Genomic DNA, 288358 nt, shown 5'->3' on the forward strand with positions numbered 1-288358 from the left:
GTTTTTCTCATCTATGAAATGGGATCATAAAGTCCCTCTAGTGTGGCAATTTTGTGAGGATCAAACAACTTAACGTATACGAAAATACCTAGCATCTTCCTGGGATCCTGCAGTCACTTCATGTTATGAGCTGAATTGTGTCCCTTGTCAAAATTCACATGTTAAAGTCCTAACCCCCAGTATCTCAGAATGTGACTGTATTTGGAGATAGGGCCCTTTAAAGAGGTAATTAGGTTAAAATGAGGTCATTAGAAGTGAGCCCTCATTCAATACGACTGGGGTCCTTATAAGGAGAGGAAATCTGGACACACACACACACACACAGAGGGAAGACAACGTGAAGACACAGGGAGGAGACAGCCCTTCCAAGCCAAGGAGAGAGGTCTGGAGCGCACGCATCCTTCCTTCAGTGCCCACAGGAAAACCAATGTTGCCAACACTTAGGTCTTGAACTTCTAGCCTCCAGGACTGTAAGAAAATTAATTTCCGTTGTTTTAAGCCACCCAGTCTGTGGTACTTTGTTAGAGCAGCAAACAAATACATTCTACAAATGTTAGTTTCCTTATGGTTACACAATTCTTTTTTTTTTTTTTAATCTTTTAAAATGGGCAGTCTTGAACTGCTTTGCAGTTGGACATAAGGTAAATCATCTTGTTCTAAATTTAAAGGACAAGGGATGTTCGGATGTTCATGCACAAGAGAGAAAAAAGGAAGCCTGAGATTCAAATCCACCTTAACTCGGGCACACATCAACCCTTTCTTAGGAAAAGCACTGGTTACCAAGCATCAGCTCATAGTACTTGCGTGAGATTTGGTTTTCTCTCTTCAGCACCAACAAGCAGGGGGCAGTGTGACCACATGGGCAGAGAGTGGCCTCTGTGTGGCCCTTTTCCCTGTTAGTCCCCAAATACAAAAGAAATACGCTGTGGGGGGGGGGGGCAGAGTTTAAATAAAATGGAAAATAGGACATCTAAACCTCTCTGTAAGAGAAGTTTATATTTTACAGCAATACGCCTAGAAAATAAAGCTTTCTACAACATGGAAAACCAAAACCAAAGCAAAGCAAAGCAAACAAAAACCCCCAACCATCATGTAGCCCAGTTCACTGTGAGCTACCTGAGAACCAAAGTTATCTTAATCATTTTTGCAAATCCAATGCCAAGAGCACAGTGCCAAGCATATATTAGATGTCCAATAACTTGGTTTTTTATGAAAAGCATAAAGAAAACATTTTATTAATAAGTTCAAGTGAGAGTCATATTTATCCCCTAAAGACACAAATATGGATATAAAATAGAATTAGCTTTATTAAGGTAAATGAAAACAAGTTAAACAGGGAACTAAAAAAAAGTACTGAAAATTTCAGTCATTAATTGGTAAACAAATTTATTATAACAGATATACACCAAAGAGAGCATCAAGTAAGTTGCTGGGAGAAATCGCCACCATTCTAAGCAAAGCACCAGAAAAGTAATGAATCCATATGCATGCAAGTTTTACTGGGAGGTGGGAAGGAGAGGTGAACAATATGTTTTTTTAAACATTATTAATTCCATATGTCAATACACGGCAGAAAAGGAACATCGATACCCAAAGCTACTCAAACCAAAGTAAAAAATACCTCTGCCACTGAAACAAATGACATATATTGACACATATACTATTTGGACAAAGACTAGAGTACAGTGAGTGAGAGAGGTCTGAGAGTGGTAGGTGGGAACTTGTATATGAGATACAATTTCAGCTGGTTTGTCCAACTTTATACTGGGGGTATGGAGCAAGGGAGGGGGGATTCTGCTTCTGGAAGAAAAGGATAACACCCTAGGGACAGCCTTCTGATTCCTTTGCCTCATTTTTTGCAAAAGTGGCTTCTCACAGTAAAGATGGGAACTAACCTAGTTACTCAACTTAGATTAACTGAGACTTGAAATAAGCATGAAATTGAAATTCCTTGCAAACGGTCAAAGGCAACTCAGCTTTCCATGGCTTGCATGTGAAAGCTTTCTTCTTTTCCCTGTAACCTGCTTTTCACTTTTTATTGCAGGTGCTGAATGCTAAAAGGAAATATCATGGTAGGGAAACCGCAGGCTTTGAAAGAAAGTTGATGGACTGAACATGCATTCCCGTCTCTTGCTTCCCAGTTCACATCAAACCCTGGTGAAGATGTACAACAGATGAACAAAATCCAAAACTGTGCTGAGAATAAAAAGAGGAACCATGGCCGACCAGAGGTTATGACAGATTGTAGGAAGACAGAAAGCTGATGGGATGGCAATGCTTCTAAAGGAAAGTAGAAGCAGCTACAGCTTGAACTCAAACGAGCAGAAGGGTCATGACAGACATTCCTCCTGGTGTGGGGAAGGGGATGAGTTGGGGCAGTTAGCCCTCATCCCACCCTCTGCCTGGGGAACAAAGCTTTCTAAGGTGGTGCTGATGCTACAGAGTGAAGCTCACCTGAAAACCGAAGCTCACCAGTGACCACGCCCCATTTACATTCACAAAGTTCATAGTCTCATTGTTGCTGCTCTCATTTGGGGGCGGGGCCTGCTCAACAGCAGAGGGAATCCACACCAGCTCCTTACTCTAATCACCTGAACTGTCCAGTCATGAATACAGACAGCCCAAGATCACCAGACACTTCAAGAAAAAACAAACAACATAAAAAGAAGGGCCAAGATGTTTAAAAAAAAAACTGAAAAATTGACTCAGCAAGAAACAAAGATAATCCAGGAAACAGAATTAAAAAAAAAAAAAAATCTCTGTTAGTATTCTAATGAGGTCAAAAAGATCTCATCTATTGAAGGAAAAAAATTTAAAAGTAAGCAACTGTAGGAAAAAAAAAGAGCTATCAGAGAACAAGTGTTTTCTTGGAAATAAATATATCATTACCAAAATTAAAGTTTATTAGAAGGAAAGAAGAAGTAAACAAAATCCTTTCCTAAAATACAGAGCAAAAAGCAGGTTTTTTTAAAGGTGAAAGTAGTTAAAGGACATGGAGGCTTAGTTCAAGAGGTCTTATACTGGAGTTCCAAGAGAGGAACAGAGAAAATTAATATGAAGGAAATAATAGAAGAAAAAATTTCAGGGCTTCCCTGGTGGCGCAGTGGTTAAGAATCTGCCTGCCAATGCAGGGGACACGGGTTCGAGCCCTGGTCTGGGAAGATCCCACATGCCACGGAGCAACTAAGCCCGTGAGCCACAACTACTGAGCCTGCGCGTCTGGAGCCTGTGCTCCGCAACGGGAGAGGCCGCGACAGTGAGAGGCCCGTGCACCGCGACGAAGAGTGGCCCCGGCTTGCTGCAACTAGAGAAAGCCCTCACACAGAAACGAAGACCCAACACAGCCAAAAATAAATAAATAAAAAAAAAAAAAAAAAAAAAAAGATCAGCCTTCAGATTAAACAGACATCTGAACATGAAGGTGAATTTTTAAAAATCCTACTGCTAAACATAGTCTTAATATAATTTCTGGAAGTCTAAAATGAAGAGGAAATATAAAAATCTTCCGGATGGTGAAAAAAGTGACAAACGGACATGAATTTTATTGGCATTTGTCTATGTATCAGTAACACTAGACGCCAGAAGAGAATGAAATGGTGCCCTTATAATTCACAAGGAAGTAATTCTGAACCTAGAATTCTATGTCCATTCAAGTTGCAAACAAGCTTGAGGACAAAGAATCAGAAAATTTACCTTCTAACACTCTTCCTTTAAAACTCACATGAGAGGGACTTCCCTGGTGGTCCAGTGGTTAAGAATCTGCCTTCCAGCACAGGGGACACAGGGAACTAAGATCCCACATGCTGCAGGGCAACTAAGCCCCGATGCAGCGAAATAACTCACTAAATAAATATTTTTTTAAAAAATCACATGAGAGGGGCTTCCCTGGTGGCGCAGTGGTTGAGAATCTGCCTGCCAATGCAGGGGACATGGGTTCGAGCCCTGGTCTGGGAAGATCCCACATGCCGCAGAGCAACTGGGCCCATGAGCCACAACTACTGAGCCTGAGCGTCTGGAGCCTCTGCTCCGCAACAAGAGAGGCCCACGCGCCGCGATGAAGAGTGGCCCCCACTTGCCGCAACTGGAGAAAGCCCTCGTACAGAAACGAAGACCCAACACAGCCAAAAATAAAAATAATAAATAAATAATAAATACAAAATTTAAAAACAAAAACATAAAATCTGGAAAAAAGTTGAACACCTATATATCCACTGCAGACTTTACAATTAGTATTAAAAAAAAAAAAATTACATGAGAATCTTCACAGTAATTCAAGGAAAGGGGAGAGATGGGATCCAAGAAACAGTATATCCAACCTAGGATTCTGTGAAAAGAAATCCAAGGATGGCATCTCTACAGCTTGGAAAGTATAAAAATAAAGCAGAAAGCCAGAAGATTCTCCTCCTAAAAAAATATCTCTGCAAGAAGAGCTGATTCATTTCAATAGAAGCTGATTCCATTCAATAGAAGGTATGAGGTAGAAGCTAGAAAATCTTCATGATATAGAAGGTGTACATGTTTCTTTTCTGAACCTATATTCAAAAGAGCTAACTGGAAAAATTCCAAGCCCAAAAAAACTTTACAAGACAATAATGGTCTAAATATGTAGCCAATTAAAATAAGGCATGCCGTTAATCTTATGGGAGTGTAGGAAAGGAAACCCACTTCACCTTGACACTTGGCGATGGCCTCTCCAAGAGTTAAATGACATTAGCTTTCACTCTCAAGTTAGTGATATAAATTCCTCTGAGGTTCTCTTCTCCTGAATTGTTTCTACCAAGAAGAATATTTCCACAATCTTACTTTATAACAGTTCTAAATTTTAGACCTAACCTATAGACAAAGCTTGAAAGACCTGATTCTAGTTCTAAAGCCAACTGAAAATGCGGTAACTCCTGTCCATGTAAAGATAATAATACGGCTGAAAGAAGTCGGGAGGGGGCAGAGAGGGTGATGCTGGGCCTCTCAATTCCTTCTCAGCCTAGTAGAGAATAAAGAGATACCACACACAAAAAATAGCCAAAATACATAAATTTAAGTAATATTACCTGAAGTGAACATTTACTACTAACAAAACTCAGGAGGTGAGAGGTAAGATTTATGTAGGCTAGACTGTTCTTTTTTCATCACTCAGAGTCAAGTGATACTGTCAAAAATTTATAAGTCACTACTTACAAATTTATGGTTTAGAAATTTGAAGGAAACCACCAAAAAAACAGACATGGTTAAAAATTGCTAGTTCCAAGGACTGAGCTGAGAGAGATAGAAGATGTTTACTCTTCACTTAATAGATTCTTGACCATTTCCATTTCTGGAATGTTTTCTCCTTTTAACAATGATAAAAAAATAACAAAATGATGGCAATATTTTAAATAAATCTGTTAAAAATGTAAGGCCAATAAACAAAACCAATTAAGTATAAACTTGGTATCTGCATTTCCCAACTCTGTAAACTGATTTCTTCTGGAACAGGGTGGAGGGTAATAAAAAATGTGGGCTTTGGAGTTGGATAGACTTGAATTTCAGGTTTAGCACGTACTAGTAAAGTGATCATGGGCTTAATTTACCAAACTTTTCCAAGCCTCAATTTCATCAGTCACAAAACAGTGAAAAAATTTAGCTTGAAGCATTGTTATGACAATTTAAAAAAAGATTGTATATTACAATGCATTGATGAGATAATCTATAATAAAACTTGAAATGAGATAAAGGATATATTAAAATATGTGCCAAGCACATATTAAGCACTCAACAAAGTTAGCTGTTATAATCATTAACCCTCAGGTCGCTATCTTTGGGGTATATAGTTGGCAATTCAACAATAAAATCCAAGGTAATAAGAGCATTGTATTGCTAGGCAACTACAATAGAGACAGTTACTAATCGGGTATCTTTTGTGCCTCCTGGGGCAGTGAGTCTCAAATTCAATACGCATAGGAATCACCTGGGGTTCTGGTTATAAGGGCACATTCTGATTCAGTGCATCTGCGATGAGGTCCAAGGACCTGCATCGCTAACGAGCTCTCACGGGATGTCAGCACTGTGTTCCAGGGACCACACTCTGAGTGGCAAGGCCCTAGATGATGGAATGGGCTGGCAAAGGTATCTACAGATGTTCATATTACAAATCTATAAGGCTGAATTTTTTCTTCTTTAAACAAGATAACAATAAATAGATGTATCTTGCTCTTTTATGTTCAGAAACTACGTTAGATGATAAATGCATACAGAGTAGAGGGATCTTCTATAAAAGGTCAGTGTGTCCACGAGCTCTTGTCACTCTGTACTCCCCATGGATCTGCCCTTGGATTGGCTGATGCAGTCACCATGTGAATGGATTGACACTGCTTGACCACCTGTGAGAGGTCACATGCCAGCGATGGAACAATCTCTCGTGCTAATTTATTCTGGACCTCTGCTGCCTCGGAAAATTGCGCGTTAGAGTATTTTCACAAGTGTTATTACGGTAAATCATTTGGGCTGACATTTTAAGTATTTCACGTTTACAACCCCTTTGCAAAGGGATTTAGCAACGTCCAAAAAGTAGATATGCACTTGCCCTTTGAACCATTTCCAGGTTCTCATTTCTAGGACTCTACCCTGAGGCTACCCTTTTGTGGGAGACACAATAATGGTGCCCCAAAGATGTCCATGTCCTAATCCCCATAGCCTGTGAATATGTTAACCCTACTTGGCAGAAGGGACTTCACCGATGTGAGTAAATTAAGGATCTTGAGATAGGGAGATTATCCTGAATTAATTAGGTGGGTTCAATGTCATCCAAGGACCCTTAAAGTAGAAGAGAGAGATCAGAATAATGCAATGTTCTCCATCCACCATTGCTGGCTGTGAAGATGGAGGAAGGGAGACAGGAACAAAGGAATGTAGGTGGTCTCTAGAAGCTAGAGAAGGCAAGGAAGGGCATACCCCCTAGAGCCTCCAGAAGGAACACAGCCCTGCTAACACCTTGCTTCCAGCCCAGTGTGACCGACTGCAGACTTCCGACCTCCAGCGCTATAAGATAATAAATGTGTGTTGCTTTAAGCCATTAGGTTTGCTGTAATTTGTTACAGCAGTAATAGGAGACTAATACACCTTCCACAAATATGAAATAGCATAGGCATAGGACATCACTGTGGTTCTATTTGTAACAGCTAAAGATTGGAAACGACCCAAATATCCATAATTAGAGACTAGTTGAACAAATACAGTGGCATGCTCTGCACCTGTAAACAAGAATGAGGAAGCTCTCTATACCTAATATGAGCTGACCTTTAGGACATATTTTCAAGTAGGAAAAAACAAGATACACAACACTATGGATTTTACCTTTCAAGTAGGAAAGAAAGAGAAATAAAAATATAGATATGTTCCTTTTTCATAAAGAGAAACACTACAGGGTAGGCCAGAAATAAATTAATAAAAATAATTACTTATGGGGTATGTGATGAAGAAGCTAGGGAAGGAAGCAAGATATCCCTGAGAATATATCTTTTAATATATCACTTTGACTTTTGGGCCAGGTACACGTTTTACATATTCAAAATATAAAATTATATTTAAAAATAATTTAAAATAAAATTAAAATATTCATATTTAATTTTAATAGTTTTCTGCCTACGATTTACATTCTAAAACCTTCCCTAGACTTACTCCGCTGCTAATGGAATTCTATCCCAATGCAAAATAAATACTCTAATCGAGAAACTGTTTCCTGACACAACTGGCAAAATCACAGATTGCTGGTGGGTTAAGATTGACCATTTCTGCTGATTTTGCTGTTTGTTAAACCATATTCTGACATTACGGACCTAACTGACAGGCTATGGGACACACGGTACACCACTTGCAAAGCAAATAGAGAAAACCAATTTCATAGAGCTAGCAACGGCGCCATCTGGTGGCAAAACCTAAAGCTATAACTTAAAATTGAAGTACAGATTCTTTTTGAAGTGGTATGCTCTTTTATACTGAAATTATACTATATGTGGGGAAAAAAAGCAACCAGAAATGGCTGGTAGTAAGACCTTATTAACTCCTGTGTGAAACTGAGGTGACTCTTAGTACACGATACTGATATATTACATTTAAAAATGCATTTAGCTTGCACAAAATCCTTATTGAAACTCAAGCAACAAGAAGCAATTTTGAAAAAAATTATTTTAGTGTCAATTATAGACATGCCAAATCTATTTTCATAGTTTTTAAGATCCATGTTATAAAAATGCAGCCAGTTTCAGTTTAAAAAACAAATAGCCAGGATGATTTACACAACGATTTCTGATTATCCAGGTTCCTAAAAGTGAGAGATAGAAACCAGTACCACATCCCAGAAGGGTCTAAAGTACTGAATAAAACACACCTCATTTGTTTTTCATTCTTCCTTTCCCAGTACTGGCCAATGAATAAAATTATTTCCATGTTCAATTCTTATCAAAAATAGGAGATTTTCTCTTTCTTTTAAGATGACTGTTTACATATAAAATTACACTATAGAAGTGAGGCAATTAAGCAATTTGAAGTAAACATAACTTTGCTTTAAAAATCTTAAAATAATTGTCATAAAAACACTATTTGGATAATTGCTTCAATCGCGCCAACAACCAAGTTGCTGTGAGACGAATCAATTCGATTCAAAAGAAATTTGTGGAGCACCTACTGTGTGCCCTGCCTGACCCTGATTCAGGTACTGGAAGGGCTAGCGGAGGTGCCTAAGAGCCAGGGAAGCTTCTGTAAAGTTCACTGGAGAGTTGGCAGTTAGTGGTGTGAAGGGCGGGGCTTGCGGCTGAAGAGGGCAGAAACAGACAGACGTGTAAGACTGCGAGAACACAGAAAGGATGCTAATAAAAAGGGAGGAAGAATCGTTGGGATTGGGATTGACATATATACACCAATATGTATAAAATAGATAACCAATAGGAACCTGCTGTATAAAAAAATAAAATTCAAAGATTCAAAATAAAAAAGAAAGAAAAGTTGTGGAAATTCATGGGCAACTTTCTGATAAGCAAAAGCAGGGGTTGGCGTTATTTTACCTTACTCTTCAGCTAACAGTACTAGTTGTAAGCGAGGCTACAGTTCGGGAATTACCATCCCTCCTGGCATCTGCTATCACCCTTGCTGCGGACTTGCTCATCACGTGCACGACGCACAGAGGGCAGTTCACGGCGCCAGCTATGGTGACGGCTCTCAGCGTGGCCTCTGCCTCCACCGCTTCTGGGCGGCTCAGCTCATGGCCCTCGGGACCCGTTAGCCCCAAAGCCAACATCTTCTTCGCTCCCTAAAAAAGGCAGCAGGAACATGCACACCGGTGAGAAAGGTTTACTAACGACAACTCCCATAATTTTGTTGTGAAACGAATGCACTGCCAGGCTTTTATTTTAGATCTAATAGGTATAGGTGTGTGTGACTGTGGCATAGACAGTGTGTGTTTTGGGTAAAAATAATCTACTACTCTCAAAGCATGTGTTAATTTTTCATATACATATTTCACAATCAAAATATTTTGATTGAAAAGGTGACAAAGATAATGAGGTCTGTTCTAATTACAGTCTTTGAAAAGTAGTGTCCATATTTAAGACTTTTTATTGGTTCAGAACAAAATATAATAAAACAAAGTATTCTAGTCCCCCATATTATATCCTTGATGAAGTGACTCATGCTATTATGTAATTAGTTCTACGTTTTACTGATTCATTCTCTTCACTGCCTCCTCCCCCAATCCACGGAGTGATATTAGACCAGTATTTCCTCTCTCCAAAAGTGTTATTCCTTCCTTACAAAAAAGGCAGGAAGTCAAGACTCAGAGTGTCAAAATCACTCGCCTGGTGTCACACAGCTAGGACGCGGAGGAGTCCAGTTTAAACCTGGTGTGTTTGAGCTTACAGCTCATGCTTTCCTCTTATCAGCCCCCCTGCCCACCACACCCCCCCCATCCTGGCCATGGGGCCTCCATCTCACTGACTTTAATGGGAAGTGAGCCCAGGGAGAGAGAAAGATCAGCTAACATAAAGGGTAAGAGACAGCTCTTTAAATCTTGCAGATGGTGTACCCTTCGGGCATTAATAATGGAACTAACATGAGAAATATCATCTAGATTCCTCCACAGCACATTTTAATACCCAGTTTCTGAAAAGAATGGGGCTTTAAACAGCTACCTAATGCACTGCTTTAGTCATCAGATTTCACCGATGTCCACACTTTGGCATTCTGAACCAGCAGCTTGAGCTACCTAAAAAAAAAAAAATGCTAGGGACTCAAAGAAAAATATTTGTGTTTTTAGAATAAACCTTGTCTGAGATCTAATAACTGATTTGAAAAAGGGAACTCCTCATTCCAATACATATACCACCTGCAAAAAACTCAGAGCCAGGCAGCAAGTAATTCAAGTCACGTGTTTCCAAGCCACATAAAATTAGTTTCTGAATTTCCTTTCTTCCAATCCATTAAAAGAATTTACCTACATGGGGCCAGTCATCCTCACCTTAAGTTATGGCCATTTTCATTTCTGTGGAAGTTCTGGAAGGCAGTTACTTACCTCTGCAATTAGGTCTCCATTTTCTGCATGAACTTGAGCAATTGCTCCAATTTCCTTGCACCGAGAGAAGACCTTGTACAGCTCCCCATCTCTCAGCATGTACAGATCTTTATAGGCCATAAACATCTTGAAGGAGTTCACACCTTTATCTTGGGTAAGGATTTTCATTTCTTCTTTAACCTAAAAGGGCACAAAAACCACAACAAAAGTCACTCTTTAATTTAAAGATAATATCAGCATTCTCCAAAATCTTGCATTCAGAAGAAAATGAAGTAAAATAAGGACATCAGTTGAACTCCAGAAAAATGTAATTAAGGTCTTGATCTTTCCCCTAGGTTAGACCTCATTTCATGTGATGAATTGCTGTTGCTACGATACTTTTTTTTTATTTTTTTAAAATTATTTATTTATTTTGGCTGCGCTGGGTCTTAGTTGCAGCAGGCGGGATCTTTAGTTGCGGCATGTGGGATCTAGTTCCCTGACCAGGGATCGAACCCAGGCCCCCTGCATTGGGAGTGCAGAGTCTTAGCCACTGGACCACCAGGGAAGTCCCTACGATACTTTTAAATCATGAAAGAGTTAATAGTATTTCCCCCAAATACTTCATTGTTATACTTGATGAAATTCTCAGCATCTATCTCCTGATGAGAAGAAATTATTCTAGAACATGAAAACAAAGCCACTGGCAGCAACAGAAGCAATTGTGTCTCTAGAAGGAATCAGAGCTAATGCGAAGTAAGGGTTTGGGGTCAAATCTGAAACCTACAGGATGAGTTCAGAGATGAAGGTAGTGGAAGATGCAGACTGAGCCACTGGCAGCTCCTGGGAGTTGAGCGACTCTGGACCTGTCAGAAGCCTCAGGAGCCTTCTGGGTTGCCAACTAAAAGGTTCTGATCACCGATTCCAATGTGTGGAGGTGGGGAGGTTCCCCACCCTCACCAAGCAGCTCTCCAGACACCAGCAGGGGGGTATCCTACAATTAAACTCAATTTTCACACTATCTACCTGCACCAGGTAGACTGCACTGGATTCCACAAGTTAAGCGTTCAGTGCTATGGGGTGTCCAGGTTGTTACCTGCACTTCTGACCAACTGGCTATAAGTCAGAGCTTCCCACAACCCCCTCCATGGGTTCGATTAATTTGCTAAAGCGGTTCACAGAACTCAGAGAAACATTTTACTTACTGGATCACCAGTTTATGATACAAGGAAACGATAAAGGATATAGATGAACATCTGGATGGAAGAGGTACGTCACAGGGCAAGGAATGGCGGAAGGGCACGGGGCTTGAATGCCCTCTCTGAGAGCGCCACTCTCCCCAAATCTCCATTTGCTCACCATCCTGGAAGCTCTCCAAATCCTATCCTTTTAGGTTGTTGCGGAGGCTCAATTACACAGGCATGATTGATTAAAGCATTGGCCATTGGCAACTGATCCAGACTCCAGCCCCTCTGCCCTCCCCGGAGGTCAGCTGGCTGGGACTGACATTTTCAACCCTCTAATAATACAGTTGGCTCCTGGGTCAATCAGCCCCCATCTTTAGGTGCGGTCTAAAAATCACCTCTTTAACATAATAAAAGACACTTTTGTTGTTCTCATCACTTAGGAAATTCCAGGGGTTTTAGGAGCTCTGTGCAGGAAATGGGAACGAAGACCAGACATGCATTTCTTATTATAAATCGTAACATCACACCAACGGTAAGGGACAAGTTCAGATCAAAACTAGCTTAGTAATTGCCCTTGCAGGTCCAATTCTAGTCTCATCAAAGACTAAAAACTTCAAAGGAAAAGTCAGAAGACTTGATCAAATAAAATTGCTTGAATTTCTACATGTTAAAACAAAAACCCACACACACATACAAATAAATATATATATATAACATAAAATATAAAACAAAAATATACAACAAAACATAAAAATGTATAACAGACATAGGATTATAGCTTTTAGTTAATAAAAAATTTAAAAAGAGTTATTGCTGTTTCTACTTGCTAAGAAAAACCCTAACATTCTAGGTAAAAAATGTTACAGTTCAAACAGTATATACAAATGACTAATAAACATGGAAAAAATGTTAACCTTCCTACTGATTAAAAAGTACAAAATAGGGACTTCCCTGGTGGCACAGTGGTTAGGAATCCGCCTGCCAATGCAGGGGACATGGGTTCGATCCGGGAAGATCCCACGTGCCGCGGAGCAACTAAGCAGGTGCACCACAACTGCTGAGCCTGTGCTCTAGAGCTCGTGAGCCACAACTACTGAGCCTGCGTGCCACAACTACCGAAGCCCGCGTGCCTAGAGTCCGTGCTCCACAACAGGAGAAGCCACTGCAATGAGAAGCCCACAGACAGCAATGAAGAGTAGCCCCTGCTCGCCAGAAGTAGAGAAAGCCCGCGTGCAGCAACGAAGACCCGACGCAGCCATAAATAAATAAATTAATTTATTTTTTAAAACAACGCAACTTTTCCCTACTGAATCAGTAAAGTTTTAAAAATGACAATATCACATATTAAGTTACTCACTTCCATCACTATTTATTCCTTTACTAATTTTCCTTACTTTCCTCCATGGCGCTTTATCACCTGGCATATAATATAGTTACTTGTTGATGGCCTGCCTCCTCCTCTAGAATTTCCACCCCATAAGAGCAGGGCCTTTGTACAGTTTGTCCCTTGCTATATCCTAGAAGAGTGCCTGGTCCATAGTGGCCACTCAATAGCTTTTTGTTGGATGAATAAATGCATGAAAAGGAACGGCAAACACCAAAATGTTGAGAGTGGTCATCACTGAAATGATGGAATGGGTTCCAAGGTACATTAAGTGACAACAGCAAAGGTAGGACTTGGGATAGTGTGCCTCATTTTTTTAAGCTTCAAGTTCATATTTTCTACCATGAGTCTATTATTTTTTATAGTCAGAAAAAAAATGCTTTAAACATTGTTGGAATATTCACACGATGGGGTTCCCAAAGGGAATTATAATCTGCATTGCTCAGATGAAATACCTATTACTCCCTGAGTAGAAGAGCCTTTCTGAAGGTGACCTCGTTAAACGTCCCTGTCATCCACATCCATACCCATGGGTAAGTCTCACTATACTGTATTGCTCTCGCACCATCAGCACCACCTGGGAGCTTGTTAGAAATGCAGAATCTCAGGCCCTGCCCCAGACCTACTGCTATGGGTTGACTGTGTCCCCCCAGATTCATATGTTGAAATCCTAACCCCCAGTACCAAATGTGACCTCACTTGTGTAAAAAATTAATAAATAGAAACCTCAATTAAGCGGATGTCGGGAGACCAGAAGGGGGAGCTCTCACACCTGCATATCAACACAGGGGGAAAAAAAAAAAAAAAAGACTCCTTTCTTAGCAAGGGCTCAGCCAATGAAAAGTCACGGGCTCTTTGTTTACTACAGCCCTCCCAGCTTCCTTTCCCCCTCTATGAAAGCCTGCTCCTTCCCTTGCCCTGCGGGGACTTGCACGTGGCTGGCCAAGCTTGCAGACCCTGAACTGCAATTCTCTGCTGATCCCAAATAAACCCATCTTTGCTGGAGAAATACCCAGCAGTCTATTTGTTTCAGGTCAACATTTGGAAATAGGGGCATTGCAGATATAATTAATTAAGATGAGGTCAGGGCTTCTCTGGTGGCACAGTGGTTGAGAATCTGCCTGCCAATGCAGGGGACACGGGTTCGTGCCCTGGTCTGGGAAGATCCCACATGCCACGGAGCAACTGGGCCCGTGAGCCACGATTACTGAGCCTGTGCCCCACAACAAGAGAGGCCGCGACAGTGAGAGGCCCGCGCACCGCGATGAAGAGTGGCCCCCACTCGCCGCAACTAGAGAAAGTCCTCGCACAGAAACGGAGACCCAACACACCCAAAAATAAATAAAAATAAATAAATTAAAAAAAAAAAAAACCTTTAAAAAAAAAAAAAAGATGAGGTCAGCAGGGTGGACCACAATCCAATAAGATTGGTGTCTTTAGTAAAAGGGGAAATTTAGACACACACACACACAACATCATGTAAAGATGATGGCAGAAATTCAGGTGATGCTCCTACAAATCAAACAATACCAGAGATTGTCAGGAAACCACCAGAAGCTGGTGAGAGGCATGAAAGAGATTCTTCCTCACAGCCCTCAGAAGGAACCAACACGGCCAACACCTTGATCTCAGACTTTTAGCCTCCGGAACTGTGAGACAGTACACTTCTGTTGTTTCAGCCACCCAATTTGTAGTTCTTTGTTACAGCGGCCCTAGCAAACTAATACACTTACTGAACATAATCTGTGCTTTAACAATATTCACCAGGTAATCATTTGCATATTAAAGTGTGAGAAACGCTGGTAAGGGCAAACATCTTCACCTTTGCTCTATCTTATAAAACAAGAGAGGGAGGAAAGGAGGAAGCGAGAAGGGAAAGAAGGAAGGGAGATAGAGAGGAAGGATGGGAGGGAGGGAGGGAAGAAGGAAGGTAGGAAGGTAGGAAGACCCTAAAAGCACGAAAGAGATAAGATGCCTCAGTTAGAATGGCGTTTCTGGGGAAAAATTAACTTTTTCTCTGGACTATAAACCTTGCTAGTATGTTTGCTGAACTATCTGTTAAAGACTGATTACTTGTTTTATATTAACTTGGTGTCTACAGTCCAAATTTGGGAAGGAAGGAGGGACATAAGTTACATGGTAACTTCAAATAAAGTCATCCCGTGAGCCCTTTCTGGCAAAACGAGTTCTGAATTAAGTTCAATGTGGAAAAACATGTTATTGATTTAAACCACACGTAAAAGTTTCTTCCAAAGTACACATACATGTTTTCACGGGAAAAAAAATAAACATATTTTAACATCTCTCAAAACTGTCTTTTCTGTCTGAATCATGTTATCATTTCTGCCATGACCTAAATAATTAGCAGATACGGAAGGTTGTGTAAGCTCTGTTTTGAAATGCTTTGACCAGGTGTTGATGTTCGCAGAGCACCAGGTTAGTGCACAGCTGGGAGAAGGCCTTGAACACATTCCCAGTCTGTCGCTTCCTTGGTTTTTTCCCAGATATTAAAAACATTTCTAACTAAAGTTCTGATCTGTGGGAAAAGACTGCTTAAAAGCGTCCTGTATTGTTGAAGTTGAGAAGTCCAGTACTTTTAAAAATTACATTTAAAGTATTTACAATTCATGAATTAAATATTAGGAAAGTCTTTTGTGAATGAGTATAAGGGATTTATCCTACCACCTTCATATGCTTTAAAATTTTTTTTAGTTTTCTAAATTGATAATACCTCACATGATTCAAAATTCAAACAGTACAAAAGAGTATGCAATGAAAAGTCTTCCCTCCAATTCTGACCTCCAGGAAGCAACCAACATCACCAGCTTCTTATGTTTTGACATTGCCTGTTCCTTGATCTTTGCACAGAGCAAGGACTAAAGGGCTAAATGGAAGAAACTGGACCCCCCAGTGGTTCACCTGCTCACTCCACCATGTCACCGCCACATGAAGGCTGTAGTCACAGCAGACTTTGGGATCAGCCCAGCTTCGCCAGGTCTCGAAGGCCTCGATGAGGGAGGGAGTGGCCTTTGTGAGGAATGGCGAAATCAAGGATCATGGTGGTGCCTCCTGCCAGGGCAGCCTGGAATCACAAGAGAGTTTCAACAGGTTAGCCAACAGTTTTCTAGTTGAGTCATTTATCTCCTTGAACAACATGCATTTGCAAGCACTCGGGCAAACTTGATGGGTCCAGGAAATTGCACAAAGATGCTGCCTGTTTAAAAGATCTAGAGAGACATGAATAGATGTCCCATAAATTAAAGTTTGAAGTATTCAAAGAGCTGGAATTGCTTCTGCAAAAAGAATGACACGTCTGATGAAATGAAAATGGCTTTGACCAAAGAAAATAGTGAAGGCTGTAAAGAAAAACCAAAATGGAAAAACAGAGACGATTCAAACATTTTTCTTCTCAAGAAAACATCATTGTACAATCCATTTCATTAGAATCAATCTTGGTGAACTGTATCTCTAACTACACTGTGTTCCACACAGAATCCTGGGAGACTCACGTGATTCCCACCTCGCCTTCATTCCCCACAACCAACTGGTGACTCCTTAATTCTCAGCTGTCCCCTCTAATCCATCTCCAATGCTCTGGTCTTAGTGTCACCCCTCAGCTTGATCTTTATGTCCCCAATTTTGCTCTTACTTCCTCCAATGCAAACCCCTTTTTGCAATTAGGGGGAAATTCCAAAGCACAGATGGGGCCCCTTGACTCCAAGACTTAAAACTGAATGCTTCTCACTGCCTCTGGAATAGCGTTTAATCTTTTTAACATGATCTACAAGGCCCTGCGCGATCTGCCTCGAAGCTTCTATTTTCCCTGGCATGTTACACTATGTTACATTACAACTGGATTAAAAACTATTAAGTTATTAAATCACGTCTTTGACTAATTACTGGCTTTGATTTTATTTAAACTAAGATTAAAAGATGGTTAAATGTGGTTTTAACTGCTGTGTTCAGACAATGTAGGTGAAAAAAAAAAAACATAGGCAGGGATATACTAGTGCACTGGTTAAGGGCACCGACCAAAGAGGCTTATTGGTTCCAGGGCACAGCTCAGATTCAGCACTTATCAGCTATGGTACTCTGAGCAATTCCTTAACCACTTCCTTCCCTCCTTCCTTCCTTCCTTCCTTCCGTCCTTCCTCCTTCCCTTCCTTCCTTAATTCGTTCCTTCCTTCTTTCCTTGTACAGTATTGTTCTGTACATTCTGCACGTTTGATCCCCAGAACTTATTCACCTTATAACTGGAAGTCTGTGTCCTTTGATCAACAGCTCCCCATTCCCCCCATGCGCCCCGTCCCCAGCCCCTGGCAACCACCATTCTACTCTTGGTTTCTCTGAGTTTGTTTTTTTTAGATTTCACATATAAGTGAGATCATGTAATATTTGGGTTTCTCTGTCTGCCTTATTTCACTTAGCACAATGTCCTCAAGGTCCATCCACTTTGTCACAAATGGCAGGATTTCCCTCTTTCTGGATAATATTCCATTGTACACATACACCATATTTCCTTTATCCACTCATTCACAGATGGACACGTTAATTTATTTATATCTTGACTACTGTGAATAATCCTGCAATGAACGTGGGAGTGTAGACAGCAATTTCTTAACCTCTGTGTGCCTTTGATTCCTAACCTGTAAAGTGAGGACAATAATTGTACCTGAACCATAGGGTTGTTGGGAGGATTAAACTGGGGTGACGTATATAAAGTGCTTAATACCGTGTTTGACTCACGGTAAGTGCTTCATAAGCTTCAGCCCACAATGAGTGATGAGCCTTTGCACCACTGCTTTAGAATCAGGCATTTCCCCACTTTTCATACATTGACTCATCTCACCACCAGAAACATGGTCATGTTACAACAAAGAAGGGAGTGCCACCAGCTTCCCTCCCAGGTCTGCACCCCTGTCACCTTCCCCCCCACTCACAGGCCCCCAGACATGCCGAGTGCTCCCAAGGTCCCAGCTGCTACATGAGCTCTATTCTAGCTCCTTGTTCTTGCTTACTTCAATGGATTTTTATTTGTCCTTAAGTCACTTGGTCCCACTCCAACTCTTTTTGCTCTCAGAAATCTCACTATTTATACAGGATCCTGTACTTTATCTTTCGATAACAATTGCCTTATGCATGGCAAAACAATGCATATTTGCATTTCTTAAGAAATCCCTATTGGTATAATGACAATACCAGAAAAAATCCCTTAGGCTCTATATTTTTATTCGAATGCAGATTAACCTTCTCACCTTCTTCCTTCTAAAATGTCTTCTGACAGATATCCCTTGAGGCTGAAGGGCATTTTTCTAATAGAAAGTGCTGTTAATTAAAGTGTTGGAAGAAAGTACTTTTTTAGTGTCTACTGAACTAGAAAATCAAGCTTAAAGAGCAATTCTTTCCATATTAAATGTCTATCACATGCAGGATGTGGGGAAACTAGATACAGTGCTGGTAGAAATATAAATAAAATGATGCAGCCACTTTGGAAAAGAGTTTGGCAGTTCCTCAGAGAGTTACCATATGACCCATCAATTCCACTCCTAAGTATATACCCAAAAGAAATGAAAACACGTCCACACAAAAACTTGTACACAAATATTCAGAGCAGCATTATCCATAATAATCAAAAAGTGGAAACAACCCAAATGCCCATCTACTGATGAATGGATAAACAAAATGTGGTATATTCATACAATGGAATATTATTTGGCCATAAAAAGGAATGAGGTTCTGATTCACTTGCTACAACTTGAATGAACCTTGAAAATATGATGCTAAGTGAAAGAATCCAGTCACAAAAGATCACATATCATATGATTCCATTTATATGAAATGTCCAGAAGAGATAAATCCATAGACAGTAAGTAGAATAGTGGTTGCCTGGAGCCAGGGGGGTTGGGGAAAGTTGGGGTGATAGCTAAAGGGTATGGGCTTCTTTCTGGGGAGATAAAAATGTTCTAAAATTGATTGTGGTGATGGTTGCACAGCTCTGTGAATATACTAAAGAACATTAAACTGTACACTCTAAATGGCTAACTGGTATTGTATATCAATTACATCTTAATAAAGTTATTACCAAAAAAATGTCTACCCAAGTAAGCCATTACAGGGAGTGAGTGGGCTGTTACACACAATGCAATGAAAAGTCTTCCCTCCAATTCTGACTTCCAGGAAGCAACCAACATCACCAGTTTCTTGTGTTTTGACACTGTCCATTTCTTGATCTGCCCATTTCTTGATCTTGTACAGAGCAAGGACTAAGGGACTAAATGGAAGAAACTGGACCCCCCCAGTGGTTCACCTGGTCACTGCACCATGTGACACACTAATAATCAGACACACACAAATAATCAGACCGTCTAGAGGGGGAGACAGAAACATGCACAAACAATTATAATCAAATAATCAGATGGTAATAATAGGTAGCAAGTACACTTCCATAGTAAATGTGGTATAGGAATTGCTAAAGGGAAGTTAAAATTGCTAAGCTCCCTAGAAGAGGAAAAGACTCCTGGGAATTCAGAGGAAGGAAACAGATCAGAGGAAGCTGGGATTTGAATTAGCATTAGGACATAAATGTGCAGTTGCCGATAAGGATAATAGTATCTAACTTGTAGTGAGTGCTTATTATGTGCCAGGAACTATTCTGATGTCCTAAGTGTTTTAACCATCTCATCAGCTCTGCAGCAGGTCGTATTGTTAACCCCTTTTCAGGGTTGAGGAAACTGAGAACAGCACCATGAAATAACTCCCCACATCTCACAGCTAGAGAGTAACAAAGGCAAGATTGGACGCAGGTCATTGGGCTCCAGAGCCAGTGCTTTCAGTAACAGTTGACAGCAGGGGAGAAACTCTGAGAAAAGGGTCCGTGAGGAAGCATCAGCAGAAAAGTAGTAAAGGGCAGAATGTACATGCAAAAGAGAAACAGACTCACAGATAGAGAACACAAACTTGTGGTTATCAAAGGAGAGAAGGAAGATGGGGAGGGACAAATAAGAAGTATGGGATTAAGAGATACAAACAACTATGTATAGAACAGATAAGCAACAAGGATATACTGTACAGGACAGGGAATTATACCCATTATCTTGTAATAGCCTATAATGGCGTATAATCTGCAAAAACACTGACTCACTATGCTGTACACCTGAAACCAACATACTACTGTAAACCAACTGTACTTTAAAAAAAGATGACTGGGATGTGTGAAGCAATGGTTCCCAGAGGGCAAGGCAGTGGCTGGCTGGCTGCGGGGGTGACGGGAGTCCAGGAGCTGATTTTGGCTGGAGTGACTGAGAGGTGGCGGATGAGGGGACAGAGGAGGGCAGCCGATCTGGTCTTTGGAGGGAGCATGAATTCTGCGGAGAGCACCCTGAGCATGAGGTGCTCAGGCACATGTCCACTCTGTGTGTTTGCAGACAGAGAAACGCAGCCCCGAGCAGAAGAGCACTCAAACGCAGGAGAAAGATGTGGCAGTCACCTTGCAGAGGAGGCCAGAGGGGTCCCAAGGTCAGGGGAAATAACCAGAGAGACAGAGACGCCATGGCAACATGCTCCAGAACATACCAACCCTTAGCAAGAAAACAAAACAGGTCTGAGCCAGTGGCTGTTTCTGGGTGGAGTGACTACAGATCCTTTTAATTTTCCTCTAGTTCAATTTTATTTTCAGTAGTTGCTACATTTTCTATAACAAAGCCTAACTTTCAAAAGAAAAAAATAAAGATTTTACATATATGTGATACAAATCCAGGTATGCATGCATATGCCATATAAATTAAGTAGTTCAACTTCGATGGGCCTCTTATGAGACTGAAGATGTGATGGTCAAATGGCCACTTTTTTTTTTTCTTTTTAAACTACAGCAAATTGAAATTCCTGGGGCTATCATTTAAAAGCCCATAAATAAGGATTTATCACAAATGCTCTATCTCCCTAATGAACAGTAAAGGAGCAACCACTTGTCTTCTTTGGTTTCTTCTTGTTCTGTTTCTCCTCCCTAATTTCCTCCTTCTCCTCACCCTCAAAATGGGAACAGATCTAGAAAAACTATAGTGCCTGGGACAGGACAGCCTGGGCCAATCCTAGGCAATGGATTGAAAACGGAACCTGTCTTTTTCCAAACCCCTGGGGCTTTATCCATCCACCTGCCGCAGGGATCCTGGCTGCTACCCTGGGACCTGGCAAACAGTGGCCGGACAGTCAGCGCCCCAGCCTCCTTGGAACCTCTTTCTTCCTCCTGCCTCTTCCGTTCTCTCTGGTTATCCAGGGTCCCTTGGCTGCCCAAAGTTATCTCAAATCCCTATTATTTCAAGATCTGAAACGTTGCCTTCTTTCCACTGGATCCAGGGAGCCACGTGCCAGAGCTGCAGTTCTATAATCCCAATTAGAGGGGACACCAGGAGCTGTGAAGGAGACCTGCCCCTCCCGGGAAGTATCTGCCTCTTGAAAGAAGAGCTTGTTCAAATGCCCAGTCCTGGGTTAAGCATCTTACACACGTTAGCTCATTGAACGAAGCCTTGCTACAGTCCTGAGAGGTAGAAATTGCTTTTCTTATTCTACAGTTGACGATAATGAGGCTCAGAGAGGTCAAATGACTCTCCAGGGTCTCACAGCTGGTAAATCCTCATTGGGAACATGGAGGAGGATACAGCTTTGAGCAGGAGGTCTTACATTCAGCCTACTCTGGGCCTCAACCCTATGCAGGCCATTCCCCCTTATCCCATCTTCCATTTAGTGTGATCTGACTTCCAGCCTGTTGCCCCAGGTCATCAGTGAATCATTACTTGGAGAAAGGCATAGGTTGGTAAAATGAATCAAGCATTTAGGAAACCCAAAGCCATACCAAAACAAAACAAGTCCCATCAAATTATAAATTGTAAATTCACAAATGAGACGCAACTTCATTAAGCTCATGTGATGTTCATCACTGCGACACCTGCCATTGAAATAATGCGCCCCTAGAAGAGTTACAAGGAAAGGCCCATATCAGTGCTTCTTGGCCTCCACACACTTGTTAGCCATGGGATAATTAACTTTATCCAGCAAACCAACTCAGCAGAACATCTCATTCCTAGCTCACCTTGGATATTTTCAGTATTCATTGAATTGCTTTTAACATCAGACGCTTCTAGATTCACTTCACAAAATGTTCACCAGGATCAACATTTGAAGAATGAAGAGAGTTTAGGGGAGGGAGAACCAGTAAAGGGTGAAAATTTCTTTCATATTTTTATATAAAACCTAATTGTTTCCTTTGTATTTATTGCTGATTGACTTCTCCTTTATTTGTCAGGTAGCCAAACGAAATGCGTTTGCCTTTTCTAATCTTGGCTCATAAATCAGTTCTTTCAGCTCCTAATTACTTTGGCTGTTCTCCCTTGAAAACCTTCCAATTTGTCTAAAACCTTGTCTTGAGGGGAAAAGAGCATGTGCTGTCTTACGTGAAAACGTGATAGAACATAAATTGGGATAAACTCTTAACCAACAGTGGGGTCATAATATGACAGAACACAAGACTTTATTTAAGACTGTATTAGGTTGTAAATCATTATTGAAAGCATCCCAAGGATTTTCTTTCCTTTTATGGGGTCACTGAATTTTCATTTCTAAGCTCATCCTAGAACAAGTGACTTTGTTTCCCTAAAATTTATCAGAGGACCTGCTCGACCCAAATAAAACAAAAAGAAATCCAACAGTACATTTGAGCCTTAGGGAGAAAAACACGTGGCTGAATTTTCAGACTTCTCATAGTCACTAAGACTTATGAGAACAAACTTCATGATCCCAGTTTACGTTCCAACTCTAGAAGCATATCCAGCTTTGTAAAGATGTCCTCCACAGTGCCTCTCCACACTCCTTGCCTCCCCAAATGTGAAATATTCATCACACCATCACCCATCCCACTGTGCAAACCACAGACTCAAGAGGCACCCTTGACGTCTACCTGTTCCCTTCCTTACATCCCCAAATCCAATCCATCAGCAACCTATCCCTTCCCCTACATACTCCATGAGTCTCCATACTTCCTGCGTCTGCACCTCCGTTGCCCTGTGCCACCCTCATCTTCTGACTAGACTAGACCAGTTAGTCTGGGCCACTTCCAATCTGTTATTGACTTCCCTCTGCTCTCACGATGAAGAAAACAATTATTACACAGCCCATAAAGCCCTGCATGATCTGAGTTCCTTTCCACCTCGGAGAGACAAGTCACCCATACTCTTCTCTCCCTGTCCCCTCTACCTAGTCCAGCGACTCTTAACCCTGGCTGCACACTGGCATGGTCTAGGGAACTTTTATCCTGCCCCCCAGAGATTCTGATTTAGCTGATGTAGTTTCATCTCCATAGGCCCTGTGCCTGTTACAGTGCCTAGTACATAAATACTCTTTAAATGTTTAAGGAAGAAAGGAAGAGAGGCCAATGAATGTCTCCCAGAAATTATGAGATGGAAGAATTAAGATGGTTCACTTTTCCAACAGCAAAGTGGGAAAGCTGCGCAAGTTGCATATTCATGTGAGATTTTGTTTCTCAAAAATATTGCTAGCCCTGGCTGTGCGGTTTCTGAAATCCTTCTATGAAAATGTTATTGTAGAATGTAGACTCTGAGCACACTTGAAAGCTGAATGCTCAGTTTTGTCCCAAGCCCATTACCTCATCAGCGTTAACGAGGACTTTTAACAGAACAGAATTATAGCCTATTTCTATATCTATGCCTCCAATAATTTCCTGTTTTTAAAAAAAGATTATGGTTTGTTTTATTTTAAGCTTTTACGTGTGAACAGATCCTCAGGGCTCAGGAACGCATGACTCTCACTATAACATGAAATTCCTCTATTAGATGCAATGAAGCATAACAGAAAAATTGCAGTGTCCTCCCTCAACTGTCACTTGACATCTGAGAAAAAGCACAGAACGGTGTTGAGGAGAAGGCTCTGGGGAGTTGCTGAGGCTCACCTATTGGAAATGCAGCCCAGCGATGCCAGCAATTATAAATGGTTACTAAGCACAAGGGGAAATGCCAGATCAAAAATTGTTCACTCAAAAATAGTCACAAATTGTCCAAGTTAAGTCTACAAGTCCAAAAGTCCACTGTATATAATTTATTATTAAAGCCAAGATAAATTAGAACCCCATATACCTCCAGTCTGTCTGCCGTTGCGAGCAAAGACCACAGTTTTCATCTCTATAACCCCAACCATAATGCCTGGCTCGTAGTGGGTTCCCAAGAACTATTTGTTGACTGAATTCACGGAACATAACTATCAACTTGAAAATTCCTTAGCTTAAGGTTATTCCATATTAGACGGCAGTGACAAGGTCCAGAATGTGCCACCGCGGCATAAAAATCATTTTGAGCTGAAGGCATTTGAGAATAGGCTTTTTTTCCTGAACTCCCTTAGCTGCCTAAAAGCAGAGCTTTTCAAAAGAACTGAATTGTCATAAATGCCTTTCCAGGAAGATGACTCTTACCACCTGAGACTAGAAGCCTGCACTGCACCTAAATAGACCTCGTCATGAACTATCGTATCTCCATCTATTCCCCTAAGAACCCACTGGTCTTTCCTAAAAGTCATTTGCTTTTCCGTAAGTGCCCTTCTTCCCCTCCCCTTCCCTTGTTAAGGTGATATAGAAGCCCCAAATTCTAACTGCCTCCTTGAAGCACATTTTTCTGTGAACTTGCACTGCATGTACATGAATTTTAAAAATCTGTCTTTTCTCTTGTGAATCTGTCTTTTGTCAGTTTAATTTGTGGGCCCCCAAAAACTAAACATAAGAGGTTAGAGGAAAAATGTTTCTTTCCCGACAGCAACGTCAAGGAAACCTTGAATCCTGACTACCCCTGTCAGACACTGAAGGCATGCAGTCCAGATAAATGAGGGAGAAAACAAGCAGTGGAAGTGAAAAGCCTGCAAAACTCAAGTATGAAAACTGAAAGAAGGCAAGTCCCAGATTCTGTAAAATTCAGTGAAAGGATTCCTAACACACAATACCTTCAATAGGCCGAAAGCCCTATTTAATGTCAAGTGGTTGCAAATTAATCTTTGAGGTGGTTTTATTTTCTTCCTCTGATTAGTGCAAAGATTAACTTTGTAATCAGTAAATAGCCACTGAAGGAAATGACAGAATTATACACTCTTACAGCTGGAACATGGAAGTTATTAACACAAGAATGTTCAAAGCTCAGCCTTACAAGCAATTAAAGAAATGCTTGTTTAAAAACATTACGAAATTCTATGTTTTTCCTATTAAATTAGCATAGATTTTTAAAAAGTCAATATCCACAATTAGCTAGGATGCAGTGAGATGGGAATTAGGATGTACTGCTGTGAGGAGGACATAAATTGAAAGGCAATTTGGATGTATGTTAGACTCCTTTAGGATGGATCTAACACTCACTGGCCCAGGCATTTCACCCTGAGGGGTGATTTCTCCGTCAATCATCAGGAATCTGAGTGATGAATTACGTCACAACATTGTTATGCACAAGCCAAAAAAAGCTGGAAACCACCAAAATGTCCAACACGAACAAGATGAGAGTGGAGCTGTTAACAGTTGGGGAAACAGAGGATGAAAAATGGGTCGAGCACTTGAAGTTTGAGGCGCCTGTGGGACATTCATTGTCGATGGGCAGAAATGGAAGCCTGATGCGGAAGAGATACAAGACCAGAGAGAAAGATCTGGGACTTAGCCTCGGAGATGTCAACAGGCCACAGAAATCACGTTCTCTGACAACAGTGAAGGCCGTGGGGGAAAGGTTTAACGAACAAGGCTGATTCCAAAGTGTACGCACCATTTAGTAGAAGGAAAAATGTTTATATGTGCCCCCAAAAAGAAAAATCTGAAAGGAAAATGTTAAAAGCAAAATGCTGAAATTATAGATGATTTATATATTATTTTTCTTTATACTCTTCTGTATTTTCCTTTTTTAAAAAAAAAAAAAAGCAGTGTCTTCATTCAACTATGTATGATCAGCAAATATAATGCTCCAGCATTTTCCTGAATGATAAATATATGTATTTTTCATTACTTAGAAAAAAAATTTAATTCGAGATGTTCTAACTATTGCCTTGTTTTACAGATACGGAAATGCTGACAACACCAGTAGAGGAAGTGACTTGCCCAAGGTCATGCAGTCAGCATGCACAGCTTCTGAAAACCATCCTGGAGCGCCAGCAAGAAACAAAATAAGGGATTTGGTTTGTAACCAAGCTCTCTGAATCACAGCTCTTCTACCAGGTGAGGAAGCTCTATAAATACAACCATAAATATGTGCTTAATCATGTACCTTCCACTGCCTTATGATAAGTAATCACCTCCATGGCATTTTACCAAAATGTTCCAGAGCAAAGTATAATTTTCTCTCTTGATAATTTTGAGGACTTTTTGTCCTTTACAAAAAAAAGTGTTCTGCATTTTCTCAATTAAAAAAAAAAAAAAAAAAAAGATCCTTTTGCCAGCTACTGATGCTGCCAGGTTTTCAATGTGAGTCCACCCACGCCAAGCTGTATCTATGTCTGAATACAAATACGTATATTTGAAGACTGGCCAAGTCCTTTTAATTCATTCTCTTATCACAGGATGTAGTAAAAGCAAAGTCGTATTTCCTTCAAGTTTATCTAATTTTCAATACCCATTTGAATAAAAAAGTCCCACTGTCTTTCACGATGGATACTGAATTACTGCAAGACCACTGTACATCCAGTCTAGACCAACAAAATGAAATATGATTTCTTTAAAGCAGAACGCTATTTCCATTACTTACATCAGATGGAAAGCTTTTACCTGTAATTAACTAAATCAATTATAAGCTTTAAACCTACCTCTGACACGAATTAGATTTCCAAAATATGTAACCTTTGGTTGACCTATATTTCATTTTTAAAACTGGGGTCCATCACAATCTAGTGATCAATACATAGACCACCACAAATAGTATCCCTTCTGTTTGTCAGATATTATAAATGATTAGCATTATGCTTGCAGGAAGCACACAGCTATTGGTCTAACCTTTGGGGGCCCATCTCCTGAAAGCATGATATATCGTTCTTACTTTATGGCTTTCTGTACTTAAGGTACCCATTTCTGTAGCCTTAGGGATGATGTGGCTATAAATGCACGTATAAATGTCTCACAAACCCACACCATGACATGTGTATTTATTTTGACAACCTTAACTGCCTCCAGTGTCGGGAAGGTAAAGAAGGGCTAGTGTATTTCTGAAAGATGACTTTGCTCTGTCTTTGACAAAAGACTTCTCACAGTAACACACACCTTACATTTACAGCTTTTTCATCTACCTACTGCCATTCTGACGAATCTAAACATTAGACTTTTTTTCAATCATCATTTCAGAAAGGAAGAGAACCTAGTAGGTAAGAGCTCTAGGGATGGCAGGCAGTCCTGAATTTGAAGAGCCACTCTACCACTTACCAGGTGTGCGACCTTGGGCAAGTGACTTAAGTTTCAGTTTCTTCAATTGCGAAGAGTAGACAATGGCACCTGGGATTGTTGGAAGACAATGCACAGTTTAGCACAGTGTCTAGTACATAGCACGGACTTGATAAAGTAAATGTTACTTAACAGTATTCATAAGATGTTTTTCAAGTTTGGTATATAGTATGATGAGCATTTACAAAAGACTTCTTTGTCCCTGTTTCCCCAAACCAGAAACTCCATCAACATTGCCTTGGGAATTATCGTGAAGACTCTAGAAAAGAGGACAAAATAACTCCACAATGCCCTTCTTTCAGAACTCAGGCCAGTACTTTAATGCTCATGTTTATCTGTATTTACCTGGCTGGTTCCATTTTACGGAGCCTCATCTGTTTGGGGGAATGGGGATGTCCTGGGATTCAACCAACCAATTTTGCAGTAGACTTTTGCAACTTGGCCCTTTTGTGAGTACTGTTTAATGTTCCACGTGAATTTAGTCTTTGCTAAATCTTTGACCTTATCTCGGACCATATCATTTTCCGCTTGTGATCCTAAGCTCATGAAAATCATGTTTTCCTTTAATGTTTTGACAACCTTTTAAGTACAGAAACGCCTACAGAATCAACTGGTGAGTAAGTTCTTTCAAATGGTGAGAACAGACTATATATATATATATATATGCTACAAAAACCTGCCTTCTAAGTATGGAACCGTAAATCTCTCCACACTGGAATCCCAGAATGGCCAAGAACAGATAGAAAACTAAGAACCACCTCCCAGGGTCTTGGGGCATGCACAGATAAACTTGAGAATGAGAAGGAATGTCCTGCCCTGGCAACATTCTAACCCCTCTTCTTGGCTGCTTCATCTGGAACCCTGATCAGAGAAAGGGAAATAATGAGGGGGAATAACGCTAGTGGGTCTGGTGACTGATGGTCAGCCATAGCAGCAGGTCCCCACTTGGCAAACGGGGGTGTCAATGGAATGCCCTGCCATCAGCAATGCACTTAGTGAATGACGAGTCTGTGATAACAGAAAGTGCCTGTACTATAATTGAATACAACAGGTTACAAAACTTTTGTAATACAGGTACACACATTCATACACACATGCACAATACAACCTCAATTATGTAAAATAAAGCATATGAAAACCATAAAGACAATACACCAAAACATGGGTTGTCACTGACTGGGAGATTATGGGTAATACTTTTCCTCTTTCTGCTTTCCTATTATTTTTTTCCAATTGTCTATAATCGTGTATTGCTTGGATATCTAAAAAAACGTATTTTAAATGTCAACATAAATTCAATGAAATTTAGCAAATTTCACGTTTTAGCAAGAGAGAAAAATAAATACTCTTCAAAACAGATAACGATCCTTCCTACAAACGACTTTGACCATTGGCCTAATGATAAAGGTTGATAATTAGTAAATAGGAGGACGCTTTGCAAATGTTGGCGTCAGCAGCCTGCCCCAGACCCCTCTCTCTGGGTCAGAGGGTTCTTTTTTCTGTGAAACATTCTGGTCTATCCTAGAGGGCTGGGGAACGTGGAGGGAGAGAGGTGTAAGGAGAGTAAAACGGTTAGAAATCGGTTGGGTAACGGATATATCCTCAAAACTGCTCTGAAAGTGTTTGCAGCCTGTACCTGCACTAAACAGCCCGATCTGTTTCACACACACCAGGGCGTGGCCCACGAGGAAAAACCCGCGCATCCGTGAGTGACATTTTAGACCTTAAGGGTATCGATACTTCCACTTTGCAAGGAACCGTTGCTCCTTTGGCTTGGCCAAAGCCGGGCTGATGCCACCGAGGAGGGCCACCTAGAAGAAGGAAGCTCAGCGTGGGCGCCTTGACCCCGCTCGGGTCTCCGCGGCTCGCTCCCGCCCCCTCAGGCCCCCGGGGCTCGCTCCCGCCCCCTCAGGCCCCCGCGCCTCGCTCCCGCCCCCTCAGGCCGCCGCGCCACGCTCCCGCCCCCTCAGGCCGCCGCGGCTCGCTCCCGCCCCCTCAGGCCGCCGCGCCTCGCTCCCGCCCCCTCAGGCCGCCGCGCCTCGCTCCCGCCGCCTCAGGCCGCCGCGGCTCGCTCCCGCCCCCTCAGGCCCCCGCGCCTCGCTCCCGCCCCCTCAGGCCCCCGCGCCTCGCTCCCGCCCCCTCAGGCCCCCGCGCCTCGCTCCCGCCCCCTCAGGCCGCCGCGGCTCGCTCCCGCCCCCTCAGGCCCCCGCGCCTCGCTCCCGCCCCCTCAGGCCGCCGCGCCTCGCTCCCGCCCCCTCAGGCCGCCGCGGCTCGCTCCCGCCCCCTCAGGCCCCGGCGCCTCGCTCCCGCCCCCTCAGGCCGCCGCGCCCCGCTCCCGCCCCCTCAGGCCCCCGCGCCCCGCTCCCGCCCCCTCAGGCCCCCGCGCCCCGCTCCCGCCCCCTCAGGCCGCCGCGCCCCGCTCCCGCCCCCTCAGGCCCCCGCGGCCCGCTCCCGCCCCCTCAGGCCGCCGCGCCCCGCTCCCGCCGCCTCAGGCCGCCGCGGCCCGCTCCCGCCGCCTCAGGCCCCCGCGCCTCGCTCCCGCCGCCTCAGGCCCCCGCGCCTCGCTCCCGCCGCCTCAGGCCGCCGCGCCTCGCTCCCGCCCCCTCAGGCCGCCGCGCCTCGCTCCCGCCGCCTCAGGCCGCCGCGCCTCGCTCCCGCCGCCTCAGGCCGCCGCGGCTCGCTCCCGCCCCCTCAGGCCCCCGCGCCTCGCTCCCGCCCCCTCAGGCCCCCGCGCCTCGCTCCCGCCCCCTCAGGCCCCCGCGCCTCGCTCCCGCCGCCTCAGGCCCCCGCGCCTCGCTCCCGCCGCCTCAGGCCGCCGCGGCTCGCTCCCGCCCCCTCAGGCCCCCGCGCCTCGCTCCCGCCCCCTCAGGCCGCCGCGCCTCGCTCCCGCCCCCTCAGGCCGCCGCGCCTCGCTCCCGCCCCCTCAGGCCCCCGCGCGACGCCGGCGCGAGCCGGCCCGGCCTGACCCCGGGGGGCAGCCTCAGAGGCGGCTGAGGACTCGGCGGGCATCCCGGGGTGCAGGGCGCGGCGAGGCGGGTACCTTGGTGCCCTGGTAGAACTCGTCCACGGACCGCGAGCCCATGAAGGGGAACTCCATGTGCGTGTCGATGCCGCCGGGCAAGACCAGCTTGCCGGCGGCGTCTAGGACCCGCAGCCCGGCCGGCGCGTCCCCGGGCGGCAGCAGGTCGCGCCCCAGCGCCCGCACCACACCGTCCTCCACCAGCACGTCGGCCACCTGCGAGGAGTCGTCGTTGACCACGCGCCCACCGCGTATCAGGAGCCGCGACGGCGCCGCCATGGCGAGGGGCGCACACGCTGCGGAGCCGCCCTCCTTCCGGCGGCACGGGGCGAGCGCTCGGGCGGGGCTCCGGGTTTATCAAGGACCCGCTGCGAGGGGGTGGGGGAGGAGCGGCTCCACCCCCGGGGGGCTGGGCCTGCGCGAAAGGCTGGGGCGGGCGCAGAGGTCAGCGGGGGGTCTGACCTGAAAGTTCCGCCGACCTGAATCCAGGTGTACGTCCAGACCCTGGATGTACACCGAGATTTTTTCCCTTCCAGTCATTGGAAGGGAAAAATCTTGGAGGCACTTTTAAAGACGAGGGACGTTTGTTTTCCTTTCTAAGAAAAGGCACTTTGGGGAAAGAAATCCACCTCATTTCTTCCCTTTATGAAGAGTGTGTCTGTACCAAAATGCAAAGAGACAGGCAGAGAGAGAGAGGAAGGGAGGGAGACAGACAGACACCACCAGCAGCAATGAAAATACCCACGCCCCGAAGAACCACTTGATCTGGATTTCCTTTTAAATATTCTTAACTATGTGAGGAACAAAGATAAATGACATTCTCGTCGTCAAGGATCTAAGAGCCAACAGTGACACACATACATATTTCAATGGATAACAATAAAGAAACCAGAAAATTCTACCTTCGAGAGAGGCTAAAGATACGAGTTTAGAGGAAAGGGGGAGTTTATTTCTGCCTTGAAGGAAATTAGATATGGAAGATTCACAAAGAGGTATCTGAAGCAGGACGCAGAGGACGTGGACATGGAGAGAGGAGGGGTGAGAAGAGGGACGATGCTCTGGGTGAGGGAACAGCTGGATAAAGGCACCAAGAAGGTGATGGCAAGTTGAGTGTGACCTCCACGTGGTCAAGCTGAGGGGATAGGGTTGGACAGCTGTGGACCAGCCCCTTCCTCCCAGGTGAGAAGGATGAAGAGAAGACAGAGGAGGAGCCGTGAGAGAGAAGGGAGCTCGGGGAGCCCTGCGTGGGGGAAGACGGCAATGCGGGATTTCAAGAGCACCGAGATCGAATGCCGCAGGAAGCGTGGGGAGCGTGGTGGACGCATGCTGCTGCATCGTCTATTCTCTTCCTCGTTCTGCCAACAGTCACTGGAGTTTCTTTAGCAGGAAATCCTCCCCGTGCATTCTCAGAACACTCGCCTGGGTGGAACTGATGGGACCTCCGGCTCTGGGACTGATCTGCTTATCTAAGCACTTCCCATCACAGCAGGAAGTCCTCACGGCCACGGTGATGTGTTCGGGGATGACACGGGTCCCAAGAAGACTACCTGTGCTCAGTGAGAGCTGATCCTAACTTGTGTTAGGTTGAGCAGATGAGGGGCTTTCTCTTTCCTGCTGGACTTGAATCCTGGAGGGAGTAAAAGACAACAAGGGACTAGTCCTGTGAACAGAGCCAACACAGAGAACAGGAAGGAGAGATGGAGAGGAACTGGGTTCTCATGACACCGTTGGTGCTCCTGGAACCAGCCATGCCTGATGTCCCCTCTTTCAGACTCTCCAGTGTTTGCTTCAGCTGGTTTACTTTGGTTCTTTTGTCCTTTTCAACCATCAACTGACAGAGGATGGGAAGGTACTTTGAGTTTGGGGAGTAGGTGGTCGGTCACATGTGACCTCGGAGATGGCATTTTTAATAGTGGAATGCAAGGTGTTATTATTATCAAATTTCCTCAAGTCTCAGATCACACAAACCGCAAAATGATTAAAAATTAGGAAACATCAATAAAGTGCCATAGATTTGGCTGTCAAGCCAGGAATAAGAAGCCCAAGAAGGTTATGCAATTATTGTCCAAAGACCATTGTGTAAAGATGAAAAGAATAATAATAAATATGCAACTCTGCCAAGCTACACACATAACAGCACTCTAGGAAAGTAAGATTGGGTGTCAGGGTGGTTGTGACATCCTTTCTGAAGCTCAGATGATGATTTCAAAGGTTTCTTTATCTCAGACACTTTATATCACAAAATGCCCTGTAACACAATGCAGCATAAACTCTCCACATTTAATTAACTCAAACTTGATCAGAAGAGGGGATTTGTAGAATGTCACTGAGGCAGAAGGAAATAGCTCATTGAGATTCACTGACCGCACAGAAGAGAGTGTTGGGTAAGTTTAAGGAGAAAAGCCAGCTCGCAGAAAGAAGGTGTCTTCCCCCTTTCTGGCCACCACTGTCCAGACGCTGGGCATGTCTAGATGCCGGATGTCGTCCACCAGCTTGCCGGGTGGGAGGCGAGCAAACGTGCTCAGAGGGGAAGCTTGTCCTCAGAAACCCCTCACCTCCCTTTTCTCTGCCCTACTCAGCCACCTCTGCACCCAGACACACGGGCCCTCAGTGGGCATGAAACAAGTAATCCCAGACACGATGATCTTGGCACTGGAGGAAGGCGGGAAGCAAGCCTCCTGCTGTTTTGCCTTCTTCTTGCTGGAGAAAGAATCAGTTTGATTAACTAACACACCAAAGTGTGTCTGAGGAGCCATGACTCCTTAGAGGACTCATTTTAAAGGAGGGTTACAAAGGTTGTGAAAGCTTAACCCACAGAAACATATCTACTTTGAAGTGTAGGTGAGAGCAATTGGAAAGGAAGGCCTTCCCAGCCCTGACTGATGGTCTAAAGGGACAGAAAGGCAGAGCAGAAAAGGGTGACTTCCTTCACTGAGCAGCTCAGGGTTTTGGGGAAACAAAGCCACCAGGCCCAGGTGTATTTAAGTCCTCTGAAGCCCTGGAGTCACTGAGTTTGCTTTCCCTACTCTCCTAACCCACCCCCACTCCTACTCCAGGCCCCTGTGGCTCTGAGGGGATTTCAGGGTATTGTTTCCTCTGGAGGAAAAGCTGTCCGTGGGGCAGAAAGAGCAGACAACGAGGGTGTGTGAGCCAGAGTGAGCAAGGAGAGAGGGGGCAGAGCCGGGCGTCTCCAGTGCGCCCCAGCTGGGGGCTCTGGGCAGCCCCAGTCCCCTGACCCTCGCTGGGATCAAAGTCCCTGGCAGGGTGATGAGGTTATACCTGAATCAGCGATAGGAGAGGCAGGTAGGCAGCATGGATGGGAATTAGGCGTCTAATCCTGGCTCTGATGCAAGCTTCTGGTGTGAGTCTGGGCAACCCACTTACTCTTAGGGCCTCTCTCTCCTCAACTGAAAAATGAGGAGCTAAGTTGACAAGAGCTCGTAAGACCCAGCCTTTGCACTTTTAAAAGTCTTGTGATTCTGTGAACAGGGACAAGACGCCCATCCAAGGAGTGCCTGGCATAGTCCTAGAGCTAAACTCTTCTCAGGTCTAGATAAGGGAAATGGAGACCAAGAAGGACTTGCCTTCTAGATTTGGGGCTCTTTTATTTCTGGTCCCTCCACTGAGGCAGAGGGGATGTGCTAGGAAAGGGTGCCAAGCACAGAGTGTAAATCCAGATGTAGGTCATGGGGGGACGATGCTTGGTGGGACCTTTCGGTCATGAGCAGGGACAACATCTTTCTCTCTGGCAGCCGGCAGTGGTCTCTGTAGGACCAGAGAGAGAAAGCTGGCCACTGCACAACTCCAGAGGGCACTCTTCCCTGAACCTCCCAGGCAGAAAGAGGAAATAATAGCCCTGAATAACAATACCAGCATCGGGAGCTAAGGTTTATTGAGTACCTGAATCAAGTCAGTACTGGGCCAAATGCTTCACATGCCTTATTTTACTTCGTCCTCCGCAACACCTCTTTGAGCTAAATACTATTTCCCTGTTTAACAGATGAGCCTTTTGAGGTAAAAGGACCTGCTCAAGGTCACCTAACAGTAAATGCTGGAGGTAAGCCTTTCATTCCGGAACCTGTCATTTACTCATTATGTGAGTCCAAACTCTAAAGCCAGGTTCAAATCCTGGCTGCATTTGGGCCTCAGGTTACGTACATGGATGAGCGTAATCCCGGAATGAACTCCTACATCCATCACTCTTTATACCTCGAGCACTTGTGACATGGGGCTGCAAAGCTGCTTCAGATTGTTATCTAAATATTGGGGAGCTGGTCTATGTTTTTGCTCAGATAACTAATGTCATGAGGGTTTAAAAAAAGTGCTCCATCCTGTAACAAACAAATTTAGTGAGTCCAGATCTAATATACCAATACTGACCTGCCTTGGGGGAAAATTTTCAGGACATGGCACCTAGATAATCCAGGATGATCTCTTCATTTCAATAAATCCTTAATTTTGCCACATCTGCAAAGTCCCTTTTGCCATGTAAGGTAACTTTCCCAGGTTCCAGGGACTAGAAAGATATCTGGGTATCTTCGCGCCCCGTAATTCAGCCTATGACAGTGCCTATCAGTGTCCCCCCTTGAACAAAAAGACGCTGCTTTCTCAAGGGATGGCCTAGGAGCACCAAGCTCGGCTCAAAGGTTTCTTCTGCCCTTTCTGCCAGCAGCACTAATGTATGCTTCCAGAAACTCTCTTGCCCCTTGACTTCATGCGTACTGTGCCACGGTTTCCAAGTTACTTTGAGCTTTCCTAGCAAACTATATTTCAGCAGTGAAATAATACTCAAGGAAATAGAGGAAGCGCCCCCTTGATTAGAAAAAATGTAATAAAGTAAAATTAAAAAGCTTGTACTTTGGAGCCAAATTGATCTAGATTTGAGTTCTGGTTTTATCACCTATCATCTGTGGATTCTTTGGGTTTTTTTTTTGGCTGTGTTGGGTCTTCGCTGCTGCGCACAGGCTTTCTCTAGTTGCGGCGAGTCGGGGCTACTCTTCGTTGCAGTGCACGGGCTTCTCATTGCAGTGGCTTCTCTTGTTGTGGAGCACAGGCTCTAGGTGCGTGGGCTTCAGTAGTTGCAGCATGCGGGCTCAGAAGTTGCGGCACGCAGGCCCTAGAGCACGCAGGCTTCAGTAGTTGTGGTGCGCGGGCTCAGCAGTTGTGGCTTGTGGGCTTAGTTGCTCTGCGGCATGTGGGATCTTCCTGGCCCAGGGATTGAACCCATGTCCCCTGCATTGGCAGGCGGATTCTTAATCACTGCACCACCAGGGAAGTCCACATCTGTGGATTCTTGGTTGAGTTTCTTAATGGTCCTAAGCCTCTTGGTTTTTTTTTTTTTTTGGGTTTGTTGTTTTCTTTTGTCTGTTTGTTTTGTTTTGTTCGTTTTTTGAATAGTGGTAGCAACCCATTAAGGGCTGTACACTTTAAATGAGATAATTCATGTAAAGCCCATAGCATAGTGCTTGTTAGATATTATTTTTAGCAAAACCAACTGTTTCATTTCTCTATTCTAGCATTTTCTTCTTATTAATAGTTTCACTTTTTAAAATGTGAGATCCACAAGCTTATGAAATTATTTTACTGATCTTGAGAAGAACTTTTTCCAGCTTTATGGAGATGTAATTGACACATAACACTGTGTAAGTGTAAGGGGTACATGTAATAATTTGATATATGCATATATTGTGAAACGTTTACCACAATAAGGTGAGTTAACACATCCATCACCTCACATAGTTACAACTTTGTGTACGTGTGTGTGGTGAGAATATTTAAAATTTACTCTTCCAGCAACTTTCAAGTACGCAACACAGTACTGTTAACTCTAGTCACCAAGCTGTATATTAAGTCCCCAGAACTTATTCATCTTATAATTGGAAGTTTGCACCTTTTGACCACCTTCACTCATTTACAGCCCTGCCCATGACAATCACTAATCTGTTCTCTGTTTCTATGAGTCTGGTTTTGTTAGATTCCACATATGAGTGAGATCATATGTGATCATATGTGGTATTTGTCTTTCTCTGATCTGTTTCACTATGAGCATAATATCCTCACCGTCCATCCACGTTGTTGCAAATGGCAGAATTTCCTTCTTTTTTTTCTGAATAATATTCCATTTGTTGACCTGAAACAAATAGACTGCCAGATATTTCTCCAGCAAAGATGGGTTTATTTGGGATCAGCAAAGGATTGCAATTTGGGGTCTCCAGCCATGGCAAGCCACTGGGCAAAGGAAGGAACAGGCTTTAAGAGAGGGAAAAAGAAGCAGGGAGGGCTACAGTGAACAAAGAGTGCATGGCTTTTCCTTGGCTGAGTCCTTGCCAGGAATGAGGAGGAGTCATTATTCCTGCGGGGCTCTGCTATAGGTGCAGGAGGTGAGAGCGCCCCCTCTGGTCTCCCAGCTGTATTTGATTGAGGTTTCTGTTTATTAATTTTACACACACACACACACACTATATATATATATATATATATATATATATATATATATATGCCACATTTTTATCCATTCATGTGTTAATGGACACTTTTATGTTTTGGCTATTGGAAACAATGCTGCAATGAACATGAGAGTGCAGAAACCACCATCTCTGAGATTTCATTTTGAGAAAGTTTTATTTTTTTAAGAGTCAAGAGTAAATCATTAAAAAAATTACTTGGACTTTGCTACACAGACCAAAGAGGGTTTGAATATGCATTTTATATATTTAATTTCTTAACAAAAATTAAAGTAAAGCACATAGAGCAAAATCCATCTTTTCAAGTGTACAGTACTATGAATTCTGACAGAAACACGCTGTCATGTAACCACCACCACAATCAAGATAGAAGATATTTCCATCACTCAGAAAAGTTTCCGGGTGCCCCTTTGCAGTCAATCCTCTTCCCCCAGCCCTGGCCCCTGGCAACCCCTGATCTACTTTCAGTCTTTTGTATTTTGTTGACTTGAGACATGGAAACAAAGTAAGTTGCTGGGTATCTTCTGGAGAGTTCAACTTCGGTTCTGCCACTTAGTAAAACTCTTCCTATGCCCTGCTGTTGATGCTGTCAAGGTCTAAAGCTGAAAAGATTCAGAGGCGGACCTTACTAGGATTTACCTCAACTTTTCCAGGAATCCTGGGAGGTCCTGAGCGTGACCACAGTTGGGGCTGAAGCAGGGACAGCAGGTGCCGTTCTGGAGCCCTCATGACACTGTTTACAGTTATGTAGACAGGACAGTGTCGAGACTGATGCCCCAGATGTTGGAGGCATCAGTGTAAAAGGAAGACCATAAGATAGAGAGAGACAGTAGTCAAGGTGCTGCCCCTTTTACCTGCACTTGTCCCACCGGGGCCCACACCCTCTGAATTAGAACCTTTCTGTCTCTGCACTGGCTGTGCCATCTCATTTTATACTTCATTTCTCTAATATAACTGGAAGGGACTAGATTTGTATATCTTCCTTCTTTATTAAAACTTTTGTTCATCTTAAACAAAAACGTCTTGGGAGAAACTTACTGTTCTGCTTGCTGTGAGAGGTATTTAGTATTAGACAAGGCAAGCACAGTGAAAATGTGATTTAAGGTCAAGGATAATACCAACTACCCGTCTGTTGTGTAACTGTACTTAAGGGCACTAATCTGTGAGCTTCTGGAAAATGAAAACTGCATGGTATTTATTTTTGTATTCAAAGACCTATCACAGACCATGGTGACGTCTAAGAAGAGTTCACTGTGTACCTGATGTACTTCATTTCTAATCCTCAGAACAAATCTGTGGAGTAGGTCTTATCCTCTCAAACATCAGCAGAAGCTTCAGGAAGTGCCTTTCTCATTGGGATTGGAAGCAATATGACTCTTTGCTGTATTATATTTTCACATTGCAAGGATGTGGAGAAATTGAAACCCTCATACATTGCTGGTAGGAATGAAATGTACAGTTACAGTGGGAAGTGGTTTGGCAGTGCCTCAAAAGTTAAAGAGAGTTACCCTATGACCCAGAAATTCTACTCCTAGGTATATACCCAAAAACTTGTACATGAATGTTTATAGTAGCATTATTCTTAATAGTCAGAAAGGAGAAATAACTCAAAAAAACATCATTTGATAAATGGGTAAACAAAGTGTGATATATCTAGTACTGTGGTTGGTTCTCAGGAAGTACTCTAAACATGGATGCTTATTTTCATTCCAAATCTAGGAAAAGGTTACGAAGAATTGCTTTGTGCACTTGGCTAACATCTCTAATGGCAACTCATGAGCTAGAGAAATGGAAATTATGTTGTATGGTGAAATCTCCATCGAAAACAGCAATAATGTAAGTTCCAACCCAAGGAAAGTAATAAGAACCCAGTGAAGTTGAAATTTACACAATGCACAATAACAAAGTCTATATTTAAGGTAAGTAAAAACTAAATCTAAAAGCCAAATTAGATAAGGAATTTCTATGCTCCTTGAAATCAGAGCTCAGCAGATGAGAGAAGTATAAATATTCAAGTGAAATTTGATACTGTAGTGAAATTGAGAAAAGTTTTTTTAATATTGTTTGTTACTATAATTTTTTAATAGAAATCACTTCTCTGTATGTCTTTTATTTATACTCGCTCAACATATGTTACGAAGTCCATAGCTTGTAGCCACATCTTTCTTGGTCTGGGGCTCTATGGAAGTTCCCCATTTTGGCCTTTTTATAATAAAATAAAGACGTCTGTGCCAAGATGCCACTCTACCTTTGTTTAGTGAATCTACTTTTCATTGAGATACAGCCATAAGTTGCCCTGTAATCAAGAAAACAGGAGAATGATTACTGTAAGAAATATGCTCTTAAAGAAAGCTCTACTAATATACAAAATGCATAACACTCAGTGGAGGGGAGCTCGAAAAAAAGGTCATTTTTATTTGAAAATGAGTCTGTAATAATCACAATTAAAATTTATTTCAACCTCTTATTTCTTTCTTTAGTTTAATCCTTACAGTAACCCTCAAGCCTGGATGTTAGCCCATTTTTCAGATGACACAACAAGGCTTACTGAGATCAAGTGATTTATTCAGTTATAAAACTCCTAAAGTAGCAGAGCCAGGAGTCAAACTGTTATGTGTCTGACTTCAGAGTCCATGCTTTCCCACCACACTCTATTATTTCTCCTTAGTAAAGCTTACATATCCCTTTTTTGGAGGATATTAAGCTTCCTTGGGCTTTAGCCTCCCTCCAGCACGTGGGAAAATCCACTCCAATTGACATCTCAGTATCGTTACTTGAAATCACTCTGTAAATTCTTTTCAAGGCACTTCATGATCAGTAAACCATATGTGCCCTAGATTAGCATACGGCAACTTAGTCTTGTCATGTTCTAGCACTGGTTTCTAAATTTTATTAACTCTCAAAACCCTTTGTTCAAATGAAATCTTGTAGGAAAGCCCAAGACATAAACAGAGTTGCTGCTGGAAGAGAGCAGGGTGAGCAGTGCATTGATAACCTGACCATCATCAACTGTAGCCACATTTATCGTTTACCGAGCACTCACCTGACACTATTTTAACTCACTAATCCTCATTAACTCTCATTTAATCCTCCCAACCACTGTTGTTATTCCCAACTTAAGAACCCGCCCATGAGTTAGGCATGTCTTACTCCGTGGGTGACGGAGAAGCCTACCACCCTTGCTTCATGGAACCGGGAAGTTGAGGGAGCCAGGCCAAGGCTGGTGCAGTTGCTCAGAGACATCAGGCTTCTTTTATCCTTTCCCCAAACCCTTAAAATGAGGCTTCTCTCCCTCTGGATGTTGAGGATGCACATTTGCTACAATGGAAGAACTAAGTGGTCTAAAAATTAGCAGGTTCTAGGAGACCTGTGAAGACTTTTCTCCAGATTCAGTCACTGTGGTAATTTCCTCAGGCCCCAAGCGCAGCACGATCCTGTTTCCTGGGTCTTGGAGCTCCCTTCAACTCATCACAAGCGGGCTGCTACTGCTTTCTTCCCCCCCTTTTCTTGCTCCCCTTTTGACTTTGAGCTGCCGGTTCACTTCCACGATGATCCCAGGGGAAGCGGCTGCATTCAGAAGCACCTGGGAAGCACATCTTCACGACCTTTGGAAACCATGAATCATTTCGGACTTTTCACATACAAGATCTGATTTAATTCAAGCTTCAGAGATGTTCTCTGTTTAACATTCAGACAATGACAAAAATAGCAAAGATGTAGTCCTTACAATGAGCCAGGCACTGCTCCAAGAGCTTTACATACATTAATTGAATCTTCCAACAGCCCTATTATCCCCATTTACAGATGAAGAACTTAAGAACAGAGTGATTAAGGGACTTGTTGAAGATTGCACGATAGGAAGGAGCGGGACAGGCAATGTGGCTCCATTGTTTTCATCCACGATGTTGCCTCTAATAAATTTAAAAATATTTTACAGGTTATGATAACATGTTGAAATAAACTTAGCTGAAAAATAACTAATTGTTAACATTCATCAAATGCCTAAACATGCTTATCTAAATTTGCATCAATGCTATGATTTCTCATTCGAATATGCTAAAGCAAATTGTTACACTACTGTATTTCTAATCAACTAAGATATGCACAATTCATGTACGTGACGTGACAGAGGAGCTAATTTGATAACCTTTTGGCAAATGAGCTTCTTACTGGGACTGTAGCACTGTTTTTCTGCTTAAAATATTAATTCTGGCAACTTGGTGTTTCTTACGTATCAGGCACTGTCCTGGGGTCGATTACAGACGTCACAAATTCTTTGTTACATCTGCTATGGAGAGTGGAGTCTCTCTTTCTATGGAAGCTGGGTTGGCCTTAGTGATTCGTTTGACCAACAGAATGTGGCGGAAGTGACATTTTGGGCCTTCGGAGACTAGCTCATAAGAAGTTTCTGCAGAGATGTCTATCAATTTTTAAACAAGGGCCCACTTGAGTAAAATGAGTCCGATCAAGTTGCTGTCATCTTCTGCCTGGAATTCAGCAGGGTGAGAGGGAATGGCCAAGCAGCTTGAATGGAGAGCAGCAGCAGGCAGGTCACCGCTGTCAGCATTACTGGGTCTGTGGTAGGGACTCGACAAACACCTTGTGAAGTCAATCTGCTCGTTCTTCCTTTATTCTTTTAACCTGTCGTATGCATTTATTTCCAGCTTAACGGTGGATGCCGGTGGTAAGCAGTAGTAGCAGCCAAACCCCCAACAGCTTGTTGGAAGACTGCCCTCATCACGTGCTTATGTTCTCAGTCCTAGTAAGTGACATGACCTGAGGCGGGGATCTTGCCCCGGGAGCTCGTCTGACACAGCCCCTTGGTTCCCCCTCTCTTCCTTTATACCAACACTGGAGCTCTGACAGACAGATGGATAAGACAAGACAAAGTACAGGAGGGAAGATCTAACTGATACATGATAAACCTGAGTAATATCTATTAAAATCTATATCCTGTAAACCGGGAATATACTTTTTTAAAGTGATCCTGGAATATTTTAAAATTAAGAAAAGACAATAAACTCTCCACAGTAAATAGAATACACATAACATTCTCTGATCCTGATGCCAAAACATGACAACTAATAAAAGAGTCAGAAAACAAAACCACTACCCACACCAAACTGCCATTATCTGGGGGAAAAAAACAGCAAAGAAAAAGGGAAAAAGTCTTCTTTTATACAACTTGTCGGTTAAGGAGGAAATAATAACTGAAACTGCAGAACACCTAGAATATAATAGTAATGACAACACTAGTTCACCTAAGTGATTCAGCTTAAGCAGTACTCAAGTCCACACCTTAAATCTCATATTAATAATTAAGAAAAAATAAAAATGATTAAACTGAATGCTAACTCAAGGAGTTAGAAAAAAAAAAACAACAAAATAAACTAAGGAAAGCAAAAAGTAGGACATTTAAGGAAATCAATTAACTGGAAAACAGAAAAATAACAGAAGAGACGTTCAAAGCATACCACTTGGGGGAAACAAGCAAACAAAAACAACAACAAAATAGGTCAACCATTAGCCATCTTAATTAAGACAACAAGGGAGCAAGCATAATACATAGTAAGGGGGACAGAGCCATATGCAGAAAAGAGGAGGGTAACTTTGCTCACCTCTAGGCAAATGAACTTGAAAACATGGACAAAATGGATGGTTGATGATCCTAGCTAAGACAGAAAAACTACACAGACCAATTACTGTAACAGATACTAAAAGAGCTGTCAAAGAGCTATTGCCGAACATCCACCAGCACCAGATAAATTCACTGAAATTTTAAGGAAGAGAAAATTCCAATGCTGTGCAAACTGTTCCAGAACTCAGGAAAAGGAAAAACATTTCCAATTTACCAGCATAAAATTAATAACAAAACTTATTAAAGATAGCGTGCAACACACACACACACACACACACACACACACACACACAGGACTAATTGCACTGATGAATACAGATGCAAATATATTAAATAAAATATGAAACATAATCTGGAAATATATTAAAAGAATAATACATATGGTCAAGTAGTTTATTTCAGGAACGCAAGGATGGTCCAAAATGACAAAATATATTAAAAAGTCAAAGGAGAAAAATCGTATGATCATCTCCATAGAAAATGAAAAGGCATGTGATAAAATTCAACATGCATTCTTGACTAATTTATTTTAAAATAGGGATCAATGGATACTCCTTAACATGATTAAATGTATATATCTCAACCCAGTTCATTATAGCCAATATATTTTAACATTATTCTAGAAGTACTAGACAATGCAATCAAGACATAAAGAGGTATGCAAACTGGAAGACATGACTGTATAACTGGAAAACACAAAAGAATTAACTGAAGTACTATTACAAACCATAAGAAAATGAGAGTCTGGTAGCTGGGCAGAAAATTAACATAAATAAGTCATTAGCTTTCATATATACTAAAATCAGACTAAATTATAAACAGAAAGGACTTCCTTAATAATGGTAACAAAAATAATAAAATTTCTAAGAACTCTTGAAAAACATGTACAAGATCTCTGTAAAGTAAAATGCGAAGCATCTGTGAAGGAAACAACAAAAAAGACTTGAACAAATTGGGAACCATTTTTGGATAGAGCACCATGGTTTAGATAGAAGCTTTAACATGATAATGATGTCAAATTTCCCCAAGTTGACCTATACAAGTAAAACTGTCCAAAAAAATAAATGTACAATGGATTTGTTTTGTGGAACACAAAGGGTTGATTCTAAAGTTCAAATGGAGAAATAAGCAAGAATATTTGAACTTTTAAAAATGACTGTTATTAAAACAGTGTAGGACTGGTACAAAAAAAAAAAGGCAAGTCAATTGAAGAGAATGGAATTAGAGTCTAGAAATACATCCACATAATATGAAAATCTGCAATACGATAAAAGGGCCATTTCCAACAGCAAGGAAAGGACAGATTTAATAAACAGCCTTGCAGTAACTAGGTAGTTACCTAGGAAGAAAAACTGGAGCCTTAAATTCAGGATAGATCAAATTTTTAAATGTGAAAAGTCAAATAACAGAAATACCCAACTGTACTTTTAACATTCAACCAGTAGCAGATACACTTTTTCCCTTGAAAAAAGGTGCAGAAAAAGAATGCATAGTATGTTACAATTTGTATTACATCATATAGCATTTATACATATAGATACATTTATGTATCTATATGGTATTTCTGGAGGGTATACAAGAATTTGGTCTTGGTACCTATTTCTTTGAAAGGGAACTAGAAGATGGCTGTCAGGGATAGGAGAGAGACTTAATTTTTTTATTGTTTGAATCAAGAAGATGTATTAGTTAATTAAACAAAGAAATTAAAATATATGTCAGAAAACAAAAACAAAAAACCTATACATAATAGTATATAATTAGTAGGACCTAAACAAGGTTAATTTGGTAACCCAAATTCTGCCAGTAAAATATCGTATAGGGGTCTAAAATGTATCTGAAAATAATATAAAAAGAGAACTGATATAGTTACTGACTCTTATAAGACACATCAATTAAAGGCAAAATAATGTCCAGGTCCTTAGGGATTTTTTTACCCTTGAGAACTGGAGTAAGCTACTACTTTACTATAAGGGAGTTAAGAAAGACATCCCCTCTTTAATTTTTCTTCTAGACACACTGCATATTTCATGGCCTGAAATTGTATATGCACCAAATGAACAAAAATAAATAGAAACTTTGATTTAAAAAGTACCTCAAGGCAATACAAAAAAAAGAAGTCATTTTAATTTTTGATACATATTAAAACATTTCAGTCAGTTCTTCCTGACAGCATAACAGGACAAATACACAAGACCTCAAACATGCTTTAAAATGACATTCAGCAAAGTATTTAAAATTTAATAAATAGCAATAATCATACACAAATACATTTTTCATACTCAAACATTAAGCTACTAAAACAGACAGCTAAAGAATAAATAAATGGGAATTGACAATAAAAAAATATGCGGGGTTTTGCAATTCATTTTACTTAAAAAAGGGAGGTGATCTGAATGATTTCTTAATTTGCTTTTCAACATGTAGCATGATCCTCCCCTTATGAATAAAATATATTGAAAAAATCACTTTCTTACTATAATGCAGTTTTTAAATACAACAAATAAATATGAAACTAGCAAAGCAACCTCAAGTTGTCATAAAAATGCCCCCTCACGCCCCCCCCATAAGCTATGGAAATATATAGTCATTATGATAGCAAATAATAGTATTTAAAGTGATAGTGCTTCTGCACTAAACTCATCTGAGACCTTGATATGATTTTAGTGCAAATCCCTAGGGTCCAATACAAGCATAACCCTGTATCAGGGAAAGACATTACCAGTTGGAACTTATCTTGTACAATTTTTGTACATATTTTATAAAGTTCAAGATTTAATGCATAGTAGAATATCTTCATCCGCTTAATTCTGTCCTTAAATAGAGATAAAAAAAGAAATGATTTGGGCTTTTTACCATTTGGTTTGTACCATATTAGAGTATTAAAGTCAACATTAGAAAATTTATAAAAGAGTTTTGTTTTTGCCATTAATTTATCTAACTCTATCTAAATTTCACATCATTGCATGTTAAACATGAGAAAAAATTTTAGACAGTTTTTTTCCCTTTGACAAGCTCATATTATGAAATCTAATAATGTTTAGACAGATGTTATACAAATAAAAACAGGTGAGAATAAGGACTTTTTCTCTTTTTATATTAACCACCTTAACATCTAGTATATTAAGTTACAAGATGTATTGGCAAAAGCATAAAGGGTTCAATTAAAAGAAGGTATTATTTTGAACAAAGAAACGTTTTAACATAGGATAGATAGAAACTGACAGTCAAATGAGTTTCTGCAGCCATATCTCTACTGCGAACTACAGTACCAGGATGAAAACAATTAGAAACAAATGGAAGAACATTATTGAACAATCTGAATACATAATGCATTTTTAGCTGCTACAATAGTAAACTCTAAAGTTTATAGAGTTACAGGTGTTTAATTTAACCATGCAGGCTAACATATGATAGTGAGAAATCATCCTGCATCTTTTTTCTTTTTAAATTAAAACTAGTTTAATTGTAAAGTTCCAAAACAATGAATGGATATTGCTCCAACTTGTATCCAATCTCCCTGATGGGATTCGTGTACCTAACAAAGTAACAAAGCTTCATCATCACTCGTTTCATTTTTCAGCATTGCTTCTAAGCAAGAGTCTGATATCTGGGCAGTGTGGACAATACCGCAGCGCTCACAGGGGCCATCGCGATTACTTGGTCTTACTCCAGGGTCTGCTGCACTATATGGTTGTCTGAACCTTTGCCCTTGATCGGAGGCAAGATCAAGAAGAGGTCTGGAACAGTCATTCGCGTCAAAGTCTGAAGCTCCTTCAGAAACTGGACTCAGCATTTCGACATCATCATCTTCTTCTCTTCCATTTACCCCATTATCAAGTTGTCTCAAAGGGCTCTGGTTCTGACTTATGGAGCTTGATCGCCCTAATGTAAAACGTACCCAACGTAGCCCCTGAGTCATACGACTTAGCGCACTTGTGAGCTGGTGACGCGCCGGACTCACACTTGGGGGTTCCGCACTTGTCACATCCCGTCCGGTTTCTGTGTGACCACCTCGGGTATTCTGAGTGGAGGAACTTCCACTTGCTCCCACTGTTGCTTCTACCGCTGTTGTGGGAGGGATTTTTTGAGGCAAAGGAGCTGCAACCCCGCCAGATGCTCCTACCGTATCTCTTCTCTCATTTTCTGTGTCTGTGTCGTCAGATTCCACAGAAAACAAACTTCTGTGAGTATGATTTCTTTCAGGTTCTCTGTTGGTACTCTGACTAGGGGCAACCTCATCCCCATCTGCTGAGACCAGAGCCAATGACCCTGAATGGCGTGATCTTGCAAAATTAAAAATACGATTCCAGATGTTGCTGGATCTGCCTGCCATAGGAAGTCTGATTGAAGTAAATCCAAGCTGAGACCGTACAGCTAGCCTCAGGTTTTCCAAAACAGAAGCCTGTGGAAAAAAAAAAGAAAGAAAGAAAGAAAGAGAGAGAGAGAAAGAAAGAAAGAAAGAAAGAAAGAAAGAAAGAAAGAAAGAAAGAAAGAAAGAAAGGAAGAAAGAAAGGAAGAAAGAAAGAAAGAAAAGATCTTAAAACAGCTAACAACGAGGTATTAAGATGGAAAACACCCTTCTATTCAGCATGTGTTGTGGATGAAAGTTCTATTACTCATTTTACGGTCTATGGAGGATGAATTAAATTCTCTCATCGATACAGGTTCACCTCACTCCAGAATCTAACCTATAACTTGAACCACTGTTCACTGTGTTTAAGATTTTCTCGATACTTCATTTTATATATGAACTTTAAAATGATGTTTAATGCCAATTACAACAGCAATTTTATTTCAAAACTTCACATAGTAATCCAATCCTAGAAATGCACCAAAGATGGAAAATAAAAGTATTTGATACTTCTTTAGCTACGAAGATAGAAGAGTCTCTACAATAATTCTCTAAATGACCTAAAGAAGTGTGAAAACTAGGCTGTTTGTTTTTTTGTTTTAACACAGCACAAGTTAGACTTGATTTACAAGGATGAAACCTTCCAAAACATGTAAAAATTATATCTCACAGTTGGTTCTCAAGGATTTGTTGAATGAGTGGATATTGAGGATATCCATAAATTGAGGATATCCATAAATATTTATTATAAATAAATACAAATTTATTTATATTGTCATAAACAAAGGAATTACTGTATTTGTAATGCAGCACAGGAAAGAAAAAGCCAAAGAAATTAACTTGTTTATAGCCCTATTCAATGGTATCTGAGACATTTGGGTTCCTTCTCAATCTTAAAGATTTAAGTCTTGGGCTTCCCTGGTGGCGCAGTGGTTGAGAATCTGCCTGCTAATGCAGGGGACACGGGTTCGAGCCCTGGTCTGGGAAGATCCCACATGCCAAGGAGCAACTGGGCCCGTGAGCCACAACTACTGAGCCTGCGCATCTGGAGCTTGTGCTCCGCAACAAGAGAGGCCGCAATAGTGAGAGGCCCGCGCACCGTGATGAAGAGTGGCCCCCGCTTGCCGCAACTAGAGAAAGCCCTTGCACAGAAACGAAGACCCAACACAGCCAAAAATAAATAAATAAATAAATAAATAAATAATAAAAATAAAGGAATTCCTTTAAAAAAAAAGTCTTTAAAAAAAAAAGATTTATGTCTTATTTTCTACAGCTTCATGTTAAACATAAATTATAACCTTATTCTTTGAAAATTGGTGATTTTTAATTAGTGCATATGGGAGGTGACCATATTGCCCAACTGAAAGAAAAATCATCTAGATTTTCTTTTTTCTAGATGAATGACTATCGGAATTAAAAAAAAAAAAAAAACTACAGTATTTATAAAAACAGTCTTTAAGCTCCATCTAGTGGTTACAAAAAGGAGTAATCAAACTTGGAACAAACACAGCTTTCATCAATCTGGCATTTAGTATTTAAAATACAGTATTTCCAAGAAACAATGGTGAATTGATATACTCCCTTTCAAAAGGTGATACAGTTTCCCTCCGCCAAAATGAATGGCTCTTGCCTGTCCCCCCACAGAAAAAAGGAAGGGAAGAGAATAAGAAGATGTGATAACATATGTTTTCCATCTCTGTTTGTGACTGGTATTGAAGTAAATCCAAGCTGATACCGTACAGCTAGCCTCAGGTTTTCCATATAGATTTGTGATTTCCATATACACCCTTTGAACATAATCCCTGGAATATAATTCACAGAAAGCTAAGAAGCTACTATCACAGGAATATTTCATAGTCTAGCCTTAGTAAATAACAGATTGCCAATAAGAAATCTGAATATCAGCACATAAAATTTACTATATAAATGAGTAAGAGTTTTCACCAATTGGGAATGTAACTATAAACTAACTGAAAAAAAAAAAAAAAGTGGCTCACATCCCTATGAACTCCATAGATTTGGTCCTCTTCATTTGGCATTCACGTTCTAAGGCTTTGTGTGAGCACTGTCATTAAATCCAGCAATGAATACAAGGCTCTTCAGATATCCTCCACTTTTATGCAGCTGCCACCCACAATGCCTTCAGCACACTTCAAAGCCGACTTTAACAGTATAGTCTGTCAGTGAGATGAAGCTCTCTACTGGCTTCAAAGTCTGTTTAATTAAATGATTGCCAATTTAACATTAGATTCTACAAGGGGATCTCATGATTGTTTTAGGAATAATTTTATATACTTCTTCCATTTATGAAGCAGAAGAAAAGGATTCTTCAGAAAGGATCGCTATTTTGAATGAGTTGGTAATCAGAAGATTATTTTTCTTTTTAAAAACAAATAAGGAAATTTGATAATTTATTACCAAAAGTTTCAAACATAAGAGTGTAATCTCATTAACTGAATAAAATCGAGTTTACCATTTGCAAACATATTTTATTTTAAAACTTTGTTGAAGCAGAATTCCCTCACAAGGGTAAATTATAACCCTACAAAAATGCTGTAGTAGGTAGTAAAGAATTGAAACCTTACCCAAAGTGAGGTCTGACCTTTGCCCTTTACTTCTGGGATGAGACCTCAGACCTTGGAATGTCAGCTTTGACAGGAGTGTCATTGCATGGAGACTTGGGCCAGCCAGAGAGTAGCACCGCGTTTTCGGTGGAGGCTCTGAGCCACACCAATGTGATGTAGCGTGGGAGAGTTGAGTCAGCAGAATCAGTCAACCTCTGGAGAGGCTAGAGACTGGGATCAGCCACGTGTGCAATTAATCATGCCTATGTGATGGAGCTCCAGTAAAAACCCTGGACACCGAGTTTGGGTGAGCTCCCCTAGTTGGCAATGTTTCGTGCATACTGTCACACACCTGTGTCGAGAGAATAACACTGTCCTGACTTTATGGGGAAAAGACAATTGGAAGGGTCGTGTTTGGTACCCTCCTGAACCCTGTCCTACGTGTCTCTTCCTTTGGCTGATTTAATCTGGATCCTTTCCCAGCAATAATAGTTACACCAGCTTATACTATTAAGTAAAACAGCTTTCAATGAGTTCTCAGTCCTTCTAGTGAATTATCAAACCTGAGGATGGTTTGGGAGCCCCGGAACTTAAAATTGGTTTTAGAAGTAAGGGCTGTCTTGTGTGGACTGTGCCCCCTCTAACTTCACAGTTGACTAACCTCTTGAAGGTAGCCTCAGGATATAGGGGTGGGGTGATACATAGTGGAGTGGGTGGATGGAATTAACCATCCTCTGAATTCCTACCTAAGAAGAACCCTTCCCCATGGCAGGGACAACAATATATAAAAGCCACAATGTAGGTTTTTCCTATGTTGCACACAAAATTCCAACCAGTGGAAGTTCTGAATTACTTACTTAGCAAATTACATCAAATTCTCACAAAGATTTCCTAAAAGACTCAAATAAGATGACCCACTGTAATTGGAAACCTATTTAACAAAAAGGAAACGGTCTTTCATTTTGAACAGAATTCAATTACTGGGAAAACAATGTTCATCAATTTTTCTTAATTCTGATACTGGGAACAACTTTTAGAAATGATTCTGGATGAATTTACATTTTAAATGTAGAAACCTTAATGCCCTTAAGAACCCTGGGCACAATTGTAAGCATTGAAAAAGAAATTAAAAAATAAATTGCAGGGAACTATATTTGATATCTTATAATAATCTATTATGGAAAAGAATCTGAAAAAGAATATATATATATATGTATAACTGGATCACTTTAATGTACACCCGAAGTAAAAAATCACTCACAAAAATTTAAAGAATTCAGAAACATTAATAAAGAATGAGTTACTATTTAAAGAAAATGATATGAATTTTTAAGCACTGTAAAATCCAGCTGTGAAGAAGTTTCCTCTCAAGTCAGGTAGAAATGTTAACTTAATTTCAACAACTTTTATTTTAATCTAGCATATTACTAATCTATTACTAAGCATATCAACTTTAGTATTTCTTTTTAAATCTTTGAAATAGTTCAAGTAGAAAATAAGCTGTCAAACTTTACTTTTGAATTTTAACGCACTAAATTATCCTAAACAGTAAAATGCTTAAGAATCACCTAACCAAATCAGAAGTAAAGAATGAAAAGTATACTTCTGAATTTGTTAAAATACAATGAAACAATTAGAGTTGACCCTTGAACAACATGGGCTTGAAATGCACGGGTCCACTTATATGTGGATTTTTTTCAATGGCAAATACTAGAGTACTACATGATACATGGTTGGTTGAATTTATGGATGTTGAGCCCCAGACACAGAGGTCTGACTATAAAGTTACATGTGAATTTTCACCTGCACGGAGGGTGGGTGTCCCTAGCCCCCTCGTTGTTCAGGGGTCAACTGTATAATCTCAAATCCTCCATATATTTAATTCTTAACTTGACTGCAAAAATTCTGACACAGTCAAGGATACTTTACCATTATATACAAGTATAGATTTCATTTTAAGAGGTACGGAAAGAGAAATAATAAGTTGCAACATACCTGATTAGGTGGACAAACAGGAAAATCTTCAACTGGTGGAATTAAACCCTGAGCAATCAATTGTCCATAAGAGGGAGGAGCTTCTCTTCTTAACAATTCTGCTTCCACTCTGGACAACTGTGTTTCAAATGATCTTTGAGAGAAACAGGGGGATGAAAAGGATTAAAAAAAAAGGCAAGCCAAAACAGTAATTTTTAAATTATCAACAATTAAAACAATCTGAATTTTAATATACTTGTTCATTTGTAAAGCTTACTTAGCCAACATTTGATGAGTATCTATACTACCCTACACTGAGAACACAAAGATGAAGCAGACAGTTTAGTCTCATGAGGTTTTACACTAGCGGTCTGGATCACTAAGTTTTAATAAATTAGATATCCCCGTAAAAGATAAAAGTACTAGATCTTTAAACCCCTAAGAACATAGGGGCTTGAGACTTGAGGTGAAAGTATTTGAAAATTCTTAGAAGACACTTTATTCATCAAGTCCAACACATTTACTTTTCAGATAAGGAAAAGAGTGAAATGAGTCACCAAAACCCTTTCTGGAATAACTTGTTCTTAAACTCAAGACCTCTGGTCTTCATTGTACTCTTATGTTGCAATGTAGTAAAACATTTTCTGGCCATTTATACTGAACCAAAGATAAGATGCACTTGGTTATTGTGATACTGTGCATCTATTCTTAGCTGTCTGGTATGTGACTTCTTTGTTGTATCTATCATTTGTAATTCTCCTGGGACTGACGGTCATGGTCTCCACAGGAGCTTTCTAGAAGGCCTCTCTGCCATCAACTTCTCCCAGGTCCAGTCTCTCCTCTACCACACAAAAGACAGCTCTCCCTGAAGGCCACCCTTTAACGCCGAACCACTTCTTAACTGAGATCTTCGACTTTTATACCACTTTATTTTATAGCTCTTACAACATTTATATTTTTTGTCATCTAATTCTACCCAACAGTTCCTTCCTTCTAACTGTAAACTGCCCATGAGATTACTCCTACGCACTTCTCTATTCACCTGTATAATGCTTTCAACACAGAAGGTTCTCAAATATCTGGAATTGTTGAATTAATATTTATAAAAACCGAGGTTAAAGAGCAACCACCGAGAATTACAGCTTGCAAAATTCCTGTAAGACAGATTAACCTGAAAACAGGAACTGATAAATACTGATTGGCTTTTCTCACCTCATAACTCTTAGTATTTATTTGTTTTTTAATGTTCTTATTAGGTTTTTGAGTCATAGGCTTTTCATAGTCATTTTATAAATCATAAGAAGTATTTATTTCTCAACAATATAACAAAAATATATTGCTAATCTCATTAAAAAAAATGTGTTGTAAATATTTGGGCCACGCTTTTACTGTAGAGAGCATAAGCACTATAGTTTTGTCTTGATACTGACCTTCGTTCAAACATTCTCAGAGAATAAAGCTTACAAGTACATCCCAAGGCAATGAGCAGTAACAGGCCACAGATATGGCTCCCTATGACGGCTGCAGTTATGACTCGGGTAGGCACGATTACCGGGCAATTCTCCTCGTCGCTGCCATCGCCACAGTCGTCCTGAGAGTCACACACCCAGCTTTCAAACACACAACGATTGTTTTTACAATGAAAATTTCCTGGCTGGCAAAAAAAGCAGTGTTTTTCATCGGAGCCATTTGGGCAATGATTCTGGTAGTTGCAGCGATCAGAACGAGGGTAACAGACGCCGTTCCGGGAACATGGGAACTCTTCCTTTTGGCACATGGTACAATCGATTTCATCCCTTCCGTTTGGGCAATGCCAATACCCATCACAGCGCTGCTGCGCCGTATAACACCCCCAGTTCCCTCCGCAGGGTATTTCCCATGGCAAACAGAAGCCGTCTACTTGGTAAGTAGCATTAAATCCCCTGGCAGCGTTGACTTTATCGGCACAGAAATGTACCCTTATCTGTCCAGAAGAAGACACGACAGTGAGAGGCGCATGAGAATCAAAAGCAGTTAACACACGCAAAAGCTTGTGTGGAGTCTCCTCTAATCCATCGTATATTTTGACATAATCACCATAACCAGTACCATCAAGTTTAAAGTCAGTGAAGCGTAAGATGACTTTGCGATGATCACCAGTGTCTATTAACCAGGTGCAATTGCTTCCAGGAGGATAAAAGTCTGGATAATTGGGAGAATTAAAAGTACCATAAAAATATTTTAACCACTGCCCGCAAGTTGGCACATCACACTCTATCTCATCTCCAAGGTCAAGGCAGTCAATGTTCCCATCACATTTTAAAGATTCGGGGAGGCAAGTGTAAACTTTGGTAAACCGAGATAGACACTGGAACTGGTTGTAAGCACAGGGTTGGAAAGCGGCCGATGTTGGAGGATTCACTTCTTTGGCACAGATCTCTTCATCAGAACTATCTCCACATTCGTCCATGTTATTGCATTTCCAGGCTGCTGGTATACACTTTCCATTACCACAACGAATCTGGTCAGAAGCACAGTTTGGTTCCTCAGATTTCCCTGGGAGGACATTGGGAGGAGGGAGATGGAGAGATAAGGAGGGAAAAACATACTCTTTAAAGGGTATGTAACAGCAAGTGGCATTTTTATCATAAATGTTGATTAGCCCAAATGATAGTTGGGCTTGATCAAAAATAGGTTAAACTCTAATGACAAATTAATATTGGCTTACTGATTACTCAACAATTTATTAAACACTTATGATTTGTTCCATGAAGATCTCTACAGCTGATCTAAAGAGAAAAGACCAATCCTGTTTTTGCAGAAGCTATTTTACTGCAGAACATTTAGTAAAGTGATGTAAGATATATAAGTTAGTAGGATGTATTGCCTAAGAATTTCAAATACTCTATTGTATAAACATTTTGCAATGAAGAAAAACTCCTCTATAATAATCACCTTTTCAAATCCAGTTTTAATATTCTTTTTGAGTTGTTTATATATATTATATATACATATATATATATATATATATATATATATATATACACATACACACAATATTTTGCTTTGTGTATCATAGCATATTTTGCAAGCCCATTATTTAGACTCAAATTTTTGCTAAGATTATCATAAGTTAACTTTATTCTATTTCTAACATTTCATGTAACCACAACATGGTACTTCCATTTTATAATTTCTATTGTTTTAATACAACTGCAAAATATTTTATGAATCTGAGCTAAAGGTATAAATTTACTCAACAAAACAGTAGGGGGAAGAAGAGAGAAAAGAATTGAAATGTTTATAGAATTCTGATTATCTTAGTGGACTACCTTAAATATATAACAATAATGAGGTAGGGAAAGAAAACCAAACATTAGATTCCTACAGTCCACACTGATGATGTCGGCCAATGCTTACCTCTCCATTAACAACTTTTATTTACTGGCAAATAGGTGACAGAAAATGTGCTTCAGCACCTAAGTAAATATTACAAAGACTGTGCTTTTAATAAAAAAGAGAAAAAGCAGCATATGTTGCTAAAGGAGACCATGTAATTTCAGAAAGTGTAAAATGATTTTCAGCAAAAATTTACATAACTCTAATGCTCTGAGTTCTTCATATTTGTATGATCTGCTCACTCTTTTTGGATATAGTTTAAGAATTAGCATAAGAAGACTTCTGATACTACAAACTACGAAAGTGAAATTGATTGTCTTTTCTTTGAAGGTGTAAAGACAAGGGTAATGCACACACAAAAATACATTCTGAAGTAACTTGCAGGATACTGGTAAACACTTGAGGGGAAAAAGTTCCTTTTAAAATAAACGTATTCAAAATATTTAAAAAGAAAACTGACCTTAGTTTGTAAAATTAATCATTTTATTAGGATTATACAAAATGCCTTTTGGAGACCCGGATCTACGGCACCTGAACCTTTAGCCTCTAATTTCTCAATCTCAGCTGCCTTGAGGATTGAGTCACAATTAAATGGACCTTGTTTAGAAGGCGAGTCCCAAAGTGACTGAGCAGTAAATACTATAGAATTCTGTTCCATATCTTTCTTCTTATTTAAAAACACACCTGAAAAGTATGCCAGTCTGAAACCCTTCCTAGAGATACTGTCATCGGAATGGAACCTGATCCAGACGTGGTCTTGTGAAGAAATATATGGTGGTGGGATTGTAGAACCACAGGCTCTGTAGCTTTCAATATTCTTGTATGTTTCTATCGTCAACCAGTCCAAACTGCATCTTCTGGACCCTTGAATATCAAAATCCTGAAAACTACAAATAAAAAGTCAGAAAAGGCTACTGAAAAGGAAATTTTGGAAAAAAATTTCAATAATACAAAGTAACTGAGGACTTTATTATAAGCCTCCATATATTCACTGATTATCCTGGCTCTTCTAGGCCCACGACTATATCATCAGCAAATAATAATACTGCTTCTGTGTTCCTAACATTTACATCTCTTTCCCAGATTCCAGAACAATACCTCTTCATAAGTAACACGAAATTCCAAAAAAACGCTAAAAAACAGGAGACAGTTGGCACGATGTTTCTTTTTCTTCTCCCTGTGTGTGTTTAGGAAGGACCACTTCTAATTCTTAGCACCCTAAATTGTTCTCTGTTTGAACCACTCCATAATTCGATGAACTGAAAGACATAGAGGAAGTCTGCCTTCTCTAGATTAGACTGGTTCATCTGCTTGCTTAATGAGTTTACAGCTTACATTTTCAGGAGAGCAAATAGCAAACCTGAGCCAAGTAAAAAAGTTAAAAATGAACAAACAAAAAACTTCTTCAGTGAAAAGTCCCTGAGTTTGGGAATACTTTTCTACATAAATGATTTATAACCAAACGTTATCTTGTGGTTCATAAAATATGGGCATGAATAAAGGGCAGAAAAGTCAAATAAGAAGCACATACAAAATTAGCCAGTGCTATGAAAAAAGAAAAAACAAAATAGCATTTTCTACTAACATGTCTCACCGAAAAGTGAGATTCCTGCCTTAAGCCAAGTGATGATAAAGTTAATTATCCAAGGATTATTGTACCAGGATATTTCCTCTTTAAATATTCTGGGGGCTTCCCTGGTGGCGCAGTGGTTGAGAATCTGCCTGCCAATGCAGGGGACACGGGTTCGAGCCCTGGTCTGGGAAGATCCCACATGCCAAGGAGCAACTGGGCCCGAGAGCCACAATTACTGAGCCTGCGCGTCTGGAGCCTGTGCTCCGCAACAAGAGAGGCCACGATAGTGAGAGGCCTACGCACCGCGATGAAGAGTGGCCCCCGCTTGCCACAACTAGAGAAAGCCCTCGCGCAGAAATGAAGACCCAACACAGTCATAAATAAATAAATAAACAAATCCTTTAAATATTCTGAGTAACTATAACAAAGGCTGACAATTTGACTGCTTCCAGTTTTTCACTATTATGAACAATGCTGGAATCCTTATACATGTTCTCTCCACACACACATAAGCAAGTATTTCTCTAGGACAAATTTTTCTAGAAGTAGAATTGCTAGGTCAAAAGACACAATTCCACTTTAAATTTGATAGCAACACTGAGAAAAATGTTTATACCAACTCACAATTCCACCAAGTGCATATGAAAAAGCACCTTATACCCCACAACTCTGGCAAAATGCAACATTTTATTTCTAAAGATTTGTTGCCAGTTAGGTGGATAAAAGAGATTTATCATTGTTCTAGTTTGCATTTCCTTATTTACTGAAATTGAAACACTTTTTCCTATGTTTATTAGCTATTTCTATTTCTTTTTCTGTGAATCACCTTGTTATATCCTTCGTACCTTACAATTTGTTCTTATTTAAGAGCTCTTTATATAGTATAAACGTGTATCTATTTGGGGCATGTATGTTATGCAAGATATATGTAGATCCACTCAAACCCTCATTCTCTCCAATAGTTGGTGCTGTCAGTCTTTCTTAATGGTATCTTTTACTGAGAAGTTTTTTTTTTTTTTTTAAGTATAGTTGACTTACAATATTATATTAGTTTCAGGTGTACAACACACTGATTCGATGTTTTTACAGCTTATACACCATATAAAGTTATTATTGCATATTGGCTATATTCCCCTGTGCTGCACATTACATCCTTGTAACTTATTTATTTTATACATAGTAGTCTGTACCTCTTAATACCCCTCACCTATCTTGTCCCTCTCCTTGATCTCTGTATCTGTGAGTCTGTTTCTGTTTTGTTATGTTCGTTAATGTGTTTTATTTTTCAGATTCCATATAAACTGAAAACATACAGTATTTGTCTTTCTCTGTCTGACTTATTTCACTAAGCGTAACACCCTGTAGGGCCATCCATGTTGTTGCAAATGGCAAAGTTTCACTCTTCTTTTATAGCTGAGAAATATTCCATTATATCACATCTTCTTTATCCACTTATCTGTTGATGGATACTTAGGTTGCTTCCATGTCTTGGCTACTATAAGTAATGCTGCTATGAACACTGGGATGCATATATCTTTTCAAATTTTTTTTTTCATTTTCTTTGGATATGAAGAGTGGAACTGCTGGATCATCTGGTAATTCTATTTTTAATTTTTTGAGGAACTGCGTACTGCTTTCCATAGTGGCTGTGCTGAATGGGAGAAGATATTTACAAATGATATGTCCAATAAGGGGTTAATAATCCAAAATATACAAAGAACTCATACAACTCAATATCAAAAAAAACAAACATCCCAATTAAAATATGCACAGAGGATCTGAACACACATTTTTCCAAAGAAGACACACAGATGCCAATAGGCACATGAAAAGATGCTCAACATTGCTAATCATCAGGGAAATACAACTCAAAACCACAATGAGATATCACCTCACATCTGTCAGAATGGTTACTATCAAAGCCATGTTGGCAAGGATGTGGAGAAAAGGGAACCTTTGTGCACTGTTGGTGGAGACGTAAACTGGTGTAGCCACTATGGAAAACAGTACAGAGATTCCTCAAAAAATTAAAAATAGAACTACCATATGATCCAGCAATTCCACTCCTAGGTATTTACTGGAAGAAAAAAACACTAATTAGAAAACATATATGCACCCCAATTTTCATTGCAGCATTGTTTACAACAGACAAAATATGGAAGTAATCAAAGTGTCCTTTAATATACTTTTTTTTTTTTCACACACACACACTGTATTTTATTTTTACAAGAGATAAATAGACTGACACCAAGCATTGTACATGGATGACCACAACAAAAGCAACAATGATTGCAATTACCAAACATGAAACACACTCATACTATGTCATAATATTGACATTCAGTCCAGTAATCCTCCACTGTAACAGCTCCTTTACTTTGCAGTGAAAATTGATTTGTATATTCTTTGCCTCTGTGTCCTTGTGGGATTTTTTTCTTTTTTTAAATTCAGACAGAAAGTCTCAAAAATTATACTCATCCTCATCAGTTCACTCAGTCCCATGTAATTAATTTTTTTTTTATCTTGATCTTTTGTTAGCACTTTTATGAGTTCATCAGTTTTTCATTAGAGTTCTGAAAATGCTTATTCATTCAGTTCAGCAGTACAGTCAGTTACCAGAAACCTGTACTTGTCAGAGTCTTTTCCATGAATTTCTTGAAGATGAAACCCTTTTATAGGAACATATTTGCAAAATCATCAGAGTACACCCAGAACTGTCTGTAAATGACAAAAGACTTAAAAATGACCACGGTTAAAGATTTGATGAAAGTTCATAATAATGCAGTTGACAAGAAAATTAGTTATTTCTGAGATATACATTTTAAAGTAATAACTAGGATTATTACTTATAACATTATACCAGAACATATAAGATTTTTAGAAATTTCATGTAATGTCTGAAACATTTATATTAACATATTTCCATACAAATACAAATATAAAATTTTTAGAAATTTCATGTAATGTCTGAAACATTTATATTAACATATTTCCATACATATTTCCATACAAATACAAATTTAAGATTTTTAGAAATTTCATGTAATGTCTGAAACATTTATATTAACATATTTCCATACAAATAACCCAATGAAAGTTTAGTATTAGTTGTTTTGTTTGTTTTTTTATACTGCAGGTTCTTATTAGGCATCAATTTTATACACATCAGTGGATACATGTCAATCCCAATCGCCCAATTCAGCACACCACCATCCCCACCTCACCGCAGTTTCCCCCCCTTGGTGTCCATATGTCCATTCTCTACATCTGTGTCTCAACTTCTGCCCTGCAAACTGGCTCATCTGTACCATTTTTCTAGGTTCCACATACATGCATTAATATACGATATTTGTTTTTCTCTTTCTGACTTACTTCACTCTGTATGACAGTCTCTAGATCCATCCACGTCTCAACAAATGACTCAATTTCGTTCCTTTTTATGGCTGAGTAATATTCCATTGTATATATGTACCACTTCTTCTTTATCCATTCGTCTGTTGATGGGCATTTAGGGTGCTTCCATGACCTGGCTATTGTAAATAGTGCTGCAATGAACATTCGGGTGCATGTGTCTTTTTGAATTACAGTTTTCTCTGGGTATATGCCCAGTAGTGGGATTGCTGGGTCATATGGTAATTCCATTTTTAGTTTTATAAGGAACCTCCATATTGTTCTCCATAGTGGCTGTATCAATTTACATTCCCACCAACAGTGCAAGAGGGTTCCCTTTTCTCCACACCCTCTCCAGCATTTGTTGTTTGTAGATTTTCTGATGATGTCCATTCTAACAGGAGTGAGGTGATACCTCATTGTAGTTTTGATTTGCATTTCTCTAATAATTAGTGATGTTGAGCATCTTTTCATGTGCTTCGTGGCCGTCTGTATGTCTTCTTTGGAGAAATGTCTATTTAGGTCTTCTGTCCATTTTTGGATTGGGGTGTTTGTTTCTTTGATATTGAGCTGAATGAGCTGTTTATATATTTTGGAGATTAATCCTTTGTCCGTTGATTTGTTTGCAAATATTTTCTCCCATTCTGAGGGTTGTCTTTTCGTCTTGTTTATGGTTTCCTTTGCTGTGCAAAAGCTTTGAAGTTTCATTAGGTCCCACTTGTTTATTTTTGTTTTTATTTCCAATACTCTAGGAGGTGGATCAAAAAAGATCTTGCTGTGATTTATGTCAAAGAGTGTTCGTCCTATGTTTTGCTCTAAGAGTTTTATAGTGTCCAGTCTTATATTTAGGTCTTTAATCCATTTTGAGTTTATTTTTGTGTATGGTGTTAGGGAGTATTCTAATTTCATTCTTTTACATGTAGCTGTCCAGTTTTCCCAGCACCACTTATTGAAGAGACTGTCTTTTCTCCATTGTATATCTTTGCCTCCTTTGTCATAGATTAGTTGACCATAGGTGCGTGGGTTAATCTCTGGGCTTTCTATCTTGTTCCATTGATCTATGTTTCTGTTTTTGTGCCAGTACCATATTGTCTTGATTACTGTAGCTTTGTAGTATAGTCTGAAGTCAGGGAGTCTGATTCCTCCAGTTCCATTTTTTTGCCTCAAGACTGCTTTGGCTATTCGGGGTCTTTTGTGTCTCCATACAAATTTTAAGATGATTTGTTCTAGCTCCGTAAAAAATGCCATTGGTAATTTGATAGGGATTGCATTGAATCTGTAGATTGCTTTGGGTAGTATACTCATTTTCACAATGTTGATTCTTCCAATCCAAGAACATGGTATATCTCTCCATCTGTTGGTATCATCTTTAATTTCTTTCATCAGTGTCTTATAGTTTTCTGCATACAGGTCTTTTGTCTCCCTAGGTAGGTTTATTCCTAGGTATTTTATTCTTTTTGTTGCAGTGGTAAATGGGAGTGTTTCCATAATTTCTCTTTCAGATTTTTCATCATTAGTGTATAGGAATGCAAGAGATTTCTGTGCATTCTTTTGGTATCCTGCAACTTTACCATATTCATTAATTAGCTCTAGCAGTTTTCTGGTGGCAGTTTTAGGATTCTCTATGTATAGTATCATGTCATCCGCAAACAGTGACAGTTTTACTTCTTCTTTTCCAATTTGTATTCCTTTTATTTCTTTTTCTTCTCTGATTGCCGGGGCTAGGACTTCCAGAACTATGTTGAATAATAGTGGTGAGAGTGGACATCCTTGCCTCGTTCCTGATCTTAGAGGAAATGCTTTCAGTTTTTCATCACTGAGAATGATGTTTGCTGTGGGTTTGTCATATATGGCCTTTATTATGTTGAGGTAGGTTCCCTCTATGCCCACTTTCTGGAGAGTTTTTATCAGAAATGGGTGTTGAATTTTGTCAAAAGCTTTTTCTGCATCTATTGAGATGATCATATGGTTTTTATTCTTCAATTTGTTAATATGGTGTATCACATTGATTGATTTGCGTATATTGAAGAATCCTTGCATCCCTGGGATAAATCCCACTTGATCGTGGTGTATGATCCTTTTAATGTGTTGTTGGATTCTGTTTGCTAGTATTTTGTTGAGGATTTTTGCATCTATATTCATCAGTGATATTGGTCTGTAATTTTCTTTTTTTGTAGTGACTTTGTCTGGTTTTGGTATCAGGGTGATGGTGGCCTCATAGAATGAGTTTGGGAGTGTTCCTTCCTCTGCGATTTTTTGGAAGAGTTTGAGAAGGATAGGTGTTAGCTCTTCTCTAAATGTTTGATAGAATTCACCTGTGAAGCCATCTGGTCCTGGACTTTTGTTTGTTGGAAGATTTTTAATCACAGTTTCAATTTCATTACTTGTGATTGGTCTGTTCATATTTTCTGTTTCTTCCTGGTTCAGTCTTGGAAGGTTATACCTTTCTAAAAATGTGTCCATTTCTTCCAGGTTGTCCATTTTATTGGCGTAAAGTTGCTTGTAGTAGTCTCTTAGGATGCTTTGTATTTCTGCGGTGTCTGTTGTAACTTCTCCTTTTTCATTTCTGATTTTATTGATTTGAGTCCTCTCCCTCTTTTTCTTGATGAGTCTGGCTAATGGCTTATCAATTTTGTTTATCTTCTCAAAGAACCAACTTTTAGTTTTATTGATCTTTGCTATTGTTTTCTTTGTTTCTATTTCATTTATTTCTGCTCTGATCTTTATGATTTCTTTCCTTCTGCTAACTTTGGGTTTTGTTTGTTCTTCTTTCTCTAGTTTCCTTAGGTGTAAGGTTAGATTGTTTACTTGAGATTTTTCTTGTTTCTTGAGATAGGCTTGTATAGCTATAAACTTCCCTCTTAGAACTGCTTTTGCTGCATCCCATAGGTTTTGGGTCGTCGTGTTTTCATTGTCATTTGTCTCTAGGTATTTTTTGATTTCCTCTCTGATTTCTTCAGTAATCTCTTGGTTATTTAGTAACGTATTGTTTAGCCTCCATGTGTTTGTCTCTTTTACGTTTTTTTCCCTGTAATTCATTTCTAATCTCATAGCGTTGTGATCCGAAAAGATGCTTGATATGATTTCAATTTTCTTAAATTTACTGAGGCTTGATTTGTGACCCAAGATGTGATCTATCCTGGAGAATGTTCGGTGCGCACTTGAGAGGAACGTGTAATCTGCTGTTTTTGGATGGAATGTCCTATATATATCAATTAAATCTAACTGGTCTATTCTGTCATTTAAAGCTTCTGTTTCCTTATTCATTTTCATTTTGGATGATCTGTCCATTGGTGTAAGTGAGGTGTTAAAGTCCCCCACTATTATTGTGTTACTGTCGATTTCCTCTTTTATAGCTGTTAGCAGTTGCCTTATGTATTGAGGTGTTCCTATGTTGGGTGCATATATATTTATAATTTTTATATCTTCTTCTTGGATTGATCCCTTGATCATTATGTAGTGTCCTTCCTTGTCTCTTGTAACATTCTTTATTTTAAAGTCTATTTTATCTGATATGAGTATAGCTACTCCAGCTTTCTTTTGATTTCCATTTGCATGGAATATCTTTTTCCATCCCCTCACTTTCAGTCTGTATGTGTCCCTAGGTCTAAAGCGGGTCTCTTGTAGACAGCATATATATGGGTCTTGTTTTTGTATCCATTCAGCCAGTCTATGTCTTTTGGTTGGGGCATTTAATCCATTCACGTTTAAGGTAATTATCGATATGTATGTTCCTATGACCATTTTCTTAATTGTTTTGGGTTTGTTTTTGTAGGTCCTTTTCTTCTCTTGTGCTTCCCACTTAGAGAAGTTCCTTTAGCATTTGTTGTAGAGCTGGTTTGGTGGTGCTGAATTCTCGTAGCTTTTGCTTGTCTGTAAAGCTTTTGATTTCTCCATCAAATCTAAGTGAGACCCTTGCCGGGTAGAGTAATCTTGGTTGTAGGTTCTTCCCTTTCATCACTTTAAGTATATCATGCCACTCCCTTCTGGCTTGTAGAGTTTCTGCTGAGAAATCAGCTGTTAACCTTATGGGAGTTCCCTTGTAGGTTATTTGTCGTTTTTCCCTTGCTGCTTTCAATAATTTTTCTTTGTCTTTAATTTTTGCCACTTTGATTACTATGTGTCTCGGCGTGTTTCTCCTTGGGTTTATCCTGTATGGGACTCTCTGCGCTTCCTGGACTTGGGTGGCTATTTCCTTTCCCATGTTAGGGAAGTTTTCGACTATAATCTCTTCAAATATTTTCTCTGGTCCTTTCTCTCTCTCTTCTCCTTCTGGGACCCCTATAATGCGAATGTTGTTGCGTTTAATGTTGTCCCAGAGGACTCTTAGGCTGTCTTCATTTCTTTTCATTCTTTTTTCTTTATTCTGTTCCGCAGCAGTGAATTCCACCATTCTGTCTTCCAGGTCACTTATCCGTTCTTCTGCCTCAGTTATTCTGCTATTGATTCCTTCTAGTGTAGTTTTCATTTCAGTTATTGTATTGGTCATCTCTGTTTGTTTGTTCTTTAATTCTTCTAGGTCTTTGTTAATCATTTCTTGCATCTTCTCAATCTTTGCCTCCATTCTTATTCCGAGGTCCTGGATCATCTTCACTCTCATTATTCTGAATTCTTTTTCTGGAAGGTTGCCTATCTCCACTTCATTTAGTTGTTTTTCTGGGGTTTTTTCTTGTTCCTTCATCTGGTACATAGCCCTCTGCCTTTTCAACTTGTCTATCTTTCTGTAACTGTGGCTTTTGGTCCACAGGCTGCAGGATTGTAGTTTTTCTTGCTTCTGCTGTCTGCCCTCTGGTGGTTGAGCCCCAATTCCTCCCTCTTTAAACATAAAGTGATTGGACTTAAAGCAGTGCTTAAAGTTTACTGGTACTATAATCCTTGTTCAAAATTGCTCCGTGGCATAAGCCACAATGCAGTGAATTGTTGACACCTCCAAATCCCAGGGAGGCCCCTGAGTGCTCTCTCAGGAGGAAATTGAGGTCAGGTGTATCTGATGGCCTGTGTGCTCTCTGTGCTCCTGGTGATATGTGGGGGCTTTCAGGTGAGTGCAGTGGGTAGACTCATGGACTCTTAGTCTTGGCTGGGGGAGACAGCACTGGCGGGTTTATGTTTCCACATTTGCCTCCTTTTGTGTTGCCTTTCTCCCAGTTGCATTTAGCCTGATGAGAGGGAAGGAGGAGATGTCGGTAGCTGGGCAGGTGGTTCTCCAGGAGCAAATGTCAGGGATGGTTGTGTGGGCAAGATCCCTAGGCCCCATCCTGGCAATCTTGCTGTGCACTGAGCAGTCCAGATGAATCGGGTCCTTGACCAGAAGTCCATGAAACTTTTGGCAATCTGGGCAAAATTTGGGATCTGAGGATGGGCTCAGAAATTTCAGCAAGGATTTGGCGGTATCTTACCCTCGGGCTGTTTAAGAGCCCCTGGTTTTGAATGGCATGAAGCACCAGAGAGCCTTTGATCACATTCTATACAGCTGTCCTGTGTGTGGCCCTCCAGCAGCAAACCTTCTCTGCTGTGACCTCAGGGCAGGCCCCATCCACCCCGCCCCGAGGCTCCTGCCCTGTGAAACATGAGGGTGTAACGCAGGCTGCTTGTCAGTGCTTGGCTCCTGGCTTGCCTGACGCAAAGGATGGAGCATCTGTTCACCTTGTGCTGGTGCCCTTCCCAGAATCAATGGGCTCACAGCCCAGACATTTATGCTGAGTCTGGGGGCAGCTGTGCCCTGAGAAGCCATGTCTTGTCACTTGGCCCAGGGAGCACCTCCTCAACGGACCACACTTATCATACGGGCCTCCTGCTCCTGTGCCCTCTTGTTTTGTTCGGAGGCAGGTGGTTGTGATGGCCAGTACTGTGGGGTCTTGTGATCTCAGAGCAGACACTGGAGGCTGACTGACCCCACAGAGGTGGACAAGGATGTGGGCTCAGGCGATGGGTCCTTTCTTGGGTTTCTGCCTCTCCTCCCTGACTCCTGACCCTTGCTCTCAAAAGCTCACCTTTCTGTTGTAGTTGCCTCACCAGGGGGCAGTGACGGGCTTTGCCCTGCTGAACTATACCCTCGGGGTAGGTGGCCACAGCCTGGCTTGTCACACACTGGGGAAATCCTACACTGGGGAAGTCAGGATTGTGCCTTGCTGGGCTTGGAACCCAGGTAGAAAGGTAGATGGTGTGGGTCTGAGGGACTGATGCCCCAGCCCCAGGGCAGGTGACTTCTCCTGGGAGAGGTTGCTCATGGCCCCCTTTGGCCCCTCGACCCTGCAGAGGTGCTGATACACGCCCCCTGCAGGCCACAGCCTCTGTGCATAGGATCTGCCCCAGTATCACATGAGAAGCCGGGGCCAGGAGCCTCGCTCTCTCTGAGAGCAGCTGGTCATCCCACACTGAGGGGTGTCTTCTCGGACACAGGGCACATAGCTGACCTGCAACTGACATATGGACTCTTCCCTGGGCTTTACCCCTGAATTTACCTCCATTCTTGTCTCCTGTCTCATGGCCCCTGCCTTTTCCCCCAGACACCAGAGATCTCCAGGCTTGGGTGGAGTATGGCATGTTGTCAAGCTCAGTGGTGTCCACCTCACCAGCCCACTGGAATCAAGCCCCAGGGAGCCTTTGAGAGAACAAGACCAAGGAGTTTAAGAAGACTACGGTTAATGTTAAGGAGCAGAGATTGTAAGATGAGGAATTTCACTAGTGTTTTTCAATCCGTAAGAAGAAGGAAATAGAAATTGCAGAATTGAAACTTGCACAGACATCAAGAAATAATAGTTTACAGGTCTCAAGAAATAATAGTTTAACAAATGCCCCATTCACAGAATCAAGGAAATGAGCACCATCCACAGGGTGTGCAAAGGAGGTGCCTAATCCCAGGAGCAGCATGGCCACGGCTCGTCTGAGAGCGAGGCATGTGCTGGGCAAGCTTTTGTATGTAATGTTCACCAAAGGGAACCTTGTCCAGTGATACCAGGGAAAGGCTCTCATGGTGAAGGCCCACTCATCTCCACCACCCTCAACTTGAATCAAAGTATTGGCTGAAGAAACAGACTTGACAGAGACTTTGGCCACCTGGCCTGGGTTCTCCCTACAAAATGTCATGTTCCTCCAAGAACAGGGCAAGGAGTCACAGTTGTCCGAATCACAGACGGCATATCTTAACGGTACAGCTATTACAAATTTGCACCTTTGTTTGAAGGGAATTGTTAAGTGGTGGGTAGGGAGTGATGTGTTCCAGGGAGGATTTGGGCCCTCTGGCTTGCAGGTGACTCTCTTATCAGACAGGGCAATTCTGCCAATAACTCATCACTGCCTTCATTCCTCAGGTGGTAGGGATACAAAGGGATTAAAAGGGGTGCGGGCAGAGGACAGCCCTCACTGACAGCACAGAGCCATCACCTACTGTCTCCTCAACTCCTCTGCCCATATAGCCACCGAGGGTGCCAGCTTCTTGCGTTCACAGCAGCTGTTGATAGCACACCATCATCCAAGGAGTTCTTGAGCACCAACTTTGCACTACTCAGCAGCATAATGAAGAAATCAAGGATGGTCCATGGAAATAGCTAAGGGTCTTGTTTTAGGGCAAACGAGCTTATTCTGCAATATGTGCTTCTTAGTTAATTGGGGTTCGAATGTCCTTTCTTGTATGAAATGATGTTGATAATGTTTGAAAAATAAAAGGTTGGCCACCCCATGAGAAACTATGTTTTTATCTGAGTGGGGTTGGGGAGCAAGAGGGAGTAATGAAAATTTTGGTTGTTGAAGTAGTGACAGGGCAGGGCTAACTTGTTCAAGACTGCCTCCCTGCATGAAGGCCGGCCTTCCTCAAGACTTCATGGACACTACCCATAGCCAGGGTTTACGGCTGTCATAGCTGGTGACTCAGCCATGGGCCTACTGAGCAATACAGCTGCAACCGCAGCTTGGCTCAGCCCTGACCAGCAGCAGAGAGGCTGGGCCTCCCTCAGCCTGACTGCTCGTTCCATGGAGAGGGACTGGACCTGGGTCCTGTGTGTCCCAGTGCTGGTCCTAGTTCCTGCCCACACGGGACCTGGGCTTCCCTGATTCTGCAATATAAACACCAGAGCCCAAAGTTTGGGTCCCTCTCCTGGACCCTGGATCCCTACTGGATCCCTGTGTGCTGGCCCAGAACAAAGTGTGCAGTGGGGACCCACAAACTCCCCACTATTCCTGTGACTGTGAACTGCCCCTGATAAACATGGCTCCAGCAGCCAGGGTTACATATTTTTAGGGAACTCTCTCATGGTTACAAGTGCAAAAGACTGAGAACTACTATGTAAAACTAATATTTGAAAACTTCACTCCAGTGATATTTGAAGAACCTCTATAAAATAACTAAACAAACATAATCGCATTTTATTCCACTGTGTCCACAGTCTAAGCTTTAAATTGTATAAAAATGAGAACGAGAAGTAGAATGCCTCCAAACATTTGGAAATTAAGATGCACACTTCTAAATAATCCATGGTTAAAGAGGAATTTCAAGGAAAAATTTTAAGATAAATAGAACTGAGTGAAAATGAAAATACAACACATAAAATGTGGAAGGATCCAGAGAAAACATTATTAAGAGGGAAACGAATGGCACTAAATGCTTATAATAGAAAAGAGGGAAGGTCTCAGATCAATAATCTAAGCTTTCACACATGGAAACGGGAAAAAAATTGCACAATAAAATCAACACATGAAGAAGGAAGCAAATAACAATACACTCTGATCAACTGGAGTCTATTCTCAGAACACAAGCTTGGTTTACTATTCAAAAATCATCAGCGTAATTTGCCATATTAATAGACTGAAGAAGAAACTCTACATGGCCACATCAATTAATGAAGAAAAAGCATTTGATGAACTTCAACACACATTCATGTCAGAAACTCTCAGGAATAGAAGGGCTCTACTTCAACCCAGTAAAGAATATCTACAAAAAACCGACAGTGAACATCATACTTAATGGTGAGAGAATGAATGTTTTCCTCCTAAATTCAAAAGAAGGCCAGAATGTCCTCTTTCATCTCTCCTTTTCAACTTAGTACTGTAGGTACTAGCCAGTGCAGCATGGCAAGAAAAAGAAAGAAAGACACACAGATTAGAAAGGAAGAAATATTACTGTCCATACTCATGGATAGCATGACTGTCTGCATAGAAAATCCCAGGAAATCTCTAAGAAGCAATTAATAAGTGGCAATTACTTTAACAAAGGCTCAGGATACAAGATCAACACAAAAACATTAGTCATATTTCCAAATATTAACAATGAACAACTGGAAACCAAAACTAAAAACACAATGCCGGGGCTTCCCTGGTGGCGCAGTGGTTGAGAATCTGCCTGCCAATGCAGGGGACACGGGTTTGAGCCCTGGTCTGGGAAGATCCCACATGCCGTGGAGCGACTAGGCCCGTGAGCCACAACTACTGAGCCTGTGCGTCTGGAGCCTGTGCTCTGCAACAAGAGAGGCCGCGACAGTGAGAGGCCCGCGCACCGCGATGAAGAATGGCCCCCACTCGCCACAACTAGAGAAAGCCCTCGCACAGAAACGAAGACCCAACACAGACAAAAAGAAAAAAAGAAAAATTAAAAAAAAAAAAACAACACAATGCTATACACAATGCTTCCAAAACATGAAATATTTGATTATAAATATTTTAATAGAGGATCTGTATGATACAACCAAACAAGACCTAAATCAATGGAGAGACATATCGCATTCATGGATTGGAAGACTCAACATAATAAAAGGTCAACTTCCAACAGAATTTTTTTGTCAACATGGACAAGCTTATTCTAAAATGTATGAACAAAAGGTAAAGGCAAAGGAACCAGAATAAGTAAAACAATTTTGAGAAAGCAGAATATAGTTAGAGGATATTAAGACCTACTGTAAAGCTATAAGTAAGACAGTGTGGTATTGGTGGAAGGATAGATACATGGTTCAATGAATAGGATAGAGAATACAGAAATAGACACATGCCAATACAACAAACTGTTTTTTTTTACATAAGTTAAAAAGCGATATAAAAAGCAAAATCTCTAGTCCTTATAATAACCCTAAAAGGAACACAAATCTGTTAAATGACTAAGCAAGACCATACAGTTAGTGGCAGCACCAGAAGCAGAACACAGGTCTACCTACTCTTGCTATGACTGAGCCTCTTCTTCTACATCTCCTAAATGTCACTCTGAGTTGAAGAGGGGAAAGAAATGGGAGACCACCGTGATGCCACATCCCTGTGCTTTAACAAGTATGTTTCCTTTATATACTGGACCATCTATTTCAGATTTTATTTGAAGCAAGTTTTGGCTCGCTTCAGTATGTATTTCATGTTCTATTTATTACCCTCTTTCATTCATGGCAGACAGGCTCTAGAGGTCCTGAGAATGTCTGAAACAAAGAATGCTATAAAACACCTTAGTAACTCTCGAAAATGCTAAGTGGACCCTGAATCAAAACTTCAAGTTTCAGAGAACTTACAGTCACTAATGATCTGCAAAACAAACAAATAAACAAACAAACAACCCCACACCCTAGCAACTCTCAACCTTGGATCAAACTACAATATGTTGGAAGAGGTATTACTGAAAAGAGCTTGAAAGGGCAGCCTAAAAGGCAGAGGGTACAGAACATGGGCCATGTCCCTGTAAAGGGGACATGGTTCATAATATTGTGAATCAAGGGGCTGGTTCACAATACTGGTTATGATGTTCAAAACTGTCAATCAAAGAGAGGTGCATTATTATATATCTGCTTGTTGCTATTGCTTTTCTGATTAGAAGATACAGAGTCACTTTAGGTAACTTCCATTTAATTTAATATTTATTTTCATTTTATATCCAGGTCACATTTTCTACATTAAAATATAATCATGCTGACTCCCCCCACCCCCTACACCCTCAGAGAAAAAAAGTGAAGAACTTTACACAACTTGAAAGAAAGATGGAATGCACAGAGAAGTTGCTACTGCACCCAAGTAACAAAGAACACAGAGAGACCAAACAGTAGACATGTCAGAAGTGCACAGAAGACAGCTCAGGGCGCGCAGCAGGAAGGAGGAGGAATTAAAAGACTAAAGCTTTTAAATGCTATCACTTGTGCCACAAGATTACCCTGAAAAGGCAGATAGGTCAGAAAGCAGGACCAAATAGGGGATTTTCCAAAGGCTGCTATCTAACAGAGTTTAAAATATCCATAGATTATATATATATATAAAAGATTCCATACACAGAAGAGCTTTCTCTTCCCCACCTTGCCTTTAGCATCCGGTCAACACTTCAGAAACTTAAAACCACTGTTAGCATGTCCGAATGTAGAACCGATATAGGTTTTTTCTTTCTTAAAAAATTGTATCCCAACTCTTTCCAACCAAGAATTCTATTAATTATTTTCATTATGATTCCTCTGCATGGAAACCCAGTAAGGGATCATCAAGACAGGGCATCTCACTACTATCAGATCAATGCCAGTTGGGCAAAAGCTGCATGATTCTGTGTTACTCAGAGGGAGGGAGAAGAGTAAGACACAGGAGTTGAAACTTATCCGCACCAAAGAGGAAAAGGAAACTCCTTTTCTAACCTATTCATTAAATAGGAAACAGCAGGTGGACAGGAAAAGCCATCTGCTTAGAGCAGACCCAGAGGCACACCAAAGTCTAAAAACAAGCGCTCAGGAAAGCGTCTCGGCTCGGAGAGGAAGCGTCTTTCAGACCCTATCTTGTCCCTAGTTTGGAGATCAAAGCATTGTCACTTCAGATAGTGATACTCTGGAGGGGGTGGACAGGGAAGGTCTGAGAGACCCACATAATGAGGACACTAGGCAGCTAACTACACCACTACGTACAAATACACACATCAGTAAGAAAACCTCACCTCCAACCCTCAGCTACTTTAAACAAAGCACTGCAGTTCCAGGCTTTCGGAACAGGGGATATTTTAAAGTCTGTTAGCAGTTTAAAACATTGCAACACTGGCACAATATGTTACCTATTCTTTGTTTTTAATTACAGGGTAACACAGTAAACTCCAACACAAAGGTGGGGATGGGGGAGTGCAAAAGGAATAAAGAAAACAGAACCAGTATTTCACAAGAGCATCGAGCCAGCGATGAAGTAGCCCCTAATGCTTTGCAGAGTCTCGAGGGTAGAATTCGCTCAAGGTGCTCTGAGGGATTCTCTTCAGCATTTCTTTGGGGAAGATTCGGAGCAGTTGCCAGCCAATGTCCAAAGTCTCCTAGACAGTGCGGTTTTCGTAAGGACCTTACAAAAAATTGAGATTAGATGAATAAAGGCCAAGTACTTCCAACTTATCAGGGTTATTCAAAATTTATTGTTATGGGTCTAGCACTGTGAGCATGAAGTATAAAAAAGAAACACAAAGCAGTCAGGTCTCCCAGGACTGGATGTGACCAAATGTGGAAATGAGGGTCTAGACAGTAAGTACCCCTGGGAATCAGAGAAAAGCGAGAAAGCCCGCAGGCGAGACGTTGGGCGCGTGCGTGCGTGCGTGTGTGTGTTTAACAACGGGTGGGATCTAAAAACACTCCACGGAATAATGGTAACTAGACCCAGAGTTTTGTCCAGAGAGTAGTGAGAAAAGCAGTTTCCCAGCAACACAGGCTGACCTGAAGGAGGCTAGTACAGATACTTAGAAGGCCTTAAATGCCAATGAAGCACCTGAATAGGTCCACGTGAAAGTTTTCAAACTTGCTATTGCTATTATTATTTTTAATAGCAGCATCATTCTTATCCTGCAAATAAATCTCATTTTTTAACTAAGGAGTTAGAGTGGCTAGAGTTCTGCATTCTTTTCTCTACCAGAATAATTTTTATTTTTTTAAGATATTAAGGTTCTGCATAAATTTTTTTTTTTTTTTAGAAAACCCAACAATCATATGTTCTGGGGATTTTAATGTTACTTAAAAAATGTATCACACAAATAGAAAAGTGCACAAATCCTAAGGGTGCAGCTGATGCATTATTCCAAAATAAACACATCGTTTGTAAGTATCACTGAGGTCAAAAATAGAGTTTACCAGCATTAGCAGGGGTGGCAGGGAAGAGACCAAACAAAACAGCTTGAAAGTCCTACACATGCTATGTAATAAAAACCATTATAGACTTTTTAACAGAAGGATAATCAATAAAATGAATACTAAATTTACCCCGGCAATGGCACATAGAGAGTCAGGGAGACTGGTGAAGATGCTGGCACTAACGGCCAAGGATGATGGGACAAAGGTCTGGACTAGGTCTTGGGACACAAAGAGTGGTCAGAGATCAGCAGCTTCAACATCGCCCAGGAACTTGTCAAAATACAGGCTCTCTGGCCCCACCCACACCTACCGAATCAGAATCTGCACTTCAACAAGATCCCTGGTAGATTCAAAAGCATATTCAACTTTGAGAAACACTGGCCTAAGTGTTTTTAATAGGAATGAAAAGAGAACAGGATAAGATGTTTCAAAGGAGAACAATGCAAATTAGCAAATATTTGATGACTGGAGAATAAATGAAGAGGCTTAAGAATGCCCAATTCCTGAGCTTGGGCTAACTAGGGTAATGGTCATGCCAGAGGTAGACAGAAATTGAAAAGGGAATTGCTAGGCAGGTGGTCAGTTGGGAAAAGACTTTGGTTCTCACCACGCTGAGCCAGAGAGGATGGTGGCATAAACACAGGCTTCCTAGCTGGAGATGTGGGATTAGAGCTTCAGAAAGAGGGTCAAGGCTCATACATAGCAAGTTAGTCATCAGCATAGGGGAAAAAAGCACAGAAAGAACAGGTAATTAAGCCTTTGGGAACATTAACAATTAAGAAGCAGGAAGATAAGAAATCAGGAGGATGAAAACAGAGGGACTGGGAAAGTCCAAAACCCCCAAAGCCAGAGGAGAGCATTGCAGAGAGGTTAAGAGCGAGGAGAAGTGGCAATGGAGGTAGGAGAGCAGAAGGCCGGTTGTAAGGAAGATAAAAAATAAGACAGGAGCTAAATAAATGGATAAAGAAATTGAAGGTAGAGGGGAAGGAACCAGAGGGCTAAGAACGAAGACATGGCAGGCGGCTGGAAGAACCTCTTCTCTAATCAGAAGGAAAATTGTATGGAGACCAATGTAAATTCTCTCAGACTAGGAAAGAAGTCCTCAAAACTACATATGATGCTGTTTCTATTCATAGGAAAATAGTAATCTTACCCTGAGCAATGAAGTTCCTCTCAAACTTCTGCAGAAATTCCAAGTAAAGCACATCATCTGAGGTAAGAGCCTCTTCTCCAACTACGGCTTTCACGGCCTGCACATCCTTACCAATAGCATAGCATGCATACTAAAGAGAAAAAAAGGTTTACATGAACCTTTATAAATGGTAACGGTACTCTGGGCATTATAAGTGTATTGCTGTAGCTATCTTCACAGTATTTCACATTATTTCCAAACATAATTCACATATGCAAGTATTGGAAAGACTTTATTATACAGCAGTCTCACTAAGGAAGGAGTCTTCAGGCATGCAATACATAGACATTACTAACACTCTACAAAAAATACACTCCCTCAATATATCAATGAGCTTCCATTTTGTAGAGCATTTAAAAATCACAACTTACGCAATAGGAGAAATCCATCTCTAAATTCTATTCAAAAAAAAAATATCTGGGTTATCAGTAGGTTTATTTATCATTTCTACTTTAAGGTCAAATGTATTTTTCTTTAATTATGCTTGGTATACAATCTCAGGACTATAGAAACCAAGGATTTCATAGAATATACACAGCTGTATCTCTTAGCGTTCTGGTGATTGCCTAATATGTTAAACAAAAAATTAGTTAGAATAGTCTTTCAGAAATACTCTATGATAAAGGTTACTAATAAAAACTTAATCGTCTTATGCCTTTTTTATTTAAAAACTACCTCATACAGCATTAGAGGTGGGTTTCAAGCATGTGATCTTTAATCTTTGTCATGAGCAGTTATCCTTATGAAAAAGACTGTTTGGCTCTAATGAATGTTTCTGTATTCCAGTATTCTATATTATATATTCTATATTAAAATTCTACTTTGATGGGGGGAGAAGAAAAGTGATATGGAAGAAAGACAAGAGGTATAAGACAGCAGCATGAACTGAGAAAGTATTCATTTCTTTGAACACAATCCTGGAGAAAACATACGTACCAGCTGGTTAGATACATCGGCGTGATCCTTTCTGGTCATACCTTCTCCAGTAGCAGACTTCATTCACCGAGACAACGAGGGCAGCACATTAATAGGCGGGTAAATCTTGGGTAAAAGGGGAAGGGGGAAAATATTATATTTAAGTACAAAATTCAAGCTTTACTGGTAGTAAAGGAGGATTTTGAAACTCATTTTTATTGCTTAAATTGCATAAAACTGCTACATTTGTTTCCTAGATGATTCCTAATATCTCTTCCTGGTAAGAAAAGGAAGTAAGAAACATTTTACAGGTTAAGATTTCTTTTTGAGAATCAAATCCAAAAAGTAAAATCTACAAAACAGTACAAGATTCTATTAAAAAACTGAATTTTCAACATCTGCCTACAATAGCAAATCCAAATGGTCTTCTGAACTCTGACTCATAAAATCACACATAAAAAGATTAATAATAATTTCACCTAAAAGCTGATATCAGAAGCTGGCATCTACTAAAGAACCGATAAAAAATCTGTTTTTGATTATTCAGTCATAAAAAAGAATGAAATCTTGCTGTTTGCAACATCATGGATGGACCTTTACGGCACTATGCTAAGTGAAATAAGCCAGACAGAAAAAGATAAATACCATATAATCTCACATATATGGGACCTTAAAAAACAAACAAAAAAATGTCAAGCTCACAGATAGAGAACAGACTGGTGGCTGCCTGAGGCAGGGGATGAGTGAGCCAAATGGGTGAGGGAGGTTAAAAGGTACAAACTTCCAGTTATCAAATGAGTAAGTCATGGGGATGGAACTTTCACAGCATGGTGACTATGTACGTTAATAATACTGTATTGCATATTTAAAGGTAGCTAGAAGAGTGGCTCTTCAAAATTCTCATCACAAGAAAAAAAGTGCTGTAACTATGTGAGGTGGTGGATGTTAAGTGGACTTATTGTGGTGATCACTCTGCAACATATACAAACATCAAATCATGACATTGTACACCTGCGACCAATGTAATGTTACCTCAATTATACCTCAATTAAAAAAATTTTAACAATAAAAGACAAAGAAAAAACTCTGAAAAGTCTGTTCTTGTATTAATAACAAAAGTGTGTGTGTTTAACAACGGGTGGGATCTAAAAACACTCCACGGAATAATGGCAACTAGACCCAGAGTTTTGTCCAGAGAGTAGTGAGAAAAACAGTTTCCCAGCAACACAGGCTGACCTGAAGGAGGCTAGTACAGATACTTAGAAGGCCTTAAATGCCAATGAAGCACCTGAATAGGTCCACGTGAAAGTTTTCAAACTTGCTATTGCTATTATTATTTTTAATAGCAGCATCATTCTTATCCTGCAAATAAATCTCATTTTTTAACTAAGGAGTTAGAGTGGCTAGAGTTCTGCATTCTTTTCTCTACCAGAATAATTTTTATTATTATATATATTATTATTATATGTGACCTGGAGGGAGTCACTCACTCTTTGAGACTTTGTTACAGGGAAGAACCAAATCTGACTACACGTTGCATCTGTTTCTTTGACTTTAACCTTTGCCTTCCGCTGCTTTTGTTCACTAAAAGGATACTGTCTGTACATAATGGCCTGCCTCGGGGAACCCTGTTCCTCTGCCTGAATGTTAAACCAAAGTGCCTTTGTTCAGGGAAACATACGGACTCTGTCCACCTGTGGATGGCTGCAATTAAAAAGAAATTAACACATCCCCTCCCTGAGGCTGGCCATTCCAGGGGATATTCGCAAAACTTATGGCCCTTTTACTTTACCTCCTCATCTCCTCCCCATCTCTGTGCTATAAAACAAACTGGCATCCAAACCCCGATAAGATGGTTATTTTGAGACTTTAGTCCGCCGTCTTCTCGGTCTGCTGGCTTTCCGAATAAAGTCGTATTCTTTCCCTCAATGCGTCATCTCTGATTTATTGGCCTGTCGTGCGGCAAGCACAGCAAGCTTGGACTCGGTAACAACCTTAGTTTATCCGGATGCGGGTGCTTTGTACCAGGTGAACTCTAAAGTTTTCCCTTCTGTAGATAAGTTTACCTCAACACGTTCCAGAAGGTAAAAGAATAATCTCTCCTTCTGCTTGATTAAAGTAAGCAAACATCTACCTAAAGTGCACTTAAAATATTTGCTTTCCAGACATTTATGTAATATATTCCGCCATGAAAATCTCAAGTTGTGGTCAATGTGTTGGAAAAAGTATGCACTTAATCAGTATTTCCAGTTTGGGTTTATGGCCTCTTGGTGGAAGCAACTCAGGAGAGTCAAAAGCAGAAAGAGATAACCATCTCCGTGTGTCCCACCACCTTCTCCTACAGCAAGAGGGAACCCACCTGCCCCATGGCTGAGCACAACTACACCACACAGGAACTCACAGCGCCTGGCCCTGAAATAATCCGAAACCCAGGGCCAATGCAGATCTGTGAAACTGGGTCCTAAATGCTGCTTTTAATTGACATGCTTTTGTTATCTGTATTGTTTAGACAGCTGCAACGTAAGCATGATAGAAATATTATTGAAATCAAGTATTTTTCAAACACATTGCTAAAGTTATAGGCTTTTACTTTTTTTTTTTCCCTCCTGCTTGAAATATTATTAATCTAGGATGGAACACAGCTCACCCTTCCTGTGCAGCAAAAGTACAGCTCAAGTTTCTCAATACTCTTTTTTTCCCAATCTTTCTAAATGATCAGGAAGAAAACATTTTAGAAGACATCTGGGAACATATCTTTTGCTGGCAAAGATGTTGAAAACAGAGAAAAAGTCAGAAAAAAATTACTTCCAATGACATCAAGACCGTATTTTGAAATTGTTACCGACCAGGGTTCTTGGCGTCCTTAAACAATAAAAATTGATCAAAGGCCAGACAAGAAATTCAGTCAAGGCTTTATTGGGGCCCCTGCTGCAGCAGAGCGAGAACAAACAACAGGGAGCGAGAACAAACAACAGGTTCCTTTGCTTGCGTGCTCCCTAAGCGGGGGCGAGCTTGCTGCTTATAACCTTATAACCTTTTTGGCACCAGGGACCGGTTTCATGGAAGACCATTTTTCCACGGACCGGCAGGGGGTGGGGTGGGGGGATGTTTCAGGCAGTAATGTGAGCGATGGGGAGCAGGAGATGAAGCTTTACTCGCTCCCCTGCCACTCACCTCCTGCTGTGCAGCCTGATTCCTACCAGGCTGCGGCCTGGGGGTTGGGGACCCCTGTTATATGGCGTGAGGGCAGGGGTGTGTCCAGGGGTCGGGCCAGAAGGGTGGCTTAGGTGGTTTGCCCACCGCTTAGGTGGTGTTGTGTGCAGGGGGCACGTGCAGTACCCTGCTTTTGCTCTGGGATCTTCAAAAGTGGCAGTTGGGTTTTTTGGTCTCTTTGTATCTTTTGTCCAGAATTTGCCCCAACTGGGTGTGCACGTCGTTATTTTTAGTCCCATACAGTTTCTTTGTTATTTGGTTGCTCGAGGAGAGGTGTGTCGAGGTGCAAGCACTGCAACACTGCAGCAAAGGGCCCCAGGTCCCAGCAAAGGGTCCCAGGTCCCAGCCTGTCTCAAAATCAATCTATGGCTGTTGAAAACAATACTAGAACACTGCAAATAAAAGTATGTTATTTGATACATGGCACAAATTTAGTTCTGACAAATGAATTGGCTTCTAAACTTCAAGAGTAACACAAAAGAAGAAAATGAAGTATGGTCAGTGTTATTAAGGAATGCCTCAAAGGAGTGCTGGGTAGTGGGCATATTCTATTAGCAGCTTCAAGGAATTAAATAAATTAATGAAATTAAAGGAATTAAAGTATTTAACTGTGAGTCTAGACTGTTTCAGGACTACTGGGAGAATAGCACTAACCCAGTGGCCTCCTGTATATGTTGAAAATAGTAATATGCAAATTGGGTCATTTGTACAAAATTTAGGAAGATTTCTCATTAAGAAGTTCCATTGACTTAAAGTGATCCCAATATGTGTTTAGTTCAACATTAAACTACTTCAAATGGTAGGGAATTCCTTTAACCTACTGTTATGTTGAAGCCCTAACCCCCAGTACCTCAGAATGTGACTGTATTTGGAGAAAGGGTCTTTAAAGAGGTGATTAAGGTAAAAGGAGGCCATTAGGGTGGGTCCTAATCCAATCTGACTGGTGTCCTTACTAGAAGAGGAAATCTGGACACAGAGAAGCACCAGGGAAGTGTGCACACGGAGGAAAGACCATGTGAGGACACAGCAAGAAGACAGTCGTTTGTCAGCCAGGGAGAGAGGCCTCAGAAGAAACCAACCCTGCCAACACCTCGATCTGGGACTTCTAGCTACCAGAACTGTGAGAAAAGAAATTTCTGTTGTTTAACCGTCTGAATGTGGCATTTTGTTACTGCAGCCCGAGGAAAATAATACTCTTAGCTTCTGGATTGGCCTGTGGTGGCCTTGCTGAGTGACTTGGATCAGTGAGTCCCTTACGGCTCAGCCACAATCCGTTATACTCATGACCCTCAGGGTCTCACAAGGTTTGTATGCTAGGTGGGTGCCACGTTCGCTACCACTCTCTAAGTCTGCCTTATTTCCAAAGTAGTTTAAGTTTCTCCTCAGACCATCACTGACCAGTCTAGTTCTGGCAAGCAGAAGGCACTCGGTGGCATTGTGGAAATTCAGGAAGTTTTCAAGTTTAATTGTGTCTGCCAGTTGAATTCCCGGAAGAGTATGTGTCTGAGAAGGACCACGATGGTACCTCCTAGCTAGCTCAGACCATCCTTAACCACATTCCACACCGTCCGTGCCTAACAGACACTTGTTCACTGACTCAATTTTCAGGGCCAGTTGGTCATTTCTAGCCTTTGCATCCTTTCTAGCGCAGGCTCCTTGTTCTCTCCTGTAGAGAGGGCCAGTCCAGAGGGGTCCTCTATGAGCCATCGCTCTTAAGGACTCAGGGAAATTACCCTGAGTCCTTAGTTTTGAAATGTGGCATCACTTATTTTTGAAATGTGACAGATTAAGCGCCTTACTAGGGAATGACCATTTCTTAGGTAATGAATGAAGGGCCTTGGTCGTGCCCTCCTCGGGAGCAGAGCCTCCAGAGCTTCAGAAGGACTTGGTGTGTTCTGTCCACCTTAGCGCAGGACCATGCTGGTATTTTCATGTAAGAAGCTAAGGGTGTTAAATCAGATCATCTTATTAAAATAATAGAATATAAGATTGAAGGTAAGAAAGACTGAAGGAAAGGAAGAAAAAAAATCAGAACCAAAAGAGATAACAGTGATAACATCGCAGGCCTGAGTCACCATCCTGAGAAAGGCTTGCTGGTGTCTAGGCACCTGAAATTTGGGAGGGCTTTCACCACTCGCAGAATTGATAAGAGTGGCTCACTGCTGCCTAAGATGTTTATGCAAACAATGTGGTTGGTGCTGAACACTTGCTTTCCTTCTGGAATCTGGGATTTTGATATGTACCAGGGAGAGGGTGCCTACATGACCATCCCCCATAAAAGCCTGGGCTCCTAGGCTGAGGCTAAGCTTCCCTGGTTGGCAACATTTCACACATGTTGTCCTCATGGCTGGAGGACTTAAGCGTGTCCTGTGTGGTTCCACTGGCAGAGGACTCGAGGGAGCTTGCCTCTGGTTTCCTCCAGACTTTGGTCCACTTGCCTTTTCCTTTGTTGACTGTACTTTGTGTCCTGCTGCTGTAATAAATCACAGCTGTGAATATAACCCTAGGCTGATTCCTATGAGTCCTTCCAGTGAATCATGGAGCCTGGGAGTGGCGTGGGGGACCCCAATACAGGGGTGATCACGGAGAACTGCCAGAGGCAAAGAACCCAGAGTGGAATGCAGCCTGGAGACATTCCCTATAGGACACAAGTCACCTCCATGAGAACTGCACAGAACAAGCTCTTAACATAGCGTCCTCCTTTCCACCTGTCACAGATGGGCCTTTCATAATAACAGGAGATCTGTTCTGCATTTCCACACTTTCAAGTAACAATCACAGGTCACAGGAAGACGCGTGACACAACATACTTATATATTCCAAGCGCTTTATCTAGTAACAGGGCAACTCTACGAGGCTTTCTCAAGATTTGGCTCTTTCGGTGATTTCATTGCTTCTGAGAATGAGATTATTATCTTGTGCTCAATAAAACATACAAACAGATAAATGTGTTAATGTCTGTACTAACTGTTAGATTTGGGTAGACTAGTATAGGCTATGTGTGGTAGGATTAATTCTTAGATTTGCCAAAGTCCAAAAGAAGAGAACCAGGTAAGCATCAAACTTCACACTTGTCATCACAAGAAAAAGAATGTGTAACAATGTGAAGTGATGTTTGTTAACTAAACTTATTGTGGTAATCATTTCACAATATATACATACATCAGATCATTACGTTGTACACTTTAAACTTACACAATGTCATGTGTCAATTACGTCTCAATAAAACTGGAAAATAAATTTCACGCTAATGGTAGACATCTTGAACAAAAATTCCATTTTTAAATAATTTGTGAGGAAGAGTGAAAGCCACTGAACAACTAAACCCTTCTGAGACATTCCGTATGGATTTTTAACCTCTTTCAAGAGGCTAACTGTCCATTTTAATATTAGGGAGAAGTAGACAATCCTGCAACAGTGGAATGAAAAATTCCTCCATTCGACATTTTCTTCTCAAATCAGAATATTTAGATTTATCCTACACTATGTTTGTAAGGGAAACATACTTACTACCACAAGATTTTGCTCTCATTTATGCAAAAAATAGTAGCTCTCTTACAGTGTTTGTCACAATTCCGATTTCAGAGGAAGTGTTAACTTAAATAGGATTTAGCCAAATATGTTTAAAAATAGGTCAAGATCGGGACTTCCCCGGTGGTCCAGTGATTAAGACTTTGCCTTCCAATGAAGGGGGTGCAGGTTCAATCCCTGGTCAGGGAGCTAAGATCCCACATGCCTCAGGGCCAGAAAAGCAAAACATAAAACAGAAGCAATATTGTAACAAGTTCAATAAAGACTTTAAAAATGGTCCACATCAAAAAGCTCTTTAAAAAAAATATATCAAGATCACACAGCTGTTTTTAAACTAATTGTGTATTTAAAGCTGTTTTGGTAGTTTTAGTGACAAAATAGAGATGCTTTTTTCTCAGCATTTTAAATTTGAGTTAGCAATACTGTTAAACCAAAATGATTAGGGTCATACGGTTCACACTGTAATTTCAAAATTAACTCTTACACAAGAGAAGTTAATCTTAGAATAGGAAAAAGAAATATATATTTGAAAACTAAGTTTAAGTAAATGTGAAATAAGTCCTTTGCAACATATAATTGCCATTTCCTAAGAAAAGTAAAAGGCTGTGTGTTAGTCAGAGCAGGGGTAAGACAATTCTCCATGGGTTTCTCACATTTCTGCACATCTTACAAACAGAAGCACCGACAGCCCTTTATTCTCAGCTATCTTTCCAAGGATGTTTAGATAGAAAACAGCCTTGTAAGATAATGTCTTCTTCCAGAGGTAAGGGCAAGCATGCTTACCTCCCAAAAGACTCTGATTCCCTGAACTCTTGTATTATAACCCACTGTGTGTGCAGGCATCCATCTGGGCCTGTCCACACAGCCCCTGTGTGACTCAGGATCAAGGAGAACCAAGGCAAATATTCGGATGCCCATGCTGGCTGCAGTGGTTTATGAGTAACCAAGTAAGTAATAGAGTCCTTTGTTTCTGACCCATAAGTCTTCTGTCTTCTACCTGCATCCATGGAAAACGGCAGCTTAACTTGTTGCAAATAGGGCAAAATCTCAGATACTCCAAAGTTCTGGATGGAAAGATTAAAGTTCATCTCTCAGAAGACTTACTATAGAATGCATATGAAAAGGTCTATGACTAAATAATCTATTTATTTCAGGTCACTATGCAAACATTTATATATTTTAACATATTGATCTGCTCAATATGTTAAAATATATATGTATGTTTGTGCTCTTTTGTTTTTTATTGATGCATGATTAGAAATTCTTCTTTGTTTCCTTTTTAAAAATGGTATGTATTGCATTGTTTTTTGATAGAAAATAACAATGAAAAAAAATGTAGTCTGTGGTCTCACTAGTCAGAAAATCCCTGGTGACATAAAAAATAAATAATAGACAGAGGCACACTTGGCTAGAAAATTCAAATAGTACAGAAAAGCTTAAAGAACACAGAAGCCACTCTTTCCAACCCAGCACCAACTTAACCATTTTTATGGTTTATTAAAATTGTCTGGGCTTCCCTGGTGGCGCAGTGGTTGAGAGTCTGCCTGCCGATGCAGGGGACACGGGTTCCAGACCTGGTCTGGGAAGATCCCACATGCCGCGGAGCAACTAGGCCCGTGAGCCACAACTACTGAGCCTGCGCGTCTGGAGCCTGTGCTCTGCAACAAGAGAGGCCGCGATAGTGAGAGGCCCGCGCACCGCGATGAAGAGTGGCCCCCGCTCGCCGCAACTGGAGAAAGCCCTCGCACAGAAACGAAGACCCAACACAGCCAAAAATAAATAAATAAATAAATAAATAATTAAAAATGAATATCTGCTTAAAAAAAAATTGTCTTTTATTTCTGCGTTTACTGCTTCCCATAAATCCTTTCTTTTCAGATTTTCTGGTAGGAAACTCCACAATCTAAGACAGGGAAGGCATCAGGTTCCTGGTTTAGGCACGGCGGCCACCATCCCTCTGCCATGAGATCCTTCTCATCATTAACAATGTTCTAGGGAAGCTGCAGCTTAGGTTCCAGGCACTGGGGGAAATGTAAGCAAATACTTCCTCCTTCCTCTTCCCAACAGGGAAGTGTGCTGGGCCCACAAGACTCCTGTCCCTGTCACCTGGGGACACCCTCCCCTTTTCTCTTCCAAAAGGGAAAGAGAAAAAGATCTACCATGGCCATAGTTAATCTTCTGAAGAGCAGATCAGGAGCTTATTTTTGCTTTAACCATTTAGAAGCAGGATCAACTGAAGTCACTATTGTGAACTGATTACCATTCATTTTTAATTAAAATGAGACATAATAAAAAGCATGCATCTCGTTAACTATATGTCACATTTGCTCAGCTCTAAATTTTGCTACACCATATTCTATTCATGTAATTTCAGTCTTTGAGTTTGTTTCTGCAGTAAAATTTCCACCTACATAAAATTTTACAGAATTGAAGAAACATGTTATGTGTACAGCCAGATCTTTATCATTTCGAAATGTTTATATCCATACTTCAGTATGCTTTGATGATCTTATTTTTAACCTCAGAGTACAGGTTGGACTCTTTAGATATGCAGATTAATCTATGATCTTGTGATTTCAGAGTCACAGGCAATGATGGTATCATTCACCAACCAATTGCTAGTGTCAGGAAGCAGACTTTTCTTCTGCCCTATTAGGTTTAGTAATTAGGGGCCTGCAAATTAAAATGACAAAAGATAGTTTAACAGGATAAGAAGTTTATTCACATATATGGGAGCTAACAAGAGAAGTAACTATCTCACTAAATGTTTAAAGTTAGAGGTTTATATATCTAACTTAGCAGAGAAAAGGAAAGTGGAAGAAAGGACTTCTATTCTTTTAGAAGAATAAATGAAAGATAATTAATTTTGTGATTATTTTGTGTCTGCACGTTCAAGGGGTCTTTCCTTCTTCTATGAGAATCTCCCCAGAGAGGGGATTTGTGGTAGGTTTACTCTTGATTTCTCTCCTGGGAGTAGGCCTGTCTTGAAGAGGGAATCATAGAAGCCTCATTTCTCAGAAATGTCTGCTTTTAGTCAAATAAGGAAAGCTCTTTCTGCATCTGTTGATTCCCAAATGTTTTGAGCTTAAAATAATCTCCATACCAACTCTGAGGGTCCAACTGGGTCTCTAGGCATTCCTCCCTATATGTCCTCACTTGTAATGCTGTGAGGCAGTGCCTACTCTACCTTGTACAGATAAGGAAACTGGCTCAGAAGGACTCAGTTATCTGCCTCTGGTGAACAACTAGCCAGTTGCAGAGCTGGATTATTACAAGGGACATCTGAATCCATAGCCCAGCCTCTTAGCCCTTTGAGACATGATCACTCAAGAGATCTTAGAGGGCTTCCCTGGTGGTGCAGTGGTTAAGAATCCACCTGTCAAGGCAGGGGACACGGGTTTGAGCCCTGGTCCGGGAAGATCCCACATGCCGCAGAGCAACTAAGCCCGTGGGCCACAGCTACTGAGCCTGTGGGCCACAACTACTGAAGCCCACATGCCTAGAGCCCGTGCTCCGCAACAAGAGAAGCCACTGCAATGAGAAGCCCGTGCATTGCAACGAGTAGTCCCCGCTGGGTGCAACTAAAGAAAGCCCATGAGTGGCAACACAGACCCAACACAGCCAAAAATAAAATAGAACAACAACAACAAACGTTTAAAAAAAATAAGAGAGATCTTAGAGCTCATGTGATCCAACCCTCTTTATGCTATTGAAGAAATTTGTTTACCTCACTGTCAATCACTAAATGGGGGGTCTTGGACAATTTTCTCAGCCCATTTGTGTCCCGGTTTTTCCATCTGTAAAATGATTACAGTATTCACTTCAGAAGCATGCTTTGAGGAACAGTGCCAGGCACATAGTAAGTGCTAAGTATCTGCTCTTATTATTATTTACTTTAGAGACATCAACACATTCTTATAAAATATTCCAAGACTAAGTGTACAGAGTAAAACATGTAAATCATCTCTTACCCACCTGCCCACCCTCTTCCCAGGGGTCACCATCAGTGGATGTGTTTCTAGTCCTTTACCATCATAGTCATACATATTTTTAATCTGTGCACTCATGAGCTGTCTTCATGCATTTTAACAGAAATGGAATCATATTTTGCAAATTATTCTCCAACCTCCTGTTTCCATTTAAACCACTCAAGTCTTATAGATCTTTCCATGTCAGAACATCTCAGTGTTGCTCATTCTTTTTTAACAGCTGCATGGTGTTATACTGAATGGACTTAAAATGATGTACCCTTCTGATACTGATAAGCTTCTAGGCAGTTGTGGGGCTTTTGGTTTTGTTTTTCTCATGTAGCTAGACAAGCTCTTAGTGATTATAGACATGTGGAAAAGCTAAAGAGAACATGTTGTTCTAGAAAAGTTCACATTAATATACAGCAGAGACTCTTCTCTCATGATCAGCTTCGTGTCTCTCCAGCTCTGATGGATAATATCATCTAAACAAACATTTGGGGTTTTTTTTTACCCATTTCTAGTGGGGCTGCACTTTTGGTTCCCTAACAACTTGCAGCTTCTGATCTGGGCAGAGTGAAGAACAAAAATAAAGGTGATGGTGGAGCTTGTGCCTAGGATGACACCCACTGGACTGAGATAATGAAACAGCCACTGAATGAGGCACGTTTGACCCTGGGGATGTCAGAGGTTTCTAAGGGAGCTTTTAATGGGCTAGTATCACAGGGTCACTTTTTAAAAACAGGTTCTACTTAAGTTGGACTGCATCTTTCTTTCTACCATCCTAGTTTCCTTCCAAACCAACGGGATGACAGACCATGCTACAATAACATGAACATGTCGGTTTACATGAGGGAGTAGGGAGTTTACCGTTATCTGGGGAATTCTGAAATAGAGACTCCTGGAGGAACTATTTCTACCTGAATGTTTTGCACATTGCTAACTAATCACTTCTTAACTGCATGAGAGAGGAGTTTTTCTATGTACCATTTCAAATCAGAATCCGATGGTATTTTACCATTAGGCAACAAAAGATCATCAGTTTCCAAAATTTAGTGAAATTTACAATAATTGAAAAAAATTTTTGTGCTAGCAAAAGTATCCAAGAGAGAAGAATCCAAGCCAGGAGCAAATATATTATCAAATTATTCATGAAATAATAATGATAATGATGTTGTGTGTTTGTGGAGAGTTTCCCATAAATGACGCCCTGAGCCAAGCACTTGGCTTAGATCACCTCACTTAATTGTCTCGACAGCGTAATCACTCTCACCTAAATATGAATTCAATCAGTCTGACTGGTTGAAATGCAAGGAAGAGTTCACTGATGTTCCCTGGTTTATAAAGAAAAGTGCTTGTTATTACTTCTCTTCTGGATTACTTCACAGACATTAGTTCGAAGTTTTAGAAGAAAATTCTCCATTTTAGTTTAGCAGATCTTCCCATGTTTTTATCATGTGTTAGCTATAAAAATTTCAGAAATGCAAATATATAATGTAATATAATATACTCTTTACAAATAAGTAAAAGCAAAGATTTATCTCATTCACAAAAATGCTAAAAAAGCAAGATAGCAGAATTAATGCTTTAAACTTAACACCTGACTACTACAGGCTACTACAGATGAATAAACGTCTATAGAAGACAAAGTACAGGGACTCCCCTGGTGGCGCAGTGGTTAGGAGTCTGCCTGCCAATGCAGGGGACACGGGTTTGAGCCCTGATCCACGAAGATCCCATGTGCTGCAGAGCAACTAAGCCCGTGCGCCACAACTACTGAGCCTGTGCTCTAGAGCCCGCAAGCTCTGCAACATGAGAAAGCCACCGCAATGAGAAGCCCGCGCACTGCAACGAAGAGTAGCCCCCGCTCGCCTCACTATAAAGAAGGACTATATGATGAACAGCATCAAATTTATAATCACTGGGCAAACCATGAGGTACGATTTGAAATATACTAGAAATGGTCAGTGTCTTTCAAAATATCCCTTCTAGTCTTCCCCATAGTGTCGAAAGGGCCACCATGGCATTGAAATATTGATTTACTGTGAACCTCAAAGACTTTTCAATCTTAAGAAGTGTCTTTCTGAAATGGAGCTACCCTTTGTGGCATTCTTTTTTTAAAAAAATTAATTATTTTTTAAAATAGATCTTTATTGGAGTATAATTGCTTCACAATACTGTGTTAGTTTCTGTTGTACAACAAAGTGACTCTTTTAAGTCAGGGTCTCTCATCCGTTTATTCATCCAACAATATTACTTGAACCACAATTGCCAGCAGGCGCCGTGTAAGGCTCTGAAGAGGATGGGAGACAGAGGCAGAGCTTTCCTAGGAAAGCTCACATTTTCACCTCCTTTATTCTCACCTGAGAGCAGCTGACACAGAAAGAGCAGGAGAAAATGTTGATGTCTGAGTAAGTAAGAGGGAAAGGACAGAACACTCTCTTTGACCGCCTTACTATGAGCTGCCATGGGCTGGCTCTGTGGACAGAACATAAAACATGTGGCAAGATTGTGCTGGGGTAAGTGGTTTCTACATGGACTATTTCTAAGACAGTGTTATGCTCTTACAATTTCTCACTTTCATTGTATAACTGTCTCTGCTCTGAGTACATTTCAGAGAAAAATCTTAGGTGAGCATTCAAGTAAAGCAATGAAAATGTACTGCAGTGTGATCAAGCGGGTATTTTAGCGATTTATAATTATGCCTCTAACATATAAAATGCTCTACACTTCACAAGTTGGACTTGTTAGGAGGCAGATAAATTCATGAATGTGTGCAGTCTCTATTATATTTCTATCCTGGACTATTTTTCTTAAAGATTTTTATAGCTGCATAGGAGGTGATTTTAAGAAAAATACTTTTTTCATGTTAAATACTCACTACAAATATTGTAGGAATATTCAAAGATAGAATTCTTCTGTTCACCTCCTGTCTTGAAGAAGCTTTTACTTTGTGTTTTTGAGTGACATAAAGTCTCTTTGACTTTGTGTTTGAAAGTGACATAAGTGTGGTAGGTGTCCTGATACAAGGATGGCATTTTCGGTTCCGTGCCTGTCTCTCAAAGGTTCAATGAAGCACAGAGGAGCAGGTGACTTCCTTACTGTTTCTGTGTGGGCTCTGCCTGTCCCATCACTGAGTCTGCCTGTCATCCTCGTGCAGATGGGCAGGCAGTTTAAAGGCCCCATGGGGTCTGTGTCCTGGCTTCAATGTTGGACCCATTAGGAGAGCCCTGGGGGACCACATGAGTTGCCCGCAGGGTCCTACCTGAGCTCAGGAGAGCAAAGGGGGAGATTGAGGGCAGTGAGAGCTCTCAGCACCGCTGCCCCTGGGCTCCCTCCCTGGAGGTAGTGATGAATGCCCAGACCTAAGAGCCTTCTGTCCATGTTTGCTGCACATATAAACTTAGTGAGGCAGTGATGAATTTGTGGAGAAAACAATATTTTTTTAAGTCCAAAGAACTAAATTAGAGTTCCTGACCTGTTGTGATTCCAACTTTGTATACATCTCTTAATCTCCATGAACCTCCATTTTTCTGTGCAAAAGAGAGGTAACAGTGATTGCCCTGACTACCTCCACGATGGAAGATGTATTGGTGTTTTACGTACAATGAAAAACTATACAGGAGTTCCATGGCCGATGGTTTGTAGAATGAGGCAAGGTAGAATAAAAACAGTGACAGAAGGAACAAAAACAGAAAGACGGGGTGTTCTTTTCTTTTAAACAATAATGAATTCACTGAGGAGTCTGAAAAGTTCCAGGAGCTGGGTGCTGCAGAGCCCAGCGGACACCATGGAAACCTCAGCGGGATGTCCAGTGTTTCAATGTTGCATCACCGTTAACTAATAGGAAGCCAGTTTCCTCTCCCTAACTTTCGGAGAACTAAGGCTTGTATATTTTGGAAAATAAGGTTGAAAATGAGAATAAAGAGTGAAGATGATTGGATTGTAAATTTTTTTTTTAATTTCCTATTTTCCTGCTGCCTCAACACCCAGGGGACCAGGTGCGTGGGTGTGCCCAGGCTGGTTCCTGCCGCAAGATTCCCTTTTTGCCCTCCCCGACTGTGACTTAGACATTCCAAGAAACAATGAAATCTCCTCAAGCCTTGTTTCTGCTCCACCCAGACTTGCCCAAGGTCCTCACTCTCTCTCGACTCCCCACCTGCTAGGTGGCTGCTGAATGGTGAGGTGCGCCCTGTCTTCTCCTCTAGGACCTGTGAGTATAATAAACCCTGTAATTTCTTCTGCAGAAATATTGCAGTGGCCCTTAAAGACCCTACAAGGGGGACTTACTCCCCCATTTACAATGATGCTGGCAGCAAATGGAATTTTAATTCCAAATGTATGTAGTTTGGGAAAGCTAGATGATTTCCTATACAGACTATCTAGAAGGTTCTGTTGGCTCCTAGACACCCAATAAGCTATTAGAGAGTCTGCTTCCTGGACCTTGGCTCACAATAGCTCAGTTTCTCAGGCCCCATCTTTATTTTCATTCTCCCCATTTACACTGGCGCTTATGACTGTCAGCCATGGTTTATGACTAATAAAACCCTATTGTGTAAAATGCACTAGAGTGAGGACCTTGCACAACAGGTGATTTAGGCATAAGAAGCTATCCTTCTGCTATATTCTTTTAAAATACTGAATCATTTTTTAAAACATGAATTACAAGCTGTCAGGGATGCCAGTCATGTACACGCAGATATGCAACTAAAACTGTGCAGGTGTATCCCTCAGATTGTTTAGTGCTTACAATTTATTTTTGAAAGACATTTTGTGCTAAGTGAATGTAATTTAACATATAATTTTGGTATGTTTTACGAAAGGGACAATCATACTTCTCATTATTATCATTTAATTAATACGAAAATAGTTTGGCTTTTGCTCAATTTTGAATGTGATTTTTAAATCTCATTTTATTAATTTAGATGAACTATAGAACTATGGGGGCTTCCCTGGTGGCGCAGTGGTTGAGAATCTGCCTGCCAATGCAGGGGACACGGGTTCGAGCCCTGGTCCAGGAAGATCCCACATGCCGCGGAGCAACTGGGCCCATGAGCCACAACTACTGAGCCTGCGCGTCTGGAGCCTGTGCTCTGCAACAAGAGAGGCCGTGATAGTGACAGGCCCACGCACCGTGATGAAGAGTGGCCCCCGCTTGCCGCAACTAGAGAAAGCCCTTGCACAGAAATGAAGACCCAACACAGCCATAAATAAATAAATAAATAAATAAATAATAAATAAAATTAAAAAAAAAAAAAGAACTATGGTATATCATAGTATCAGCAATTCAGAAATCCTCAATGCAGTTTAACTTTCAACCTGTTCCAAGAGGATTTAAGGGCATCATAATGTCCCAGGGCTGTAAAAATTTGCTTGTGGATGTAGTAACCATACGCTTATCTCACATACAACTTTTCAGTCTTAGAATTAATGGTTTTTGTGAATTAAAAATTATTCTGCAAAAATTAGCATAACTGTCCTTGCCTTTAAGCATCACTCTGGTGAGCTGGTATTAGGAATAATGAGAAGAAACTTGTATCAACCCTGCCCCCCACCACTGGTTAAACTACAATATGCTCTATACACCGTGAATCACTTCTTTTAAGAACGTTATCTTATGAGATGGCAGGTGCTTATATCTGGAAATGTAGAAAATACTTCACTCACAACGTTTACGGAGAATAACTGATGAGGAAACACCCAAGGCAGAGACAAATGAGACGGAGCTGTGCGCTCAGGGATGCACGGGCTGGGATGCAGGAACCGAAACTAGCACCAAGTGGCCCCTGACCTGACGTGATTCTGCAGGGAATTGCAGCAGATACGTTTGCTGGGAAATCAGGCAACTCTCAAGGAGAAGGAGGCTGCAGATTTGTAATTTAATAACGAGGAATTTAAACTGTTGCCACAAGAGGAGGGGCATCTCTGGTAGAGCAAACCACCATGCAGAGGCCTGGACTTGGAAGAAGGCGGTACGCTCTCCGGACAAGCAGGATGCTGGGCGGAACTTGGCTGAAGTTTAGGAAACAGGATGGTGAGAAGAGTCTGGGGAGTCAGGTCAGGGCCACTCTGTGAGGGGCCCTGAGTGTGAGAGTAAGGAAGGGAGACCGCAGTCCCCAGGCAACGGGGTGCCCAGGGAGGCACGGGGGAGAGGGGGGAATATGCCCACCTTCTCTGGGGGAAGATGCCTCCCCCCTCCCCAGGCCCCACAGGGGTGGGAGGCGAGGCTGGGGGATTTGCTTCAGAACACAGACGGGAATCTATTGTTATAGACTGTATCTGAAATGAAGAAAATTAGTAATCAGTAATGAGTTAAAATAGAGATCATTTCATTTGGAATTAGACAAATCCTTAAAAGGTGCTACATACACGTGGAAGCTCATTTATCTTCTGGTGCTGAGTCAGGTTTTGGTTTTAGTTTTGTTTGTTTTCCCTTTTTTCTAACCAGCCACAATGAAATCAGGGCTGGGGTAGAGTTCTCAGTAGCAGTGACTGCATTCCGGAGGGAGGGGCAGTGAGCAGGGTCTCACCTCCTCGCCTGGATGCAGCTCACCGAGCTCTCAGGGAGGAGGGCGAGCTCCCTGCCGTCTTCCACGGTCCCGAGCCCTCGTCCTTCTCCAGCCCGAGGTCAGAGAGGTGAGCGGTCCCTCCTTCCTCAACGGCACAGCCCTGCCTTCCCCTCCTCAGGAGTGTCTCCTGGGATGAGCCCTGGGTGTGGGGCCCTGAGAGGCTGCCCCCGGCAGCTCCCTGCAGTACTAAGGGCTCCTCCCAGCGTTTGCCAGCAGCTTCCGTGCTGGTGCTTGTTAGGGCCGCTGGGCTGGGAGGACGTGACCCACAGAAATGTGTCATTTAGTGAATCCACAAAGTGGCATCACTCAGCCCGGGTTGTTAGGATCACATCCAGATGGCCCTCAGGAAACATCTGATAGAAATTGGTAAGTGTAGGTCACCTGAAATGCACCTAGAGAGAGGAGATCCTGGGGCAGGGCAGGGCTTAGGGGACCGGCAGAGCCAATGATAGCCAGACACAGGATAAGATAAGGCCTGGGTGGGTCAACAGGGAGACATTAGATGAAGTCATTAAGGGAGCTCAGGGTCAGGTCTGGTTTCTAACTGTGATACTAATTTTTTATCAAATCAAATCCTGGCCATGTACTTCCTATGTGGAGTGAAGGCTGCCTTAGAAACTGGCATGTTTTTATATCTACAGTACTTCTCTCACTTCCTGAACAAGTATTGGCCTGCGAGCACGTCAGTACCCTTTATTTTTGTGGGGTGTCCAGGCATGCAGTGTTCCATTTCCAGTAGCATTGGGAGAGACTGACACCACCCTCAGCAGAGGGAGCAGAGCTGTGTTTGAGGGGAAGCATCTCCAGTTATACAAGGTCAATTGGTTCTCTGTAAAAAGTGACAGTGTCCACGTGCAGTCCTAAGGGCCCTTTTATCCATCACACGTGACAGGTTGGCAGAGTAAAGACTCTTTTCTTCCAGCAGTGACGAGAATATGTTCCTGTTTTGATTTAAGTACATAACCAGAAACAGACTAAAAAGGCATTATAGAAACTATAGAAATGAGTCAAAGATCTACAACAACCAAGTGAACGCACCATCAAAAAAATGTCACATTTAAAAGGGTAGGAAACCTGTGGCATTTTTTAGTCACTTTTTAGTGCAGCTTGAGGAAAGTGGCAGCCAGATCCCCAGCCCCCTTTTGCAAACCTGAGAGAGAGCAGACTGATCTGCAATGTTCTAACCTGTCTGTGGGCTGCCTAAGGATTGGTCTTTTGACACCTAACTCAGAGTTCAGACAAACAAAAATGGCTCAGATCTCAGAATAAGGGAGCCATGGGAAGCAGCGGGTATGATTTGTAAAAACGGTTGCAAAGGTAACTATAGACCCACAGACACCAAGGACAAGAGATTACTGATTGAGGAGTACAATAGGACAGCTAAGGCCCCAAGAGTAAGCAAGAGTGAGACTCTTAGAAAAGCAAGACATTTAAAAGCAGATGTATAAATAGGAGAACTGGGGAAAAAAAACACACGCACTGGTCCAGAGACAACACAGGTCTGAAAAGACCCTAAGACATCACATTAGGCTGATTACAAAGGTCTTCCCCTGTGTAGAGCAAGTATAAGAAGACTGGGAGAGGTGGCTGTTTTTTAAAATGCCCAGTTTTCAACAAAAGATCACCAGGCAGACAAAGAAACAGTAAAACTAGGCTCATTCAAAGGAACAAAATAAATATCCAGACACCATACCTCAAGAAACAGGTTTTGGACTTACTGGAAAAAGATTTTAGAACAACTATCTTATGTATGCTCAAAACGTTAAAGGAATACACCAACAAAGAACTAAAGGAAATCAAGAAAACAATGAAATGAAAATGAAAATGAAAGCACAACTTACCAAAACTCATGGGATGCAGGGAAAGCAGTACTTAGAGGAAAATATAATGTAAAAGCTTACATTGAAAAAGAAGAAACATATCACAATCAACCACCTAACCTTACACCTTAAGGGACTAGAAAAAGAAGAACAAATTAAATTGAAAGCTCAAAGAAGGAAGGAAATAATAAAGATTAGAGCAGAGATAAACAAAGAGAGACTAGAAAAACAATAGAAAAAATCCATGAGACCAAGAGTCCGTTCTCTGAAAATCAACAAAATTGGCAAATCTTTAGCTAGATTGACTAAGGAAAATAAAAAAAAGACTCAAATAATTGAAATCAGAAATAAAGACAAAGACATGGCTACATATTTAACAGAAATAAAAGGATTATAAGAGATTACTATGAACTGTACACTAAAAAACTGGATAATCCAGGTGAAATGGATGAATTCCTAGAAACACATAACTTACCAAAACTAAATCAAAAAGAAACAGAAAATTTGAATAGACCTAGTAAGGAGATTTAATTGGTAACCAAAAGTTTCCTGGCAAAGAAAAGCCTTGGACCAGATGACTTCATGGATGAATTCTACCAAATATTTAGAAGAACTAAGAAGAACCAACACCAATCCTCTCAAACTCTTACAAAACTTAAAGGAGAAGGAACACTCTCTAACTCATTCTGAGGCCAGCATTTCTCTGATACCAAAGCCACATAGACACTACAAGAAAAGACAACTGTAACCAACATCCCTTATAAACAATGATGCAAAAATCCTCAACAAAATACTGGTAAATCAAATTTAGCAGCATATTAAAAGGATTATGCACCATGACCAAGTGGGATTTATTTCTGGAATGCAAGGGTGGTTCAATATATAGAAAACCAGCAATGTCATATACAGTATTAATGAAGTGAAGGGGAAAAGCACAGGATCATCTCAACTGATACAGAAAGAGCACTGACAAAAGTCAGCACACTTACATGATAAAAGCACTCAAGAGACTAAGAATAGAAGAAACTACCTCCACATAATAAAAAGCCATATATGAAAAACCCATGCTGAACATGATAATTTTTGGTGAAGGTTGAAAGCTTTTCCTCTAAGATCAGGAACAAGACAAGGATGCTAGATTTTGTCACTTCTGTTCAACATAATACTGGAAGTCCTAGCCAGAGAAATTAGGCATGAAAGACATCCAAATTGTAAAGTAAGAAGTAAAATTATCTCTGCAGACAACATGATTTTATATGTAGAAAATCCTAAAGATCCCCCCCCCAAAATTGTTAGAACTAATCAGGGAACAATGTTTCGGGATACAAAATCAATACACAAAAATCAGTTGCAATTCAATACACTAGTAAGGAACAATCCAAACATAAAATTAAGAAAGCAATTCCATTTACAACATTATCAAAAAGAGTAAAATACTTTGGAATAAGCTTAGTCAAGGAGGCAAAAGACTTGTACTCTGAAAACTACAAAACATTGCTAAAAGAAATTAAGGACACAAATAAATGGAAAACCATTCTGTGTTCATGGATTAGAAAACTTAGTATTTTTAAGATGTCAATGTTTCACAAAGTGATCTACAAATCATTTTCAACAAGGGTACCATGTATTCAGAAAGGACAGTCTTTTCAACAATTGGTGCTGGGAAAATTGGATATTCACATGTAAAGGAATAAAATTGGACCCTTACCTTACACCATATACAAAAATTAACTCAAAATGGATCAAAGACCTAAACATAAGACCTAAAACTATAAAACACTTACAAGAAAACATAGTATAAAAATTTCATCACATTGGATTTGGCAATGATTTCTTGGATATGAAACCAAAAGTACAAACAACATAAGCCAAAATAGATAACAATATAACATATAGCTATAAATGCTTACATTGAAAAAGAAGAAATATCAAAACATAACAACAGAATTTAAAAACTTGGATACATCAAAGAACATTATCAACAGAGTGAAAAAGGCAACCAATGGAACAACAGAAAATATTTGCAAATCATATATATGATAAGGGGTTCATATCCAGAATATATAAAGAACTTTGTACATCTCAACAACAAAAAAATCAATCTGATTTTAAAATGCACAAAGTACTGCAATAAACATTTATCTAAAGAAGATACACAAATGCCCAATAAGCACAGAAAAAGATGTTTGTTAGGGAAATACAAATCAAAACCATAGTAAGATACTACTTCACTCCCTTTAGATTGGCTATTTTTTTTTTAATTGGAAAATAAGATGTGTCGGCAAGGATATATAGGAAACTTCGTGCACTGCTGGTAGGAATGTAAAACAGTGCAGCCACTTGCAAGACCGTTATGGCAGTTCTTCAAAAAATTAAAAATAGAATTACCATATGATCCAGCAATTTCACTTCTGGGTATATATCCAAAAAAGTTGAAAGAAGGGTCTCAAGGTGATATCTGTACACTCATGTTCACAGCAACATTATCCACCATAGCCAAAAGGTGGAAACAATCCAAATATCTACCAACAGATGAATGGATTAAAAAAATCTGGGCTATACATACAGTGGAATATTATTCAGCCTTAAAATGAAGGAAAATCTGACACATGCCACAGAATGGATGACCCTTGAAAACATTAAGTGAAATAAGCTAGTTACAAAAGAACAAAAATTATATGATTCCACTTATATGAGGTATCTATTCAAATTTCTAAAGCCAGTAAAATGGTGATTGCCAGCGCCTGGAGAAAGAAAGGAAATGGGGAGTTAGTTTTTAATGGGTAGCAAGTTTCAGTTTGGGACGATGAAAGAAGTTCTGATGGATGCACTTGGAGGGCATTGTGCTGAATGAAAGAAGTCAGACAGAGAAAGACAAACACTGTATGATATTACTTACACGTGGAATCTAAAACCTATAACAAACTAGTGAATATAACAAAAAAGAAGCAGACTCACAGATATAGAGAACAAACTAGTGGTTACCGGGGGGAGGGGGGCAAAAAAAGGGTGGGGAGTGGGAGGTACAAGCTATTGGGTGTAAGAGAGGCTACCAAGGATGCACTGTACGACATGAAGAATAGAGCCAATACTTTGTAATAACTGAAAATGGAGTGTAACCTTTAAAAATTGTATAAAAAATATACACAGTAAATATTAGTTGTTTTACCTCTCAAAAAAATTCTGAAGATGAATAGTGGGGTGATAGTGACACAACAATGTGAGTGTACTTAATGCCACTTAAAATACTTAAAAGGGTAAATTATATGTTATGTATATTTTACCACAAGAAAAATTTCAACAAAGTAAAAGTGCATTTTCATTTAGGTGAAATGTTAGCAATGAGACCCAGACTGATACAATGAGAAACAGAAAGTTTCCTGCCTATGAACTCCCTGTGGTAATGGGAAACTCTACTCGTCCCAGCCACTGCTGCAGATTTCCTGGGCACTGTGGGTGGGTGCCACCACGCCCACCCTCAATTTCATGTCAGTGACACAAAGCCCATTGCGACTGTACCTTGTTTGGTGTCACGCGGTGGCAGGACAGGACAGGACAGAATTTCTCAGTTCTTACCAGGGAATATAGTCATCATCAACTTCACACAGTGAGAGTCTCAAATTGCCCACAATCTTATCTAGCTCTTGCCAGCAGGAACACCTTTTTTATCTTAAGGTAATGAACTCTGAATCATGAATACAAATCAAGAGCTGAACGGCGGAAAGTTACACACCCATGATTCAATCAAGATAAACGCCGAGAGGCCACGTGCTCCCACCCCCTGTGATTTGGATGCTTATATTACCCAGCTATGATGAGCGAGCCAGTTCTGACTGAAACTGCTTCCCACTGAAATCGGGTAGCGGAAAGTCTCCCAGGAGATTGTCTGTTAGGCAGCTTCCCCACTGTTTCTTGGGGAACACAGTGCAGTAAACAGATCATCTCAGGGGGCTGTCAAATAGACAAAACAGGAGTGAAGGTAACAAAATCAGCCCTTAGCAAATAACGTAAACTGGCATTAAGAAGAAGAAAATGGTGGTTGAAAGAAAAGTGTTACTTGAAAGTAATAAAGCCAAAATCAGGAGAAAAAAGCAGAAAGCAAAACCAAAGTAAGTGTAAATGAGAAAATAAATTAAAATGAAATTTGAAAATGACCTAACAACTTTCTAATAGAGAGAACTGAATCCAGTCAAGCTCTTCAGGCTCCAACCTGGAGGCAGGTAAAGTGAGGTGTGAACAATCAAGGCCACTTGCTTCTGTTCTGCAGGTGACAGCTGAGCTAGGACCCTTACCTGTGCACCTCTCCCCTGCATCCTCCTTTCATCCTTCCTCCCCTTCCCTGGTTGATTCTTGGCCTAAGGTAGTTCTTGAGGACCAAGCATTGGGTTCAGATTGATTTAGGGAATGATATACATCTTGATGCATCTTGAGGGCTTCCTGTGACTGAGGAAAGGACCAGTAAAGGACAAAGACTCAGGAAAAACTGATGCTCAGAGAGGTTGTGTCCAGATAAGAGGGCAGAAAAGCAAAGCCTGGCCTGGAACTGCTCTGCCTCTCATTTCCCTGAACCAAGACGCCCCAGGTCCTGAGCTGAGCAAGTCCACACCCCTTTATGAAGCAGGGAATGCGTTTTGTCCAACGCTGAACTCCTCATCGCTGGCTTCCAAACCTGGCAGGAACATCTGTGTCTATTCTACATCTCACTCCCAGTAGGGAGACAGAATTCACAAAGGCACCAAACAATCCAGCATCTTTGTTTCTATGTGGAACCTTGAGCAAAGATGGCAGATCCCTAAGAACAGAGCCACAGCCTGGGCTGGGACAACAGCAAAACCACAGCACATAGGTGTCCATTCAGGGTCCTGAGGTCAGCAGTTCTCCAGGTCTTTTCTGACCACTGCCCTTGGGTGCACCCTCACCTCCTAAACCCAGCCCTGAGGTGACCCAGACTTGCCTCTGCCCCACCAAGAACACGATTGCGTTGTACAGTCTTCCTCCCTCTCATCCTCTCTTTCTTCTGTGTGCTCTGGGAATCTATCTCACTGCACGTAATTAATCATAATAATAAACAGGAAAATAAAGGGCTACTTCAATCATACCTTAGAATATTCCAGAGTAACACAGAAATTGACCATTGTGTAACTCTGAGCCTCAGTTTCTTCGTCTGTAAAATGAAGACACTCATGGAGAAAGATTAAATGATATGATGCACCTGAAATGCTTAAAACCATGCCTGGCTCACAATAAACACTCAGTAAATGTCAGACACCAACCACGGTTCTTCACCTTGACACAAACTCCAGCCTCCCTTTCTAGATGCCACTCCTTGTAGTACTCAGGGGTGTTGTTTGCTCATTTTCTCACATTCCATTTGCCATGGTGTCCAGAGCATTTCTTATCAATTTCTCATCAATTCCAGATTAATTTTCTTCTTCCCTTACAAAAAGTGGGCACAACAAACAAAATGAGAAAGTGCCTCTTTTCCTTTACGATAAGCATCGTTTGACTATAGCCACCTCTGTCCTTCCAGGCCACTGTCATGTTCACGTTGAGATATATTGGAGTTCTTACTCCGGAACCTGTGAATGTGAACTTATTTGGAAATCTGGTCTTTGCAGAAGTCATCAAGTTAAGATGAGGTCATGACAGTGGACCCTAATCCAATATGACCTGGGTCCTTACAAGAAGAGAAGAGACATGCACAGAGGGAAGATGAAATAAAGACACAGAGGGAGAACACCCCATGACAGTGGAGGCAGAGTGATGATCTACAAGCCAAAGAACTCCAAGAATTACTGACAACATCATAAACTAAGAGAATGACCTGGAAGAGATTCTCCCGAGACCCTTGCCCTGCCCATGCCCTGCCAAGACACTGATTTTGGACTTCCAGCCTCCAGAATTATGAGAGAATAAATTTCTGTTGTTTTAAGCCCCTCAATTTCCAGTACTTTGTTACAGCAGCCCTAGGAAACTAATACAGGGAGAGATTTAATTCCTTTCAGTTTAAAGGTGCCCTGTACTGTTTGACAGGGGAGGGTTTTCAAAAGACCCTAGATATCACAGTCAGGTTCCTTTAATAAGTGACTCATGTATTTATTATTTATTTCATCTAAGGATAGAAAACTTATTGGCGATGTAATTCACTGACCATTTCACTTATTATGACTTGGGTATATATGGATGAAAAAGTGTTACCACAGTAATTTTGCATTCCATTCTGACGATATTTTTTGGTAACTCTCAAATTTTCTTCCAATATGTAGGAGCTTTTCCTATGTCTGAATTTTCCATCAGTGGGAACTTTAGCTAATAAAGCATTTGCTGCAGCATACACAAGAGGTCCCCAGGGATCTCTTTCCACTGCTCAAGTGATTTTTCTCTTCTCTCTCTTCTAAAAAAGAAGGATACTGAATCATTAAAATGTTCAAAGCTCTGAGAGGGAGATAAGCCATTCAGGTTGAATGATTAAGAACATTAAAAAACACAAAAGAGAAGACAGGAGTTCAAATCCAAATAAACTTCATTTGTCTAATGCACATCAAACATTATTTATTTTGAACTTCTCTCCCTTGGCCATAGCTGTAGTGTGAGGCTAAGTTCTGGTATTTACACCACCTGCCCTTCTTCTTTCTTATGCACAGCTCCTTCTAGAAAAATGCCCTGACCTTCGACTCTTCTTCAAAACTGCTCTTCCTTAGCTCTTAACTGATCCCTCCTCAAGGACAAAGTGAAAGGTAGAGTATGCCAATAAAATAAGCAGAGGTTTTCAAGCATACCACAGGGTAATTGGGAAAATGACTGGAAGATGAGTCATGTGCTTCAGGTCCGGAGCTCACCCTATAGGTATTTAGGGTGCATGGCAGACAGATGCACTCCTGTCCATGCATCCAAACCAATGTAATATCATCTCAGAGACAGCTTATCCTTTTATTTTATTTTATTTTATTTTTTTTAAATAGAACTGATTGATTTTATCCTTTTTTTAAAAATAAATTTATTTATTTATTTTTGGCTGTGTTGGGTCTTCGTTTCTGTGCGAGGGCTCTCTCCAGTTGCGGTGAGCTGGGGCCACTCTTCATCGCGGTGCGTGGGCCTCTCACCATCGTGGAGCACAGGCTCCAGACGCACAGGCTCAGTAGTTGTGGCTCACGGGCCCAGTTGCTCCGCAGCATGTGGGATCCTCCCAGACCAGGGCTCAAACCCGTGTCCCCTGCACTGGCAGGCAGATTCTCAACCACTGCGCCACCAGGGAAGCCCTAGCTTACCCTTATATATGCCAGAAGAAAGCCACCTCACCATAAAACTCTTAGAAGAGAACATAGGCAAAACAATCTCTGACGTAAAAGTACCAATGTTTTCTTAGGTCAGTGCCCCAAGGCAATAGAAATAAAAGCAAAAATAAACAAATGGGACCTAATCAAACATACAAGCTTTTGTACAGTAAAGGAAACTATAAACAAAATGAAAAGACAACATACGGACTGGGAGAAAATATTTGCAAATGATGCAACCAACAAGGGCTTGATTTCCAAAATATACAAACAGCTCATACAACTCAATAACAAAAACAACAACAAAACCCAATTGAAAAATGGGCAGAAAACCTAAATAGACATTTCTCCAAAGAAGACAAACAAATGGCCAACATGCACATGAAAAGATGTTCAACACTGTTAATTGTTAGAGAAATGCAAATCAAAACTACAATGAGGTACCACCTCACACCAGTCAGAATGGCCATCATTAAAAAGTCTACAAATAACAAATTCTGGAGAGGGTATGGAGAAAAGGGAACCCTCCTACACTGTTGCTGGGAATGTAAACTGGTGCAGCCACTCTGGAAAGCAGTATGGAGGTTCCTCAAAAAACTAAAAATAGAGTTGCCATATGATCCTGCAATCCCCCTCCTGGGCATATATCAAGAGAAAACTATAATTAGAAAAGATGCATGCACCCCAATGTTCATTACAGCACTATTTACAATAGTCAAGACATGGAAACAACCTAAATGTCTATCGACAGATGAATGGATAAAGAAGACGTGGTACACATATGCAATGGAATACTACTCAGCCATAAAAAGCATGAAATAATGCCATTTGCAGCAACACAGATGGACCTAGAGATTACCATATTAAGTGAAGTAAGTCAGATAGAGAAAAAGAAATATCAGATGCTATCACTTCTATGTGGAATCTAAAATACAACACAAATGAATTTATCTAGGAAACAGAAACAGACTCACAGACATAGAGAACAGACTTGAAGTTGCCAAGAGTGAGGAGGGCTGGGGGAGAGATGGATTGGGAGTTTGGGATTAGCAGATGCAAACTGTTATATATAGAATGGATAGACAACAAGGTCCTACTGTATAGCACAGGGAACTATATTCAATATCCTGTGATAAAACATAATGGAAAAGAATATGAAAAAGAATGTGTATATATACATAACTGAATCACTTTGCTGCATGGCAGAAATGAACACAACATTGTAAATCAACTATATTTCAATAAAATTAATTTTTAAAAAAGAAGAAAGTCACCCAAAAAGGTTTTTCTGAAGTTGAAATAGTACTTATTCTTATCTATATCATCTAAAAGCCTGTATTAGGAATATATTCACTGTGGAAATGACTTAGAATCTACTTACATGAAGGAAACTTAAGTCTAAATCCCAATTTGAGCTGAAAATCTCAAGTAAGTAATGAGCATATTTTTATATTTTTTATGTTTAATAAAAAGGCCATATAAACGGTTTGACTTCTAACAGTTAGTACACAGATCTTATATTTGACATAATTTATGTCGAGTGTATAATTTGGGAAACAAGATCAGCACAAAAGCACCATGAAAGAGAAAAGACGATAACTGAAAGCATTCCAAACACCAGCACAGAGAGACTGAGCGTCGTATAGTTCATGGTCATCCAGAAAGACATCTGAGAAATGGCACCATTTTGGAAGCTGTTCACGTGGCAGAGACACGGCTTAGTGAGTACTGCCTCGGTTTCCCATGAACCTCCCTATGTGCTACAGGTAATGCAAAGGGTCCAGGACGGATGATGCTGCAGGCAGTGGGCTGCCTTAGAGGATCAAGCACCACGCTCGGGGGATTCACTGCTCGTGTAATGAGAAGATGCAGACCTGCTCCTTGCCTGGGGGAGGCTGGCCTCTCATCTCTCAGGACTGCTGTTTCTCTAGCACACCCTGAGAATGGCCTGGATAAAATGCAGCTAGAGCCTTCACTCTTAGCCTATCTAGAAAGAGCGCACAAGCACTCAGGGTCCATGTGGATTGCATCTCCCCACATATCTTGAGGCTATTTCAGTGGGTAAGGGAACCAAATAAAAACACTATTTAGGGGAGGATGCAGAGAAATTGGAACCCTTGTGGAAATGCAAAATGGTGCAGCCACTATAAAAAACAATATGAAGTTTCGTCAAAAAAAGTAAAAATAGAATTAGCATAATAAGCTCCAGCAATTCCTCTGCCGGGTATATGTCCAAAACAACTGAAATCTGGATCTTGAAGCGATATTTGTATACCCATGTTTATCACAGCATTATTCACAATAGCCAACAGGTGCAAACAACCCAATTGCCCGTAGATGGATGAATAGATCTCTTAGTCCATTCAAGTTGATATAACAAAATACCACAGACTGGGTGGTTTACAAACAATAGAAATTTATCGCTCACAGTTCTAGAGGCTGACAGTCTGAGGTCAGGGTGCCAGTAAGTTTGGGTGAGGGCCCTCTTCTGGGTCTCAGACTTTTTTTTTTTTTTTAAATTTAATTTAATTAATTAATTTATTTATGGCTGTGTTGGGTCTTCGTTTCTGTGCGAGGGCTTTCTCTAGTTGCGGCAATTGGGGCCACTCTTCATCACGGTGCGCGGGCCTCTCACTATCGCGGCCTCTCTTGTTGCGGAGCACAGGCTCCAGACGTGCAGGCTCAGCAATTGTGGCTCACGGGCCTAGTCGCTCCGCGGCATGTGGGATCTTCCCAGACCAGGGCTCGAACCCGTGTCTCCTGCATTGGCAGGCAGACTCTCATCCACTGCGCCACCAGGGAAGCCCTGGGTCTCAGACTTTTGTTGCATTCTGTCATGTTGGAATCAGGTAGGGATCTCTCTGGAGCCTCTTTATGAGTCACTAAGCCCTTTCTTAGTGGAAGACTTAGTCACTACCCAAAACCCCCTACCTACTAATACTATCACCTTAAGGGGTTAGGATTTCAACGTATGAATTCTGGTGGGATACAAACATTCAGACCATAGCAACTGATAAACAAAATCTGGGATATACATACAATAGAATATTATGCAGCCCTAAAAAGAAGGAAATTCTGTCATGCGCTATAATATGGATACTCAAGGACATTATGCTACTTGAAATAAACCATCACGAAAGGACAAATACTGTATGATTTCACTAATATGAAGTATCTAAGGTAGTCAAAATCATTGAAACAGATAGTAGAGAGATGCTTGCCAAGGGCTGAGGGGATGGGGAGGGAAATTTGTGTTTAGTGGGTTTAAGTTTGCTTTACAAGATGAGAAAGATCTAGAGATCTATTCCACAACAATGTGAATATACTTAACACCACTGAACCGTACACTTAAAAATGGTAAGGATGGTAAATTTAATGTTATTTTTTTACCACAATTAAAAAACTATTTTGTATTTCCTTTGCTTTTTTTCCTCTAATCCTTTCAAAACCTGATATTGAATTGAACAGCAATATACGCATGTAGTTTAAAAATACCATTCATCGCGTACTCATGGCATATCTTTACCCAGAATGAGAAATGCTATTAATAATTTATCTTGTATGCTTCCAGAAATAGTCTATATATATTTACATGCTCATATACGTATATGTTCATCTTGGAAATTTCTAATGGAAGCACAATAAATACATCCCTTTTCCTAGCTGTAAAAAAAAAATGTTTCTTAAATCTCATTATGAATAAATGCATTTGATAATCTTGTACACATGAAACTTATATAATGTTTTAAACCAACGTTACCTCAAATAAATAAACAGATCAATTAATTAAATAACCTCATTGTTTTCAAAGGAATGAATTCCATATAATACTATATTATTCCATAAAATGGAGTATCGTAATTTCTTTGTGTTCACCTATTGACAGAAAACTGGATCTTGACTGTAAACAATGCACTTAGTTTTCTTACAGGCACTTTCTGTGCACCTCTGAGTGTTCCTGTGGGACTAACTCCTAGAAGTGGAATTGTTACTTGGTGTAGACGATATATTGACAGGACTTAAAAGCATTACTCCTTTTGGGCTGTCATCTTCAGCGCTCTAAATAGCGGGTGCTTTTGAACACTTAAGTTTATAGAAATTGTCCTCCAAGGACGTGCATAATGCTGTGATGAACATGGGTGTACAAACATCTCTTCAAGACCCCGCTTTGGGTATATGCTTTGGGCATATCCCCATCTTATGCCATTTTATGCTCCTACCAGCACTGTCTGAGAGTGCTTGCTTCCCACGCCCTGAGGAAGAGGATCCCCATCCTGTATCATCACTTTATTCACCTCCAACATGAATCCTCTGTACTGTGCTAAGGTGGTTTGAGTGTGGGCCCTGCAGCCAGACAGCTAGGGTTCAAATCCTTGTTACATCACTAACTAGTTCTGTGATTTGAGGATAGTGAACTTGAACTTTTCATGCCTCAGTGTCCTTTTCTGTAAACTGGGCATAAGAGGGCTGTTGTGAGGATGTGTTTAATAAATATGTATAAAGCGCATGAAGCAGTGTCAGGCACTCACTAAGTACTCAGTATAACACTTCTTATTGGTTTAATAGTTTTCTTTAAATTGATTCTCTTTTTAACCTTAGTTTTATGCTAAATGCTATGTAATAATATCATAGATCAGATGTATACTATCTATATCTTATTCTGAAAGACATCAAATTACATGCATACATTTAAAATGAAAAGAAAGTTTTTCTAGGACACAGTTTGAAAAGGACTGTCCTAAGCAAGAGTATTAGCAAAGGTTTTGTGGAGTTCAAGGGGGAGAGGTTACATTGTGTCACACTGATGTTGTAATTTTCATTTCTTCATACTGAATCCATACATCATACCTTAAATAGATACAAAGTGGACTAGACCAAGGGTAAGCAACCTAAACCCAGAACCAGCTGGCTGTGTGGCTTTTTAAATAAAGTTTTATTGGAACACTGCCACACTCGTTCATTTACATATTGCTTCTGGCTACTTTCACACAACAGCAGAGTTGAGCAGTCACAACAGAGACTGCATGGTCTACAAAACCAAAAATATTTATTATCTGTCCCTTTATAGAGAAAGTTGGCTGGCACCTGGTCTAAACCAATATTTCTCTCTGTCTGAGACCCTTAAACATGCTTGAACAGCATCCAGCTTCTCAACTGCTGCCCTAGTCTTAGCCACTCTGAAAGTTTGAGGTTTGCTGATCAGAAATTCTCAACATCTCAGAGTTTTGAGACTGTGATATTAATATTAAAAAAAGTACTCAAAGCCTGTCTTCCTGTTTTGCAAAATTTTAAAATTTCATCATTGCTTTTGTCTATACAAATATATAAAATGTGGTCTGCATCAAAGGCAGAAAATTGTTCTAACTGTTAAGTGGCATAGGACTGCAGAGTGCAGAAACCATAGGAGTTATCAAGGGCTGTGAACACAGCAGTGCTCTAAACACTCCACCTCTGCTGTGGGCCATTTTCGCAAGATCCCAATTAGTGTGGTACCAAACCACTTGAGTCTTTTATGTCAAAACAACAGACCCAGGAAATCACCCATGAATAGCCTGAAGTACATACCATATCTGTGCCTTCTGTACATTTACATTATGTGTGCAAATTGTAGAATTTGTAGACTTTGACTGTCGTTCCCTATGAGACCCACTATTAGTACAACATCCTATGAAGCTAAGCTGCCAGAACTGCAGTCACGAGGAAGAATTTCCATGAAACCCTGGTGAGATGCTCCCTGGGCTGTCCTGCCTTCCACCTTCCCAAAACTTGGTTCTGCAGCACTTCCTTTCAATGAGTCTGCTGCCGGAGCACCTTTTTTGGTAAAAATTCACTTTTTCCATCATTTACTTTTCTTGATCAAAAACAATACTTTTGCCATCTCCCAAATGAATAAAAAAGTCTACTTCTAAAGCTATTTCCCCCACAACTCTGCCATACTCTGTTCATATTACTGTTTAAGATTTACCTTTTTCATAAAATATATCCTAATTTCCATATATCTCTAATAACACCACTTCTGGAACTACTTCATTCCAGGAAAAGTAAAACTGTAATTTGTAAGATGTCTCAAGAGTTGCTATTTATCCTGCTGCATATTTAAAATTCTACTCACCACCACACCCCTCCCTCCCAACCTGATAACACCTGGCAATTCAAATGAGCAAAATCGTTACTTTTGCAAAGCAATAAAGTAGGTACAAAGGATATCGGGATAAACAAGCTGTAGTCCCTGATGCCAGAATTGATGTGAAATAAGCACGAGGTGAATAAATATGGCAAAAGAAAAGTAATACTTGAGAAATAAAAATGAAAAATCCTAGGAGTAGAAAAAGAAGGGCGTGTCTACACAATTTTAGTACAGAGTAAAAGGGATTCGAGTGAAGGTTTTCAAGTTGGGAAGGATTGTAATCGACAAATGGAAGGAAGGACGCTCCACACCCACCGAATGCAGCTGGCCCTGGCGAGAGGCAGTTGTTACTGGATCCTGGCTTTCCAGGGACCCATCGGCTACTTTGTGGTAGCAGCTCAGGTGTCTCATTCACTTCTCTGCCTCAACCTTTTCAGCTGCTCTGAGAGTTTTCGACAGACCAAATCCAGCTTTTATCTCTATTGTCACTGAGACCTGCAATGAAGGGCAAATGGAACCACCTCTCTCTCAGGTTCAGTAGGGCATCGTCCTTGTACAACTTTGTGGGGAAGAAGTGTTAAGCCTCTTGTTACACTTAGGCTTGGCACCGAAATGCTCCCATCACACAAGCAGCATCACACAGTTGGCTAAGTTTTAACTTAACTAACCATCTGGGTTGAGGTCTGTTTGAGAACAGCAACTTTTCCTTAACTCAATCTAACAACTCCTTATTGAGAATCTGTTATAGGCCTGGCCCTCTGAGGAGATTAATCCCTGACCTAATGGCTCTCAGAGCCCAGAAGGGGGAGACATGTACAGAAAATTCAACTGTGGTCCACAATGGTAAGTGCAATCAACAAGACTGTCCATGGTACAAAGTCACTGCCTCGGGGATCAATGCGCTTGACGTAATGAGGTGAATGGTTAGGAAGGAGAGGGCCGTGTCCCTGACAAGGCCAAGTACATGGAAGAGATCGATACACAATCATTGAAATGCTGCTCCTATTCTGCCCAAAACCACCCAGTCTCAGAGCCAAACTTGAAATCGGCAAGCCTGGAGCTGGCACAAGCCTCAGACAGCCAAGGCACACTCTGCAGACCCTTCTTTGCAACCTCCTACCTGATGTGGGGCTTGGTTCTGTTGAGTCATCAACTCATTAGCAATAAATGTATTAACCTAGACCTGAAATAAACCAACATATATTTAAATGACTGAATTAGCAGGAATCTCTGTCAAGAGAATTTCCGCTCCTTCTACCAATAGAGCTTCACACTTAGCAGAGTGTCTGCTTCCTTACATACAAACCCTCCTTATCTCTGAGTCCAGTTTTTCTTATTATGATTTGACACTCTTCTTATCCCTCTTTATTCTGAAACTACACAGTCATATGATCTTTCTATTTATACCAAGTAAACGTAATTCTTTTAAACCTGAATCCAATATTCTTTATTAATTTGATTATGCAATATTTCAAACATCCCCCCAAAACAGATATGCATGTACTGATAATCTAGATTTATTTTAACAAGGTAAATATTTTGCCATATGTGCATCAGCTCTTTCTCTTAAATAAATGAAGTGGTGCAGGTATAACAAACAGTCCCCTTCCCAACCCCCATGCTTCCAGTATTTCCGTGTCTTTTTTCTGCCCTGCAAATTTGGGGTCACCTTTGTTGCTCTCTTAGAGCACTGTGAGATTGTTGTGAATCTTTCAATACAATATTAATTAGCCTTATTAATTAGTCTACTTGGTGCTCTAGGTTGGAAATGATCTAGAGAAGAACAAAGGTTCAAACGATTTGCTATGTCTATTTTATATTCATTTAAGGACCTACTGCTACCTATTTTTTCAAGGCGAAAGAAATCTATTAAATAGAATTATTTATACTAGAACTTATGTTTATTTCAAGTAATTTCTTTTCTTATTTTTCTCAAATATATTTTGCCAGTCCTTTCCTAGAAGAATGCCTTTTTCACACAAAAGGCCTGCATAGGAAGAAAAATGCACTTAAATTCTAAGTTTAATTCAATGCATTTTGAATAACAATTTCCATCTTAAATTCATAAAGGATACAACTTCTGAATTAGAGTTCTGATGAGTTTTTAATATGAAGAATAAACTCCTAATGAATGCAGAGTATAGCGATTCAGGAAATATTATAGTTCTCAAAGATAGGACTAACTTTAACCACTTGATTGTTATTCACTAATAACAATGAGAAAATACCTGGGCTCCGCCCCCCTAGGTTGGTGACCATCAGGGAGAAAGAGGGTGTCTTGCAGTCAGAGGGCACTGGAGCAAGCTTCCTGAGGCCCTGTTACAGAGAGCATCACCTGTTCAGGCTAACACGTGTGTGGGATAAGCTGCATCCTACAGCAGGCGGCACAGTCTCCTCTGATCCAGGCAGCTGGAGGATAGTTAAGGGGCAAAACAATTTCCCCCACAGATGGGACTTGGTTCATCCCAGTCAGTGCTTCTCACAATCTAGCTTGTACTGGAATCCCCTGCTCATCTTGTTAAAATGCAGATTCTATTCACTAGGTTGGGGTGGGGGCTGAGATTCCATATTTGTATCAAGATCCCGGGTGATGCTGCTGGTCCGTTGGTTACATGTTGAGTAGCAGGACTCATAGCAATCTAGGTCCTTTAATTCATAGAGAAAAAGGGAAGGCGAGGAGTAGAAAGATAAGATGTATACGAAGAGGAAAGCAGAGAAATAGAAAAGAAAGCAAAAGGTCATGGAGAGAGAGTGAAAGAGAGAGAGAGAGAGACAAAGAACAGGAAATTTGATAATATGGCCCTCCCAGCATCCCTCCATTCTAAGTGCCCCCATTAGGGTGGACATCAAGTCTTTACATGGCCCCACCCCCCAATCCAGGGGCTTCGGTGCTAAGTGTAGGGTGGCCTGGGAGCCGTCCTGATCAGATCAGCTCTTCACAGGTGGTGAGATCTGAGACTCCCCTCAGCCAGAGCCAAGTAAGTCCGAGCATTTCCTCAGATTTTTGAACCAATATAGGAAAATGAATGCCAGAAGCTAATCCACAGAAGGCATAGGACAGGGCTGCCTCTTAGTTACAGTCATTCCAGAGACCCAGCTAAATCCTCCCCTTCTCCGTGTGGTCGGATTCCCAAATTACCTAGACTGATTCAATTTGATTTTCTAGAATTTGTAACAATACAGATAGAAGACGGATATAGGGGAAAATGGAGAGAGAAGAGAGAAATAAGGAGAAAAGTATTTAATGAAAGGTGAAAAAATAGATAAGGAAAGAATAGAAGGATAGAGGAGAAGAGGGAGAAATAGTAAGGAGATGAGAATGAAGACAAAGTATTGATAAAAGAGAAGAAAAAACACCCAGGAATTGCAGGAGGAAAGGTCCCCATGGCCAATAGGGACCCAGTGGTCCCTGGGCCAGATAAGCCTCAACAGAGGACACCATTGCAGTGGACACCATTAGGCACGGTCTCCCGAGAGGAGAGGTGGGTATTGGCCTGGCTCTCATTGAGTCAGCCCATTGTTCCCAAACAACTGGAACGGGGAGGGAGAAGAGACAGAGTCAGGGCAGGCAGGTGGTCTGGGAAGGACAAGGCTTGCTATAGGGTCCCAAGAAGACCAGATAGGTGCCCAGGAGGGTGGTGATGGAGCTGCCCCAACACCCCTCTAGAATACTGCCAGCGCTCTAGGCTGCCCACTCACAGACCTCTCCTGCCCACCAGGGATGCTCACAGACCCAGACTCAGAGCAGGACAGTGGTTGGCGCCCACACCTCTCCCCAGCCCGGTCCAGAGGCCCCCAGGGAGCTCAGAGCTCACATTAGCTTGCAGGTAAGAATCCTGGTTCGCAAGTGCTGCCCCACAAAATTCTTGTAATGAATCTAAGAGTCACAGTAGATTGATGTAAGTGTTGGCTGACATATTCTCAGGGAAACAGTAGAAAATAAACATTAGTGAGCTCTGTCAGTGATCACTGATCTGCTGCACTGCTCACTGCAATGCTGTTCTATCATCCTCAGCGTCCTAAGACTCTGGCCACTTCCTGATTTAGTTGGGCTGAAGCTGCAAACTCATCTTCTAAGTCCTATGGACGTTTAGCACCAAGCTTGGTCAAGCCACCTGGTTTACTAAATGACCGATATAAACCATGATTGTTCACATCGTATAGGAAATGCGCCCCTTCTAAACTTGTTCAAACAGTGATACTTCTTCCACTACATTTCAAGTGAGGACATTTACTCTGCACATCAAAAGAGTTTGTATGTCTTGAGATGTAGTGCATCCCTTGGTGAGAGATGGTGATGCCTTTTCTGTCATGTAAGACACATGCCTTTATTTCCATTTAAATAAAACCCTTTTGGAATGTATTTCACAGATCTGAGTATTTGTTTAATTTTTTTGGTTATTTTCACATAGAAATCCAGTTCAGCCATGGAAGCAGTCACTCATTAAGAAAAAATATTAAAGTGGAACATATCACCAGTGAAGAACATAATTTCTTTTTTTAAGAAAGTCAATTTGGATAACTAACCTTCAGTAACTGGACCTGCAGTCCTCAAATCCCTTAGTAAAAGACTTTGTGGCCAGCCATGTCTCAATTTTATAATTTTGAGAATTTAGAGAGGTATACATTGCATTTCACATATTAATTAATATTCCATGGCTAACATGTGGCAAAGCATATGAACAACTTGCCCAAAGTAACATAAGTAAAGATCTTCTGTCTTATTATCATCTCATGTCCATTTTCAGTAAGGAGTTAGGATTGACCTTTTTCTGAGAGTTTTCGGAATTTGGAAAGAGTTAACATGTATTAGCGGACAGAGTTAGCACAGACAGCAGATAGACCCAGAAGAACAAGAAAATTCACTTAAAATAATTATGACAGGGAGAACATCCACAAAACTTTTAAGGCCAGAGAAGGAGTGCTTGATTTGGACTTTCTTATAAAAGTAGAAGGAGGCTTCCTGAGAAGGAAGCCAATACACAGTCTTTCTTGCTGGGGGTCAAGGTTACATCAGCGAGACCACAAGCTGGGGACACTGCTGTGGGTGAGAGCTACACTAGTGATGGCGGGGCAGCAGCCTCTCAGGGGGGACACCTGTGACACACCAACTGCGAGCAGGTGCTCAGATACCCCTGCAACATGACTTCATATGACTCTGGAAAACATCTTCAGATCCAATGAGAAATGTGTTTGCTAGGAAAGGATACCAAATGCAGAAAGAAAAAAAACATCAGAGATGTATAAATACAGTGGGGTGGGCAGAAAGGCCTCAAAGATGTCCAGGCCCTAAAGAAAGGAACTGTGAATATGTTACTTTGTATGGCAAAAGGGACTCTGCAGATGGGATTATGGTTAGGAAGACTGTCCTGGATTACCCAAGTCGATCCAGTCTAACCACATGAGCCCTTAAAGTAGAGGACTTTCTCCAGCTAGAAGAAGAGGAAATCGGAGAGGTGCAGCAGAAGGAGAACAAGAACAAAGAGCGATTTAAAGATGAAAGGGACTTGACCCCCTGCTGCAAGAACAGGCCACACAGAAAGCATAAGGGATGTGGGAAACCTCTAGGAGCAAAGACCAGCCCCCAGCTGGCAACCTACAGGAGATCGGTGTCTCAGTCCTACACCCACAAGGAAGTGAGTGAGTGTGTATGCAGAAGCATCAGGAGGGCAGTCCTGACTGCTGCCCTCTGAAAGGCCTGCTTGCAAGGCTGGCCCATTCCCAAGACTCTAATGATAAAGGTGGCTTAGTGTGCCTAATGTTTGTTCAAACACTGTGGTTCATACTCAATACCTGCCTTCCTTCTGGGAGTCTGGGATTTTGTTACATGCAAGGCAGAGGGTGCCTACATGACCAGCCCCCAGTACATGAGTTCACCTGGTTGGTAATATTCCATGTGGGTTTCTATAACTCACTGCTGGGGGATTAACTTCCCTGGGAGAGGACTGTGGAAACCTGGGCCTGATTTCCTCTGGGCTTCACCCCAAGCACACTCTTCCTTTGCTCATTTTGCTCTGTGTCCTTTCACTGTGCTAAATCATAGCTGTATGACTACACACTGGTCCTGTGAATTCTCCCAGCAAATCATGGAACCTGGGGAAGGTTCTGGGAATCTCCAGACACCTTGAAGGACAAGTCTTCCCCAGAGCCTCCAGGAAAAATGCCTTAAGCAGAGAACCCAGCCAGGTCTACTGTACTTTAGACCTACAGAACTATGACATAATAACTCTGTCTTGTATTAAGTCACTAAATCCATGAAAATGTGTTAAAGCAGTGATAGGAAATTAAGTAAATGGCACCATGAATAAACATATTACTTTCACTAATGAAGAGTATAATATCTCAAGGACATTTTTTAAAATCTTAAATTCATTCTCAAGTTAACATCAGCAATTCATATCTAAAACAACCACGTGAAGAAGGGGTAGAACCTCTGGTAAGGTGTATGGTTGATTTTTAAGAGCAGCTGACATTTTGTGAGAGGTCTGGAAAGCAGCCAAACCAGCCCAATCTTTTTAAAGAAACTGTGAGTATAATGTCAGAATCATCAACTAGTGTGATTTACTGCTGTCAGTGCCAGTTGTGTATAGTCGGGCCCAGATTAGGAGATGAATTCACTTAACCCACGGTGGTGCGCGCAGGAGATGTGAGGATCTTCCACTCATTCGTTTTAATTCAGCAAACATTTACCAACGTGCTCGGCCCCAGGCACCATGAAGTGCTGGGGACACAGGGAGGGAGGCAAGCTCAGCAGGAGTGTAAGGCAGGCCACTTTACCCATGTTTATTGTGTGATAGGATGGATAGGATTGAGGGGTCCACTTCTGTCCTCACCTGCATGATCTAGGGTTAATAATGCCACTATATTCTTGACCCTACCTCCCCAAGGGTGCCTGACCTTTAAAGAAATCAGCAGAGGGTGATGCTTACATATGATTCCTCTCCAACCTGCTTAACTAAAAACAAGAATTGTTAGAGTTGCTCAATCAAATGGGATTGGAGCGGGGCGAAAATATGAACCTTAATTAATACAATGAAGAATAAGTAGGCATTAACTATTAGTTAACTAATTTTGAAAAATAATATTTAATTTTGAACAAAAGTTCTCTATGTAAGTAGATGTTTCATTAAGCTTTAACTTACTTAAGCAATATTGACCTTAACCCCGCTTTGGACTTGGTGTTCTTAGAATAAGCACAACATTAATATCTGCTTCGGATCATACACATGGCAATTACTTGTTTGGAAACCTTAGGTCAGCCAGCCCTAAAAACACTCACATAGCCCTTCCCACTTTGTTCTTTTATCTAGTATTAGACAACTAACTAGTTTTTCTTGATTCAATTTGCATCAACATTTATTGACTAATTAATAAAAGCTCCAGGGATAAGAAATTAAGTAGACCACAATCTATTAAGTTATAATAAGTTACAGAGTTCTAAGGAAATTCAAATGAGGGCAGTTTGTTACACAACGAATATTATCATTTTGTTGCCTGTTACTTTTATAGATAAGCTATGTGCTAAGACATAACGGCTTTTTAGCTGACAATTTTCTTCTTACTCTGACAATTAAGAAAAAAAATTTCTTAAGTTATACAACATTCTTAGCCTAAATTAAATGGAAGATACACTGTGTCTTTTTTATTGTGGTAAGATATACATAACAAAAAGTTTAGCATTTTAGCCACTTTTAAGTGTACAGTTCTGGACATTAACATTCACATTGTTGTGCAAACATCACCACCTTCCATCTCAAGAACTTTTTCATCTTCTCAAACTGAAACTTTGTCTCCATTAAAACACTTGCAGTCCATTACTCCCTTCCCCTGGCTCTTGGCAACCATCTAAATTATATTTTTAATAAGAAGAAAAAAGTAATTTCTTCTCCACCTGATGAATCTTCTTCAGGCCACACCCCATCAGCCAATTGCAAACCTGCTGCAGACCTTTACAACACTCTACTTTTAGAGCTTCTCATTCAGAGCAGACTGTGATTTAAAGATATGAAATGCTAAATATAGAATAAATTACATAAATTTTAATATTCAAAAAGTTAAGCAAACAAAATTTAATTCTTCTAAAAGAAGCATGGATATGTAATCAGAAGTAGAAACTATGTCACTGATGTAAAATAGTTATGATTCCAAAGAATCCTAGGGATCTATTGTCCATAAATTACAAGGGGCCACATGGTGCCCAAGTTCCTGTTGGAGCAGGAACTCAACATATCCCGCAACAAGTCCTCCACAGAGAGACTCTCCATTACATCTATTTTTACATGTTCAGGGTCTTTCAGAAATTTCAGTTTATCAGAGAGCACAGAGAAAATGAATTTGCTTTATTTAAAAATGCTGAGGCAATATAAACTATTGTGTTTGTTATCAAACAAAAATAAAATCAGTCGTATGTGACTTATTTATTCCTTAGACTTCACACTATTTAAAGGAATAATGGGAAGACATTTACAATATTTCGCTACATTATAAAATTGTTTTACTTATTTCATAAATTAGCCATGGACGGTGTATTCTGGAACGTCACATGTGGCTTACATTCAGTGGAAACATTTTCAAGTAACTTAGGAGGCTCTGGTTCTATACTTGATCTGACAGATGGGCAGCAACATGCAGTAACTGGCATAATTCATACTCCGACAGACTGCTTTTCAATAAAGCACATACCCAGATGCTTTCCTCTCGTCGATAGTGCTTCCAGTTCCTCCCGCCATCGCTGAACATCAGGAGGTAGCTGGTCACCCAGTCGGAGCTCCCGTATCCTCCCTGGGTGGCCACAGCTGTGACCTTCATTCTTTCTCCAAGGTCAATCTGCAGCCACTGGTATTTATTTGACACAAGGGGAGACCAGCCACCAGCTCCTTTTTGTGGGAATAAAAATAAGAAAACCGGTAAAGACAGAGAAATCTTTGAAATCTATATTAACCTGTAAGAGTGGGGTCATAAATAAGATTTATGAAAATCATAGTTTCAAATTCTGCATTATATAATGCCTCAGAATTATACAAACACACTCACATACACACACACCAACACAAAATAAAAACACAGGTTAAATGTAAATGGATGAAGCCTATATTAATTGTTTTGTTTCTTAGTTCATAACCCCTGACTCTCTGGTATTGGGGTGTCCCGCTAAGTGAAATTGCTTAATGTAATAGGTGGACAACTAAACACCATGCCATTACATCAGTGCTTGGAACTAGTGTCGTTACTGGCTTCAATGCATGACTTGCCCTTTGTTGGACATAAACAAAGGGCAAACTTTCCTTTGTTGGAAAATAACAAACTTTCCTTTGTTGGAAAATAAAGCTAGAAAACCTTAATTCTGGATTCCCAGCATGAGGAAGTACAATGTGGAATGTTGGGATAACAAAGATGGCTATGGCATAGCCCTACACTCATGGTGCTTACAGACTCATAGGAGAAGCAGACATTTCAAAGAACAATTTGAAATGCAATATGGGAGGGGTGGAGGTGAAAGTGATTTCTGTGCAGGGAGGGAGAGTTCTAAAAAGTCAGCAAGGAGGGTGAGCGAGAACCCAGAGGAAGTGAATGGGGAGGAGTTTCTCAGGTATTCAAGACAATAGGTGCAGAGTGGAAATTACTGTGCTTTGTTTTCTCCAGTGCTTGTGAGACACCGAAGAATTAGGGATACCTGTGAATGTATTATTGATATATTGTGTTCTTCTAGTTTAACAGAAACATGAGTTTTGAATTTGGATTTAGATGTCATATTAAATTTTCTGAATTTAAATTATTATGCAATATAAAAATTGGGAAACAGGTTTGAAATGCATTCTGGAACTGATATTTTGCTAATTATCCATGTCTAGAAAACACAGTGTCATGTAAACAGTCCTTAACACAAAAAAACTAGCTTTAAAAAAAATTTTCCCCATTGTCCTGACATCTAATTTGAGGCTCTCATAATAAGGTCTGACACTTTAGACAACATTTATTATCTTTTTTATTAGGGGCTATTATTAACATCCATGTCCTGTTTACAAAAGCTGTTACGACCAAGTACACGTCAGGAGGTGTGTGACATGGTTACAAGACAGCTCAAAGGAAAATGGAAGTGGAGCGCTTACATCAGGGTGTGGAGGTGAAACTAGCAAGTGGGCACATCTGTTGCTTCTCTATGTCCTCTGCTAACGGCACTACGTGTATAACCCTTAGCAAAATTTAAAGCTTACAAATTCTTTAAAACTCAAATTCTTTCTAAGATTTCCTCATTTCCTGCAATCTTTATTCCAAAATTCCAAAATTTCCTCTCAACCACAAGCACAATGTCTTTTCCTTTGATCCACATCTTAAACATGCCACAACTCTGGCTGTTCTGTAATGCATTATTAAACTTTTTATTTTGAAATAATTTCAGATTTACAAACGAGTTGCAAAGATGGGATAGGGAGTTCCTGTCTACTTTTTACAGTGTGTCCTAATGTTAATATCTGACATCACCATGGTATTTTGATCAAAACTAAGCTATTAACACTGGTACAATGGTAACAAAACGACAAACTTTCTTTTGATGTCTCCAGTTTTTCCACTAACTAACTCCCTTTTTCTGTTCCAGAACCCCACATTGCATTTAGTCACCTTGTCTCCTTAGTGTCTTCCAACCTGTGATAGTTTTCAGTCTTTCTTTGTCTTTAATAACAAGATTGATCACCACCCAACACCTCCCTGCTACTTCTACTGATTTGTGCAGAGGTCCCATCTAATGTTTGATGAATGATAAGTCCTTCTGGGTTCTAGCTGAGGGTTAACTAACAGTCCCAAGTAACATTACTCTGCAACTGCCTGTAATTTTATAATAATTGCCAAAAGAAGTCAGAAATTAGGTGTTGGCATTTAGCTGATCATTTTAACTTAAAGGTTCTACATTTGAAGTTTTATATGAATCAGTTTCAATCTCTGCGAAACTGCTAAATGTCCTGTATTCTTAGTATCAAGGTTGTAAAGAATGTACTGAAGATACTTCTTCTTTTTGCATTTCACAATCTTTCTCTGTCATCTTTAATCTCTCTTGAAGCGGGAAGTACCATCAACACGGGCACCACATGTACAGAAACGCAACAGAGTAAAAAGGGTCGGCATGCTTCCAGCATCTGCCCTGGGACCAGCCTCTCCCACAGATGCAGCCACGTCTCTGTCAACCACTCTTCACCATCTGCAGGTAATCAACCTTGAACAGTTCATATTCCTTACCTGTGGTGAGAAGGTGCTACTGGTATGCAAATTAAACTATCTGATTAAGTAGGTACTCTGATAAAGTAATGAAACTGCAGAATTCCCTGTGCTGCAAAGCAATTCATTTCAGCTGGGTAACACAGCCACGGCGTAATCCCCAGACCCCTGTAGGGTGATGATGTTGAATTACTGTGCATTTGCCCATGCACGCAGTCCACCGGGGTAGATGCCCTTTTTTCTAATGACTGGAAAAAGTGGGAAATGCACAAATATAACCTGAGGACTGTTAGGGAGCCCCGAACAGTTTTACTGACGGGTAAGGAGATCACTGCTCTGTAATGGAAAACAAAACAAAATACACTGAAACAACATTAAAGTGGGTACGCTTGAGCACAGCCGCCCCACCAGCTCTTAGCTGCAGAGCAGTGGTTCTGAAACTGATCAGCCTGCATTATTCAATGTTGCAAATCTTCAGTAAATTCCCCCTGGGAACCAACACCCCCTGAAACAGAGCCCAGGGATTTGCAATTACTGTTTTGGAGTCACCAGTGCTGAACCCACAAGAAAGGCACTTGCCCTCCCACCCAGCTCTTCCCCTGACCACACCACAGACTGTCTTTTTCCATTGTCACCGTCCTGTCTCCTGCCTCAGCCCCTTAGTTGAATAAAGTGTCACAATTCATACAAAGGAAAACATGTCCAGAGGGTCTGACTTGCACAGAACAAGGTTCCACAGCTTAGGACACTGAACACAAAACAAAACATCCCTCCCTGCAAAGTGTGATAGGTATGCTTTAGGGCTGCAATGAGAATTCAACAAGAAGCTGTGTTAGAGCATCTAGCACAATACTTTCTCTCCCATACACGATCGCAAGACGGGAGACAGTCATGGTGAAAGAGGGGTGACATCCAGAGTGTGGGGCATTGCAGTCTTTTCATTACTGAATGGCCCGTTACCTGCCACTTTATACTAGATAAAGGAGAGAAAATGAGGAAAGCCAAAACTTGTCACAAGCATGTGATGTGTTCAGGACCCTCCCAGATGCTCTAAGTGCTACCTCACAACTCCTCCATGCACCCGGCAAGTGGGACGGGTGTTACAGTCTCTGCTTTGCAGACAAGCAAAAAACAATCATTTTAGGTTCGGGTGAGGGTATTTTATTAAAGCTTAGCTCCCTTTTCATTCTCTACCCCTTCTAAGAACATATCCCTGCGATTTGTCAGTTATTCAGTATTGTTTGCTTATCAATACCATACTGTCTTTTATAGTGATACACTGGCAGATATATTGGAAGGTTTCTGTCTCTAGTTATGCCTGTGTGACTGTTTCCCCCACCTTTCGTTGGCTCAGACACAGGCAGTGACTTGTGTCTTTGGGGAGAGGAAAGGCTGAACAGGAAACTCTCAGCGAGGGCCTTAATTATTCTGGTCACTGATCAAGATGAAAATGACCCCTGCCCCTGGTGGCCACGGGGCATGCACTGTCATAATGAGTGTCAGCTTTGTGCAGAGGGGGAAATTACCCAGAGGTGGGAATTACCCAGAGGTGAAAAGGAGAATAGCTCATGCCTTCTTCAAGTTGGAACAAGGTCCAGAGCAGAAAGATACCGAAGGGAGCAAAGTCAAGTGGGATAATCTGAAGTGAACAGACTAACCTATCTCCAGGGCATCTAAATGTCAAGCAAGTAAATGGCTAAATTGAAATTGTAACCAAGGGAAGTTTCCCTCCAAGATCTTCATTACATTGTCTCAAATGGGAGCTCATTAAGCTCTGTGTATTTCTTTCCTCACTTAAATGCATCTTAATTCACAGAAAACTCATTCCAGATTCCAGGCGGGGCTGGGTGAGTGGGGAGAGGGTGAGATAAGCAGGAGTAACAGATGTTCCCAGGAAAAAGGGGCCATAGGGCGGCAGGCCCTGGGGATGCTCCCTGACCATCCCACTCAGAGATCTCTGGGATTTATATATTGGTGTTTTTGTCACAGCCCTGCCTACATTGCTGAGGGAAATTTAAGCATTTGCTCCAGCTCTGATTTCTTAAGGAGCAATTCCAACTATCTACATATACCATTTCTGGCTATCAGGATGTAAAAAATGCAGAAATCCTCCCTCTGGACCTGTCTAGGTAACCTCTGATTCCCTTTCTGCTGTGCTTCCTGCAGTCTGCTAGCAGCCTGAGCAGGAGACAACAGGTAGTTTTCCAAAAAGTGCATCCATAATGAAAAAAATCACACAGAGCTGCCTAACTGTAAAACAGATTCCTGTACTAAATGCAGACATACCCTATAATGGTTTTGTAAACAGACAATTTAAAATTAAATAAAAAATAAGTGTATACTTGTTAATTTGTGATTCAAATTAAATGCCAGTGATATTAAAGAAAAAAAGTACAGTGTGACTGTTCACACGTGACTCCCTTAAGTTCTGCGCACAGTGTCCCGAGGGACAACTTTCAATGCCCTTAGCAATTAACATTCATCGCTGCAGCTCTTTCTGCATAAAATAAACAAAAATCCATTGCTACTGTGTGTTTTGTTTTGCTTCTCTCATAGACACTCCTGACCAAGTTTTAAAGAAACACACAGTAGCGAGGCATTCAGATCTGAGTTGATCTCAGGCTTTGCAGTCCTTATGTGTTTGAAGTTCTGTACTGACAAGACTATAAGATGATTTTGCTAATTTCTCACCTTAGAAATAAAATACAAATTGCCCAGCAAGCCTATAAACCATCCGAACATGTACTAAATACCTCATTCATGACTGAATAAAATGTACGACCAAGTGTATTTGTGCATCTCCCGTGAAATCTTCATGTTTATGAGAGATGCAGCTCTGAGATCTGGTCTAATTCTATAAAAGCATCATTGTGCATCTTTCAGAGGCCCCCTGAGTTATTCAGAACAGATATGATTCCAGATCATTCTTGAGGCCACTCAGAATAGCTGCATCTCCCTCTGATATGTAGAGAACAGTGGGGAATCCAGGATGCCCAGAAAGGCAGGAGGCCAGGCGTTCTGCTCCAAGGCCCCCACCACTTCCCAGGGACACACCGTTACTCTTCTTAAGGCAATAGCTCCTTTTTCTTTTTAATTAAATTCAGTGTAGGATCATGTCAGGAAATGCAAGGGTGAGATGCTTAGAAATAAAACCATGAGTACTAAATTATCCATCCATACTTGACTGCTCAGTTAGCCAGAAGCCTTTGGAAAAAAAGTCCATTGATGGTAAAACTTACATTTTCTTTAGTGATGTTATGTAGCTGAATTCATTACAATTTGTAAGCACACTGTGAAAGCCTTGGATAAAAAGAGATATGTACAGACGAGCTGCTATACAAAATAGAGTAGTAAAATGAGAATGCAAAAAGGATGAGGTCTGAGCATCACAATATGTAAATACTACTGACAAAGATGCATTTTTCTGGGGTGTAGGCATTCATCCCCAGCAAAGTATGGCATTATTTTGTGTCGGAGAAAAGCCTGCTCCACTGGATTTCCTTGGAGGAAACATGGCAACAAGGGAAGAGTCTACTGCAAGGATCACAGGACAGAGAGAACAGGGAACCCCTGAAATACCATCTTCCAGTCAGCCCCTAGTCCAGAAGCTCCTCATTAATGTTCAGAGCAAAGGTGGGAGTAGCTGACCACAGGGTCCACTGAGATATTCCATTAGCCTTTGTCACTGGCTGTGGTCTTCCTGGACCAGTCTCTGTGCCACAAGTTAAACCAGAAGTTCAAGACTCCTGTGTGCTTTGATTTAACATAGCATCCATGTATCATCAGTGATCCCAGATGCCTCATGAAAGGTTGCTAATTGAACCTCACCCCTTTGGCAGGATTGAAGGTCACCTCACTTGGTACGTCTTTCATCAGTGACTCCAAACAAGAAAAAGGGAATATCCCTACAAGAGGCAATGTAATTGCATTGGATGAGTAAAGCAGTATGTAATGGGATAAAATATATCTCCATAGGGATGCCAATAATATTTATTAAAAGTGGAGTAAACAAAGACATCATGGTGTATGTCAAGGATACATACTGTTAAATAAATAACCTTCATGAACATTTCTGTATATTATACATGATATAAAAGTGAATTACTTTGGAAAAGAACAGAGTAGAATTTGCTAGACAACTAGTTTTGAATTTGGATAGTGCTTAGAAGGGCTTCCACATACTTTTTGGGAAGTTGCCAAGTACGTCATAGGCAGTACTCACTCTTGGAAAAATACTATGGCAAAATTGTGGCCACCATAAGATACTTACTGGGCAGATAATAAACACAGACATAATTTTGCAAGGATAAACTGTTGTGTTTTTCATTCCTCTCCCGTAAATCCTGTTAGCCTGTGATCATTATCCCATGAAGCCCTAGAGAAGCCAGGGAGGGCAAAGACCAACTAAGAAAATAGGAAACAGGACGTGTGATGTCTCCCTCTTTGGCAGGAAGAAGAGATGGGAACCCAGAGGATCGTGGGAAAGAGAGGAAATGGAGGAAGGGTAAAAGGTGGTGGGAGGGTGATTCAGACACCTTGCTCAGGAGCGAAGTCCCAGGGGGATCAGAAAAGTGAGAGGAATAAGCAAGCTGTGGAAAGACTTTGTCTTGGCTTCCATTTGGAATTTTGGGAGATCACCTTGTAGGGGGCTGTGTAGTCATTACTAATGGTTACCAACTATTTCCCTTCTTCTACCTTCCAGGCACTTGGAGGATTGCGATTTCCACGCCCCCTGGTGGTTGGGTGGGGCTATGTGACCAGCTCTGGCCAACAAGCTCTGAGTGGAAGTGATAGGTTACTTCTGGACTAAACTGCCAGGACAAAACCATTTGACGATCTTTTTCCCCTTGGTACGGTGAACCAGACTGCCCACAGGCCATCAAAAGGGGGCACAGAAGTGAGATGAGAGTCTGACTGGATCTGAACAGAAGGTCAACTTGGCAAAGGCAAATTAAACCTGTAACCAAGGCTGCTCAGGCTGGAAACCAAATGAGACTCATGGTCAGGCTTCAGGGAGGCAAGAAGTGACATCGCAAAGATCCCGGAAGGGACAATGACCTGTTCCCTGGGAACACAGTCTTACCAAGAGGTAAATCCGCCACAGGCTTCAGGAGCAGGTGCCAAGTAACCCTCAGCGTTAAAAGCAGACAAACTCCTTCAGCAGATAGCAAGGAGCTGTGCCGCAACGTGAGAAGCCCCACCATCCAGCTCCATGAGGGCACCAGCCCTTCTGTAAACCCAAACACTGTCTTGGAAAGAAGCAGGAACAAAGAAATCTGAGCATCCCTGGAAGATGTTCACCCATTCAAAAGAGTCCACTGAATCCAAAAGAGACTGAAGATTGCCTTATTCTGGGGGTAGTGCTATAATTTGAGCTACTTGGTAGAGAGAAATGACAACATTGCCTCCCTGAAGGTTGTTGACAACGCTGAAAAACACGTTTGGTTTGTTCTGGTTTGTCTCATCTAGCATCTTAGGTTCTACGGAGGTAACCTGGAGACTCCAGACCTTGAAAAGGACCATGGCAAAATCTGAGCAGATGAGTTCTGTGTGACAACTGTACGGCAGGGTCTGCACGAACCCTGGGATTTGGGGGCTTCTCCTCTCACATGCTACCATCATGCCGTGATTTAATAAAGTTGCCTGGTCACCAAGACAGTGCTCTGTGCTTTAGAACATGGGTGTATTTTACATGGATGCTATTACATTTGGCCTGTCCACTGCACTCAATACCCACAGTTGCATCTGCAGGATCATTTGTTAAGAAAAATCGGAAAAAGAATGTGTCTTGGCCCTAATAGGTCTAAAAACTTTTAGGAAGCACAGATAAACAGAATGAAAAATCTGACATCCAGAGGCAAAAAGTCCCCAGTACATTCATAGGCCTTTATAAAAATCTGGTTTGCAAGCCCTTTTATTGCCATCTGAATTGCTCAGACTAGTATTTGGGAATACTGACTACCAGGCACCTAGCCTGTGAATAAAAGATAGAAATACTGGAGAACTACGATTTTATGAAAAAATATGAGGGACAAGTTTATTATTATAAGATTTGCATCAAACATTTTTGATGTATTCAGTAATATTATGATTTATATCAGGAGTTGATATACGCCTAGATATTTTAAATTATTATTCACTCTTTCCATTTTCTAACATTTCTTTGTAAAAAACAGTGAATTTTACATCACAGCTTATTTGGGATATTGCAGAGTCCAAATAATCAGACGTTCCAGGTTATAAGAAAATATTTAGTGTCTGATGCCCAGGCCTAAGCATTTTCTGCTAATCGAATCATGTGTATTTATTTCCTGCTAAAACCTGGAGTATTAACTTGTACTAGTAAATGTACTTCCTAAAGTGAGAAATAAATATCTTAACGCTGAGAACTGTTGCTAATATGCTCAGCCATCAATTGTATTGGGAGCATTAGACAAAATCTTTCCTGGCTCCACCAACACATAAGTCTGTTGTGAGGAAATATGATCAATGTCTCGGTACGGGAAAGGTTAAGAATTACAAAGAGAAAAGAAAACATCCAGTCAGTTCAGCTTGTCTCCATCTACTTTCTGTTTGCAATACACAATATAGTAATCTGATATGCCATTTTTGATCAAGTTAAATTTAAAGCAGTCTCATTTGCGCTGTCAGTGATGAGTGGCTTGCCGCATTAGAGGGCGTGATTTTCAGCATCTGGGCCATGAATGGAGTTGTCCCTCTTTCTGGGGATGATTGTTTATGCAAGCACTTTGGGGGAACAAAAAAGGAGAACAAAATGTGTGTACACTTCCTCCTAATCAATCTCAATCAGCTCTGGCCAGACCACTCATCTCACCACCATGCCTGCGGTGACTAAAGAGGACACGTCACGTGGCTAAAAAGAACATGTTATCCGGAGTTGGAAAGCAGCATCTGAAATGCTAAAGCCAGTTTCATGAAGGGTCACCTACAGTAACAATAATTGTAAAAACAAAAGGTTATTTTCACATGCAAGATCTAGAATGAAAGTCCAGCATGGTTTACTCTAAGGTAGTTTTTTTACTTTTGGTTTTGGTTTTTTAACTTTTGTTTTGAATAAACTTGGATAAACTGCATAAAGTTCCTTTAGGAGATTTTTGAGAAGAAAAAAATGAAGTCAATATTATAGCATGTTCTTATTTAGAATAATACACAGATTTCAGCAATCTTGATTTTATATGAGAAATATTAGGTCACTTGTAATTCTAGGAAATATCAATTTAATATTGATGGAAACAAATTCAGCTAACATGAATAGTCAAACCCAATTTGACTGTAAAGATGTAAAGCTTCAAGAACTTTACATTTTTATCTAATGGCATCAATTTTCTTGAATAGGTATATGAATACATGTACGTGTCTGTGTTTTACCCCTTAAAAAAAAATCCATCAGTTCTGAAAAATCATACATTCAGGCATTTCCAGTAATTTGTGTTTCTCTGTATAAAAATGTAAGGTGTATGACCTCAGAGGGGATACTTTGTTAAATGTATTATCTGGAACCCAATCCCAGACTTCAAAATGGGAATGCTAGAGGAACCAGACTAGAAATTTCAAAAGTAAACTCCAGGAGCACTTAGTCCAATATTGAGTGATGATACTAGCCCATTACTATCTCTACAGTAACCAACACTTCCATTAGGGAGCTCACAGAAAACACTGGCAAACAGGTGGTAACATGCTCAGGAATCATGGTTTTCAAAGATGCAAGGTCTGCATCTCTCTGCTTTGGCCCACCTGTCCCTAGAAATGCCTGGATCCCTCCTAACTTCTCTGCTCATTCCTCTTAATATCCTTCATAGACTTCTTTCTTCTATTTATTGCAAAGTCTTTTCTAAGAAATATTTTACTACTTTTCATAAATTAATAGAAAACAAAATAAATACATAAACTGCATAAGTAAAAAATATGTAAAAGAGAAAACATGAAATGTGCAATAAGTTCTAGTCAATTAATTAACATTTGTTATGTGTTGAATCAGTGAAGTACTTTAAAATCATAAAATGCCTTAAAGTTTGAATTATTTGGCTTTGGGGGGTTATACAGTGGGTCAAATTTATATATATGCACACACATACAATCAAAAATTATGTATAGACTATTCTCTTACTACCTTTATGTATCAGGTAGATGAATTGATCAGCTGCTATGTATAAAGTTCTTGGTGGAAGCTGTGATATTTGAGACATTTCTAATTCTTAATGAACATTCTAGAAGTGCAATGACTTATGGGCAAAATAAGAAACTAGGGGTGTAAGACAGACCACCTTCTTTAAAACTTCCAAATACCACAACACAGACCAAGGAAATTTTAACCATACAATCAGGGAGTCTAACATGATTTTCCTCACTAGATCATACACAAAATATTCCAAAAAGCGAAAACTACTATATATGAAGAATCATCGCCCTCATTATATTCATCCACATTTCATACTATCCACATTTTACATCATAATCATCTAAACTAAAGTGAACTAATATGTTCTCCAGCATTTACCAAGGCAAAGGAAATGTCAATAAAGACTCTGGGATGCTGGCTTTTAACAGAAAACACATATAGATAATCCTTCAGAAGGAATATTGATAAATTGTGCTGTCTAAAGCATGCTTTAGAAATGGGTCTGAAATCAGGTGGTAATATCTAGGGATATTTAGTGAAATGTACACTATATGCAATCAGAGTAGCAACAACCATGAAAAAAAAACCCTCATCAGTTGATTGCCACTCTTAAAATAATTAGTTTAAATTTGCAAAGAGAGTACTTTAAATATAAAAGATAAGCTTTGTACTTACCATTTTATAATGATGGCTTATAATATTCTGAGTTATTAGTTTTTTAATTAAATATAATGGAAATAAGTTCATCTTAAGCTTCAGGATTTTCCCTTCTAATGTTTATAAACTTCCCAGTGCCACCATATTGATAGCACTGGAGGCCTGAATCATAAAGATACTCTACACATGCAAATTAGAAACACAACACACAAGCCCCTCGGGCCTCTTTAAACTAATTAAATATGGCTTATTTAGTTTTTACAATTTTAGGGAAACCACTGGAAAGTTTAGATGTTAAGCTGATATTAGAATAACCACCAGACCGAAAATGGGTAATTTGATAACTGATCTCATTGAAATCTGGTTTCAAGGAGAATATATTTTTACTGGGGTGCTAAAAATGATTATGAATGATGCTTTGAGGAGTAAATATCTGGCCACAAAATGCTTTTTCCTGGGAAAAGACCATGAAGGTGGACAATTAATGGACATGCCTTCCCATCCTGAGCTCACTGAATTTCTTCACCTGTGTTCTTACTCTTCCCTGCCAATCGATTTGATCACTTACTAGGTTCCCAAATTTGATCCTTAAGGACACAGTAAAGTTCAAGCTAGACTTTAACTCTGATCTTAGAAATGTCAAAGAAAGGGAGGAAAACACTCAATTCCTTAGTAGTATCTCCAGAATTTACAGCAGTGCGTTTACATGGGACACAGTTAATTTTCACTTTTACTTTCTGAATTCATCTTTCATTTAAAAAATCTATCCCTTAAAACAGTAGCAAAACAAAAGCAGAAATAGAGACACAGACGTAGAGAACAAATGTATGGATACCAAGGGGGAAAGGGGTGGGGTGGGAGGAATTAGGAGACTGGGATTGACATATATACATTATTGATACTATGTATAAAATAGACAAGTGATGGGAACATACTGTATAGCACAGGGAGCTCTACCTAATGCACTGTGGTGACCGAAGTGGGAGGGAAGTCCAGAAGGGAGGGGCTATCTGTACCGGTGTGGCTGATTCATTTTGTTGTGCAGTGGAGGCTAACACAACATTGTCAAGCAACCATACTCCAATAAAAGTTAATCAAAAAAGTAGCAAAGCATTTGAATTTGAAGTGTATGTATTCACTTATTTAATCCACTGAATTAGTATTTGTGCAATAGAAGAGGTAATTCACTCGACAACATTCAAGTAGCAAAAATGGACCTTTCCAAAAAGTAAGTCATTCACTCCCTTCCCACTAATAGGAAGGGAATCTTTATTTTCAGTAGCAGCCTTCACCTGGCCTCCTCCCAGGCCAAGTCCTGGGAATGGAGTCATTTTCCCATGACATCCTTTGGCAGCTTCACATCTTGCAAACATCAGGCTTCCCCAGTGGCTGCAGCACTGGCTCCTTCTTGTGTTGTTGTAGTTATTCATGACCAGCGCACTTGACTAGTCACCCTTCTGTCGCCGGTCCTAAAACTAAAAAGGGATGATAACCCTGGAAAAAATCTAGACTCCAATCATTCCCTTCTCATAAATCTTATTGATGATCATTTGCTGGCAATCAATAGGGAAGGAAGATAGCAAAACAAACCAAAAAATGGATCATAAGCAAGAAGAAAGCTAGCAGAGGAATACTAGCAGATATGATGAACCTGCTGCTTTCTTCAGTTTCATTAAACTCAATATAATTAAGTTTTGACCTATAAGAAGGAATATGAACTAAAAATGAAAATAATTCTCTCTGGGAAAGAATCAGCGTGGATTGACAAGAAGACAGCTGCAGACTCACCGTCTCTGCGATTAAGGCTTGCGAAGCCAGGGCCGTGGCTGCTGGACCGCTCTGAGGAGCTGCTGAAGGAAGCCCGGGGCAGGGCAGACGCCAGAGGAGCGTCACAGCTATCTGGGGGGAAACACCACGTGCGGGTTAATACACTGATTAAAGCTTTCCTGTCCTCTCTTCCTCTCTTCTTCCTTCCCTTTTACTTTCCTTTCCTTCCTATTTCCCTGCCACCCTCCCTTCTCTTCTTCCTTAATTTCCTTTCTTTTTAGTTAACAGGCTAGGAAAATGCTAGAGCCTGTGGCAAACATCAGTCTTGATCAGAGGTGTGTTAGTAAACGTTGAACAACAAGCTCTTAAGGAAAATTAAAAACCCTGATTGGTAGCATTTGCCACTTTCCATGGTGTAAATACTCGTACCATGGCCAATTCAAAGCTATCAACGTGATGTCACTGACCAGGAAGTTGGAAAAAGAATCATATAGTATTTTCACCACGCAGACACAAGGTATGTAAATAACCTCAAGAGCACTGATAACAGCAAGATGACATAAAATAAAGTAGGAAGTGGTGAGTTTTCAGAATGTATTACTTTTGTTTTAATATGATTTAATTAATTATGTTTATGTCATTTAATTTTTAATAATGATTGTATTTTCATGCAAAATTCATGAAAAGTTAATGATTGGCTCTTGCTAGCTGCTAAAAATTGGTTCCAGCACATCACTCCTAAATGGGAAAATATTAAAAGTATTTCCTTGAAAATCAGAAAGAACACTTTCACAGACACCACCGTTTCTATTGAACATTGCACTGAAAGTCCTATCAGTACGTAAGAGAAAATTTAAAAATTAAAAGCACAAAATTGGATGAAAAAGAGCAACCGTTATCGTTTCCAGATGATATGATTATGGAGGTAGAAATTCTGAAAGTCATTGGCTAGCTTAACAATTCATTATACAAAAGCTGATAGTATTTCTAAACTTATCCATAGTTAGAAATTAAATAGAATAGCAAATACTAACAAAACATATAAAGTATCTAAGAATGAATCTTACAGAATTTGCAGGACATTTATGGAGATTATTATAAAAATTGTATTGAAAGACATTAAAGAAAAACTACATAAATTCAGACTACAATGATTGCAAATAGGAAGACTACTTTTAAGGTACTGGTTTTCCTTAGCTTGATCTAAAGATTCATTAGAAGTTCAATCAAAGCTCAGGAGGGTTTTTCACAGAACTTGAAGCAGTGAACCACACAGCTCAGGGGTTCTTAACGTGTGGTACAAATATGATATAGGGGGTCTGTTGAGATGAATAGAAAAAAATTACATCTTTATTTTCACTAACCTCTAGCTAAATTTAGCATATTCTTCAGTCACAAATGTAGACAAACCAGACTATATTCACCAGTGCCCGTGCATATGTTACCAACATAAGTTACAGATATTTTAATAGCAATCGTTGTCCAAGACATCTAGAAATATTGTTTATGGTCTCCTTTACTTCAAAATAACAGTATTTATTAAAGTCACCACTAGATCTTGTTTTTGAATGCGCTAATAACTAAGAAGACACTATGTTACAATTTCTAGTACATTGATATCAGCATTTCAATATAACTATTTACTTTGTAACCCTATGTATACATTTTATGCATTTACAAGCATTGCTGTGAGAAGGGGTCAGGCTTCAGCAAAGTGCCCGAAGGGTCCTTGGCACAAGCAAGAGCAAAGAAACACCCGTTGTGAGTGTGTGCACTGCAAGTACAAAGCTGTTGAGACATTACTGGGGCATTATTAGCCATTCAGAAAATTCCAGAAGATTGGGATCATCCACAATCCACAGTCAGCTGTGCTAACTCGAATGTTAACGTGACAGTTTCTCAGGGGACAATTTCTCTGCCTGTTGAGCAGACCAGGTCTGCATCATTCCCCCTTTAGGTAAAGGGGTCCCAGGGATCTAAGTAACCTGCTCAAAGTCACAGAGCTGGTTGAGGGTAAGTGAAGATTATCTCCATCAACTGTTTAGCTTGGGAAGCCTGCTCCTTTCCCAGCCTCCCCCAGCCCCCCCAGCACGGCTTCCTTTCTGAGTCTCCCCAGACGCTCCCCACTCAGTCCCCTCTGCTCACATCTTTCTCATCTCACCGTATTGGGGTCTCTCCTTTCTGGGTTGGAAACAGTGAGGACCAAGTGTAGATTCTGGAGCCAGACAGGGTGTGGGCATGACATTTACCAAGCTGCCTACTCTTGGGAAGTCACTGGCCCTCCCTAAGCCTCAGTTACCTCATGTGTACAATGAGGATGTCACACAACTGAATCACACAACTGGACAAAGGGGAATCACACAATTCATAGGGTTTCTATGAGGATTAATAGTGTTTGCTTTTATTATTTTCAGTATGGTAAGACAAGTCATCACATAAGCTTCTTCAAAATATTCTATAAGGACGTTTTCCCTATAGAGAGATATAGGAAGGCAGCATGCAACGTTCCAAGCCATATTCTCATGTTTTATTCTTTCCTCAAAAGAAGGCATATGAATCTTAGTCTTTAAAAAAAAAAAAAAAAAAAAAAAAGAGTAAGATGTACTCGCTCTTATGAAGTCATCTTTGCCTTTGAGAAACAATTTTAAAAGTGATCATTTTCTTTACAACCCTAATTGGTTGTTCCAATTCACTTCCACACAGTCAAATTTGAGAATGCACGTGATCAAAAAACGTGACCATGTCCAATAAGGTACTTGGAAAAGAGCGGCTCTGTGTTTGGACAGTGTTTTCAGTACATTCACTGTGTTTTTAACTAAATTACATTCAAGTAAGGTGAAGTCTCAGATGCCACCCAAAAATCTCCTTAACCATTGTTTTCAATCTGAAATGTCTATATTTTACACTACGATTCCTGGAGCCAAAATTGTTAAGACACAATTTAATTTTCTTTTTCTGGAATCATTAAAAAATATTTGATTTCCACTGAATATTATTCTTATCAATAGTCTGATACATACTATTTCTATCCAAAAAAAAAAGATGAATCCTGAAATGCTTCAAAGCTACAACAATTATTCATAAATAATTGTTTTTAACAAACGAGATGGCAAAACAACTGAAAAGTACAACTATTTACCACTTAGGGGGAAAAGGAGGTGAGTACAAGTAATAATCTTGTAAGAATTAACAAATGAAAATAGACAGATAATATTACAGTTCAATAGGCTAAAGCAAGTTTATTTCTCTTCATAATAACACTCATATTAAGAAGAAATTATTCTATGAAATAATCTCAGTTTTGAAATGCACTTATTCCTTCAAAAGTTCAAATGTACTCAGAAGCTCAAATGTTCTCAGAAAAGCTTAGGAACTCTAAAGGGAAACTGATGAGCCATTGTAACGTGTCTTGTAGAAAATACAGACACACCGTAATTGTTCATGATTTATGTATGATTCAGATCAGAGTGCTCGGGACAGCCTGGTGTGCATGCTTCTAGAATAAGTTCTTATGTATTAAATGAGCAAACATTGTCTCAGTAGTTGTACCTATTGTAACATCATTTTAATCAATAGCCTATTGTTTGTCCTGCCAACAGAACAGCTTTATACTGAAATTATTAAACAATATTTCAGCTTCTGTTTTTAAAAATTATATATATATTCTTTTCTCCAGGTAAAATCTTAGAAATTTGGAACTTCCCATAGCTGGGGAAAACATAGTTGCCTTAATCCTCTCAATCTAAGTGACACTATCTGAGTGTTTTCCAGACCCTTGACCTCCTCCTAAAACTACTTAAATCTACCCCCTCCATAAATAAAAAACAGTCCCAGACAAACCTCTGGATTACTACAGCTCCTTGGTGATGCATGCTCTTAGTTTCTTCAGAACTTTCAAATCCAGTTTATACACAACTGTATATAAATGGCATCTTTTCAATATGCATTATGTTCTAAAGTAGACTAAAAACTCCTCAGCAAAGAAAATGTCACTTTACTGAATTCATTGATGAGCTCTAGTAGTTATCTGGTAGCACCTTTAGGATTTTCTATGTCTACTATCATATCATCTGCAAACAGTGACAGTTTTACTTCTTTCTTTTCCAATTTAGATTCCTTTTCTTTTTCTTCTCTGTTTGCCACAGCTAGGACTTCCAAAACTATGTTGAATAAAAGTGGTGAGAGTGGACATCCTTGTCTTGCTCCTGATCTTAGAGAACATGCTTTTAGATTTTCACTGTTGAGTATGATGTTAGCTGTAGGATAGTTGTATATGGTCTATATTATTTTGAAATATGTTCCCTCTAGGACCCTTTCTGGAGAGTCTTTAATCATAAATAGGTGTTGAATTTTGTCAAAAGCTTTTTCTGCATCTATTGAGATGATCATATGGTTTTTATTCTTTAACTTGTGGTGGTGTATAACAGCCATTGATTTGCAGATACTGAAAAATCCTTGCATCCCTAGGATAAATCCCACTTGATCATAGTGTATAATCCTTTTAATGTATTGTTGGATTTGGATTGCTAGTATTTTGTTGAGGACAGATGAATGGATAAAGAAGATGTGCTACATATATACAATGGGGTATTACTCAGCCATTAAAAAGAATGAAATAATGCCATTTGCAGCAACATGGATGGACCTGGAGATTATCATACTAAGTGAAATAAGTCAGACGGAGAAAGACAAATATCTATTAAAAAATTTAGGGCTTCCCTGGTGGCGCAGTGGTTGGGAGTCTGCCTGCCAATGCAGGGGACATGGGTTCGTGCCCTGGTCTGGGAGGATCCCACATGCTGCGGAGCAACTGGGCCCGTGAGCCACAATTACTGAGCCTGCGCGTCTGGAGCCTGTGCTCCGCAACAAGAGAGGCCACGACAGTGAGAGGCCCGCGCACTGCGATGAGGAGTGGCCCCTGCTCGCCACAACTGGAGAGAGCCCTCACACAGAAACGAAGACCCAATGCAGCCAAAAATAAAATAATTTAAAAAAAAAATTTTTAAACAATAATTCAAATAATTATTTTAATAATATAATAATAACCTTCCAAAACAGAAAGCACAAAGTCCAGAGGGCTTCCCTGGTGAATTCTGCCAAACATTTAAGGAAGAAATCATGCCATGTCTCCATAATCCCTTTTAGAAGATAGAAACAGAGGAATACTTTTTAACTTATTCTATGAGGCTAATAGTACCATAATACCAAAACCAATCACAGATATTACAAGAAAAGAAATCTACAGACCAATATTTCTCACGAACACAGATGCAAAATCCTCAACAAAATATCAGCAATCAAATCCAACAATGTATAAGAAGAATTACAGGGAATTCCCTGGCAGTCCAGTGGTTAGGACTCCATGCTTCCACTGCAGGGGTCCCGGGTTCAATCCCTGGTGAGGGAACTAGGATCCCACAAGCCACACGGTGTGGCCAAAAACAAAATAATAAAGTAAAATAAAATAAAAATTTTAACAGATTTTTAAAAAATAGAAGAAGAATTACATACTGAAGCAAGTGGAATTTGTCCCAGGTATTCAGGGCTGGTTCAACATTCAAAAATCAGTTTATGTAATCCATCACATCCACAAGCTAACAAAGAAAAATCACATGGTGCTATCGATAGATGAAGAAAAGCATCTGACAAAATCCAACACCCATCCCTGGTAAAAACTCTTGGTAAACTAGGAATAGAGTTGAACTTTCACAAATTGATAAAGAATATCTACCGAAAACTTACAGCTAACACCACACTTAATGGTGAGAAACTTGAAACTTTCCCCACTAAGATCAAGACTAGGCAAAGATTTTCCCTCTCACCACTCCTTTTCCACATCCTACTAGAAGTCTTAGTTTATGCAATTAGACAAGAAAAGGAAATAGAAGGGATACAGATTAGGAAAGAAATGTCTTTGTTATGGATGACAAGATCATCTATGCAAAAACTCCTGGAACTAATAAGTGGTTATAGCAAGGTCACAGGATACAAGGTTAAAATACAAAAGTCAATTGTTTTTCTATATACCAGCAATGATCAAGTGGAATTAGGAATCTGAAACACTATGCTATTTACATTAGCACCTAAAAAATATAAAATACTTAGGTATAAATCTAACAAAATATGCATGAGATCTATATGAGGAAAACTAGAAAACTCTGAGCAATTAATCGAGGAAGAACTAAATAAATGGAGAGATACTCCATGTTCATGGACAATACTCAATATTGTCAAGATTTCAGTTTTTCCCAATTGATCTATAGATTCAAGGCAATCTCAATCAAAATTCAAGCAAGTTATTTTGTGGATATCAACAAACTGATTCTAAAGTTTATGTGGTGAAGCAAAAGACCCAGAATAGCCAAAACAATATTGAAGAAGAACAGAGTGGTAGGAATGACACTACCTGATTTCAAGACTTACCATAAAGGTACAGTAACTAAGACAGTGTATTGGCAAAAGAACTGACAAATAGATCAGTGAAACAGAACAGAGAGCCCTGAAGTAGACCTACACAAATATAATCAATTGACCTTTGACAAAGTAGCGAAGGCAATACAATAGAGCAAAGATAGTCTTTTCAATAAGTGGTAATGGAACAAATGGACTTCCATAAGCAAAAACATGAATCTAGACACAGACTTTTTACCCTTCACAAAAATTAATTCAAAATGGTTCACAGATCTAACTGTAAAGCACAAAACTATAAAACTCCTTGAAGATAACATAGGAGAAAATCTAGATGAACTTGTGTTCTGCAAAGACTTTGTAGATACAAAGCCACGATCCATGAAGGAAAGAACTGATAAGATGGACTTTATTAAAATTAAAAATTTCTGCCCTGCAAAAGACAGCCAAGAGAATGAAAACACAAGCCATAGGATGGGAGAAAATATTTGCAAAATACACATCGAACAAATGACTTTTATCCAAAATATGCAAAGAACTCAAACTTACCAATAAGAAAACAAACAACTCCAATTAAAAAATGGTCCTAAGATGACTTTAACAGACACTTCACCGAAGAAGATATACAGATGAGAAAGAAGCATATGAAAAGATGCTCCACATCATATGTCTTCAGAGAAATGCACATTAAAACAACAATGAGATACCACTACACTCCTACGAAAATGGTCAAAATCTGGAACACTAATGACACCAAATGCTGGCAAGGATGTAGAGCAACAGGAACTCTCATTGGTGGTGGGAATGCAAAATGGTGCAGCCTTTTTGGAAGACTGTTTGGCCGGTTCTTACAAAACTAAACATATTCCTACATGCAATCCAAAATCTGTTCCTTGGTATTTACCCAAAGGGGTTGAAAACTTATGTCTACACAAAAACAGGCACAAAAATGTTTATAGCGGCTTTAGTCATTAAACTCCAACACTTGGAAGCAACCAAGACACCTTTAGTAGGGAATGGATAAACAAACTGTGGTACATCCATATAGTGGAACATTGGTAATAAAAAGAAATGATCCATCAAGCCATGAAAAGACACAGAAGAAACCCAAATGCATATTACTAAGTGAAAGAAGCCAGTCTTTAAAGGCTACATACCATACGATTCTAGCTATATGATATTCTGGAAAAAACAGAAGTGTGAAGCCAGTAAAATGATCAGTGGTTGCCAGTGTTTAGATGGGAGAGAGGAATGAATAAGAGGAACACAAGGGATTTTAAGAGCAGTGAAACTATTCTGTACAATAATATAATGCTGGATACATGTCATTATACATTTGTCCAAACCCACAGAATGTACAACACCGAGAGTGAAACATCAACTATGGACTTGGGGTGACTATCATGTGTCAGCACAGGTTCACCAATTGTAAAATAAAAAAAGTATCAACACCACTCTGGAGAAGGATGCTGGTAATGGCAGAGGCTAAGCATGTGTGAGGGAAGGGGGTATATGGGAAATCTCTGTACTTTCTGCTCAATTTTACATAAACCTAAAACTGCTCAAAAAATAAAGTTTATTTTTAAAAAAGGGCAGGGGGGCTTTCTCTTTATCAACTACCCTGAGTATTCACTTAAAAATAAGTGCTATGATTTAAATAACTTACTGAGAAAGAAGAGAAACTTTCAGGGTTTTTTTTCCCCAGTTATACATCCTGGAGCCCATTTATAAAACTTAGTTCTATCCCTTCATGGTTTTAAAATTGTGCAAGGGTGTGTGACTCTACCAGCCTTCAGAGCAATCAAATATCTGGAGGGAGAATGGCTGTAGTTTTTCATGGATTGTCCTGCTTCAGCACCCTACGCAGACAAGGATTTAGATCTGTTTTAAAGGTCAATTTTAATTATCCCAATTATTATTCACTCATGACTGCTGAAAAATTATATTCGACAAAAGGAACAGATTCCCAGTGGTGGGAGTGTTTCTAAAATTATAACTTGTGCCAGTTTAATGAATCATACTGCTTCTCATACAGGAACAGCACTTTTTTTTTTTTAAAGAACCACTATTTATCTTTATTTCTTCAGCTTCTATCACAGTGCCTGGAACATGGTAAGCATTTGATAAATGTTTGCTGAATTAAATTGATCACAAGTCCGAGAGCAACTTTCTTAAATCTCCATATCTAAGTTCTATTTCAACCCTGACATATATTGAGCTTAAAACATTGAAACAGCCAAGTTCATCCTAACAGAAAAATCATGCGGTCTTAATTTCCAGGCTGGGTGTGGGGTAGGTATGTGATAGTGGGACCCAGGAAAATATAGATAGAGAAGAGGGGTTCTCACTAATAGGAAGGGACTGCCAATGAAGTATTCATTTCAGAAGGCATTCTCATTCCTGCTTAAACAGGGCATGTCAGTAAAACTCAGCAATCCAACACACTCAGATATTTTTCAAAAATAATTCACAAATGGAAAGATGAGAACATGTCTGTGTTAGAAGTAACATCTCTAGATTTATCAAGATTGTATAATTTTGTGCAATGAAATTCAGGGGAGAAATAGACACAGCAGTTTTTCAGACACTGATACCCAAGGGGCAATTCCCCATCCCTGCCCCTGAAATTCTGATTTAGTGAGAGGATTTATTTATGTACTTAAGGCAGACACATTCTGTTCTTCAGAGAAGGAAATGTACAACACTCGGGACAGGAGCTGAGAGATCTCTGCAGTGGATGAAAACCTCAACTGTGCCAGGAGAGACCCTCAACGTGGCCACCAGGAGTGTGCACTAAATTGCAGTTTTCATATGAGTAGCCCTGGTATCTGTATTATGTTCTGTGGTTATTAAACCAGAATTGGAGAGTTGGGCAGTGTAAAAGACATACTTTCAAAAATCTGAAGCCCTATCACGCTAGTGCCCAGAAAGATGCACTTGGGAAACTCAGCTGTTGACTCATATTAGTATTGATATTACTTTAAATATTTAGCTTAAAAAGGCTTTCACTATCCATAGCTCATTAACTGGAAAACTTCCTTGCTTGTATATAAATCTGAAATATCCATTTAAGGGGCAAAGTCTAATATTCCACACAACTTACTCAAATTGTTGAAATAGTCACAGAGCAATGAAATATGCAGTTTTGGGGTGACGTCAGTATCATGATAGTGTGAATCGTTCCTTTTTTCTCTCTCTCCTTTGATTTACAACTATTAGGACGTCCATAACCAGAAAAAAAAAAAAAAAAAGCACCTATCCACAGCATACAACGACATCCAAGAGATCCATCCACCTGTGCATCCAAAGTGGGTGGACTGGACCATGGAGTAGGTAGCAGGGATTGAGGTAAGTGGCTGCAGAGCTGGTGGCAGGAGGCTGTGACAGCACAGAAGGCGGCTGCTGTTCTGGCAGCGAGCCAGCACCACCTTTCTGGCAGAGGAGCTGGAGGATGAAGGCAGTGACTGGAAGTCTGCCCAGCCACGTGTGTTACAGCTGGCGGGACCAGTTGCTCTCTCTGAGGAGAGACTGCAGTGAATGGGCAGAGGGAAAGGAAAGGTAAGTAGACAAAGAGAACTGAAGTCAAATGTCTCCTGCTGTCTGCCCCTGGAGGCAAGGGGACCGACACCCCAAGGACCCCTGGGACACCGCCCCCATCCCAACTTGAGGATACCTCTACAAGGCCATGGACACCCACAAAGCCCCAAGTGCTAAGTACACACACCTCCCCCCTGCGCCCACATTCTGCCACCACGCGTTGTTTTTGTTGTTGTTGTTTTTGTTTTGTTTTGTTTTAACTGTGTGGGTTCCCAATCTTAGAAGCCGCTAGTTAACGCTGGTAAGAGAAACCAAAAACTTGTGCCATAGCGCCACCTTCTGGAAAGGAAGGCTCCTAGCTACGAACCTGTTGCATTCTTAGGATCAAAGTAAACAAAGTCTTACCTAAATAAAAATGGTGTTCCATTTTTTATTTAGGGAATCATGGTAATACGGTATCGCAAAAAAAAGAAAGACAATTTTCCAGTAGCCAAACCCAAAGGTATGGAATATTGTGATCTAACTGATAAAGAGTTTTAAATAGCTGTTACGAAGAAATTCAATAGAAAACTCATAAAGGCAATGCAATGATATTAGGAATGAAAATAACAAGCAGAAGGAATACTTTACCAAAGAGATTAAAATTCTAAAAAAGAATCAGACAGATTTCTGGAGCTGAAGAACTCAATAAATGAGATAAAGAATGCATTACAATGCACTGGAAATAGAGCTAATCAGGTAAAAGAGGAATTAGCAAGCTCAAGGATAGAAATATAGAAATAATTCAGGTGGAAGAAAAGAGAGAGCTAAGATTTTTAAAAAGTGAAGCCTATGAGAAATATCTGATTCTACTGGAAAGGGAAACGTAAGAATAATGGGCATCCCAGAAGGAGAAGAGAGTGGGAAGGGGACAGAGTTTATTTAAAGAAATAATAGCTGAGAAATTCCCAAATCTGGGGAAGGGATGAATATACAGATCCACGAAGCTAACAGAATATCTTGTTATCTCATCACAGAAAGACCTCCACGACACATTTTAATGAAGCTGTCAAAATTCAATTATAAAGAAGCAATTTTAAAGGCAGCCAGGGGGGGGGAAAAAAAAAAAGACAGCAACCTACAGAGGTAGCCCCTTTAGGCTACAGTAGATTTCTCAGCAGAAACTTTGAAGGTCAGGAGATAGATAGTGGAATGACATATTCAAAATATTGAAAGATAAAAATTTCCATCTAAGAATATGTGGCAGTTATCCTTCAGATATAAAGGAGAATTAAAGCCTTTCCCAGACAAACTAAAGCTGAGGGAGTTTACCACCACTAGACCTGCCTTATGAGAAATGTTGAAAGGAGCTCTTCAAGCTGAAACAAAAAGACAAAAGTACACAAAACTCTGATTAAGATGATAAATACTCATAATTAGAATACTGTAAATCTTTTCTAGAACACTATATTAAATTCTTAACTATAATATAATGGTTAAAGGAAAAGAGCATTAAAAATAGCTATAGATACTACAACTTGGTAATGAAATCACAGCATAGAGATAATTTCTAACATTAACAATATAAAAGGGGAAGAGTAAGCAGATGAAACCTTTATAGGTGAATGAAGATAAACTGGCATCAGCAGGAAAGGGGCTATTTTACCTGTAGGATGTTTCATGTAAACTTCATGGTAACCACAAGCAAAAATCTAGAGCAGAAACATAAACATAAAAAAGGGGAGAGTGAGCAAATCACCATGGAAAACCACCAACTTATAAGGGCAGACAGAAAGAGAAGAAAAAAGGAACAACAGAGAGACAAAATAAGCAGAAGGCAAAAGATAAAATGGCAATAGTAAATTCTTACATATCAATAATCACCCCTAAATGTAAGCAGATTGAACTCACCGATCAAAAGGCACATAGTGGGTGGAAGGCTGAAAAAACAAGGTCCAACTCTATGCTCTCTACAGAAGACTCATTTCAGCTCTAAAGGCACATAGGCTCAAAGTGAAAGGATGGAAGATGATATTCCAAGCAAATAGAAATGAAAAGAAGGTGGGTATAGCCATCCTTGTATCAGACAAAACACACTTCAAGCCAAAAAAGGTAAGAAGAGACAAAGAAGGTCAGTAAAGGGGTCACTACATCAAGAAGATATAACAATAATAAATATGTACGTTCCCAAAACCTGATCACTGAAATATACAAGTATGTAATCATAGATATTAAGGAACAAATAGACAACAATGCAGTAATTGCAGGAATTTCAATACCCCACTATCAGCAATGGATAGATTGTCTTGACAGAAAATCAACAAAGAAACGTTGGACTTGAACCACACCTTAGAACAAATGGATTTAATAGACACATATAGAATATTCCATCCAACAGTAGCAGAACACACATTCTTCTCAAGTGCACATAGAACATTCAGGCTGGATCATATGATAGGTCACAAAACAAATCTTAGCAAACTTAAGAAGACTGAAATCATATCAGCTATCTTCTGTGACCACAATTGGTATGAAACTAGAAGTCCACAACAAGAGGAAGATGAGAAGATCTACAAACATGTGGAAAGTAAACCCACGTCTAAACAACCATTGTGTCAAAGAAGAAATCAAAAAGGAAATAAAAAATATCTCAAAACAAATGAAAATGAAAACACAACCTATCAAATATCATGGCATGCAGCAAAAGCAGATCTGGGTGGAAAGTTTATAGCAATAAATACATTAAGATGTTAGAAAAATCTCAAGTAAACAACCTAACTTTATACCTCAAGGAACTAGAAAAAGAAGAAAAAATTAAGCCCAAAGTTAGCAGAACTAAGGAAATAGTAAGTATCAGAATGCAAATAAATGAAATAGAAACCAGAAAAACAATAGAAAGGATCAAGGAAACTACAAAATGTTTCTTCAAAAAGATAAACAACATTGACAAACCTTTAGTTAGACTCAGGAAAAAAAAGAAGAGTCAAATAAATAAAATTAGAGATGAAAAGAGAAGACATTACAACTGATACTACAGAAATACATAGAATCATAAGAGACTACTATGAACAATTATATGCCAATGGATTATACAACCTAAAAGAAATGGATACATTTCTAGAAACACACAACCTACCATGACTGAATCAGGAAGAAATAGAAAGTAGGAACAGACCAATAATGAGTAAAGACACTGTATCAGTAATTTAACAATTCCCAACACAGAAAACTCCAGGACCAGAAAACTCCCCTGGATAATTCTATCAAACATTTAAAGAAGTAATACCAATCCTCCTCAAACTCTTTCAAAATATTGAGGGGGAGAAAACACTTCCAAACTTGTTCTATGAGGCCAGCATTACCTTGATACCAAAGCCAGATAAAGATACCACAAGAAAAGCAAACTATAGACCAATATCCCTGATGAACATAGGTGCAAAAATTCTCAACAAAATATTAGCAAACCAAATTCAAGAACACATTAATAGAAGTATATACGATGACCAAGCGGAATTTACTCCTAGGATGAAAGGATGGGTCAACATATGCAAATCAATAAATCCAACACATCACATCAATAAAAGAAAAAATAAAAATCACATGATCTTTTCAATAGAGAAAGAAAAAGCATTTGACATAAAACAACATCCTTTCATAATAAAAACCCTTAACAGACTGAGGATAGAAGGAACATACTTCAACATAAAGGCCATGTATAACAAACACAAGGGTAACATTATACCTGATGGAGAGAAATGGAAAGTGTTTCCTCTGAGACCAGGAACAAGGCAAGGGTGCCCAGTCTCACTATTCTTATTCAATATAGTACTGGAAGTCCTAGCTAGAGCAATTATGCAAGACAAAGAAATAAAATATATCCAAATCAGAAATGAAAAAGTAAAACTGTCATTATTTGCTGATGATATGATTGAATATATAGAAAATCCCAAAGAATCAGCCAAAAAACTATTGAAATTAATCAACAATTTCAGTAAATTGGCAGGATACAAAGTCAACGTACAGAACTCAATTTCATTCCTCTACACTAATGATAAAGCATCTGAGAAAGAAATAAAGAAAACCATCCCTTTCACAATAGCATCCAAAACAATAAAATACTTAGGAATAAATTTAACCAAGGAAGTGGAAGATCTGTACAATTAGAACTGCAAAACTGCTGAAAGAAATCAAGGACACCAACAAATGGAAAGACACAAACAAAATCAAAGAAATTGAAGACACAAACAAATGTTCATGGATCCAAAGAGTTCATATTGTTAAAATATCAATAGTTCTAAAGCCATCAACAAATTGAACATAGTCCTCACCAAAATACCAAAGGCATTCTTCACAGAAAGAGAAGAAACAATCCTAAAATGTGTGTGGAACCACAGAAGACCTCAAACAGCCAAAGCAATCTTGAGAGAAAAGAGCAAAGCCAGAGATACCACACTTCTGGATTTCAAGCTATACCACAAAACCATAGTAGAAAAACAGTATTGTACTTGGGGGGAAAAAAGACAAATTGACCAACGGAACAGAATAGAGAGCCCAGAATTAAACCCTGGCATATACGGTCAACTAGTATTCAACAAGGAAGCCAAGAATACCCGGTGGAGAAAGGATAGCCTCTTCAACAAATGGTGCTGCAAAAATTGGAGAAACATATGCAGAACACTGAAAGTAGACCCCTATCTCACACCACTCACAATAATTAACTCAAAATGGCTCAAAGACTTAAACATAAGACCTGATGCCATAAGAATCCTAAAAGAAAATGTTAGGGGAGAAGTTTATTGATATTGGTCTTGGCAATCATTTGGTGGGCATGATGCCAAAATAACAAACAATAAAAGAAAATAATCAAAACATGGGACTACATCAAACTCAAGAGCTTCTGCACATCAAAAGAATAAATTAATTAACAAAATGAAAAGACACCCTACAGAATGGGAGAAAAATTTTGCAAACCATTTATCGAATAAGTGATTAATATCCAAAATATATAAGGAACTCAGTCGACTCAATAACAAAAAACAAACAATCTGGTTAAAAGATGGGAAGAAGAAGTAAATAGTCATTTCTCCGAAAAGGACATCAAAATGGCCAAGAGACACATGAAAAGATGCTCAACATCACTAATCCTAAGTGGACTGCAAATCAAAATCACAGTGAAACATTACCTCACACCTGTGAGAATGGCTATCATCAAGCAGACAAGGACCAACAGATGCTGGTGAGGATGTGGGAATGTAAATTAGCCTAACAACTATAGAAAGCAAGATGGAAGCTCCTCAAAAAATTAAAAGTAGATCTATCGTATACTCCAGGTATTCCACTTCTGGGTATACAACCAAAGAAAATGAAAATAGGATTTTGACGAGATATACGCACTCCCATGTTTATCACAGCATTACTCACAATAGCCAAGATACGGAAACAACCCAAAAGACCATCAGTGGATGAATGGGTAAAAAAATATGTGGTATACATACACCGTGGAACGTTATTCAGCCATGAGAAAGGAAGAGATCCTCCCATTTGCTACAACATTATGTTAAGAGAGTAAGTCAGATAGAGAAAGACAAGTACTGTATGATGTCACTTACATGTGAAATCTAAAAGTTAAACCTGTGAAAAACAGAATAAAACGGTGGTTACCAGGGACAGGGACAAGAGGGATGGTCTTTAAGGGTACAAACTTGTAAGAATTGGTAAATGAGCCACGAAGATCTAATGAACAGTATAATAAATAGACAGTAATACTGTACTATAATTATATAACGTGATCATGTGTATTATAATTATATAATGTGATATTACTTCAGCAATCACATTAACAATATATAAATGTATCAAAGTAACATACTGTATACCTTAAACATATGCAATGTTACAAGTCAAATTTACTCAATAAAAAAGTGTGCAATTTTATATTTTTCTGTTCATACATTGTTCACGTGAATTACCAAATTACTGTAATTGCCAAAATCACATAATTTTCTTCTACAAATGTTGCTGCTATATAAGTTGCTTCATGGAGCAAGGACCTAATAAATTTTTTTTTTTGTTTAATTTATTTTTGGCTGTTTTGGGTCTTCGTTTCCATGCGAGGGCTTTCTCTAGTTGCGGCAAGCGGGGACCACTCTTCATCGCGGTGCACAGGCCTCTCACTATCGTGGCCTCTCTTGTTGCGGAGCACAGGCTCCAGACGCGCAGGCTCAGTAGTTGTGGCTCACAGGCTTTGTTGCTCCGCGGCATGTGGGATCCTCCCAGACCAGGGCTCGAACCCGTGTCCCCTGCATTGGCAGGCAGATTCTCAACCACTGCGCCACCAGGGAAGCCCCCTAATAAATATTTTTTGAGTGAATAATTTATTTTGAAACTTTAGAGATTTTTTTTATCCTTCAATTTTCTCCACTAAAAATTGGAGACAAAATTATGTATTTCTTTCTGTATTATATGATTGTAGAAGAGTTAAAAACTGCTGCACAAATTTTTTAAAAACCTGTGATGAACATGAAAGGGTTAGATGTTCCTTTATATTTACAGGAGTGCTTCTTCTACAAGTCCATGTAACTTTAAAAACTTACAAAATTTAACAAAAAAATAACACCTATACTATAATATTTGATCCATAAATACTATAACAATTGTTAAAATTTTAGGACAAGATTTAAGTTACACAAGAAATTTTTACAGTATGTTTGGTAATTTGGGCATTTTCATTGGAAAAAATTTAAAATAAAATAACCAACATATTCCAAAGCTAAAGATTCACTGCTTTGTGGTAGAATGAGAAAAGAGAATACACATTATTGCAAAGAAATGTGTACTTGGTGCTTTAAATAATCAACTGGGAATTTCAAAAAGCTTGTCTAACTAGGATAAAACTCCATTCATACGCTGTCTTGCAATTTGGAAATACTTTCCTTTTGTCCATCCATCTCTTCTCCTCCCACCCTCTCCTTCTTCCTTGTCTTCCTCCTTTCCTCTCTTCCTTTTTTTCTCCAAGATATTCAACAGGGGACAGTTGTCAAAAAGATGTTCATAGCTAAAGGCAGCAAGTACAATCAATCCATTCAAAGCACAAGTACCAGTTAATGATCCCTCCATAAAATACCGCTTTTCTCATTTTGCCAGAGGGGAAAAAAAACAAGACAGTAACTTCTTTGTAGAGTTCCAAGAATATACACAAAATATATAGGGGAAAAAGGAAAATCTTATATTTTAGAAGTTGGATCCAAGTGACACCTAAAGTTTTAAAACAATTAATTCCTGGTAAATATTTTCAGGTTTAATCTACTGAGGTACACTATTATAATATAGCATTGCTGTTTAATGTAATGTTTACCTAAAAATTATTTAATTATTAATAGCAACAGTTCACTGAAAACTTGGGTCTCTGACCAAAAAATTTCCATAAAACAATAATTATGTTTAATTGTTCATGCTTATTCAAAAATACAGGCCACTGCTGTTACAAGAGTAGAAAACCCAATCATTTTAGGAAGTGTGTGTGTGTGTGTGCGCATGCACACGCATGCGTGCACGCACATATTTAACAAGTAAATAAAAAATTAGATTACTATTGAATAAAGCAGTGCATTCTCAGGTATCTCATTAGATACATATATAAAGATAAAATAACTATTTGGACGTGAAAACAAAGACTATTACAAGAGACAAAGAAGGACACTACATAATGATCAAGGAATCAATCCAAGAAAAAGATATAAAAATTGTAAATATTTATGCACCCAACATAGGAGCACCTCAATACATAAGGCAAATGCTAACAGCCATAAAAGGGGAAATCAACAGTAACACAATCATAGTAGCGGACTTTAACACCCCTCTTTCACCAACGGACAGACCATCCAAAATGAAAATAAATAAGGAAACACAAGCTTTAAATGATACACTAAACAAGATGGACTTAATTGATATTTATAGGACATTCCATCCAAACACAACAGAATACACTTTCTTCTCAAGTGTTCATGGAACATTCTCCAGGATAGATCATATCTTGGGTCACAAATCAAGCCTCAGTAAATTTAGAGAAAATTGAAATCACATCAAGTATCTTTTCCGACCACAACGCTATGAGACTAGATATCAATTACAGGAAAAAATCTGTAAGAAATACAAACACATGGAAGCTAAACAATACACAACTTAATAACCAAGAGATCACTGAAGAAATCAAGGAAGAAATCAAAAAATACCTAGAAACAAATGACAATGAAAACACAATCACCAAAAACCTATGGGATGCAGCAAAAGCAGTCCTAGAGGGAAGTTTATAGCAATACAATGCTACCTCAAGAAACAAGAAACATCTCAAATAAAAAACCTAACCTTACACCTAAAGCAATTACAGAAAGAAAAACAAAAAAACCCCCAAAGTTAGCAGAAGGAAAGAAATCATAAAGATCAGATCAGAAATAAATGAAAAAGAAATGAAGGAAACAATAGCAAAGATCAATAAAACTAAAAGCTGGCTCTTTGAGAAGATAAACAAAATTGATAAACCATTAGCCAGACTCATCAAGAAAAAAAGGGAGAAGACTCAAACCAACAGAATTAGAAATGAAAAAGGAGAAGTAACAACTGACAATGCAGAAATACAAAGGATCATGAGAGATTACTGCAAGCAACTCTATGCCAATAAAATGGACAACCTGGAAGAAATGGACAAACTCTTATTAAAGCACAACCTTCCAAGGCTGAACCAGGAAGAAATAGAAGATATAAACAAACCAAACACAAGCATTGAAATTGACACTGTGATTAAAAATCTTCCAACAAACAAAAGCCCAGGACCAGATGGCTTCACAGGGGAATTCCATCAAACATTTAGAGAAGAGCTAACACCTATCCTTCTAAAACTCTTCCAAAATATAGCAGAGGGAGGAACACTCCCAAACTCATTCTACGAGGCCACCATCATCCTGATACCAAAACGAGACAACGATGTCACAAAGAAAGAAAACTACAGGCCAATATCACTGATGAACATAGATGCAAAAATCCTCAACAAAATACTAGCAAACAGAATCCAACAGTACATTAAAAGGATCATAAACCACGATCAAGTGGGGTTAATCCCAGGAATGAAAGGATTCTTCAATATACGCAAATCAAACAATGTGATACACCATACTAACAAATTGAAGGATAAAAACCATATAATCATCTCAATAGATGCAGAAAAAGCTTTCAACAAAATTCAACACCCATTTATGATTAAAAACCCTCCAGAAAGTAGGCATAGAGGGAACCTACCTCAACATAATAAAGGTCATATATGACAAACCCACAGCCAACATCTTTCTCAATGATGAAAAACTGAAACCATTCCCTCTAAGATCAGGAACAAGACACGGGTGCCCACTCTCACCACTATTATTCAACATAGCTTTGGAAGTTACAGCCAGAGCAATCAGAGAAGAAAAAGAAATAAAACGAATCCGAATCGGAAAAGAATAAGTAAAGCTGTCCCTGTTTGCAGGTAACATGATACTATACATAGAGAATCCTAAAGATGCTCCCAGAAAACTAGAGCTATTCAATGAATTTGGTAAAGTAGCACAATACAAAATTAATGCACAGAAATCTCTTGCATTCCTATAAACTAATGAGGAAAAATCTGAAAAAGAAATTAAGGAAACACTCCCATTTACCACTGCAACAAAAAGAATAAAATACCTAGCAATAAACCTACCTAGGGAGACAAAAGACCTATATGCAGAAAACTATAAGACACTGTTGAAAGAAATTAAAGATGATACAAATAGATGGAGAGATATACTATGCTCTTGGATTGGAAGAATCAACATTGTGAAAATGATTATACTACCCAAAGCAGTCTACAGATTCAATGCAATCCCTATCAAACTACCACTGGCATTTTTCACAGATGTAGAACAAAAATTTTCACAATTTGTATGGAAACACAAAAGACCCCAAATAGCCAAAGCAATCTCGAGAAAGAAAAACGGAGGTAGAGGAATCAGGCTCCCTGACTTCAGACTATACTACAAAGCTACAGTAATCAAGACAGTATGGTACTGGCACAAAAACAGAAATATAGATCAATGGAACAGGATAGAAAGCCTAGAGATAAACCCAAGCACATATGGTCACCTTATTTTTGATAAAGGTGGCAAGAATATACAATAGAGAAAAGACAGCCTCTTCAATAAGTGGTGCCAGGAAAACTGGACAGCTACGTGGAAAAGAATGAAATTAGAACACTCCCTAACACCATACACAAAAGTAAACTCAAAATGGATTAAAGACCTAAATGTAAGGCCAGACACTATCAAACTCTTAGAGGAAAACATAGGCAGAACACTCTATGACATAAATCACAGCAAGATCCCTTTTGACCCACCTCCTAGAGAAATGGAAATAAAACAAAAATAAACAAGTGGGACCTAATGAAACATAAAAGCTTTTGCACAGCAAAGGAAACCATAAGCAAGACGAAAAGACAACCCTCAGAATGGGAGAAAGTATTTGCAAATGAAGCAACTGACAAAGGATTAATCTCCACAATTTACAAGCAGTTCATGCAGCTCAATATCAAAAAAACAAACAACCCAATCCAAAAATCGGCAGAAGACCTAAACAGACATTTCTCCAAAGAAGATATACAGATGGCCAACAAACACATGAAAGAATGCTCAACATCATTAATCATTAGAGAAATGCAAATCAAAACTACAATGAGATATCATCTCACACCAGTCAGAATGGCCATCATAAAAAAATCTACAAACAATAAATGCTGGAGAGGGTGTGGAGAAAAGGGAACACTCTTGCAATGTAAATTGATACAGCCACTACGGAGAATAGTATGGAGGTTCCTTAGAAAACGAAAAACAGATCTACCATATGACCCAGCAATCCCACTACTGGACATATACCCTGAGAAAACCATAATTCAAAAAGAGTCATGTATCACAATGTTCATTGCAGCTCTATTTACAATAGCCAGGACATGGAAGCAACCTAAGTGTCCATCGACAGATGAATGGATAAAGAAGATGTGGCACATATATACAATGGAATATTACTTAGCCTAAAAAACAAACGAAACTGAGGTATTTGTAGTGAGGTGGATGGACCTAGAGTCTGTCATACAGAGTGAAGTAAGTCAGAAAAAGAAAAACAAATACCGTATGCTAACACATTTATATGGAATCTTAAAAAAAAAAAAGAATGTTCATGAAGAACCTAGGGGCAAGACGGGAAAAAAGACGCAGACCGACTAGAGACTAGACTGGAGGATACGGGGAGGGGGAGGGGTAAGCTGGGACAATGTGAGAGAGTGGCATGGACATATATACACTACCAAATGTAAAACCGATAGCTGGTGGGAAGCAGCCACATAGCACAGGGAGATCAGCTCAGTGCTTTGTGACCACCTAGAGGAGTAGGATAGGGAGGGTGGGAGGGAGGGAGACGCAAGAGGGAAGAGATATGGGGGATATGAGGATATATGTATACGTATAGCTGATTCACTTTGTTATAAAGCAGAAGCTAACACACCATTATAAAGCAATTATACTCCAAAAAAGATGATAAAAAAAATGTCCATATTTCCCAAAAAAAAAAAAGATAAAATAACTATATGGTATTATTTTCACAAGGTACAACTAAACATTTCTTTAAAAATTTTTCTGAAGAGGGTGTTTTTTTCCCTTTCTGTACAAAACTTCCAAACTGTGCTGGTGTACAGCACTCATGTCAAATAGAAGGTGAAACATTTTAATTCCGCAGCAAGTGGAAATTAAAAATTCACAGAATTTGTTGAATTATACCAGGTATGGAAATGGTCTTCTCTTTCGTAAACCTGACTATATGTATATTATACATAAGACTACATATAAGCATTGTATAAGATTATAGAACTTAAAATTAGTTTATAAAAGATACAAATCTGTTAACCTAAAAGGAACTCCAGATTTTTATAGAAAATGCATCATAAGATCCAATTTCATTCTATTTAAAAATCTGAGAAATCGACAAATATTTTAATCACTTACAGGAAAATGTTTCCGTTATTTCTCAGCAACAATAATTGGTGAAAGTTTCTACGTATAATAATAGTAAGATGTTAAGGACGTGAATTATATTGTGTCACCCAAATCCACCCAGTGGTGCTACTCATCATTCTTAACAGTTTTCACAGGTCTGCTTCCACAAGCCAACAGTAGTCTATAAAAAAAATAGATTGGGTAAAAAAATCCACATGCTTAAATAGCCTCATACACCTATTCTAAAGTACAAACAAACTTTCACTGTTTAACCAAGAATATTCTCACTATCAGATGAAAGAACAATGAATGAAAAAACATGCAATCATATTAAAACATGAAACAGAAAACAGGACTTTTTCTGAGGAGGAAAATCAGTTTCATGATTTTGAAAAGCACACAAAATATCACATTTAATTTATTTTCTACTGATCATCCTTCTATTTATAACGCAATACTTTATCTCAATTTTTAAACAATGTCCATGGTTAAATTCTATTTATTTCTCAAAGAATATTAGCAAGATTTTAGTCTCCCTCTTCATCCTCCCCACTCATGTTTTACGATGGTTTAAATAATAGTTTCTAGTAAAAAAGTTATTTTCCTTCAGAACTTATACTTATTTCTATATTTCTTTTTGCTTCTTGTATTACAGCTCTGCTGAAGTTAAATTAGCTCTCATTCCATTATAGCAAATAAGTTTATATCATTATTTTTGGTGGTTTAAAATGTGACCATGTTTCTAGGTATTTTTTTTTAAATTATTGTTTTCCATTCATCTAACTCAGCACAATATGAGCTTTTGTAAGTGAGATACATTATTGCTTTTCAGTTTTAAGAAATTTTATTTTTATGTTACTAATTCTTTTAAATTTATTGAAACTGGTTTTATGGTTAAGTAAAAATGTAAATACTGCACATGTAATTGAAAAGCCTGCATAATATTTTCTAACTGTTATATATATATATCCTTAAAATCAAAGTTAGAAATAATTTATTCAAATCTCTATATCCTTATCACTTCATTTTATTCTATTTTATGCTTATTTGTCTCTTTTTCTCAGTTATTTTCTCCTTCCCTCTCTTCTTGCTTTCTGTTGAACAGACTGAAATCTACCCCCATCCCATTCCATTTTTCCTACTGGTTTGAAATGTGTATGTCTTATTACTCTTCTTTAAGTGGTCATCCTTAAAATTTTACACTGCATTCTGCTTAACAATTTAACAAAGCCTAAAATTAAACAAAATAATGCAGGGACCTTAGAATGCTTTAGGTCTGGTAAGCCTTTTCCAACTATATTTTCAATTGTTCACTTAGATTTATCTTGTCTTCTTCCTTTGAATTCCATCAACTTCATAAAGATGTTGTTGTACAAACAGCTTTATTAGTGTTCAAATATGTGATTATACCTGAGGACCTGCCATTTGTTTCTAGCTACTAGATTATAAGTACTCATAACTGCCCTCTGTAATAATTTTCTTTCTTGCTAAGTATATCCATTAACACTTCTTTAGTGAAGGTTAATTGGCCTTAAATGCTCTTTGATTTTCTATTTCTGTGAATGGCTTTATCTTACCTTCATTCTTGAAAGAGAAAGAAAGAGAAAGTCAATGAGTCTACAATTCTTGGTTGGTAATTATTCCCTCTCAGAACTTTAACAGTTCTTGTCTCTGATTTTGTTTGTTTATTTGTTATACTTATCTTTTATCTGCTTTTAACACCTCTTGATTCTGGTGTTCTACAGTTCCAATATAAAGTGTTGTTTTGGGTGGGAATTTATTTTCCTTTGTATTACTAGGGATTTGAGAGGTTTCCTGAATCTAAACATTGGTGATTGTCTTCAATTCTGGGCAATTCCCATAGATTATCTCTTAAGTATTTCTTTTTCCCACATGCTCTTCCTTCTAGAACTTAGATCAGATACAAAAATCAATCGCATTACCCCGTCCCCTAACCTGGCTTTCATATTTTCCATCTCTTCATCTCTCTGTGGTGCATGCTGGTTATTTATTTCAAATGTGTCTTCTAATTTGTTGAGTCTCTCTTCACCTGTGTCTAATCTGCTGTTTCAGCATTCACTAAATTCTTTATTTCAGTGATTACATTGTTCATTTCTCAATACTACTCTTTCTCAATTCTACTTGATCATTTTGATAGTCCCTTATTCTTTCCATTCTTCTAATCTTTTATTTCTTTATACATATAAAATAAATTTTATATCCTAAATCTATTTCAATATATACATTTATTTTGGTCTAATTCTGTAGTTTATTATTTCTGATGATTCTTCCTCTTGCATTTTATGTTTTTATTTTTATTGTGAGCATATGTTTCCTGGAAATGGATCTGTAAGAGCCTAGATGACTATATTCAACAGGAAGACAAGACATGGAGAGAAAGTGCCAGAAGTAGAGGGAGGGGTAACTGAAAGTCCTGATGGAAGAATGCCAGTGTAGCTAGATGGTGGTTGTAGTTTAGGTTCAGTTAAAGGAGGGACTAGGAACAGTAAGTGAAGGGAAGGGACCTTTCAAGGAATAAATGTGTGTGTGTGTGTGTGTGTGTGTGTGTGTGTGTGTGTGATGTGAGGGAAGATTCGAAAATCTTTACCCAGAAAAGCAAGATCATCAGGTAAGTGGTCTTTAGAAAGATTATTCTGGCAGCAGGATAGCAAATGGATCAGAAGGAGGTGAGGTAGAGACAGGAAAATCATGAAGACAACAATAGTAAATGCCAGAGATTTAGAGGGTTTGAATAAGTCAGTGATGGGATGACTGAAGAAAAGGGGACATGAGAAAATTCAAGAGATGGGGCTAAACCTAACCTTTCACAATCAAGCAGTAATGCTCTCTTTCCAAGGATCCACACCAAAGTTTTCATACCCATTCTAAGTGAGATGACATTCCAAAGCATACAAAATATGTTTGACTTGGACACTAACACTCATTTCACTATCATAAATGTCAAACAACCCATATTGATGGTCAGATACTATATGTCTTAGAAGACTTCATAAAAAACAGCCAGATAACAAGCAGTATATGTTTCAGCAGCATATTGTCTTAATCTGGGGAGTCCTTTTCAGCTAACGGAAAAATATATAAAACCGAAAGAAGTCAAAGTTGCTAGTGACAATTTAATCCAAATAGCTTAATCTGAAAAGCTTTATTGCTTAGAGAGATATCATATTACAGAAAGCTGAAACATATCAATGTACTGTTAGAGTTTCTAATTCTATGACATAAACTTATTTTTAAATATTCTTCTTTTGTAATATTGTCTTAATCTTGCAGTATTAGTGATAATACTTTGAATAATGGAAATACCCAGTATAAATGCCTTTCCCTAAAATTGCTTATCTGATTATTCTACCCAAAGTCATGGACCAAAGTCACATTTCTGATTTTACACTTGAGATCAACAGGAGCAATAGTAATGGCTAAAATTCACTGAGGACTTACTATGTTCCAGGCATTATTTATATATATTAATTAATTTAATCTTCATAACAAGTCTATGAGATGGGTTATAATTATTACTTATATTTTTGGAGACAAGGAAGCTGAGACACAGAAAGGATAAGCACATTACCCAGGGTCACACAGCTGGCATTCATCAGTGGAAGCAGAAACCTAATCCAAACATTCCTTTCATAACCACTCCACTCCACTGCCTATCTGAAAGTGTGACTCATTATGTTAGTACATCTTGTTGAATTTTATAGTTTTATGCTGTTTGAAGGAGTGCTGCTGGAATCATCTTCATTTCTATACCTCCACTGGGCCCTTCTATGTAATTCTGAAAATACGAACGATCTTTGTTTGAAAATAGAGGTAGTCTTTAAGTGATAGCATGTGCATTTTGTCATGCCTTTGAGCTAGCTAGTCATAAAACTTCTCAAAGATAGTAACAGGTTTTGTTGACAATAATGGCCAGCCATAAACAGACTCAGAAATGCCTCACCCTAGACCAGGGGGTCAAGTCTGCAAGCACAAGGGGAGCTTCCACTTGATGTTGCAGGTTACTGGACACAGAGTCCATGGTTCGCACTCCCAGAGGCAGCTGTGACCCAAATGAATTTAGCCTCATGGGTGTCAAGGAGACAACTGGACACCTACACTGAAGTGCAATGGCCACCTGTGCACCTGCAGGCCCTCTGCCCTGATGTGCAGTGAGCCTTTCCCACCTGGATTAGATGCTGCTTCAAGTATCAGGTAGACACTATGAACCAGGCTTGTGGAGAATGCCAATTACACACTGCCCCCAGGCACCTCTGTTTCAGGCTCCTCCTGAATATGGAGCCTTGCTGAGATCAGACTTGATCAAGATCTCCCTAGATAACAGTCATCTTGCCTAATAATACCTGCCAGAAGGCCTCCTCTTTGCTGCTTGTTGGTCTTTGGTAGTTCCCCTGACACCTGGCCTTTTCAAGCTCTCCCTCAGGGCTTCCCAGCAACTTTTAGAACAGGCACCATGCTTTTTATCAAAGCCTTGGGTCAGAAGTTATGTCAGGCATTTTCCTACTGGAAGAAAACAAAACACTCAAAATCAGCCAATGGATCCTTCCATGAACAAATCAGTTGGCTAGTAGAGAGCTCAGGGATAGTCACATAAAAATTCATTTTGATTAGGCCACCTAAAAAATGATTATAAAATACACAGGGGGATTCTGCAGATATTCTATATACTTTCAAGGTAGCATATTTAAAATAGATTAATTTCTCCATTTATTTGGTACTTACTGAGTACCATCAGCAAAGCACTGCAGGAACAAAGAAGCGTGATTCTGTTTTCAGGAAGTTTAAAATCTGATTAAGGAGGGAGACATGTAACCAAGCATCTGTTCTATGAAGCCAGTAAGAGCCTGAAAGCTAGTGCTTTTCATAATAGATGTTAAACTAATTACCTAAATGGATTGTGCATTTTGCTTTCTTGTCAAAGTGATGCAGTCAAAGCACCTGGTCAAGGATCAAGTTGCAATCACTTCCTGGCTCCACCACTGGTCATGAGGGCCAACCTTTCCTGTCACAGTAGCTGGATAAGAGCAGTCACAACACAGACAAAACAGTGGAAGTCAGATCTGGGGATCTTGCTGGATGTTTGGGGAAAGAGAATCATTCACCTTTTTACTTATCCAACAAATATGTATTGAGAACCCACTGTCTTCCAGGACCAGCCCTGTGCTCTGGGGATTAGGAAGTAGGAATAACAACAAAAAAGAAAGAGGAAGTGTCTGCTTTCCTGGAGCTTGAGTTGAGGGAATAAACAAATAAATACATGCTTAGTGCTTCAGGGTAATAAGGACCAAAGTCCAAATAGAGGAAAGCATTCTCTCTACCACTGTGATCAGGAAGGTCGACCTTGGACATGGAGCTACCAAGCAGATTCCTGCCTGAGCATCAAGCTGACACTGGGAAGACAGAGCGGAAACATGAAGAGAGGCTGATCCTGATGGCACAGCCTCATCTGGATCTAACCTTGCCTGAAATGCAATGATGTGAACCAACAATTCCCCGTTTTGTTGAAGTCACTTGCCAATACCCCAGTCCTTCACACTCCCATTTCTTATTACTCCACATAGAATCAAACAACCATTAAGTCCTGAAAGTGTTCTTTGTGTGCAGTGTCACGTTCTCATTCTCACTGCCATCCTCCCACTTCAGTCCCTCTTACACCTGGGAAATGGAATAAGAGTGGAAGACCTCAGGGGGATGGATCCCACAGGAAGTAGTGAAGGAGGAAGGACACCTCTTTGGCTGGCCAAATCCACGCAAGTCAACCCAGGAAGTCATTCGGCATCACCTCCATCTAAGAAAATGGAAGAAGATGCTCATGAAGGCTCTGGGCATGTTGATGCTGGGGGTTGGCAAGGAGGCCTTGGGAGGGTGGGTAAGCCAGTCTCATCCCTAGGGAATTGGGATGGTGATTAATATACAACATATGTCCTTTTCATGCTCAAATGCGCAATAGCCTGCAGGATGTATCTCCCCACTCCTGCTTCACCTTGCAGCAATATTCATGAGGAAAAGGAACTTTCCCTAGGCAAACATGCAGCCTATCTTCCAACAAATGAATCCTATCACTTAGAAGAAGAACAAGTGAAATCAGTCCATAGCGATGCAAATCTCCCAAAGATCAGGTTTTCAGGTTTCTTAAAATAGATCAGTAGTTCATCATGACAAAAGAATAGTAAATAATTATGATCCAAAATTTATTCTTATAAACGGGAAAATCAATATTATGTTTGTTAACCTTGTACCATAGTTCAAAATAGATCATTTGACTTACCTCTAATAGGTAATTGACTCTGAGATCTGTCAATTCTACTGTGTTCTATGCCAGAAAAAATATTTTTCAGAAATGTTCCTTGTCACTTTAAGAAAGCAAAAAGTAATTTGGCGTTTGCTCCCTTAAACTCCCTTATACTTACCTTAACTAAACTCTAGTCAACATATCCTCTTTCAGTCCCCCAGTTTTTTTAACCCCTCGCAATGACGGCATGGTTCACACCATAGAAAAGGATGTGCTCTGAAATGTCGAGGCTCACAGGTTTTCTTATCAGAACTTCCGTGAATCGAGACTTCCCTGGTGGAGCAGTGGTTAAGAGTCCGCCTGCCAATACAGGGAACACGGGTTCGATCCCTAGTCCAGGAAGATCCCACATGCCGCGGAGCAACTAAGCCCACGCACCACAACTACTGAAGCCCTTGCGCCTAGAGCCCATGCTCCGAAACAAGAGAAGGCACCTCAATGAGAAGTCCGCGCACCACAACAAAGAGTAACCCACGCTGGTGGCAACTAGAGAAAGCCCGTAGCCTCAGTGCCGCAATGAAGACCCAACACAGCCAAAAATTAATTAATTAATTAATTAATTAAAAAAAGAAAACTTCCATGAATTAACACAACGTTGCAGAGAAGCCTAAGAATCACAGACACACAGCAGCTAGCCAGCTTGATGACATTACACAGCTATATTTTTCTTTTTATGTTGTATTATTATACTTTTAGTGTATAGCAATGTCCTTATTCTCAAGTTTCTAATCATCAAAGACACAGCAAACGTAAAGCTATATGACAAATCCTTAATTTTGATAATCTCCAAACATTTGAACAGATGTCTATAGAAACATATTATTTTTCTTACATCAGCCAAATCTGAGACATTAAAATAGTTAACAGTTCTTAAAATATTTTCTTCCATAATAGAAGTTTATATTAAAATTACTTTCTTTGACCTGAATCAAATTACTGAATTATTTTCGCATGCTAATCAGATTCCCTTTATTATATCTACTCGCCTTTAAATCAAAATCCTACCAGCCATTCCTTAGAACTGTATTAACAGGAACCAGGACCTGGGAAGGCCTCAGAGGCAGGTTAACTGCTGCTGGTTCTAACGGTGGCTGCATAGCAATATCCTAGAACACAAAACACCTCCGACACGTGAAGGCAATAGTTTCAACTGGGGCTCAACTGGGTCAGGGCAGATGTCTTTGTATTTCCTGATTGCTCACATGCTCAGAAATCCAAAGTGGAGAATATCCGTTCTGCATGGTAACAAGTAAGAAATAGCTCAATCCCACGTAACTGGATCGTCACCTAATCCAATCTGAGCCTCTCTTACAACTATTGACAGTGGTTTTTAATTCCTTCAGCAGGTCTCTCTACCCAACCAGCCTCCCTTAAGACACACAAACATACGTACACACACATGGTTCATTCTGCCACTTCTCCCACCAATTCACCACTCCGAGGAAGAGTGTATTTAGCTTAACTTTATCAAGCTCTTTGGCTGCCTGAGGATTTATAAGTGTTAAAATAAAAACTAATTACAACCTTGAGAACTGCAGGTGGCACCTGGTCTTATGTCTCAAGGCAGCAGGTCGCTCCTGCATCATCCAAGCAGCAATGTCACTGCTTGCTCCTAAGCTCCAGAGAAACCCTCTGTTGGGTCTCGAACACCCCAAGTAATGAGATGCTACTGAAACGATCATGTGGGGACCCTAGGTCTATGCCACAGCGTTCAGTGGCTTCTGAGGTTATCGAAACTGCCACTGATTCCAAACAAGGTTCACCAGCCCCTTCCTCCCACAGTGGTCCAGTGAACATGTGGCATAAAAATTCCTTCTCCACAGGTGACAGCCACTAAGGCCAGAGATGGAACCACAGGTGATACAACTTAGGAACACATAAATTTAAATATCTGATACACCATTTTCCATATCCCTAAAATGACTCATCCGAAAGGATCATATTTGCCAGTTTCAAAACCAAACTTTTTTCAAGTTTCTCTCCATGAGTTAGCTATAACTAGCACATCCTCCATGAGTATCTTTTCCTGATGTACTACCGAGTAAAAACCTAATAAAAGCCATAGCCTAGATAAAATATATCATTTTTTCATTTGTGATTAACAGCCTTGGAAGGAGGTTTTTTTTTAAACTGGTCCATTAAACGGGCATATATTTAAATAAAAATTATATAGTTTCTAACTTTAAACTACTCAAAATTGCAAGTACTTTATGTTTCAATTCTATTTCAAATCAGTACACTGAAAATACCCATTACCTGGAAACTAAGGAGAATATTTTTATTTTTTATGGCGAGCCAGACTCCCTATATTATTATTGAAAAGTAAAGTTTCTAATGAACCAGAAAGGAAATTTATTGTAAAGCAACACTCAAACTAAGCACATGTATTATCACACAAGGTTATGTGTACACCTACCAGACATGTGCAATCTCTATGTCAAAGCTTTATTTTCAAAAAGTTAAAAACACAACACGTACAAATATAGAACAAATGCATGCCAAAGAATCATAAACTCATTAATGACTAATCCAGTAAAAGAGCATTTTGAGAAACTAGGAATTTACAGGCATTTATAGAAGAACATTAGAATGAGATTGCTAGGTTACAAAAAAACTGATCAATGTCCTACAGGGCAATAAAACCTTTGTAGTTACCATATGTACCTGAAAAAAAAAAAAAAAGAAATCATCAATTTCAGCGTCTAAACTCCAATCAAATGGTAAATGACCAAGTCAGACATGGGTGCATTCTACTAGGTAATTAAACAATCATGTGGGCCTATTAAACAATGTTCCTGCATAATGTCAAAAGGTCACTCTATCATACCCTCTCTTTTTTTAACTTTTTATTTTACATTGGAGTATAGTTGATCTACAATGTTGTGTTAGTTTTTACAGTATTTACAAGTTGTGTATAACTTTAATTAGCACACAGATTTTAACCTTACGCCATAGAACTCAAACTGGAAAAAACAAGTATGATATTTTGAAGGAACGTATTACATGTGGCTTCCTGCCTCTCAGAAATAGGTAGACATAAATAATTCAGTTTTTAAAAGTTATTCAATACGATGCAACAGAGCCTATAGCAATCAGCACCGCAACGGGCCCCAGGTAGGCAGATTGAGTGGGGACACTTTGGAAGTTACTCTGAAGAACTTTGTATGTTGAAGCCAAGCCTTTAAAGGCTCTGAAAAGTTAAGTGGGGAGAAGATCCAGAGGTTAATTTCATATTTGTTTGTCAGGATTAGAATTAGAATTGCAGGTCAACCCTGGATCTATTCATTCCAAATTGTTTGAACTCTTTTATACTTTTATAAGTATACTTTTATATTCAAATTCTGATTTTGATTTAAAGGGAAAAATTCAAATTCAAATTTGCTCAGTTAATTGAGATTTTTGTCAGTGAATATGTCCTTTATTTAGTACTCTTGAATGATTTGGGTTTTTTTTTCCAAATCAACTCAAAGGAGCAGACATTCTTGAGCTCCAGTCTTCTCCCCAGAACAGGCTTTCAGGCGTGGGAGGGTCACTGATAATGTGTCTTTAGGGTCATTTTGTTTGTTTGTTTGCTTAAAGAGTCTCCCCCAGTTGCATAAGCTTCAGGACCCTCACAGCTCTAGCCTTGCCTGTCACTCTGTGTTGATAGTCACATAGACTTTGTAAGTTTTTTTGGAGAAAAAAATGTTGTTGTTTTCCCGAAGTTTTCAAAAATATTCTGACCTCAGTATTTCTGGGAAGTTTATTCAAATATGATTTTTTTAAAAAAACGGTCCGTTTACCAGTTTGTTGAAGACTCTTTCCAACAAGTCCAAGCTCCAGTGCTTACTAAATACCTCTCTCCATATTCTATGCTCATTTTCCCCAACATGTTTCACTGAATCACGAATGGATTCCCCATTCACCTGCTCCAGGGGCACATCCTCTGATAGGCTCCCTCCCTAAACCAAGGAACATATTACATACGGTCTATTGCCTTTCAGAAATAGGTAGACATAAGTAATTCAATCTAAATATCAACCAAAATACTGACATTTTCTTATTCAGATTATATCTCTTCTTCCTCCCCAAAGATCTGAAAATTCATAAAGAAACAGTAGATTCACAGGGATAATCCTGATTAACTTGGAGGATTCGACTCACTCTAGAAAACCACTAAGCACACTATTGAGACAAAAAGAAGCCTGCACCAATTAAAACAGTAGCAGGATTTTAGTCCATATTACCCAAGGTGAAAACTTCTTTATGGACTGTATTATCTTAGCACACATGGCATTACTTGAGAGTGACTGTGCTCACATAGCAATAGAATATGTTGATGACACTTAGCAAATAATTACAAAGAATCTGTGCCCATTGAAATGACAGGAGTTCTGACAAACAATACCCTTGAGAAGAGACATTTGATAAACACACTATTAGACATTCACTTAAATCAATTCTCACGATTTTATATTTCTTAGCAGTTGTAGCATTATGTTCAGTTCCTCCATTCTGCAATTCCTGTATTTTTATACCAAATTCTTAAGGTTAATCATGTTATTGGGTTAGGATAATTTATACAACAAGTGTCTCACTATTATACTGTGTTATGTTATTTTTCTTTTAAAAGAATAATATTGTATGATAATATCTATTAGAGGATCATATTAATAAACTTTCATTAAAGATGATACAGTAACACTTTAGCACATAAGGAGCCATTGCTCCAGTGAAGAAAGGATTCAAATCTGATACAAATCTTCAAATTGAGGTGCTAATATATTTGCCTAGATCAAGCACTAGGTATTACATGAAGAGCACATGTTTGTCTCCCATGCTGGCCAACAAAATGGGCTTGATCTGCTCCCCCAACCAAGGGCAGAGACCTCTCATACATATGCAGGACATAACAGGGAGGAGACATTGTTGGATAAAAACAAATCCTGATTACCACTCCTAGAACAGTGATTCAAGTTGTGTGCCCCACCTGTAGTGGGCCAGAAATACATCTTTTATTCTCACAACAAGAAGGGCACTTTTGACAGGGGAAGGAAACAAAAGAAGACTTCTAGAGAAAATTACAAGTACTGAGATTTAACAAGGTGCGGATGAGTGTGTAACACTCACTAAATTGAACCCCTGGATCTATAAATATCATCATTTACGTCAAATAATCACCATCAACAGCGGCTGAAATGTCTAACACTGGCTTCAGTCCTTTTCAGAGACTTCAGTCCTTTTTCTTTTCACTGGGGAGTAGAGTTAGGGAGGACAGCAGCTACTAGCTATAGCTGGTACTTTACTTATATGGGGAAAATAATTCAGCTGTAAATTAACTTCCAATTGTGTTGTTCCTTAATCGGGAAAGAGTGAACATTACTCCTCAAAGTGACATGCGATCCAGGAGACAGATTTACAATACTAAATATGCAATCAAAACACTGACATTTTCTTATTCAGATTATATCTCTTCTTCCTCCCCCTCCCAAAAAGATCTGAAAGTTCATAAACAAATAGTAGATTCACAGGGATAATCCTAAAACAGAGAGCTACTGCCCTCTTCCACTTGTGGCTCACGGTAGGAAGTGAGCAAACCAACCACTGTCTGCACAACAACTTCTGGAAAACAGGGCTCTAACTTGGAATCTATATTCTAACTTTCCTCTTGCATTCCATTTAAGAGGATAACTCCATTAGAATAACACTTTCATCTTGACTAAATACAAAGAGTTCTAGAAGGCAGACCATGTAGAGATGCACAATTTTTAAATATCAGGTCCTAGAGGATGCTGTCCATTCAACTTGTTTTATCTTCAAAAAGACAGAGAATAAGAGAAAAAAAAAAAAAAAAAAAAGTCCATGTTTTTGGCTATTTAGAAACATTACTCTCGCCCTGTGTAGACTCCTCCTGACTTAAAATTTCCCATTAATTATAAAGATTCATGTCAAAACATGGATAATTTCTGAGATGTCAAATGTTTCAACCAAGTCCTGTATGAGAGTATGTCTTATGCCAGAACCTCACCCAGGTTAACACCCCCCCCACCCCCCCCCACCCCCGTCTGACTAATTTACTACTGAGAACCAGTTGTAAATAGAGGAAAAATGTCACTGTATCCTTTTGGGGAGAAGATCTTTACCTTTTTAAAAATTTACATACAGTTCTCATTATTTTATCAGGGCTTAAGAATATTTCATTTTTGTTAGTTTTAAAGTCTTGTCTGAAAAGATTACTTGAGTTCTTAAAACACTTCTTAGGAATAAAAGGTTAGCGATCAAAAGACTTGAGCAAATGCTGGTGTTCGTGATTTCTTGTTGGTAGCCTAAATCCCATCCTGCTGGCAAACTCCTCTTCAGAATTTCTCAAATGATGGGACAGGACTAAAAGAACCCTCTATCTTGATTTATGTAGTAACAAATTTCAAATATGGGTTTGAAAAACCTTGCTTGTATATACATCTACACATACAAACAAACACCTCCCAAATATTCGAGAGTTAAGGAAAAATCCAATTGGTCAAATTAGCTAATCTAGACTATAATAAGATTCATTCACCATTACTTCTACTGCTACAAAGGATACTGTCAAATGAGATTAGCAAGCAATTATCAAACACAGTTTGTGTACCCTCTATGAATCTTTAAGTCTGCAAAGACATTTAAATATATACTTGACACTTGAACAACTATACTAGCCATCTTTGCGGTGATCAAGGACTCTATAGTATCTAAAATGTTCTTAGCCATGCAAATTTACATAGGTACTTTGAACTTACTGAACTTTTAATCAGAGTACTAAGCACATCTAAATAAAACAGAGGCTGAAAAGTGAAAACTAGCATTGACATTTGAAGAGTCAGCCAGAGACCCAGACGAACTGAGCTTAGAGATATATTCAATTCAGAAAAGGCTATCTGCCTGGATATTCAGACATGGAGCACCTCAGAGCATGTGACTCTTAAAAAAGATGCTCAGTATGAAGAACATGATACCTCTGTGGATTTCAGGGAATAAAATACAAACAGAAAACAAAGAAATATCAAAATAACTGATCTTGCAATATCCTGTAATCACAACTAAGGAGACAAGAAAGGCAGCACAGCACTCTGCTTCTCTTATAAGGGAAGGATTTTTGAAGCCATGTTTCCTTTAAGGAAGAGTGACCTCTGGTGACTTTTTAATTGCACCTCAGTGTACTATGTTAAATTATTCTACAATTCTTTTATACTAGCAATTCATTTAGTACTACATTTTTAATTTCTTAGCAAAGTGATAAATGCTTTACTGCAGGACCTAAGGATTTCATGTAAATGCCTCCATTTTAATTAATTCATGGAAATTGTGCCCAAAGCTAAATTAAAATTCTGTCTGAAACAGGGGGCAGTATTTTCTTAAAGGAGACTAAGGCTCATTTTCAGGAGTGACTCATATAATATGGCATTAAATGAGCTGATACTAAATGATGACAACACAAACTTATCACAGCCTCGGGGCATATATGGATGAGTGCTGGAAGGGTAACTATTTGTACAATATGCTTTTCACTTTAGCACAAACTTCCTGGTAAGGGCGGAGTTCCCCAGCCCACCCCACCCCCAGATAAAACTGGATACCCAGCAGCAAGGTCGGTTTCTAACATGCCTACTAGCACTTTCTTGAAATGCATAATAGCTTGCCTTACTCCCTACAACCTGATTTAAAAAAAATTCTTGAGGGGGATGGGGTGTGGATGTAGGACTAAGGGGGCTTTCTTCCAATCGCTCAAGGAAAGAAAAGCGCTATGATGGAAATTTCAATCTGAATAACACTTCGAAAACTTTTTCCGATTTCCAGATTAAAATGCCTTGAGGTCGGCTGAATCAATTTGGCCTGCATCTTTAGATCAGACTCACATTGCCAGTCCAGAACTGAGAGGTTAATACATCTTCACTGAACCAACAAAATGAGAAACACAGCACATCACAATATACAAGCATGTGCACTTGCAAATGAACCTGAATGGCAGGTTATGTTTTTCCTTTAAGCAAAAGTCTTCTAATTCTGAGGGGTCTCTCCTTCTCGTAATTCTGGGGACTAACCAGGTTTGCCGCCTGGGTTCTGCTGCGGAGCCTGCCCGCCGCTGCAGCGCCCGAGTTCTTGTTACCCGATTCCGCAGGGCGCCAACTGCAAACATCTACGCTAATGCAGGACCCAGCCAGGTCGGCCAACGATTTCCTTTCTGACATAAATCCTCCAAAATGTATTCATGGTAAAAAGAAATAAATGACGTATTGGCATGCTCTTCTCTCCTCATCTCCTGCTATTCTCTCTCTGGTCTCTCTCCGCCTCAATATTCTCATGCTAATTTTAGGTTTTACTAGAACTTGAGCTTTCTCAATGAATATTCAAAACAACAGCACACAGACAAAATTCAGCTCACAGACAAGTCACGACAGGCTTTGTGTATTACAGACTTGACAAGTGGAAAAACCATTGTAAACCATCCTATCCAAGCGTTGGGACTTTGCGATGTTTTTTAAATGCCTCATTTTCAGAAGCAGACCAGTGATTCCATTTGTAAAATTCAATTATTTTTTTAAAAAACACGAATTCTCAGTTGTCAGTATAAGTTTTAAAAGATTTGCTGTACTCACAAGTATTCCCTGCTGCTAATGTACTCCAGGGCTGGGCAGACAAAAGAAAGAGCATCCTGAGACAGGCTCCCGCGGCGGAGTCCATGTTCACAGTCTCCGTGGCTCCCCACCCCAAAACCCAAGGTGTCCAGACAGCTGCTCTGAGCCGGAGTCTGCAAGCTTCCTCCCGCTCGGGGTAGCTAGCGCTCCCTCCTCTGGGCTCGGCGAACCCGCGCAGCCGGCGGGGCGGGAGCCCCAACCTGCAGCCACACCCCCACCCCCACCCCCACCCGCTCCCGCCGCGCCGCGAGCTCCACGCCTCCCGGGCGCTCCTGGCGGTGGCGGGAGGAAGTGCGAGTCAAGTCGGTGAAGGTCTTCAACCTGCACTCGCTCCGAATCCGAATCCGCGGTCCTAGCTCCTTCACCGGCAGGTTTCCCACTCTGAACAGCTGAGCAGTTCAGTGGACTTCAGTCTGAGACCGAGCTTCACCACGCTGATGATGCTTGAGCATTAACACCGATGCTAGGAAAAAGGTGAGGTGTTTTTTTTTTTTTTTTTTGGTTGAAAAGAACTTAGGACAAGTAACTAATATCCGGTTTGAAGAAAATATTTACTTGTACTGAGAACTGTTGTAAAAAAGACTGCTTTTGTTTTCCCAACTCATTTAATGATTCATATTTAAAAATAAAAACCTAAAGAACCTTATTATGGTAATCATTTCGAAATATATACGGTTATATATACAGTGTTATGTGTCAAAATACATCTCAATAAAGCTGGAAAAAATTAAAATTAAAAAATAATTAATTAAAACACCGACCCGACTTCTACTATAATGTCAGCATTTTATTATGTATATTCCTACTTGGAGATTTGAGAATTGTGGTCAGCAGATATATAAAACTAAAAACTGGCATCCTGGGAGAAGGAATCTTACTCCAAATATCATCAGGGAAGTGACCTTATGTTAAGTAGGTAAACTGAATACACTTAATTGAAGAATGAAGAGTTTTGAATCAACTTCTATATACTGTATGTGTATTCCTTTCCATTCAAATTCTTTAATACAATTACCCAGAAGTTCATATTGAAAAATGATGGAATAGAAAAGGCATCTTAAATAAATAAATAAATGGATAGATAAATAAATGGATAGATAGATAAGCAGATAAATAAATTGTTTCAGAGTATACAGATAGAGGCCTGATGGCCCATGGAGGAAGAAGGATTTCAAGATCCATGACCTTGAGGTAAGTCACATGGCCTCCTCTACTTCCTAAAGAGGCTGCCAGCAGATGTAAATGAAGGAGGTATGAGCATGGCATCACTAGGATCAATACTCTCCTCAAACTGTGACCAGACTCATGACAAATGTGCTGAGACTTAGGAACAGTGTCCAGGCATTCTTGCACCATCCAAAGTGATCAGAATATGAAAGTAACTTTAACCTTGAGTAGGGCATTGTATGCCTGAGAACAAAGCAGAAAAGCTGTTTTTATTATTTCTATTCTGCAACCTGGGTAAAAAACAAAAACAGGAATAGAAAATGTAAATAGCTTGGCAAGGCCACAGAATTTACAAGTAGAATTTGACCCAAATATGTAGATTCTGATCCCAACTTTCCAGCTTTCTCCACTCCTACTCAGGGCACCTGGGAATCAGGAACTCTTCCCACCCACCCCATCAATCAGCAGTCCCGGGAAACACTGAGCAAAGCTTGCTCGGAGGGTGCATTTAGAACTTTGAAAAAAGCCACAAGCGGTAGAGTGACCTTCATTTATTAGTCAGACATTTTCCTAGTGCCTAATACATGTCCCAGAACCTGAATATGGTATTTCTAATTTTTAAAGCAAATATAAATTAATGATTTACATTAAGTGTCTAATATTTTTTAAAGCCTATACAACAGACAGTCTGTGTGTGTGTGTCTGTGTGTGTAATCTAAATAAATGGTCACAGCATTCCTTTGAAGTAAATGTTACTCTGCCCATTTAATGGATAGACAGACTAACCTCAGAGAGGTTAATGGATGTGTCACAAAGCAAGCCAGACTTGGACCAGGTCAGCTGAGCTCTGAAACCCCTTCTCACTGGCCCTCAGGTCTCTGAAACAGAAAAGTTGTCACCTGTGAAAACTCTATTCAGTTGTTCATGGGAAATCCATTTAAAATGGGTTAGAAGGCGCCTCAATAATTGATGTCAATTAAAACCAAAAAGGACAATGCTGGTAAATTACTTGAGCAGACATTCAGGAGGGATTTTCCAAGTCAGAGATGAAACAGCCCACGAGGGATTGAGATTTGCAGGCAGATGTCCTGGTGCAGTGCACAGCATTGACCACTGGACAGCACTGGGGCTATTACATGATCTTCCAAGACAAGGGCAGCCCCAGGTGAGGAGGCTTGAAGAGACCAGGCAAAGCAGGGCCCAAAGCAGGGACTTGCTAGCAGACAGCTGATGCGACTCCTGGTTTTACCCCTTTCCAGCTGCCTTCTTTCGCTGGAGACTTCGTGGCTTTGTGCTTCACTTTTCTTGTTTGTAGAATGGTGATGATAGCCAGTCATAGAGCCATTATGAAATTACACGTCTGAAACCCCCACAAAGGGATGGAAACTGCTGAGCATTCCACGTACCAGCCCCAGAGCTGCCCTGGGAGTTGGTACCCACCCGTGAGACCCCCGGCAGCTGCTCAGCATCTGTGATCCTCAGCTTCGTTGTCTGTTTCATAAGATAATAGAAGTCTTACCAGCAGAGAACCGATCCAAGGGTTACAGGAGAAAATGAATGTCAAGTACTTAACACCATGCTCATCCACAGGGCGCTGGATCAGGTAGGCTGATGCTAGAGCTCCAGGCTCAGAGGAGAAAAGATGCCTAACGGGACCGCCAAGGCCTCCAAGCTAAATCCCTGCAGGTCAGGGGCAGTCCGCTGCATTCTGTGACCTGTTTCCACAGCCCTTTGCTCTTTTATGTAAGAAAGATGACAGATAATCAACAAGGACCTACTGTATAGCACAGGGAACTCTACTCAACATTCTGTCATAATCTATATGGGAAAAGAATCTGTAAAAGAATGGATACATGTATATGTATAACTGTATCACTTTGCTGTACAACTGAAACTAACACAATATTGTAAATCAGCTATACTCCAATATAAAATTAAATTAAATTTTAAAAAATCAAAACAAAGGAAAGGTGAAGAAAATGTGTAGATCTAATCTTGCACATTTCTATAAGTGATGATTCAAACCCCACAAATCACGCACGCGCATATATGTATGTGTCTGCAGAGTTCACACCAAACACAAAAGAGAACTTGAAATCAGCACACGTCACAAATAAAAGACAAGAAATCAACTTCCGATGTTCAGAAGTGTGTGGACCCTCATATGTGTAAGTGCAGACAGGCTGCCTAGGAAAGTAGATTCTAAGTGAAACTACACCCTTGGCATTTCCTGACCAAAGTCTTCTGTTTTCCTGCTCACCTGGGAGCAGTCTGTGCACTCAGGATTCCCTACCGAGAAGAGGAAGGATCAACTCACCCCACCCGAATGAAATCCTTTCTCAATGCTCTCCATAGATCAAAACATGACTCCACTCATTTTTCTTCTTTATTCAGCAGTTTTCTCCCTGTAAATTATTTCTGCGTGTTTTATCTAAATCTGGGAATACATTTAACTTTACTCTTGTAATGGGAACAGATTTATCATTAAATCTCTGAAAGAATACTGTGAATCAAATAGAATAGTATTTCTATTAGGAGTCATTTTTCCCATAAGCCCCCAGGCAACAAATCCTGAAGAACAATTATGGAGAGACAGACTGCAGGGAGAAGAACTGTCACATGTGTGATAAAAAACACACCGCACGGTGTCTTTGCAGGTTTTCTCTGATGAGCTATGTTCCCTATAACTAGCCCTTGGAAGCCCTGGTTTTAACAACCAAAGGATTATGCATCTAATTACATAAATCTCAGCTAGAGAAGAGTCAGCCTCATATTGTTACCCGAAAAACTAGGTTCGCCTCTTGGTGGGTGTCGAGCCAAAAGACACAACCAAGACAAAGAGTGAGAGAAGGAAGGATTTGTTACTTGCAGCAAGTAAGTAGAACACCAGGGATCTTTCCCAAAGCAGTGTCTCCCCAGACAGCAAAACTGGGGAAGTTTTAACTAAGGGTACATGTATATTCATGAAAGGACTTGGGAGGTAGTCAGAGCCCAGGCTTTAGTTGATTGAAATCCGGAGGATCAGAAAAGGTCAAGGCCATCATCCCTTAGGTTCCGTTTGACCTGGTGCTTGAGTGCTTCAGGCTAATCTGTACCATGGAAACAGAACTGGAAGTCTTTACAATTGATACATTATTGCTATTGCTACTTCTCTTGCCTGATAACAGTCAGCATTCTTGTTTTCCCTTAAGATCCTTAATTACTGAGACCTGTTCAAGGGCAAGCACTCTGGCCAGGCTTAGATCACAAAATGGCTTGTACTAAATTAATAGGTGTTCTCTTATGTCCAGAAAGACATGCCTGGTTTCCTTTCTCCATAGACCCCCTACCTTATCTGCTTATAATATTTCTTTCCAATTCAGCCCATTTCAACCCAGGAGGACTTTTGGGGACTAACAAACACTGGTATCTAAGATAGAACAAACCACAACTAAGAACTTGAAGTATAAAAGCAATACTGCATGGTATTTCCAAAAGTGCTTAATAAACATTTCACAGGATTGTGCATAAACAACACACTTTTCCTGACATTCTGGCACAAGTAGAATCAGAGAGGCTTAACGTTAAAATGAAGTGCAGAGTCAGCTGTCCAGCATTATACCCAATTCAAGCACCACAGTCTCCAATATCATCTTGCACACATGTCCACTGATGGCAACAACTGAGGTGCATACATATAGAGAAAAGGGAGATTCTAGAACTTCCTTCTATCATATCACAAAGAAGGATAAATTCACAGAATCAACTACATGAGTGTCCAGGAAAAAAAATTCTTTTTTTTTTTTTAAACTTTTAAAATTGAGATATATTATACCCTTTAAACAAAATTTCTAATTTTATGAAAGGCATAAAAGGTCACAATTTTTCTTTACTTCTTACTTCTTTGGGGTAAGAAGAGGGAGGCAGAGTTGAGTGTATCCTTAAAAGTCCTTTTCTAATTTAAAATTAAATTAAAATTAAAATCAACATCTGATCTTGACCTAAGAATTTTTCTATTGAGGTATAATTGACATAGAACACTATATTAGTTTCAGGTGTACAATTCAATGATTTGACATTTGTGTGTATTGCAAAATGAACATCACAGTAAGTCTGGTTACCATCAATCACCATACACAGTCACAGATTTTTTTCTTTCTTCTTGTGATGAGAACTTTTAAGATTTACTTGCAGCAACTTGTAAATATGCAATACAGCATTAATAACTATATATTCACCATGCTATACATTACATCCCTGTGGCTTATTTATTTTATAACTGGAAATTTGTACCTTTTGAACCCCCTTCACTCATGTCACCTACTTCCCACCCCCATCCCCACCCCCCCAGTCTGGCAACCAACTATCTCTTCTCTGTATTTATGAGCTCCTTTTTTTTCTTTTTAAGATTACTCATATAAGTGAGACCATAAGTTATCTTTCTCTAACTTATTTCACTTAGCATAATGCTCTCGAAGTCCCTCCATGTTGTCACAAATGGCAAAATTTCCTTTTTCTTAATGGCTCAATAGTATTCCAGTGTGTGTATCACATTTTTTTAGCCATTCACCCATCAATGAACACTGAAGTTGTTCCCATGTCTCAACTATTGTAAATAATTCTGTAATAAACATGGGTGTGCATATATCTTTTGGAGTTAGTGTTTTCATTTTCTTTGTACAAATACACAGAAGTGAAATTGCTGGATCATATGGTAGCCCCAGTTTTGATCTTTTGAGGAAACTCCATGCTATTTTCCATACTGTCAGTACCAATTTACTTTCCCACCAAGAGTGCACAAGTGTCTCCTTCTCTCCACATCCTTGCCAACACTTGTTATTTCTTATCTTTTGATGCTAATCATACAAACAGGTGTGAAGTGATATCTCATTGTGGTTTCGATTTGCATTTCCCTGATGATTAGTGACGTTGAGCATCTTTTCCTATACCTGTTGGTCAACTGTATGTGTTCTTTGGAAAAATGTCTATTCAGATCCTTTGCCCATTTTTAATTAGATTGTTTGTTTGCTATTGAGTTGTGCGAGATCTTTATATATATTAGCTATTAGCCCATTATCAGATACATGATTTGCAAATATTTCTCCCATTCAATTGGTTGCCTTTTCATTTTGTTGATGGTTTCCTTTACTGTACAAAAGCTTTTTAGTTTGATGTAGTCTCACTTGTTTATTTTTACTTTTATTGCCTTTGCTTTTGGTGTCATATCCAAAAAATCATGGCCATGACCAATGTCCAGGAGCTTACCGTATATGTTTTCTTCTAGGAGTTTTATGATTTCAGGTCTTAAATTCAAGTCTTTATTCCATTTTGAGTTAATTTTTGGATGGTGTAAGGTAGTAGTCTAGTTTTATTCTTTTGCATGTGGCTGTCCAGTTTTGCCAACACCATTTGTTGAACAGACTGTCCTTTCCCCATTGTATATTCTTGGCTCCTTTGTGATCAATTAAGTGACCATATATGTGTGCGTTTATTTCTGAGCTCTCTATTCTGCTCCATTCATCCATGTGCCTGTTTTTATACCAATACCATACCATAGTTTTGTAATATAACTTACAATCAGGAAGCATGATGCTTCCAGCTTTGTTCTCTCTTAAGATTGCTTTGGTTATTCAGGGTGTTTTGTGGTTCCTTACACATTTTAGGATTTTTTTGCTCTGTTTCTGTGTAAAATGCCATTGGAATTTTGATAGGGATTGAATTGAATCTGTAGATTGCTTCTGGTAGTATGGACAGTTTAACAATATTAATTCTTCTAATCTATGAGCCACAGAATATCTTTCCATTTATTTGTGTCTTCTTCAGTTACTTTCATCAGTGTCTTATAGTTTTCAATGTACAGGTCTTTCACCTCCATGGTTAAATTTATTCATAGGTATTTTATTCTTTTGATGCAATTGTAAGTGGTATTGTTTTATTACTAGCATATAGAAATGCAACCAATGTTTGTATATTGATTTTGTATTCTGCAACAGTACTAAAGTTGTTTATTAGTTCTAACAGTGTTTTTTTGGTGGAGTCTTTAGGGGTTTCTATACATAATATCATGTCATCTGCAAATATTGACAATTTTACTTCTTCCTTTCCAGCTGGGTACTGCTGATTTCCTTTTTTTTTTTTTTTGCCTAATTACTCTGACTAGGACTTCTAATACTATGTTGAATAAAAGTGGCGAGAGTGGGCATCTTTCTCTTATTCCTGATCTTAGAGGAAAAGCGCAGAGTATGACATCAGCTATGGGCTTCTCATATACGGCCTTTATTGTGTTATAACCAATTTGATTTTATTGCACAGAATTGAATCTAAATTCAACCATAAGCATTTTAATGATTATCATTAAAAGTCTTTTTAAATTGAAAACAAGACTGAGAACTCGTAATAGTGCTGGATAATTAAAAAAATACACCCTTAAGGATTAAGTTTATTCCATAATTCCAGTGATATTTTTTTAGGCTGAAGTACTGATGAATGAAGTACTCCAATGTAGAGGAATCTTGAAAATACTCTGAGTGAAATTAGTTAGTCATAAGTAACCATATATTATATGAGCCCATTGATATGAAATGTCAGAAAGGACAAACCTATAGAGACAGAAAGTAGATGAGTGTTTGCTTGGGGCTGTGGGAGATGGGAGACTTGTAGGCTAGAAAAAGAAAGATTTCTTGTTTTGGAAATTGATAAAATTTCCAAAATTTTTTTTTATCAATAAAATGGATAAAATAGATTGTGGAGATGAATGCACAACTCTGTGAATATACAAAAAAACAATTGAATTGGACACTTTAAGTAGGTGAATTGTACAGTAGGTGAATTATATCTCAAAGCTGTTTTTAAAAAGGAATACAGAAACTCTAGAAAAACATTGAATCCATTGACATCTACTTTACCACACTATTCCAAATAGAAATGTAACTGAAAAATGGGAGTTAAAAAACATAAGCAGCAATATCCATTATTTACTGCCATAATAATGCTGTGAATCAACCAGAAACCTCAGTGGCAGACACCACTTTACTGAGCTCAGGGGTCTCAAGACCACACTCTTGGCTCAGCAGGTGTTCTGGTCTCCTGCGCACCTGCCTTGGGGAGGCTGTTGTCCGCTGATGGAGAATGGCCCCATCTGAGATGACTGGACTTGTGTATCATTGCGCAGTAAACAAACCCAGGCACCTCTCACCGCGGTGGCACAGAACTAAGAGAAGAAGCAGAAAAATACAAGTCTGTTCTGATCTTCGTGTGTCACATCAGCTGGCATTGCATTGACCGAAGTAAATCTCATAACCTAACTCGGGATCAAGGGTCGAGAGAACAGATTCTGCCTCTTCAGTAAAAGGAGCTGAAAAGCCATGTGGCAAAGAGGGTGAATCCAGGAGCATGAAGAATGAGGACCATTTAGACCTCAGTCTCTGCCCAGCACAGGGTATTTGTGATGGAAGAAAACTGAGCAGAAATTAAATATTTGCCATCTGGCAGCTTCACTTTCTCACCATTTTCACTTAAAATTGTATCAGAGGGCTTCCCTGGTGGCGCAGTGGTTGAGAATCTGCCTGCCAATGCAGGGGACACGGGTTCGAGCCCTGGTCTGGGAAGATCCCACATGCTGCCCAGCAACTAGGCCCGTGAGCCACAACTACTGAGCCTGCGCGTCTGGAGCCTGTGCTCCGCAACGAGAGAGGCCACGATAGTGAGAGGCCCGCGCACCGCGATGAAGAGTGGTCCCCGCTTGCCGCAACTAGAGAAAGCCCGTGCACAGATACGAAGACCAAACATAGCAATCAATCAATCAATCAATTAAAAAAAAAACAGACTCCTCATTTCCTCCTCTTCCCCTTTAAAAAAGAAAAAAAAATTGTATCAGAAACTTTGAAATATCTTTCTGTTTCATATAGATTTAGATAATAGAAACATTTAACATTTTTGTAATTTAGCTCAAATAATGGCTGCATAATTCAACTAGATTCAAAAGCAAATAGAATCTAACTTATAATAGCAAGTTTTGATATAAATGCCACTGGATGATACTGTATGTGACATGAGCTGGATGACTTGCTTTTTTTTTTTTTTTTAAAGTGCTTTCTCAGACAAACACTTTTTAGGGATTTTTTTTTTAATTTTACTTATTTATTTATTTATTTATGGCTGTGTTGGGTCTTCGTTTCTGTGCGAGGGCTTTCTCCAGTTGCGGCAAGCGGGGGCCACTCTTCATCGCGGTGCGCAGGCCTCTCACTATCGTGGCCTCTCTCGTTGCGGAGCACAGGCTCCAGACGCGCAGGCTCAGCAATTGTGGCTCACGGGCCTAGTCACTCCGCGGCATGTGGGATCTTCCCAGACCAGGGCTCGAACCCGTGTCCCCTGCATTGGCAGGCAGATTCTCAACCACTGCGCCACCAGGGAAGCCCCTTGCTTTTTAATTATAGGAAATTTTAGCTTTTCCAAAGATAGCTACTTTTTAAAATGCTTTTCTAGATGTTCTTGTCTTATCACAGAAATACATTCTTATATGTACATATATAATTCGCATAGAGAAGTGTTAATAACAACTCCCTACACACACACACACACACACACACACACACAAACACTTCCATTGCTCTATTGTTATGTCATTGACATAACTGATGAAAACTAGTTTCCTTCATGTCCATACACACATTTATAGGATTAGGTTCATTTTCCTTGTATTGTAATTACAATATGATGTTATTCCTCAGCTTGAACTAGATTAAAATTTTGCATTTGTATTTTTCATTTCCATGTGGAAAATGAAATCTTATTTTTGCCTGTCAGTCTAAAACCACTTTGAATCGTAAATTGGTCTCCTATGGTAAACCTTTAAGACCTCTTTTTTTTGTTGCTGTAACCTTTTCTACATGGTGGACTTTATTAGCTACATAAATTAAATAACAAATGCCCACCTTATTGAGCTGGGTATGCTTTAACCCACAGGCACAAATCAAAAGAAAGAAATGATTATAACATTAGAGTTAAAAAACAAAAAGCTTTGGTTGATTTTTTTGTAAAGAATGGTTGAAAAGGAACCTAAAGTCGTTCCTTTATTTGAAGGCTTAAGTAATTGTACCTGCCAGGTAATAGACGAGAGGGAGGCCTCTCACTTACCACCCCCTTTTGTGTGTTTCAATTACTGGGAAGGTTAATGGTGCTGAACAGCTGAGGTATGAAGGCACCTTTCATTATCTTCCCCATCAGAAGTCCCCAGAGCCCGTTCACCTTCCGTCGTGTTTATGGGAAAAGACACAGTGTTCTCTCACAGCCCAGAGTACATGAGAACCAACTTCTCACAGCCTAGCAGATCTTTGCCAACATTTTCTGGAAAATAATTCTGCCCCTTTCAGAGCCAGTGTGCAATGTAAATTGAACTCAAATACCAACATCATTTAGAATGACTGAAATAATACCTTGATCTTGTGACTTGTATAGTCTCATTCTTCTAAATTTTAACTTTAATGATGCTTATTTATTAAGCAAGTACAGAGTATATGGGCAGAATTTTTCTTTGAATTTTTATATTGAATGAATTGAAATAATTGGGATGTTAAAGGACTAGGGAATGATAATGAACATGTATGCACTGAAGCATTTACTCTGTACTAGGTAGGTTCTCTTCTGTATCATATCATAATGCCACCAAACATTAAAATTTAAAACAATTTATAGGTGTCCCTTTAAGACCCCTCTTCTCTGAATATCGTCCTCCATGTTGACTCCATCAGGATTCACTTACCTAGAAACAATAGGTAACCTGTGACCAGGGCAGATGTTCAGGGAATGGAAAGGAAATTACGGCTCCACCAAACCTCTCTTGCACAAGTACAGATGTGTTTGTATTTAGCCTGAGACAAAAACTTTGTTCCCTTTCCTTCATTATTGTTCCTAACATGCAACAAAGGCAATTGTAGGAAAGGCAGTGTGGCCCTAAATTCCCCCTCAGCTGATCTTTAAGAACTTCAGACATTTTCCAAAGAAGATTTTGATCTAGGGAAGGACATCAAGCTCCAAATTAAGGTGGAATATGTGGGAAAAGGGTCACTGGGATAGGGTTGCCAGGTAAAATACACCATGCCCAGATAAATTTGAATTTCATATAAATATATAGTTTGGGAGACATACTTACAATCAACAAATATAAATCTGGCAACTTAACATTGCACTGCACCGTACAGATGGCAGATGATTTTAGAAAGGAGGGTCATGGGGATATAAAAAAAGAATGTGAAACTCAGAGTTTTTTCTAGGGTAAGGGTCAACAAACTGGCATGAGGTCCAAATCTGCTTTGTTCCTGTCTAAACAATGTTTCATTGAAAACACTGCCACACCCATTCATTAAGTACAGTCCAAGGCTGCTTTCACTCTGCAGTGGCAGCGTTCAGTAGTTGCAGGCCCACAGAGCCTAAATATTTACTATCTGGCCCTTTAACCAAATAATAAAAAATAAAAAGTCCCAGTTAAACTGCTAAAATTACAATTGTCATTCTAAATACTCACTATTTCCCCTCTCTGATGAAAGGCTTCTTTCCATAGGCATGCCTGATATTATAAAGCTGAAAATATGTAGGCTTTTAAATAAGTAATATTATTCTACTCAATGGATTTAAACATAAGGCAATATTGTCACTTCAAGAAAAATAAAAAGAGCTTTGAGAATTTTTTCCATATGTCCACATTTGTGTTTCACAACTCCAGACCACCTAATGCAAACTTTCATTTCTCAGCAAAATGAAGCAGAGACTATTACAAAAGACTCAGCGATGTCAAATCCAGCCACCAGTTAGATTTTCCAATTTTCAGTACAACATTTCCTGCCAGATGTGGCTCAATGTGGCTTAAAGAAGCAATTGTTTAATTCTCATGTGGAGAACTATTGTTCTGGAAGAATGAGAGCATTATAGGATTAATCCCCAAGTAGTAAGAAGAAAAGCTAGGTTTACAAACTCTGTATGACTCTGTATGTGCCAGTGAGTAGCTGGAAGTAAGCGTTCTATTGGAAGATAGGATTTTGTTCCTCAGGAAACCAACACACTCCTGGGACCCTGGGTTGAAGCCATTTGATGGGTGGATAGCATGAGAAAGGTCTGGCAACCAAAGTCACCCCATGCTGCTGATGCAGACAGCTGGCAGAGACAAGATAAAGTTCACACAGTCACTTGAGGCTTTAAAACCTAGTCTGCAAACGAAAAGTAGAGAAGAAAATTCTATTTCTAATCTACCAGTGAAAGATGTGCATTTCATTTTCAGATTATGAAAGTATCGAAGGAGAAAGGCTGTGCTGTCATGAGTGACAGTGCTTCGGCCGCCAGGACTCCAATCAGAGGCTCAGTGATAAGTGAGAGTGAGCCCAGACTACTGCCAACGCCATGGCCAGAGACCGAAGAACACACGGGGAGGGGTTTCCTACTTGTGTATGGTAAATAACCCTGCATACAAATCCTCCAAGCCACGATCTGGGTAGTGTATTAGAGCAAAGAAGTAACAAAGAAAACAGGCAGGTTGACATTGAGCAGAGAGGACCAAATCAGTTTCAATAGACTTGAGGCTCTGTGGACCTAGGGAAGGAGAGGGTACAGAGCCCAACAGGATAGGAGACGAGGAAGGCGTTGGAGCTCTGCTCCTCACCAGAGCTCTCTAAATCTCAGTATCCACATTTAAAAAAAAATTTATTTATGTTTATTTATTTTATTTTTGGTTGCCTTGGGCTCGTGGGCTTTCTCTAGCTGCGGCAAGCGGGAGCTACCCTTTCTTGCGGTGCGCAGGCTTCTCATTGCGGTGGCTTCTCTTGTTGCAGAGCACGGGATCTAGGCGCGGGCTTCAGTAGTTGTAGCTTGCAGGCTTAGCTGCTCCGCAGCATGTGAGATCTTCCCAGACCAGGGCTCGAACCCGTGTCCCCTGCATTGGCAAGCAGATTCTTAACCACTGCGCCACCAGGGAAGCCCTCAGTATCCACATTTTTAATATGAGAATAAAATCACGTGTATTTTATAAAAGCACTTCCTGGAAAATGGTCACGGCTAGAAATATCATGAGACTTCAATAAATGGCTTATATTTATAATTACTAACAGAAATAAATACAAGAATCTAATAAGAATATGTTTTATAACCTAATGCATTTTGGATCACTCATTTCTAGCCCAAAGATTTAATCTATACCATCGTGGTCTCTAAGCTGTAGTTTATATTATGTTTGCCACGAGTTGCTGTGACCAAATGTTACTGTTTTTAGTCCTATAGTTCCTGTAGTTTCTTGTTGCAGTGTTACAAACTAATGTTTCCCAAAAGTAATTTTTGTATGAATAAACAAATAAAAGTGAGAAGCACTCCTATGAAGCCCTTATTAAATATTAAAGGATAAACAGTTCTAATTTAAAAATAAAAGAATTATAATTTTAAGTGCAAATTTGACTAATTGTGCTTTTCAAAAGCTACTGTCAAATATTTTTCACAACAGTAAGTCTTAAGTTATGATAAAAAAATTCCTTGTGAAATCACACCTTGACAAAATGAACCCTAATAAAGTATAATATCTCCTATCTAAACACATTCTTAAATAATTATTTCAATTTAAAATAAAGAAATTATCAAATTGGGTTGGAATTTGTCAGTTGGTTATCTCTCCATGAAGCACCGCTAAGTTTTTTAAACCTCCATCAGCGAGTGAGAACACCGCCTTGGCAGAATTTCAGCAGTTATCAGAAGCAGGAGTTGTGGGAACATATTTACAAGATTAGGGGTCTGAACTCCAATGGTTTAAGGTGGATTTTCAAGATGGGAATCTGACTGGGTTTGGGCAAAACTCATGACCTAATAGTTTTGATTTTGTGCTACAAAGGCAACTCAGTAGAGAAAAGATCGTCTGTTCAACAAATAGTCCTGGAGCAATTTGATCCTTGTGGAAACAAAAAATAAATTTTCATTCATATCTCACACTTTATACAAAAGTTAGCTCAAAATGGATTTTAGACCTAATTGTAAAACCTAAAATTATACAACTTTTACAAGAAAACATAGGAGAAAATCTTTGTGACCTTGGGTTAGGCAAATATTTCTTTGATATGACACTAAAATCACAATACATAAAAGAAAAAATCAATAAACTGGACTTCATCATGATAAAAATGTCTGCTCTTTGAAAAAAGCATTCACAGTTAAGAAAATCGAAATAGGAGCCATGGATTGGAGAAAATACTTGTAAGTAACATATTTGATAAAGAACTTGTATCTATAAAGAACATAATAAAGAACTCTTAAAACCCAATAATAAGATTTGAACAAACCAAGAAGAGATTGAATTAGTGATCAAAAATATCCCAACAAAAAAGTCCAGAACCAGATGACTTCACTGGTAAATTCTACCAAACATTCAAAGAAGAATTAATACCAATCCTTTTCAAAATTTTCCAAAAAATGAAGTGGAAACACTTTGAAACTCAGTTTAGGAGGCCAGCATTACCCTGATACCAAAACCAGAAAAGGATGCCAAAAAAATAAAATCAATAAATGGCTCATATAATGACTAATAAAAATAAATACAAGAATCTAATAAGAACATGTTTTATAACCTAATCATTTTGGATCACCCATTTCTTTCCCAAAGATTTAATCCCTGATGAACAGTAAATATAGATGCAAAAATCCTCAACAAGACATTAGCAAACAAGATTCTACAGTAATTAACAGAATCACATACCTGAGCAACTGGGATTTATTCTAGGGATGCAAGGATTGTTCAATATCCACAAATCAATCAATGTGACACACTGCATTAACAAAATGAAGGATAAAAATCATATGACCATCTCAATAGACGCAGAAAAAAAGCACTTGACAAAATTCAACATTCATTTAAGAAAAACTCTCAACAAAATGGGCATAGAGGGACCATACCTCAACATAATAAAGGGCTTATATAACAAGTCCACAGCTAACATCATACACCATGGTGGAAAGCTGAAAGATTTTCCTTTGAGATCAGGATCAAGACAAGGATACCCACACTTTTATTAACCAAGGAGGTGAAAGACCTGTACACTGAAAACTATGACATTAATGAGAGAAGTTGAAGAGGAAACAAAGAAAAAGATATTTTGTGCTCATGGGTTGGGAAAATTAATATTGTTAAAATGTCCATACTACTCAAAGCAATCTACAGGTTCAGTGCAATCCTCATCAAAATTTCAATGGTATTTTTCACATACATAGAACAAAAAATTCTAAAATTTGTATGGAATCACAAAAGACCCCAAATAGCCAAACCAGTCTTGAGATAGAAGAACAAAGCTGGAGGCATCATGCTCCTTGATTTCAAATTATATTATAAAGCTATAGTAATCAAAACTATGATATATATTGGTATAAAAAAAAGATACATTGATTAATGGAACAAAATAGAGAGACCAGGAATAAACCCACATGTATATGGTAAATTAATTTGTAACAAAGGAGCCAAGAATATACAATGGGGAAAGGACAGTCTTTTTAATAAATGGTGCTGGGGAAACTGGACAACCACACGTAAAAGAATAAAACAAGACCAGTGTCTTCCGCCATACACAGAAATTAACACAAAATAGATTAAAGACTTGAATGTAAGCCCTGAAACCAGGCTTCCATAAAACTCCCAGATGAAAACATAAAAAAAATCCTTCTTCACAAGGATCTTGGCAATGATTTTTTTGGATATGACACCTAAAGCACAAGCAACAAAATAAAAAACAAACAAGTGAGTCTATATCAAATTAAAAAGCTTCTGAGCACCAAAGGAAATAATAAACAAAATGAAAAGGCAACCTATGGAATGGGAAAAAATATTCGCGAACCACACATTTCATTAGGAGTTAATATCCAAAATATGTAAGGAACTCATGCAACTGAATAGCAGAAAAGTCAAATAATCCAATTAAAAAATGAACAAAGAATCTGAAAAGACATTTTTCCAAAGAAGGTATTCAAATGGCCAACAGGTAGCACATAAAAGATGCTCAATATCACTAATTACTGGGAAATGGGAATCAAAACCACAAGGAGATATCACTTTACACCTGTTAGTATGGCTATCACCAAAAACATAAGAGATAAGCATTGGCAAGAATGTGGAATAAAGGGAACCCCTCTGCACTCTTGGTGGGAAAGTAAATTGGTATAGCCATTGTGAAAAGCAGTATGAGGTCACTCAAAAAATTAAAACTGGAACTCCCATGCGATCCAGCAATTCCACTTCTGGGTTTTTAGACAAAGAAAATAAAAACAATAACTCGAAAAGATATATGCACCCCCATGTTCACTGCAGCATTATTTACTATAGCCAAGATATGGAAACAAAGTGTCCACTGATGAATGAACGTATAAAAAAAAGTATATATACACAATGAAATATTATTCAGTCATAAAAAAAGAAAGAAATCTTGACATTTGAGATAACATGGATGGACCTTGAGGCCATTATGTTAAGAAAAATATGTCAGATAGAGAAAGACAAATACCATATGATCTTACCTATATGTGGAATCTAAGGAAAACAGAAACAAACAAATAAACAAAACAATGTTATAGATTTAGAGAACAAATTAGTGGTTGCCAGAGGTGGGGAATGGTGGTATGCATGAAATAGGTAAAGGGGATCAAAAGGTACAAACTTGCAGTTATAAAATAAATAAGTCATTAGAATGTAAACTACAGCACTGAGACTATAGTTAATAATACTGTATAGCATATTTGAAAGTTGCTAAGAGTGTAAATCTTAAAAAGTTGTCAATACAAGAAAAAACAATTTTGTAACTATGTATGGTGACGGATGTTACCTAGAATTATTGCAATGATCATTTTGCAATATATACAAATTTTGAATCATTATGTGTACACCTGAGACTAATAAAATGTTGTGTGTCATTATACTTTAATTTTTTTAAATAATAATACAAATTTAAAAACCCACCTTTTGAAAAAGTGGCCAAAAATTTTGAATAGACACTTTACCAAAGATATATGTAACACAATTTAGCACATAAAAAGCTATTCTATATGATAGTCATTAGGGAAATGCAAACAAAAGTCACAATGGTATTCTTCTACACACCTGTTAGATGGCTAAAATTAAAAAGATTAATGACAGCAAATGTTTTATTTATAATGCCTAACCTGGAAACAACACAAATATTTATCAGTAAGGGAAAGGATAAACAAATTGTGGTAAATCCATATAGTAGAACAGTCGATAATAAAAATAAATACATTATAAATAAGTGCAAGAATGTGGATTAATTACATGATAATTATGCAGTGGAAGAAACCAGGCAAAAAACAATATATACTGTATGACTCTATTTATATAAAATTCTCTATGCAAATTAACCTGATGTCTAATGGCATCATGTCTAATAGTCAGTTGATGGGAAGAGCAAAGACGGGTGGGAGGGCAAGTTTATAAAGGAACAATGAAAATCTTTGGGGAGGGCTTCCCTGGTGGTGCAGTGGTTGAGAATCTGCTTGCCAATGCAGGGAACATGGGTTCGAGCCCTGGTCTGGGAAGATCCCACATGCCGCGGAGCAACTGGGCCCGTGAGCCACAACTACTGAGCCTGCGCGTCTGGAGCCTTTGCTCCGCAACAAGAGAGGCCACAATAATAAGAGGCCCGCGCACCGCGATGAAGAGTGGCCCCCACTTGCCGCAACTGGAGAAAGCCCTCGCACAGAAACGAAGACCCAACACAGCCAAAAATAAATAAATTTTTTAAAAAAATGCCACCTCAAAAAATGCCACTTTGGCATAAATATGGTTTTGAGCTGAAAGCAATTGAAAATCAGCAGATGCAGGAAGAAATCTTCCCTCCCCTTTTCTCCCTAAAAGCAGGGCATGAATTTTCCCTGAGACCGAGGCCCCCTCTCCCGAACCAGGAAGAAGAGAGTGACTCTTGTCACCAAAGGTGGAGAATGGGCACTGAGGTGAGTCGACATAAACAAACCTTATGAAAATAGCGCTTATCTCCCATCAGTTTCCCCATATATTTCCTACTCACTTTCCTCCAAACCCCCTTTACTTTCTTAAAAATGGAATATAAGCCCCCAAGTCTAACTACTTCTTTGAGTTTCACTTCCTTCCTGTTGGACTCTTTCACACAGAAAATATTAATTAAAATAATTTATGTTTTTTCTTCCATCATTCTGTCGTTTGTCAGTTTACTTTGCAGGCCCCTACGAATAAACCTAAGAGGGTGGAGGAAAGAAATTTCCTCTCAGACATTAGCAATGAAGGGGAAAAAATGTTTTAGTGGTGACATGGGAATGAACTTTGGAGTTGGTCAAATCATCACAATGGTCACATCAGTCATCTATGCTGAGCAACCCTCCCTTGGTATTCTTGTCCTGCCTCTATTTCTCATGATATCTGGTAGCACTGCAGTGCCCAGGAATGTAATGAGCTCTCTCCAAAGTGAGGCCTATATGCAGATATTATTTTATAAACTATTTCCAGAATCTTGTTCAAGGTAAAACCATACAATTCATGTTCTAAGTTCGAAGGCAGCTCAGCTCACAGAGAAGACCTTTGAGAAAGCACAACATGCTTACGGGTCTCTGGCATGGTATCAATGTCAGCCTCTAGACTGTGTCAAAAGCAATTCTGCACTCCCTCGTATTGACCAAACATGGGTAAAATACCTCTTCTGGTGCTTCCTTCTCTCTGATGATGTAGCTACCTGGGAGCCTGTAAGAACTCACTAATACTATGCTTTCTAAGAGCAGTTTCTGCTCTCACTCAAAATTGTATAGTTTTTCTTTAATCATGTGGATAGCTTCAGGATTAGTTTTTTGGTTTTTGGTATTTTTTACAATGGGATAACTTGATAATATATCTGAGAATACCCTTCCCAGTAATTCTAGTCTCCTTGACATCAGTAAGATACGGAAGAGAAAAACCTTTGTAAAATGGTGTTAAGGAAAATTATCCAAAAGCCTGAAAAAAACTAAAGGGACGTTTGCCTGTTCTTTCTTAGTTATGCTAGGGTTTGATTATCAGGCCTGCCTGCGGATTATCTGAATCTCTAGGCATGTACCTTTGCATCTTTGTTTAACTTGTTATTTACTATTGATAAAGGTATGGTGTAATTCTGAAGGGGTTGATGTTGATTTGTACCTTGATTTCTGTCAGATAGCAATACAAACAATGTCTGTTCAGTAGGGATGCAAATGATTCCTTTCTGATGGAAAATACCATTTCCAAAATTCAGAATGTTAGCTGATTTTCCCTACAGAACATGAGCTATTTTTTATCTAAAATCAGTAATCCTATTTAAGAATTCTTCCAGCTACTATAAAAGCTTCTACCCCATTTAGTTCTTTTGAATCAGCACTACCATCATGCCAGTTCTCTTATTAATGGGTTCATTAAATCTGTGCCATATACTCATTTTACATTTGCATGAGAGTCATGAGTTTAATTTATGAAAATGATACTTTGACAAGGAGCAGTTGTGAGTAGCACAATATGCACCAGTCAACAAACCATGGGCACACAAAGTAAGGGCTACCTGCATGGACATACACACCAAAAAAACTGGTCACTTTCAAACAGTATCTCTGCTATCTTTTCCCTGCTTTTATTTGGGTTCATAAGAGCTCAGATTTCCCAATATCTAGTAGATATGTTAAGTTTCTCTGTTAAAAATATGTAGGCTTATATTTGTTTTAAGCTCATATATTATTTTTAATCAAAATTTTGGACTCTGCCCTTTTCCATAGGATAGTTAGTGCCTAGTGATTTGAGGGTGGGTCTGATAACAGGCTCCTATCCAAAGCTGAGATTTATTCTGGAAAGTTTAAGCCTGCAGCTCCATACTGTAGGTGTCCTTACACCTACAACACTGAGGTGTCCTTACTCACCACCACCTCCCTGCCCTGCTTGTTCCCGCTGTCTGCCTGGAGAGAACCCTGGGGAGAACCTCCACCACTGCCCCACTCTTCCTTCTTTTTGGTCTTCCCCCTTACTTGGGGAGATTGCTTGTATACTTCTGCTTTTCCTTTTCCCTTCCCTTTGCCCCTCTTTTACCAAGTCTAATCATACTCCTTGGATGGGACTATTTCCCTTGCAATCAACTTCATTGCAATTGTTTTGATTAGTGGTTATTGGCACCATTCCCCTATCAAAAAGAACTAATCAAACACCTGACCTGGTGGGTGGGGATCAATTCCACTACGATGAGCAAAGGAGAGCTGAGAGGACACTGATTTCATAAATGGACTCGTGAATGTTTTAGTTATAAAGAGTTTTGTGTCCCTATACCATTTAGTAATTGTAGGCCTGTGAAACTGAATTTTAAATTAACAAAAACTCTGCATTGTTCAATTCAAAGGATATGTTCTACTTACTATTTTGTACCAGAACAAATGTTGAACTGGCACCAAAGATGAATGACACATCCTACCAGCCCTCAACGAGGTCACAGTCCAATGGAGTTGATAGGCATGTACATATAACACGCAAGATTTCTTTTATAAATATTGCAGAGGTATAAACCAGGTGAAATTAAGGCATAATTAGGGAGAAACACATGATTGAAGAATCTAAAAAGGCTTACTGGGGGCATTACATTTTATTTTATTATTATTTTATTTTAATGAAGTCCTGTTGCATTTTATATTGAGTTCTATGATCCATTTAATGTATATGAAAAGTGTAAGGTCTTTGTCTAGATTCATTTTTTTTTTTTGCATGTAGCTGTCCAGTTGTTCCAGCACCAAAATTACACACGGAGAAACAGACAATCTCAATAGGCCTATATCTATTAAAGGATTTGAAACTATAATTAATAACCTGCCAAAAAGAAAGCACTAGGGCCAGATTGGTTCACTGGTGAATTTTAACAAATATTTTAGGGAAAATGTATGCTTATTCTCTAAAAATAGAACTAGAATGAATACTTTCTCATTCTATGAAACCAGCATTATCCTAACACCAAAAGCATACAAAGCATTACAAAAAAAAGGAAAAATTCAGACAAATGAATATAGTTGCAAAAATCCTGAACAAAATATTAGTCAGTCAAATCCAACTATGTATGAACAGAATTATACACCATGGGCAAGTGGGATTTATTCCAGGTATACAAGGCTGGTTCAACATAAGAAAACCAACTAGTGTAATTCATCATATAAACAGGTTAAAGAAGAAAAACTATATGGTCCTATTAATACATCCAGAAAAAGCATTTGACAAATCCAGCATTCATTCATGACAAAAACGTTCAGTAAACTAGAAATAGAAGGGAACTATTGCAACTTAATAATGAGAATTTACAAAACACCTACAGCTAATATAATATTTATTAGTGAGAAACTAGATGCTTTCTCACTAAGATTAAGAACAAGGCAAGGGGGCTTCCCTGGTGGCGCAGTGGTTGAGAATCTGCCTGCTAATGCAGGGGATACGGGTTCGAGCCCTGGTCTGGGAAGATCCCACATGCCACGGAGCAGCTTGGCCCGTGAGCCACAACTACTGAGCCTGCGCGCCTGGGGCCTGTGCTCCGCAACAGGAGAGGCAACGATAGTGAGGAGCCCACGCACCGCGATGAAGAGTGGCCCCCGCTTGCCGCAACCACAGAAAGCCCTCACAGAAACGAAGACCCAACACAGCCAAAAATAAATAGATAAATAAATAAAAAAGAACAAGGCAAGGATATCGCCTCAACACATTTTTTCAACATTGTCCTAGAATTCACAGCTAATATAATTAGACAAAAAAAGGAAATTAAAAGTATATAAATTGGAAAGGAAGAAATAAAACTGTTTTTGTAGATGACATGATCATCTATGTAGGAAATCTCACAGAATCAACAAAAAACTTTGAGAACTAATAAGCAATTATAGCAAGGTTGCAGGATACATTTTTCACATATACAAATTAATTGCTTCCCTGTACGCCAGCAATGTACAACTGGGTTTTGAAATTAAAAAACACAATATCATTTACGTTAACACCCAAAAATGAAATACTTAGGTATAAGTCTAAGAAAATATGTGTAATATCTATATGAGGAAAAACTACAAACCTGTGATGAAAGAAATCAAATAATTTAAACAAATGGAGAGATACTACATGGTCATGTATAGGATGATCAAAATTGTTAAGATATCAGTTCTTCCCAACTTGATCTACAGATTTAATTAATCCCAATCAAAATCCCAAGTGATCTTGTGGATATTGACAAACTGATTCTAAAGGTTATAAAAACCCAGAATGGCTGACACAGTATTGAAGGGAGAGAACAAAGTTGGAGGATTAACATTACCCAAAATCAAGACTTACTATAAAGTTAACAGTAATCAAGACAGTGTGGTATGGGCAAAAGAATAGACAAATAGATCAGTGGAACTGAATAGAAAGCCCAGAAACAGACCAAGACAAATACAGTCAACTGATTTTGACAAAAGAACAGAGGCAATATGATGAACAAAGATAGTCTTTTCAACAAACAATGTTGGAATAACTAGACATCCACATGCAAAAAAAAAAAAAAAAGTGAATTTTGAAACAAACCTTACACCTTTCACGAACATTAAGTTAAAATAGAGCACAGACCTAAATATAAAACACAAAGCTATAAAACTTCTGGAACATAACATGGAAGAAAATCTTCCAACTCTACAACACTCTGGAAAAGGCAAAACTATGGAGACACTAAAAAGATTAGGGGTTGCCAGGAATTAGGGACAAGAGAGGAATGATGAACAGGTAGATTACAAGAATTTTTAGGGCAGTGAAACTATTATGTATGAGATTGTAATGGTCAATACATGTCATTATACATTTATCCAAACCTATAGAACGTACAACACAAATAGTGAACTCTAATGTAAAACTTAATTAACAACAATCTATCAGTATTGGTTCATCAATTGTAAAAATGTACCACTAATGCAAGATGTTAATAATTGGGGAAAAGGGAATGGGGCGTTGGCAGGAGAATAGAATAAATGGAATCTCTATATCTGCTTAATATTTCTGTAAACCTAACACTGCTCAAAAAAAAGTTTCTAATTAAAGAAAGAGTGGCAGAGAGAGTTGTAGATTTGTAGCAAAGTGCTGATTCATGAAGGTTTTAGAGATTTAACAAAAATGCAGTAAGTGATTCCTTAGGGCTAGGAGGCTTGTGGGGATAGTAGGGTGATAGGTATGGGATTTCTTCTTGAGGTGACAAAAATGTTTTAAAATTAACCGTCGTGATCACTGCACCTATCTGTGAATATACTAAAAACGACTGAATTTTACACTCTAAATGGATGAGTTATAATCATATGTGAATTATATCTTAATAAATCTGGCTAAAAAATTAAATGGCCTAGATCTGTGTCAGTAAATTAAATAAACAGCACTTAATAGTTTTTCTATAGCTGAAGTGTATGCTGTAAGGTTCTAACATATGACTTCTTCCCAGGAAGTCAATAATGTTTAAAAGTATAAAATTTCAGAGTTAATATCAGTTTTTTACAGATTTCAATGACAAGAGAATCACAGATGCAAGGGCCAAGAGCCATTAAAATAGTTTCCTTCCAGATCACAGACTAATGAATAAGATTTCCAAATGTCAATATTGATGACACGGAAAAGTATACACTATTAATTTGGAGTGAAGCTGTCAGCATTTCTTTCTGAATGAAAACGATTACAAAATCCTCTTCCCCAAACACACACGTACAAATGCCGAAGAGTGCATCCTCCTTCGTGAAGCTACCAACTCAGCAGCCTTCAATGAAGGGCATACAAAAGATGGAGCGCACTACAGATATCCATTGTTGCCACCACCTCAGTAACAGAGGAGTGGCTTTATCATCGGAAGTAATCGAAAGAAAGAAAGAACAGATGGACGTCTGGTTTATGGGGACTCACACAGTAAGCGTCACCCGAGGTGGAGGGCTTGCCACGAATAGAAATTAGGTGTTAGAAAGAGGGAACATGAGCGCAACAGAGAGGAAGACGGTTTGGAGAAGGGATACTCAATTATTTTATTCGGTTGTTTTCTTTTGTGATATATGTCTGACAAACTGATTGCACAGAATCGCATTCTCTTACTGAGTGAAACTAATTAGTGTAATTATTTTCAATTGAGGCTATCATAAAAAAGCTGAAGAACTCGGGGGCTTCCCTGGTGGCACAGTGGTTTACATCCTGCCTGCTAATGCAGGGAACATGGGTTCGAGCCCTGGTCTGGGAAGATCCCACATGCCGCGGAGCAACTGGGCCCGTGAGCCACAATTACTGAGCCTGCGCGTCTGGAGCCTGTGCTCCGCAACAAGAGAGGCCACGATAATGAGAGGCCCGCGCACCGCGATGAAGAGGGGCCCCGGCTCGCCGCAACTAGAGTAAGCCCTCGCACAGAAACGAAGACCCAACACAGCCAAAAATAAATAAATAAATTAATTAATTAAAAAAAAAAAAAAAGAAAACCCCAAACATGATAAATATCAATACAAAGAAAACCAAGCCTGGGCACATCATACTCAGATTACTGATGAGTAAAGATAAGGAGAAAATCTTTAAAATATCCAGAAAATAAAAGACACAACACATACAGAGGAACCAAAAAAAAAAAAAAAAAAAAATGCTGAAGAACTAAAACCAAAAAAAATGATTTCTTTTGATTCTTTTAGAATATCCTATGAAAACCTAGCTTTTAATAGGGACTTTAGATCGCTGTTATTTGGGGTATTTTGTACACTCTCTTCTATAGTTTCTAATTCACCTCTGTTTCATCAAGTGAAAAATCATATTTCATTGTACTTGTGCTCCATTTGTTCTCCATATAACATCTTCCCACCCTTGTTTTCGTATTATCTAAGATCTTGGGAGATTTCAATCAAAAACATGTGGATGATTTTGGACTCTAAGCTTGGAGCATCCACCAATTATGTTTGAATTCACGAGACTGAAATAGCTATTGGCAATAGTGTAACCAAGAGAGGAGATCCCTTCTTACACCTCACACATGTACATTTCACATGAGTGCCTTTACTGTAGCTTTATGACAAAGATGTTTAACCACCTGGCAATTAAAAAAAAAAACAAAAACACTTTGGTGCTCTAAATTCTTGTCATATTCTTCAAACTTATTGTCCTAAAAATATTTGTATAAACAACTGAATTTCAAAGGCATATTTTTAAAAGCTTTCTTATTATATATGCATATAGATCAACTTCTTAAACACTGTAAGCTGTAAGATGGAAGAATTTCTGCATCTAAGTGCATGCTTCTTTTCTTAGACATATTTGCACAATCATTGCAGGCTAAAATTGATGGTGCTCCTGAATGCAAGTTCTCTATAAGGTAAAATTCATTTTCCTGTACTTCATTCCTATAATCTATAAATATTGAAATGAGGTAACTAGAAGGTAAGTTCATTTAAAAATTTAACTAAATTATTTTTGTAGCACATTGAATATTGTTTATTAGCATATATATTTTAAGGCACTGACTTACATAGGAATGATTCCCAGGGTGAAAACATTTATGTGATGTTTTAGAGAATAAAACAAAATTATTTTTATAACATATGTATATATATAAATGCATATATTAGCCAATATCCATTTGGAAACCTTTATTCTATTCAAACTTAATACTCCACTTCCAAAAAGATATGTCCATGTAAAGTTGATAAAGTTCACCTCTTAAAATATGTCTATGTTTAAAAGAAATAAAGGTGCACTATACACCAAATTCTGTTATTTAAATTTGTATTTCATATATAAATTGGACTACACTGCATTATGTAATACTCCATAGGTAGTGAATAAGTAATAAAAAGAAAAATAGTATTTATCTAGATGATATGATTGACCGGAAGGTATGTCCTGGAGTATTATAAATATTTCAAGACGAGGAGGATTATCTATAAAACCTTTTTCATCTGAAGTCCTGGGTCTTATGATATAGATAGAACTTTATCTAAACATGTAGAGTTTCCTGATTTCCTTTGAAGAAATCAGTAAGAAACTCTTTGAAAAGAAGAAAAAAACAAAACAAAACAACAAAAGCAAGCGGCAAGTTAAAACAGTTTATGTTGCTCTTTGTTTTACTAGATCTTATTTAATTTAAAATCAATTTGAAATCTCTAGTAATATGTAATGTTTACTTAAGTAGAAGCAATTAGACAAATAGTGTTTTCAGTACAGATGTACCCAGCCACTCTGATAATTCATTTTAAAGACACCTTAAGATAATAGGCTGAGATTTCCAAATAGATTTAGTTACAGGAGGGCTGGCTAACAAAGTCACTTCTAAAAGTTTGTGCCCTGATATTACAAACACCAATATAAAATATTGCCTATTATCTTTAGATCTCAATTTTGCATTAAGTTTTGGATGTACAATTGTAAAAAGCAACTTTATAATTCAGTGGTATTTGGGGGCAAACTTAATAATATTTATTCCAGAAAAATATATAATGGAAGCAAAAAATCTCTATTCAATTGGAATTTTAAAATTTTAGTCACAAAATTAATAGAGGCACATAGTTTAAAAAGTCAAATAGCACTAAAATGTTTACTTTGAAAATTAGCTTTTCACAGAAGCTGTGGAACTTGGGCAAGTTCCATTTAAGAGGATAACTCCATTAGAATAACACTTTCATCTTGACTAAATACAAAGAGCTCTAGAAGGCAGACCAAGTAGAGATGCACAGTTTTTAAATATCAGGTCCTAGAGGATGCTGTCCATTCAACTTGTTTTATCTTCAAAAAGACAGAGAATAAGAGAAAAAAAAAAAAAGCCCATGTTTTTGGCTATTTAGAAACATTACTCTCGCCCTGTGTAGACTCCTCCTGACTTAAAATTTCCCATTAATTATAAAGATTCATGTCAAAACATGGAAAATTTCTGAGATGTCAAATGTTTCAACCAAGTCCTGTATGAGAGTATGTCTTATGCCAGAACCTCACCCAGGTTGACCCCCCCCCGCCCCTCCCCCCCGTCTGACTAATTTACTACTGAGAACCAGTTGTAAATAGAGGAAAAATGTCACTGTATCCTTTTGGGGAGAAGATCTTTACCTTTTTAAAAATTTACATACAGTTCTCATTATTTTATCAGGGCTTAAGAATATTTCATTTTTGTTAGTTTTAAAGTCTTGTCTGAAAAGATTACTTGAGTTCTTAAACCACCTCTTAGGAATAAAAGGTTAGCGATCAAAAGACTTGAGCAAATGCTGGTGTTCGTGATTTCTTGTTGGTAGCCTAAATCCCATCCTGCTGGCAAACTCCTCTTTAGAATTTCTCAAATGATGGGACAGGACTAAAAGAACCCTCTACCTTGATTTATGTAGTAACAAATTTCAAATATGGGTTTGAAATACCTTGCTTCTATATACATCTACACATACAAACAAACACCTCCCAAATATTCGAGAGTTAAGGAAAAATCCAATTGGTCAAATTAGCTAATCTAGACTATAATAAGATTCATTCACCATTACTTCTACTGCTACGAAGGATACTGTCAAATGAGATTAGCAAGCAATGATCAAACACAGTTTGTGTACCCTCTATGAATCTTTAAGTCTGCAAAGACATTTAAATATATACTTGACACTTGAACAACTATAGTAGCCATCTTTGCGGTGATCAAGGACTCTATAGTATCTAAAATGTTCTTAGCCATGCAAATTTACATAGGTACTTTGAACTTACTGAACTTTTAATCAGAGTACTAAACACATCTAAATAAAACAGAGGCTGAAAAGTGAAAACTAGCATTGACATTTGAAGAGTCAGCCAGAGACCCAGACGAACTGAGCTTAGAGATATACTCAATTCAGAAAAGGCTATCTGCCTGGATATTCAGACATGGAGCACCTCAGAGCATGTGACTCTTAAAAAAGATGCTCAGTATGAAGAACATGATACCTCTGTGGATTTCAGGGAATAAAATACAAACAGAAAATAAAGAAATATCAAAATAACTGATCTTGCAATATCCTGTAATCACAACTAAGGAGACAAGAAAGGCAGCACAGCACTCTGCTTCTCTTCTAAGGGAAGGATTTTTGAAGCCATGTTTCCTTTAAGGAAGAGTGACCTCTGGTGACTTTTTAATTGCACCTCAGTGTACTATGTTAAATTATTCTACAATTCTTTTATACTAGCAATTCATTTAGTACTACATTTTTAATTTCTTAGCAAAGTGATAAATGCTTTACTGCAGGACCTAAGGATTTCATGTAAATGCCCCCATTTTAATTAATTCATGGAAATTGTGCCCAAAGCTAAATTAAAATTCTGTCTGAAACACGGGGCAGTATTTTCTTAAAGGAGACTAAGGCTCATTTTCAGGAGTGACTCATATAATATGGCATTAAATGAGCTGATACTAAATGATGACAACACAAACTTATCACAGCCTCGGGGCATATCTGGATGAATGCTGGAAGGGTAACTATTTGTACAATATGTTTTTCACTTTAGCACAAACTTCTGGTAAGGGCAGAGTTCCCCAGCCCAACCCACCCCCAGCAGCAAGGTCGGTTTCTAACATGCCTACTAGCACTTTCTTGAAATGCATAAGAGCTTGCCTTACTCCCTACAACCTGATTTTTAAAAAATTCTTGAGGGGGATGGGGTGATTGTCTGTTTCAGGCTAATCCCTACCATGGAAACAGAACTGGAAGTCTTTACAACTGATACATTATTACTAGTGCTACTTCTCTTGCCTGATAACAGTCAGCATTCTTGTTTTCCCTTAAGATCCTTAATTACTGAGACCTGTTCAAGGGCAAGCACTCTGGCCAGGCTTAGATCACAAAATGGCTTGTACTAAATTAATAGGTGTTCTCTTATGTCCAGAAAGCCATGCCTGGTTTTCTTTCTCCATAGACCCCCTACCTTATCTGCTTATAATATTTCTTTCCAATTCAGCCCATTTCAACCCAGGAGGACTTTTGGGGACTAACAAACACTGGTATCTAAGATAGAACAAACCACAACTAAGAACTTGAAGTATAAAAGCAATACTGCATGGTATTTCCAAAAGTGCTTAATAAACATTTCACAGGATTGCGCATAAACAACACACTTTTCCTGACATTCTGGCACAAGTAGGATCAGAGAGGCTTAACGTTAAAATGAAGTGCAGAGTCAGCTGTCCAGCATTCTACCCAATTCAAGCACCACAGTCTCCAATATCATCTTGCACACATGTCCACTGATGGCAGCAGCTGAGGTGCATACATATAGAGAAAAGGGAGATTCTAGAACTTCCTTCTATCATATCACAAAGAAGGATAAATTCACAGAATCAACTACATGAGTGTCCAGGAAAAAAAATTCTTTTTTTTTTTTAAACTTTTAAAATTGAGATATATTATACCCTTTAAACAAAATTTCTAATTTTATGAAAGGCATAAAAGGTCACAATTTTTCTTTACTTCTTTGGGGTAGGAAGAGGGAGGCAGAGTTGAGTGTATCCTTAAAAGTCCTTTTCTAATTTAAAATTAAATTAAAATTAAAATCAACATCTGATCTTGACCTAAGAATTTTTCTATTGAGGTATAATTGACATAGAACACTATATTAGTTTCAGGTGTACAATTCAATGATTTGACATTTGTGTGTATTGCAAAATGAACATCACAGTAAGTCTGGTTACCATCAATCACCATACACAGTCACAGATTTTTTTCTTTCTTCTTGTGATGAGAACTTTTAAGATTTACTTGCAGCAACTTGTAAATATGCAATACAGTATTAATAACTATATTCACCATGCTATACATTACATCCCTGTGGCTTATTTATTTTATAACTGGAAATTTGTACCTTTTGAACCCCCTTCACTCATGTCACCTACTTCCCACCCCCATCCCCATCCCCCCAGTCTGGCAACCAACTATCTCTTCTCTGTATTTATGAGCTCCTTTTTTTTCTTTTTAAGATTACTCATATAAGTGAGACCATAGTTTATCTTTCTCTAACTTATTTCACTTAGCATAATGCTCTCGAAGTCCCTCCATGTTGTCACAAATGGCAAAATTTCCTTTTTCTTAATGGCTCAATAGTATTCCAGTGTGTGTATTACATTTTTTTATCCATTCACCCATCAATGAACACTGAAGTTGTTCCCATGTCTCAACTATTGTAAATAATTCTGTAATAAACATGGGTGTGCATATATCTTTTGGAGTTAGTGTTTTCATTTTCTTTGTACAAATACACAGAAGTGAAATTGCTGGATCATATGGTAGCCCCAGTTTTGATCTTTTGAGGAAACTCCATGCTATTTTCCATACTGTCAGTACCAATTTACTTTCCCACCAAGAGTGCACAAGTGTCTCCTTCTCTCCACATCCTTGCCAACACTTGTTATTTCTTATCTTTTGATGCTAATCATACAAACAGGTGTGAAGTGATATCTCATTGTGGTTTCGATTTGCATTTCCCTGATGATTAGTGACGTTGAGCATCTTTTCCTATACCTGTTGGTCAACTGTATGTGTTCTTTGGAAAAATGTCTATTCAGATCCTTTGCCCATTTTTAATTAGATTGTTTGTTTGCTATTGAGTTGTGCGAGATCTTTATATATATTAGCTATTAGCCCATTATCAGATACATGATTTGCAAATATTTCTCCCATTCAATTGGTTGCCTTTTCATTTTGTTGATGGTTTCCTTTACTGTACAAAAGCTTTTTAGTTTGATGTAGTCTCACTTGTTTATTTTTACTTTTATTGCCTTTGCTTTTGGTGTCATATCCAAAAAATCATGGCCATGACCAATGTCCAGGAGCTTACCGTATATGTTTTCTTCTAGGAGTTTTATGATTTCAGGTCTTAAATTCAAGTCTTTATTCCATTTTGAGTTAATTTTTGGATGGTGTAAGGTAGTAGTCTAGTTTTATTCTTTTGCATGTGGCTGTCCAGTTTTGCCAACACCATTTGTTGAACAGACTGTCCTTTCCCCATTGTATATTCTTGGCTCCTTTGTGATCAATTAAGTGACCATATATGTGTGCGTTTATTTCTGAGCTCTCTATTCTGCTCCATTCATCCATGTGCCTGTTTTTATACCAATACCATACCATAGTTTTGTAATATAACTTACAATCAGGAAGCATGATGCTTCCAGCTTTGTTCTCTCTTAAGATTGCTTTGGTTATTCAGGGTGTTTTGTGGTTCCTTACACATTTTAGGATTTTTTTGCTCTGTTTCTGTGTAAAATGCCATTGGAATTTTGATAGGGATTGAATTGAATCTGTAGATTGCTTCTGGTAGTATGGACAGTTTAACAATATTAATTCTTCTAATCTATGAGCCACAGAATATCTTTCCATTTATTTGTGTCTTCTTCAGTTACTTTCATCAGTGTCTTATAGTTTTCAATGTACAGGTCTTTCACCTCCATGGTTAAATTTATTCATAGGTATTTTATTCTTTTGATGCAATTGTAAGTGGTATTGTTTTATTACTAGCATATAGAAATGCAACCGATTTTTGTATATTGATTTTGTATTCTGCAACAGTACTAAAGTTGTTTATTAGTTCTAACAGTGTTTTTTTGGTGGAATCTTTAGAGTTTTCTATATATAATACCATGTCATCTGCAAATATTGACAATTTTACTTCTTCCTTTCCAGCTGGGTGCTGCTGATTTCTTTTTTTTTTTTTTTTTGCCTAATTACTCTGACTAGGACTTCTAATACTATGTTGAATAAAAGTGGCGAGAGTGGGCATCTTTCTCTTATTCCTGATCTTAGAGGAAAAGCGCAGAGTATGACATCAGCTATGGGCTTCTCATATACGGCCTTTATTGTGTTATAACCAATTTGATTTTATTGCACAGAATTGAATCTAAATTCAACCATAAGCATTTTAATGATTATCATTAAAAGTCTTTTTAAATTGAAAACAAGACTGAGAACTTGTAATAGTGCTGGATAATTAAAAAAATACACCCTTAAGGATTAAGTTTATTCCATAATTCCAGTGATATTTTTTTAGGCTGAAGTACTGATGAATGAAGTACTCCAATGTACAGTAATCTTGAAAATACTCTGAGTGAAATTAGTCAGTCATAAGGAACCATATATTATATGAGCCCATTGATATGAAATGTCAGAAAGGACAAACCTATAGAGACAGAAAGTAGATGAGTGTTTGCTTGGGGCTGTGGGAGATGGGAGACTTGTAGGCTAGAAAAAGAAAGATTTCTTGTTTTGGAAATTGATAAAATTTCCAAAATTTTTTTTATCAATAAAATGGATAAAATAGATTGTGGAGATGAATGCACAACTCTGTGAATATACAAAAAAACAATTGAATTGGACACTTTAAGTAGGTGAATTGTACAGTAGGTGAATTATATCTCGAAGCTGTTTTTAAAAAGGAATACAGAAACTCTAGAAAAACATTGAATCCATTGACATCTACTTTACCACACTATTCCAAATAGAAATGTAACTGAAAAATGGGAGTTAAAAAACATAAGCAGTAGGGCTTCCCTGGTGGTGCAGTGGTTGAGAATCTGCCTGCCAATGCAGGGGACACGGGTTCGAGCCCTGGTCTGGGAAGATCCCACATGCCGCGGAGCAACTGGGCCCGTGAGCCACAACTACTGAGCCTGCGCGTCTGGAGCCTGTGCTCTGCAACAAGAGAGGCCACAATAATAAGAGGCCCGCGCACCGCGATGAAGAGTGGCCCCCACTTGCCGCAACTGGAGAAAGCCCTCGCACAGAAACGAAGACCCAACACAGCCAAAAATAAATAAATTTTTAAAAAAAATGCCACCTCAAAAAATGCCACTTTGGCATAAATATGGTTTTGAGCTGAAAGCAATTGAAAATCAGCAGATGCAGGAAGAAATCTTCCCTCCCCTTTTCTCCCTAAAAGCAGGGCATGAATTTTCCCTGAGACCGGGGCCCCCTCTCCCGAACCAGGAAGAAGAGAGTGACTCTTGTCACCAAAGGTGGAGAATGGGCACTGAGGTGAGTCGACATAAACAAACCTTATGAAAATAGCGCTTATCTCCCATCAGTTTCCCCATATATTTCCTACTCACTTTCCTCCAAACCCCCTTTCCTTTCTTAAAAATGGAATATAAGCCCCCAAGTCTAACTACTTCTTTGAGTTTCACTTCCTTCCTGTTGGACTCTTTCACACAGAAAATATTAATTAAAATAATTTATGTTTTTTCTTCCATCATTCTGTCGTTTGTCAGTTTACTTTGCAGGCCCCTACGAATAAACCTAAGAGGGTAGAGAAAAGAAATTTCCTCTCAGACATTAGCAATGAAGGGGAAAAAATGTTTTAGTGGTGACATGGGAATGAACTTTGGAGTTGGTCAAATCATCACAATGGTCACTTCAGTCATCTATGCTGAGCAACCCTCCCTTGGTATTCTTGTCCTGCCTCTATTTCTCATGATATCTGGTAGCACTGCAGTGCCCAGGAATGTAATGAGCTCTCTCCAAGGTGAGGCCTATATGCAGATATTATTTTATAAACTATTTCCAGAATCTTGTTCAAGGTAAAACCATACAATTCATGTTCTAAGTTCGAAGGCAGCTCAGCTCACAGAGAAGACCTTTGAGAAAGCACAACATGCTTACGGGTCTCTGGCATGGTATCAATGTCAGCCTCTAGACTGTGTCAAAAGCAATTCTGCACTCCCTCGTATTGACCAAACATGGGTAAAATACCTCTTCTGGTGCTTCCTTCTCTCTGATGATGTAGCTACCTGGGAGCCTGTAAGAACTCACTAATACTATGCTTTCTAAGAGCAGTTTCTGCTCTCACTCAAAATTGTATAGTTTTTCTTTAATCATGTGGATAGCTTCAAGATGAGTTTTTTGGTTTTTGGTATTTTTTACAATGGGATAACTTGATAATATATCTGAGAATACCCTTCCCAGTAATTCTAGTCTCCTTGACATCAGTAAGATACGGAAGAGAAAAACCTTTGTAAAATGGTGTTAAGGAAAATTATCCAAAAGCCTGAAAAAAACTAAAGGGACGTTTGCCTGTTCTTTCTTCGTTATGCTAGGGTTTGATTATCAGGCCTGCCTGCGGATTATCTGAATCTCTAGGCATGTACCTTTGCATCTTTGTTTAACTTGTTATTTACTATTGATAAAGGTATGGTGTAATTCTGAAGGGGTTGATGTTGATTTGTACCTTGATTTCTGTCAGATAGCAATACAAATAATGTCTGTTCAGTAGGGATGCAAATGATTCCTTTCTGATGGAAAATACAATTTCCAAAATTCAGAATGTTAGCTGATTTTCCCTACAGAACATGAGCTATTTTTTATCTAAAATCAGTAATCCTATTTAAGAATTCTTCCAGCTACTATAAAAGCTTCTACCCCATTTAGTTCTTTTGAATCAGCACTACCATCATGCCAGTTCTCTTATTAATGGGTTCATTAAATCTGTGCCATATACTCATTTTACATTTGCATGAGAGTCATGAGTTTAATTTATGAAAATGATACTTTGACAAGGAGCAATTGTGAGTAGCACAATGTGCACCAGTCAACAAACCATGGGCACACAAAGTAAGGGCTACCTGCATGGACATACACACCAAAAAAACTGGTCACTTTCAAACAGTATCTCTGCTATCTTTTCCCTGCTTTTATTTGGGTTCATAAGAGCTCAGATTTCCCAATATCTAGTAGATATGTTAAGTTTCTCTGTTAAAAATATGTAGGCTTATATTTGTTTTAAGCTCATGTATTATTTTTAATCAAAATTTTGGACTCTGCCCTTTTCCATAGGATAGTTAGTGCCTAGTGATTTGAGGGTGGGTCTGATAACAGGCTCCTATCCAAAGCTGAGATTTATTCTGGAAAGTTTAAGCCTGCAGCTCCATACTGTAGGTGTCCTTACACCTACAACACTGAGGTGTCCTTACTCACCACCACCTCCCTGCCCTGCTTGTTCCCGCTGTCTGCCTGGAGAGAACCCTGGGGAGAACCTCCACCACTGCCCCACTCTTCCTTCTTTTTGGTCTTCCCCCTTACTTGGGGAGATTGCTTGTACACTTCTGCTTTTCCTTCTCCCTTCCCTTTGCCCCTCTTTTACCAAGTCTAATCATACTCCTTTGATGGGACTCTTTCCCTTGCAATCAACTTCATTGCAATTGTTTTGATTAGTGGTTATTGGCACCATTCCCCTATCAAAAAGAACTAATCAAACACCTGACCTGGTGGGTGGGGATCAATTCCACTACGATGAGCAAAGGAGAGCTGAGAGGACACTGATTTCATAAATGGACTCGTGAATGTTTTAGTTATAAAGAGTTTTGTGTCCCTATACCATTTAGTAATTGTAGGCCTGTGAAACTGAATTTTAAATTAACAAAAACTCTGCATTGTTCAATTCAAAGGATATGTTCTACTTACTATTTTGTACCAGAACAAATGTTGAACTGGCACCAAAGATGAATGACACATCCTACCAGCACTCAACAAGGTCACAGTCCAATGGAGTTGATAGGCATGTACATATAACATGCAAGATTTCTTTTATAAATATTGCAGAGGTATAAACCAGGTGAAATTAAGGCATACTTAGAGAGAAACACATGATTGAAGAATCTAAAAAGGCTTACTGGGGGCATTACATTTTATTTTATTATTATTTTATTTTAATGAAGTCCTGTTGCATTTTATATTGAGTTCTATGATCCATTTTGAGATCCATTTAATGTATATGAAAAGTGTAAGGTCTTTGTCTAGATTCTTTTTTTTTTTTTTTGCATGTAGCTGTCCAGTTGTTCCAGCACCAAAATTACACACGGAGAAACAGACAATCTCAATAGGCCTATATCTATTAAAGGATTTGAAACTATAATTAATAACCTGCCAAAAAGAAAGCACTAGGGCCAGATTGGTTCACTGGTGAAATTTAACAAATATTTTAGGGAAAATGTATGCTTATTCTCTAAAAATAGAACTAGAATGAATACTTTCTAACTCATTCTAGGAAACCAGCATTATCCTAACACCAAAAGCATACAAAGCATTACAAAAAAAAGGAAAAATTCAGACAAATGAATATAGTTGCAAAAATCCTGAACAAAATATTAGTCAATCAAATCAAACCATGTATGAACAGAATTATACACCATGGGAAAGTGGGATTTATTCCAGGTATATAAGGCTGGTTCAACATAAGAAAACCAACTAGTGTAATTCATCATATAAACAGGTTAAAGAAGAAAAACTATATGGTCCTATTAATACATCCAGAAAAAGCATTTGACAAATCCAGCATTCATTCATAACAAAAACGTTCAGTAAACTAGAAATAGAAGGGAACTATTGCAACTTAATAATGAGAATTTACAAAACACCTACAGCTAATATAATATTTATTAGTGAGAAACTAGATGCTTTCTCACTAAGATTAAGAACAAGGCAAGGGGGCTTCCCTGGTGGCGCAGTGGTTGAGAATCTGCCTGCTAATGCAGGGGATACGGGTTTGAGCTCTGGTCTGGGAAGATCTCACATGCCACGGAGCAGCTAGGCCCGTGAGCCACAACTACTGAGCCTGCGCGCCTGGAGCCTGTGCTCCGCAACAAGAGAGGCAACGATAGTGAGGGGCCCACGCACCGCGATGAAGAGTGGCCCCCGCTTGCCGCAACTAGAGAAAGCCCTCACAGAAACGAAGACCCAACACAGCCAAAAATAAATAAATAAATAAATAAAAAAGAACAAGGCAAGGATATCGCCTCAACACATTTTTTCAACATTGTCCTAGAATTCACAGCTAATATAATTAGACAAAAAAAGGAAATTAAAAGTATATAAATTGGAAAGGAAGAAATAAAACTGTTTTTGTAGATGACATGATCATCTATGTAGGAAATCTCACAGAATCAACAAAAAACTTTGAGAACTAATAAGCAATTATAGCAAGGTTGCAGGATACATTTTTCACATATACAAATTAATTGCTTCCCTGTACACCAGCAATGTACAACTGGGTTTTGAAATTTAAAAACACAATATCATTTACATTAACACCCAAAAATGAAATACTTAGGTATAAGTCTAAGAAAATATGTGTAATATCTATATGAGGAAAAACTACAAACCTGTGATGAAAGAAATCAAATAATTTAAACAAATGGAGAGATACTACATGGTCACGTATAGGATGATCAAAATTGTTAAGATGTCAGTTCTTCCCAACTTGATCTACAGATTTAATTAATCCCAATCAAAATCTCAAGTGATCTTGTGGATATTGACAAACTGATTCTAAAGTTTATAAAAACCCAGAATGGCTGACACAGTATTGAAGGGAGAGAACAAAGTTGGAGGATTAACATTACCCAAAATCAAGACTTAATATAAAGTTAACAGTAATCAAGACAGTGTGGTATGGGCAAAAGAATAGACAAATAGATCAATGGAACTGAATAGAAAGCCCAGAAATAGACCAAGACATATACAGTCAACTGATTTTGACAAAGGAACAGAGGCAATATGATGAACAAAGATAGTCTTTTCAACAAACAATGTTGGAATAACTAGACATCCACATGCAAAAAAAAAAAAAAGTGAATTTTGAAACAAACCTTACACCTTTCACGAACATTAAGTTAAAATAGAGCACAGACCTAAATATAAAACACAAAGCTATAAAACTTCTGGAACATAACATGGAAGAAAATCTTCCAACTCTACAACACTCTGGAAAAGGCAAAACTATGGAGACACTAAAAAGATTAGGGGTTGCCAGGAATTAGGGACAAGAGAGGAATGATGAACAGGTAGATTACAAGAATTTTTAGGGCAGTGAAACTATTATGTATGAGATTGTAATTGTCAATACATGTCATTATACATTTATCCAAACCTATAGAACGTACAACACAAATAGTGAACTCTAATGTAAAACTTAATTAACAACAATATATCAGTATTGGCTCATCAATTGTAAAAATGTACCACTAATGCAAGATGTTAATAATTGGGGAAAAGGGAATGGGGCGTTGGCAGGAGAATAGAATAAATGGAATCTCTATATCTGCTTAATATTTCTGTAAACCTAACACTGCTCAAAAAAATAAAGTTTCTAATTAAAGAAAGAGTGGCAGAGAGAGTTGTAGATTTGTAGCAAAGTGCTGATTCATGAAGGTTTTAGAGATTTAACAAAAATGCAGTAAGTGATTGCTTAGGGCTAGGAGGCTTGTGGGGATAGTAGGGTGATAGGTATGGGATTTCTTCTTGAGGTGACAAAAATGTTTTAAAATTAACCGTCGTGATCACTGCACCTATCTGTGAATATACTAAAAACGACTGAATTTTACACTCTAAATGGATGAGTTATAATCATATGTGAATTATATCTTAATAAATCTGGCTAAAAAATTAAATGGCCTAGATCTGTGTTATTAAATTAAATAAACAGCACTTAATAGTTTTTCTATAGCTGAAGTGTATGCTGTAAGGTTCTAACATATGACTTCTTCCCAGGAAGTCAATAATGTTTAAAAGTATAAAATTTCAGAGTTAATATCAGTTTTTTACAGATTTCAATGACAAGAGAATCACAGATGCAAGGGCCAAGAGCCATTAAAATAGTTTCCTTCCAGATCACGGACTAATGAATAAGATTTCCAAATGTCAATATTGATGACATGGAAAAGTATACACTATTAATTTGGAGTGAAGCTGTCAGCATTTCTTTTTGAATGAAAACGATTACAAAACCCTCTTCCCCAAACACACACGTACAAATGCCGAAGAGTGCATCCTCCTTCGTGAAGCTACCAACTCAGCAGCCTTCAATGAAGGGCATACAAAAGATGGAGCGCACTACAGATATCCATTGTTGCCACCACCTCAGTAACAGAGGAGTGGCTTTATCATCGGAAGTAATCGAAAGAAAGAAAGAACAGATGGACGTCTGGTTTATGGGGACTCACACAGTAAGCGTCACCCGAGGTGGAGGGCTTGCCACGAATAGAAATTAGTTGTTAGAAAGAGGGAACATGAGCGCAACAGAGAGGAAGACGGTTTGGAGAAGGGATACTCAATTATTTTATTCAGTTGTTTTATTTTGTGATATATGTCTGACAAACTGATAGCACAGAATCGCATTCTCTTACTGAGTGAAACTAATTAGTGTAATTATTTTAAATTGAGGCTATCTTATAAAAAAGTTGAAGAACTCGGGGGCTTCCCTGGTGGCACAGTGGTTGACACTCTGCCTGCTAACGCAGGGGACATGGGTTCGAGCCCTGGTCTGGGAAGATCCCACATGCCGCGGAGCAACTAAGCCCATGGGCCACAATTACTGAGCCTGCGCGTCTGGAGCCTGTGCTCCGCAACAAGAGAGGCCACGATAATGAGAGGCCCGCGCACCGCGATGAAGAGGGGCCCCGGCTCGCCGCAACTAGAGTAAGCCCTCGCACAGAAACGAAGACCCAACACAGCCAAAAATAAATAAATAAATTAATTAATTAAAAAAAAAAAAAAGAAAGCCCCAAACATGATAAATATCAATACAAAGAAAACCAAGCCTGGGCACATCATACTCAGATTACTGATGAGTAAAGATAAGGAGAAAATCTTTAAAATATCCAGAAAATAAAAGACACAACACATACAGAGGAACAAATATATATATAAAAAATAAATAAATAAAAGCTGAAGAACTAAAACCAAAAAAAATGATTTCTTTTGATTCTTTTAGAATATCCTATGAAAACCTAGCTTTTAATAGGGACTTTAGATCGCTGTTATTTGGGGTATTTTGTACACTCTCTTCTATAGTTTCTAATTCACCTCTGTTTCATCAAGTGAAAAATCACATTTCATTGTACTTGTGCTCCATTTGTTCTCCATATAACATCTTCCCACCCTTGTTTTAGTATTATCTAAGATCTTGGGAGATTTCAATCAAAAACATGTGGATGATTTTGGACTCTAAGCTTGGAGCATCCACCAATTATGTTTGAATTCACGAGACTGAAATAGCTATTGGCAATAGTGTAACCAAGAGAGGAGATCCCTTCTTACACCTCACACATGTACATTTCACACGAGTGCCTTTACTGTAGCTTTATGACAAAGATGTTTAACCACCTGGCAATTAAAAAAAAACAAAACAAAACACTTTGGTGCTCTAAATTCTTGTCATATTCTTCAAACTTATTGTCCTAAAAATATTTGTATAAACAACTGAATTTCAAAGGCATATTTTTAAAAGCTTTCTTATTATATATGCATATAGATCAACTTCTTAAACACTGTAAGCTGTAAGATGGAAGAATTTCTGCATCTAAGTGCATGCTTCTTTTCTTAGACATATTTGCACAATCATTGCAGGCTAAAATTGATGGTGCTCCTGAATGCAAGTTCCCTATAAGGTAAAATTCAGTTTCCTGTACTTCATTCCTATAATCTATGAATATTGAAATGAGGTAACTAGAAGGTAAGTTCATTTAAAAATTTAACTAAATTATTTTTGTAGCACATTGAATATTGTTTATTAGCATATATATTTTAAGGCACTGACTTAAATAGGAACGATTCCCAGGGTGAAAACATGTATGTGATGTTTTAGAGAATAAAACAAAATTATTTTTATAACATATGTATATATATAAATGCATATATTAGCCAATATCCATTTGGAAACCTTTATTCTATTCAAACTTAATACTCCACTTCCAAAAAGATATGTCCATGTAAACTTGATAAAGTTCACCTCTTAAAATATGTCTATATTTAAAAGAAATAAAGGTGCACTATACACCAAATTCTGTTATTTAAATTTGTATTTCATATATAAATTGGACTATACTGCATTATGTAATACTCCATAGGTACTGAATAAGTAATAAAAACTAAAAATAGTATTTATCTAGATGATATGATTGACCAGAAGGTATGTCCTGGATTATTATAAATATTTCAAGAGGAGGAGGATTATCTATAAAACCTTTTTCATCTGAAGTCCTGTGTCTTATGATATAGATAGAACTTTATCTAAACATGTAGAGTTTCCTGATTTCCTTTGAAGAAATCGGTAAGAAACTCTTTGAAAAGAAGAAAAAAACAAAACAAAACAACAAAAGCAAGGGGCAAGTTAAAACATTTTATGTTGCTCTTTGTTTTACTAGATCTTATTTAATTTAAAATCAATTTGAAATCTCTAGTAATATGTAATGTTTACTTAAGTAGAAGCAATTAGACAAATAGTGTTTTCAGTACAGATGTACCCAGCCACTCTGATAATTCATTTTAAAGACACCTTAAGATAATAGGCTGAGATTTCCAAATAGATTTAGTTACAGGAGGGCTGGCTAACAAAGTCACTTTTAAAAGTTTGTGCCCTGATATTACAAACACCAATATAAAATATTGCCTATTATCTTTAGATCTCAATTTTGCATTAAGTTTTGGATGTATAACTGTAAAAAGCAACTTTATAATTCAGTGGTATTTGGGGGCAAACTTAATAATATTTTTTCCAGAAAAAAATATAATGGAAGCAAAAAATCTCTATTCAATTGGAATTTTTAAATTTTAGTCACAAAATTAATAGAGGCACATAGTTTAAAAAGTCAAATAGCACTAAAATGTTTACTTTGAAAATTAGCTTTTCACAGAAGCTGTGGAACTTGGGCAAGTCATTTACCTGTCTGTGCTTCAGTTTCCTCATCTGTAAAATGGGGATAATAATATGTCAGATTCACAGAGGTGCTGTGAGGACTAAATGAATTAACGCATGTGAAAGACTTGGTACAATGCCTGGCCATAGCAGGATCTTTATAGATTCAACTATTATTATTACTGTTCCCACCCTCAGAAGTAATCGTCTCGATTCCCATAAACAGTCTCTGTCTCTTTCAGAACAGAATGTTTCCTCCTACTCTCAATTAAATGTAAATCTGTTTGAGGGGAAGCACAGGATATGCATTCATATTTAGTTGAAGTTAAAATTTCAAAATTTGGAACACATCTACCTGATTCCTTTTTCTCATCCTTCTTGATAGAATATGGAATGTTTGTTTTCCTGTTTATCTAATCCAAAATATTCAAAACACTTTCAAGGTCTGTAGAGAACAGACTTGTGGTTGCCATGTGGGGGGGTGGGGGGAAGTACTGGGAGTTTGGGATTAGCAGATGCAAACTAGTATATATAGGATGGATAAACAACAAAGTGCTACCATATAGCACAGGGAACTATATTCAGTATCCTGTGATAAACTGTAATGGAAAAGAATATGAGAAAGAATGCATATATATATATATATATATATATATATATATATATATGTGTGTGTGTATATATATATATACGCATATATATGTGTGTGTATATACACACACACATATATATGTGTGTGTGTGTGTATATATATATACATATATATATATAAAACTGGATTACTGTGCTGTATAGCAGAAATTAACACAACATTGTAAAGTCAACTATACTTCAAGAAAATAAATTAAAACAGAAAACTCTTTCAGGGTCTGAATAATAATCATCTTTCAGAACTGAGCCTGAATTTACAGCTGGACTTACACATGTATCTTTCTATCTCAAAATAGATTTTATAGAGGTAAGTCATTGTCTCAGTTTTTGTCATTACTTATAAGCTTATGTTTTGATAGAGTTTATATGGAAATACCATGTGGCATAACTGCCTATTTCACACCCTACGAGGTGGGAAGGGTATAAGGACTCATCATCATCGACCCAGATTCTCATCTGATTCAACTAATTGGCATTTCAGTCTCACAAGCAACATTTGAAATTTTTATTGCAAGGAACTAATGGGATGAAGAACAACACAAGTAATCAAATCAAATAAAGGCATCTGCTGGAGTGGGATCCCAGGGTCCCACCCCACAGCTTTTTATGGAGAATTTTGTTTTCATGGAAAGGCCAGAATTCCCTAGGGGTGGAGTTTCATGATCAGAAAGTAAAGAAAAACCTCTATGTATTATTAATATCAACACACAAAATAATACAACTGCATTACACATTTCTCAATTTAGAATAAGGATAGCATGTATGAACATGTTTTGGGAAGGTTATTGAAATTCTCTAAATCACTTTGGTATCCTTAAGTTTCTTAAGGCATTTATCAAAACTCCACAAGAACAGAACTCTTCTTTGTTGCTTGAGTCAATAAAAATCTGACTCAACTTCTATTTTAGGTCACAGATTTTTAATGGAGTAAACCAGGATTTCCTTCGTAATGAAACTACAAGGCCTGCACTATACTGCAATTCAGTAAACTCTGAATTATAAATGCTAAAATTCCTTTTGACAGTAAGGAGTAGCATGATTCTTTGTTGGGAGCAACATTATTGGACAATTTTTCTTAAGAAACGGAGAATTTATTAAAGCATCTTATGGGCTCACAGAATCAATAAGAGGCTGAAGGACTGGGCTTGGGAAATAAGTAGAAACCAAATACCCCTGGATCAAGGGTGGGAGTGGGTGTGGGGGCAGGACCATATTTGCCTTTTGGTTGGACCCTGCTGCCCCCTTTATTTTTGCCTGTTCAGGACCAACCAAGAGCTAACAATCCTCTTATTTTTAGTTTTTTTTGAGGAACCTCCCCTACTTCTGGGTATATAGTTAATGGAATTGAAATCAGGATCTCATTAAGATGTCTGCACTCCTACATTCACTGCAACAATATTATTCACAATAGCCAAGATGTGGAAGCAACCTAAATGTCCATCAACAGACGAATGGATAAAAGATATGTGAGATATATATAATGGACTATTATTCAGTGTTAAAAAAGAAGGAAATCCTGCCATTTGTGACAACATGAATGAATGTGGAAAAATTATGCTAAGTGAAATAAGTCAGACACAGAAGGACAAATACTACATGATACCACTTATGTGAGGGATCTAAAATCGTCAAATCACAGAAGCACAGAGTAGAATGGTGGTTGGCAGGGGCTGAGGGGAGGGGGAAAAGAGAAGGTGTTAGTTAAAGGGAACAAAGTTCCAGTTATGCAAGATGAATAAGTCCTAGAGATCTTCTGTACAGAATAGTGCCTCTGGTTAGTAACACTGTACGTGCTCTTAAAAATTTGCTAAGGGGATAGATCTTACGTTGTGTTCTTATCCCAAAATAATAATAAGAAGAAGAAGAAGAAGGAGAAGAAAAAGGGTGGAAGTAAAGAACAACAACCTGCTTAATACAGAGTGCAGGTCACAGCCCCACTCTCATCTGCAGGTGAAGTGGTTTCCACAGTAGCAGGAAACACGCTGCCTCTCAATAGGAAATCACATCTGGGTTAATTCCGCAGAGTCAGGGGCGGGTGGGTGCTGGACAGTCGAAAAATAACAAGCACAGTTTCCCAGATTTACATCTATTCATGCACATGAAACAGGCTGGGACCTGGGAGCCTTTGCTGCAGTGCTGCAGTGCTTGCACCTGGACAAATGTCTCTTAGAGCAACAAAATGCAAAGAAACTATAAGGGACTAAAAATAACTGTGTGCATGCACAGTTGGGGCAAATTCTGGACAAAAGATACAGAAAGACCAAAAAAGCCCAACTGCCACTTCTGAAGAGCTAGAAGCAAAAACGGGGGTCGGGAGCAAAGGCTGGGTTCTGCGCATGCCCCCTGCACTCAGCACCACCAAAGGGGTGGGCAGACCACCTAAGCCACCCCTCCGGCCCAACCGCGGGACACACCACTACCTCCCCCCCATATAAGGAACCAGCTGCCCCCATCCCCACCCCCAGGAAGCGAGCAAGGGAACCTGTTGCTTGTTCTCGCTCCCCCTGCTGCAGCAGGGGTCCCAATAAAGCTTTGCCTGAATTTCTTGTCTGGTCTCTGATCAATTTCTATTGATTAAGGAGGCCAAGAACCCTGGTCAGTAACATACACACTTCAAATTCCAGAAATTGTAAGTCTTGCTGAACACAATTATCTTTCAGATAAGGAAGGGTACCACCCACTCACCAAAGGCAGAAAACCTCAAGTCTCTGCATCCAGCCCCAATCCTAGGATCTCTGGATGTTGTCTAATCCTCCTCTAAGACGGTCACAGGCACATCTACATCATCAGAAACCCACAGAGTAATGGTGAATGTAACCATCACTATAGTGGTCTATATAAAATGGTCTGACAAGGGAAAGGGATGGGGGAGGAAAATGAGTTATGGAGCATGGAAGGAAACATGTGTAGGCATGTGCTTCTGCATCATTCGTGATACTGTGACGTCCCTCAGCCACTCTCTGCTCCATGGTCACCTTGTTCTCAGCCAGCACTAGGCTCATTGGTGTCTTCACTTGGTGACATGATCCAGACCTTCATTTCTGAAGGAACTGAGACCTTCACAGCCCAGCCAATGTGGTGTTGTTGCCTCTTGAATTTTCATAAGCTATAGATGTAGGGAGGCAGGACACAAGATCCCTTTGATCATCAGAAAGGATTTCTCCCACCCATCTCATAATACTTTTTTCCCAGCTTGCCTAGTGATCAGCAGAGCCCAGGATGCCAGGGGCAGCATCAGCTTTAATTCAGGGAGCCACTGTTGTGCCAGCTGGTGGACGCATCCCTCCTATGGGTCAGACCATCTCTAAGTAATCTGAGTCGACACTTAGTGACAGGAAGAAAAGGGTTTGTAAGCAGGTCATTAAATGGTTCACAAGTGAAAGTGGAAGTGGTCACTAGTTCAGAAGAATAGTCAGGTCCTATAAAACAACGTGTCATAGAAATGGTCAAGATGTATATATACACACTACTATATATAAAATAGATAACCAATAAGAACTTACAGTATAGCACAGGGAACTCTACTCAATACTCTGTAATGACCTATATGGGAATAGAATCTAAAAAAGAGTGAATACATGTATATGTATGACTGATTCACTTTGCTGTACAGCAGAAAGTAACACAACGTTGTAAATCAATTATACTCCAATAAAAATTAATTAAAAAAAATAAATGATACCAATCAAAAAAAAGAAAGATGTGACCCAGAGTACTGCTTCTGCCACTGAAGAGCTCTAGCTCAGCTGCCCTGGACCCATCCATATAGCTGGACAGGCCATTGCTCCTGCCTGCTGTGGTGCCCCCCTCCCCCAAGAACTCCACAGCTGCAATCACAACAATAAAATCCGACTGCTTCTTAATCTTTTCCCCACTTGTTCCTGACTCTCAGTCTTGGGTTGCAGGATCCCAGTGGCCGAGCCCAAGGTTCAGGCCCTCACACTGGCTGCCAGAGGCACCAAGAAGGGGAATCTGCTCCCTTCATTCATTGTCATTCTGAATGAGTTGATACACCTAATTGTTGTATTTTCATGTCTTCCCAGAAGAAAGCTGTCAAGGAACAGCCTATTGTAAACAAACTCTATTTAGAGTATAATTGAAGAACCAAATTAAAAAAAGAATCCTAAGCTTCAGTTAAATCAATAAATAATAAACACATACATACATATGTACATACATCAAAAGAAGAAGAGAACGTAACAGTTTATCCTCCAACTGACACATGAATACATTCCTTACTCTCAGCAGGTTCATAGAAGCAAACAGGGACCCCTGAGAGACTCAGGCCCTGTGCTCTCATTTTCCTTTTTAGTGCCGATGAAACAGCCTCCAAAGTGCTCACATGGTTAATTATTGGCAGAACTAGAGTGACGATGCCACACTAAATATTGAGCTTCCTGGGAACACCATCCAAGCCTTACACATCCACCGCAAGTCACACGGTGCCTGTCACATAGTAAGCCCCAAATATTTTGTACTAAATGACCAAGTCCACACACTTTCCAATATATTAAGCTTTATGTACCTCCATTAATAAGCATTTCACAGTTAAGGATTGAATTTTAGACTTCCATTCCCCTCATCTCCTTAATTCCATGCTAACTGAAAGATAGCACCTTGAGAACACAGGAATTCTAGACATTCTGGTGATTCAAGTCATGTTGCAAAAGCAGAATTGTTGCAGGTTTTTTTCCTTCCTCAAATAATACTTGGCACAGAAAAAGCACACGGATGCAGCACACTGCATTTTCCCCTGCCAGCAGCTCGCTCATGGAGCATCTACTCATGAAAACACAATTTTTAAAATTTATTTATTTATTTTATTGAAGTATAGTTGATTTACAATGTTGTGTTAGTTTTAGGTGTATAGCAAAGTGATTCAGTTATACATACATATATATATATATGCACATATACATATATATATTCTTTTGCAGATTTTTTCCCATATAGGTTATTACAAAATATTGAGTGTTTTCCCTGTGCTGTACAGCAGGTCCTTATGAAAACATTTTAATACCCACATAGATAACCACTTATAGGTATTACAAGGATACCATTCAAAATAGGGAACAGTAAGTGACTCCTTCACATTAGGTCAGGCAGAGTTTGCTCATTTACTTTTTAAGTGGTTTTTATTGATTTTGTTTTGCTTTGTTCTGTTTTATTTTGCCTAAGAACTAGTGGGACAGAATCATTGAATGCGTAAGCTGAAAGAACTCTGGACCAGTGCTCTAATGGAACAGATGAAGAGAACTCACCCAGAGACCAAGGACCTGGCCAGCACTCCTATCCCAGGGCTTTATCACCACCACACATGGTCTCGGGGGCCACGTTCATTGAATGCCTACCACTTGGTCTATATCATATTTGATTTTACAGAGAAATAACAGTCACCTTTTCCTCCCTATTGCAGAAGGTATTCTTGTGACTTTGAGAGTGAGAATGCATTTAAGAAACATTTTTAAAGCACATCTTTCCAAATGCGAATATGAATATGTGGATGTTTTTGGTCTTGTACATTCAATAATATGAAACTACAGTGACTGAAAGAGTATAACTAAAGTAGGAAAGAACACTCTCTTTTCTCCCTAAAAATGTGTCAGAATCATTGCGCTTATAAAAGCCTGGAATCACAAAAGTCATTGATGAAAAATATGATTGGGATAGCTCCAATTAGATACTTTCTAAAATAGTTTTCTTTCCTCTTTCTCAAGTATTTTAAGCTACAGAGAAGCTCCTTAACTGTAATAGGGTTCATTGAAGACTGACTCTTCAGAGCTGAGCAGAGCCCAGGCTGCCCTCAAGCGCATGTGTGGGAGAGATGCTCTCAGTTCAAGGCAGGCTCTCTGTGCCCTGAAATCTGGCTAAAGCTGCACAGTGCTACGAAGACAACTTGTGAGGAAAGAGCGGGGAGTGTGCAGGAAAGCAACAGAGCCTGGCTCTCAGGGAAGATCACGGTACAGGGGCCAAATAGTCTGGGTTGGGCCTGGTCCCCAGTCCCCAGCAAACTTGGAAACACCACGAAATCACTTCAGAGTCTCTCAAACAATATGTCACTGTGAAGTCTTTAAATTCTATACCAGCTCTGTAACTCTTTATTTTCATCGCTTAATCCAGCGGTCCCCAACCCACTGTGCGAGGCCTGTTAGGAACCAGGGGGCACAGCAGGAGGTGAACAGTGGGTGAGAGAGAGAGAGAGAAGCTTCATCTGTTGCTCCACACTGCTTGCATTACCACCTGAATCACGCCCGCCACTGTAGCTCACATTACTGCCTAAACCATCCCCCCTGCTTCTGTGGAAAAAACTGTCCTCCACGAAACTGGTCCCTGGTGCCAAAAAAGTTGGGGACCGCTGGAATCGGTTTGCCACAATTTACCATGTAACCTCTTGTAATTCTCATTAGGTTTCAGCAGCTTTGGACTTGTCACTTACTTTGACATCGGAGCTCTACAAAATTGTCTAAATTAATGAAAACTTCCATAGAGCATGATATCACGTATCTTAAGAGACTGCCTTTCTGTTAATGTTATTCATTGGTTACTAGACTTATCTACCTGTGGTTAACCTATCTCAAAAGTTAGCAAATATTATTCAGCAGAAACGAATGTTTCTAATACAGTGTGTCAAAAATTACATTAAATTTTCCCCAAGATATAGTCCCTAATACAATTTTTGCTTCTCTTATTATGTTACAAATGATAAAATGACTGCCTGAAAGTTGAAGTTGTCTTGAAGAGTTTAGCACCCTCAAAAAAACACTTCTATATAGACTTTTTCTTATTTGAACACATTACTTTTTTTAATGATTTCTTCTGAAATAATTATAAACTGACAGGAAGTTGCAAAAATAGGACAGTAAAGCCCCAAGTAATCTTCATCCGGTTTTCCTAATTGGTTACATTTTATCTAACAATAGGATACTATCAAAGCTGGGAAATTGACATTGCTACAAGGTATATGTGTGCCATATTATCACATGTGTTGCCACCACCAAGATCAAGATACATAACTGTTCCATCACCACAAAGATCTCCCTCCTGTTACCCCGATATATAGTCACACTTACCTTCCTCCCACCCTGGCCCCCATGCACCATCCCTAAAACTTGGCAACCACTTATCTGTCTCCTTCTTTGTCATCTTGAGAATGCTATATAAATGTATTCATATAATATGTGACCTTCAAACACCAACCTCAAATGTTGGCTTTTTTCACCCAGCATGTTTTTTGAGATCCATCCAAGTACTTGCATGTATCAGTAGTTAATCCTTTTTACTCTTAAGTAGTGTTTCATAGTATTAATGTACCACGGTTTGTTTAACCATTCACTTATTCTAGAACATTTTTTTTTTTTTTTAGAACATTTTTATTGTTTCTAGTTTGGGACTATTACAAACAAAGCTGCTAGAAACAATCATGTAGAGATATTTGTATGGACATAAAATTTAATTTCTCTGGGATGAACGTATATGATACTTTTGAACATTTTTGGAAAACCAGTGTATATAATTATGTTGTTCTGTTGCTTCTTATGTCACTGAAAGAAAAGGATGAACTTGGTGATTTGAACTCCCAGCTCAAGTGCCACATAAATGACCATGTGCCCTGAAGGAGACCACTGTCTCCTGTAGCTACAGGGCTGGAAATCAAGCACAGAACCTCATCGTGCGACTGGTTGAATTACAATGCAAGTTGAACTCCCAGTTTTGAAGGGCATCTACTGTTGAATCAATGTGAGGACATTGATTGGGAAAGAACTGGATCTTATAAGTTGGGATGGGGACCCGTGGGAAGATCCTGATGAAGCTGGGGATATTGAGCCCCTAAACTGTGATGAATCTTTTATCACCAGTGGTATTGGCCTCCCCGGCCCCAGCAGAGATGGCTTCCTCAACCCCAGTGGAAGCGGCCTCTCTACATACAGGGTATCAGCCTTTCCATCTCCTGAGGGGATTAACCCTGCATTGCCTGAGGAAAGGGTCATAGCCTCCCCTGACGCAATTGTCATGTAACATAATTATTAGTCTCCTCAGGACTCACCCCTACCACCCCACCTTACATCTGGACCTTTAACTAGACTCAAGCTCAGCAGGTCCCTAAAGGTGGGATACAATCTGTGACTCATGAGGAAGTGCATTACATTCCAAAATAATGACTTCCATTTGCTAAGTTACACAGACAAAATCTTGGGAAATGTGTGGGAATAAGTACTAAAGGTGTGGGAAAATGGAAGAAGGAATTCCTTATAAGGTTGAATGAGGCTGAATGTATGGGCTCACTAAATAGGGCTTCTGCATTTACTGTTGCAGCTTGAGGAATTAGAAAGGGCTCTAGCAGTTTTGTTGGTTGGTTGGCTGAAACATAGGCCAAAAGGTGGCCCCCCATGAGTACCCTGGAAATGCTGGACTTGCCTCAGTTTAAGCTAGAGAAGAACTTCAGAGGCTTAGGGATAGAGGAATGTTAGAGTAGATTTGTCACTTAAAACCTGCTCACCTGACTGGGGGGTTCCAGAAGTTTTACCTTCCATCAATACTGTGAGGAATAAATCTATGAGAGGATCCCCAATATCCTTTGTGGACAAAGAATGTCACCTGCCATACCAGTAAACAAAGGATCTTGCAGCCACCAAGCCACCAGCCACTGCAGCCACCCCTGATAGTGCACCCTGAGGGGATTTAAGATGTAGAAAAACAGGATACTGGCCCTAGATAGTTTAGGTGCATATCAAAGGAATAATTTTATTAAGCCCAGATTCTTACATCTTCCCATACATAGAAAAGTGTTAAAATCGTTAACTTGAGATGTCTGGTTTTCCTTTAATTAGCAGGAAAGTTTTGATGTTTGATTACTTGGGTTTTTTTTGCAAAACTCCTATATATTCTGTTTCTCTTTGGAACTGTCCCCAGAGCTATGTGAGAGGCTGTATCCCAGGCTTAAGTCCTCAGTTATGTTCCAAATGCAACATAATTTTCAACTTTTAAGTTGCGCATTTTTTTTCAGTTGACACCTTGAATACTCTATGGTTGCTTTCTCTGTAGATCAGACCTCACAGTGGGAAATGCAGTCACTGCATTGGGAAACCTAAATGCAAAGAGGGTAATTGAATCCTGAGGTGGTAGGGGCCAAGTGACAATATTCAACCACTGAAGGCAAAGTGGACATGGTTACCTTAATGTACAGCAGAGTCAAAGCAGCAATCAGAATAGTCTGACTCATGCTGACTTATGGTGTTGATTAATTGAACATGGTGTTCCTAGAAGTGAAATAGATAGGAAGCCTACTAAATTTGTACTTATCTGTATAAGCAGAAAAGTTCTAGGTCAAGTGAATAAAAGTCGAACCTAAATCATAAAAACAGAGAGTCACATCCCTTCAATACATTCCTAGACATGAGCCAGTTTATGGATCCCGAACCCCTGGAATGAAGGAGAGGCTGGGCCCCATTGAGGAAGGACCCCAGTGCACTCTGAAAGTTTATACTGTCAATTCTTGCCCCAGCCTTCCCCAGAATGATGTTTGGCATTTTACCAGAGTAACTGTGCATTGGGGAAAAGGAAACTATTAGACCTTTTGGGGAACAACTGACTCTGGCTTTGAAATGATACTAATTCCAAGAGACCTAAAACATTGCAGGGGCCCAAAAGTCAGAGTAGAGGTTATGGAAGTCAAGCGACTAATGGAGTTTTAGCTCAGTTCTGTCTCACCATGGGCCCAATGGTTCTCCAAACCAATCATGTGGTTATTTCTCCAGTTCTGGAATGTATACTTGGTATAGACATATTTAGCAGCTGGCAGATTCTCCACATTTGTTCCCTGACCTGTGGAGGGAGGGTTATTATGATGGGAAAGACGAAGTAAAAGCCAGGAGAACTGCCTCTACCTAGGAAATCAATAAATAAAATTTAATACCACATTCATGGAGGGACTGCAGAGTTTACGGCCAGCATCAAGGACTTGAAGGAGGCAGGGGTGGTGATTCCTACAACATCCTATCTGGCCTGTGCAGAAGAGAGATGGATCTTGAGAATGACAGTAAATTATCATAATCTTAACCAGGTGGTGACTCCAACTGTAGCTGTTGTTGCAGATGTGGTTTCATTGCTTGAGAAAGTTAACACTCACCCTGGTAAATGGTATGTAAGTATATGGATTTGGTCTGGAAAATGCCTTTTTATCCATCCCTGTCCATTAGGCCCACCAGAAGCAGATTGCTTTCAGCTGGCAAGGCCAGTAATACACCTTCACTGTCCTACCTCATGAGTATATCAACTTTCCAGCCTGATGCCATTATTTAGTTTGCTAGAAAATACACCTGACTCTCCCTTCCATAAGATATCACACTGGCCTATTACATTGCTGACGCTATGCTGGTTGGATCAAGTGAACGAGCAGTAGCAACTACTCTAGATTTGTTGGTAAGGTATTTATGTGTCAGAGGACAGAAAATAGATAAGACAAAATGCCATGGCCTCCTACATCAGTGAGATTTCTAGGGGCCCAGTGGTATGAGCCATGTCAAGATATCCCTTCTAAGGTGAAGGATAAGTTGTCGTCTCTGACACCTCCTACAGCCAAAGCACAGGCACAGCTCTTAGTGATTTCTTTGGGTTTTGGAGGCAACATATTCCTCATCTGGATGTGCTACTCCAGACTTTTTAATGAAGTGACTCCAAAAGCTGCTAGTTTAGGATGGAACCCAGAACAAGAGAAGGCTGTGTAACAGGTCCAGGCTGCAGTGCAAGCTGCTTTGCCACTTGGGCCATAAGATCCAGAAGACACAATGGTGTTGACATGTCTGTGGCAAATAAGGATGCTGTCTGGAGCCTTTTGAAGGCCCTCATAGGTGAATCAAAGCACAGGCCTTAAGAACTGTGGAGCAAGGCCCTTCCATCATTTTGGTAACTAGTCTCCTTTTGAGAAACAAGAGGTCTGCTACTGAACTTTGTAGAGACTGAACACTTAACCTTGGGCCATCAAGTTACCATGTGACCTGAGCTGCCCATCATGAACTAAGTGGTATCTTAACCACCAAGCCATAACAGAGGACATGCACAGCAGCACTCCATCGTCAAATGGATATGGTATATATGTGATCAGGCCAGAGCAGGTCTTGAAGGCACAAGTAAGTTCCATGAAGAAGTACCTCAAAGGCCCACAGTCCTCACTTCTACTACACTACCTTTTCTCTCCCAGCCTGCACCTATGACGTCAAGGGGACTTCCCTACTATTAATTGACGGAGGGAGACTCAGGCAGGCCTGGTTTACAAATGGTTCTGCACAATATGCAGGCACTACCCAAAAGTGGATAGCTACTGCCCTCAGCCCCTCTCTGAGACATCTCTGAAGGACAGTGGTGAAGAGAAATCCTCCCAGTGGGCAGAACTTGAGGCCATGTACCTGGCTGAGGGAGAAACACTTGGAAGGAGAAATGGTCAGACATGCTGGGTGGTCAGGAACTGAAAAAAGCATGACTGGAAAGTTGGTCATAAAGAAAATTGGGGAAGAGGTATGTGAACAGATTTCTCTGAATAGTTGAAAAACATGAAGATATTTGTGTCTCATGTGAATGCTCAACATCAAAGGGTGATCTCAGCAGAGGAGGATTTTAATTATCAAGTAGATAGGATGACCTGTTCTCTGGAGACCAGTCAGCCTCTTTCCCCAGCCACCCCTGTCATTGCCCAATGGGCTCATCAACAAAGTGGCCACGGTGACAGGGACGCAGGTTACGCATGGGCTCAGCAATATCGACTTCCACTCATCAAGGCTGACCTGGCTACAGCCACTACTGAATTCCCAATCAAAAAGAATCAACCAGCAGCAGAGACCAACAGTGGGCCCTCAATATGGTGTTATTCCCCGGGTGATCAGCCAGCTAGTCAGTGGCAGACTGATGACACTGGACAGCTTTCATTGTGCAAGGGGCAGGATTTTGTTCTTATTGGAATAGACATTTGCTCTGGGTACAGATTTGCCTTTCCTGCATACGTCACTTCTGCGTAACTACCATCCATGATCTTACAGAATGACTTATCATTGTCATGGGATTCTGCAAGCATTGCTCAAGATCCAGGAATACATTTCACAGCAGATGAAGTGAGGCAATGGGCCCTTGGAATTCACTAGTCTTACCTGAAGCAGCAGGCTTGATAGAATGGTGGAATGGCCTTCTGAAGACTCAGTTACAGGGCTGGCTATGTGACAATACCTCTGCTTGTCCCAGGGCAAGGTTCTCCAGAGGGTTGTATATGCTCTGAATTGGAGTCCAATATATGGTCCTCTTTCTTCCATAGCCAGCATTCTCGGGTCCAGGAATTTTAAGGGACAAAAATGAGAATAGTTATTTTCAACTCTTCAGTATTATCCCTAGTGACCCACTATCCAATTTTTGCTTTTTGTTCCTGTGACCTTATGCTCTGCTGGTCTGAGTTCCAAAGGGGAAAATGCTTCTACCAGGAGACACAGCAATGATTCCAAAGAACTGGGAGTTAAGACTAACACCCAGCTACCTTGGGCTCCTCATGCCTCTGAATCAACAGACAAAGAAGGAAAGGAAAGTGTTTGTTGATACAAGGATACTACTTGAGGACTACTCTTCCACACGGAAGTAAGGAAAAGTGTATCTGGATATAGTAGATCGCTTAAGGCATCCCTTAGTATTACCATGTTCTTTGATTAAGCTCAGTGGAAAACTGCAACAACCCAGTCTAGGCAGGGCTACTAATGACCCAGACTATTCAAGAAGGAAGGATTTGGTCACCCACCAGGGAAGAACCACGATCTGCTGAGGTGCTTGCTGAAGATAGAAAGAATACAGAATGGGTATAAGAAAGTAGTTACAAAGACCAGCTATAACTGACCACTTACAGAAACGAGGACTGTAATTGTCATGAGTACACCATTTTTTTTTGCTATGAATATATTTGTGTTAAGTGTGTATTTGTTTTTTCTCTCTCATATTCCCTTATTATGTAACATGAGTTGTATTGATTTTATATCATAATATGGAAGTACTCTTAATTTTACATTATAGTACTTTAAGTTATATCACAAGGATTTACCTCCTCTTCTGGGGATAGGGTTAGTGTATTTTGATTGGACTCAGAATTGTTGTATCATATTAAGTGGAATTAAGACCTTGTTATTGTCTTATTTGGGGATTAAGTAAGATTTGAGGAGCTGCATATGGGTGTCATGTTGACACAGGGTCGACTTGTGATGATTAGTTTCATGTGTCAACTTAACTGGCTATGGGGGACCCAGATTAAAAATTATTTCTGGGTATATTTTGTGAGGGAATTTCCAGGTGAAATTATCATTGAAATTGGTGGACTCAGTAAAGTTGATTGCCCCCCCCCCCAGTGTGGGTGGACATCATCCAGTCTGTTGAGGGCTTGAATAGAACAAGAGCTGGGGGAAGGAAGAATTTGCCCCTTTTTCCTGCCTCATGGTGTGAGGTGAGATATTTCATCTTCTCCTGACCTCAGACTGGAATTTATATCACCACCTCCCCTGGTTCTCAGGCCATTGGACTACGATTGAATTATATCACTAGCTTTCTGGGGTCTCCAGCTTACAGATGGCAGACTGTGGGATTTCTCAGCTTCCATTATCATAAGAGCTAATTCCCTGTTACAAACACATGCATGTATTCTATAGGTTCTGCTTCTTTGGAGAATTCTGACTAATACAACATGTATCCACCACTGTAATATCACACAGAATACTTTTACTGATCTAAGAATCCCCTGTGTTCCACCTATTCAACCTACTCTTCCCTTCCTCCTCCCAAACCCCCAACAACCACTGATCTTTTTACGGTCTCCATAGCTTTGCCTTCTAAAATATCATATAGTTAAGAATTATACAGTACGTAGCCCTTTCAGATTGGTTTATTTCACCTAGTAATATGCATTTAAGTTCCTCCATGTCTTTTCATGGGTAGCTTATTTCCTTTTATTGCTGAATAATATTCCATTGTATGAATGTGGAACAGGTCTTTGTTTGTTTGTTTGTTTGTTTTTAATCCATCCATCTATGGAAGGGCACCTTGGTTGCCTCTAATTTTTGGCAATTATGAATAAAGCTGCCACAATCATTCATGTGCAGGCTTTTGTATGGACGTAAATTTTCAGCTCTTTGGGGTATATACCAAAGAGCTTGATTGCTGCATTTTATGGTAAATGTATATTTACTCTCTTATTAAACTGCCAAAGTGTCTTCCAAAGAGTCTGTACCATTTTGCATTCCCTACAGCAATCATGAGAGTTCCTATTGCTCTGCATCCTCACCAGCATTTGGTGTTGTCACTGTTCTGAATTTTTGTCCTCTTCATAGCTGCATAGTGGTTTCTCATTGTTGTTTTAATTTGCAGTTCTCCAAACACATAAGGTGTTGAGCATCTTGTCATATGCCTATTTGATATTTTATATCTTCTTTACTGAGGTGTCAGTTTAGATTTTTTGTCCACTTTTAATCAGGTTGTCCTCTTTTTTTAGTGGTAAGCAGTAAGTGTTCTTTGTATATTTTCATACCAATCCTTTATCTGATTTGTCTTTTACAAATTTTTTCTCCCCATCTATGACTTGACTTCCCATTCTCTTGATATTCATATCTTTTTTAAGTTTTTTTTCTTTTCTTTGTGTGTTTATTTTGAATAATGTATATTGCTTTTTGTTCAGTTAACTAATTCTTTTCTGCAATGTCTAATCTACTGTTAATTCTATCCAATGTACTTTTAATCTCAGCTATTTTAGTTTTAATCTCTAAAACTTTGATTTGCTTTTTTAAAAATACCTTCCTTTACATGTCCAATCCCTCCTGTAGCTTCTTGAAAATATGAAATATAATTATAATATCTACTTTAGTTTTCTTGTCTACTAATGCTTTAATTTTTCTATTTCTGGGTCAGTTTTTATTAGGTTTTTTTTTCCCCTCATTGTGGTTCTATATTCCTGCTTCTTGATATACCTGGTAATTTTTTTATTGGATGACAGTCACTGTAGATTTTCCTTTTCTGGTGCTAAATATTTTAGTGTTTTTGTACATATTCTTGAACTTTGTTCTGGGATGCAGTTAAATTACTTAAAAATAATTTTATCCTTCTGAGTCTTGCTTTTAAGCTTTTTAGGTGGAACCCAAGTAATGTTTAGACCATGTTAAGTTTTTCCCCACATTTCAGGATTGAAAACTATTCTGAATACTCATGTATTAAACAGTTTTCCATTCTAGCTGGGAAGACCAGGCTTTCTTTTTTTTTTTCCCTTTGTGAGTGTTAAGAACTTGTTCCTTCTGATACATCCAGGTGGTTCTTTCCCTGCCATGAGTAGTGTTCTTACATGCATATGCCCATCTGTACTCATAGGCCTCTGTAACCTACTTTCCATTCACCTATCCTGCTTCTCATCCCTTCATTCACTCTTCCACATTCACAGTGGGGCTTGTTTAATTTCTAGAACAAGCCTGGCTCTTTGCACACAATTTTTATTGCTTCTGCTTAGAATGTGCTTCCTCAGCCTGGCTTGACTGGCTCCAAAATGGCATTCAACTCTGAACAGGAATATCACCTTTTCTTATGCAAGGAAGGTTCCCCAATTTTCTCTCAAACACTGTTTCTTGCCTTCAAATCATTTTGAGATTCAAAAAAACTTGTTCATGTGTTTTTTAAAATTTTGCTTTCCTAGGCTATCTTACCCAGGAGTTGATAACTACATGGGGACAGAAACTCTAGAAAAGAGATAATTTAATGATGAGCTTTCTTTATTCGTCATATTTTATACTGTTAGAAGAATGAGGCTATCAACTGAATTCTGTCCCCCCAAAATTCATATATTCAAGCTCTAACAAAGTGATGGTATTTGGAGATGAGGCCTTTGGCAGGTAATTAGATTAAATGATGTCATGAGGATTAGGCTCTATTAGTGCCCCTGTAAGAGGAAACCAGAGAGTTTTTTCTGTCTCTCTCCACCATGTGAGGACACAGTGAAAAGACAGTTGTCTGCAAGCCAGGAAGAGAGCCCTCACCAGGCACTGAATTGGCCAGCACCGTGATCTTAGACTTCCAAGCCTCTAGAACTGTGAGTTGTTAAAGTCACCAAGCCTATAGTATTATGTTATGGCAGCTTGAGCTATAAGAGTACTAAATGGAAGAGACATGGAGGAACCCTAAACACATATTGCTAAATAAAAGAGGCCAAACTGAAATGGATACATACTGTATGATTTCAGCTATATGACATCCTGGAAAAGGTAGGGCACTTAAACTATTCTGTATGATACTGTAATGGTCAACGCTTGTCATACATTCGTCAAAACCCATAGGATATGCAACAGAGTAAACTGTAATGTAAACTATGGATATTAGTTAATAGGAATGTATGAATTTTGGCTCATCAATTGTAAAAAATGCCCCACACTAATGCAAGACGTTAATAATAGGGGAAACTTTGGTTTGGGGAATAGATGTGAGGGGGTGTATGAGAACTCTATACTCTGCTCAAATTCTCTTTAAACTTAAAACTACTCTAAATATAGGCTACCAAGTTATTTAAACAAAATAAATCTAAGTTGCCTCATCATATTGTGAGGTTATTACCATCTTACAGTTTTTCTATTTGACCTACTTCTTTAATGTTCATTTCTATCTTCTTTTATCCTTGTAAAAAATATATCAAATGTTTTGTACTGTTTCACCTCCCAGCCTATTATCTTTTTAGTTATATGTCTTTCACAAACTTTCATTGGAAACTACATTAGATATCCTTGACTTATTACACTCTATGCCCATTACTATTTTCACCACCTCCCTAGTAATGCTTGAACCTTGGCTATGACCCATTGTCACCTCTGGACAAATAGTTTCTGCTCTATTTTCTGTCTTCTGTCCTTCTGGGCCACTTCTATCTACCATCATTACCCAAAGAACTGACTTTACAGATTCTATATGCCAGTGTGTAAGACTTGCAGTGTTTTAAGAAGTATCCCAACTTCATGATGATGATTTGGGGTCATTACCAAAGCACTCGGGATCATACATACTATCTTAAGGTAGTTTTATAGGACAACGCACATTGGTATTTTCCTCCTATTAACAGACTAGGAAACTGTGGGTTGATCTGCAGCTATTTTGATTAAGAAAGCAGGATATGAACTCTGCTTCTTTGCTGGGGTACTTGGCACTGCTCCTTCTCTTGCTGGGACATATTTTGCGCCCTTACAGCCTGGCATCTAGGCGTCCTGATCAGACTAATGTTTGGCTTCATTGGATACGTTGACCAGTCTGATTGATATTCTGGTACATACAGGGTACTTAGTCATGGTTGCTCACCTCTGAACCTCAGCTTCATCACCTGCAAAGTGCAACTAATAGCACATCCGCTCTGTGGGGTTTTTATGGATTTGGCAAGCGTCATAGTGCCTGGCACGTGCTAGAGACTCAGGTGATGCAGTAATTACCCAAATTTGCATTTTCAGTGGATCCTTCCCACCTGGAGAAGGTGACTCACGGCCTTGGGGGAGGAAGAGCAGGACAAACAGCAAGGGCAGCAAGGGCCAAGGCAAGGAGGTGAGAACTGACATGCAGGGGGGCCTCATGCTGGTATCACCAGAGGGCCCAGAGTGAGCAAGGATGTGGGGAGAGACTGGCCGGTCAGTAAGACCAGGCCAAGAAGGGCCGTGTGAGGGGGCTTAGCTTTTACCTTGTGGTAGAGGCCATCCAAAGGAGAAAGTGGAAGATGGGTAGGTATAGACTTCTCCCTTAGGAATTGTCCTCAGGGTCTGTTTATCTCTTGGCAGGGTCCGTTCAATGAGTTGGCCCCTCCAGCACATTCTAGAGAGGACTGGCCATGTCTGACCCTCTGGAGATACAGCCCTGACCTCCTGGCCACCTCACTGAGGAGAGGGCTCATGGGGGAATCAGCCTCACTCTGCATCTGTCCACCAGTCCTGCACCCTGGACTCCAGGACCACTCACTTGCAAGAGACACATCCAGCTGCCAGAGGAAGTGACATTTCCTGACTCATCTGGCTAAGAATGAGCAGAGTATTGCTGACCATTCCAGGGGAGTAGCTGCCACAGAAGATCAGGATGGGTACAAGCCATAGAAGGTCAGAAGGAACAAAGTCAGTCCACGTGGGAGTTCACATGGGCGCCTCACAGTCACCAACATGCCCTCGAGTTTCCCTTCCAGCCCAACACACACTCCACCTGCCCACAGTCGCCTGTGCCACCATCACACAGCCCCACAGAGCTCCAAACATCCTCAAACACACAAACTCCCTACCTATAAGCAGATGCCTGTGTGCCCAGAACCCTCCTGCTCCAGTATACATGCACTATAAACCCCAATAAAATCACAGCCACAGTCTTGAATACAAAAACACACCCCCAACGGCCCCCGATAATCCAACACCTAAATCCTCATATCCCACAAAAATCCACCCAACCCCATATAACCCCCCAATGCAAACAGACAAACCCTTCAACAATAGCCAAATACATTCAAACCAAACTCACATACTTCTTAATATGACACAACCCCCCAAATCCAAATATAACACATACAGTCCCCCCACAGCTGTGAACATCCATGTATGTACAATGCCTCAGAAGCTGAGACAAACACAAAATACCATCAGAGAGACACAATGTTTCCAACCTTCTCCTAAATATTCCCCCCAGAACACATGATGAACTCACACCCCCAATACAAACATACACCCATCTCCCTCTTGAGATACTATAAACAGCCTCTGTCACATCCCCTGATTATACACACACAGCTAGCAACCCCAATTTACACTGACAACCCCAGTCTCTGCAAATTCCTCCACACCAAAAATACACTCCCTAAACTCTTACCCTACAGGATGAGCATATGTATAACCCCTATACTCTGAATACACGCAGATCCAACACACAAAACATTAAAATGCATACCCCTACCTCTTCTCAAATGCCTGCATACACAGCCTCAAAACACCCAGAACCAGCCCCACCACCCAGCCGCACCATGCTACACCAACCGTACACTCATAAAGGCACTCAGGCCCCTCATCTCTCCCCAGATCACACATACACAGTCTCTACACAGCTTTACTATTACCCCAAACCGTCCTATACCCCAAACATACATCCATGAGTTCCCCACACAGCCCTAACCCATGACAGAGGCAGCTCTACCAGGGGCATCATGGCACCCCGAGCGGGCAAATGCCGCTGAGGTAAGTGCCTCCTATGTTGCTGCAATTCTTGCTGCTGTTGCAAATCATCCCTTGACCCCACCGAGGCTGACTGGGACACCCTAAACGGGAAGTGGCAGCATATGAGTCAGGGAAGAGGAAAACTCCCTTCCAGGTATTCCCTGTCACCATCCACTGCACCAAAACATCGGATGACCAGCATGAACAAGAAACAGAGACATGTAACTATACCATGATAGAAATGCAAATTTTTCTAGAAAAAATTTCTCCAAGGGAAGAGGGAGAACTGTGTTCCCCCTAATTATAAAGCCATGCTGTTACAATTCAAAGAAACGTCAGATACAGTACAACAGGCATTGGACTGCATCCATGTTGTAGCTAGATATGAGAAAGATAATTTTTCTGAAGCCCCAAATCTCGCTTGCCAGTAAAGGCACATGGGCGCCGCTGCCCCACCGGCCAGGAACCCAACAGAGGACCCTTAAGGGATATAGGGGCTTCTGGGACCCTTACTGGTCTCCACCAAGGGGTGGTGCTTCACACAGCTCCATCCTTCATGGGATGACTAACAGACCTCCCTGTATTGGCAGCTCTGGAGATCGGGGTCCCTAATGGCATAACCCTGGGACAGCCCAAGCACAAGGTAGAAATTTTTGCTCAGGCGTTACAGACTCTTCAGCAGACTGGAGTGATGGGCAGCTGTCACCTCTCCGAATCCTGTACCCTGACCTCTGCCAAGGCCTCTGCCTTAGGGACCTGGCAGATCCCTGGAGCATGGCCCTCCTCTGGGACAACTGCCCATATACTTCTCTAATTATCCTTGGGACACACATAAACAACTTTTCTTATGGCTCTCATTGACTACTGGAGCTCAAATTACAGTGCTTCCTGGGAAACCCTTCAATTATAAGCAAGGGCCACACGTTAGATTACAACGCATAATAGTCAGGGGAGTAGAAAGCATTCAGCTTCCATTGAATGTCACTACTGAAACAATCTTTATTAAAAATCTTGTAGTGGTGGTGGCCCCTTTGGCCCTACCCTTTCCCGTTACAGCTATGGATGCCTTGATGTACCGCAACGCCATTTGGAACAAACCCAAATCCCTGGTCTTCCTGGTGGAAGCTGAATATTGGGAGCCCATAAGACTGCCACCTAAGACAGCAAATATCCCCCAATAACATGTATGACAGGGGGCTGTGGGATTGCAGCCCAAAATTCAAAATTTATGACAAGAAGAAGTCATTAAACACACCATTTCTCCTTTTCAATTCCCCCATTTGGCTGCTATTAAAGCCTGCTATTAATGAGTGGCGCCTTATAAGCAACTATGGAAATATCAATGCTGATCCCCACTATTAAGGCTCCCATTTCCAACACTGTCCAGTTAATTAAGGATATCCAAAGGGCTCCAGGGAATTACTTTGCTGTGACAATCTAGCTATTATGTTCTATTCAGTACCAGTTATTGAGGAGTCCCAGCTGCAGTCTACTTTTACTGCAGAAGGCACCCAGTGTGTCTTAACCTGTCTGCCTAATCTTAACAGCCCAGCTATTGCCCACAGTCTTTGCTGGCAAGACCTGGTGTCCCCTTGCACCGTCTGGCACTATACTGATGTTCTAATCCAGAGCCCCTCAGGACATTGGTGCACGAGGCCCTAACATGGTTGGTGACCCATCTATAACATCCAGGTGGGCTACTGCCCCACAGAAAATTCAAGGGCTCTCCACAACTATTACATTTCTGGGCATTAACTGATCCTCTAAAAGCCAGGAAATTCCTCTTGCAGCTAAACCTCAGCTGTTAACTATTCAGCCCCCCAACACACTATAGCAAGCCCAACTCGTCTTACTTAGGTCTCTTCACACTCCGGAGGCAACAAATACCACACTTGTCCATCATTCGTAGACCCATTTATGCAGCCACGTACAAACCCTCCATATTTTACTGGCGAAGAGCTAAACAATAAGCTTTATAGCAGGCACAAAGGTCAATTAGTCAAGCCCTCCCACTGGTTCCCCCTGGCTGCTCCTTCTGGGCTGAGAATGGACTATGTGTCCCGGAGCCTTTGGACTAACACAGCTCCTCCTAGCTGCCTGTGGGCTTCTGGACCAGACGGCTGCTCTCTACACCACTACACCCCCTCAGAACCGATTTGGGAACTGGTTCGTTGGTTTTGGTCTTGGTTTGGTGTGCACTGATGCCAGAGTTTGCTTGCGTCTTTTGCGTTTTAGTGTACACAATGGGAAATACTCCATCTACCCTGAAGGAGAGCCCTTTGGGGCCTATATTAGATAAATGGGTGAAACATAGCCCTGAGCCTATGACTAAGAAACACATGATATACTATTGTAATAGGGTGCGGACCCAAAACATAGGATCAGAAGGGCGGTAGCCCCTGAATGGCTCACTCAACTTTTATAGGATCTCGCAGTTACAAGTGTTTTGCAAAACAGCAAGCTGCACCGGCAGTTGTTCCAACTGCCCACACTCCCCCCATGCCACCATCATATTCACCACCTCCTGTTTCCCCTACCCACGGGGATCAAATAGAAGTTTCTGTGTTAACCCCCAGAGCACAGGAGCCGGATTTAGTATCACCATCTAAGACTCCACAGGCCACCCAATTTGGACCGGGAGCCACTTCCACAGCAGGGCAATTTCCCTTGTGCTGACAACCTATAAGAGGCCAGGCGACGCCCTTGGACTTGAGGCGTCTATTCTAATTTCCCCACAGGAGCCCCAGGGAACTTTGACAGTGGGGAACGAGTTGATTGACTATCCGATAGATACCACTCCTCAAACCCTCCCTGTTTATCTAAGAGGCTTGTAAATATTAAACAAAGGGGAAACAAAGTCATCCTAGGAAAAACTTGCCTGTATCTTTGAGATGCAAACGTCCTTTCTGGTCTTCTCAGGGACCCTCATCTCTGCCATCTTTTTAAAATGCATCTTTTTAAAAGAGGGTAAAGTAATTTAGAAATTGACTTATCAAGGATAAATAAAAAACCTAAGTGTCTTTTATGTAAAAATTCAGCCATCTAGACAAGTGAGTTTGATTTTTTCCATCTCTCAGAAACCTAATTTGAATCCAACCTCTTTTTGTAAACTGAGGGGTTTCACGTGGCTGTACCTGACTCCCTGCTGAAATTTGGAAATGACAACTATGACGTCTCTGTATGTTTGTGTCCTCGTATGTGTCTTTGTCTTTGGATAACATTGCTGAGGTGGATTTGTGGATGAGCTCTATTTAATTGGCTTAAAGAAAAGTGAGCACTTACAAACCAAACTATTCTAAATACAAGAGAAATTGAGCTAAATGAGCTTCAGGTTCATGTGAACTGGGAAATAGTCAGTATTAATTAAGACCGGGTACTAACGTTCGTTTGTTGATCTAATTAATATAGACATGCTGTTAGAGTCATCAACATTAAGTATAATACTTTTATTGTGCCTAGGTTTAATATAAGCTAAATAAAATCTTGTTATATCTATTGCAAATTTGTCAGCAAGGAAATAACCTGATGTGAAGAAACTTTTAAGGAAAGAAAATGCAAATGAAATAAGAGCTTTAGGTGAACTTTTTAAAATACTTATCTTTTAGGAAGGTCTATCTAAAATTAGTCTCTCCAGATATTTGACCACTTGAAAGTCAGAATTGTGCTAAAATAAGTGACAGAAGGTTTATGGAAAGTGGACCCTGAAAAAAAGAGTTCTGTACGTGGTCAGGATTCACTAAGTTTAAAATAAGTTTAATTGAGTCAATAAATTTTAAAAGTAAGCTGGTGCAAAACTTGAATTTCGCTTTTCTCTCTGTTAAGAAGACAAGGTTTCTTAAGATTCTGGACTGCCTTTGATACCAGATTTTAAGTTTTTCTACCTTTTAAGATATCTGTTCTGTACTTGCCTTTGAAATCTTTTATTGTTACTTTGGCTAACTGAATAACTATTGTTTCACAGTGACATGTGATCCTATCTGACTGTTTGAAACCCTTTTCTTATTTTTCGGACAAAACTTCCCAAATCAAATTATAATGAAGTCCCTTTGACCTCTAGCTAACTTTGGGGTGCTTCAAAGGGCCCCTGAAACATCCCAAAGAGAGATATTAACTAATTCGGTTGACTTGGTATGTTGAATTACACGGGAAGTGTTGTCAAATAAGCAATAAATCTTCTTAGGTTACATTGTATGCCAAATGATACAGGTATTCTACAGATTATATGGAGTTCCTAAAATTTGGTATGTCCTGGTAAAATGTTACCAGTCAGAATTCTCTTTATTATCGGAAAGTGTTGCATGTCACCGCAGTAACCACGTTACTTTGTCAACTGCATCGTAATCAGATTTAAACGTGCCTTCTCTTTGTTTCTTTTCAAGTAGCCAAATGTATGTCTCAGCCCACTCGTCTTTGTAAAAATAGACATAGAAGTCTTTCAAATGCTGTTTTAGCAGGAAGTTACTGATGTGTATGTGCCTTTTACAGTGATTCTGTATATACTCCCCAGCTTCAAAAACACTTAGAACTGCTGCTGTGGTTTCTGGAAGAGTCAGTTGTTGGTTCCTCAATTACACCTGTGCAGCTCGGGTCTGAGTTTTTAAAGAATAGTTAACTTTTAAAGAAGTTTCTTTATCAATAGAGCAGTTTGAGTTATAGCCATGGTTTTTGCTGGGTTAACATTGGCTTCAGTTAAATCGTTTCAATTATAAAGTAAGTATAACTATGGTGAAGAAGCTTGTCTCATTTTTAAAGGCTGAATCACATTTTATTTCTTGAATTAATGCGATAGAAACGTCAAAATTCCGGACCACTGGAATATGCCAACTTTTTTGTTTTGGGGTTGTGTGTATAGATTTTGTTGTGCTGATTTGTTTGCTTGTTTTTTAAAGAAACTGAAACTGCTATGTCTGCTAGTGGAAAAAAATGCTTTGTTTTGCTCTGAAGATTCTGAAATTATTCAGGCATATCGTGGTTCATAGATTACAAGGAATAATGCTAGTTAAATGCCAATGAACTATTTTTACTCTTTTTATACGAAATGTACAAATTTCGGGGGGGGGTGATGGTGGCAGCGGTGCCTCTTAACTACCTTATGTAAAACACTTGAACATTTTCATCAATATTGCCATCATCTGTTTAATACTCCCAGTATATTTTCTCAACGTGTTTACCTAAAGTTGTATGGAATGACATAATACGCAATAAAATCTGAATTACACCCCCCCCCAAAAAAAAAGTGCATTCTTAAGTCTTTCGTCATTGTACACAGTTATGGTTTCACTCTGATGCCTTTGCAAAAATGCTTCCTCTTCAAGAAGATTTATAGAAGGGACCTTCGGATAAATACAAGTTTCTGGTTTTCAGACCATAAAGGTGAACTGGGTAAGATCTTGAAGAATTCTAATGGGAAACCTGATGGCTTCATAAAGCTGTTAACAAAAACGATTAGTTGCACATGACTGGGTAAACTGGTGACTATGGTTATAATTTGTATGGTTTCTATCTGAAAAATGACTGTTTTAAATCTGTGTTTTCCAGGTGTAAGCAAAACTCTCCCCTTAAACTAATTATGACTTACAGTAATTTGTTAAATTATACCCTTGTAAGCAGAATTGAAACATTTATCTTTTTCTCTCTACCTGGTTGATCCTGCCAGTAGCGTATGCCTGTCTCAAAGATTAAGCCGTGCATGTCTAAGTATGCACTGCTGGTACACTGAAACAGCGGATGGCTCACTAACTCAGTTATGGTACCTCTGGTCGCTCGCTATTGCAATTGGATTACAAGTAGTTATACTGATCATTGTTCTTTGTTTCCAGATTGTTTGCTCTTTGTGTCTCCCTGCTGCACTGTGTCTTTGTTAACGTTACTAGCTGCATTACTTATATCCTGTCTATTTTAGAAGATTGGTGTCTCTTACAGTACCCAGTATGTAACCAGGCCTCCAACAATACTTCTATGGCTAAACATCTTGAGGAAATAGATCACATTTATCACATAAAATAATTGTAATAGTGTGATTCTAGGTATGGGAGGAAGCAACAAGGGAAAATGTCTCCTGGGTCATAATTAGATAGAGGATCCAGAGGATCTTTAATTATCAATAGGGCCTAGTCCAAAAACTAGCACCTGGAGTGGCATATCAAGAATTCTCCCCTGACCTGGGATGAGCCTCCCAGCACCGTGGGACAAAATTTGATCCTGAAATGTCTCCCAAATATTGGTCAAAATCCTGACCAAGAGGAGAGGATCTGAGAAATGGAATATTGCCTGACACATCAGTCATTAGCGATTGCAGCCCTCCAACGTGAGCCGGTGAGCCCTGACGAAACTCAGGATATGAAAATATAGGATACAGGCCCTGGGTAGCTGAGGTACATATCAAATGAATGATTTCAGTGAGCCCAGACTCTTGCATCTTCCCATACATAGAAAACTGCCAAATTCCTTAACTTGAGATGCTGCTTCCCAGGCTTGGAGCTCTCAAAATTCCCGTCAAATAGATCATAACTCTCAACTTTTAGGCTGAGAATATTTTTTTAAGGCTACAGGTGTAAAGGAGACACTTTCCAGAGAGGAACAAACAAACAAAAAAAACCAACATTTGGAACACTGGCACCGATGGTGGACACTCCCGGAAAGTTCCATCTGACGAAGCAATTAGAAGGGCCGTCACCCCCTTTTTCCACAAGACTGTGGAATAGACATTGACAGTAGGGAATTGGAACAGGGAGGAGCCAAATCTGACTACACGTTGGATCTGTTTCTTTGACTTTAACCGTTGCCTTCCGCTGCTTTTGTTCACTGAAAGGATACTGTCTGTACATAATGGCCTGCCTCGGGGAACCCTGTTCCTCTGCCTGAATGTTAAACCAAAGTGCCTTTGTTCAGGGAAACATATGGACTCTGTCCACCTGTGGATGGCTGCAATTAAGAAATTAACACATCCCCTCCCTGAGGCTGGCCATTCCAGGGGATATTCGCAAAACTTATGGCCCTTTTACTTTACCTCCTCATCTCCTCCCCATCTCTGTGCTATAAAACAAACTGGCATCCAAACCCCGATAAGATGGTTATTTTGAGACTTTAGTCCGCCATCTTCTCGGTTTGCTGGCTTTCCGAATAAAGTCATATTCCTTGCCTCAACACCTCATCTCCGATTTATTGGCCTGTCGTGCGGCAAGCACAGCAAGCTTGGACTTGGTAACATCTTTACTCAGGACACGGTGTCACAAAATGGGACATTGTTTTCTGTTTGTTTGTTTTGTTTTTGTGTTTTGTGTTTGTTTTTGTTTTGGGCTGCGCCACGTGGCTTGTGGGATCTTAGTTCCTCGACCAGAGATCGAACCCGCGCTCCCTGCAGTGGAAGCTCGGAGTCCTAAGCAATGGCCTACCAGGGAATTCCCATGGGACACTGTTACCTTGCAGTCATGGGCCTCACCTTTGTGAGACAGAGGTAGTAGTGTAGCAGGATTGAGAACGTTGTAAAGTTTAAGATAAAGATTAGGTGGTGAAAGCAGGATTTCACAGGAAGTGAATCTAGTGATACTTGCAGTGAAATGTTGTCAATTCAGAGTTAAGAAGACTGTGGACAATGTGTGGAGTTTGCAAATAAACTTCATTTTCTAGAGTCAAATCTGCCAAGGCTTCCACTAAATTTGCAGTTGTGGCTATAACCTTAAGACAACTGAGATAGGCATAAGCAACTGACTCAAGTTGCATGCTATAATAGGCAAAAGGCCTATGTTTACTACCATGCTCACATAGTTCCGCGGGGCCTGATTATGCCATTCATGCACAAATAAAGTAAAAGGTTCTGAATAACCTAAAGTTAATCTGTTAGGTAGAGATCTCTTTGCTAACTTAAAAGGGCTAATATATTTTGCCTCCAGTGGAGATCTCACCTTAAAGTTTCTGGATCAACCTGAACCTGATCATTTGGGTAACCCTAAGGCAGGCAGCTCTTGCAGTGCTTGTTTTAGTCTTGTAAAAGCCTGCTTATGTTTATCTTCCCAAGCAAAGGATTCAGGGACTAAATCTTTAATAAGTTCATAGAGTGGAAGAGGTAACAGAGAAAATTTGGAACCCAGAGCCTGCAATAACCAGCTAAACCTAGAAATCCACAATGCTAGCACTTAGTTGTGAGTCTAGGAAGTTCGTGTATCAGCCTAATTCTCTCTGGAGATAGCTGAATTCCTTCAGTGCTTAGATTATGTCCTAGGTAATGAACAGTGTCTAGAGATAATTGTAATTTTTCCTTTGTGTTCTTTCTCAGCTAACTGTTGCAGCAAATCAATGGAATCTTTTATGCATGCCTTATGGAATCTTTACAGTAGCTGAGTACAGCAGGAGGTTATCTCCATATGGTAAAAAGGTTGATTTCTCAGGGAACTAGAGGGTACTTAAATCTTGGTGAGGTACTTGGGAGAAAAAAGAAGGGGTCCCAGTGAATCCTTGAGTCATAAAAGTGCAGGTATATTGTTGATTGTTCCAAGTAAAGGCATATAGATATTGGCTGTTGGGTCTCCGGGATGCTGAAGAAAGGTGAACAAAGGTCTCCAACAGTACACCATTCCAAGTCAGTTGAAACTTGTGACAGAAGGGTGGCTAGGTTTGGAACAACAGGAAAACAGGGAATGACTATTTTTATTAACAGCTCCCAAGTCCTGGACAAATCGCCATCCTGCCAGGTTTCCAACCAGGCAAGACTGGCATGCTGCAGGGACGAGTACAGGAATGACTACCTCCCGGGAAATTAAGTTTTCTACAATAGGTGTGAGACCTTGTATGACCGCAGGCTTTAATAGTTGTTGAGGAAACCTAGGGAGAGGTTTAGCTACATCTATCTGAATCTTTATAGGTTTGCATTGTTTTTATTCTTCTGATGTTAACACTGTCAGAAGTAGCCCCCAAATTTGCAGGCATCTCCACCAAATTAGAGAACTTTTGCTGAACTTCCTCTTTTGTGTCCAGGACAGATTGTAAGGAACATAAATAATCAGGTTCAGGTTGATCAGGAAATTTTAAGGTGAGATCTCCACTGGAGGCAAAATGTACTGGCCCTTTTAAGTTAGAAAAGAGATCTCTACCGAATAGATTAACTGGGGCTATATTGCATAGCAAAAAGGAATCTTGGTTGAGATAAAAATTCTCTCTGAACTTTATTAGGTACTCCCACTATGGAAACATCCTCTTGACTCAGAGGGACCTGTTGTTCTTTGAGGGTGGGATTTAGAGTAGAAAGTACAGCTCTGGTTAGGGCTAGGGCTAGGGTGTTAAAGGGTTAGGTAATTATGTTTACAGTTAGGGTTAGGGTTTAATGCAGATTTCAAAGTAAAATATGAGAGTGGGGTTTAAAGTAGAAAGCATAGCTCCAGTATCAACTAAAATTTGGCAGTTTTTCATCAATTTTCATTCTATTTTCCTCTGGGCTGTTTAAGGTAATTGCTGGTAATAGTTTACCAGAGAACCTCTGGAGTTCTGCCAACTAGGGGAGAGGGTCATGGGGGGGCCCTCCCTTTGAGACAGATATGAGAGCATTTGTGAAGAGTTTGCATAGGACCTTTGAGGACACCTTTTTTTCTAGTGTCCTCACTGATTACAAATGAAACATCAACTTTGGGTCATCGAATTGATCATGGACCCCTAGGAGGTTGTAATGGGGGGAGGCCTAGGTGTTATTTTGTGTCTCTTGCCTTAGAGCTGTTGTAACTGTAAGGCTATGAGCTTGGTGGATTTCTGTTTGTGATGTTGCTCCAAGGTCCTTTCAAAATGCTCAGCTACAGTCAGGAGTTCAGTCAGGCCTACAGCCTCCCAGCCTATTTTCTGCCCTTTTATCAATCCACTAATCTCAGAAGATAATCCATTTACAAAGAGGGCAGTTAAAGTAGGCTGAGTGGCCTTTTTATTGCTTGCAACCCCAAATGCTGTAAAAAGAGAGCCTACAAACTGGCTCTAAAGTCTTCCACAGATTCACCCCTCTTTTGTTTGTATGAGTGAATAACAGGCCAATCATTATTAGGCCAATTAATAATAGACCAAGTGTGAGCAGGGAAGATTTTAGGAATAGCTTATAAAAGGTTAGTTGTTGGGCTTCCCTGGTGGCGCAGTGGTTGAGAATCTGCCTGCCAATGCAGGAGACAGGGGTTCGAGCCCTGGTCTGGGAAGATCCCACATGCCGCGGAGCAACTGGGCCCGTGAGCCACAATTACTGAGCCTGCGCGTCTGGAGCCTGTGCTCCACAACAAGAGAGGCCGCGATAGTGAGAGGCCCGCGCACCGCAATGAAGAGTGGCCCCCGCTTGCCGCAACTAGAGAAAGCCCTCGCACAGAAACTAAGACCCAACACAGCTAAAAATAAATAAATAAATTTATAAAAAAAAAAAAAAAAAAAGGTTAGTTGTTATTCTGCAAGCCTTTTTAGGTTGAGGATCTTGAATATCATCCTAGGGATTATGTCATTTTGCTTCCCGCGTCCATTCTGGGGCTTCCCCCAGTCCTACCAACATGTGTACAAGCGGATAAAGATCTAGCAGTTTGGGGACATAGGCCGTGACAGTGACTCTAAATTCTTCAAAAAATGTTGGGAGTTCCTCCCTAGGTTTAGAGAATTCTTTGACTATAGCTCTCAGTTCAGTCTTTGACCAAGGGGTAAAGGACACCTGAGGGGGCTCACCTGCAACCTCAGCTAGTTTGACTTTAAATGGCAATTGTTAAATATTCTCTTGGGAATAGAAAAGTATTTCAGACAGAAAATGAGTAAAACAAGAGTACTCAGGTGAAAAAGGAAAGGGGGGGACAGTAGGAGTTAAATCTGCAGTCACATCCGTCCTATGGTCTTTTGTTTCAGGTACCTTTTGTCTCTGTAATTTTTCATTAGCTTTCTGTTCTAAGTCTCTAAACGAAGCTATGTTGGAATCTTGAAACCTTCTGTAAACTTTTACATACCAATTAAAGCAGGCATCTCATTCTCCCTGTCCAATTTGGGAACCCTTGCTCTCCAGTGTTTTCCTCAAATGAACAATCTTGTCTAACTGGAACATTCCCCACAATGACCATTGTAATTCTAGATCAGTATTAGTATAATTTTGCCATCTTTCTAAATATCTACAGCCTCCAGGACCATAGTTCTCAAATATAAAATAAGCAGGTGTGCCAGAAGCTGGCATTCTCAACTCTTTGATGATAAAGGATCTCATTTCCTTAGCTAGCCTTTGTCAACCCAAAAGAACACACAAAAGAACTGCGCCTTAATATATCAGCAGTAACAAAGAGATGTTACTATGTCCTGGCCAAAAGAAGGCCTGGTATGCACCACCACCAATTCCCAGGGATCCCTGGACTGAGGAAAAAGATCCAACCAGCAAATCCCAAGGAATGGGGACTGCAAATTGATGCCAAACAAAATGGAGAACTATAGCCGCCACCAACAGTTCCAAGCATGGAAACTGAGGGCTGATGCCAAACAGATGGGGAAGTGCAGACTACACTGCCAGCAGTGCCCAATGTGGAATCCAGGGAACAAAATTAGGGGCTAGGGTTTACCACTCAAAAATATACTGGCAATAACCAAGAGATGTTACTGTGTCCTGGGAATTTCCATCTGAAAGGCTAGGGGTTTGGCCTCAGGGAGAATCCTCTACCAGCCAAACTGACCTGCCCTGTAAAGGAAAGCCAATTAGATTGCGAGCACAAACTCAATCAAAGAGAATGGAGCTCAAACCAAGAGGAGCTTACCAACAACCTTCAGGAATGGCAAGAAAGACAGTGAACTCAAAGGAGTTGTGGGCACCACACCTGTTTCTCCTTGTCCCAAATGTTATCAGAAATTTGCTTCAGATCCCATCACTGCCACCAATATATTTATGTTTTTCTTTTTAAAAAGATAAGCATTTAATCATAAAATCATCCTGTTAGCAAGAGGAATCATGAGAGTGGATCTTAGAAAAGTGCACATACATATTTTTATACAGAACATTTCTGGAGGGATACATATTCAACTGTTAGTGGCCACCTCTGAATGCCACCAATGTATTAAAAAACAAAATTTAACTGAGTAAATTTGAAGATTTACTTTGAAGTTTGAATAAATTGGCTTTATTAAACGATTCATGAATCAGGCAGCATCTCATCTGATAGAAAGGGAGATACTCCAACGGGTTACACAACATGGAAGGCTTTTTGTTTTTTGGCCACGCCACATGGCATGTGGAAATCTTAATTCCCCGACCAGGGATCGAACCCATGCCCCGTGCATTGGAAGAGCAGAGTCTTAGCCCCTGGACCACCAGAAAAGTCCCAGAAGGCTTTTAAAGTAAAGAGGGTGGGACAAGGAAAGAAAGTCATCATCAAGGGAAAAAATGAAAGTTCACTGGAGGAAAGTGAAACTTCAGGTGACAATGGCTTCTCATTGGCTAAACTGCGGAATTTTCTATTAGCTATTTCTATTTTCTATTTCTTGTTGCTGGCCAGGAAGGAAGTCTTCCCTCCTCCAGCTGGGGTAGTAAAGTGGTTGCACTTCCTGTTTGGGGTCAGTGAATGACCTCTTCCTCTTGGGGTAATTGATGATGAGTGACACGGCATGAGAGCTCCCTCTACGGGCCTTCCAGACTCCAATTCTAGTTGAGGTTTCCTTTTGTTAACATTCACAGCATGTTTTATTGGCAGGAGGATTCACAATGAGGGAGAAAAGGCCACAAGACTCACCATAAAGAAGGCTCAGAAATTCCTGGGTGTGTCCAAGGGAGGCACAAGGTGGCTGTGGGGTCAGCTGGTGGCCACAATGATCACGTGGTTCCATCTGATGGGTTTGCAGCTCGATGTGGAATAGTGAATAAAAGGGTCAGTTCATCCTATCAGAGAAACATGAAACTGAGATCATAAGCTTCCCACTGCTAGAAGCATCATGAGCCTTCAGAAAAGAACAGAGAACATGTCTAAAGGGTTTGGGAACATCAGAGACATATCTCCTCAGAGTGGGACTCCCCAGGCTCTCCAGGTCTCAGTCCCCAACTCTCCCTCAGGGACAAAGCCTCCTCACCTCTGTCCTTGTCAGCTCACTGATCCCTAGAGGTCCTGCCTATCCCTGAGGACTTAGGTTTCCATGGAGACAGGTTGGTTGAGACCTAGTGATACAGTTGACCAGCCTGATACACAACAGTTCCCACCACCCTGGGGCAGTTGGGCTCAGGGACACGTGGCTCTGGACCCCATGTGGAGGGTGTCCTTGCACGTCAGCTGTGCCCCAGAAGAGCCAGTAACGCCTGTAGCTGTCCAACTGATTCTCAGGGTATTTTCCTGGGAGAGCCCTTGGTCATCTGACCGCCTATCCAGGAGGCCCCGTGACTTTCTGACTGCGGCCTGTCACGCCAACAACACACCTGTGAAGGTTCTGCTCTGCATGGCCATCTGTCCACCAGGCCCCCCTTCTAGGGACCCAGATGCTAGGACCACACAAATGCTGAAGGAGTGTCCACCTGCCTAAGGTACAGACACCCCTGTATCCATCTGCATGATTTCTACTGGGAATCAACAACATTTATGGGGATTCTTTGGCCCTAAAGAACAGACCAACCTGATAGGAGCAATGCAATGATTCACGATTACCAGGGTCAATGCACATATACAGGGGCCCATAGCCCCAGATGCCCCACTCACAATTCACATGGGTGTCCCATACGTACACACCGATGCCCAAATATTCTTGCTTCATACATACATACATCCAAACACGCACATCAGTGGTGTGCTGGTAAGTGCTAAAAAACTCTCCGAGAAAGGTGGGAAAGACTTCACCTATGCTATCTACGTGGTATAAATATTCCCAGCATGACCAATTTCAAGCTACCCACCTGACATCACTGAACACAGAGCTGGGAAGAGACATGCACCATTGACTATCCCAGCATAGTATGAACCAGTTCCAGCACATCCCATACCTTTTCCTATGAATTTGTGTACACAATCCACTTACACCCCAAGTAGAACCCTCAACTCCCATCACAGATATATAACCAAAAGGATACCACATACACATATGTGTTTGTACATGTACATATATATATATATATATCCTGAACACACACGTACATTTCTACTCTCACCCTGAATAAATACACAAACAGACTACCTCTTACTACCTAAATTTTTACAGACAAAACCTTACTCACCCTGAATATTCACATTCCACTCTCACAACTATATATACACACACAACATGGGCCTGAAAACAAACACGTGCAACCAGTATGCCATCCAGATATACACACTGAGTACCTAAACACACAGGCTCACCACGTACACAACTGTCTCATGTGCAACCCAAAAAAGACCCATATGCAATCCCACAGACCTAAAATACATATACTCCAGGATTCCTGCACACACACATAATCTACACCGTCTACTGGTTTCCAAACACACAAACTAAACTCTCACATCCCCCAGAATACATACCCCAGAAGCCCCAGGAACTCAAAAACACACACAGCCACAACTAACCTATTCTTATCAAATACAGCTGACCCTTGAACACCTTGGGGGTTAGGGCGCCAACCCTCCATGCAGTGGTTCTGCATCCATGGATCATGTAGTAGTCCTGTAGTATTTACTGGAAAAAAAATCCACTAGAAGTGGACCCGTGTGGTTCAAACGTGTGTTGTTCAAGGGTCAACTGTACATATAAGTCCACCTCACTAATACTGAGAACACACATACAAGCAACACCACTAAATTCTTCAGGCATTACATTTTGAAATAGACACATAGAGGACTCTAAGCCTCCTGATATACTCACAAATCAAAAAATACACACACCCACAAACTACTCATGAGTATACACCCCAAATGCTCAGACACACTCAAAACAGAAAAACACCGACAACCTCTGCAGTCTTACTAATATACATACACAATTCTCACACACCTATGGACACACACATGCAAATATTCCCAAGCCCTGAACATACAGATCCCCTCCCAAACACTATACATTATGCTACCTCTCCAGAATACAAGCTCCCCACCACTACCCCAACATATAAACTGTATATGTGTGTGGGGGTGTTTATATATATATATATATTTCTACCCTCACCCCGAATATATAGACAGACCACCTCTTACTCCTACCAAACACATGTATAAACACCCTAGCATTCTCCAAAGAAATACACTTTGAATACTCCTAACAACTCCATACCTTATGAACGAACTTTGATAATGCATGAACCTGATGATGGACACACACACAGATTAGAATACACAAGTAAGATACATGGAAGTGTCTCCAGCAAACCATTTATGAAACAACTTCCATATATCAAATTATCCCTACCTATTAGGAGCCAGCTCACACATATGCAAGTACTAACAAATACCCATATCACATATTTCTAATACATAGAAATGCAATTGTCCAACTTCCCTGTAGAAACATAGAACCCCACCTCTTTATCAGATACACATATACTCACTTCCCAAAATACATAAGCTTCAGAGGCTCCTACTGAAAATTACAAATGCACAGCCTCAGCAAATATTCCTCCAAGTGGCCATGCCCCTTGAATACACACACAAACTCATTTAACACATAACTCTCCACAAGTCCCAAATGCAACCACAATTACCCAGAACACTACAAATATGCAATAATATCATCCTATATGCCCTTTGTTCCAAATACACATACAGTACCACACTACTGGCATATACATAACCCCACATTCCCAACCTCTCATACAGAATTAACTCTGCCATCTTGCAGAATACAGAATCATACAAACACGACATACCTACATATACAACATCCACCAGTCCCAGAAAATAGTCACAGACTTGCCCTCTACACATCCAAATATACATAGACAGCTCCTGAAAATGCACACACACAAACACCCCATAACCATACAACATGCCCTGAATACACAAATGATCATCCTACATTCCCCAAATATACAAAATAAACAGACTGGACACCCAAAGTAATATACACCACTACTTTCCCTGACATTGCCCTTATGCATATGCAGATAATCCTTCCAAATCCACCATTAGACACACATAAATCCCCAAATTCATGGATGAAAAAAACACATGTAAACATATTCCCCAAACACCAAATTACAAACACCTAACCACCAACTCCTTGAGTATGCCTGCGTCACATCTCAACATCCTCCAAGTACAACACTCACTCTTACACACTCTCACAAAAACACAGGCATGACCTCCCTTCAGACACAAACATCCACAGACAAAACCAACCCACACATTTGACTACATATCAGATTCCCACCAACCAATTAAATATGTACAGACCCCATCTATGCTTGCAAATCAATCATGATTTGACATCAGACTACAAATACATGTTTATTACCACATTCAGCAAAGTTGCTCCCATCACTGACAAAAAGAATGCAGTTTGAACATAAGTGTTGATTGATGTTTTTATGATAAGAAGGAAGACACTAGTGAAACCATGAGTGTGTTCCTTCGATCTTCACTCATTTTCCAATCACCTGAGCTACACCTTTGGAACCAGATGAGGGTTTTCAACTCGCAAGAACGTCCCTCTAGCTTTTGTACTCTTCAGAACGCGCAGCCTAGAACAGCACCTGTTTAATAGCTCACACACACTACTTACCCCCCACTGTAGGCCCCGCAATCACTGAACCCTTCATGCAGCCGGCTCCCCAGTGGTGCCAATAACCCTGGGGTAAACCCCTCAAGGGAATCGAGCTCTATGGGGGCGTGAATCCACATTGTGGGGAGTCTCCTTACACGGACAAGGGCACAAATAACCCACAGGGTGAACAACAGCGCAGAGCGGCGACACCTGAGGGGTGAAAAGTCCCCGTACCCTTACCTCAGGGTTCCTAGAATTGACTCCAGAGGCGGCCATGACAGGCCCCGCCCCCGCCGGACGGCCGTTGGGGCCCCAACCTCCGCGCTCGTGCATGCGCTCCTGTCTTCTGGAGCCGAGCCAACTGCCCCAACAGACGCCAGGAGCTGTTGGAGGACGGAGTCCCGCGTGCCTGAGAGCCCCGCCCCAGTGGGCGTGCGCAGGCGTGCAGGCGCGGGGCACGCGGGGATCTGTTCCAGGAGGTCTCTGCAGGAGAGGAGAGAAATGCAGGGTCAGGCACGCTAGGGAGCATCTCTGGCGACGCTCCTCGCTGGGAACCTTCGTGACAGTCTCTTCTTAAAACCAGATCTTGTGAGATGTGCACTCCTGATTTTTATATTGCACACGTGAAACCCATGCACTTAGCTACAAAGAGTTCTGGAGAGCTCCGCTCTAAGCACAGTAGCCTCAAATTGGGGCAAGTGCTTTCATGCCCTTTGGACTGCAGTTCCTTGGTTCTTCTTTATGCCTTTCAAAAAACAGTAGGTCCTTTTTCCTAGCAAGCCTGAAGTTTCCGTTAAAGAACAATTCTAGCAAAGAATTCAGACCTGGGAAACACTCTTAAGATACTGTCTCCTGACTCCGTTCCTAGAGGTTTTCCAAACGCATTTACTCTACTAGAATATTTTTTCTCAGTGTATTTAAATACATGGAGGTTTTTCAATAAATGTTGATTCACAGGTGTTTCCTTTGTACGTTTTTTTTTTTTTTTAAATAACTTTGAGAGAGAGCGGACAATCTGGGCCAATTTCAACACAGCAGGTAGTATGGGAACAATTTTACTTTCCCTCCCTCCTTTTTTGTAATATCTTGCAGACTTTCAGTTGGCATTAAAAAACGACAGCAACAACAAAAATAGTAGCGGGATCAACTTACTGACCTGACTTTGTAATACTTCCCAAAGAAACTTCAATCATCAGATCCTCTTTCTGGTCAATTGCAAGATTAGAGCATTTCTCACTCAACAGGATGCCTCTGAAGACCCCTCACATCTAACAGCACTAAGCGCCTCCAAGTGCACAGACTTGAAAACTCCACAAGACACAAACATTGTATCTCTTTGTTTCTTTAACGTTTCCTGATTGAGTGGAAGATGAACAGTCTTCTGAGGCTTGTGATGCATGTCCAGAGTTGTTTTTTCTCAGTAGTCAATGCCTGCCCGCAGCCTCTGTGCAGGAATAGTCAGAGACCATGATCCAAAGGACTTTTAGATACTCCCTTCTGTGACTGCTCTTCCCAAATTACATTTGGGCTAATTTGATTCTCTCTGTCTCTATGGTGTAGGATTTTGAAGTATTACAAAAGTGATTGCAGAATTGGGACTGGCTAATTTTTGCACAGTGCAATTTTTGTATCAGTGGCCTTGAGAAGAGTCCTTCAAATACTGTATCAGAATTATGAGTGAGAATCTTGTAAATAATTGGTTGAATGACTGAACAAAGGGAGGAAGCAACAAGGAAGCCTGCCTTTCTCGAGTGCCTGGGTACAATATTTTGCCTCACCATCCCTCTAGTATGAAGTTATTGGTTGAAAATCATCTGAGTTTTCCTTCATTGTAAAAGCTCCAGGACTGAGCGATATTCCCAAACTGTTTATTTTTTTCAGTCCCCGACAGGAGTTTCTTTAGATACAAAGTTCATTTAGAAACTTTATGTCTAAAGTTTCTTTAGATATAAAGTTTCACCATGATGTTGCTTGAAATATTCTCACCTTATCTTCTCATCTTCTTCTGAGTCAGTTTTTCCTGACAAGGGGCAAGGAACTTCTTAAACACCAACAGGAGTCTTTTTCACACTGTGGAACAGTCCTTCGAAACCTCTGTTTCCTTCCCCAACACCCCACAATCAGTTGGAGTTCTACTGCAGCTACAGCAGTGAGAGAATATCGTCTCCCAAGAGATTTGGTTGCCATCCTCTGAGGTTTTCAGCTTCATCTCCCTTGACAAGTTTCCTAACGGTCCTCTCTTCTCACAACACAAAACACGAATACTCTTTCATATCATTTTGATAGTGGTAAACTGACTGACATGGATTCTCAATATGAAAATAATAATCAGACAAGTTTTGTAAAAGGAATGCTACCATGATTCCCATGCAGATGGGGCCATATGCAACGATGAGCCTAGATGGTAAAGAGCAAGTGTATGTAATGCAGACAGGAAATTAACAAACTTGTAAGCAGGGCTTGCAGGCTAGGATTTAGATGGAAGTGGGCTTGTCTGAATGGGGATTGGACACTGGTGGATAAACTCTTGGCATTGTGTCAAGGTGCACATCCATCTCATGGGTAGTGGACTTTTAACACCTAGAAAAACCAGGGCTCTAGGCTGTTTAGTCCCTTTAACATAAGGAAAGAGAAGAAGATTTTCTGCCTTCTTGTTCCTTACTTCTGTCCTTACCCCTACTAAGCCAAGATGTTCAGTGCTATATGATGGCTCTTCCAAATCCATTTCATCCAAAGAGCCTGCAGATTTTGTGTATGTTTACAGTTGTGTTTTCTGTTGGAGCCAAGATGCACACTTTAGTCTCATCACTCCAAGTTCTCTTTCTCATAAGGATGAGTAACTGATAATAGCTTAGTATGTTCTGATTTTTTGGTAGTGTTGCCAGATAAAATACAGATTTCGAGTTAAATGTAAATTTCAGATAAACAGGGAAAGACTTTGCAGTAAAACTATGTCCAAAATGTTGCATGGGACAAAGTTGTACTAAAAATGAATTCATTGTTTATGTGAAATTCAAAAGTCAAATTCAGTTAGGCATTTGTTACTTTTCTTTACTAGATCGAGCCACCCTATTCTTTCAGGTGCTTTGAAATTTAAGAGACTAGAAATTCTTGTTCTAGGAATCTAGTGCAGAAACAGAGGAGCCACGATACCCGTACAAAGACAATCATTGGAAATATCCTCAGATATATTGGAACATATATGAATTTTCAACTAGAAAAAAAATGAAGGCATTTTAAAAACTGAAAACAGATTGCCTTCGTTTTTAGTTGCATGACGTATCTCTGGGAAGATTTTAGTGAAAGAGATAACACTGGTTTCCTCCGGGAAAGAGGATTGGGTTGACAGGGGAAAGAGGTGGGAGGAGGACTCGCCACTGCATATTCCATTTTGCACAATTTAATTTTGAACCATGAGGAGGTGTTGCTCGCTTAAAATATTATACTAAAATCATTTAAAAGGTAAAAAACTCAATCTTTTACAACCATGGAATACTATGAGAAAGACATTTAGTGAATTCTGGTCTTGGACATGGGGGCTGCATGACGGTTTTTTGATGGACGGGGGCTTTCCAGCACAAAGGATCATTAGTAAGGCTGGTCCTGCTGGATGTTGGTTGGAGCACAAGGACCACTCCCTTAGGAGTGATGTACATACAGCAGTCAAAGACACTGGATCTGCTGAGACAATCCTAATTTCAAATACTCAGTTCCATGTGGCCATAAATACCCAAGTGTTTATCAGACTAACAGTTCTGAATTTTGTTCAGAAAGTCTAGTCTCTGTTGAAGTAAGTCAAGAGCCAGGTAGGAAGCAGAGTGTGTTGAGGGACACAAAACTAGGTTGATGGAAAAAGAAGTGAAAGGAAGGGAACATCAAGTCCAACCTCAGTGCCGTGAATCAAAAACAGTCTATAAACTGCGTAAAGAGGCACATGCCAATTGTGTTGCCACTGTGTGAGGTGGAAGGAACTTCCGGTTCTTGCCTACCTGCCAGAGCCCTCGTGGAATGTCTCCCCACCCCCACCCTACCCAGACCCACGTGCCCTCTGCCCCTCCCCCACTGCAGAATGTTTCAGCCACATTCTACTGTTATGACTCAAACCTGCCCCTCCTTCAGTTGGATCCTGAGCGTCTGTTGAAGCAGGTCACTCTCTGGGTCCTGGTCTTGACTTTTCTCATTGAGGCTACCAGGCAGCAGTAGTCCGTGCCCAAGCCTGCAGGATGGCTTCAGAAGGAGGTAAGCCTATAGGCTGGGGGTGTGTTCTCAGAGACCCTGCCATCCCTCACATCCTTTGGGTTCACACGTGACACTTCACGGTGGGCACACAGTTGGACTGAAGTAGAGGGAGAAGAGAGCACTGGACACACGAGGACATTTCACCTGGGGAGACTGGGGAGCCTGAAGAAACCTGAGACTGCACTGGGGAGGAGGGGTCATTGGAGGCGGATCAAGAGGAATTGCCCTGGCTATGGAGAAAGGATGGCAGCAGGCAGGTTGATTCTTTCTAGAAGGGAGACAAGCCACTTTGAAACGTGTGTGTAAGGATGTGTGTGATGTCCTGGTGGTGACACAGGGAGGGTCATGAGGAAAGCCTAGACCTGTCTTGTGTTCCTGAGGCACCTGAAGCTTGCCTCACCATATCTTTCTAAGGGATTTGAACAGGAGCATACTGTATCTAAGGGGGCCGTGGGGAGAGATGGTCTTGGTGAGAAAACTATTCAGTGGGGCTGTGTGTGGCCACACCTGCAGTGAAGTGCCCTCTCCGACAGCTAGGCAGGAGGTTACTCTAACTGCCGCAGCCCACACCTCGTCCACTCCTCCCAGCCCAAAGCTCACTTCTCAGTTCAGGCAACTGTTGCTTTGGATTCAACAGGGGATGGGCAACCGTGTAACTTCAGCCAAAAGAGGGCTCAGGTTCCTGAGTTGCTCTGAATTGTTCTTCCTTTTGTGGAATCGCAGTACTTCAGACCTACTTCACCTCGTCCAGTATCTCATGGTGGACCCTCAGGCTGCCTTGAGAGGAAGAGTTTGTTCATATTTCCTGTCACTCCTTCATGGACAGAGGACAGATGTGGAGTGGGGTTGTTTCGGGTGGAATGTCTGTGAAGGCTGCTTCCTCTTTTAAAGGGGGAAGGAGTGTAGCCCAGGGGCAGGAAGACGATCTTCTGTGTTATTATTAAACGTCCTATGACACCTGTTCTGGTTAATTAGGTGCACCGTGGTGTGTACCTTGTTCTCATGAACAAGGATGTGATCCAGACAACTTGATCGCCATGGCAACTGGCTTCTGCCTGCTTCTCAGATTGTCTTTCCGTTATTGGGAGCTGGAGGGGGAAGGACCACAGGCGGTCTGTACTCCCATGACCAATGTAACATGACAATTCCCTGGCCCTTGTCTAATCCTCTGCAGCCATCACTGGCTGTGAAATGACAGAATCTAAGGGACACGCGCCAACTTCTCACACACCACTCCCCCCACCCCCGCCTCTTAGGAACAAAACCCCTGAGTGATGACAGTGACTCTGGGTACTGGGGAGGGGGTGGCAGGACCTGGCCCATGTTACGTGTCTGCTGTGGGTTGTTCTGAGATGCAGGTGCATTCTGGGCAGGTGTTATGGGTTTGTATCAGGATTCCATTAGAGAGATATTTTCCAGCATTTTGTTTTGTTTTGTGAGGCTAGGAAAGAAAGAGGGGATTTCTACTGAGCATCAGGAAAAGGAGGACTGAGGAGGAGGTGGGGCCCTAATATTTTACACAATACCTGTCCACAAAGGGCTTTTGGGTGCCTAGAACTTACCTTGGAGAAGGTCCCTACCTGCTAGTACGCCGGCTGAGGGGCATTTCTCACAGAGCAGATGTCCACACAGTTCCAGATCTTGGGAGACAGCCTGTGAGGCTTAGGTGCCAGGGGGTGCCTTAGGGAGGCTCTCCAAGTCAGTGCTTGCTGAGGTGATTTCTTCTCGGCAGACAGGGGTCAGGGACTTTGGTGGATGGGCGCGGGGTCACCAGTGGAATAATTCTCAACTGGAGGTCAGGGCATGAAAATCACTTGAAGACCTTTGCACGCTGCACAGTTTCCCTTGTCCAAGTGTCCCTCACCTGTGGAGATTTACACTCTGATGCCACAGAAAGCCTCAGTCCCACTTGCCCATTCTCCTCCTCCATTCACTCCTTTCCTTTGCCTCAACAGCATGTCCAGTGCTGGGAACGGATGTGACCATGAACCCCGGTGCCTCCTTGTCTACTTTCACGGCAGTGCCCTTCCCTCCACCCATTCCTGGCGCCCAGCACCGGCCACCCTGGCAGCAGCACCTGCCACGTCCCATCACCCCAGCATTCCCTCCTGGCAGCAGCCTGCTGCTGCCAGCTTTCCCCAGGACGCCTATGGTGGCTAATGGTGGCCGTGGCCCCAGTGCCCCTGGGGCTTGCAACCTCACGGTCCAAGTGAGGTCACAAGGGAGGACAGTGGAGGCCCCCCAGTCTCAGACCTTTGTCGTTACTCAGGCCCCCCTCAACTGGAGCGCTCCTGGGGCCCTCAGCAGGAGTGCTGCATGTCCTGCACCCGTATTCATAGCAACCCCTGTGATGGGGACCGTTGTGACTGCTTCAGCTGTTGGAGTTAGTCAGGCTGGCAAGGGAGGCTGGACCCCAGGCTTTCCTCCTCAAGCTCCACCACCAGCTGCCCAGCTGGCCCCTATCATTCGCCCAGGGAACTCTGGGCCATGGCCACATGGCACTTCCAGGGAGGGCCGCCTGGCCACCAACCAGCCCAACGCCTCGCAGGATGGCTCCTCTAACACCCAGAGAGAGTACAGTAACTTCCTACGTTGGCAGCACATCAAGCCCCTGGCCCGGAGACACTTTCACCTGAGTCCTGATGCAGAAGCTTTTTCCTGCTTTCTCATGTGAGTGAACGCTCAGAGGGTCCTGAGCTTATGGGAGCTTTTAGATAAAGAGGAACTGGGGATGGACTCGCACGTTAGGTTTCTAGGGCTACTGGAAGGAAGGTGTGAGGGCGATGTCCATGCTATGAGAGGGCACATTGTCGGTCACATGGGTGGGCCTGCCAGTCCGTGACATCAGGACTGAAATGTGCCCTATCTCAACTGGCCCCACCACCCTGTGAGTCTGGCCAGCTTGCTCTTCCATGATTCTCATGGTAATATGGACTGAAGACTTGCAGTCAGAGAGGGTCGTGGTGTAAGGTGAGGAGCCAAGGAGTGGATGCCGCACTCTCCTGTGGTGCCGTGTCCTTCATACAGGACGTGAGCGTACATGGCCAGGGGAGGTCACTTCAGAGGAGGGGGAGGAGCGCGGGGCCCAGGAGAGCGCTTTATGCATGCCTCCACTTCGTTGTGGAGAAGTCCACTAGGAACAGGGTGATGGTAGAGCTCTCCTAAGGGCGTGGGCTCTCTCCCACTAGAGTTGTGAGCCTGGCAGGCATTTCCATCCTAAACCTCCGGTCCCTGGTAAAAAGGGGACAATTACACTTCACTCAGAGGACTGTGCAGAAGACGCCTTGGGCTAATCTATGAAGTGTTAGCAGATTGCATGGCACATGCCACGCCTCATTGACGATGATGATTTTTATGATGAAAATGCAGCCTTGAGGAGGAAAAGAGCTCCCCAAGGCACAATGTCCCAGCTCTAGCCTGGGAGTGGAGGGTCATCCTTGAGTGAGTGTGAGGCGGTGACAGCAGTGGCCGGGAAGGCTTGTCTTTGCCCTCCCAGACGCCCGCCTCTCACCCTCCTGTTGCTCAGTCACTCTGGGTTGAGTGATGTGTGGTCCACATGGGCGGGTGGGGTCAGGCAGGTGGGGGCTGGGCTGGGCCCGGAGACTGACCCCGAGGGCTTACAGCCCAGTGCTTCGATCCGTGGCCCGCCTGAATCCCAACATGCCACTGGAGGAGGGACTGTGGAGGGCCGTGCAGGAATGGCGGCGCTTGAGCAACCTTGACCGGATGATCTACTACGAGAGGGCGGAAAAGTGAGTCAGCGTCCTGGGCCCAGGGGCTGCGTGGAGGGTGAGGCGAGTGGGTGAGGGCAGGGTCTGGCCGTGGGGATGCTCATCAGAGAGGACAGAGGAGAAGGGCTGTCACCCAGCACAGGGTCCCCGCAGCCCAGGGGCCCTACTGTCCCCCAGAAACCCCTCCCTCACCTTGAGAGTTTGAGACTTCTGTCCTTCCTCCACCAGGAGCTCTGCCTTCCCCTGATTTTGACCTACCCTTGCCTTGACATGAAGGTCTCAGGACGGGGCAGGGTGAAGCTGTGAGTCCAGTAGGGGTCCAACTCCGGCCATATGAGCTGGGCCGGGGAAAGAGCTCCACCCGCCAGCCTGCTGCTTCCTTAGTGGTGGGTGGCTGGCGGCCACTAACATAGATTTGGGACCACCTCTTCTCATGAAAAGTGCCCTGTGTGGGTACCCTGGCATCCCTGAAGAGGCTGGGGAAGCCAGCTGTCGGCAGCCCAAGGGTCTCCGGCCCTTCCAGTGTTTGCTCCATGGTAATCCCCTTGGTTTAAGAAACAAAAGCAAACAAACGAGCGCCTCTCAGAGGAAGGGAAGGCCTCTCCTCTAAGCTCAGCATCCACATCGTCCAGCCTCTCCTGGGCCCTGTCTCCAGGTCTATGTTCCAGGACTCTCAGTCCTAGCCCAGGGTCCTGGATTCGGTCAGGGACCCCTGTGGGGAACACATGCCTGTTCCAGCCTCTGGCTGTCAGCCCTTCATGTGGTTCTGGACGGGGAAGGGGGCATGGGGAGGGTGGCCCCTGGGTCAGCCATGTGTCCAGTTGACCTGGTTCAATTCAGCGACCTGGGTCTATGCTGTTGAATGCCCTCCAGTGCTGGTGAGGCAGGAAGGGTCCCAGATCTTGTTATCACTTCCAGGAGCAGCTCTCTGCTGTGGACAGCACCTCACAGGGCCTTGACGGCCCCAAGGCACATCCTCTCCCAGTGCCTCATTCTTGGCTGCCTTTGTTGGGCTCCAGAATCCAGGCCTTTTTCTCAGGGTGGCCTGTGCCTCCGTCATCCCCCAGGTTCATGGAATTTGCAGCCGAGGAGGAGATGCACATTCAGCATTTGCAGTGGATGCAGAGCGTGCAGGACGTGCCTCCTCCAGCCCCACCGAAGCTGGATCCTCGGGGGCCCCCAGCCCCGAAAGTGGGCCTTCAGCCAGGCACCCAGGTTCCCACTGGAGCTGAAGGCACAGGTAACAGGGGCCTAGGGTTGGCCACCGTCCCGATGTGGATCCTTTTCTTTCAAGACAGGGGCATTGGTCTTTCAACCAAAACAGCCACCGAGGCGGGGGGTGTGGGGGTGGGGTCTCAGCTGCCCTTTGTCACTACGGGGTATTGACTTGGTCAGTTTTGTAACTCCTCTCACACCTCCCTGTCAAAGGACCCCACACGAAGTCTGCCTAAGAAGTGGGCTTGATGGGGAGACCCCTAGAAAATTGGAGGTTCCCCACTTCCTTACTTGTGACTCTCTTAGATGACCCCCTAACCTCCCCTCTCCAACTGTGCATGAGGCTTCAGATGGTCCTGACCCCTCCCACACCCACATCAACGTCCCCCAAACAATGCCCTCACCAACGTGCGCTCGGTGGTCAGGAGGTGGACCGGGAGTCCCTCACCTTCCTTCCCTTCCTCCTGCTCTGCCTCAGCCTGTGCTCCCAGGATGTCCGGCCCCAGGGACCAGCCCTCGCACCCGAAGCCACACAGATCCCAGCGGACCCCGGAGACCAAGGCGCCCAAGGAGATTCCCCCTGAGACTGTGAGGGAGTATGTGGACAGGATGGAGGCGCTGGTGGGGCCCGTCCACTCAGCCCCAGGCAAGTCACATGCAGAATGTGGAAAGGACGGAAATGAGCTGAAGCAGGAAGAGGACGACACCTACTTGGACCCGTGTCTCTTGAGCTACACTGACGAGCTGCGTTCCCGGGAACACTCTGTCACCAAGGTAGGCTGGGCCTGGAGCCTGGGGTCTACAAGATGCCAGGGCATGGAACTCTCAGCACCCAAGATCTGGGTTCTGCTCAGGCCGATGGGACTTAAGCTCAGCTCCTTGTTCCTGAGCCTGGTGTTAGGGGAGGTTTATGCAGATGTATGTGTGTATATGTTTGTGTCTGTGTGTATGCCTTTGTGTGTCTGTGTATGTGCATCTGTATATGTGCTCTTTTGTGTGTGACTGTGTATGTGCGTGTGTGTGTGTGTGTGTGTGTGTGCTGACCATCCCCGCCTTGTGGAGGAGAGTGGGGGTGGGTCTCTGCTTTTCACTTTCCCTCCTGGTCTTCTTGTGTCACAGGCCACACCTGGCCAAGGATGCTCACAGCCTCTTCTTTCTGTCCAAGGTGGAGGCAGTCATTCACCGTCGATTCCCGGCAGAATTGTTTTCCCCAGACCCACAGTTGGATGTCTTGGCCCTTGCTGAGGAGCTGAAGCAGGAGGAAGGACTCACCCCTGAAGAAGTGAGCCAGGGGAGGGAGAGGGACACTTAGGGAGCCAGGGGACTCCAGGGGAGGGGGGACCCCAGGTGATCCAGGGGGCAGGGGAAACCAGGTGGCCCAGGGGAGCCAGAGGAGGGAGGGATCGCAGGTAGAACAGGGGAGACAAGGGACACCCAGGAAGACCAGGGCACGGAGGGACCCCAGTGAGCAGGGGAGAGGTAGTGCCCCAGAAAAGGAGGCCCACATGGCTCTGTCCGTCCCTTCCCTGCCTCGGAGGCCTGGCATGGGGAAAGGCCCTCTCTGGGGTGGGTGCAGCGCAGGGTGATAGGAAGGAGAGGATGGGGAGCCGGGAGCGGAGGGAAGGACACACAGCTGGGAATAAGGTGCAGGAGGATGGCAGGAATGCCACCGTGTCTGTATTTGGAGTCTAGTCCTGGGGTCCCCCGTCCCCTCCTCCCCCCCAGGGCCATTGTCCCACTGCCCAGTGCTCCTCCTCTCACACGTGCGCGTGGAGCCGTCACTGTCCTCCTCCCTCCTACCAGCTGGTGCAGAAACGACTCCTGGCCTTGAAAGAGGACGAGGGTGGGCCGGCAGCCCCGAGCCACAGGGCACCCGGAGTGGGCTCAATTCTATCTGAGTCCCACGCCCGCCAAGGTGCCCAGAGGCACGACCAAGACCGCCATCGAGGGGTCAGTGATGAAGCCTGCCCACCAGAGATTGATGTTGAGGCTCTTCATAGGCCCATCCGAACAGACACTGGCCCGTTCGTGCTCAGAGTCTTTGTTCCCTATCAAGGACGTCAGGCTGGCAAGGGAGGCTGGACCCCAGGCTTTCCTCCTCAAGCTCCACCATCAGCTGCCCAGCTGGCCCCTATCATTCGCCCAGGGAACTCTGGGCCATGGCCACATGGCACTTCCAGGGAGGGCCGCCTGGCCACCAACCAGCCCAACGCCTCGCAGGATGGCTCCTCTAACACCCAGAGAGAGTACAGTAACTTCCTACGTTGGCAGCACATCAAGCCCCTGGCCCGGAGACACTTTCACCTGAGTCCTGATGCAGAAGCTTTTTCCTGCTTTCTCATGTGAGTGAACGCTCAGAGGGTCCTGAGCTTATGGGAGCTTTTAGATAAAGAGGAACTGGGGATGGACTCGCACGTTAGGTTTCTAGGGCTACTGGAAGGAAGGTGTGAGGGCGATGTCCATGCTATGAGAAGGCACATTGTCGGTCACATGGGTGGGCCTGCCAGTCCGTGACATCAGGACTGAAATGTGCCCTATCTCAACGGGTCCCACCACCCTGTGAGTCTGGCCAGCTTGCTCTTCCATGATTCTCATGGTAATACGGACTGAAGACTTGCAGTCAGAGAGGGTCGTGGTGTAAGGTGAGGAGCCAAGGAGTGGATGCCGCACTCTCCTGTGCTGCCGTGTCCTTCATACAGGACTTGAGTGTACATGGCCAGGGGAGGTCACTTCAGAGGAGGAGGAGGAGCACGGGGCCCAGGAGAGCGCTTTATGCATGCCTCCACTTCGTTGTGGAGAATTCCACTAGGAACAGGGTGATGGTAGAGATCTTCTAAGGGCGTGGGCTCTCTCCCACTAGAGTTGTGAGCCTGGCAGGCATTTCCATCCTAAACCTCCGGTCCCTCGTAAAAAGGGGACAATTACAATTCACTCAGAGGACTGTGCAGAAGACTCCTTGGGCTAATCTATGAAGTGTTAGCAGATTGCATGGCACATGCCACGCCTCATTGACGATGATGATTTTTATGATGAAAATACAGCCTTGAGGAGGAAAAGAGCTCCCCAAGGCACAATGTCCCAGCTCTAGCCTGGGAGTGGGTGGTCGTCCTTGAGTGAGTGTGAGGCGGTGACAGCAGTGGCCGGGAAGGCTTGTCTTTGCCCTCCCAGACGCCCGCCTCTCACCCTCCTGTTGCTCAGTCACTCTGGGTTGAGTGATGTGTGGTCCACATGGGCGGGTGGGGTCAGGCAGGTGGGGGCTGGGCTGGGCCCGGAGACTGACCCCGAGGGCTTACAGCCCAGTGCTTCGATCCGTGGCCCGCCTGAATCCCAACATGCCGCTGGAGGAGGGACTGTGGAGGGCCGTGCAGGAATGGCGGCGCTTGAGCAACCTTGACCGGATGATCTACTACGAGAGGGCGGAAAAGTGAGTCAGCGTCCTGGGCCCAGGGGTTGCGTGGAGGGTGAGGCGAGTGGGTGAGGGCAGGGTCTGGCCGTGGCGGTGCTCATCAGAGAGGACAGAGGAGAAGGGCTGTCACCCAGCACAGGGTCCCCGCAGCCCAGGGGCCCTACTGTCCCCCAGAAACCCATCCCTCACCTTGAGAGTTTGAGACTTCTGTCCTTCCTCCACCAGGAGCTCTGCCTTCCCCTGATTTTGACCTACCCTTGCCTTGACATGAAGGTCTCAGGACGGGGCAGGGTGAAGCTGTGAGTCCAGTAGGGGTCCAACTCCGGCCATATGGGCTGGGCCGGGGAAAGAGCTCCACCCGCCAGCCTGCTGCTTCCTTAGTGGTGGGTGGCTGGCGGCCACTAACATAGATTTGGGACCACCTCTACTCATGAAAAGTGCCCTGAGTGGGTACCCTGGCATCCCTGAAGAGGCTGGGGAAGCCAGCTGTCGTCGGCCCAAGGGTCTCCGGCCCTTCCAGTGTTTGCTCCATGGTAATCCCCTTGGTTTAAGAAACAAAAGCAAACAAACGAGCGCCTCTCAGAGGAAGGGAAGGCCTCTCCTCTAAGCTCAGCATCCACATCGTCCAGCCTCTCCTGGGCCCTGTCTCCAGGTCTATGTTCCAGGACTCTCAGTCCTAGCCCAGTGTCCTGGATTCGGGCAAGGACCCCTGTGGGGAACACATGCCTGTTCCAGCCTCTGGCTGTCAGCCCTTCATGTGGTTCTGGATGGGGAGGGGGCATGAGGAGGGTGCCCCCTGGGTCAGCCATGTGTCCAGTTGACCTGGTTCAATTCAGCGACCTGGGTCTATGCTGTTGAATGCCCTCCAGTGCTGGTGAGGCAGGAAGGGTCCCAGATCTTGTTATCACTTCCAGGAGCAGCTCTCTGCTGTGGACAGCACCTCACAGGGCCTTGACGGCCCCAAGGCACATCCTCTCCCAGTGCCTCATTCTTGGCTGCCTTTGTTGGGCTCCAGAACCCAGGCCTTTTTCTTAGGGTGGCCTGTGCCTCCGTCACCCCCCAGGTTCATGGAATTTGAGGCCAAGGAGGAGATGCATATTCAGCATTTGCAGTGGATGCAGTGCGCGCAGGACGTGCCTCCTCCAGCCCCACCGAAGCTGGATCCTCGGGGGCCCCCAGCCCCGAAAGTGCACCTTCAGCCAAGCACCCAGGTTCCCACTGGAGCTGAAGGCACAGGTAACAGGGGCCTAGGGTTGGCCACCGTCCCCACGTGAATCCTTTCCTTTCAAGACAGGGGCATTGGTCTTTCAACCAAAACAGCCACCGAGGCGGGATGTGGAGGGGTGGGGTCTCAGCTGCCCTTTGTCACTACGGGGTATTGACTTGGTCAGTTTTGTAACTCCTCTCACACCTCCCTGTCAAAGGACCCCACACGAAGTCTGCCTAAGAAGTGGGCTTGATGGGGAGACCCCTAGAAAATTGGAGGTTCCCCACTTCCTTACTTGTGACTCTCTTAGATGACCCCCTAACCTCCCCTCTCCAACTGTGCATGAGGCTTCAGATGGTCCTGACCCCTCCCACACCCACATCAACGTCCCCCAAACAATGCCCTCACCAACGTGCGCTCGGTGGTCAGGAGGTGGACCGGGAGTCCCTCACCTTCCTTCCCTTCCTCCTGCTCTGCCTCAGCCTGTGCTCCCAGGATGTCCGGCCCCAGGGCCCAGCCCTCGCACCCGAAGCCACACAGATCCCAGCGGACCCTGGAGACCAAGGCGCCCAAGGAGATTCCCCCTGAGACTGTGAGGGAGTATGTGGACAGGATGGAGGCGCTGGTGGGGCCCGTCCACTCAGCCCCAGGCAAGTCACATGCAGAATGTGGAAAGGACGGAAATGAGCTGAAGCAGGAAGAGGACGACACCTACTTGGACCCGTGTCTCTTGAGCTACACTGACGAGCTGCGTTCCCGGGAACACTCTGTCACCAAGGTAGGCTGGGCCTGGAGCCTGGGGTCTACAAAATGCCAGGGCATGGAACTCTCAGCACCCAAGATCTGGGTTCTGCTCAGGCCGATGGGACTTAAGCTCAGCTCCTTGTTCCTGAGCCTGGTGTTAGGGGAGGTTTACGCAGATGTATGTGTGTATATGTTTGTGTCTGTGTGTATGCCTTTGTGTGTCTGTGTATGTGCATCTGTATAAGTGCTCTTTTGTGTGTGACTGTGTATGTGCATGTGTGTGTGTGTGTGTGTGTGTGTGTGTGCTGACCATCCCCGCCTTGTGGAGGAGAGTGGGGGTGGGTCTCTGCTTTTCACTTTCCCTCCTGGTCTTCTTGTGTCACAGGCCACACCTGGCCAAGGATGCTCACAGCCTCTTCTTTCTGTCCGAGGTGGAGGCAGTCATTCATCCTCGATTCCCGGCAGAATTGTTTTCCCCAGAGCCACAGCTGGATGTCTTGGCCCTTGCTGAGGAGCTGAAGCAGGAGGAAGGACTCACCCCTGAAGAAGTGAGCCAGGGGAGGGAGAGGGACACTTAGGGAGCCAGGGGACTCCAGGGGAGGGGGGACCCCAGGTGATCCAGGGGACAGGGGAAACCAGGTGGCCCAGGGGAGCCAGAGGAGGGAGGGATCGCAGGTAGAACAGGGGAGACAAGGGACACCCAGGAAGACCAGGGCACGGAGGGACCCCAGTGAGCAGGAGAGAGGTAGGGCCCCAGAGCAGGAGGCCCACATGGCTCTGTCCATCCCTTCCCTGCCTCGGAGGCCTGGCATGGGGAAGGGCCCTCTCTGGGGTGGGTGCAGCGCAGGGTGATAGGAAGGAGAGGATGGGGAGCCGGGAGCGGAGGGAAGGACACACAGCTGGGAATAAGGTGCAGGAGGATGGCAGGAATGCCACCGTGTCTGTATTTGGAGTCTAGTCCTGGGGTCCCCCGTCCCCTCCTCCCCCCCAGGGCCATTGTCCCACTGCCCAGTGCTCCTCCTCTCACACGTGCGCATGGAGCCGACACTGTCCTCCTCCCTCCTACCAGCTGGTGCAGAAACGACTCCTGGCCTTGAAAGAGGACGAGGGTGGGCCGGCAGCCCCGAGCCACAGTGCACCCGGAATGGGCTCAAGTCCTTCTGAGTCCCACGCCGGCCAAGGTGCCCAGGGGCACGACCAAGACCGCCATCGAGGGGTCAGTGATGAAGCCTGCCCACCAGAGATTGATGTTGAGGCTCTTCATAGGCCCATCCGAGCAGACACTGGCCCTTTCGGGCCCAAAGTCTTTGTTCCCTCTCGAGGACGTCAGGAGGTCTCTCCATTCTGGGCCGGACGGCTCTCCCCTCCCCAGGGTCAAAGGCGCACTGGCCCTCTACTGGGACCCAGGGATGCGTCTGTTCTCAGAGAGGCGTCTCCTATTCCAGCGGCCCGAGGGCCCAGGGACGCGTCCAGTGAGGCCGAGGAGGCGCTCCCCAGTCTGGCCTCCCCCTTGGCCTCTCCGCAGAGCCTGCCGTCTTGCGGGCTGTCCCAGAGTCCTGCCCCTGCCTCAGGCCTGGCCTCCCCTGGAGGTTGGGGGGCCCAGAGTGCTCCCCAGGCCCCCTCCCCTCAGAGAAGAGGCCCCAGCCCAGATCCACCAGCCGCTCCCAAGTCGAGGAAGCGGGCTCTGTGTGGGCGCCCAGCCGCTGCTGAGAAGCTGCCCATCCCCGGGGCTGGCCACGGGGTCTCTGCGAGGCCAGCCTTGGCTCTGGGGCTGGCTCGCCCCTCACAGCCGAGAAAGAGAAAGCGTGACCCGTTTGTCACAGGGAAGAGGAGGAAGAAGACGAGGAAGCACTGCAGCCAGTAGGGAACAGCCGGGCCGGCCCTCCAGGGCGAGCCCCCCAGGGCGGCCCCCAGGGGAGCCTAGGGGCTCCTCCTCACCCCAGTGCTGATCCTGGGATTGTGGGGGGTTAGGGAGGTGGGGGAGGTGGGTGTGGGCAGGACCTTTGGAGTGATGTATGAAAATTGTGAATAAAGATAGTTTTGGTGGGAAATGCTCTCAGGCCACTGTCATCTTCTTCGTGTGGAGCTGCTCCACAGAGAGCGATCCTGAGAGGAAGGAAGGGTGAGGGATGTCACAGGAGCTATGGATCTACAGGTGGCCAAACCTTTCCTCCACATAGACAAGGACTCCTCAGGCTGCCCCTGGGAACGCATAGCTCTCACTTTCCCCAGGGACCCCCTCATCATCCCCTTCTCTAAAGCCTGCTTGGCTAGGGGCCTTCTGGGGCATCTGTAGCATCTTCTGCATCCCTGAACCGTCTGGGGAGGGAGAGCTGCTTTTGTGCCTCTCAGCCCTCTGGACACTAACCAGTTTCTAGGACGGAGCCTGGAGACGGCCCTTGTCTTTATGGAGCTGCTCTCTGCTTCCCTGAAGTGGCCAGGCGATGGCGCTGGGGTGACCCTCCGCTCATCCACGGTTTCCTGTGTGGGTGGCCTGACCAGAGAGGAAAAGTCTTGGCCATGGGGACAGGACTGTCTGCCTCGTCATAGCGGGAGCGTTCTCTAGTCCCACTGGGATTATTGCAATGTGGAGAGTGGTTGAGGCAGCTACCTCTTAATCCCAGTGAGGATGCAACGAGGGGAATGGGCGTGGGGAAATTCATGGGGCACCTGTTACAGGTGTGTCTAAGGGAAACGACAGTTGGGCCCCTTTGTGGAACTTGTGGGATTTCTGTGCAGCAGCATCTCGTTCAACTGAGGGAGGAGGACCCATCTGGCTGTGGCTGTGGGGACTGGCCTTAGGGGCCTAGGGGTGTGCAAAGACACCCCAGAACTACTGTCCCTTCCCTTTCCACCCATGGCTGGACATGTGTGTGTGTTGGTATCAACACTGATTTGTATTCCCATAGAAAACAGTTCCTCCTGACAAACTATGACGGTGTTTCACAAGAACAGCTTGCTCACAGGGGCAGCAGGGGTGGGGGAGAGGTGTCTGCGGCCCCAGATCTGGGTGGGAGCTGGGATCCATGCTGAGGAGTGTAGAGGCCTCAGTCACCGTCCTGCGGTTGCCAGCAGAGACTTTGAATCATCAGAGCAGGGGAAATGACCCGCTCATAAGGGTGAGACGAGCAAACAATGAGGGGCAGGGAGCAGACCCCTGCTGTCTCCCCGAACTGCCCCCCCTCCCAGTCTGCTTAGCTTCCGTCACAGCCTGTGCTGGCCCACCTCTGAAGCCCCTTCCTCCTAAAGCACTCAGATGCTCTGATCTTTTGTAGACCTGCTCTGGGCCTCACCCCCTTCCCTGCTGGCCAAAGGCTCTTCTCCAGGTTCTGAGTTCTGATTCCTTCCCCAGGACCCAGGCAGGGGTTAGGACAACAGGGACTCCCTGAACATGACCCCTACACCATCAGCATGCAAAACTGGGGCCGCAGGCTTCCGCAGGTGGCATGGCTCTCTGCTGGAGCCTGCAAAGAGCTTGGAGAAGAAAGGGGCTCATGTCTCTCCACCTCCACTAATCTGTAGGTCAGCCTCACAGGTCCTCCTCTGTCCAGGTGGGCAGCACATATGTGCTCCCAGCCCTCCTTGACCCTTTGTGAAAGAAAGTTTTTGCAGCTCAGTAGTCTATTAGTCAAGGTGTCTCCGGGCTTGTTCCTTTTGAAGCCCTACAGGAGAATCTGCTTCCTTTCCCTTTCTGTCTTCTAGAGGCTGCCTGCATTCCTTGGAATTAGTCCCTTCTTCCATCTTCAAAGTGCATCACTTTAATCTCTGCTTCCCTCATCACATGGTCTCTCCAACTCTGACTCTTCCTGTGTCCCTCCTATACAAATCTTTGTGTTTATATATAGCCCACCCAGAAAATTTATGATAATCTCTTCATCTCAAGATTTTTTACTTAGTCACAGCTGCAAAGTCCTTTTTTCCATACAAGGTAACATTCACATATTGTCATAGGAGGGGTTAAACACGGACCTTTTTGGGGAACCGTAATTTACCCTACTAGAAGAAATCCACAAGAATACCTATCATCAGAATCCACATGAATAACAGACTATGACCAAGTGGAATTTATTCCAGGATGCAAGCCTGGTTCAATGGTAAAAAATCATCAATGTAATCTACCATATTGAGTCTAAAGGAACACATACTGTCACACCAATTAATACAGAAAAGGCAGTTAACGAAATTCAACACCCATTCATATTAAAAATGCTCAGAAAACTAGGAATAGAAGGTCACTACCTCAACCTAATAAAGAACGTCTACAAAAAACCTACTTCTAACATCACATGAAATAGTGAAAGAAGGAATGTTTTTCCCTGAGTTCAAAAACAAGGTTAGAATGTCCACTCTCATCTCTTAGTTTTCAATGTAGTACTTTAGATTCTAGTTAGTGTAGTACAGTAAGAAAAGGAAAAAAGAGGCATACATATTAGAAAAGAAGAAATATAATTGTCATTATTTACAGATGACATAATTGTCTACATAGAAAATTCCAAGGAATGTATAAGAAAACTCATAATAAATTATAATAAATTGCTTTAGCAGGATCTCAGAATATAAGATCTATACACAACATTGTAAACATTGTTTACAGTACATTGTTTACATGTAAACAATGTACATTGTACATTGTTTACATTAATGTAAACATTAATACACAACATTGATCATATTTCCATATACTAGTAACAAACCGAACGATTGAAAACCAAAATTTAAAACATAGTAAATAGGTTCCAGTTCAAGGTGGCAACATGGGAAGATCCTGAACCCACCTCCTCCCACAAACACACCAAATCTACAGCTACATATGGAAAAATTTCCTCTGAAAAAAACTAAAAGATGGTGGAGCAACCCCTTCACATCAGGAAAACCAGAGGGAAACCACATCAAAACAGGTAGGAAAGGCTGAGACACAATTTTTCCATAAATCCCATCCCTGGTGTGGAGACACACAATCAGGAAGGAGCTCAAAACCTGGAGCTTCTCCCTGAGAGGTGAAGGGTTTGGACCCCACATTGGGCACTCCACCTTTTAAGGCTGGCACCTGAGAGATAGACCCCCAAAACATCTGACTTTGAAGACCAACAACGCACATCCCATGAGACCCACAGGGCTGTGGTGAACTGAGGAACAGCTCTTAAAGGGCCTGTGCACAGACTCACCTGCCCCAGGGCCAAGTGCAGAAGCAGCCCTTTGAAAAGCACTCTGACTTTTTGTGAAAGAGACTCACTTCCCAATTTTAAAGCATTAATCTGAGGAACAGGGGCCTGCTGGAATACTCCCCAGGGACAGAGGCTGGCGGGTGCCATCTTCCTGCTCTCTCTCTGCCTTGATAAAGCTGAAAGGTGCCATCTTTTCCCCCCTTTTTCCTTTCCTGCAGGTGACAACGTTGTGCTCCACCCAGCTGGCTCCTTCTTCCCTGCTCTTCCTCTGTCTTGCTATATATATATATTTTTCTTCTTTTTCTTTTTTTCTTTTCCCTTTTCCCCTTCATTCAGATGGTGTCATCTTTGCACTCTTCCCACCGCCTCACTCCAGCCAGTAAGCATCATCTTCACACTTTCCTTCTGATGTGCTCCAGAGAGCCAGAATCTCCAAGGTGGGAGATCCCATTTTTGTGGTCTCCACTCAGGGGATGCTCCTTGATCACCTGGCTCTGGAGGCCAGGAGGGATCTCTTTTCTGCATCCCATGGGACTGTAACAATTGGAGAGACAGTTCTTGGCAGGATACCACCCCCAGGATGTACCACTACACATCAGACTGAGACACAGTCCCAGCCTTTACATGAAAAAGGCCTATTTGCTAGTAGGGACAAGACTTAAGAGCAGGCTTCAGGTTCAGCACACATCTAGAGGCTACGGATGTGCTCTCAAGGAAGGTAGGCTGGGGGTACCATCTTTCCACCCTCACTCTGCCTTACTACAGTTCACTGGTATCTCCCAGAATGGAGCTTGTACACTTATCTGAAGCCCTGTTTTCTTGTGACTGCTCCCCAGGGAATATCTTCAGATTGCTTGCTTCTGGGGCCCAGCAAGGCTTACACTTGCAATCTCACAGGACTGAATATATTTGTATTCTTTAAAAGCTGTTACCAAATTGTCTGGTTTCCTATCAACCTGAATCTAGGTGCTGACTGAGATCCTCCAGTTTGGGATGCTCACTGGTCTTGGCACACCCTCAACTGCTGGGAGGGTGTGCCAAGTCTATTAAAAATAAACTGCTTAGACAATCACAAAGGTTTGAGAGGCAACCAAGAGTAGACAGCGTTAAATGACAAGGTTCATCTGTCACACAGCTCTTCAAGACTGGGAGATGTGACTATTTCACTTAATGCATAGAAAACAACACAGAGAGTCAAGCAAAATGAAGAAAGAGAGGACTATACTCCAAAAAAAGAACAAGATAAAACCTCAGGAAAAAATCTTAATGAAATGAACATAAGTAATTTACTTGATAAAGAGTTCAAAGTTATGGTCATAAAAGTGCTCACTGAACTCAGAAGGAAAATGGATGAAAACAGTGAGAACTTCAACCAAGGAATAGAAGATATAAGAAAGTTCCAAATAGAAGTCACCGAACTGGAGAACGCAATAACTGAAGTTAGAAATACAGAAGATGAAGCACAAGAAAGAATAGGTGAACTCAAAGACAGGTCAGAGGAACTCATCCAATCAGAGAATAAGGAAGAAAAAAGAATGAAAATAATTAATATAGCTTAAGGGACTTATGGCACATCAAATGGAATAACATTCACCTTATAGGAACTCCAGAAGGAGAAGAGAAAAAGGGGCAGAAAACATTTGTAGAAATAATATCTGAAAGCTTTTCCTAACCTGGGGAAAGAAACAGACATCCAGATACAGGAAGCCCAGAGAGCTCCAAAGCAGATCAACCTAAAGAGATCCATACCAAGAAATATTAAAATTAAAATGTCAAAGTTAAAGATAACAAGGGAATCTTAAAATCACCAAGAGAAGTACAACTTGTTACATACAAAAGAACTTCCATAAGACTATCATCAGATTTTTTAGCAGATATGTTACAGCTCAGAAGGGAGTGGCACAATATATTCAAAGTGCTGAAAGAAAAATCTTTCCAACCAAGAATACTTCACCCAGCAAATACTTCACCCAGTTATATTCAGAACTGAAGGAGAGATAAAAGAGTTTTCCAGATGACTAAACGTTAAAGGAGTTCATCACCACTAACTCAAACTTACAAGAATTGTTAAAAAAACTTCTTTAAGCTGAAAAGAAAGGGCGCTAATTAGTAACAAGAAAACACATGAAAGTGTAAATCTCACCAGTAAAGGTAAGTGTATATAGTAAAGGTAGTGGATTAATGAATTATAAAGCTGTATGAAGGTTAAAAGACAAAACTCGTAAAAAGACTTATAATTAAAATAATTAGTTAAGGGATATACAACATAAAAACATGTAAAATATGTCATCAAAAACAAAAAATGTGAGGAGGGAGGAGTAAAAACTTTGACCTATAGAATGCATTCAAACTTAAGTTGTTATCAACTTAAAATAGACTGTTAAAATATAAGTTGTTATATGTGAGCTTCATGATAACCACCAAGCAAAAACCTAGAGTAGATGCACAAAAGATAACAAGAAAGGAATCTAAACATACAACTAAAGAAAGTCATTAAGCCACTAAGGAAGAGAGCAAGAGAAGAAAAGAACAGAGAAATCACAAAATTGCCAGGAAACAATTAACAAGATGGCAATAAATACATACTTATCAATAATTATTTTAAATGTAAATGGAGGAAAGGCTTCAATCAAAAGACATAGGGTGGCTGCATGGATTAAAAAAGAAGACCCATCTATATGTGGCCTATAAGAAACTCACTTCAGAGCTAAAGACACACACAGACTGAAATTGAAGGGATGGAAAAAGATATTCCATGCAAATGGAAACCAAAAGAAAGCTGGGGTAGCTATCTATAATTATATCAGAACAAATAGACTTTAAAACAAAGACTGTAACAAGAGACAAAGAAGGACATTACATATGGATAAAAGGGTCAATCCAATAAGAGTATATAACATTTGTAAGTATTTATGCATCGAACATAGGAGCACCTAAATAAATAAAGCAAATATTAATAGGCCTTAAAGGAGAAATAGCAATACCATAATAGTATGGGACTTGAGTATCATACTTACATCAACAGATATATCATCCACACAGAAAATCGATAAAGAAAGATTGGCTTTAAATGACATGTTAGATCAGATGGATTTAACATATATATATAACATTCCATCCAAAAGCAACAGAATATACATTCTTCTCAAGTACACATGGAACATTCTCCAGGATAGATCATATGTAAAGCTAAAACCAAATCTTAACAAATTGAAGAAGATTTAAATTATATCAAGCTCCTTTTCTGACTACAATGGTATGAAACTAGAAATTGATTACAAAAAGAAAACTGGAAAATTCACAAACATGTGGAGAGTAAACAACAAATTCCACAATACAGTAAAATGGTCATATAACATGATCCAGTGAGATTTATTCCTAGGATGCAAGGATGGTTCAATATCTGCAAATCAATCAATGTGATATACCACATTAACAACTTGAAGAATGAAAATCATATGATCCTCTCAATAGATGCAGAAAGACTTTTGAGAAAACTCAACATCAATTTATTATAAAAACTCTCAATGAAGTGGGTATAGAGGGAACATACCTCAACATAATAAAGACCATGTATGACAAGCCCACAAATAACATCATGTTCAACAGTGAAAAGCTGAAAGCTTTTCCTCTAAGATCAGAAACAAGACAAAGACGACCACTAAAGTCCTAGCCAGGGCAATTATGCAAGGAAAAGAAATAAAAGGCATCCAAACTGGGAAGAAAGAAGTAAAACGGTTACTATTTGCAGATGACATGACACAATATATAGAAAACCCTAAAGACTCCATCGAAAAACTGTCAGAACTAATAAATGAATTTAGTAAATTTGCAGGATATAAAATCATTATACAGAAGTATGTCACATTTCTACACACTAATAACAAACTAACCAAAAGAGAAGTTAAGAAAACAATCCCACTTACAATTGTATCATAAAGAATAAAAGAAGAATAAATTTAACCAAGGAAGTGAAAGACCTGTACACTGAAACTATAAGACATTGATGAAATAAATTGAAGAAGACACAAAGATACCCCATGCTCATGTACTGGAAGAATTGATATTATTAAAATGTCCATACTCCCCAAACAATCTACAGATTCAATAAAACTCAATCAAAATTCCAGTGACATTTTTCACAGAAACAGAACAAACAATTCTAAAATTTGTATGGAACCACAAAAGGCCCTGAAAATCTTGAGAAAGAAGAAGAAAGCTGGAAAATGCATGCTCCCTGATTTCAAACTATATTACAAAGCTATAGTAATCAAAACAGTATGGTATTGGTATAAAGGGAGACACATATCAATGAAAAAGACAGAGAGCCCAGAAATAAACCCATTCATATATGGTCAATGAATTTACAACAAAGGAGCCAAGAGTATACAATAGATAAAGGACAGTCTCTTCAATAAATGGTGTTAGGAAAACTGGACAGCCACATACAAAAAATGAAACTGGACCAGTATCTTACACCATACACAAATTCAACTCAAAATGGATTAAAGACTTGAATGTAAGACCTGAAACCATAAAAACTCCTAGAATAAAACATAGGCAGTAAGCTCCTTAACATCAATCTTGTCAATGATTTTTTTTTTTTTTCTTTTTGGGATTTGACACCAAAAGCAAAGGCAACTAAAGCAAAAATAAACAAGTGGAAGTACATCAAACTAAATAGCTTCTGCACAGCAAAGGAAACCATCAATAGAGTGAAAAGGCAACCTAGTGAATAGGAGAAAATATTTGCAAATCATCTATCCAATAAGGGGAGGGGTTAATATCCAAAGCATGTAAAGAATTCATACAACTCAAAAACAAACAAAAAAATTCCAATTAAAAAATAAGCAGAGGATCTGAAAAGACATTGTCCAAAGACGATATACAATTGGCTAACAGGTACACAAAAGGATGCTCAACATCATTAGTCATCAAGAAATTGCAAATCAAAACCACAATGAGGTATCACCTTATACCTGTTAGAATGGCTATTATCAAAAGCAAAGAAATAATAAGTGGTAGCAAGGATAGGGAGAAAAGGGAAACTTTGTGCACTGCTTGTGGGAATGTAAATTTCTGTAGCCATTATGGAAAACAGCATGGAGTTTCCTCAAAAATTAAAAATAGAACTACCATATAATTCAGCAATTCCACTTCTGGGTATTTAGCCAAAGAAAATCAAAATGCTAACTTGAAAAGATATATGCAACCCTATGTTCATTGCAGCATTATTTACAATAGCCAAACTATGGAAACAACCAAAATGTCCAGTGATGAATAAATGGATAAAGAAAATGTGAGGTATATATATATATATATATATATATATATATATATATATATATATATATATATATAATGGAATATTATTCAGTCATAAAGAAGAATAAAATCTTGCCACTTGTGACAGCATGGATAGACCTTGAGGGTGTTATGCTAAGCAAAATAAGTCACACACAGAAAAACAAACACTGTATGATCTCACATATATGGAATAATGAAAAACAAACAAAACAGACTCACAGATACAGGGAACAGTTTGGTGGTTGCTGGAAGTGGGGCGTGAGGAAGGTGGGCAAAAAGGCTGGAGGTAGTCAAAACATACAAACTTCCAGTTATAAAATAAATATTATAAATCATGTGGATGTAATGTAAAACACGGCAACTCTAGTTAAAAATACTGTACTGCATATTTGAAAGTTTCTAAGAGAATAAATCTTCAAAGTTCTTATCACAAGAAAAAAATTGTAGCAATATATGATGGTGGATGTTAACTAGACTTATTGTGGTCGTAATTTTGCAACATATAGAAATATTGAATCATTATGTTGTCCACTTGAAACTAATATAATGTTGTACGTCAGTTATACCTCAGTTTAAGAAAAATAAAAAGTGCTACAAATAAATATAAATAAATAAATGTATACAATAACTGCCTTCAAACTGAGATGTTTAATATAAATGTTTAAAAAATGTAGATCTGTATAATGAAACCTACAAAACTCTGATGAAAACAATTAAACAAGTGGTAAAAACAAAGTACAGAGGCATATTATTTTCATGGATTGGAAGACTCAATATGGTAAAATATTAATTCTTCCCAAATTGATCTGTAGGTTTAAATGCAATTCCTATCAACTCCCAACAGGTTTTTTTTTTTTGTCACAATAGACAAGCTTATTCTAAAATTTATATCAAAAGTTAAAGGAAGAAAGATGGCAGCAAAATGATGGTCTAGGAAGTTTCAAACTCTCGTTTCCCTACAGAAACATTCAAAACAAAAACCGATCAGAAGCTTCTAAACCAACTCTGTAAGAGCTCTGGAAAATCATCAAAGGTTTCCACAACCAAGCAAATGCCCAATTGGAAAAAATCATCTCCAAAGAGATAGGAAAGTTTTGTGGCCATTTACCTACTCTTGTTCCACTCCTCCCAACATAACAGTGGTCTTAGTCTTGAGCCAGCAGCAGCCTGGTTTCCAGTTCTCCAATTCCAACTGGTTGGAGCAGAGTAGACCTTATTTACAAATTATTGTGTACCACTATTCCAACCTGTCAGGGGGAAACCCGAAAGCCTGAAAGCCTGAAGCAAGATGCTCTTGTCTGTTTTGCATAACACAGAACACAGAAAAATGGCAGGTGCTACTTGTAAAGCTACAAGGCAACTGTAAATGAACTGATGCCTGGGTCAAGAGATTCTGGGTGGAGAAATATAATAGACCATTTAAAGCCCAAGGTAGAAGCTGGAAGTGAGACTATTTGGGAAATTAGGACTTTCAAAGCAGCCTGTATGCAGGGGAATTTAGAAAGCCACATGCAGGACCAGGCATGACATGCTCAGAAAAGTCCTGAGAAGACCTCAAGCTTTCACCTCAGGCTAATCCCTAGGCTCAGAGCAAGCCTAGCTAAGTGGTGAACAAGGACCCCAGCACAGAGCCAATCTGCCGTAATTGGTGGTGGCTGTTCCCTCTTTTTACATGTTTTTATTTATTATTTCAGCTCCTAGACTTCAAGGAAATCTCCATCAGAAAAAAAGCTGGGGGGCTGGAGTCAAGGTGGCAGAGTAGGAGGATGCAGAGTTGGCGTCTCCTCACAGCTAGGACACCTACCAGGTGTTGGTGGGGGACCTCGGACACCTAAGAGGACTGGAGGAACCCCTGAGTGACCCAGTAGGACATGGGGGGAGGGAAGGGGAAGGAGAAGTGGAGGCCAGATGGGACTGGTGCCCCTGAGGGGCAGCTGGAGGAGGGGAGGGATTCCCATGCACAGAGGGGCCCATTCACAACGAGGGGAACAACAGGGACAGGGAGAGACCCTCAGGGGATTGGAGGACCAGAAGGAAATGCGGCCTGCATTTCCCCCCACCCAGTGGGCCTCGGGGAGCCTGCAGATCCCAGGCCTGACGCTCCACACGACAAGGCCCCTTCTGGTCGCACTGAGCCTAGGCCCAGCACACCCCACCCCACACACCCAGGGCCTTTTCCTTTCCCATGTTAGGGAAGTTTTCAACTATAATCTCTGCAATATTTTCTCAGACCCTTTCCTTTTCTCTTCTTCTTCTGGGACCAGTATAATTAGAATGTTGGTACGTTTAGTGTTGTCCCAGATGTCTCTGAGATTGTCTTCAATTCTTTTCATCCTTTTTTCTTTATTCTGCTCCTCAGGAGTTATTTCCACCATTTTGTCTTCCAGATCACTTATTCGTTCTTCTGCCTCAGTTATTCTGTTACTGATTCCTTCTAGTGTATTTTTCATTTCAGTTATTGTGTTGTTCATCTCTGTTTGTTTGTTCTTTAGTTCTTCTAGATCTTTGTTAAACATTTCTTGTATCTTCTCAATCCATACCTCTATTCTATTTCCATGATTCTGGATCATCTTTACTATCATTACTCTGAATTCTTTTTCAGGTAGATTGCCTATTTCCTCTTCATTTATTTGGTCTTGTAAGTTTTTACCTTGCTCCTTCATCTGTGACATATTTTTTTGCTGTCACTTTTTTTTTTTTTTTTTAATGAGTGGGATTTTGTTCCTCTGTTATTGATTGTTTGGCCTGAGGCTTCCAAGACTGGAGTTTGTAAGCTGTTGGGTAGAGCTGGGTCTTGGTGCTGAGATGAGGACCTCTGTGAGACCGCACTCTGATGAATATTCCACGGGGTCTGAGCTTCTCTGTTAGTCCAGTGGTTTGGACTCAGAGCTCCCACTGCAGGAGCTTTGGCCTGACCCCCGGCTCGTGAACAAAGATCCCACCTTTGTGGTTCTTTTGTGAATAAGGACACTCCAAACCTAAAAGGTCATTATTTTCTGCTGGGTTCTGCCTCCACTGGGTTCCACCTCTGCTGGGTTCTGCTGGAGCAAACTATCTTTTAATAGTTTTGGTGAATTTAGCATACGACTTCAATTCCTCTCCATTCCCCAAACACAGACTCACTCCCTCTGCTCATCTCTAGAGAAGTCTGCAGACCTTTTGTGCTGCCCATCAGGTCTGGCCCCACCCCCTGTCCCTTTGGACTCACCACACCACACATGGGCCCATGCTCCAGGAACCTAGGGTGGCCTGCTCTCTGCTCCTTTTGTTTTAATTTGCATCAGATGTCAGAGGATGGTGCTTTTGGTTGCCTTACAACTCTCTTGGGGGGTGCTTCCTTGTCTAATTTCATTTAATCTTTACAATAAGCCCACAAGTTTAGAAATCACTTGATTGCAAGTGACCACAATCTCATGCACACTGTCTGAAGCCAAAAGCAGAGGGGTTTCCTAGGAGACAAAGTGACAGAGATAGCCTGCCCATGCTTGGAGTAGCAGAATGATGTCTCAGACCTAAAGGTACCCTCTCTGTACCTTCAGAGCTGCCTGAAGCACCATCTCTACTTCTCAGAACAGCTGCCACTTCCTCCTGGTTCCACGTGTTCCCTTTACTTGCTCATGACCCCAGCAGGACAGTCCCTAAAATGCAGCCTTCACTCCAGGAGTTCCTTAACCTTCTGGTTCTGACCATCTCGGTCCTGGTATCTCTGGTTCTAGATTTTGGTGTCTCTAATGTGTTCAGCCTAAATAAGGTCACACTTCCTCTGAATACATGTGCCCTGATCAAGTCATCTGTGTCTGGAGTAGAGGGAGAAGTGTTTCATGTTAAGAATAGGGAATGTGTTAGTGACAGCTGAATTTTCTAAGGAATGAGAAGCACCAAGATGTACGTGTGTAGGAGGAAAATATAAGTTCTGTTCAGCCAGTGAGGTAGATAGTGCATTTATTCTTAGTTTATAGGTACAGAAACAGACTTAGAAGGTTCAGTAGCCAACCCAAAGCCACTACACAATGGCTTAGCCTTCATAGAGACCAAGAATGTACGTGTATATGTGTGATTTAGGGAAATGGAGATTTAGGTGTGTTTAGTGTACAATACATATATATGATATATATCTATATATGTATTCTATCTCTAAGGCTTTCTTTGGTCTACCTGGATATGCAGATAGGCAGAAGGGCTCAGGGGCTGCAGAGAACTGAGTGCTCCATGCAAGTACAGGGAGAGAATTTCATGGATATGTTTCTTCTTGAAGGGAAAGTATGTTCAATGCTTTTGACATTGGCCGATTGCATGTGGTTCTAGAAAGGAAAACAGGCTGGGCAGCATAGTGACTATGAGCCTGGGTTTGAAGCCTGATACTGCCCTGGGCCAGCTCTGTGACTTCAGAAAAAAATACCTAATGTCTGTGTGCATCTATTTCCTCAAGTGATCATGAGTAACATAATGCCTAGACCACAAAGATTGTTAATGCAGACTAAACAAAGTAATATTTGCAAAGTACTTAGAACCTTGCCCAGCGCATAGTAAGCACCATAAGTGTATGCTGAAGAAAACCAGAGCAAAAGATATCTTTCCTTCTCTCTTTGTCTCAGGAGAGATTCATCTTCTCTTTCTGTCTCATTTAATGTTTGAAGTTCATCCTACAATCTTACAAATAACTTTTTAACCTGAATCCCTCTTCCTAGTCACGATAACCCTTTGATTTAACATTCTTACTGGGAACTATAATAGAAAACGTTTTTGCATTGGGATAGGTATATTATTTTTCGTGTACTACCTCTTTATTACATTTTGTTTCTATTATTCAGAAGTCAACATGAGTAGACTGAGAAAGAAAGTTCTTGTCTACTATCCAAAAGTAGCTTAGAACTGAATTGTGTTCCACGTCTAGTTAACATCTCAATAACTCAATAACCTTATTAAGCCAATCTTTTGGGTTTTTTTTGTTTTGTTTTGTGTTTAAACATCTTTATTGGAGTATAATTGTTTTCATTGTTGTGTTAGTTGCTGTTGTATAACAAAATGAATCAGCTATACTTATACATATATCCCCATATATCCTCCCTCTTGTGTCTCCTTCCCACCCTTCCTATCCCACCCCTCTATGTGGTCACAAAGCACGGAGCTGATCTCCCTGTGCTATGCAGCTGCTTCCCACTAGCTATCTATTTTACGTTTCGTAGTGTATATAAGTCCATGCCACTCTCTCACTTCGTCCCAGCTTACCCTTCCCACTCCCCGTGTCCTCAAGTCCATTCTCTACATCTGCATCTTTATTCCTGTCCTGCTCCTAGGTTGTTCAGAACCATTTTTTTAAATTAGATTCCATATATATGTGTTAGCATACGGTATTTGTTTTTCTCCTTCTGACTTACTTCACTCTGTATGACAGACTCTAGGTCCATACACCTCACTATAAATAACTCAATTTCATTTCTTTTTATGGCTGAGTAATATTCCATTGTATATATGTGCCACATCTTCTTTATCCATTCATCTGTCGATGGACACTTAGGATGCTTCCATGTCCTGGCTATTGTAAATAGAGCTGCAGTGAACACTGTGGTACATGAATCTTTTTGAATTATGGTTTTCTCAGGGTATATGCCCAGCAGTGGGATTGCTGAGTCGTATGGTAGTTCTATTTTTAGTTTTGTTTTTTTTAACATCTTTATCGGCGTATAATTGCTTTACAATGGTGTGTTCGTTTCTGCTTTATAACAAAGTGAATCAGTTATACATAAACATATGTTCCCATATCTCTTCCCTCTTGTGTCTCCCTCCCTCCCACCCTCCCTATCCCACCCCTCTAGATGGTCACAAACCACCTAGCTGATCTCCCTGTGCTATGCAGCTACTTCCCACGAGCTATCTATTTTACGTTTGGTAGTGTATATATGTCCATGAAACTCTCTTACTTTGTCACAGCTTACCCTTCCCCCTCCCAATATCCTCATGTCTGTGCTCTAGTAGGTCTGTGTCTTTATTCAAGTCTTACCCTTAGGTTCTTCATGACGTTTTTTTTCCCCTTAGATTCCATATATATATGTTAGCATACGGTACTTGTTTTTCTCTTTCTGACTTACTTCACTCTGTATGACAGACTCTAGGTCCATCCACCTCACCACAAATAACTCAATTTCGTTTCTTTTTATGGCTGAGTAATATTCCATTGTGTATATGTGCCACATCTTCTTTATCCATTCATCTGTTGATGGACACTTAGGTTGCTTCCATGTCCTGGCTATTGTAAATAGAGCTGCAATGAATATTTTGGTACATGACCCTTTTTGAATTGTGGTTTTCTCAGGGTATATGCCCAGTAGTGGGATTTCTGGGTCGTATGGTAGTTCTATTTGTAGTGTTTTAAGGAACCTCCATACTGTTCTCCATGGTGGCTGTATCAATTTATATTCCCACCAACAGTGCAAGAGGGTTCCCTTTTCTCCACACCCCCTCCAGCATTTATTGTTTCTAGATTTTTTGATGATGGCCATTCTGACTGGTGTGAAATGATATCTCATTGTAGTTTTGATATGCATTTCTCTAATGATTAATGATGTTGAGCATTCTTTCATGTGTCTGTTGGCAATCTGTATATCTTCTTTGGAGAAATGTCTCTTTAGGTCTTCTGCCCATTTTTGGATTGGGTTGTTTGTTTTTTTGTTATTGAGCTGCATGAGCTGCTTGTAAATTTTGGAGATTAATCCTTTGTCAGTTGCTTCATTTGCAAATATTTTCTCCCATTCCGAGGGTTGTCTTTTGGTCTTGTTTATGGTTTCCTTTGCTGTGCAAAAGCTTTTAACTTTCATTAGGTCCCATTTGTTTATTTGTGTTTTTATTTCCATTTCTCTAGGGGCTGGGTCAAAAAAGGATCTTGTTGTGATTTATGTCATAGAGCGTTCTGCCTATGTTTTCCTCTAAGAGTTTGATAGTGTCTGGCCTTACATTTAGGTCTTTAATCCATTTTGAGTTTCTTTTTGTGTATGGTGTTAGGGAGTGTTGGAATTTCATACTTTTACATGTACCTGTCCAGTTTTCCCAGCACCACTTATTGAAGAGGCTGTCTTTTCTCCACTGTATATGCTTGCCTCCTTTATCAAAGATAAGGTGACCATATGTGCACGGGTTTATCTCTGGCCTTTCTATCCTGTTCCATTGATCTATGTTTCTGTTTTTGTTCCAGTACCATACTGTCTTGATTACTGTAGCTTTGTAGTATAGTCTGAAGTCAGGGAGCCTGATTCCTCCAGCTTCGTTTTTCGTTCTCAAGATTGCTTTGGCTATTCGGGGTCTTTTGTGTTTCCATACAAATTGTGAAATTTTTTGGTCTAGTTCTGTGAAAAATGCCAGTGGTAGTTTGATAGGGATTGCACTGAATCTGTAGATTGCTTTGGGTAGTAGAGTCATTTTCACAATGTTGATTCTTCCAATCCAAGAACATGGTATATCTCTCCATCTATTTGTATCATCTTTCATTTCTTTCAGCAGTGTCTTATAATTTTCTGCATACAGGTCTTTTGTCTCCTTAGGTAGGTTTATTCCTAGATACTTTATTCTTTTTGTTGCGATGGTAAATGGGAGTGTTTTCTTAATTTCACTTTCAGATTTTTCATCACTAGTGTATAAGAATGCCAGAGATTTCTGTGCATTAATTTTGTATCCTGCTACTTTACCAAATTCATTGATTAGCTCTGGTAGTTTTCTGGTAGCATCTTTAGGATTCTCTCTGTATATTATCATGTCATCTGCAAACAGTGACAACTTTACTTCTTCTTTTCTGTTTTGGATTTCTTTTTCTTCTCTGATTGCTGTGGCTAAAACTTCCAAAGCTATGTTGAATAATAGTGGTGAGAGTGGGCAACCTTGTCTTGTTCCTGATCTTAGTGGAAATGGTTTCAGTTTTTCACCATTGAGGACGATGTTGGCTGTGGGTTTGTCATATATGGCCTTTATTATGTTGAGAAAAGTTCCCTCTATGGCTACTTTCTGCAGGGTTTTTATCATAAATGGGTGTTGAATTTTGTCAAAAGCTTTCTCTGCATCTATTGAGATGATCATATGATTTTTCTCCTTCAATTTGTTAGTATGGTGTATCACGTCGATTGATTTGTGTATATTGAGGAATCCTTGCATTCCTGAAATAAACCCCACTTGATCATGGTGTATGATCCTTTTAATGTGCTGTTGGATTCTGTTTGCTAGTATTTTGCTGAGGATTTTGCATCTATGTTCATCACTGATATTGGCCTGTAGTTTTCTTTCTTTGTGACATCTTTGTCTGGTTTTGGTATTAGGGTGATGGTGGCCTCGTAGAATGAGTTTGGGAATGTTCCTCCCTATGCTATATTTTGGAAGAATTTGAGAAGGATAGGTGTGAACTCTTCTCTAAATGTTTGATAGAATTTGCCTGTGAAGCCATCTGGTCGTGGGCTTTTGTTTGTTGGAAGATTTTTAATCACAGTTTCAATTTCAGTGCCTGTGATTGGTCTGTTCATATTTTCTATTTCTTCCTGGTTCAGTCTCGGTAGGTTGTGCATTTCTAAGAATTTGTCCATTTCTTCCAGGTTGTCCATTTTATTGGCATAGAGTTGCTTGTAGTAATCTCTCATGATCCTTTGTATTTCTGCAGTGTCAGTTGTTACTTCTCCTTTTTCATTTCTAATTCTATTGATTTGAGTCTTCTCCCTTTTTCTCTTGATGCGTCTGGCTAATGGTTTATCAATTTTGTTTATCTTCTCAAAGAACCAGCTTTTTGTTTTATTGATCTTTGCTATCGTTTCCTTCATTTCTTTTTCATTTATTTCTGATCTGATCTTTATGATTTCTTTCCTTCTGCTAACTTGGGTTTTTTTTGTTGTTGTTGTTCTTCTTTCTCTAATTGCTTTAGGTGCAAGGTTAGGTTGTTCATTTGGGACGTTTCCTGTTTCTTAAGGTACGATTGTATTGGTATAAACTTCCCATTAGAACTGCTTTTGCTGCATCCCATAGGTTTTGGGTCGTCGTGTCTCCATTGTCATTTGTTTCTAGGTATTTTTTGATTTCCTCTTTGATTTCTTCAGTGATCACTTCGTTATTAAGTAGTGTATTGTTTATCCTCCATTTGTTTGTATTTTTTCCAGATCTTTTCCTGTAAGTGATATCTAGTCTCATAGCGTTGTGGTCAGAAAAGATACTTGATACGATTTCAATTTTCTTAAATTTACCAAGGCTTGATTTGTGACCCAAGATATGATCTATGCTGGAGAATGTTCCATGAGCACTTGTGAAAAATGTGTATTTTGTTGTTTTTGGATGGAATGTCCTATAAATATCAATCAAGTCCATCTTGTTTAATGTATGATTTAAAGCTTGTGTTTCCTTATTTATTTTCATTTTGGATGACCTTTCCATTGGTGAAAGTGAGGTGTAAAAGTCCCCTACTATGATTTTGTTACTGTCGATTTCCCCTTTCATGGCTGTTAGTATTTGTCTTATGTATTGAGGTGCTCCTATGTTGGGTGCATAAATATTTACAATTATTATATCTTCTTCTTGGATCAATCCCTTGATCATTATGTAGTGTCCTTATTTGTCTCTTGTAATAATCTTTATTTTAAAGTCTATTTTGTCTGATATGAGAATTGCTACTCCAGCTTTCTTCTGATTTCCATTTGCATGGGATATCTTTTTCCATCCCCTCACTTTCAGTCTGTATGTGTCCCTAGGTCTGAAGTGGGTCTCTTGTAGACAGCATATATATGGGTTTTGTTTTTGTATCCATTCAGCCAGTCTGTGCCTTTTGGTGGGAGCATTTAATCCATTTACATTTAAGATAATTATCGATATGTATGTTCCTATTCCCATTTTCTTAAGTGTTTTGGGTTTGTTATTGTAGGTGTTTTCCTTCTCTTGTGTTTCTTGCCTAGAGAGGTTCCTTTAACATTTGTTGTAAAGCTGGTTTGGGGGTGCTGAACTCTCTCAGCTTTTGCTTGTCTGTAAAGGTTTTAATTTCTCCATCAAATCTGAAGGAGATACTTGCTGGGTAATCTTGGTTGTAGGTTTTTCTCCTTCATCACTTTAAATATGTCCTGCCACTCCCTTCTGACTTGCAGAGTTTCTGCTGAAAAATCAGCTGTTAACCTTATGGGGATTCCCTTGTGTGTTATTTGTTGTTTTTCCCTTGCTGCTTTTAATATGTTTTCTTTGTATTTAATTTTTGATAGTTTGATTAATATGTGTCTTGGCGTGTTTCTCCTTGGATTTATCCTGTTTGGGACTCTCTGTGCCTCCTGGACGTGATTAACTATTTCCTTTCCCATATTAGGGAAGTTTTCAAATATAATCTCTTCAAATATTTTCTCAGTGCCTTTCTTTTTCTCTTCTTCTTCTGGGACCCCTATAATTCGAATGTTGGTGCGTTTAATGTTGTCCCAGTGGTCTCTGAGACTGTCCTCAGTTCTTTTCATTCTTTTTTCTTTATTCTGCTCTGCAGTAGTTATTTCCACTATTTTATCTTCCAGGTCACTTATTTGTTCTTCTGCCTCAGCTATTCTGCTATTGATCCCTTCTAGAGTATTTTTAATTTCATTTATTGTGTTGTTCATCATTGCTTGTTTCCTCTTTAGTTCTTCTAGGTCCTTGTTAAATGTTTCTTACATTTTCTGTATTCTATTTCCAAGATTCTGGATCATCTTTACTATCATTATTCTGAATTCCTTTTCAGGTAGCCTGCCTATGTCCTCTTCATTTGTTAAGTCTGGTGTGTTTTTACCTTGCTCCTTCATTTGCTGTGTGTTTTTCTGTCTTTTCATTTTGCTGATCTTACTGTGTTTGGGGTCTCCTTTTCACAGGTTGCAGGTTCCTAGTTCCCGTTGTTTTTGGTGTCTGTCCCCAGTGGCTAAGGTTGATTCAGTGGGTTGTGTAGGTTTCCTGGTGGAGGGGAGTAGTGCCTGTGTTCTGGTGGATGAGGCTGGATCTTGTCTTTCTGGTGGGCAGGTCCACATCTGGTGGTGTTTTGGGGTGTCTGTGGCCTTATTATGGTTTTAGACAGCCTCTCTGCTAATGGATGGGGCTGTGTTCCTGTCTTGCTAGTATTTTGGCATAGGGTGTCCAGCACTGTAGCTTGCTGGTCGTTGAGTGAAGCTGGGTCTTGGTGTTGAGATGGAGATCTCTGGGAGATTTTCGTCGTTTGTTATTATGTGGAGCTGGAAGGTCTCTTGTGGATCAGTGTCCTGAAGTTGGCTTTCCCACCTCAGTGGCACAGCCCTGATGCCTGGCTGGAGCACCAAGAGCCTGTCCTCCACACGGCTCAGAATAAAAGGGAGAAAAAATAGAAAGAAAGAAAGAAAGAGGGTAAAATAAAAGAAAGTTATTAAAATAAAAAAAATTATTTAAAAAATTTTTAAAAAGTAAAAAAAAAAAAAAAAAAAAACAAAACAAAACAAAACCGGATGGACAGAACCCTAGGACAAATGGTTAAAGCAAAGCTATACAGACAAAATCTAACACAGAAGCATACACATACACACTCACATAAAGAGGAAAAGGGGAGAAAATAATCTATCTTGTTCCCAAAGTCCACCACCTCAATTTGGGATGATTCGTTGTCTATTCAGGTATTCCACAGATGCAGGGTACATCAAGTTGACTGTGGAGATTTCATCCGCTTCTCCTGAGGCTGCTGGGAGAAATTTCCCTTTCTCTTCTTTGTTCGCACAGCTCCTGGGATTCAGCTTTGGATTTGAACCCGCCTCTGTGTGTAGGTCGCCTGAGGACGTCTGTTCTTCGCTCAGACCTGACAAGGTTAAAGGAGCAGCTGATTTGGTGGCTCTGGCTCACTCAGGCCCAGGGGGAGGGAGGGGTACAGATGCGGGCGAACCTGCGGCAGCAGAGGCTGGCGTGACGTTGCTCCAGCCTGAGGCGCGCCGTGCGTTCTCCCGGGGAAGTTGTTGCTGGATAACGGGACCCTGGCAGTGGTGGGCTGCACAGGCTCCCGGGAGGGGAGGTGGGGATAGTGACCTGTGCTCACACACAGCCTTCTTGGTGGCGGCAGCAGCAGCCTTGGCGTCTCATGCCCATCTCTGGGGTCCGCGCTGATAGCCGCGGCTCGCGCCCGTCTCTGGAGCTCCTTTAAGCAGCGCTCTTAATCCCCTCTCCTCGCACACCAGGAAACAAAGGGGCAAGTAAAAGTCTCTTGTCTCTTCGGCATCTCCAGACTTTTCCCGGACTCCCTCCAGGCTAGCTGTGGTGCGCTAACCCCTTCAGGCTGTGTTCACGCTACCAACCCCAGTCCTCTCCCTGGGATCCGACTGAAGCCCGAGCCTCAGCTCCCAGCCCCCGCCCGCCCCGGCGGGTGAGCAGACAAGCCTCTCCTCCAGGAGAGTGCTGGTCGGCACCGATCCTCTGTGCGGGAATCTCTCTGCTTTGCCCTCCGCACCCCTGTTGCTGCGCTCTCCTCCGTGGCTCTAAAGCTTCCCCCCTCCGCCATCCGCAGTCTTTGCCTGCGAAGGGGCTTCTAGTGTGTGGAAACCTTTCCTCCTTCACAGCTCCTTCCCACTGGTGCAGGTCCCATCCCTATTCTTTTGTCTCTGTTTTTTCTTTTTTTCTTTTGCCCTACCCAAGTACGTGGGGAGTTTCTTGCCTTTGGGGAGGTCTGAGGTCTTCTGCCAGCATTCAGTGGGTGTTCAATAGGAGCACGTCCACGTGTGGATGTATTTCTGATGTATCTGTGGGGAGGAAGGTGATCTCCGCATCTTACTCTTCCGCCATCTTCTCAAAAATCTCCAATCTTTTGTTGATGGGCACTTGAGTTGCTTCTATGTCTTGGTTATTGTAAATAGTGCTGCTATGAACATTGGGGTGCATGTGTCTTTTTGAATTAGAATTTTCATTTTTTCTGGATATATACCTAGGAGTTGAATTGCTGGATCGTTTGTAGTTCTATTTTTAGTTTTTAAGGACACTCCATACTCTTTTCTATAGTGGCTGCCCCAATTTACATTCCCATCTACAGTGTACAATTCCCTTTTCTCCCCATCCTCTCTAGCATTTATTATTTATAGGCTTTTTGATGATATCCATTATCTTTGGCCACTTCTTAAAAAGGCATCAGGTAATATATCCTTATGCTTCTTGGAGTAATGAGATTTCTCAGCCAATTTCCTGCACATAGGTGGTTGGGGCACAAGGATTGTTTTATGTCTCAAAATAAATGCTTTTTTTTTTTTTAGCACAGGTTGATGACCTCTTTTAATAATTTGACTCTGACAAAAATCTTACTCACTTTAACTTTCTTTCCAACTTGATTCCAGTCAGCTCCATGTGTCAACAGACATGCCCATGGTAACTAGAAATAAATTTCCTCCCATACACTTACCTTTCTCTCATCTTATGTCATTCAGAATATAATCAGGAGACAAAACCACACCATTAATTTAAACATATATATATATGTTGTTATGTAAGAAAAAGAGAGTTAAATACTGAAAGGGTAAAAGAGTGCTAGAGCAAGGAGTGTGGTGCACAAAAATAAGACTGTGCTGTAGTGATCAGATGGTGTCCTCCCCAGAGCATCTTACTTTCAATGAACTTATTCAGACAAATAATTGGTTATGGTTGCAGTGCTTTCTTTTTGTGTTGGCGGAGGTAAACTGGCCAGATCATGCCCACACAAGTTACATTTAAAGGATGGAAATTAATTGGAATTCCGTACGGAAGACTAATTATTCCAGGAAGTAAAAAGCACTGTATTTGGGTATTTAAACATATTCACTCTTGATAGTTTTTTGTACTGTTTATTGGAAAGAAATATTGGTGATATTTCTAGAATAATGGCATGAGGAGCTTATCAAATCCTCTTCCTGAAAAGCAATGATAAAACTGGACAAAATTATCAAAAGCAACAATTCCAGGACTCTAAAAACTGACTATGGTATCAGTAAATTGAGAAGTACTTATTGAAGTAAAAACAAAAATAACAAAAAAACCCCTACTAAACCTTGAGCAATAACAGTGGGAGGCTGTGGCATTATTGCCTATGTCAGTTCTTACCAACACCCCCTTCCCTGGTTCCATGAGCAACAGTAGTTCTGCCAGGGTGGGGCAAGCTGTGAAAATCAGAAGTTTACTGCTGAAGAGGTCTGACTTGATTTGGAACAGAACTCTAGATACCCAATACCTTTGGTCATTGTCAGAAAGCAATTTTGGTGGAAACCAAGGAGGAATGGCAACATTGCAGGTAGTATGAAGTCATGATGTTAGTTGAGGTTAACAGCAGACTGGCAGACTAACCAAAAATTTCACAGAAAAATCCCCAAAATGAGACCACTAGAGTGGGCCATAATAAACTCCCACATGTCCTTGGTGGTCTGGATGTGTGAACACATGTGTTAGGCTGCATACATGCTGGGAAAAAATTGGAGACAACCTTAGCTATCTACACATTCCTGACTGAATGTAAGCTTATGTGCAGGCATGGGGGAGACAGGGTGGTGTCCAATAGAAAATAAAAGCTAGAAAGACTAGCAAAAGCTAGCAAACTTGAATTCTTAATACATTCTCCAACCCACATACAGATACGTTGGGAAAGGGTGGAAACCTTACTGACGGAAAGTGTTTTAGTGTAAACATTTTCAATTGACTACTAAGCTATGCTGACACAGGGTTAACCCCTAAAAAGATAGGGTTACATAAAAATAAGAATTTTAAAAACTAAAAATCCGAACAGAGACATCAGCAGGGAGACAGATATCATATAATTGATTTAGGCATATTTTTGAAAAGAAGAGACAGCCACAAATCTGAGAGGTAGGAGGAGGCATATCAGAATACAGAATTGCTGTAATATTGTTTCTAAAATGCTTAATTTTCAACAAAAAACATTAAGAGACAAGAAATTGAAACCCATAAAATAGAAACTGCATGGGCTCTAGATATTGGATTTAGTAGACTAAAACTTGAAAACATCTATTATAAATATGTCTAAAAAAAAAGAGAAGGGAACCATGTTTAAAGAATTTAAGAAAAGTATGATGGTAATGACCCACTGAATAGAAAATATTAATAAAGGGATAGAAATTATTTTTAAAAAGAACCAAGTAGAAAGTCTGTAGTTGAAGGCTTCCAAAATGAAAATTTGTAAATTCAGTAATTTCAACAGAAGATTCAAGATGACAGAAGGAAGAATAAATGAACTTGAAGATAGATTAATAGGAATTATCCAATCTGAAAAATAGAAAGAGAAATAAATGAAGAAAAATGAACAGACTCTCAGAGAGTCATCAGACATATTAATATATGCATAATGGGAATCCCAGAAGGAAAGCAGAGGAAGAAATGGGTAAAAAAAATTTTAAGAAACAACAGCCAAATTTTTTTCAAATTTGATGAAAAATAATAATATAACAAAACCACAATGAGGCATCACCTCACACTGGTCAGAATGGCCATCATCAAAAAATCTACAAACAATAAATGCTGGAGAGGGTGTGGAGAAAAGGGAACCCTCTGCACTGTTGGTGGGAATGTAAATTGATACAGCCACTATGGACAACAGTATGGAGATTCCTTAAAAAACTAAAAATAGAACTACCACATGACCCAGCAATCCCACTACTGGGCACATACCCTGAGAAAACTGTAATTCAAAAAGAGACATGTACTACAGTGTTCATTGTAGCACTATTTACAATAGCCAGGACATGGAAGCAACCTAATTGTCCATCGACAGATGAATGCATAAAGAAGATGTGGCACATATACACAATGGGATATTACTCAGCTATAAAAAAGAAATGAAATTGAGTTATTTCTGAGAGGTGAATGGACCTAGAGTCTGTCATACAGAGTGAAGTAAGTCAGAAAGAGAAAAACAAATATTGTATGCTAACACATATATATGGAATCCAAAAAAAAAAATGGTTCTGATGAACTTATGAGCAGGACAGGAATAATGAAACAGACATAGAGTGTGGACTTGAGGACACGGGGTGGGAAGGGTACGCTGGGATGAAGTGAGAGAGTAGCACGGACATATATACACTACCAAATGTAAAATAGATAGCTAGTGGGAAGCAGCTGCATAGCACAGGGAGATCAGCTAGGTGCTTTGTGACCACCTGGAGGGGTGAGATAGGGAGAGTGAGAAGGAGGCACAAGAGGGAGGGGATATGGGGATATATGTATACATATAGCTGATTCAATTTTTTATATAGCAGAAACTAACAAAACATTGTAAAGCAATTATACTCCAATAAAGATGTTAAAAAATTTAATCTAAAATTCAAGAGACCCAACATACACCAAGTAGGATCAAAGAAATCTGTATCTGGACATATCAAATCAAAGATAAAGACCAAGAGAGAATCTTGAAAGCAGCAGGAGAAAAAAGACTTATCTTACATAAAGGAACAACATTCCAATTAATAGCTGGATTCTCATTAGAAAAAAAAGAAAAAAACTGGAGGACAGTGAGATAAAATACTCAAAGTGCTAAAAGGAAAAATCTGTCAACCAAGAATTCCATACCCAGTCAAACTATCCTTCAAAATGAAGTTGAAATAAGGGTATTTTCAGATTAACAAAGACTGAGATAATTCATTGCTAGCAATCTTGCCTTATAAGAAATACTAAAGAAAGTCTTTCCATATGAAAGAAAAGGATATAGGATGTTAAATCAAATTTACAGGAGGAAATAAAGAGCAAGGAAATGGTAAATATAAGGGTAACTGTAAAAGACTGCATAAATATATTTCCCTATCCTCTACTAACTGAATTAAAAAGGTTAAAGAATGTATAAAGTTTAAATTAAAATATTGTATTGATGATATATCATAGAGATGTAATAAAAATGACAATAACAGCACAAAGGAGGGAAAGTTAATGGAACTATATTGGATGAGTTTCTCTATTACCAAACTTAATAATCTAAAGTAGATTCGGGTAAATTAAGATGCACAGTGTAATGATTATAGCAACTATGATGGTTAATCTTTGTGTCAATTTTACTGCACTACAGGGTGCCCAGATTAAACATTATTTCTGGGTGTGTCTGTGAGGGTGTTTCTGGATGAAATCAGCATTTGAATCGGTGGACTCAGTAGACTGCCCTCCCCAGGGTGGGTGAGCATCATCCAACCTGTTGAGGGCCTGAATAGAACAAAAGGCAGAAGAAGGAAGAATTTGTCTTTTTTTCTTTCTTATTTGCCTGGTTGAGTTGGGACATTGGTCTTCTTCTGCCCCTAGACTGGGATTTACACCATTGCCTCCCCTGGTTCTTAGACCTTCAGACTCAGGCTGAAATTATACCACCGGTTTTCCTGGGTCTCCAGCTTGCAGATGGCAGATCATGGGACTTCTCAGTCTCCATAATCACGTGAGTCAACCCCTCATAATAAAAATCACTCTCTCTCTCTCCCTCTTCTCTCCCTCTCTCCTGATTCCTATTGGTTCGGTTTCTCTGGAGAACCCCAACTAATACAGCAACCACTATGTAAGTAACTGAAAATACAGCTACAAAATCAACAAAGGAATTAGTAGGGCACAATAAAAAAATGTATATAGTGGAAAAGAAAGAAGTAGAGAAGTGAAAGTGTTACCGACCAGGGTTCTTGCCCTCCTTAATCAATAGAAAACGATAAGAGGCCAGACAAGAAATTCAAGCAAGGCTTTATTGGAGCCCCTGCTGCAGCAAGGGGGGAGCCAGAACAAACAACAGTTTCCCTTGTTAACCTGCTCCCTGGGGGGGGGGGGCGAGCTGGTTCCTTATATGGGGGTGAGGGTAAGGGTGTGTCCAGGGGTTGGGCCAGAGGGGTGGCTTAGGTGGTTTGCCCACCCCTTTGTGATGTTGTGTGCAGGGGGCATGCACAGTACCCTGTTTTTGCTCCCAACCCCCTGTTTTTTCTCCTGGCTCTTCAGAAGTGGCATTTGGGCTTTTTTGGTCTTTTTGTATTTTTTGTCCATAATTTGTCCCAACTGAGCATGCACGCAGTTATTTTTAGTCCCTTATAGTTTCTTTGTATTTTTTGGCTTGAGGAAATGTTTGTCCAGATGCAAGCATTGCGGCACTGCTGCAAAGGGTCCCAGGTCCCAGCCTGTCTCATTTCCCCCTGAGAGACTCTACACCCTTATTCTTAAGGGGTGAGGGGCCAAAAGTTTCTTCTTTTGAAACTTCTTCCTGCTGGACAGGGTCTGCAGACCCTAGCCTACCCTAGAGGTATAGAAATCCCTTGCTGACTGTTCCAACGACCTGTAGGGAGCTGGGCCACTCTCCACTGGAATGGGCTGAATTCCTTGAGCCCTCATGAGTCTTACTTCAAACTGTTAGAGCCTAGAAGACACAAACTTAACCAAAAAGTTAAACAAACAAGGGCTAGAAAGAACAACAATAGCCACTAAAGGGTCTGGAAAGGGAAGGAACCAGGTTAACTTTGGGAGGGCTTCTTTTTTTCTTCTTCTTCTGTTTTAACTGTTGACCAGACAGTGGAGGCAATATCGCCCCTGTTGAAATTGTGAAGCCACTCTGCCTGGGTGTATATTTCCTTAATATTAACTGTTACCTGTCCTGTCACATTGATCCATGTGTAGCAGGAAGTATTAGTTAACCAAGTGCAGCAGGAAGTATTAGTTATCGCACAAGCTGCATCTTGTTCTGCAAGACAAAAGCCAGACAATTGTCAAGAACCGCATCAGCCAAGGAAAAAAGAGAGGTTCCAAGTCTTGTTAAGGCTTCAAATAGGAGTCCAACCCACTACATCATTTTACTTACCTGTCGATGGTGCCTATCTTTTGAATAGGTATCTCAGATTTTCCACTGACTCAGAGGTGTATTGTTCTTCGGTTGTGACCTGTGGG

At 40.5% G+C, this 288358-nt stretch overlaps 3 protein-coding genes, 1 long non-coding RNA gene and 1 pseudogene across 10 annotated transcripts; 1 reads left to right on the forward strand and 4 right to left on the reverse strand.

Annotated features, from left to right (window-relative positions):
* Positions 1 to 8527: 8527 nt before the first annotated feature.
* Positions 8528 to 30902, reverse strand: LOC309664447 (dihydropyrimidinase-like; annotated as a pseudogene). The gene is made up of 4 exons: positions 30580 to 30902; positions 16007 to 16169; positions 10538 to 10717; positions 8528 to 9280 (listed from the first exon to the last, which is right to left on the reverse strand). The product of its transcript is annotated as a dihydropyrimidinase-like (transcript).
* A 1172-nt stretch (positions 30903 to 32074) lies between these two features.
* LOC309664471 (contactin-associated protein-like 2) lies at positions 32075 to 222036 on the reverse strand. 6 transcript variants are annotated; one of them, XM_082469958.1, is made up of 4 exons: positions 220817 to 222036; positions 181110 to 181179; positions 129327 to 129437; positions 32075 to 32185 (listed from the first exon to the last, which is right to left on the reverse strand). In XM_082469958.1, exons 1-4 carry the CDS (start codon positions 220982 to 220984, stop codon positions 32112 to 32114), a joined length of 423 nt encoding a protein of 140 aa, XP_082326084.1. In that variant the 5' UTR covers positions 220985 to 222036; the 3' UTR covers positions 32075 to 32111. The 6 variants fall into 6 exon arrangements, 2 of the variants coding, with proteins under 2 accessions (XP_082326084.1, XP_082326085.1); XM_082469959.1 differs by lacking the exon at positions 32075 to 32185 and adding an exon at positions 128831 to 129013; XR_014265770.1 differs by lacking the exons at positions 32075 to 32185; positions 129327 to 129437 and adding an exon at positions 177735 to 179309 and having other exon boundaries at positions 220817 to 220833.
* Positions 46096 to 116394, reverse strand: LOC309664385 (low-density lipoprotein receptor-related protein 12-like). The gene is made up of 5 exons (XM_082469656.1): positions 116213 to 116394; positions 55612 to 55814; positions 52980 to 54084; positions 51571 to 51703; positions 46096 to 47062 (listed from the first exon to the last, which is right to left on the reverse strand). Exons 1-5 carry the CDS (start codon positions 116257 to 116259, stop codon positions 46196 to 46198), a joined length of 2355 nt encoding a protein of 784 aa, XP_082325782.1. The 5' UTR covers positions 116260 to 116394; the 3' UTR covers positions 46096 to 46195.
* Positions 222037 to 240510: 18474 nt separating the features above from the next.
* LOC309664599 lies at positions 240511 to 250640 on the reverse strand. The gene is made up of 3 exons (XR_014265950.1): positions 250330 to 250640; positions 244751 to 244993; positions 240511 to 240734 (listed from the first exon to the last, which is right to left on the reverse strand). It is a non-coding gene; the product is annotated as an uncharacterized lncRNA (long non-coding RNA).
* A 42-nt stretch (positions 250641 to 250682) lies between these two features.
* On the forward strand, positions 250683 to 261161 carry LOC309665189 (NUT family member 2G-like; the record flags this gene model as incomplete). The annotated part of the gene is made up of 5 exons (XM_082471401.1): positions 250683 to 251419; positions 252373 to 252501; positions 253548 to 253617; positions 259490 to 259600; positions 260122 to 261161. Coding segments are annotated over 5 exons (1842 nt in total), but the record flags the coding sequence as incomplete, so codon positions are not given.
* Positions 261162 to 288358: the final 27197 nt, after the last annotated feature.

The sequence above is a fragment of the Balaenoptera physalus genome (assembly GCF_965194825.1).
Source record: "Balaenoptera physalus genome assembly, chromosome: 7".
NCBI lineage: Eukaryota > Metazoa > Chordata > Mammalia > Artiodactyla > Balaenopteridae > Balaenoptera > Balaenoptera physalus.

Excerpts from the sequence above, each read along its gene's own strand:
- LOC309664471 (XM_082469958.1), bottom strand. The coding sequence starts at position 220,984 with ATGCTGGCTATGGAAGAAAGAGGACCATATATTGGACTCCAATTCAGA. Across the intron at positions 129,438-181,109 it reads AATAAATCCCAGTTGCTCAG|ATAGCTGTGACGCTCCTCTG; the intron begins GTATGTGATTCT and ends GTTTCCCCCCAG. Across the intron at positions 32,186-129,326 it reads AAGCCTTAATCGCAGAGACG|GATTCAAGTCCAGCAGGAAA; the intron begins GTGAGTCTGCAG and ends TACTCCCTCCAG.
- LOC309664385 (XM_082469656.1), bottom strand. The coding sequence starts at position 116,259 with ATGGCGGGAGGAACTGGAAGCACTATCGACGAGAGGAAAGCATCTGG. Across the intron at positions 55,815-116,212 it reads GACGAGAGGAAAGCATCTGG|TTTTCAGGATTTTGATATTC; the intron begins GTATGTGCTTTA and ends TTTTATTTGTAG. Across the intron at positions 54,085-55,611 it reads CAGACTGGCATACTTTTCAG|GGAAATCTGAGGAACCAAAC; the intron begins GTGTGTTTTTAA and ends ATGTCCTCCCAG.